Source organism: Stegodyphus dumicola, chromosome 6 (assembly GCF_044657685.1).
Source record: "Stegodyphus dumicola isolate Sdum_Otavi_A_Nest chromosome 6, ASM4465768v1".
NCBI lineage: Eukaryota > Metazoa > Arthropoda > Arachnida > Araneae > Eresidae > Stegodyphus > Stegodyphus dumicola.
Window position 1 is genome coordinate 204,595,821 of NC_140773.1, and position 288,358 is coordinate 204,884,178.

The window sequence follows — 288,358 nt, forward strand, 5'->3', positions numbered from 1 at the left end:
TCATGTGAATGTTGACGATCAAAAGTCGGAGGAGCATCATTTGAATTATGTTTCACGAGATTAAAACTGGATATAAAATCTTCCAGAAGTCTACCCTTTACGTCCGTAGTAGCATATCCCCACGAAACATTATGAGCATTAAAATCACCAGAAAAGAGCAAATTTGGAATTTGAATTGAGGTCAGTAAATCTTGCATCGCAGAGAGCACAGGTTCGATTTCTGAAGACGGTGAGGAATAAATGGAAACCAGGAGGACTGTCAGATGATGAACTTCCAGAAGAACAGCAACAATATCTCGCTGCGCAGTGACAAGTAAAGGAGACCAGGAAGGATTACAATTGACAATAGATGCACGGGGTGGAAGTAAAGGATCTTCCTTTTGATATAGTGTCCAGTGCAGTGGAAAGCCAACCGCCTTACCATTTAGACAATACGGCTCCTGGATTAAGATGAAGTCAATATGCTCAGAAGTAGCATATTCTACAGTCTGTGCCATCGCAGCTCGAGCATGTTGAAGGTTTATTTGTACACATTCCGTCGGTAAAGTTCGTTGCAGAAGAGTGGTATTAAGATCTTTTTGTATATGATCCAATGAAGAATCAAATAGTAAGTTACCTGATGCTAGACTATAAGGATTGAAGTTAGTAGTCTCTGTTTGCCCTGATGAGCTGAACGCGACGTTGATACTCTGGACAATCGGGGTGGTAGGCGGGATGGGCGAAGTCATATCTGGTACCGTAACGATTATTGGCTTCGCCACAGTTGATACATTCAGGTGTTTGAGCTGTGCAATCTTTGAGCCCGTGATCTCCTGCACAGTAGGAGCAGTATTTTCGCTTACTCTTGCATTCTGTTTGCACATGGCCATATTGCTGACAGTAACATCTTTTAATTCCAATAAATTCAGTGGCTCTGTGTGCTTGCCAGCCGACGAAAATTTTTCGCCGACGCATGACCGCAGCAAAACCTGGGGAGTCACATTCAACAATCCATTTAATGTATCCCTTCCGTCGCTCCCTGAGACGGAATCGCATCGTGAATGCTACATGCAACATGTGCTTCTTGCATTATCTTGTTGGAAAATGGCATTTGTCAGGCCTTGATGACAGGGCACAACCACTGGTCATAAGATGCCAGAAACGTACCGATTAGCATTCACATTACCATCAATCTGAACCAGAGATGTGCGTGTCATGTACTCAATGGCTGCCCAAACTATCATACCAAATGCAGGGACCCCTAAGCCGATATCGAATACAAGAAGGGGACATGCAGTCTCCTCGCACACTCCAGACACGCATACGGCCATCAGAATATTGCATGCTAAACCGGGACTCGTCTGAGAAGGCAACATTGCGCTATTGTATCCAAATTTGTCATTCGGTGCACCAGAGTCGCCGTTTCTCTCTGTGCTGCATTGTCAAGGGAAGCCGAAGTAATGGTCGCCGTGCTGATAGTATATGCTGCTGCATGCGTCAACGCACCAAACAGGATACTGGGCGTGCTGCAAACATGCCCATTTCCTGACTAATGCTCCGTGATGTGGTTATACAGTTTTACAGCGCTGACCTCACAATATGTTCTTCTCTCGGGAATTAATCATGGGAGATCCTGCATGCCGTTCAGTATGACCCTCCCATTACAGTGGTTGAATGTCGACCAATGCGATGGAGGATATCATGGAACGATAATCCACACTCTTGATACGCAACGCTCCTGCTTCTATCGAATTCTGACACTTGCTGGTAAGCCTTTCTTACTATTATTCGAGGCATAACACAATATTCAGAGCAAACTTCAAATTTGCAAAGCGCTTTCCAAATGAGAAATTCACAAACAACTTTTCTTTTATGCAGAGCTTCAGATGTCGTTTCTCCCTCTTGCATTATCTAAATGCTCTGAAATACTAATCATTTGCCTACCCCAACCTCTTCTTCCTTTCATGTGATTTTGATGTTTATCAGATTATTCCTTCCTTGTGTTGCAATTTTAATAGCCAGCAGTGTAGAATGTCGCTTCATGGCAGAATGAAGCTACAGTTTTAAACAGGGAAAGTCAGAGCAGATGCAACATAGTGACGTTAGACTACTTCCTGTTAACTCCCCTTATGAGGATCCTGTCGGCGAGCAGTCACACAAAGGAATGATCTAGCCCTTCTATTTAACCCTATATATTTTCATCCTGGTTCTTATCTCTCCTAAAATTTTGTAACCAATTTACTGAAACACCCTGCATAGTGTAGAATTAAATATAACTTGAGTATAAGTGAGTAACCATTGTCTCACTTGTAACTTAGCAATTAAACTGTATTTACAGGGAATTAATACAGCAACAAAAAGTGCAGTTTTGACAACAAAAACTTTTCATCAACATCACCTCTCATAAACGCGTTTTAAAAGTGATCAGTATTTCTAAAAATATATATAATCATTGAATAGTCAGTCATATTCTCTAACAAGAATATGGATATCATCTGGAAGCACGAGCAAGATCTCATTGTAACATTTGTATTATTGATGAGGGCAAAAAATAAATAAATAAAAATAAACACATTAAAAAATATATGCCTAAAACACGCTTTTCCTTATTACAAATCTTTAATTTTTTAGAGTGGCAGTCTTTGAAAAATTTCATTGTAACATGTGGATAACTGAAGGGGACAGAAAAATTAAATGCGTTAATTGCTTGGTTACATTAAATTGCTTGGAATAAAAAATATACACGTTTTCCTCACATAACTTTTAAGTCTGAGAGATTGGTTTCTAAAAAAAATCTGGTAATTTTTTTTTTTTTTTTTTTTTTTTTTTTAAATTGTAACCTGTAATATGTAAAACTGTTTTTGGGGAAGAATATTTCTTTTTCAAAATTTGTTTATGTAACTATTCCTCGACGAAAAGGCAGTGTAAAGATTATTATCAAAAGCGGGTGCATATCAAATTTCACTATATATAATGATTCAAATTTTAGCATTTTTACAAATAGTAATTGCAAGCAAGTGTTCCTAAATTAATGCCTTTATAACATAAATGGTATCGTTTTGATATCCCCATTCGGAAACTTAACATGTGTCTGTAAAGCAGTATGTGTATGCTCCCCCAAAATGTTACTGAATTTATCAGATAATTTTGATGGGATTAACCATTCGAGAGATATTTAGTTGTGCAATTTTTGGAAACTATCATTTATGATAAACCGTTTTGGACACTATTTTTCCAAGAAAAGAGTACTTTCTGCTTCATTTACAAATGTAGAAGTATATCTTTTGACTACTCATTTAAAAGATATTTATATATGTAAGAAAAATATCAGATTTTAATTATTTATTCGAGTTGATGCCCGAATAATTCAGTAAAATGATAATAAATAATTTTTCACATGACGCTTCTTGTTATATCTGCTTGGCACTATGCCTTGAAAGCTTCTTTCTTTTATCCTTTTAAATCAAATTATGACATTGCAACAAAAAGAATTTCTTGCTTACAAATTTACTGATTTACTCTGGCACCAATTTAAATTAACACCAAACACCAGTGAATTTAAGCAGTAGGTAATTTTGATATTTCAGATGATTTTACGTTTTCAAGACTCAAGTGTAATTTTTCATCGCTGGCTAGAAAGAATGTGAGGTCAAGCCTCACATTTCAATTTCCATTACTTAATCTTTATCGATCTCGCCCCGTGATGTAAAAGATAGTGCCTGACCAGTTTTTACTCTGACGTTGGGATTACCATCACTTTCAGTTGATTTAGTTTTGTTTTTTTAACTATGGCAAAGCACATGAGGGGTATCTGTACAAGGGGAGAAATGCCTTTGTGGAGGACTTTCTAAGGGAAACTAGCTCGTATCCACACTACACATCCATCATTTTTGGAAGTCTGTAGAGTATAGGTTGCCAGCGCACATCTCTCTCTTTGCCACCACAGCTGGGCATTTTGTAAAAATATTGTGAAGGCTGCATGCAACATAAAATTTGCATGAAAGGCACTACATGATTGAATATGCAAATGATTAGTATTTCAGCACATGCACACAAAGCAGGTATGAGTAAGTATATAAAATAAATAATAGGTGTATAAAATAAATAGGAAGATTGCAGAGCAGGTTTTTCATTTGGAAATTGCATTTGAATATATGTTATTTGTGTAAAGATTGTTATGCCTCATGTAAGAAAGAGAAACAGAAACACCTACTAGTCAGAATTTGACAATAGTAGAACGGTAGCCTATTGGGACTACGGCTTACTGTTCTACAACATTGCTGCGCATGCTCAGGATCTCATGACTGACAGGAAATGTGGAATCAAAGGGCCATACTCAGGAGGACAGACATGTTGTCCTCTCGGCCTTTCTAGATCCTTTAATATAACATACACATACAATATAATTCAATTTATAGTAATTCTGGACATTCTAGAAAAAGCCTGAATACACAGCTTTCAACTGCATATCCATATAAGACACTGTTTCTATGAAATAACATTGCATGTTGGAAGGCAAATCATGTGAAACAACCACACATAGTTTCATCTCTTTTATATATATTCCATAAATATACAGAGATAGATGAGGTTCTCTGTTTCAAAGTAAGGTTGTTTAAGAGATGCTCAGATCCCACACTTTTCCCCCTCATGTTTGACAATGCTTGATTTTATTATGCTGCTATGATAGTTAAATACCTTCAGATACAAGATATTATTTGAATAGATTGACTGCTGTGTTTCCTAGGCTAGTTTTCATATGTCTCTTACAACATCCACTGTGTTGTGGCTTGCCAAGACAGAGCACTATATCTTCCTTTTTGCTTTTTATTCAGTGTGTGTTACATAGACAATTTATACTGAATTATACAGAGGATTTATATTACTTTGGAAATAGTGCGAGTGAATCATTTGGGTTGCAGTTCAATGCTTTATCAAGGATGATAGGTTTAATTTCAGGAAACTGAGGTCAAACAATAGAGAGTTAAAAATGCTGTGGATAAAAAATGGACTTTGCTGTGGTGATTGACATAGTTTGGATTTGGCAGTTGAAACTCCTACGGTTGAATTACACTCCTAGTAAAGATGAGTTGTTGTTGTAAGTGAAAAGATTTAGCAAATTCCTGAAAACATTGCAAAAAACAAGACATGTGTTTTATAGACATTAGCAAAAATCTTTTATTCCTATTGCTTTTGATTGCACCATTTGTGATTTGTATAAAATTTGAGAGAGAATGTTCAAATGGGATGAAAAATTGCCAGAAGACTTGCCACAAAAGTGGATTACATGGTGTAACAAAATTGGAAAATTAATGGACATTACTACTTCAAAATACTGTTTTCTGGATTGTAAGAATATGCAAACAGAGGTGCATGTGTTTTGTGATGTTTCACCAAGTGCTTAGGAAATAGTTGTTTATTTTAGACATTGTGAGAATAGTGGGAGTTATAGGGTGTCCACTGTTGGAACTAATGGCTATGGTGATAGGTGCTAGAACAAGAAATTATCTTAAGAATGTTTTCAAGGATCAGAGAATGGTGAAGCAGTTCTTGCATTGTGTGAAGCAGTGGGTGAAGAGAAGTGCTAAGAAATGGAAACAGTTTGTAGTCAAATAGATTGTGGAATTTTGCATGATTGAAACGATTGTCTGCCTGAAGCTAATCCCTCAGAATTGCTTACTAGAAAAATCTCAGCTGAGAAGTTGTTACTTAATGCAAAATAGTGATCAAGTCCAATTTGGCTTTGCAGAAGTTATTAGAATTGGCCTAAATAATGTGTTACAGGGTTACCTGATATAGACAGTGTGGAAATACTAAGAGAGAAAAGGAAGGATTCGGTTAAAAATTTTATAGTTCAATTGGAATTAATTCAGCAGGTTTGGAACAAATTTTCAATTTGGAGCAAATTGCAGAGAACTGTCGTGGGCTGTTTAAGGTTTATCATAAATGTGAGGGGAGGATAGGATTTTGACTAGTTTCTTAGAAAGAAGAACTAAAAGAAGTGCATGATATTATACTCAAAGCAACCCAAAGAACTGACTATAAAGAAGAAATAGTTACTATAGAAAAAGAGAAAGTGTTAAAGAAGAGTTCTTTAATTTATTTAAATCTAATTTTGCACAAGAGTGGGTTTATTACATGTGGAAAGAAGTTTAAGAAATGTCAGTTTACCAAAGTCTGTGAAACATCAGATAATATTGTCTAAGAATCATCCTGTTAAAAAATTATTAGTGAAATTTTATAACCTTAACTACATGCTTAGAGAAATATAATTAGTCTGCTCTGCGATGAAACAAAAATATCAGATTACAGAAACAAAGACAACAATACACAAAGAAGTACAAAAATGGGTTATCTGTACCAGATTTTGCTTTATGCTTTGAAACAAATGATGGCAGACTGAAGCTTTGTGAGAGTGGATCCCAGAAGAGCATTTTTCAAATGTAGTGCTGATTTTGATGGACCATTTCTGATCAGACCTTGACATGGTAGAAGAGTTAAGCCACTGAAAATGTATGTTTGTGTGTTTGTATGCACCACAATGAAGGCTATCCATTAGAGCGTGTTAGTGCACAGGCATGTATAGCAGCACTAAAGCAATTCATTGCTTTACTAGGAAAGCCAGTTGAAATATTCAGCAATTGTGGACAAAATTTTACCTAGGCAAAGAATTATTTAAAAGCCTGTACAACAAAGACAATTGGTCACTTACTTGACCAATGAAAAACATTAAATGGACAATGAATGTTTCATCAGCCCATCATTTCGGATGCCTACGAGAAGCCGCCTGAGGACTCAAATGATTTTTTTTCTCATAACAGCAGATAACTTCATTATTAGTTCAGAGTTGAAAAGTATTCCTGAAATGATTTTACCAATCAGAAAATTTCCATCCATGAACACTGAAAATTAGTCATGCAGATTTCTCATCATTTTGGAAATTCAAGTCAAAAGACTACTCGACTCAGTAGTAAGTGTGCAGCAAGTCAAAAATTCCCACTGATATGTGAATGCAGCGTTGATTAAGGATAAAAACTTGCTGCTCATTAAGATGAAAATGGCAAGGGTAATTCACATCTATAAAGGAACTGATGCTAGAGTAATCACAGTGAACTTAAAAACTGTCTGAGGTAAAATGAAGAGATTAATCTATACTTTGGTCCAACTTCTCATGGATGATTCATTGATTTACTTCTTTAATTTACCTCATGTTTCATACTTATAGTTTTGTTTAATTTTCATTTAAGCTGATGGCACGGTCATACGCAAGGACGAAGCTAGAGGGGGACATCTGTTCCTGAACACTGTATCCAGGAGGTGCCAAACAAATGTTACGAAATGTTAGAATTAAATATTTTCCATTCTTAGAAAGCCGTAGGGGGCACAAAATCTAGCTACGAATCAAAACCCTAGCTACGACTCTGGTCATATGGGCCAGCATATTACAACATCCACTGTGCTGCAGCCTTGCTGGGATAAGGTGTTGTATCTTCCTTTTTGTTTTGAAATCAGTGTATGTATAGTTAAAACAAACATGTCTGTAATTGTGCTCTTAATTTTTTCTAAGCATGGAGCTTGATGTCCAGCTTCCTGCACAAAGAGATAAATAAAATTCAAAATAGATGAGTTGTGGCTTACTAGCTCTCTCCTCAAGAACCTTTAGGAGCTCATATCTGCAATCTCAAAAAAATGACATTTGATTTCATTGAATAATTAATTATACCTTTGAAAATGGAAGTGAAACAGTTTTTCATTTTTTAAATTCTACGAATATTTTGTCATTAGCATCAATATTTTAGAACTGTTCAACTTGAAAAGAAGATAATAAGTCTTTTTAAACACTTATCTCTCTATTTTTTGTGTGTGGGTGTGTCTTGTAACCAGTTTTTAATTCAAATAAAAAATAGTTTTTATTTTCCTTAAATTTTTAACATGATTGTTTGATTTCACCTATACAGTCAAAAGTCTTTAATTCGGATGTCCATTATCCGGAATGATCTATAATCCGGACCTCAAAGCTACAAACTTTCTGCGCATGTGCATAATACGTTTACGCATGAGCGTTTAATGTATAACAGACGATATAAGCTGTGGTGATCGCGATAAGGGGCGCGCCTTGTGCCCTCCGATAAGTGTGGCAACCCTAGAGGAGAAGTTTCTTACGAGTAGCGAGCAGAGCGAAACAGGCAGGCTGTCGGGCAGTGTGCGCGAAGTTCCGAAATAAAGCTTAACTTTTATTGTGCACTATGTCTTGTTAATATTTATATGAATGCAGTAAGAACATAATCTGTGATATGGAATTTGAGGATTGGTGGTAAAAACATAACTGGAAATCACCATAAAGCTAAGCTAAAATTATCTAATTATCTATTTCAGTTAATGCTGCAGATTGTGTTGTTCCTTAATCTTCTAGTTGGATCTGGCTTATTATTTTTTGCAGACTGTTAGAACAATTTTATAAAAGTAAACTTGAACTTTCGATTATGTCAAAAATAATTTCCGATTCTGGAGCTGCCAAAGGATCTACAAAGCGAAAGCGTGTTTCGATGCCCATCAAACAAAAAATGGAATTGCAGCAAAAAATGGATAAAGGCATATCCTTTTTTTCTCTAACCATTCCGAAATCTGTTTATCAATTTCATGCTGCTCTGTGGGGGGGGGGAGCAATGAACTGGAAGTTGATCTGTCAGCACTATCCTTATCTTCAGGGCAGATGTTTTTATTTTATTCAGCTTATAATTCCTTACTAAATGTAGTATTTCATCTCGACGTACTCCGTCTTTGAAATGATTTAAATCAAATTCCTCATCATTATAAATATCACGAATACACATCAAATGGTTTTCTGGTTGCAATTTTCTAATTTTGACTATGCGTAATGTATGATTTACGCATGTGCGCGTTGAAAGAAATGTTTAATAAAGTAAACAATTAAATATTAAGCTTTTTTTTTTTTTGTAAATTTTGATACCCTGTAGAGCATAAATGCTCTTTATTTCATAAATTATGGTTTCATATTTTTAATTTTATAATTTCTGCATGCCATCTTACCAGATTTAAATTGATGATCTATAATCCGGAAAAACCGATAATCCAGAATTGTCGAAGTCCATTATCCGGAATGATCTATAATCCGGACCTCAAAGCTACAAACTTTCTGCGCATGTGCATAATACGTTTACGCATGAGCGTTTAATGTATAACAGACGATATAAGCTGTGGTGATGGCGATAAGGGGCGCGCCTTGCGCCCTCCGATAAGTGTGGCAACCCTAGAGGAGAAGTTTCTTACGAGTAGCGACCAGAGCGAAACAGGCAGGCTGTCGGACAGTGTGCGCGAAGTTCCGAAATAAAGCTTAACTTTTATTGTGCACTATGTCTTGTTAATATTTATATGAATGCAGTAAGAACATAATTTGTGATATGGAATTCGAGGATTGGTGGTAAAAACATAACTGGAAATCTCCATAATGGTAACCTGGACTGTGTTAAATCAGGCCATATGAACAGTTCTCAAGCACTTTCGGTTTTGACTACAAGCCATCACTCAAGATCTCCAAACCAGAAGTAATGGATTACATCGGTTTTCGTCCTCCAAATCACAGATGAGTAGTAATTATAAATCATTTTATAATTCTGTTTTCTACTTATCATTTAATTTCATTTTCTTTAGTTAAATTTTTGCTTTTATTTTGGCTTAAAAACCTTGCACAATGTCCGATGTTCATGCCGTTCAAATTCCGGTTTATAAGCGATCAGACCCATCTTTATGGTTTATTATGTGTGAAAGTACCTTTGCTCTTGCCACCCCCAAACCTATCACAGAATCCATTACTAAATATCATTATGTAGTTGCTCATCTTCCTCCAGATATTGCATCAATAGTACGGGATTTACTTATGAAACCAGACCCTATTGATCCATATACAAAGCTTAAAACTGAGTTAATAAATCGTTCGGGAGAATCTTCTCAGCTAGAAATTCGCCAATTATTATCTGGAGAAGAATTAGGTTCTCGAAAACCTTCCGATTTGCTTAGAAATATGAAACGTCGAGCAGAATCTTTAAATGTTCCTGATAACTCAATGTTAGAATTATTTCTTCAACGTTTGCCTTTGACTGTTCAGTCTATTTTGGCAGCGGTTTCCAATTTAACTGTAGATAAAGCTGCAGAAATTGCCGACAGAATTTTAGAAGTAAATCCAACCCCAGGGACTTGTGCCGTTTCTTGCACAGTCGATCAGTCTCTTGAGGATAAATTATTTAAACAAATAGAAAAATTCAACAAACGTATTGATCGCATTTTTCTTTCTCGTGGTCGCTTGCCAAATCGCGGAGATCGCAATAAGGAAAGAAGCAATTCCAAAAAGAGAGATTATTCTGTTTGCTGGTATCATAGACGTTTTGGGAAAAAGTGTAGAGATGACAAATGTACAAAACCTTGTTCATGGCAGGGAAATGAAACCAGCAAAGTATAGAGGCGACTTATTCTTTGCCTCAAGTTTCACGTCGCCTGTTCGTTCGTGACCGTAGAACAAACCTTTCATTCTTGGTCGATACCGGCTCTGACGTGTCCTTACGTCCAGCAAATAATTCTCAAAAATGGAATTCGTCCCAACAAACACTTTTCGCTGCTAATTCTTCTACTATTCATGTTTATGGTGAAAAAACACTTTCTTTGGATTTCAAATTAAGACGACAGTTTACATGGACTTTTCTTATAGCAAATGTTAGTACACCCATTTTTGGAGCAGATTTTCTCCATTTCTTTGAATTGGTGCCTGATCTCAGAAACAAATGTCTCAAAGATTTAAAAACGCATTTTAAAACCGTCGGTTGCATGAAAAATGCAAGTATTTATTCAGTAAAAACTGTATTTAGTGATACACCATATCACAAAATTTTAAAAGAATTTCCTTCAGTTACTAGATTACCAGATCCTAACCAACCTGTTAAACACAACACCGTTCATTATATCATAACTAAAGGTCCACCTGTGGTTGCAAAACCTCGTCGGTTAGCTCCAGATCACTTAAAAGTAGCAAAACAAGAATTTCAAACTATGATGCAATTGGGGCATTTGAGACCTTCGAGCAGCAATTATGCATCCCCACTTCACATGGTTCCAAAAAAGGGAAGTCTGGAATGGAGACCTGTAGGAGATTATCGAGCATTGAACGCTCAAACAATAAAAGACAAATACCCTATCCATGCTTAGCCGATTTTACTGCTGCATTGCATGGTACTAAAATTTTTAGTCATGTCGACCTGATTAAGGCATACCATCAAATACCAATTAACCCAGCCGACATCCACAAAACCGCCATATGCACACCATTCGGTTTATTCAAAAGTACCCGTATGCAATTCGGCTTATGCAATGCATCCGCGACTTTTCAACATTTTATAGATGAAGTCACGCGGGATTTAGAAGGTGTTTACGCTTTCGTCGATGACTTGCTCATAGCCTCTAAAGATTCTGAGGAACATTGCAGGCATTTGAAAGCTTTATTTTCCAAACTTCAGGAATATGGACTTTGCATAAATGTTTCAAAATGCACCTTTGGTCAAACGTCTATTGATTTCTTAGGTTTTCACCTTAGTGAAAACGGAATTGAACCCCTTCCTGACAAAGTCAAATGTATTTTAGATTTTCCTCAACCTACCACTCTCACTCAGCTTCGCCGATTTTTAGGCATGTTTAACTTTTATAGATGTTTCATACCTAAAGCAGCACATATTCTTTCTCCCTTAATAAAATTGTTAGAGGGCTATATTAATAAAAAGAAATCTCGTTCTCGTGTTCAGGATTTATCCCCACAATTAAATTGGAACGAGAATGCTGAACAAGCCTTTATTGCTGCCAAAAATCCCATTGCTCAGGCTACCCTTTTGAGAGACCCTATTCCCGGAGCCCAGCTAAGCATCTGGGTAGATGCCTCAGACGTCGCAATAGGCGGCACACTTATGCAGTTGTCTCAACAAACATGGGAACCTATAGCATTTTCTATATGAAACTCAATAAAAGTCAACAGAAATGGTCCGCCTACGATAGGGAATTATTTTGAATTTATTCTGCAATTAAGAAATTCCGACACATGTTAGAGGGCAGAAATTTTATAATTTATATGGATCAAAAACCGTTAATGTACGCTTTTAAACAGAACCCTCATAAATGTTCACCTCGACAATTGCGCCATTTAGATTTTATTTCTCAGTACTTTACTGATATTAGGCATGTGTAAGGTTCGAAAAACGTCGTTGCTGACGCTCTTTCAAGAATCGAAATTGATTCCATAACAAAATCTCCATTTTTGGATTTTAAAAAAATTTCGGAAGCTCAATGGCATGATCTAGAGGTACAAGACCTTCTCAAAAACAACACATCATCTTTGAAACTGGAATTTAAACCGTGCCAATATTCTGATGGTAATATTCTTTGTGACATATCAATGGACATTCCTTGTCCATTTGTTCCAAATTCCTTTCACAGACTCATCTTTAATCATCTGCACAATCTCTCACATCCAGGAATTGCAGCTACTACGAAGCTTATTTGTTCTCATTATGTATGGCCCGATATGAAACGTCATATCAAAAATTGGGTGAAATCCTGTGAATCTTGCCAAAAATCGAAAATTACTAGGCATACTAAAGCACCACTGGGCACATTCTCTCTTCCTGATGCACGTTTTTCAGAAATCCATATGGATATCGTCGGACCGTTACCTCCATCAGAAGGCAACGTGTACCTTTTAACTCTCATAGATAGATTCTCCAGATGGCCTGAAACCATTCCCATCCCGGATATGAAAACGGAAACCATTTGCAGAGCCATCTTCAACTGTTGGATATCTCGTTTTGGCTGCCCATCGATCATAACTACAGACCAAGGTTCTCAAATGAGATCCGCACTTTTTGCAGAATTTACGCGCATTTTAGGTACGAACAGAATCACAACAACAGCCTATCATCCAATGTCCAACGGTATTGTTGAACGATTTCATCGACATTTAAAATCTTCTCTCAAGGCTCACGAGACCAATAACTGGACTGAAACACTACCAGTTGTTATGCTTGGTATTCGGACAGCCGTAAAGGAGGATCTACAGTCATCTTGTGCTGAACTGGTGTACGGCACAACTCTCAAGCTGCCTAGTGATATGATAACGTCATCTAAGATATCTTCGTATGATACACAATTTATCACGAATCTTCGGCGTAGAATGCAACAATTGAATCCAACAGCAACATCTGCACATTGCCAAGAAAAATGTTACGTAAGTGCTACCTTAAAGTCGTGTACGCATGTATATTTACGTGTCGATCGAGTAAAGCCACCTCTGTGCCAACCATATACAGGTCCGCATAAAGTCCTTTCTAGAACGGACAAAACTTTCACAATTGATATTAACAGTCTGAAATCTACTGTGTCTATAGACCGTGTGAAACCAGCCTATTTGCTTTCGGACTCTAATTTGCCTGAACTGAAAACAAATAAAGACTTAAAGACAGTTCAGCAGAATAAATCTCCAAATGAACTCTCTAAGACACAAACTGTCACCAGATCAGGAAGACATGTTCACTTCCCTAAGAAACTTGCTTCTTACGTAACAATTTAAAACATTTTTTTTTTAAATTCATATCTTAACATATTTCTTGTTATTTCATGTTTATTATATGTGTCAATACCTTGTTATATATTGAATTGCATTTTGATCTTTTCTAATTTTATATTCTAATTTTGTAATCATGTAAAAAATACCCGACAGTACGGATCCTCTGAGATAATTTCATAACCTATGTCGTTCCTTTGAATAGCCATTAAAGAAACTGGGGGGAAACTCTGTGGTGATGGCGATAAGGAGCGCGCCTTGTGCCCTCCGATAAGTGTGGCAACCCTAGAGGAGAAGTTTCTTACGAGTAGCGAGCAGAGCGAAACAGGCAGCCTGTCGGGCAGTGTGCACGAAGTTCCGAAATAAAGCTTAACTTTTATTGTGCACTATGTCTTGTTAATATTTATATGAATGCAGTAAGAACATAATCTGTGATATGGAATTTGAGGATTGGTGGTAAAAACATAACTGGAAATCACCATAAAGCTAAGCTAAAATTATCTAATTATCTATTTCAGTTAATGCTGCAGATTGTGTTGTTCCTTAATCTTCTAGTTGGATCTGGCTTATTATTTTTTGCAGACTATTAGAACAATTTTATAAAAGTAAACTTGAACTTTCGATTATGTCAAAAATAATTTCCGATTCTGGAGCTGCCAAAGGATCTACAAAGCGAAAGCGTGTTTCGATGCCCATCAAACAAAAAATGGAATTGCAGCAAAAAATGGATAAAGGCATATCCTTTGTTTCTCTAACCATTCCGAAATCTGTTTATCAATTTCATGCTGCTCTGTGGGGGGGGGAGCAATGAACTGGAAGTTGATCTGTCAGCACTATCCTTATCTTCAGGGCAGATGTTTTTATTTTATTCAGTTTATAATTCCTTACTAAATGTAGTATTTCATCTCGACGTACTCCGTCTTTGAAATGATTTAAATCAAATTCCTCATCATTATAAATATCACGAATACACATCAAATGGTTTTCTGGTTGCAATTTTCTAATTTTGACTATGCGTAATGTATGATTTACGCATGTGCGCGTTGAAAGAAATGTTTAATAAAGTAAACAATTAAATATTAAGCTTTTTTTTTTTTTGTAAATTTTGATACCCTGTAGAGCATAAATGCTCTTTATTTCATAAATTATGGTTTCATATTTTTAATTTTATAATTTCTGCATGCCATCTTACCAGATTTAAATTGATGATCTATAATCCGGAAAAACCGATAATCCAGAATTGTCGAAGTCCCGATGAGTCTGGATTAAAGACTTTTGACTGCATTAAACAATGCTTCCACTATTGAAGCAAGGTAATAATAAAGTTCTTACAGCTGAAGAAAGAACATTTCTTTTTCCCCAAATAAAGTTTGTTCTAAATGAAATGGAAAATAATTTGAATATTAAAAAACTTGAAATACTTTTCTAGACTGGCAATTTTCATACTTCATGAAAGCGATTTTTCCTTTCAGAAGTTTACAAGGCACAATAAATCATGATAAATCCCCTCCTGCTGACATACATTTAAACTGTCAAAACTCACTAAATATAATAATTATTTTTAAAAAAATAGATGAAAAATAACATTTTCCCCCTCTTTTTGGGAGAGGGGCAAGGTTTTGTTCAAGAATAATTTTCCATCTCACCATAAAAAAGAGAGATAATAAAAATGAAAAAAAAATATATATATTCCAAAAAATGATATATTTCATGAAAGAATCATTTTTGTAATTCATATTCATGTGCATTATGTTCCAACTCAAAAATATTTCAGTTTTTCAGGAACAATAAATTGTTTATGTTAATTGTTATGTTAACTTAAAATTGTGACTTACAAATCACAAATCCTAAAGTTTTAGTATCAAAAAATAAATATTAAATTTCATACAGAAAAAAATACATGGGATAAAATTAAATTAAATATTTGCCACAAACACATTGTAATACTGAAAAATGACAGGAATTTAAGTAAAATTATTTATTTACATTAAAAAAGATAGAGAAAACAAAAATAATATTTATAACGAATACATTATCAGCACAACTACTTATACACCATAATTTTGTATGTCTACAGATAATTAGATATTATAGGAAATTTTAATTACAAAGCAGAAATGGAAATTTAACTAACAGATTCAGTTTCTGTTTTCTTTTTCTTGCTCTTTCGTTGTGCAGCATTAGCCATTAGATCTGCAGCCATTTTGTTGACATGTTCTAACTGTAAATAATAGTTCCTCTTATTAAAAAAAATATAAGGTTTGGAATGAAATAATTATAATCCCTAATTACCATATTACTTCAAATTTAACCTGCATTTTTATTCAGATCTGTAAGATGTAAAATTAAGGTGTGGCTTAAATTCAAAATGAATGATTTAACAACTTATTTCTCTTAACTCCCCAACGATTGCATCTTAAATAACTGAGGTCTTAGAATCCAAAATGATTTTAAAATAATTTTTTTTTCAATATCTATTTTACATTTATTTAGTCATTTTATACTTTATTTACTTTTTATTTTTTTCAATTTAAAAATTTTACCAGACTTACATTCAAGGCCAGCTACTTTTTATTTTTTAAGATTTCTAACATTAAAATACCACTGCAGCTTTAATTAAAAATCTTATGTAAAATGGAAAACTCTTAAAAGTTACTAAGAATATAGAGTTTTATACAACACATCTGTTGAAATGTCAATATCTTTACATAACTTTCAGTAATCTAATATACTACTTTTCTAAAAGCAAAGAATTTATTACAGCACATTCTTTGCTGTTTAAAAACAGAAAAAGAATTTTTTAAAGAAATTACTTCATCTAATGGAAAGCAGATTGGGGATGAAAAGAATTAATATTTTCTGTTGAGTATCTTTCATAATTTTTTATCTTTGCCTGAGTATCTCTTATAATTTTTTATAATTCAATAATTTCAATTTTATAATTCTTTTTGAGAATAATAGAATTTCAGTAGACTTTTCATTGAACCAACAAGATAGCTGTAATACAGTACAATAATAATACAATACAGTATGTTCAAGATCCAGATGTCCAAATTCCGGAAGCTGCCACCAACTTTTTTTGAAAATTTTTTATTTATTTTGTGTGTGTATGCTTTATGAATGCACATTTGATCCCCCCCCCATGCACAATAAAACATGTGGAGAATCTCGATTCTCAATTTCACTTCGGCACTAAATAAAATACCTCACTACTGAAGAAACAATTATTTTAGAATAAATTTATATGATCAATAATTTGGCTCCATAGCTGTGTATCTGCTTGGCATACTGCATTTCAAATCGAAACATTCTATATAGAAACATCCTTGCTTTTACATCTACTAATATTTTAATACACCTCACGCCAATCTGGCGAATCATAATTCATGATATTTTGCTTTCATCACCGCATGTTTATCAAGACATGACAACTTGAATAATGACTCATGTACCGATGCCTAAACAATTTTTTGTATCAGTAATTGAATAACAGAGTATGGTTATGTTGTTATTATGCTTGGTGATGATTACAGATTTAAGTTAAATGCACTAATAAATGTTGAAAGGAAAAATTTAACAAAAACATCTTTCCATATGCTAAAAGTAAGTTTTGTTAATGATACTCATAGGCCAAAAGAATACATTTAATGCTATTTGAATTAAGAATAACTGATTTGTTATTCGCATAAACCCAGAACCAGTGCCAGAGCTCGTATGGCTGCATGGAGTAATACATGGCGATAACATTTGCTAGTAGCATCCTTTTATTTTAAAAGTGATATGGCAGTTTTAAAAGTGAGTCAATGTAAAACTGAGGATCAAGAGTAATAGTACCTCTGCTAATAAATAAATAAATAAGTAAAATAAATAATTTTTTAAAGAGTAATCTTAATATTTTGGTATTTAACTAGTTCCAAGCATACAGTTTTAAATGTCTATTTGTCCCATTCTGTCATAAAAGTTTCCTAAATTATTATAAATTATAAAATTATACAATAATAAAAAATATTTATAATAAACATGTAGGGAAAAAATGTGAAAATTTTACAGCTTATCCTTTGTGTATTGAATGATGAATGAATAAAACTAATAATAATGGTTGATAAATTCATTAACTTTAAAATTTTAGCTAAATATAGAAAACAGTGTTTAACCACACAGAAAAGTAGAAAGGCACCATCAAAGGAAACAGCAAATTAACAGTAAAGGTTTTAATTTAAGCAGTCACAATTATTTAAAAGTTAACTTATTTGGTTAGAAACTGAATTACTTCAAAACAGTAATCAGAAAAATTACATACTAAACTTTCGTTTCTCCTGACTAGCAGTTTGACATCATCAATGTTGATTGTAGACCTTTTAGCATGCCTAGAAAAAAGTATTTGGGGGTTAAATATTGGCTTTGCAAATAAAATTGGGAATGCAATATCTAATGAATTTTATGGAAAAGAATAATATAACAATTAACAACACAGTGTAAATAACAATAAAATGAATATGCATTAAAATCAATATAAAAATTATATCAGTACCAAAAATAGTGATACTTTTCTGTTGACAAAGCAGCAGCTAAAACCTACATAAACATGTTGATGATAGCAACTGCACACAGCACCAAATACTGGGATTCATCATTTTGTAATCTACATATGTTTTTTATACAAGATTTCTGATTTGTTCCTAATTTTTTTAGAAAACAGCCAAGACAGGTTTTAAAATTTGGCAACTGACTGATGATTAAGTGTCTACTGTTAAATTCTATCAGCGCAAAAGAACTATCCTTTTTACTAAATACCTTTGTTCAAATAACCACAAGATTTTTTAGTGCTAATATAGTACTAAAACAGGCACGGTGGCGCAGTGGCTAGCACATCGCGCAGCAGCACCACAGGTTCGGGGTTTGATTCCCGAGCTTGGCAAGGTCGACTCAGCCTTTCATTACTTGATTTCCATCACTTGGGTAGATAAAATGAGTACCAAGTTCGCTTGGGGACTAAACACTGGGGGTCCTGCGACAAGCTGACCACTTGTTCAGGGCATATGCTTATGCAGCCCAGGGCCCACGGTCAAGAAAGCAGATTTCGGGCACTGCAGGCCTTGGTCCATTAGTGGTGTTATGCCACTGAGTTTAGTTTTAGTACCAAAACAATGCTTCACCCAAAGTAATACCACAATAAAAAGAACGGCAAATAATTCACTTCATAAAACTTTAATATTTTTTCTGAAATACTCATGAAAAAATATATTTTAAAATAGTAATACATCTTATATGTATCACTAGGCTTGCTGTTACTATTTCAGGCTACATTTAGCACCAGTATCTATATTTGGTGAAGACTACTGCTCTATTGACAGAAATTTACCCTAAGGTATTTTCCCTGCTGCTTATGCTTAAACCAAATTTTACATGGCTCTTATATATATATATATATATATATATATATATTGGCAAAATTGGTAGAAGTAAAGCCACTTAATTATTGGATGAAATGAATTAAATGTTACTGCAATTGTTTGAGCAAAACTTTTCTTGCATTAATCCAACAAATTACTGAAGCATGCAACAAGAGCATAATTTTGACAAAAACATGTTTCACCACTCCTGCTCTTAAATCTGATGAGCACAATCATTCTTCTTTGGTTATGCCCATATGACATCTCTTGCCCTGCCACCAAAAGCTGCCTTTAAAGTTTATTACCTCTTGCATATTACCCTATTTTATTTGTAATATTTAAATATTACAATATATATACTTATAAAGAATATTTGAGAATTAGATTCTTTTTTACTTTACTATGTCAATTCAGAAAAATTAAAGCAAGCGCATATCCGCATTACGCTTCTTTTTTGAGGGGGAAGGAGAGGAGGATATTATTCTTTTCACACTGAAAATTTTAGATTCTTTTTTACACTTATTATTATTATTATTATACTATTATTATTATTATTTTACACTTATTATTATTATAATTTTACACTTATTATTATTATTATTATTTTACACTGAAACAAAATTTATTTATCTTCTGTTACTACATTTTGCATTTATTACATTTTTCAAGAAATAAAGCAAAAACTACACATTATTTCTTGGCTTGTGACATTATGCTAAAAAATTTGAATTTTCCAAACATTCCCTATCGCTGTGTCTAGTAAAAAGAAAGGCAGAAAATAAGAAGTTACACCCTTCTTTTCCTTTAGACCCTTTTATTCAGAACTCAAAATAATTTAACATAAGACACTTCTTGTGCTTACAAACTTAGCCAGTATTTATGTCATAACTCAAAATGATAAGAATTCAAATTAAAAATCAGTCATAAGTTAGCCAAGGGCTACACAGAAATAAATAACATGCAAGCTGGCTCAAGTCTATACCGACGTGACAAGAACAATTGGCAAGAATATTGCAATACCAAAAACAGACTACTATCTTAGAACCGCATGTAGTCACATGGACTTATGCATGCAGAGTGCACATTAAAACCTTCCTTTAAATACTATCTGTTTCTACCTCATTTGAATATGCACAAACTAAAATTAGCATCCTGGCTGAAAAATGAAAATGATAATAAAGTTAACATAAAATAAGTTAATTCAGAAGTAAAACAACAAAAATCAGCATTATATTTTCAAAATTTTTGGCGTGTTATTGTGTCTTAATTATAAAATAAGTTGTTAGACGAAAAATAAATAAATCCTTATAAAGCAATAGTTCCACTTAAGTAGGTTATCGTTAGTACTGTAGCAGTCTACTAAGCAGAGGGGAGGAGGAAATTCATTCCAACAGAAATTCATATCATGGCCATTTCAGACCTTTCAGGGTAACAGATTTTGCCTCGCTTGTTATCAAAGAGCTAAACTTCTCTTTGATTTGGAAATCTGATCTTGTCATCCTTTAAAACTCTGAAGTTGCTCACAATGAGGCTTTATATCTTGATTTAAAATTTAATCACTGTTGCAAATTCATGGTAACTTAAAGGGGGAAAAAGGAAAAATGCACAAATTTATAAATTATGTTATAAACTCTAAAAAAATTTCACTTGAAAGCTTACCCCCCCCCCACACACACACATCCTTCAGGTGCTGCAAAGAACTAAATTCTATGGTAATTTGTTAGATCACTAAGTAGCTATATGTAAGAAGGCTTCAGCATTAAATTTAATTAAGGAAAAAACTATATCAAGATTTAAAAAATCTCCAAATACACACAGGCCAGCTTTTATTTTTAGACGATAATTTACTTGCTGCGAAGAAACATTTGAAGTGAAAATTCACCATTTACATTTTGGTAACTATCTGTTACATCAAAGTCTTTCCAACCATCTGTAAATATTAATCAGCTCTCAAATATTAAATTAAAGTGTTTGCAGTTTTGTTTTCATTTTGTAAAAATACTCACTAGCTTTATAACAAATTCCACTAAGAATTCATTATTTAGATGATAACCTCACAATATGATTTTTCTGTATCGTACAACAAAATTCAATAGCATAGTTGTATGTCTGATGAGCAATTTTTTACGGCACATTTGAAATTTTGTACAGCACACAATTTGTTTGAAGTAAGATTTTGATGTATTTGATGTTTACAAGTTCAAGGACTTTCAAAGCTAAAATTCAGTGCTAATACAGCTGAGATAGTTAAATAAATTTAAATAAAATAAATTAATACTATCCAGGAAGTTTTGTTAAATCAAAGAATAATTAAAATGTGAGAATTCTGTGAAATAATTAGGAATTGCAAAAATTATCTAAAGCCTACATCCAATTTACAGTAAAGAGATCAACATTTATCAACATTTATCGAAAGTCAGTAAGACTATCAACATTTATCGACATTTATCGAAAGTCAGTAAACATTATCAACATATGAAAAGAAAACATACTTTAGTAATTTAAAATGCATAAGGATTATGTGATGTATTAAAAAAAAAAAAAGAAAATGCATATTCTTCTTCAAATGTTTCTATAATTCTTTTGCCCTGTTCTTCTCCCCAAGTACACAGTAATCTGTTTTCCCTTAAAAAATATCACAGAATTACAGAGACTCAGCTCTGTGAAATCCTCATCAAAAGCATCTATAAAGAAAATACATTTCCTCTTAGTTCCCCTTAGAACATTTTCTGTATTTTTGCAGCAGTTTTACCACAGTTTCTTCCATTGCTGGCAAATTCCAAAAGCTTGTATTTTAAAACTAAAGCAAAAATATCATGATTTGTTTATAATAGCCTTAGGAACTTGGAATAAAAAAAATAAAAAAAACACCACCTACATGAAAATGGCAGCATTACTTGACAGAAGGACTGCTATGAGCATGGTTGGCAAAAGAATGATTATCCATACGGCAGCCAGAGTTGGGACATTCTGAAAATTTGGTTACTTCTAAGTGGTGATTGCATTAATATATATGAACCTTTTTTTTTTAGTCACCATGTTTCCTTTATTATAACACCACTTTCATCTAGTTGTGTTGACACTGAGAAAAAAAGGTTTTCACTACAGAAATATGTAATCAGATACTTAAACTTTAACTGCTGTGACAATTTTTCGGCATAATTACTGTAAGCAGTCTTACACACCGCTTTAAAGAAACGCAGAAAAATACATACTTTTATGCCTTTTTAAGGAATGTTTTAGATACTTAATGCATATTTATGGAATTCTAATTTATTTAAATCAATATATTTTAAATATAAATAATTTAATTTTACATAGTTTAATTCATATAAAAAATGACTATTTTCTTCGTTTTAAGTAACAAAACTTTTAAAGAAAACAAAGATTTTATTAAATATGCATGAAAACATGTGACTTTATTAAGTATTACTTTCAATTAAACTATAATTCTACAACAGTGAATTTATTTATTAATAAATATCTTTGTTTACAAAAATTAATCATTCGACGATACACAATCAAACCACATTTTTTGGGAGCACTGAAGACACACTGGTTCCTTGCATTTTAAGCATTTGTACACTGCTTTTCTCTTCTTACAAGGTGGGTATAGACTACATATTTTTCTTTCTTTTAATTTTTCTTCTTGATTTGATAACTCCATTCTCTTAATTTCCGTCTGTTCAAGGGTTCTTCTAACTGTTAACTTCAGTTCCCTTGGCAAAAAAGTGGAAGTTATCCCAACTTTCAGATGTGGTTTAATAAGTTGATTAGCTAATAAAAGCTAATCCTCTTCGAGGCTCTGGCAGCTTCTTTTTCTATGAATTGTGAAATATCTGCTAGGAACAGAGGAGGAGTGGGAGTCTTTTTCATCGGACCAGATGGAGTGCAGAAATGAGACAGTATTCTTGTTGGGAAAATCACCTCCAACTATACATGCGAGCTTGTCGCCATCAAAAGTGCTCTGGAGATTTATCTCTCTAAAGAAGACCAGAGTTCCAAGAGCATCATCATCATCTTCTCTGACTGCAGATCAGCATTACAAGCGATCCAGAAGGGCAAATGTCAACTCAGTCATCAGAACATTGAGCTCACAAACAAAATCATTGCTGCCCAAAGATCCTGCATCTTACAATGGATACCGGCTCATGTAAATATTTTTGGCAATGAGAAGGCCAATGCGCTTGCAAAGGCATCCCGTGATTCTCCTCAGCCATCTAACTGCCTAACCCTCATTGATGCCAATGCAGTTGCCAGACAAAGACTAATTGGTCAAGTTAAAGGAAACTCCATCCTGGAATTGAACTATGACAGAGCCATATCGACTATCATAACTAACCTTAGGACAAATCACTTAAAAAGGATGAGGATTTCTGCAGGCGGACAGTGTAGTTACACCAACATTTGTCCTCATTGCCCAGATGACATCCCACTGTCTCGCCATCACATCTTCAGCTGCCCAGCAATCCAGGCCAGACTGCTTAACATCGGCATTGAAGACCCTGTGGACCTGCTTTATACTGATAGAGCTGCGGAGGTTGCAAAAGCTGTCTTTGACAGCTTCAGAGCTATATAATTGCACTTTGTCATAGACACAACATTATCATCATCAGCTAATAAAAGCCTTTTTTTTTTTTTTTTTTTTTTTAGTTTTGTAGTATCAGGATATGACTGGAACAGTATGCATTTAAATCTTGATATAAATTCCAAGTATCTTTGGGCTCTGCTCTAGAGTCTATTTTTGCAGGATGTTTCAGACCAAGGAGCTGAATTATTCTGTTATGCTTTGGTGTTCGTACCACCTGATATGGTTCTTTTTTGCACCATCTGAAGTGCTTTTTTCCATAAAAATTATCATTTTGTTTACAGTCATTAGAAAAATTATGATATTCATCTGCAGAAAGCTCAGATTCACTTTTGCTTTCACTGTGAAGACTACATGATTCTTCAGAATCAGAGCATTCTACATCAAAAATATTGTTGACAAGATATTCAATTTCTTTTTGATTGAGATATACGGGATGTCTATTTGAAAACATATTTATCACTTTTATGAAAAACATGCATCCAATAAGTAACATCTATCGTCTACTAAAACTGGTACGCATCTGCTGCGAGTGGTCTCCCAGACAACTTAAAAAGTAAAAAACGTGGTAACTGAAACCATTATAAATTTAGAAGTGTGAAACTGGATATGTGACCTTGTGGGAAGGATTTGGGAAGGTAGGAGGAAGGATAGGGACTATTCTCCGTTTTTAGGGGTGGAAACGATGGTTAAAAAATCCTCAGTGGTCTCTCAGACCACTCACAGCAGTTAAAGATTAATGAGGTTATCTGGAATTTACAGTATTTTTAAAGGTCCCTATATTAATCAAAAAAATACTAAGATTTCTAATAATTTTGTACTGTTGAATTAATAGTATTAATTTTATGATGTTGCTGAAAATATTCAGTAAATTAGCTTGAATATTATGTAGTTATTAAAAGAAAAGACAAATAACTTACTTGGCAAATAACTCCAGATCCTTAGCATAAAGACCAGCTTGACGAAATGCTAATTCTGATAAGATGGCCATACATTCTTTGTCAAATTCTGCTTCATATTCTTTAGCAACTTCAGCACAGATTTTGCAGACAGCATAGTGAAGAGATATTTTTAGCTTCTGAAAATTAATTTTTTATAAATAAATATATCTAATTAGAAGAGAAATCAAACAATGTAAAATTTTTTAATAAAAAAAGTTAACATATCAATATCTTTTAAATTAAGAATACCTAACATAAGAAAATTGCTAATAATAAAGTTGGAAATAGTTACATCTCTAACAATCACTTTTATTGTATATTTGGTTATTGTTAGAACAGTAAAGAATATAATATAAAAATATTGAGAAAAGTTCCTTTAACTTAGTTTCACCATGTTTCTTCCTCCCTTTTTCTTTTGCTTTAAATATTGTAAGATATTGCTCAATAATTAACCACAACAAAATTTTACTAGTGATTCACCTGATTTTTTTCCCCCACAGTTTGAAATTCATATGCTAAGATGTTATAACACTGGTTCAAAACAAAAGAATAGATATTTTTATTTCAAAACCTTTTTGGAAAATCTACCTATCAAGTAGAAAATTTCATATTAATTCGGGGTAGGGGACTAGAGGTAGAAATTTACTATAAAAATTTTCCTTCTAAAAGAAATTTTAATAACCTCATTCCTCTGAAGCAGCTGGCACTGTACTTGATGCCCATACAGAGAGAACTGGATGACCATTTTAAGCAAAGCTTGAAACTAAAATCTGCAATTAAAAATGCCAGAAGTAAAGTATATACAATACCTACTGGAAAACTGGTAAGATCATGGGTATTTTTGATGCATGTATCCATCTTAGAACTACCAGTCTTCATACTTCTGAATGAATATGTACTTTGATGACAGAGTCAATATTACCTTTGACTGTTAAGTGTGAGATGTTGACTACCAAACTTCCCTGATCTAAATCCCCAAGATTTACTACCTTTGGGAATATCTCAGGATGCTGATATGCTATTCCAATTATACTCCTTTAGAAGAGTTTAGAAATTACATCATAAATAAGATACGTCCATTCTCTCAAAAGAAGTCAAAGATTCAAATGCGTATGTTGTATTAAAAAAATGTGCGACTGTTTCCAGTAAATTTATATTTCAGGGTACTCCTTGTCAAAAATTGGCAATTTTTTAGCACCATTCCTGTTTATGTCCAATGCCCTCCCAAGTAAAATGGCATCCAAAACATAATGCAATAAAACATAATTATGTAAAAATATATTTAAGGGTACCCCTTGGCAAAACTTGGCAATTGGCCAGCAAGGCACAATTTCAAGATAGCCACTACACAAAGCCAAAATAACAAGACAAAGAATTATACAAACTCGGTATCCATGTACACATCGACCTATTTTCACTTTAAAAAAATTCCCAGACTTGCACAAAAATAGCATTGTGCACTTCCTTGACTTTATCCATTTACACATCAAACTATTTTCACTTGAAAAAATATCAGAGAATCGCACAAACTAGGCTTTGAGCACTTCCTTGAGTTTATCCATGTACACATCAATATATTTTCACTTAAAAATCAAAAGAGCACCCAATTCTACAGTAGTGGCAAACAAAAAGTTCATAATCTCAATAAACTACATTTTAAACCAAGCAATAAAAATAACAAAAAAAAAAAAGGAAAAACCTGTTATGCATTTAAGCACTACACAAAGCAAATATCCACTTACCTTATTTAGAAATCTCTTCGTATTCAGTCTGTAGCACACAAAATTCCTTAACAGCAACCAAAAACTTCCTAAAATTATCTTAACTAGAATCTGCATATTGGCATAGCCACATAAATTCACAAAAATAAGAGTGAAAAATATCCTACGTATTCTGGACTGTCCGGAAAATGGCTACTAAGTAAACCTTCATTTACACACCAGTCAATTAATGAACTTTTCCCCTTTCATTCCAAATCATACAGAAACTTCAAATTAATCTTACTACATTCAGCCATTACTACATTCAGTCCAGACAATGAAACAAGCAATGTACTTCCTAACCACACATACCACAAAAGCCCTTACAAAACACCCCACGATTCAAAATTCCCTAGAATAATGCAAACGATTATGTCATAATAGGATTTCCATAACATTCAACTACTTGGGTTACCATAAATGAAACAACTTGGAAATAAATGAAACAACTTCGCGATAATACAAGGGGTACCCTAAAGTCAACTCTAACCAAATTTTTGTGTCTTCAGTCTGTGGCACACAAAATTCCTTAATAGCATTCAAAAACTTTCTAAAATTACCTCAACTAGAATATGCATACTGCCATCACCACATAAATTCACAAAAATAAGAATCTAAAATATCCTCCATAGTGCCGGACTATTGGTGGTATTTCTTGCGACAAATCCATTCATAGCCATCTGAATAATCTTTACGTTTTACCATATGCATTTCTTTTGTATAAACAGGACACTTACTACTAAGTAAACCTTCATTTACACACCAGTCAATTAACGCTTCCCCCCCCTTTTGCTCCAAATCGTACAGAAACTTCCCATTAATCTCATCACATATAGACATTTCATGGTGCACAGCACAAAATAAACAACATACTTCCTACCTAACATCTAACACAGAAATAGGCCCTTATAAATATTTTCCCATCAGTCAAATTTACTGAAATCATGCAATTTATCATGTCATAATAGGGTTTCCATAACAACCAACTACTCAGGTTACCGTAAATGAAGCAACAATTTGGTGATAAATGAAACAACAACTTGGAGATAATCCAACAGGCACCCTAAAATTTAGACTAACCCATAATTAAAACAAAAAATATATAATTTCAATAAACTGCATTTTAAATCAAACAAGAGAAATAACATAAGAATGGAAATACATGTTATGTAATCTATGCATAACAAAAAGGAAATATCAACTTTAAACATATCTGCCTCTTTGGTATGTGAGACACACAGAATTCCTTAACAGCATCCAAAAACAATTTAAAATTATCTAAACTAGAATCTGTATACTGCCATCGCCACATAAATTCACAAAAGTAAAAATGAAAAATATTCTCCATACTGCCAATGGCATTTCGTTCAAAAATCCCTTTTTATTACACCCCACATCCTTTTCATAGCGTTGATATAAGCTCTTTCAAAAGCCTTAAATCTCATTGCATAATTTAATGAGAGATGAAGCCGTTTAAATCTTCATTTACACCTTAGTTAATCAATGTTTTCTTTATTAGTCATTCTAAAGTGCACAGAAACTTTAGGTTAATCATACCACCAGCAGGCATATTCTGGAGTAAAGCACAAAATAAGCAATGTACTTCTTAAACAACATCCAACACATAAATAAGCTCTTACAAATATTTTCCCATCAGTCGAATTCACCACAATCACACAACCAATCACATCATAATAGGGTTTCCATAACCTTCAACTACTCAGGTTACCATAAATGAAACAACAACTTGGGGATAATCCAAGGGATTCCCTAAAACATAGGCTAACCCTGTTTTCTACTAGTTACAAAATGCATGCTCTTTCCTTAATTTTAAATTACTTTTTTCTTCCTTTTTTTAAGGATAATTTCAGTACTTAAGTTTATCTTTCCTTGGTACATCACGTAAATGCATGCTTTAATACAGTTACAAATATGATTTTGCTGTATACATAGAGGGTGTTTATAAAGTCACGGACCCAGTTTGATGTTTAATAACTCATAAAATAATGTAGATATAAACAAACTTATGGCATTTATAGATGGATTAACTTATAAATTTTCCTTTTCAGGTTTGAATATCTTTACTTTTGTAAATATCATCTGCACGTGTGGTTAATTTCAGATAATTTCATTTTCCAGTCTAAATATCTGTACTTTTCTAAATATGGTCTGCTTATTAATTGCATTTTTCTCTCTTTTGGTTTTGGCAACTAATGTGTGCATATGGGAAAACCCCCATGAATACCGTGAGGCACAAAGGGATTCCCCAAAGGTTAACGTGAGGTGTGGACTAATGCACAACCTGTTTTAAATTAGATACTTGACCTTTCAGTTGATCTTTACATTATGGTAACTTGGCGTTTTTTTGGCGAAAAGTTGGCGACCAACTCTCTTACAGCAACCCTCTATTTTTTTTCCCGCCGCCATTTTGTCTTCACGAAGTAAAGACATGTTTCTTTTCTTTTTATCTACTGAACACTTCTTCCAACAATCTACTAGCCGAATTACACTTATGCTAGAAATTTTATCTAACAAAACTGCTTAATCATGACAAATATTCACTGCAAAATTGGGAAAAAGTGCACAATACCATACTCCTTACGCGTTTTTCAAAATAACACATACACATAAACCATGTACACGCCGACTTATTTTTACTTAAAAAAACATACCAGAATTGCACAAAAATGGCATTGCGCACACTCTTCACTATATCCATGTACACTGCTTTTTTCTCATAAATTAGAAAAATTTCACGAAAATACATGACAATTTTCTCAATCTTTAAACCCGGTAAAAAGAACATATATGAAATTACCTGATCGCGAAAAAGTATTTACCCTTTCCAAATATGAACATTTTCACATATAAAATAAATAAAATATCCAAAAACTTTTACCTCTAAATCATCTATTACATTATACACGTCACCAACGAATTCATATTGCAAGCATTACAAATACTTAGTATCAAATATTTAAATTATTTCCATGCACGTTTACTTCAACTTAAACGTATACCAAATTCCTACAAACATAAAATTCACAAAATAACTATCATTTAATTAAAATATAATTAAATTCAAAAACACTACTTAAAATATAAATGAGCACATACATTAAATTAATACATACATAAATACCCATTTCGAATTCACTTTAGTTACGGCCATGGGATCCAAAAATTCACGAACACTGTTTCACACAACACAGAATAAAGCCAAATACAAAATTTCCAGATTTTTTCCCGATTTCCCCCCTTTTCTGATTAAAGAAACATAATTCGTCCATTAATATCACATGAGATATCCCATGATCTCTCATTTCCCTCACACAAAATAATGCGTAATCGGAACTCAGTACTGCTCACATTATTACCAAAGTCCCAGGTAGTAACCTTTATCGCCTCCAAAATGTCGCCAAACTACCAGTTACCATACTGTAAAGATCAACCGACCTTTCTTTTTTACAGAAAAGACGGTCTCATCAGTTGTATACTTAGACATGTTGGAAAACTTCATATTTCCACAACTAGAAGAGCTTCAGCCACACGTCTTTTTACAACAAGATGGTGCACCACCTCATTGGGGTACCATCGTTCGTAGTTCTTTGAATGACCATTTTACAGAAAGATGGATTGGGCGAGGAGGTCCAATTCCTTGGCCACCCAGATCACCTGATATAACACCGCTGGACTTTTTCCTTTGGGGATTTGTAAAGGACAACGTTTACAGGAGGAGAGTGTCGAACATTGATTACCTAAAAACAAGAATTATAACTGCAATAGCCTCTGTGGATGCCAACATGCTTGCCGGTACCTGGCGTGAAATTGAATATCGACTTGATATTCTCTGTGAGACGAAAGGGTGCACAGGTGGAAGTTCATTGACAAGGGTCATGAAACTTTTTTAGTCTATCTAACCATTTATAAATAAGCCCTTAATTTAAATCTATCTTTATTTTATGAGTTATTAAACATCAAAATGGGTCCGGGACTTTATAAACACCCTGTATATATACATATTTACTCATACAATAAGGAATATAATGCAAGAATTAAGAAAATTATGGGTTGATCTTTACAATATGGTAACTGGTAGTTTGGCGACATTTTGGAGGCGATAAAGGTTACTACACCTTGGACTTTGGTAATAATGTGAGTAGTACTCAGTTCCGATTACGCATTATTTTGTGTGAGGGAAATGAGAGATCATGGGATATGTCATGTGATATTAATGGACGAATTACGGTTCTTTAATCGGAAAAGGGAGGAAATCGGGAAAAAATCTGGAAATTTTGTATTTGGTTTATTCTGTGTTGTGTGAAACAGTGTTCGCGAATTTTTGGATCCATTGGCCGTAACTAAAGAAAAGTTTATCGGACACGCAATCAAGATTCTGAAGAAGATGAGGTAAGTTAGTATTTTTAATTATTTGAGGATATTATTTTTATGCATTGTTCTAAATGTAAGGTGGAAGTAAAGGAATTTGGTATTATTGGGAAAATTATTAGCAATGATTTAGTTTAAAGTAATTAGGATTGTAAGGTAATTTTTATTAATTTAATGTATGTGCTCATTTATATTTTAAGTAGTGTTTTTGAATTTAATTATATTTTAATTAAATGATAGTTATTTTGTGAATTTTATGTTTGTAGGAATTTGGTATACGTTTCAGTTGAAGTAAACGTGCATGGAAATAATTTAAATATTTGATACTAAGTATCTGTAATGCTTGCGGTATGAATTCGTTGGTGACGTGTATAATGTAATAGATGATTTAGAGGTAAAAGTTTTTGGATATTTTATTTATTTTATATGTGAAAATGTTCATATTTGGAAAGGGTAAATACTTTTTCACGATCAGGTAATTTCATATATGTTTTTTTTACCGGGTTTAAAGATTGAGAAAATTGTCATGTATTTTCGTGAAATTTTTCTAATTTATGAGAAAAAAGCAGTGTACATGGATATAGTGAAGAGTGTGCGCAATGCCATTTTTGTGCAATTCTGGGATGTTTTTTTAAGTAAAAATAAGTCGGTGTGTACATGGTTTATGTGTATGTGTTATTTTGAAAAACGCGTAAGGAGTATGGTATTGTGCACTTTTTCCCAATTTTGCAGTGAATATTTCTCATGATTAAGCAGTTTTGTTAGATAAAATTTCTAGCATAAGTGTAATTCGGCTAGTAGACTGTTGGAAGAAGTGTTCAGTAGATAAAAAGAAACATGTCTTTATTTCGTGAAGACAAAATGGCGGCGGGGAAAAAAAAATAGAGGGTTGCTGTAGAAGAGTTGGTCGCCAAATTTTCGCCAAAAAAATGTCAAGTTACCATAATGTAAAGATCAACCAAATTATGTTATATACATATATTCTCAATACACACACATATTATAGAAAAATTAAAAACAGCCTTATGTGCTATTATTTAAAACTGAAATCTTTAAACATATATATATATATATATATATATATACATATGTAAAGTAAAAAATACAGCTTCACATTGACAAAAACTGATAAAGATTTACAGAATAAGAAATGATGCATTAACTCAAAACTGGTACTTTTCACCTCCCTCAAAGGATAATTAACAATTATTGCACTATTTTGCAAAGGAATTACTGTTTTAAATTAGATACTTGACCAAATAAAAAATCAGAAACAGTGTTCATATTGGTCGTTTTATTTTCTGCATAAGTAATAAAATATTTTGAAGTGCAATGTCCAGAGAAAGCAAGTACAATAAAATAATGAATTATCATTCACAGATTTTGAGTGATATGAATTTATTACTTGAAAGCAGACTCCACTGATATGCATTTTATCTGTTGGACTGCAGAAGAAAATGGAGAAGGCACGTGGAAATTGTGCAGTTTTTTAAAAACTGTTCAGTTTTAGTTAGTAATTTATAGATAAGATGCATATCAGTGAGCTCCATGTTTGTATAGCATTGCATAATACATGAAATCTGTTTGGAGAATGACACTTTACATCAGCTGCACACTTTTATCTTTTGCTCAACAGTTCCTTGTACCACTTCAAGGGAACATTTTTGGCACATACAAAATCAGCTATATTGGTCGCCTCGATCTGCCCTTCATTTTTTGCCAGATATTTTTCAAGCATCTTGTGTATGAATAGGAAAAGCATTTAAAATTATTTTGAGTCCTCAGAGGAAAAAAAGAGATGTAAATGAAACATGATGGCATATTACAACATCCAACAAATTATATATTTTGGTACAACTCTGATATACGCCCTAATTTCACCAAATGTGGCGATATGTGTTCTGAGCTGGTTTTTGGCTCGATTGCGTGTTGTATGGCAACCCTGTTGACGTTGAAAAATCTTTCGGTGGAGTCCGTTGGTTCGCGTCATGCTCTGTGTCTGAGAAGCTAGGGGGGGGGGAAGATAAAATGATGAAAGTTGTTGAATAGAAGTTCAGCAAAAGGAAATATCGTCGTGGCCATCCTGTTGAGGGGCAGTGGGTATTTGGAGGTGTGGAAAGAGGGTCTGGGAGATTATTTTTAGTGGCTGTGCATGACAGAAGTAGGGATTTGTGATTATTTGTTATTTTATTTTTTTGGGAACCATAGTATGAATTTTCTGGATAGTGTGTCTGGCTGTCATGCAAATACGATAGTGATTACGTGGCAGCATGTTAAAGGCGGTATGAAATTGGTATTTCTGCTGTTCGAAAAAGCATTAATTCATGGTAAGTACATCTTATTTTATTCTTGTTCTTATTTTGTAGAATGTTATGTTCATTGTTTTTTTAGTATGAATTTCTGTCGTTATTGTTTTTTTTTTAATTGTTTGAAATTTATTTTAGTTATTTTGTTGATTAGTGCGTACCGTCTAAATTGTGCAATTCGTAGATGTATTTTAAAGTTGAAACAGAATGCTGTATACATGGTATTCTTTGAAATTTATTGTTGTTATGTTAATTTATTAAAGTGAGGTGTGCGTAGTTCGTAGATTCGTTTGCTGCCTAAATTGTGCCATTCGTAGATGTTTTTTTAAGTTAAAACATATCGCTGTGTATGTGGACTCTTGTCAAATAGTTTTGGTTAGAAACTTTACGGTTTTGCTATCTAAAGTTTTTGTTTTTGTTTCGGATTTTTAGCTTAAATTGTGTGTGCAAAACGTGGTTTTTGCATTCGCGAAAACCGTGTTTTTGGAGACATTTTAGGCTTAAATTTTGAAATGTAGACAAAAAATTTAGATAGCAATATGCAGCATGGGGTTTCTCGCCAAAAATGTTTGGCGAGAAATTTGGCGACTTGAGGGCGCATATCAGAGTAGTTCCCATATTTTTTAAGGAAATAATAATAGCAAAGAAAATCTTTTCTAAATTTAACAAGAGAAATATTTAGCATCTCAACACAGTTTTCCAAGTTAATTTTACATTTTAAAAAAAAAAAAAAAAAAAAAAATTACAATTTATAAGACATTACCTAAATTTTCAAAAAACGCACAAAAGTAGGAAGACATATAGAAACAGAAACTTGAATAAATCAAATACAAGCGTACATGTACTTCTAGGAATGACTTATACAGAAAATTTGTTCATCTGTAGGCTTTCTCTTAGAAATGACAAACAGAAGGAATGCTTGTTGTTTTATAAGGACAAAATATAAATATATAAATGAAATTTATACTTTTTAATCCACAGTGGTCATGAGAACTCAGACAACTCATACACAATACGCCAACTGATGATTAATAAAAATTATGTTATCATACAAGAGAAATATTAAAGCTTATTTAATACCATTTTACAAATCTGAACTACCTTAAAGGCAGAGCATGCATATATATACAATAATGTCTTCAATTCTTGATAATTTAATGATAAAAGAAACACTAACTTAAGTGGCATTCACTTAAACTTTTATTGGCATTAAATTACATTATGTGATTTATTCCCTGTAAAGTAACATATATTTTGTCCATTTTTATGTAACTACAACATGACCCTTTATGTCGAAGTACAACAGTTTAAATTAGGATGATTAATCCCGTCAAAGCTCTCGAAAGCTGTACGTCGTATAAGGCACGATTTAGAAAAACTTTCTCATATTCAAGAACAAAATAGAAAACGAGTTAATTTGATGATACATATACCTCTTCGTTGACTGCCTGTAATTCAGATTCTTCCATAATATATATATATTTTTTGAAGTAACAGTGTTACGAATTTAAACACTTAAAGTATCAAAATAATAATCATTTATAACACTTCTCGATAAATTACAAACCATATTTTACGCGCTTTAGTGCACTGCGACACAGAGTCTTTACGTAGAAAGGATTAAAAACTGGGCTGTTATTTTGATACACCCAACGAGATAGTATATGAAGGCGTTGGATACACCATGTAATACTCAGATGAAAGGATAGATATCTAGTTGGTTTTGGTTCAGGCCAAACATTCTATACATTTCTTAGGAATACAGTCATTAAACTGAAATGTTCCTGATGAACTTGATTGGAGATCTTCCGATACTTTCTCTTGACGACAGGCCTGCTACAGTCTTCATCAGCTTCCAATGAAACAGGTTTATTTTTAATGCAAGCCTAATTTGTAAAAGTATACTGAATTTTTTATTAAACATCTACCGTATTGCAAATTTCTACGTTATCTGTATCATATTTTTTATCACTTTTATTCCTGGAAGTGTGGATACAAGACAATGCAGAGATGAATTTAATGGGAGAGATGGCTCTAATAGACATTAGTCCTATCCAGAGCGGATGCGAATGGGCTGGCTGTATGGGTGTTTTCGTGGTTTCCACATGTCTAACATGTATACGAGCGAGTTGCCCTTAGAAACTCCTCCTCGAAGGCATCCCTCCCCTTAGGCAGATAGCCATCGAGGCTTTGCCTTAATTGAATAACCTAACCTCTAACCTCCAGAGCGGAGAGCGATTCTCTACAACTATAATCCATCTGTAATATTCGGATTAGCTCAAAAACAAAGTGTTTGGATTTGAATTTAGATGTCTGGAGCAGTTACATTAGTGGTTTTTGAATGTAAGGCGTTTATAAGGTGACACTGCAAATGTTTATTATTATGAAGAGCTTAGAAGAAAAGGAAGAAAATTGCCTTTCTTCTTGATGGCGTATTAGAATGTCTCTCGTTGACCTTCGAGGAGGGCTGCATAGTGCAACTTTCTTCATTAATTGATAGTGTAGAGTGTTAACGGATAGAAGCAAGTGATTTTCCCCAATTCACTTCGGGCAATAAACCGGCCGACGAGCCATTTTGAAAAGTAGAAACCAGTACATTAATTATGAACGATGATACCACGTATTTTATGCCAACGCTGAATGGTGGTATGAAAAAATTATTTGTAATTGATTCTTCCAATAAAGAGGACACTGTTTACACAGGAATACTTGTGGAGCGTAGATAAGTCCGAATGATGGAGTGCAAATGACTTTAGATTCAGAAATTAAACTGGATTGGAATACGCCCCCCAGTGGTCGAGTAGAAAGATAACTGAATGTTAGTGATATGTTCGAAGGAATTGAATCGCAGTGACATGGCTAGCTGCATGAGCATTTGGGTAATTTTTCGGATAAAAAACGAATACAAGCAATTTTCTGTCAAAAAAGAGAGTTGACTCTAGTGACACAGGTAAGCATAACAACACCTTATTAAGATTTAAATAATACAACCCCTTAAACTATGAACACTATCTGGAATGCTGGAGAATGGAAAAAGGACTTCATAAAGGGTCTTTTTCAAAGCAGAAAGGATATACATTCAATGATCGTCTTTCACTTGTGCAATGTTAAGCGCTGTGATTGAAATAATAATTTCTATTCGTTCTTTGCCTTCTGTAGATTTAATAAATTTCATTTCCAACATTTGTAAACGCTGATTCGCTTTTCGATACGATTATAAACTGTAGGAAAACAATTATTAATAATGAAAGCTATTTTTTGCTATATCTATATAGCTGTATTCAAATAATCGCCTGTTTTGCCTAAATAGAGTTAAAAAGTTAATAAGTAACGTAACTAACTCGGATATATGAGTAAGCAGTTTTTTGAACTGTAGCGAATTGGAACAATGAGACTCCTAAAACTTTTTCTGATCGTTTAACTTATATTATTACAATAATTTTAATCCTATCTGATAAGTATGGTTAAATAAGTAGGAAGTCCTAAAGCAATTTATCTATCTGAGATAAATCGCTTTAGGACTTCCTACTTATTTCAGTTTTTCATCGTTGAACTAATTTTTGACATACACTCAACATATAGTCATCCAAATGATCAACAGGCACTACTGACCAAATTTTTATTCAAGACTCTTAATACCGGTGGTGCATGGTTCAGACGAAGAAATAAAAAGAACATGCTTTGTTTTAGGGAGTAAAACTCGTTATTACTAGTTTTACGAAATTTTCCATGGTTACCTCTTTGATGGTTTCATTCTTTACTCATTGAATTCAACAATCATGCCAAAGTTCTGTCTCACTTTTAAAATTTTTCCAAGAATAAAATTACGAAACACTGCACTTTTCTGCTAAACGTTTCGTCGGCCTCTTTAACATAGATCATAGTTAGCAGCAAAAAATGCTGATAAACTGCTGCTGGAAAATCATTTTCCTTCTAGTGTCATTATAAAAAACCGATATCTATTATTACTACAAATCTTCTCTAAAACTCCTTAATTGTAGATGCTGCAGCATTTGAATGATGCTATACTTACTATGCTCGGTATTTAAAATTCAACTGAAATTGTTTGACCTGGCGAAAGACAGTATATCCTAACATAAAACATCTGTTGCTTTACGATGTTCTTTCACGAGCTTTAAAAATCCGTTAATGTAGTCCACATTAGTGACATATACTGATTTCTTGGTAATAAATTATTAGTAGAAGGTAATATAAACATGATACAGATAGCATTTTTATCAGACCCATGGCTGAAGAATTCGAAATGCAAAATATTGAGGATGCACACATTAAAACATTCAGCGACTATTCAAATTTAACAGATTGTCGATGATCTCAGCGATGCTTGGAAAATTTGATAAACAACGGATGACATTTTTCTATTTTGGTAGAACTTAAATTAATTTGAAATAGAGGGCTATAAATTAATAGGATATGCTTACATAATTTTCTATAAGAATAAATTGATGGCATATTCGGATAAGCAATTAGTACTCTTTTCCTGTACCATTCGTAAACAACACTATTTTTCGATGTGGGGTAGGGGCTTGGACTCAGACACCCTGGTGCTACACCAAAATTTTCTCTTCGTGCAAATTAGCACTCTGAAATGTAAGAAGAACTAATGTAAAGTTAGCATAGGAATAATGCTGCTACTTTTGCTATTATTTGTAGCCCCATATTTATTATGTGAAACCGATGTTCCATCTGGCTTAGGTTACTGAATTAACTGCTGCATAAATATAAACAAACTAAGATAGATGGAATCGCTGCAAAACATGGAAACCCTAAAAAGAAAAATATAAGCACACCAAATTAAAATTTTACATAGTAGACAAATTCCTACAAAATTAAGTAAAAATCATTCTCACAAAAAAATGTAACGAAGCTATAAGGAAATGGATGTTTATACTTATTTGATGTTAGTAAAGCCGGCAAAGGCTATCTATGGGAAGGGAGGAATTTGTGTATATCTTTCTAAAGGAAACTGCCTCATATTAAGTTATATATGGAGAAAACTAAAAGCCAAAGCACGAATGCTTTGGCTCGGCCATGGTTAAATAAATATATGCCTTTACTCTCCTTTATTTTCCCCTAAATATGTTAACTTCATTATAATAAGAAACCGGTCAACAGTGCCTAGGACACACGATCCAAGCTTCAGCCATGTTTCAAAGGGTTCCCCATGACTCTGCCTTTTCCTCGCATAAAAAGAAAGTGATCCTGAAAAGCAAGCTGTACTTAAGACTGCATTAACTGGCCTCCGTGAACAATAATTACCCTTTATATTGATTGATTCTGGGCAAAGCCTAGGCTGTATTTGCGTTACAGCTACCGTAGTTACAGATATTAATTTTAATGTCCTGCCATTCGATAAAAAAAAAGTTGCAGCTAATAACAAGACACAAAATCGTACTTCCAGAAATGTTTCTTATGTTCTTCATATCATTTACAGCGCTTAGAATATGTGATTACGTTAAACTGTTCTGAACGATTTTACAACTTGAAGAAGACTTAGAAGAGTTTTGGGACTTCATTACATTTGACTTCTTGAAGAGTGAAAAACACAGATAACGGGCTCTAAATTTTGCGATTCATGATCAAATCAGTGACATGCATGACGCATATGACTATACTTGTATTCTCACTGGCTGACAAATATCTTTGAGTGTGCATGTGCAAATTCCACAGTGCTCCACATGCAAGTTCTGTTAGACAGATTCAACGAGGTATTTTACTCTATAGCGTATATTTTCTATAACTATTTAAAGCTAAGTCTTTGCCAGACTCTATAATCAAATCATCGTAATGAATGAAATTTAGAATAAGACAGCAACCAATTCCTGTCCCTTTTTCATTAACCCCAAAAAAAGAAATCTGAGACTCTCAGATGGCATAGTCCCTAATTTTTCCTAAAGAAAAGTTTCCTTTGACCCCCACTCCAAGGGTAGTGAGAAAATGATATATTTATTTATCAACCTGTAATATTCCTAAGTGTTTTAATCTATAGCTAAAGTTGCGGAACCTTAAGAACTGATAAGCAAATAATCGCTTTAGTTCGTGAGACAGAGAACAAAGCGTAAGAAGGGGGAAATGACCCTTTATTATTCCAATAAGTTTTAATAGATGACTCTTTTCTTTTAGTTACAACAAAGCCTCCACTCGGGTTTGAACTAAGAAACAAAGAACTAAAATTTAACTAATATTAACTAAAAAGATATAGTCGTAGCTATCAAGTTTATATGAGAGCTGGCCCCTTAACGCTAATTAATGGCGAAGCTATCAAGGGCCTAAAGTACGGCCGAACGTAGTAATAGCTTAAGAGAGAAAGGGTAGCCTATAAAGAAGAACCCGTGCCAGTCAGAATCACTGGCTCACTGACGAAGTCAGTAGAACTTCACAGTTAAATACTTCTTCTGATTTGCATTCAAACGCGATTCTAAATTTCGTTCTGGTCTGAAGTTGTAAGCTTGAAATTAAGAAGAGATAAGAAAGTAATTTTAACTCAGAATTTAAATGTTAGATAAATTAACATAATCCTTACAAACTAATAGGACAGAAAGCCAAGTATAGATAACTACTGAGATAGCAATCAATTACACGCTGCTCATTTGTATCATTTAAAATCAGCGTAGATAAAATGCTATACCGATTTCAAGTGATAGTTTGACTGCTGGTTGTTTGCATGACAGACTATGAGGTCAGCAAAAGATCATCGGTTCAGGAATCTTCGGTTGAATTTTTGCACTGAAAACGTTCAGCAGAATAATAAGAAAGAGAACAAAGTTTCCAGAATATTTTTATGGTTAATATCTAAGGACAAAAAAAAAATATCACTTATATAGGGCTACGTCCATGCTCGATATGAAGCCTAAATGCTACGAAGCGTAACCAAGATTTTTAAAAGTGTCCAAACTGAAACTTGTTATTAGGTTTCCTAAGCAGGAAACGTGAAAAATGAGGAATGCCCTCGCCGGGATTCGGACATAGACCTATTGAATACGTGCCGAGTGTGTTACCATTATACCACGAATGCATACTTGAAGGAAGTAGAGAAAATACCCCCCGGAAGGGCGACTAGGGATTTAGGAAATCCAGTCGTCAAATCCTAATTAGTGACGAATTATTGTCCACCATCTTTTAGTTCTGGTGCCACTGTTGAGTCATTTGGTTATTTTGAAGCAGGAGAGGAATGTGCGGTGCCCTTGCCAGGACTCCAACCTGGAACTCTCAAATCCGCGCCGAGTGTGCTACAGTTACACCACGAAGGAATGCTGAAAGGAGGGAGAAAAGATCTTATAAACTCTGTTACAATATCACAGATTATTCTTTGAAATACGATTCAAGGCTGCTGAGATACTGATAAACAACCTTCGCCCTAAGTGTAGTTTATATGGTGGTAAAAGTTTTATAGATACTCAAATTCTCTAAGATTGTCCAAATATTACTCTTGATGATACTAAGGATGATGTTGTTTTAGCTAATGATCATAATTATGCCACTAATGATAATTCAGATAGAAATGCTTGTGTAGATTTACAAATGTAACGAAAGTTAATGTGACTGGTAATTCTAAAAAATCTAAGAGTAGCCGTAATGGTGATGATAAAGGAAAAGGATTTCTTTCGCCAAGAAAGCCTACATGACACACTAAGATATTTAAACGTAATACTGATATACCGATTCAAAATAAATTTAGCTCTCTATCCTTGAAAAATGAGAATAATGATAACGATGTTATGGATATTTGATAGAGAGAGAAATATTTATTATTGCACGATTCATTAACATAATCTTTGCGCAAAAACTAAAAGTATGTCAAATGTCGCTAAGCCTGTAATATAACTTACGAATTTCCTCAAATCTCGAGAATTAAATCACCACAGTTTAAAGAATTTTTAAACTGTTCGGAGAGGGGAAATGATGTAATTAATAACACAGAAAAACGCTGTTTGAGTAGAGGTACTATGCTAAAAAGGTGTATAACTTATAAAATTATAAAATGAAATTCAGTTGTTTCTGGAAAGGAAAAATTATCCACTTCCCCAATACAGCGATAAAGAATGGGTGTGTGATTTTGTCTTTCTCGTTGATATAACTCAGGATTTATAGGACTTGAATATCTTCAAAGAAAAACCGGTTTATACATAATATGTTTGATGAAATTAAAGTTTTTAAATCAAACTTAAAATTTGGAAAAAACATCTGCTGTCAAACAACACGTCACATTCTTCATAAAGGAGAAAGAAACTCTTTAGGAAACAAGAAAATATGCCCAATATTTACGTACAAAAATTAACAACCGAACTTAAATTGCGATTTAAAATATTGTTGCGTGCGTACGGATTCGTTATGAAATGAATGCACAAGTCCGATGAAAAATGAAGAAAAATTTATTATCACAACAAAAATGCTTAAATTTTCTCAAATTATCATGCAGTATTACAATTTCTCACAGTAGTTATCTTTTAACTACTCAAATGTCCAATGTAATTCAAAACAGCTAAAGAAAGCTAACCCGCGAATTCGCTACAATCAACAAGAGCAGTTTTCTAAACAACAACAAACTAAGCAACTACTACAAACTGAGATGTTTTCCTCCTTTTATAAGATTTTAAAATCACGCGATAGAATTTTCCAGTACTTTCTCGAAATCAAAAAGAGATATTTATTTATTTAATGCACGCGCTCTTGTATTTTCAATTTTCCGGCTTAGCTTCCTTTTAACATTCGTCACGCGCTGCACTGCGCGAGAAATAAAACCATTTAATTTATAATTGAACTAATATTAGCTTTTTAAATACCAAATTCGTAACACTGCCCCCTTCCCAAGGACTGCACGTCCCGGGCAGTACAATCCCTGGACAGGAAGCTAAACTTACAACTGTGGCATAAATGCATTAATAAGCATTTCATTACAATAATAAACAACATGAACAATAAATGCAATACAAAAAAACAAATCAAATGCTATCAAATACAAATCAAATGCTATCAAATACAAATCAAATACACATTTAAAAACAAAATGGACCATGGTCTTATACTATTTACAATTATTTACATATGTACTATGGCCATAGTAATGAGCTAACCTGTCGTAATGAACGACTTTAGGTTTAGTGTTCGAAGACTTACGGATCCGAACCACGACGTCATTCAGCCTGTTTAGGACCGTGTACGGACCATCCCAAGGTGACTGTAATTTCGGACAAAGTCCTTTCCGTCGAGTCGGATTCCACAACCACACCTTGTCTCCTTCGTGGAATTGATGTTCAGTAGCTCTTGTGTCGTACGGGTCTTCATCTTCTCCGTTGCCAAGTTGACTCGCTCTCGTGCAAAGTTGTGCATCGCTTCAAACCGGGCCTGGAGATCTTGAATATATTCCTCAGGCGGTGAAGGAGCATTCGGAGGGCGACCAAACAAGAGATCACAAGGCAGACGAAGGTCACGACCGAAGAGCATCTGTGATGGGGAATAGCCGGTAGTCTCGTGGACAGCACTGCGGTAAGCCAGTAAAAACAGTGGTAATTTCTTGTCCCAATCCTGTTGGTTTCTCGAAACCACTAATGAGAGGTTATTAAGGATGGTTCGATTGAACCTCTCTACCATGCCGTTCAACTGGGTATGCAACGGCGTCGTTTGAGTTTTGTCAATGCCGAGTAGTCTACATATTTCTTTGATTACTGCCGAGGCAAAATTCCTTCCCTGATCGGAATGTAACTGAAGAAGCACTCCGAACCTGGAAATCCAGTGCTGTATCATTACCTCAGCTACTGTGACAGCCTCTTGATCAGGAATAGGATAAGCTTCAGGTCACTTGGTGAAGTAATCAATGACAACGAGTATGTATTTGTTGCCATCAGCAGTTCGTGGTAGAGGTCCCAGGATGTCAAAGGCGATACGTTCAAAAGATGCCCTTACGTTGTAACGTTGCAGCTTGCCTCGGCTGCGTCTCCTCGGTCTTTTTCGACCTGCACAGGTATCGCAAGATCGGCACCACTTTTGCACGTCATCCTTTGCATTATTCCAGTAAAAGCGCTCACGAACTCTCTGCAAGGTCTTCATTATTCCAAAGTGACCTCCTGTAGGGCTGCTATGTAATTCTTTAAGGACATCAGGAATGCGGGATCTTGGAAGTATAAGTTGCCATCGGAACGTCTTCCCATCATCCGATTCGAATTTCCGGTATAAGACGCCGTTTCTAATGTGAAGTGAATCCTAGAGGTCCCAGTATTGTTTTGTTGTAGGACTACAGATAGAAATGTCCTGCCAGGTAGGTTTTCTGTTTGATGACTCCATTAAATCAATTATGGGTTTAATGTCGCGGTCTTCCAGCTGGTCTTTCCTGACTTCATCATCACTCCACGGTTCTCGACCAGCCGATGTTGATGATGTAATTTGTCTTGCGACTGGAGTCAGCAGCTCGTATTTCGCTTCCACCCTGGAACAAAATCGGCAGCTTTCTTGGCAAGGTCTTCTAGACAGGGCTTCGGCGTTTCCGTGTGATGATCCCTTACGATGACGGATAGTGATGTCATATTCTTGGTCTCTGTATCCACCTGGCTATTTGACCCTCAGGATTCTTGAAATTTAAAAGCCGGGTCAATGATGCATGATCTGTGCGGAGCAGGAATTTTCTGCCGTATAGATAGTGATGGAACTGTTCTACAGCTTTGACTATGGCGAGCAACTCTTTTCTGGTGACACAATAATTCCTCTCCAGTTTAGACAGGTACTTGCTCCAGTACGCCACTACACGTTCTTGGCCGTCTATTTCTTGGGACAAAACAGCACCGACACTTTCATTGCTCGCGTCCTTGTCGAGAATAAATGGTCTGTCGAGCTGAGGATACGTCAGGATTGGAGCATATGTTAAAGCTTCTTTTAAGTTGTTAAATGTATCCTCGCATTCTTTTGTCCACAAGAACTTTTGGTTGCTCTCTGTCAGCTTGTGAAGGGGTCTTGCGATGGAAGAAAAGTCCTTCACGAATCTCCTATAGTAGGTGCAAAGCCCTAGGAAGCTTCTCAGCTGATGGACATTTTCGGGACGTTTCCAGGATTTAACCGCTGATACCTTTTCAGGATCCGTGCGCACACCTTCTGCAGAGATGACATGTCCCAGGTAAGTCACTTCCTTTCGGAACAATTTCCATTTAGCGGGACTCAGCTTCAGATTGGCTTCTTTTAGTTTCTGAAGCACCTTCCTAAGATTTTCTAAATGTTCTTCAAAACTCTTTCCGACGATGATGATGTCGTCCAGGTATATCAAGCAGGCTTTGTAGGAAAGGCCTTTCAAAACAGTCTCCATAAGACGTTCGAATGTTGCCGGCGCATTACATAGTCCAAACGGCATCACCTTGAATTGCTAAAGCCCTTGTCCAGTAGTAAATGCCGTCTTTTCTCGGTCTTCAGGCTGTATTTCTACCTGCCAATACCCACTCTTTAAATCAAGTGTTGAGAACCACTTGCTTCCAGAAAGAGTGTCTAGAATGTCGTCAATTCTAGGAAGAGGGTAACTGTCTTTCTTCGTAACCTTATTCAACCGGCGATAGTCGACGAAAAATATTGTTCAGCCGCTTTTCTTTCTGACTAGGACGATGGGAGATGCCCATGGACTTGCTGAAGGCTCAATGACATCGCCTTCTTCCATATCTTTTAACAGTGTTCGCACCTCTTCCTGTTTAGCAAACGGTAGACGTCTTGGATGTTGCTTGATCGGGGGATGATCACCGGTATCTATTCTATGTTGTTTCAAACTAGTTCGACCCACGTCAGAAGACGAGCGGGAGAAAACAACTTGAAGATCTTTAATGACGCGATCGGCAGTATTCCTCTCTTTATCATTTAATTGCGCATTCTGCAATAACTCCGATGTAATGCTCTCTGAGTACACGGATTCTGGGATGTTACTCTTTCTTTCAACGCTGGTTACTGGAGTACATGTTGCAACCACTTCACCTTTCTTAATAACTCTCGACTTCTCAGTTACATTGGCGACTCTCACCGGAATAACCGTTCTGGATAGCTCGACGAGTGTTGAGGCTACTACTACTCCTTTTGGGCTATTATCAGTTACAGTTATCGGGATATTCTATGATGCCGTAGCGGAAATTTCTATTTTCGGCTATGGATCCAAGAAGTAAAAACTCGGTTCTTGCAGGTATTGTGATATCATCTTGAGCTATAATTTTGTGGATAGATTTCACTCCATCATTAATCCCGAATAGGGCTAGGTCCTCAGATGTGGAGTGCAATTCGTTATTTTTAAAGTCCAAAGAAAAATTGTATTTCCTTAGAAAGTCCAATCCGAGTATACAAGAATCAGTGATCTCTGCTAGATATTCTGTGTGATGGTAAGCGGCATTTCCAAACGTGATGTTAACGTTTATTTTTCCATCGATGTCGATCTTCTCACCGGACACAGTCTGGAGGGTAACGCAGGGCGGCGTCCAGATAAGTTTGTTTCCCAGTTGTTGAGCCAAATCTTTTCGGATGATGGTAACGTTGGCTCCTGTATCTATCGTCATATTGCAGGGAACTCCATTAATATGTCCTATTATGAAAAGTCCATTACTGCCGCCTCTCAATGCAGAAATCTGAAGCGCTTTAAACTGGGGCTTTTCATTATCTGGCAACCTCCGCCCCGCGAGATGGCCACTAATTAGTTTCCCTGCTGCTTGCTAGGAGCGGTCTTAACATCCGTGCCCTGGGGTGTTCTGCAGTCCGCTGTATGTGTCCTTCAGCTCCACAGTTCCAACATTTTAAGGTCGGTTTCTTTTCACTGATATTTCTTCTCAAGTCATTGAGTTGTCTGGTTACATCGTCTTCAATGATTGCGGTTCAAGCTATATTCATATATGCATTATTAATCTCAAGTATTTGTTAATAGCTTAAATAGTCTCTGCTATATTTCCAGTTTTTGTTATAATATTACTATTTCTGTTTACACTATTCCACACACTCACCTACACAGCGTCTCACTATGTTACAACGAAATACACCCCTTCCACCTATTCTCAGTGGCGACAATGAGAGCACTCCTGTATGCCAAAAGCCTCACAACCCAAGATTCTCTACTATGATACAACAGGAAGGCAACGGTACTGAAATTCCAACCACAGCAATTGATATTTACTCCCGTTGTGTTGAAATTGCCAACACGCGGCATAGCTCCAGGTATGTCATACCAGCTGCTTTAAGAGAAGAACTCAATGCCCTCCTCACTGCTCTATTCAATCTATCCTTAGATCACACCACTGATGTAACAACTGCCACTGAAAATAACTTCTGCCTCCCCAACACAATAGCAACAAACACAAAATTGCACCAAACTAATGACAGCCAAACAGCAGTACGACCAACTAACCCGACAACTGCAAAATACCAGCAAAATAACTCCCATCCCAACTGTTCCTCAGTACATTGTCCAACAACTCAAGCTGCAACGCAACAACACCACAATGAAATCCCAAAGGAGCAAACTAATCTGACCCAGAATCCTCCAACAACGAGTATGCATCCAGCAGCCAACTTGCCTAACAAGAACGAGCCAACTCTGCTGATATACGCAAGGACGCCAGAAGCGTAAACAAATTACAAGGTATGCTCCAAGAGATTATTCCAATAGAAAACATCCAATCGCAAGTTAATAAAATTGTTCCAATAAAATAAGGTGGGCTAGCAGTTAAATGCCATGCACACGAAGATGTAATTAAAATCAATCAGCTGCTCAACAATTCAGAAAAGGCAAAACAACTAATTATCACCAGGATTCCTAAAAAGAGAACACCGAAATGTACAGTGCACCTATTGCCATCGCATATTACGGCTGAGGAAGTTCGAAATAGCATTGCCAGAGCAGCGGAATGTAACCCTCAAGACGTCACCCCGCTATTTAAACTGAACGACCGAAAGAACACTATAAAATGGATAATTGATTGCACGCCAACTGTCTTCCACAAATGCATCTCTCTTAGGACTGTTAACTTTGGATGGCGATACAACCTTATCACAGAATTCATAGGAGCACATCGCTGCACAAACTGTCAAGCATTCAGTCACCGTACAAAAGAATGTGAATACCACTCTCACTGCGCTTACTCTGGTGGAAAGCACAAAGAAGGAGACTGTAATGCTAATTCCCCAAATTGCATCAATTGCGAAATTAATAACCTACACTACGGAACAGGCTATAGCTGCAACCACTCAGCGTATGCCAACTCCTGCCCATCTTACAAAGAGGAAACAACCAGAATTAGATCTAGAACACGATATCAGGAGTAGTTCGATTACATTTTCATAATATTCATCATGTACCAGCATCCAATTTCATTAATCAAGTCCACTACCTCTCCGAGCTTCAAAGCACTACAAATAAATCTTCAGAGGTCGAAAACTGCCACCGATACACTAGTACATTACGTCTCCGAGAACTACTATGATGTCATCTTTGCACAGGAGCCCTATTGCAACAAGGGAGCCCCAAGAAATATTCCAACTACATGGAATATCTTCTCACAACATAACCCAGTACCTGACAAACCCCCAAGAGCAGTTATCTTTGTCATCAATAAATCATGGTCTCCTCTTGTGATCAAAGATCACAGAGACATTGTTACCATTGCTATACAACTGCAGGCACGCAGCTCCTCCTAACAAGCGCTTATGCATCTCCAGCGGAGGAACTAGACATCACACTGCAAGAAATCAACCACAATCTACAAAGCATGCAAGTCCCCCAAGTCATCTGTGGCGACTTCAATGCTCAGAGCCGTCTATGGGGTTACCACTTCACATCGCCACGTGGCTTACAGATGGAAGACCTAATACACTCTCAGAATTTAATACTCCACAACAACTCCGATGACTCACCTACTTTTAAAACAATTAACGGTAAAGGTTGGCCAGACCTTCTACTTACAACCCACCATCTGATCCATAACATCACCAATAGAAAAATCAGTGACGACCACTCCAATTCTGATCATCATTACATCACCTTCGAAGTCAACATGCAAATTGACCAAATCCATACAATGCGCTTCAAAATCAATCAACAAACGGAGAAGAAATTCACCAAATCTCTAAGAAGGATCGCCAACAACATTCTGCAAGAACTCACCACATGCAACTCCAAAGATGAAATCAATGCAAGCGCAGAAAACACCACGCGACAAATCCAAGAACTTTGTTAAAATACACTAAAAATAAAAAAAAGCCAACCAGTCTACAAGAGCCAATTGGTGGACAAAAGAACATGATAATTACAGCTAAATTACAGTCATGGAGCAAATACTGCACTACCAATCAAGACACCTATGGCACCCTCTATAAAATGGCCACATCAAAAATATTTAGACCTACGCAAATACATGCCACCCATCAAATCCAACAAAATAACAATGCAGATACCACGCTGGACACCCTCAATGCAATAATGGATGAAGTCTTCCTTAAAGATGACAGCAATCAAGACACCCCTGAATAAGCACAAATGAGAGCTAACGACAATCTCCCCTCCACCCCTGACGACATCCCATTTACTAAACATGAAATCCTTAAATAATAAGAAAGCCCCTGGCCTTGATAGCATACCGAACAAAATTCTAAAAATCATATGCAGGGAAACTCCAGATCTTCTACTCACCCTCTACAACAAGTGCCTGGAATACAAATGTTTTCCAGACTGCTTTAAGATCGGTCAAATAGTCTTCTTTTCCAAGAATAGAAACCCAGAGGATCCGTGCTCATACCGTCCGATCAACCTACTACCAGCAATGGGCAAATTACTAGAGCGACTGACAATTACAAGAGTCAAGTATCACCTCTATAAAAATAACAAAATCAGCAAGTATCAGTTCGGATTCAAACCTCATAGATCCACTACTCACGCAATTGACTCTGAACTCTCAGAGATCTCAAAGAATAAACAACACCAAATGTATTCTGCACTTCTATGCCTGGACCTCCAAAATGCTTTCGACTCTCTCTGGTGGCCAGCCATAAAACAGGCCCTCAGAGAGATTGACTGTCCCAAAAATCTTTACCAATTAATAACTTCTTACCTCGACAATAGGAAAAGCATCGTCATTTACAACTCAACCATCTACAGAAATCAATCCAGAGGATGCCCACAAGGATCATGTATGAGTGCGGACCTCTGGAATGTCACCTTCAATCACATTATTGACCACACCTGGCCGGAGCACACCAAAATTGTGGTCTATGCCGATGATGTTGCTTTTATCGTCAAAGGCTCCACCCGAGACCATCTCCAAGAAAATTGCAACGTTACGCTTGACATCTTCAACCAGCTGTGCCACAGGATTAAACTGCAAATCTCTAACTCTAAAAGCCAAGCCCCGATTATTCACAAGCTTGGACGCTCCATCACCAGATACCCAATTCTGAAAATAGGCAACAGCAAAATCAAATGTGTTAAGTCCATTAAATACCTTGGCTTAATTATCGACCATAAGCTCAACTGGATCGAACATCTTCAACAGAAGAAACTCACCACCGCCAAAATTGCTCAATCCCTAAAGACTATGAGAGGTTACTCCTGGGGCCTCAACAGCAAAATCATGAAAATATTACTCAAAACTGTAATCAACAAAATCATCACCTATGCAGCAGCAATATGGGCATTTCCAATGACAGAGCGCAAAAGAAGATTATTAAATTCAATTCAGCGACCATTTCTACTCAACATAACAAGAGCATATGTCACAACTTCAACAAACGGCCTTGACTACTCGCCGGAGTTATTCCCCTGCCAATAGAAACTCAAGTAGAAGCAATCTCGACAATAGTATTACAGCTAAGAAAACCAGCAAAATTCGCAGATACCATGTTCCACCCTGATGAATATGAAGAAAAACCCCAAAAATACCAGACACATCCAGCCTTCAAACTCCATAACCTCCACTGCAACTTCAACTAACTTCCTCCTAACACCAATATAACAGCTTTCACAGATGGATCCAAAATTGACAATAAAGTGGGCTGTGCAGCAACAATCTGCATCAACACCAGTACACCTCAATCAGCCCCAGCATCAGTTCACTCGGAATGGCAGGGGCACCTGAGATCAAATAACAGTGTCTACCAGGCCGAATTAACCGCTATTCGCCTCGCCATCAACCACCTGCTACGAGACCCAACAGACACCATTCATATCGTGACAGACAGTCAGTCATCTATACAAGCTATTCAAAGCTTCTACACCAACTCACCAATAGCACAGGACATCCAGAAGACCATAAGGACAAGTAATAAGCAGTTCATTCTCTCATGGAACAGAATCCATAATAATTGCGAAGGCAATGAGAGGGCGGACTTCCTTGCAAAACAGGCAGCACTTCAAGTCGGTGACGGTATAAACATCCCCTGGCCACAATCGGCATTAAAATCAAAGCTCAAACAACTTGCAACTGAGACATGGCAGCAAGACTGGGAAAATGGTACAACAGGACGACGTACTTGCAGCTTTATACCGAAGATAGACGATACACGCACAGTATCCAATTATTTCTTGACACAATATATCTCAGGTCACGGCCCTTTCCCTACATATTTCTTGGAAAGAAATTTTACTTCTACTGATTTCTGCGTATGTGGAGAAAGAGGCGACCCTGACCATTATGTCTTTCATTGCCCACTAACCGCCAACCTACACGTCAAACATCCTACTCAAGTGGGAATGGAATTTAAAAGATTCCTAATCAACCATCAACACACATACAAAAACATTAAACTAATCATAGACAAGCTACAACAACAAGGTAGAGAACTATGCCACTCATAAATAACAAAACGGACGTAATGATGAATACTTAGCAATCGAAGTGCCACCACACAGCTGTCCAAAGAATCATGACTGTTTGCTCACTTCTACTGAAGAACGACATCTAATCTGCAGCTTCACCATTTAACTTTCGTTGGAAACAATCTAAGGTACTCATATGATTCAAATATGATATTCAACAGGGAGTGCTCCTATCCTAAGTCATCACTATTTATGTGAGTGATAATTATCAACTACCAGTGCCTTCAAACTACCAAAGCGCAGTACTTTGAACTTTACACTATTATCTGATGCCCATTATACAAAGTGCTCTCCATGCTGCTGCGCACAATTCTGTGCCCATTGAACTCTATGCATAATGAACTCTGTGCAAAGTAAACTCTGGAAAATGATACCACCAACACAAAAATAACATAGCATTATAACTCACATCACATCCATCTTCCCATATGCTAAGGCGTTCCTCCAAGCACACCAACAAATGTCAAACTGCAACACCTAATTAATTGTAACATGTTATCTCCATATTGATTCCTCTTTACCAATATATCTCTACCTCGATTACCTGTACCCCAGTTTATCTTTATAATTGTTCTTCCTATGCAAATAACTTTTTACTTTAATGTAATTTATTATGTCAACTGCGAAATGTAATGACTTGTAATCTTTTGTCTTAATAAATGCCAGAAAAGGTTAGTGCAGTGGGGCAATACCATTTTTGTCTATGATGATGTCGTGGTGCCCCCTGCACTTTTTCCTGTCCTGTCCTGGTTATATCGTCTAGACGAACAGTGACTTGATCCCTTGGCTCCTGGACATGAGCAGCTCTGATTGGGTGGCGGTCTCTACGAGTTGCTTGCTGGGCTGCCTCGAATTTCATGGCGTACACTAGAGCGCTTTTTAAATCTTTTACATCCGCCATTCGTAGAGCTTTCTGTATTTCAGTATTCCGGATGCCGTCGATAAAGTATTGCAAGGACAGAATTTCCCTTGTTTCTGTCGGGCATTCCGAAAAGGCGAGATGGGACAGCCTTTCAACATCCGTGGCGAGCTCCTGGAGTGTTTCGGTAGGCTTCTGTTGGCGAGATTTTAATTGGAGCCTGCTGTAGTCTTTTAAACACTTCTGCCCAAAGCGCAGCTCCAAGGCGGTGTACAGAGCTTCGAAATCTAACCTTTTGTTATCGGGAAGAGTCTGAAGGATATCCGCTGCGTCTGCTCTTAAAGAAGCGGCGAGATGACAGGCTTTAGCTTGGGAATCCCATCCATTCGCATCCGAAACGATAGAAAATTGTGTTTTATATACTTGCCAGGATGTCTTCCCATCATATGTGGATAGCTTCAGAAACGGACGAGCAAGCATCGGTAAGAAGTTAAAACCCTCAGAATTGCTTCCTTCTGTCGCTATGCTCTTCTTTAAAGTGTCAACTTCTTTGGCAACAGCAGCAGAAACCCTTTCCTCAATTTGTTGTTGGACGTCAGAAACTCTTTGTTCAATTTGTTGCTCTACCGCAGAAACTCTTTCTTGAATTTCTCCGACATTGTCTTCAACTGTATCTATTTTTCCTTCCATAGCTTCGAATTTGTTTTCTATTATGCAAGTAATTTCTGTCTTCAATTCCTCTTGTCTCGCTTTCATTTCTTCCTTAACAGATTCCTGGCCCAATTTCATCTGTTCCCGTGTCGCTTTCATTTCTTCCTTAACGGATTTCTGGCCTAATTTTATTTCTTCTTTAACGGATTCCTGGCCCAATTTCATTTCTTCCTTAACGGAGTTGACGGCCCCTTCCATCTTTTCTTGGAAAGCAGTAAATGCAGTCATCATTTGCCTGAATTGTTCTTCCATCGCTCTTGTAATTGGCATTCAAAATCCCACTCCTGACACCAAAAATTGTTGCGTGCGTACGGGTTCCTTATGAAATGAATGCACAAGTCCGATGAAAAATGAACAAAAATTTATTATTATCACAACATAAATGCTTAAATTTTCTCAAATTATCATGCAGTATTACAATATCTCACAGTAGTTATCTTTTAACTACTCAAATGTCCAATAGAACATAATTCAAAACAGCTAAAGAAAGCTAATCCGCGAATTCGCTACAATCAACAAGAGCAGTTTTCTAAACAACAATAAATTAAGCAACTACTACAAACTGAGATGTTTTCCTCCTTTTATAAGATTTTAAAATCACGCGATAGAATTTTCCAGTACTTTCTCGAAATCAAAAAGAGATATTTATTTATTTAATGCACGCGCTCTTGTAATTTCAATTTTCCGGCTTAGCTTTCTTTTAATATTCGTCAATTGAACTAATATTAGCTTTTTAAATACCAAATTCGTAACAATATTTACGTCAGGAAATAAATAAATAAATAAATAAACATTCTTAATTTATACATTTTCTTCGCCATTTAGTACAAAATTAGGAACCGTTTCGAATGAATTAAAAATGAAGTTAATAGATTTAGTAAACAGCACCACATTTGAGAAATAAATCTCAGAACGTGAACATCGAAAGAAGTTCTATTTGCACGATTCGTCAGACATGCTTTTTTGGAAGTACTTACGTCAGCAAATAGTTATTTTTCACAATGAAGATAATTAAAAATGGCACCCGATCGAAGCTAAACATCGTAAGATTTGAAAGCTGCATGAGAGTTTTTGTGTCGTCCATACCTGCAAAAACAGACCAAAGATTGGTTTTTTTTGTTCATTTTGTTAATAAAGTGGTAATTTGTGTTTATTATATAATATTGATATTGGAATAAATTTCTTATATTCGTCCTGCATAAAATTTTTAAATTTGCAGTTGGCCCATTGAAAAAAAAAAAAAAAAAAAAAAAAAAAAAAAAAAAAAAAGATTGCTCACCTCTGCTTTAAACCATCTTCCTTCTTGAAAAGCGAACTCTACATAACAGTTCTTACATTATCATTACATTCAGTTTGCGCAACTCAGGCCAGAAATTTCAGAGTTTTATTAATGAAATTTTGTTCGTATTTGTTTTCTTTGCACCCTTTTTTGCTTCCTTGTACGAAGTTAAAAGGGAGTATTATAATCGTGAAATGTTTCAGGCAGTATATTTCAATGAAAATATCCATTTTGATCGCTATCGAATGCAATTTAACGATGTTTTTGCGTGACATCTGTACGTGAGGACAGAATAAGACTCTTTTCCTCCAAAAAATTATAAAACTGCTTTAAAATGAATTCTGAAGAAAATTTTCGTGGCGTCTGTATATACGTATGTACATATCTCGCATAACTCAAAAACGAGTAGCCTCAGCGCGTTGAAATTTTGTATATAGGGACTGCTATAACATGTAGACGTGCACTTCGTATTTTGGTTGCAATCGGCCGCACCAAACGTATATATCCACTCTGTTACCCGGCTCAGGGATCTTAGTTTCTTTACTCTTATGCGTTTGTAAATTGTGCAATGTTTGCTTTAAAAAAGATTGAATTATGTTGTTCTTATCTTTCGGTCAAGGTTTTTATGCCTTTAGGAAATCTTCAAGCAATATTTGTACAATTATCAACAATTTAAAAGCTGTTTAAGTGCGGTTAAGCCTAATTTTTAAATAACATGGCGGACATAGTTGTTTACAGAATAAAAAGCAGAATCCACAGAAACAGCAGAATAGTAGACTGGTTGCCAATCTAGAGAGACTAAGCTTCGCAACAACAAAGATAACGCCTTCATTTATTACTGCGAATTAAATCATGCTTAATCCATTTTGGAATTTTTTCGAGAAAATAACGCAATTTTTAATATAGATATTTTGTGTTTTTATGTATTTTTGGCTTGTCGCGAAGCCAGAACTTAATTGAATGTGAAATACTGAATCGTCTGTGAATAACTGTTTTTTTGTTTTTTGTTTGCTTAATTTCTTTTATACATCGTTTTAGATTTATTATAGTATTTGAATAGAATATGTGGCAACGGTTAGATAATTCTTCAAATGATATATACATTTTGTGCATTCTGAGGTATAATATGAACGAAATATAACGCTTTTAAGTAAATCTAGCGCCAGAGTGTCGCTATAGTAAACAAATATAGTGAATTTTAAAGAGTGCATTTATTCTATTGGAGTTTATGCGCTATCGACGAAGTAGATTTGATTCATTCCAATAAGTTTCTAAATGAAATGCAAGAAAAATTGCGTATAATTTAATATTCCCTACAAGGAAGTCATGTGGTGTACACATCAGATCTTGTGCATAGCATCTGTTGATGAGAAAAACATGCAGGCCCTCTCCGTGCACACTAAAAACAAATTTTTATGACTTGAATGACTTAAATCTTGGATCTCTTTTTCTTTCTCTTAATTCTCATTAGGATGCAAATGAATTAAAGAGTATTTAAGGCGATGATATTGAATGTTTTTAGATACAGAACTTTAAGGCAGCGACGCTTGTAGGTCTAATTTAGCCCAGCTCCGCTAGTTAATACTTCGGCATTAACCATTTCCTAGACGGCATGAAATTGAAACTTGAGTCAGCTTATTTAGGAAAAATTCGTGTAGTTTCCGATTACGATACTTTTAATATGCAAATTCATCTTTTAAGTTATTTTACTACCCACAAGTGGTGGTGATGATTGTACGCACAAATGGTGCGTTTTGTTTAACTCCAAGTTTAATAAAAACATTTGCTTAGAACTCAAGAACAGGACTTTGATGTATTTACGTAGACGGAGCGATAACTTTCCTATAAGTTTAATAGGGTCTGAAAGATTTTTGAGTTACTATGATACCGTTAAAACCTACAGCTAGTTAACTAGTTATAGGGGCTTAACTGTGTAATATTAATTCAAACCCCTTCAGACTCTTATCACTTGCTCTATGTAAATACAGAAGCCTTGTGAAAATCTTTTTATTAAACAGAGAGAGCCACTTGTGCATACAATTACCTCCGCTACAGCTCCATGCTGCTGTAAACTGTCTCCTCCAGTCTTACCTGATGAAGAAAAGTAGGTAAATTTTGTCAAAGGCATTAGGTTTCTGTACCGCGTGAAGAGTTGTATCATTTTGTGATTAGATTTTCTACCTAAACACCTGAAATTTTGCTTTTCGATTGGCGGGCACTTTAGCCGATTAAGGCTGGGCACTTTATTATGGAAGCACCTAATAGGTGGATCATCGTTACCTGGTATGAAGCGACGTACAACTACACCCATGCCTTTTCGGGGATTCGAACACTTCGGTACCTGAGTAGGCTCTCCTAACCACTATACCCTCTGAGCGGCAGAAACCTCAAAACAATTTTCAATATTCAGTCTTTACTTTCACAAGAACTACAAGCTTGCACGTTACTTCTATAATATTATGTTTGCAACATGCTTCTCAATGAAGTTTCCAAATCGGAGGTCGTAGATTTAAAAAATTCACTGCTCTTCTTTTTTGAAAAATTCAGTATTTCTCCAATTTTCCTAAGATTTGTTTTTAACAAGCTATTTTTGTAATTTGAAAGACAAATTGTAAATTCTGATGTGGACACCACATGACTTCCTTGTATGGCTCATTAAATTATACTCCTTTTTTGCAGCACTTCATTGAAACTTATTTCCTCGAATTTCATTAGAGATATATTTCTAATTCAGTTAATTCAGTCCTCCCTTCGAAGCAAAAATACGCAAAATCTCAAAACATCTTCATTAAAAATTGTAAAATAAACAAAAAACACCAAACACAATTAAAACAGTTAAAAACAATTTTTATAATTAAAATTAGGGTGCTACTTTGGTAGACGGTTGCACGGATTTTGGCGATTTTTTGGCGATATTCTTTTGGCAAGTAATACAACTTATGGTAAACCCACTGCGAGATAAGTTATTTATGGTAACCGATACTTTGTTGTCATTTTATTTAAAAAATAATGTGTTTTATTGTGCATAAATTCCGTGTTTTAAATATTATTTATGGCTTCTAAATATTAAAAATCAATTTAATTTTGCATTTTTATTTGAAATAAAATTTTTTTTGTTTATCATATTCTATGAAATTTTATGTTGTGGATGATGTAATCAATGACGTCACCTTGCTTTAAAAGTAATTGGTTTTAATATGTATAAATTTAATCTAATGTTTTAAACATATTTATGGCTATTAAATATTAAAATACAATTTAATTTTTAATTTTTTTAAAAATGATTTTATTATGTATGAATTTTTAAACAAATTTAATTCTAGGCGTGATGTAATAAGCTTTCTGATTGGTTATAGTATATTTGTGCATTAACGAGCTGTAATCAGCTCCCTGATTGGTTACTGAAAATTTGTGCATTTCCGGGCCATTTTAAAATTTAATTCATTTCTTGGAATTCCTTCAAAGATGTCTTTCTCTAAGATGAATGTTGTTATTGGTAAGTACCAAGAATTATTGGTATCGGAATCAAAAAATTGTCCTTTGAGACCTTATTTTGGCCAGCCTGGCTTTCCTAATCAAAGATTTGTTTACAAATTGTTACAAGGGTCAGAGGAAATTTGTTTTAAGTTTTTAGAAGAAACCTCGCTAATTGCTTCTTCAATGAAGTGCGAGAAAAGTGGATCACAGATGAAGATGGTTTAAAGAGCCGATTCCGAGGATGGCCGTATATGGTATTGTGGTAACGGTGGAAGAAATAATCGCTGTAACGGTAAAAAAAGTATTAGACATTCCTCCTTTTTTACCGGCAGTAAACTTCCAATTGCTGTCATTTTAGCTCTAGTGTACGAAATATTCATGGGTTCTTCGTACGATAGAATTCAATGTGAGCTCGGTATTTTTTCAGAAGCTGTAGCCGACTGGAGCAGTTATGTAACCGACGTTTTAATTAATTTTGTAGAAACTAAAACGGAGAAGATCGGAGGGCCAGGGAAAATCGTGGAGATTGATGAGTCTGAAATCGGAAAACGAAAGTTTAACAAGGGTCGATTCGTTGAAGGGCAGTGGGTTTTTGGGGGAATAGAGCGCGAATCAGGTCGCTGTTTTTTAGTTGCTGTGCCAGACAGAACAGCGGATACTCTTCTCGCTTTAATTAAGGATTGGATCGAACCGGGAACCCAGATTATTTCGGACTGCTGGAAAGCTTATGACCGTTTGAGCGAAGAAGGTTTTAATCACTTGCAAGTTAACCATTCGCTCCATTTCGTAGATCCTGAAACCGGAGCTCATACTAACACAGTTGAAAGACAATGGCGTGATTTCAAAAATTCTTTGCCGGTTTACAATCGTCGAGGAGATTTTGAAGGATACCTAGCCTGGTATTTGTTTAGGAAAATTTGCTCTGCATTGAATGAGCATCCATATGTTAAATTTCATGAAATTATTAGAGACATAGACTGGGAAGATTGGCATGTACTTCAGGGAGGGGCGGTTAAAGGATCTTCGAAATCTTAAAAACAATACCTATTATTGGATTTTTTTTCAAATTTTTTTGTTATTTTTCATCTTCATGATCCATTAATTTGGTTCTAAATTGCTTTATCTATTTATAATTTTTTTTTTTAATTTTTTTTATTCCTGCCCTTGATATTACATTTTTCAAATTTTTTTCATTGATATCTAAATTATGATTCCGATTTTTTTTTGTGATACTTATCAATAAACAACAGATTAAAGATTCAAGAAAAATGTAAGTACATATTTTTCTTTTATTTTATAATTGTATACTTCAATTTTTGTTAAAAAATTCATACACTATTTTTAAAAATTGCTGAGATAATTATTGTCACATATGTTTTAATGTTAATTATATTCTATACATTTATATTTTTATATAAGGTATTTTAAAGTATTTGAATTTAATAATATTCTAATTCTTTTAAATGTTGGATGATGGTTTTTAATTCGATATTCAATTTCAGTAATAATTTAATCTAATTAAACGTTGGCACAATGTTTTTATAGCGGTGTTTTTATTCTCTTCTTTGCTATATGAAAGTAATAACCAAACCAAAACCGAAAGTAATAACCTTACTTTAGTATTTTATACTCATAGTAAATGTATTTATTTACACTTGCCTGCCATCTTAAAAAACGGCATTTTCAACAAAAAATTAATCCATTACTTCTAACGATATTTATTTTTTTTAAAGTTTCGAATACTTTACTATGCATGAAAACAGCGTTTTTCAAGATGGCTGACGTTTGTAAAAATCGCGCCAACAAATGCGCCAACGTAAATCGCCAAAAATCCGTGCAACCGTCTAACAAAGTAGCACCAAAATTAGATTAAAATTAGAGCTTTTATGCAAAAACAAGCAATTGTTTGTTTTTAGTCTCACACACACACACAAAAAAAAAAAAAAAAAAAAAAAAAAAAAAAAAAAAAAAAACGCTGAAAGGGCAGAAACTCACTAAATTCACTATTCTGCCGAGTTTCAAATGTAAACAAATGGCGGTCTTAGTTAGGCTTAACTCGCCCATTAAACTTTTAAATTGTTGATAATTCTACAACTATTTCATGTCGATTAACTGCAGGCATAAAATACTTACCTAGAACATCATTACTTTGAAAGGAAGAAATGCACAATTTACCAACATATAAGAATAAAAAACTAAGCTCACCGAGCCAGGTAACAGAGTGAAAATATATATATGTAATGATTTAAATGTGTGGGAGGAATCCGGGTACTTCAAAAGCTGGCAGTCGTGAGGAAGAAGTTGATACGAAACCCGGTTCAGCCAGTTAACATCTTTATTTTAAGCACACTAGAATAATTCCTCGTAGACAACATACTCTTTAATCATAACAATTACTATAACTTCTTACATACACAGGGTTAAAGGGGGCGTCATTATTTTAGACAGACAAGCAGAGCATAGTTAACACGGTAGCAATGGCGGAAGCTAAGGAAAGGAATGAAGAATGACGTAGTTTATTGTGCCAAGCGTATTTATGCTAAGTCTGATGTAATTGTAGAGACAAACTTGGTTGGTTAATTTGAAGTTGTTACATAACATAGAAGGATCTCGAATTTGGGAGAACAAATGAAATTAGGGGGAGAGCACCCAATCTAGAATCGTTAATTTTGAGGTCGCCAATTATTTTTAAAGCAGCTATCGTATTTTCTTGTATCTTACACATACACACACACACACACATATATATATATATATATATATTTGTATGCGATTGGTGCAGCCTATTACAATGGAAAAGAGAAGTACAAAACTACATGTTATAATAGTCCCACATAAAAAATTTCAGCGTTCTGCGGTTACTCGTTCTTGAGTTATGCGAAACACATACATACCTATATACGTACGTACAAACGTCAAAAAAAATCTCTTCTGAATCTATTTTAAATCCATATCTCAATCCTCTTTGGCAAAAACAGTCGTTTATTCTGTCCGTACATACAGATGTTACAAAAAAAATCTTTTAGATGGTTTCGAGAGCGGTTGGAATGGATATTTTCGCTGAAATATGATACCTCAAATTTTTCGCGATTACAATACTTTCTTTATTTCGTACACGGAAGTAAAACTTGTTAATGTTTTGCGCATGAGAAAAAAAATATAGATATGTAACCATATTTTATAAGAGTACTAATTTGATGAAGAAAAATAACGGTATCCACAGTATGTTGCCACAAAATTTTAAGAAAATTTCATGATAGAATTCTGCAAGCAATTTTGTGTATGAAATGTATTTTTGGAGTAAAAATTAATAAAAACAATTAAGTGTTTGGTAATCGGCATTGTACGAAAATTGCATGTGATGGGGAAAATATTTGCACTCAAATTAAAAATCATATGCTAGCAGAAGAAGGATTAAAAGTTTTTCTTTAACATTTGGCAATACTATATTTGCTTAGAATTCAGTATTAGATAAGTTATAATTAAACTAAACCGCTTTTTCTTTTTTCGGACTAGCTTTGTAAACTCATGGATTGCTTTATACGCATGTTTCTGAAGCACTACATGAAAGTTTATTACTTGCTGTTTGTTCAAAGACAACATAAATCTTCCACACTACGTACGGAAAGGTAAATTTATCAACAAAATTTTCTGAGAATGGTAAGGCTGTATTATTTAGCTGTCATTCAGAGGCAGCCTTTGAAAAGTGTAATATTATGCAATGCCAGTGATCTTAAAGGGTTCAACTTCTTTCAAAAAGGCAGCGTGAAAGAATTCATGCGCTTTTGCAGCACTACATTGGTTGGAAGAATAGAGTTGGAGACAAAAGTAAGCGTCAAAGAACAAACTTATATGTGTCACGCATTCGTAAGAAAAGATGGCTTGGCAGCTGCTGCTGTAACTGACGACGAATATCCAGCCAAAGTAGCTCATATTTGTCTAAGTCAACTGTTGGAAGACTTTTCATTCAAGATACTACCCAAGACTTGGAACACTAATGAAGCTGTGCGCTATCCAGAAATTAAGGAGTTGCTTGAGAAGTTTGAGGATCCTAAAAGTACAGATGTATTAGGAGTAATACAAGCGGAACTCGAAGAAACCAAAGTTATTCTTCACCAAACAATGGAAACCATTCTTCAGAGAGGTGAGAAGTTAGATGATTTAGTCATTAAAGCTGACGATTTAAGTATACAAGCGAAAACTTTTTATAAAACTGCTAAGAAAACTAACGCCTGTTGTTCAGCACTTTGACATTATGCGCTGATATAATCAATTGAGTTAATTTGGAAAAATTGCATTTAAAAAATTTTTACTCAGAAAAATAAAAAAAATTCATTCATTCTGCCGGTGTTTTAGTTTACATACCTACCCTGAAATCATGCTAAATAATGAAGTTGGAATTTATAACAAACTGTGTATTATAAAATAGCAATAAACAAAATGTAAAGATTTTATAAAGAAAATGTAACATTGAAGAATACATTACTTATGTAGGAGTATAGATCGAAGGGAAGCAGATGCCACAGATGCACTGGGTCAACGAAAAGTTACCCCTAAAAAGTCTGGTGGGAAAACCTCGTCTCCGCAGGCTTTTCAGCTTAAAGTGCGAAGTGAAAACAAAAATCTTAAAAAAATATAACTGTTAAAACATGTGCTACTTAACATGTACTATTAAACATGTACTACTTAACCGTTTCAAAGCCAAAGAAAAAAAAAGTTAAAAAAATTAGTAAAAATGTAAATAAAAATTCTTTTTTGACAACAACAACAAAAAAAAAAAAAAAAAAAAAAAAAAAAAAAAAAAGAAGAAGAAAAATAATCTAACAAAAATCTACAGAAATGTTTAAATTGGTTAAACGGTTTGTCATACGAAAAAATCTCGACAAACTTGCAGGGTTACCATGCCAGACAAATAATCGCCAAATTTGGTGGGTAATATCAAATTTTAAAATATACTTCATCTATACCGATTGTATACATTAAAATACTACCAAAGTATACATTAAAACATTCTTTTAGCTCGCATTAAAGATACTCGTCTAACCTTTCATGGCATTTACGATCACGTTTTTAAAAACACTCATTGTACGGAAATCTGTCTTTTTTAATATAGTAATTGCTATTGTTTTTAATGATCTGCCCAGGTGTACGACATCCCGGACCTATCTTATGGATAGTAACAACAGGTATCGAAAGTGCCTTGGATACCTATGGTGGCAGAAAGACAGAGTCCGAAGAACACCATTTTTTCCCTTCACCAATTAAACAAACGTTTTGTTGATTTTAATTGGTCCCATGTTGAGAAGATCCCAAGCATTCAAGTCTCAACGGGATTTAAACCCTAGCTCAGTGATGTGGCAGCTGATTTTCTAACCATCGAACCGCTTGGAGTAGGATTAAACTTAGTAATTGTTAAGAATTCAAGCTAATATTTCAAACTGATCAATTTATACAGTAGCTAGTGACTTCTTGAAATTATGCTGTATGTATTTTAGTTTATTTCATTTCAAATTGAAAACAGATGTTACTTATGAAAAAAAATCCTTTGTTAGTAAATAAAAACTGTTTTTATTTGTTTTTGCAAAAGCATAATATAATTTGGGAGTCCCAGTATTCGATGTTTGTCGAAAAATTCTTTAGTCTACAAGATGTAGGGCAAGAGTCCCCAACCTTTTTGTCCCTAAGAGCACATTCTAAAATATCTATTAGACAGTAGGTACCATTTACTTTTTTGAAGGTGAATTTGTATTTGGATATAGTTAATAATACATGCACAGAGAAAAAGAGATCGGTCGCATTTCGCTTTTTGCTGTGTGTTGGACGCAATTCCTATTTCATTAAAAATGAGAAAACTTTCACATAGAATTTTATTGAAAACTAAAACATTTTTATTGTGATCGCACAGGGGCGGGCACATGGTGCCTGCGGGCATAGGGTTGGGAACGCTTGAAAATTTGCTGGATGTTAACATATGATTCACATAGATTCAGGAATATAATTGGCTATCGAAAATTTAGCGTCATAAAAATGGGTTTGATATAAAATATTTCGAAAACTCAAGAAGATTAAGGTATTAGGAATTTACATATGAATCATAATCTACTCCAGCATCGAGCCTTAATAATAATAAATTAAAATCATCTCTTATGAATTTTGAACTATAGTTTTCTCACAATATTTTTTTTACTTGAAGTATCATCATACATTGTCACAATTTTTATTCTTAAACAAGCAAAAGTAAGTCTGCTAAACATTATACAAGACAAGAAATTGTTGTTAAAATCGCTGATTTTTGAGCGGATATTATGCCAATAAAAACAAACAAAAGAAAAAGCGTCCACAAAAATAAAACAAAATAAAACATTTATTTTTAAGTTGTGATAAGTATACAAAAATAATGGATGGAAGTGACACATAGTGAGAGTTCAGTTTTGTTCTGTCGATGTTTTCATTAAATATACAAGTTTAATCTGTCTGAGCGCTGTTTCACACATTGAATAAAATACTTTCCTCAAATAAAAGAAAGAAACTGTAAGAAAATTTTTATATCACTGTATTTCTACGAATGAAGTTTTCAACAGTTTTCATGATCATGAAATGAAGTAATAAGATCGAATATATCTACACAACCTTTTTGAAGAAATTATACTCGTACTTTTAATCTCTCTGTTATATTACAAAAATGCAAATAATTAATGAAAGCCTTTCGAAAAGTGTAGCTAATTCGAGATTCATCACAATTAGAAGAAAATGAGAAATTAAATGCAGTTATAGAAAAATAATTTGTTTGTCTTGCAACATGATTATCAGTCCTAGTTACTGAGATCCTTCTAGCCTTTGTTCAACATTTTTCGCAGATCACTACCAAACATTTCAATGTATCTAATATACATTAAAAATTATCCTTTAAAAAGCAACTACCTAACTATTAATCAATAGTCCTGGATTTTATGCATGCTTCTTTTAGAAATGAATTGTAGGAATTAAGTAACTTCAAATATCGTTGCAGCTACAGGAAAAAGGAATAGCATACCTAATATAACATCTGGCAAACATGTAACCTGAATCCAATTATATAGTATTGAATAATTCAAGGAAGTTATTGCTGTCTGACTTCTCAGTCTGAAATTTAATATAAGGCTCATATCACTATGAAATAATTTTCAGAATGAGTTGGTTTGCTAAACATTCCTACAAACGGTAAGTTTTTGCTATTTTTATGATAAACTAAAAACACAGAATTAAAAACGTACACAAAATCTCTGCACTGAAAGATGCAGCGTGCTTTCTCTTCCACACAAACGTATAACTACGAAGATTGAACCAGTGACAGTTCATAATTTTTCATCAGTAACAGAGCTTGGCAATTTACTTTGTGAATAAATCACAAACCAGGAAAGGCGTTGAAAGCTGCGTCTGCTAGCATGTAAGTAGCTTTGCACACTTCAGGATATGTCCATAGTGTTTTGAACACATACAATATAAAGTTAGGTTTTCCTAAAAAGTTTTATATATCACTATCATTTCTGGCACTCTTTACGATCTCCCTTCATGCATCTTCCTGTGTCAACGAGGTAGATCTGATTGGCTGGGCAGCTCAAGACACGCCCTTTTAAACCTTGGCCTAAGTTTCTAGAAACTGGAGCACAGGCTATGAACTTGCTACAGTCGTTGGGATGTATAAAGACACCGCGTTTGAAGCATTCAACATCACTATCTGATCGTACTACCACAGGGGAACCATCTTTGGGAGGCGGGGGAGGTTGGCGCGATGTTGTTGGTGCAGCAGTGGTAGAAGCAATGGATCCTCTTCGGCTAGAACTTCGGGAAGCTGATGAAGTCACTAACCTGAAAAGATCAGAATATTGTAATTAATTTTCAATAAAGGCAATTTGTTTTCGAAATCTAACAGGCATCGAAAGGAAAAATAAAACATGTTCCGTGGAACACTGTTTTTGGAATTTTTCATAACACACATGCAGACAGCATAACGTACCGTAACTTAAAAAACATACAAAATTGATACAAATTAGCAAAAGAAACGCAATAAATGCCAAAGATCACATTAAATTAAAACAAATTTTTACGGTTATAATAAGCTGCACGCGTACAACACACGAGTTAATTTACGTCTGCAAATATTTCAATATTTTACACTTACATGCTTTGAGTATCATATTTCCTGATGAATCTTACTACCTTCATATTAATTATATCGTTTTCTAGGAGCATTTGGATAAAATCATATTTAATTTTGTTATTTTATTACGTTATCATTCAGCAAAATAGGGAAGCTATAAAGTAATTAAACCTGAAAATAGATAAATTTGAATAAAAGTTTTTATACACGTATTTCAATTTTTATAAAAGTATTTTTTCTAGCCGCAGTTTTTCTGGCTTTTCAGTTGATAGCATACAAGTACAGTGGGACCTCGAGATACGAGTTTAATTTGTTCCATAGCGAATTTCTCGTATCTAGAAACAAACGTCCCCACAGAAAATAATGGAAATCCATTTAATCCGTTCCGCACACCTAAAAATATCAACATAAAAATCAATTTTCTTAATGCACAACAATGGTAAATAATACCTGGTGTTTTTCAGAGAATTTCCACGTCCAGATTCTTAGCCTTAGCGCAAATGATATCTTCAGACACCGAATCGCCTTTTAACTGCTTTTAGTTAATCCACACCAACAACAGCTTCTCAACATTTTCTAGGAGTTTTAGACGGTTCTTAGATGTAACGGCGACTCCTTTGGCCACATCAAGTGTCTTAATTTCTTTCGTCTTCTTCAGAATAGTGTAGATCGTCGATGCTGAGCGGTAGTAAGTTTTCAACAATTTCGTCAGTCTTACACCATGCTTATGCTTATCTACGAGTCCTTTCTTATTTTAAACGGCCATGGCTTTTTTCTTTTCCTTTGCACTACTATCTGAGGCAACAGTCTTCTTGGGAAGCATCGCGAAATAATTATTTTCATGTTAAATGTAAAAAACAATAAACTCACAAGCACACAAACTCGTAGGTCAAAGAACACTGAATGATCTGACCAGGGAATTCCCCGAGTCGAGCCGGATCGGGAAACGAGCCACACATACCAACAATACTCCTTACTCGAGTCAATGCTCGTATTTAGAGACGAGCGTTTCGCTCATACTTTCCTCGTATCTCGAATTTCTCGTATATAGAGAGGTGCTCGTATCTCGAGATTCCACTGTATTACGGAACAGAGTCTTACGTTTGAAGTGTTGTAATACTACTACTTGATGACGTTAACAATTATTTTACTTATAAATGAATTTGTTATAGCTTCCTTCTGGCTAAATAACATTTAGAAGGAAACTGCTTCCAAAATAACGACATTTAATTCCTTCCTTCATTCACAATTACTAGGTCATATTAAATATGAAAGATGATGTTAATACTAAATTGGGGTTTATACTTACATATTAATATTATGCATACGTTATTTTAATACTTTTCTATTGGCTAGCAACCACTCACTAAGAAATCATAAAAATATTTCACGTTCAAGATTTTAGAAGGAATTTTGACTAAGATTTCATCAACAATCTAAAATCTTTTCAGAAATTTCATTATTCATTAGATTTTAGAGCAGAGCTTAGAGCAGTTTTATTCCCGATAGCTGTATTTTAATACTTTATTCTTGGTTTCTGTAGCAATAATTCGTTCAATTCAGAGTCTAAACAAACCTCGAGTGAGAAAGAATAACGGCAGACAGCGCGGTTTCTTAAATGCAACTTGTATTAATTCTTCTCAGATTAATTACTGTTGATAAAAGGGCTCGTCGCTAAAGGTATGCGCTGAAAGGTATGTGCTTTTCGCTAAAAGGTATGCGCTTTTCGTCGATAAAAGGTACGCGCTGAAAGCCGGCTTTATTATTGAGCGACCTTAGGCATTAGCCTAAAATGTCAAGATATGAGGGGCTCCTGTCTTACTCACAGACGAAGAAGGTAATTAAACACTTTTAGATTTCTTTAAATTTATCAAAATATTACTTAATTTATTAAGTAAATATTATTTGAATATTACAAATAAATATATTCTGTGTTTTATTTAATTCATAGCAAATTTATGAAATTTAAGAGTTAGAATTCTGAGTGGTTTTAATGTCAATTTAGTAAACTTTTTAGTAAATTAATAAATTTTTTAATGATAATTATGATATTATAGTGTTACGAATTTGGTATTTAAAAAGCTAATGTTAGTTCAATTATAAATTAAATGGTTTTATTTCTCGCGCAGTGCAGCGCGTGACGAATATTAAAAGAGAGCTAAGCCGGAAAATTGAAAATACAAGAGCGCGTGCATTAAATAAATAAATATCTCTTTTTGATTTCGAGAAAGTACTGGAAAATTCTAGCGCGTGATTTTAAAATCTTATAAAAGGAGGAAAACATCTCAGTTTGTAGAGTTGCTTAGCTTGTTGTTGTTTGAAAACTACTGTTGTTGATTGTAGCGAATTCGCGGATTAGCGTTCTTTAGCTGTTTTGAATTACGTTCTATTGGATATTTGAGTAGTTAAAAGATAACTACTGTGAGATATTGTAATACTGCATGATAATTTGAGAAAATTTAAGCATTTTTGTTGTGATAATAATAAATTTTTTGTTCATTTTTCATCGGACTTGTGCATTCATTTCGTAACGAACCCGTACGCACGCAACAATTTTTGGTGTCAGAAGTGGGATTTGAATGCCAATAACAAGAGCGATGGAAGAACAATTCAGGCAAATGATGACTGCATTTGCTGCTTTCCAAGAAAAGATGGAAGGAGCCGTCAACTCCGTTAAAGAAGAAATTAAAGGCGAGATGAAATTGGGCCAAGAATCCGTTAAGGAAGAAATGAAGGCCATTCAAACTGGTCAATTAACTTTTAAAGACGAAATAAAAGTTGTTAAGGAATCTGTTAAAGAAGAAATAAAAGCTGTTCAAGTCAAGATTGAAGAAAGTCAATGCGAAATGAAAAGAGAAATTGCCTGCATAATAGAAACCAAATTCGATGCTATGGAAGGCAGAATAGATGTGGTTGAGAATAAAGTGGGACAAATTGAGGAAAATGTTTCTTCTGTTAAAGAAGAAATAGAAGAAAGAGTTTGTTCCGTTCAGAAACAAATCGAACAACAAATTGATGACCGGGTTTGTGCGGTTGCCAAAGAACTGGAAACTTTAAAGAAATTCGTAGCGACGGCTGGGAGTAAGGGTGATGATTTTAAATTGTTACCGATGCCTGCTCGTCCATCTCTGAAGCTATCCACATATGATGGGAAGACATCCTGGCAAGTGTATAAGACCCAGTTTTCTATCGTGGCGGATGCGAATGGATGGGATTCCCAAGCTAAGGCCTGTCATCTCGCCGCTTCTCTGAGAGCAGACGCAGCGGATATCCTGCAGACGCTTCCCGAAAACAAAAGGTTAGATTTCGAAGCTCTGTCCGGCGCCTTGGAGTTGCGCTTTGGGGAGAAGTGTTTAAAAGACTACAGCAGGCTCCAATTAAAATCTCGTCAACAGAAGCCTACCGAAACACTCCAGGAGCTCGCCACGGATGTTGAAAGGCTGTCCCATCTCGCCTTTTCGGAATGCCCGACAGAAACAAGGGAAATTCTGTCCTTGCAATACTTTATCGACAGCATCCGGAATACTGAAATACAGAAAGCTCTACGAATGGCGGATGTAAAAGATTTAAAAAGCGCTCTAGTGTACGCCATGAAATTCGAGGCAGCCCAGCAAGCAACTCGTAGAGACCGCCACCCAATCAGAGCTGCTCATGTCCAGGAGCCAAGGGATCAAGTCACTGTTCGTCTAGACGATATAACCAGGACAGGACAGGAAAAAGTGCAGGGGGCACCACGACATCATCATAGACAAAAATGGTATTGCCCCACTGCACTAACCTTTTCTGGCATTTATTAAGACAAAAGATTACAAGTCATTACATTTCGCAGTTGACATAATAAATTACATTAAAGTAAAAAGTTATTTGCATAGGAAGAACAATTATAAAGATAAACTGGGGTACAGGTAATCGAGGTAGAGATATATTGGTAAAGAGGAATCAATATGGAGATAACATGTTACAATTAATTAGGTGTTGCAGTTTGACATTTGTTGGTGTGCTTGGAGGAACGCCTTAGCATATGGGAAGATGGATGTGATGTGAGTTATAATGCTATGTTATTTTTGTGTTGGTGGTATCATTTTCCAGAGTTTACTTTGCACAGAGTTCATTATGCATAGAGTTCAATGGGCACAGAATTGTGCGCAGCAGCATGGAGAGCACTTTGTATAATGGGCATCAGATAATAGTGTAAAGTTCAAAGTACTGCGCTTTGGTAGTTTGAAGGCACTGGTAGTTGATAATTATCACTCACATAAATAGTGATGACTTAGGATAGGAGCACTCCCTGTTGAATATCATATTTGAATCATATGAGTACCTTAGATTGTTTCCAACGAAAGTTAAATGGTGAAGCTGCAGATTAGATGTCGTTCTTCAGTAGAAGTGAGCAAACAGTCATGATTCTTTGGACAGCTGTGTGGTGGCACTTCGATTGCTAAGTATTCATCATTACGTCCGTTTTGTTATTTATGAGTGGCATAGTTCTCTACCTTGTTGTTGTAGCTTGTCTATGATTAGTTTAATGTTTTTGTATGTGTGTTGATGGTTGATTAGGAATCTTTTAAATTCCATTCCCACTTGAGTAGGATGTTTGACGTGTAGGTTGGCGGTTAGTGGGCAATGAAAGACATAATGGTCAGGGTCGCCTCTTTCTCCACATACGCAGAAATCAGTAGAAGTAAAATTTCTTTCCAAGAAATATGTAGGGAAAGGGCCGTGACCTGAGATATATTGTGTCAAGAAATAATTGGATACTGTGCGTGTATCGTCTATCTTCGGTATAAAGCTGCAAGTACGTCGTCCTGTTGTACCATTTTCCCAGTCTTGCTGCCATGTCTCAGTTGCAAGTTGTTTGAGCTTTGATTTTAATGCCGATTGTGGCCAGGGGATGTTTATACCGTCACCGACTTGAAGTGCTGCCTGTTTTGCAAGGAAGTCCGCCCTCTCATTGCCTTCGCAATTATTATGGATTCTGTTCCATGAGAGAATGAACTGCTTATTACTTGTCCTTATGGTCTTCTGGATGTCCTGTGCTATTGGTGAGTTGGTGTAGAAGCTTTGAATAGCTTGTATAGATGACTGACTGTCTGTCACGATATGAATGGTGTCTGTTGGGTCTCGTAGCAGGTGGTTGATGGCGAGGCGAATAGCGGTTAATTCGGCCTGGTAGACACTGTTATTTGATCTCAGGTGCCCCTGCCATTCCGAGTGAACTGATGCTGGGGCTGATTGAGGTGTACTGGTGTTGATGCAGATTGTTGCTGCACAGCCCACTTTATTGTCAATTTTGGATCCATCTGTGAAAGCTGTTATATTGGTGTTAGGAGGAAGTTAGTTGAAGTTGCAGTGGAGGTTATGGAGTTTGAAGGCTGGATGTGTCTGGTATTTTTGGGGTTTTTCTTCATATTCATCAGGGTGGAACATGGTATCTGCGAATTTTGCTGGTTTTCTTAGCTGTAATACTATTGTCGAGATTGCTTCTACTTGAGTTTGTATTGGCAGGGAAAATGTTGAAAGGCTGTCCCATCTCGCCTTTTCGGAATGCCCGACAGAAACAAGGGAAATCCTGTCCTTGCAATACTTTATCGACGGCATCCGAGATACTGAAATACAGAAAGCTCTACGAATGGCGGATGTAAAAGATTTAAAAAGTGCTCTAGTGTACGCCATGAAATTTGAGGCAGCCCAGCAAGCCACTCGTCGAGACCGCCACCCAGTCAGAGCTGCTCAAGTCCAGGAGCCAGGGGATCAAGTCACCGCTCGACTTGACGATTTAACTAGACAACTGAACGCCTTGAGACGGAATATTGGTGAGAAGAAACCGACCGTTAAGTGCTGGAACTGCGGTGCTGAAGGTCACATACGACGAAACTGCAAAACACCCCAGGGTACTGATGTTAAGACCGCTTCTAACAAGCAGCAGGGAAACTAATTAGTGGCCATCTCGCGGGGCGGAGGTTGCCAGATAATGAAAAGCCTCCGTTTAAAGCGCTTCAGATTTCTGCAGTGAGAGGCGGCAGCAATGGACTTTTCATAATAGGACATATTAATGGAGTTCCGTGCAATATGACTATAGATACAGGAGCCAACGTCACCATCATCCGAAAAGATTTGGCTCAACAACTAGGAGACAAACTTATCTGGACGCCGCCCTGCGTTACCCTCCAGACTGTGTCCGGTGAGAAGATCGACATCGACGGAAAAGTAAATGTTCACATCACGTTTGGAAGTGTCGCTTACCATCACACGGCATATGTTGCAAAGATCACTGATTCTTGCATACTCGGATTGGACTTTCTAAGGAAATACAATTTTTCCTTGGATTTTAAAAATAACGAATTGCATTCTACATCTGAGGACATAGCGTTATTTCTCGTTAATGATGAAGAAGTTAAATCTGTCCATAAAATCATAGCACAAGACTATATTACAATACCGGCAAGAACAGAAATTTTACTTCCTGGATCCATAGCCGAAAATAGAAATTTCCGCTACGGCATCATAGAATATCCCAATAACTGTAATATCCCAAATATATTAGTGGCATCAACACTCGTCGACCTATCCAGAACGGTTATCCCGGTGAGAGTCGCCAATGTAACTGAAAAGTCGAGAGTTATTAAGAAAGGTGAAGTGGTTGCAACATGTACTCCAGTAACCAGCGTTGAAAGAAAGAGTAACATCCCAGAATCCGTGTCCTCAGAGAGCATTACATCGGAGTTATTGCAGAATGCACAATTAAACGATAAGGAGAAAAATGCTGCCGATCGCGTCATTAAAGACCTTCAAGTTGTTTTCTCCCGCTCGTCTTCTGACGTGGGTCGAACTAGTTTGACACAACATAGAATATATACTGGCGATCATCCCCCGATCAAGCAACATCCAAGACGTCTACCATTTGCTAAACAGGAAGAGGTGCGAACACTGTTAAAAGATATGGAAGAAGGCGATGTCATCGAGCCTTCAGCGAGTCCATGGGCATCTCCCATCGTTCTCGTCAGAAACAAAGACGGCTCAACAAGATTTTGCGTTGACTATCGCCGGTTGAATGAGGTTACGAAGAAAGACAGTTACCCTCTTCCTAGAATTGATGACATTCTAGACACTCTTTCTGGAAGCAAGTGGTTCTCAACACTTGATTTAAAGAGTGGGTATTGGCAGGTAGAAATACATCCTGATGACCGAGAAAAGACGGCATTTACTACGGGACAAGGACTTTGGCAGTTCAAAGTGATGCCGTTTGGACTGTGTAATGCGCCGGCAACATTCGAACGTCTTATGGAGACTGTTTTGAAAGGCCTTTCCTACGAAGCCTGTCTGATATACCTGGACGATATCATCATCGTCGGAAAGAGTTTTGAAGAGCATCTAGAAAATCTTAGAAAGGTGCTTCAGAAACTGAAAGAGGCCAATCTGAAGCTGACTCCCGCTAAATGCAAATTGTTTCGAAAGGAAGTGACTTACCTGGGACATGTCATCTCTGCAGAAGGTGTGCGCACGGATCCTGAAAAGGTATCAGCGGTTAAATCCTGGATGCGTCCCGAAAATGTCCATCAGCTGAGAAGCTTCCTAGGGCTTTGCACCTACTATAGGAGATTCGTGAAGAACTTTTCTTCCATCGCAAGACCACTTCACAAGCTGACAGAGAGCAAGCAAAGATTCTTGTGGACAAAGGAATGCGAGGATGCATTTAACAACTTAAAGGAAGCTTTAACATCTGCTCCAATCCTGACGTATCCTCAGCTCGACAGACCATTTATTCTCGACACCGACGCGAGCAATGAAAGTGTCGGTGCTGTTTTGTCCCAAGAAATAGACGGCCAAGAACGGGTAGTAGCTTACTGGAGCAAGTGCCTGTCTAAACCGGAGAGGAATTACTGTGTCACAAGGAAAGAGTTACTCGCCATATTCAAAGCTGTAGAACATTTCCATTATTATCTATACGGGAGAAAATTCCTCCTCCGCACGGACCATGCCTCATTGGCCTGGCTTTTAAATTTCAAAAATCCTGAGGGTCAAATAGCCAGGTGGATACAGAGACTCCAAGAATATGACATCACTATCCGTCATCGTAAGGGATCATCACACGGAAACGCCGACGCCCTGTCTAGAAGACCTTGCCAAGAAAGCTGCCGATTTTGTTCCAGGGTGGAAGCGAAATACGAGCTGCTGACTACGGTCGCAAGACAAATTACAACATCAACATCGGCTGATCGAGACCCGTGGAGTGATGATGAAGTCAGGAGAGACCAGCTGGAAGACCGCGACATTAAACCCATACTTGATTTAATAGAGTCATCAAACAGAAAACCTACCTGGCAGGACATTTCTATCTGTAGTCCTACAACAAAACAATACTGGGCACTCTGGGATTCACTTCACATTCGAAACAGTGTCTTATACCGGAAATTCGAGTCGGATGATGGGAAGACGTTCCGATGGCAACTGATACTTCCAAGATCCCGGATTCCTGATGTTCTCAAAGAACTACATAACAGCCCTACAGGAGGTCACTTTGGAATTATGAAGACCTTACAGAGAGTTCGTGAGCGCTTTTACTGGAATAATGCAAAGAATGACGTGCAAAAGTGGTGCCGATCTTGCGATGCCTGTGCAGGTCGAAAAGGACCGAGGAAACGCAGCCGAGGCAGACTGCAACGTTACAACGTAGGTGCGCCTTTTGAACGTATCGCCTTTGACATCCTGGGACCTCTGCCACGAACTGCTGATGGCAACAAATACATACTCGTTGTCATTGATTACTTCACCAAGTGGCCTGAAGCTTATCCTATTCCTGATCAAGAGGCAGTCACAGTAGCTGAGGTAATGATACAGCGCTGGATTTCCAGATTCGGAGTGCCTCTTCAGTTACATTCCGATCAGGGAAGGAATTTTGCCTCGGCAGTAATCAAAGAACTATGCAAACTACTTGGCATTGACAAAACTCAAACGACGCCATTGCATCCCCAGTCGGACGGCATGGTAGAGAGGTTCAATCGAACCATCCTTAATAACCTCTCATTAGTGGTTTCCAGAAACCAACAGGACTGGGACAAGAAATTACCACTCTTTTTACTGGCTTACCGCAGTGCTGTCCACGAGACTACCGGCTACTCTCCATCACAGATGCTCTTCGGTCGTGAACTTCGTCTGCCTTGTGATCTATTGTTTGGCCGCCCTCCGGATGCTCCTTCATCGTCTGAGGAATATATTCAAGATCTCCAGGCCCGGTTTGAAGTGATGCACAATTTTGCACGAGAGCGAGTCAACTTGGCGACGGAGAAGATGAAGACCCGATACGACACAAGAGCTACTGAACATCAATTTCACGAAGGAGACAAGGTGTGGTTGTGGAATCCGACTCGACGGAAAGGACTTTGTCCGAAATTACAGTCACCTTGGGATGGGCCGTACACAGTCCTAAACAGGCTGAATGACGTCGTGGTTCGGATTCGTAAGTCTTCGAACTCTAAACCTAAAGTCGTTCATTACGACAGGTTAGCTCATTACTATGGCCATAGTACATATGTAAATAATTGTAAATAGTATAAGACCATGGTCCATTTTGTTTTTAAATGTGTATTTGATTTGTATTTGATAGCATTTGATTTGTTTTTTTGTATTGCATTTATTGTTCATGTTGTTTATTATTGTAATGAAATGCTTATTAATGCATGTATGCCACAGTTGTAAGTTTAGCTTCCTGTCCAGGGATTGTACTGCCCGGGACGTGCAGTCCTTGGGAAGGGGGCAGTGTTACGAATTTGGTATTTAAAAAGCTAATGTTAGTTCAATTATAAATTAAATGGTTTTATTTCTCGCGCAGTGCAGCGCGTGACGAATATTAAAAGAGAGCTAAGCCGGAAAATTGAAAATACAAGAGCGCGTGCATTAAATAAATAAATATCTCTTTTTGATTTCGAGAAAGTACTGGAAAATTCTAGCGCGTGATTTTAAAATCTTATAAAAGGAGGAAAACATCTCAGTTTGTAGTAGTTGCTTAGCTTGTTGTTGTTTGAAAACTACTGTTGTTGATTGTAGCGAATTCGCGGATTAGCGTTCTTTAGCTGTTTTGAATTACGTTCTATTGGATATTTGAGTAGTTAAAAGATAACTACTGTGAGATATTGTAATACTGCATGATAATTTGAGAAAATTTAAGCATTTTTGTTGTGATAATAATAAATTTTTTGTTCATTTTTCATCGGACTTGTGCATTCATTTCGTAACGAACCCGTACGCACGCAACAATATTCATAACCATCTATATGTGCAAGTGCATGTGTGTTAGTCACGTTAAAAAATGGATAGCTATGGGCGGCGGTCACCGAGACATATTGCACTGTGTATTTCACACACAAAACATATGGGCAAACTTAAATTTTCTATTCCCAGGGAACTCTTGCGTCGGCTTTGCAAGCGCTGCTAGTCGGTTATACGTCCGAGATTCTTTGCAGTAAAGGTCACTGGGAATTTTAGAGACAGTTAACTTCCTTAATTAATTAACTGAGCAGCTATTAGAACTGCCAAATAAGACTACGGTTCTGTTGTCTATTTATTATTACTATCATTACTTTTATTATTTGTTTTTTATTAATTTGTTTTTTAGCCTCCTGATTTCTCAGATTATCAAATCAGAGTTGATTTGGGCAATAGCTTTGCCATAACCATAATTTTAATTATGACAATAGCTTTGCCGCAATCAAAACAGCCAACCAAATCTATTCATATCAATCACACGAATTAGTTGTTCCTAAGAGGAATGCAGCATCTGTTATTGGACATGGCCTTGGCTACATTAGAAGTGGCAGTATGAGTTCAATTACATGTCAGAATCTAATTAGGAGCTTTCAGCATATTCTACAAGGGTTGAGACTTTGTGCCTAGGCACCTTGGTGCTCAAGCACTGTTACAATACGGAGAGTATGATTGCCTAGCTCCGTCCCAGCTTTAGCAATAAAATCCCTAGCAGCAGAATTCAATACCTTGTCATCAATCTTGTCAATTCTCTTGTTATCAATCTTGTCAATTCTCTTCTCATCAATCTTTTCAGGGAACATTTGGCTGGATGGCATCTTAAATGTCCCTTAAGTTCTAAATGTCGCTATTTCATTTGTAAAAAAACATGTCTTCTCCGGGACTTTAAACTGAACCTAACGACATGACAGCGGGCTCTGCTACCCGCTATATTGATAAGGACAACGTTGCCTAATTTGTTTTTCCAGTTAGTGAAATCTTCAAGCTTTGCTTTGCACATCATTTTGAGTTTAACCATAAGCAGTGATCCTAGTAAATTTTCACTTACTGATATTTAGTTTTTTTTTTTTTTTTTTTTTTTATTTATTATTTCTTATAACTTGTCTAGCTACTTAAGTAGCTATGGGAGGTCTTTAGTTCTAGAGATCTTTTAAGTACAGAATTTGAGTTAAGAATTCCACGTTCACAAATTTTCCTCAACAAAACTATAGAATTTGGTTCCCAAGAATTTTATGAAAATTCTGAAATACGTAAAAGCCGGATGAAGCTGATACACAAATAGATACATCCTTATGAGCGTTTCATTTACTTAACAAGTATATTTTGTGTTAAAGTTCCTTTCCTGTCTTCCTGAATTTCAACTTACAACTTCCGGCCAGAACGTAGTTTTAGAATCGCGTTTGAATGAAAATGAGGAGAAGTATTTAATTGTGAAGTTCTTCTGACTTCGAGAGAGAGAACCAGTGATTCTGACTAACGCGCGTTCGCCTTCTTACGCTATTCTCTCTTAAGCTATTATTACACTCGGCCGTACTTTAGACCCTTGATAGCTTCGCTGTTATTTAGAAGGCCAACTCTGTTAGAATTTTGATACCTTCGGCTATATCTTTTTAGTTAAGATTAGTAAAGTTTTAGTTCTTAGTTTCCTAAGTTCAAACCCGAGTGGCGGTTTTATGGTAAAACTCCAAGATGGAGGTCTGTTAAACCTTATTGGAATAATAAAGGGTAATTTCACTCTTCTTACGTGTTGTCTCTATCTCACGAACTCAAGCGATTATTCGCTGAACAGTTCTTAAGATTCTTCAACTGTAACTTAAAAGTACACAGCACAGAATCTTACAAGCCTTACTTATATAAGTAAGTATATCAATAATATTATTATTGGACAGAGTATATGTGTGATTAGTTTGTCGCAAATTTCAAACAATAAAAAAGAGAAATTAGGTTTTTTTTTTTTCACGAATGAAGTTACACGTTTCATTTGAGCTTTTTATTTAGTGAGAGATAATTTTAAAACTTACGGCTTAGGAGATGAGGTAGTTATAACTTGTCGTGCGGAGGCAGTTGTAAGTCTCCTCCTGTTACTCAAAGGTCTTATATTTGGTCTTTGAGCAGTGGTGGTAGTCGTCGTCGTAGTCGTGGTCGGTGTGGTTTCTGGTAATTCATCTTCATACTCATCGTAATATTCATCATCATATTCCTCTTCAAGAGCTGCATCGGAAGCATTGACGAAGGCGCTGTAAAGCGGCCTTTCCGGCAGTAGTATAGTAGTGATAGGGATGGCCGTAGTTGTAGGCACAGGCGTAGTCACAACTGTACTAGACTGCTAATAGAAAAATAAAAAATTATGAAATTTGAATGTCTTAGGGGGACTTTTAGTTTACTTTACAAAACTACTTTTGCACTTTGTAAAACTAGTATTTTCTTTTTAATTTTACCACAAAGGAGGTAACCACAAATACTTTATTAACTTTATACGGAAAACATTTTTCATATTTCAGTACTGGACGTTTGCATAAATAAGGGCAGGAAATGATCTAGGGAAGAATTTGTGAAATAGAGTTCCAAATTTTTACGCATATTAGTGTTTATGAGGAGAATTTTGTGCTGCATATAAACTACGAATTATATGTAAATTATAAAAATACTGGAATATGCATGTGTGAAAAGACTGTAAACCAATAATTGCAAGAGTTTATGAGAAAGAAGTGTGGATCAACGACAGAAAGTGTAACGGTGGTTAGTTAGTTCACTAGGTCAGATGACTTAAGAGCTATTTCACCTAAGAAGAAGAATGACGTTCTGAGAGATTTTTCTAGAGAAAGTGGCTAATAATCAAGTAATATATATGAAGAAAAAAAACGTGTAAAATCCATACAGCATGTCCAAGTAGCCACTGGAAACTTCAAAAGGAAACAGCTCTCAAGAAAGCCACATGAATTCATGAAATATGGCAAAAGAAATCTGCTAAGAAAGGTTTAAATTCTATTCTTCCTCTGTCATATCTGTCAGTGTGGTCTTTGAAGATGGCTAAGTGAGAACGGCTGTTGATGGTAAAGATCTGCACGATTTGTTTTACAGATATAGCAATGTGTCATTACGATTTATTATTACTGGCAGTGCGTCATTACGATGAATTAGAAGTTCTGTTTGAAATAGTGTATCTTCATTCTTTTGTGAACCGTAGACGTCTGAATAGCTTTTCTTTAGAATGCTGAATTCAGTTTTTAATTATTCCTGTCTGAAGCACTTATTTGCGTTTGGTGATTACCTGGGAAAGTTATATGCGCTTTGGTAGCTGATAACTCAATAGAAATTCAATAATAACATAAATTAGTTTTGGTTGATAATATAGAATTATTAGTCGTTGCCTTTGATTGTTCTACCTCAAAAGCATAAAATTAGGAGTAAATCCAATAGTTTTATATAATCTAGCCCTACTGACAATGCAAAATTATAAATGAAAGTATTTTGTATTACCGAACACGATTAAAGCCCTGTCATAGAATAGGACATAAAAAAACGAAGACTTCCCGCTTACGTCCAGCAGCAACTTTTTTTTATCCCCCAAAAATAAAAAATTTGATCCCCCCCAAAATTAAAAATTTGATTTTGCAAATCCTACTGATAGCATGCTTTTTAGCTATGTTATAATTCATTTTGATTGCAATTTTCTTATTAAAATTAGAACAGTGACTGATTAACTGACAGATTTTAAGTCATTTCTCATGAAACGTAACGAAAACCAAATACTTCTGTTATATATCGTGCACACGTACATTCTTGATTGGTATCTACATCACTTTCTAAAATGCAATCGTTCAGAGAATAGCTATATCTTTTAGTTACATTTAGCATCTTGGTTAGTGCTTCTATTCATTATGATTTGCCACAGTTAATTTTCGAAATTAGTTCTTCTCTTCTTGAAATGTCGGCGAAATTTTTCTGAGCGGGGATTTTTCAATTAAGAAAAATTAAGAATGCTTTATAATTGTAATAACAGAAAACTATTGCATCATTTTATAATCAGATAAATAGTTCGGGAATATTATGAATCTATTTTCACAGAAATCGTAATATCCCTTTTAGCACTAGGAACTGATTACTTACTTGTGGGCTAGTCGGCCTTCTTCTTACTGCAACATAATTACCCCTCTCACCTTCGGGTAAAGCGTTGGGGCGTCGAGCAACAAGTCTCACTCCTTGGCCCAACCTTTTTTCTTCAACTAGGCGATCACCGTTATGTACAGGACGCCTTAGCACAGCGACTCGTGTTTCACCGTTTCCTGGTGAAGCTGCCGCAGCAGCTATGGGGTTTGCTAAAAATAAAATAATATTATATAAAAAATACTAATAATATTTTCATATTTACTTAACTAGAATTATATATACTTATTTTATTTATTTAAAACAAATCTGAAAGGTTTCAGATTTTAACGGTTGCCCAAAAGGGTATGTTAAGGTTTTTTACGCTCTCGTTGAGCTCGCAATCTAACAGCCTGCTGTTATATTCACTCCCACTAACTCATTTTTTCTGTCTTTTTAGCTTTATAATTAAGGATAATTTTTTTCGCACCGTATAAAATTCAACACCAAAATTAGAAAACTTTTTAAAGTAGGTTAGTTGTGTACTTTTAGAATCCCCGATGCAGCTTTAAATGTTGGCATGCACTTTTCTGTATTTTGTTTAAATCTTATCTCATTTTATTATATCAGTGTTTAGTTTTCTTACTAAGGTGGCTTTGCGAAATTGTCTTTTTTTTTTTGTCTTATTATTAACGTTTTGTGTGTTTAATTTATTCATTAAATATTACTTCTTGACGCTTACGCTACATAAAATTCAATGTATAGCAATATCACAAATATTTAAAAACAGCATATCTTTAGAATTTTCGATAAACGCGCTGGAGATGAAAATGTTTCTTTTCGTACAGTGCTGTCACTGCTCGCTTTGAAATTGTTGCGTCAAAAATTCGTTAAGTTTTAGAAAATATAAAATAGATAATAAAACAAATTTGAATTTCAAAATTTTGTTTTCCAGGTGCCCATGTTCGAGTGGAGGACAACGTTATTAAAAATTTGATGACTCTAGGTACCGTTGTTTTATCACAATGCGAGAAACATGCATACATTCAGGCAGATTCGTCATTATTTAATTTTTTTAAAATTAATACAGGGTGCTAACATTTGGTGGCAACAATTTGAAAAGTGATACGCCGTTTAACGCAAAATACCGTTTCCAGATTAATAACCCTTTCGGGACTAACGTCGTCTTTTGGGTTCAATTCGTCCCTTTTGGGCTAAAAATACGATTATTTCAGCGTTACGTATGTAGATAATATAATATAAAATAAGCAGAAAAAAACCTATTCCTCTATTTAACAGAGATGTTTTATTTTATACATTAAAGTATTAGAAAAAAATAACGGATCATAGTAAAGCGTGAACACTGAGAAAGCCAAGACACTACGATGATGCAGACCTATTCAGAACCCGAGATGAATTATCTGTCTTCAGTGAGCTTATTCTCTCAGACACTTATGATCTCACATTTATCAAAAACGGGCTTTAAATACACATTAAAAACAATTTCTGAAATTTTCAGTGATACTCTGCATTTACTAAAAGGTTTCGCACGGGCAGAGTAATTAGCATAAAATAAAATTTACATGCCTGATGAAAATTAAATGCACATGTGTTGGTCACATAGCTTGTTGTATTAATTATTCTTGTGAAGTATTTTATTGTTAATGATTACATATGATACATATCCTAAAAAGCCATAAAATGATATGATAGTTATACTTGATGGTTAAACTTGATTATTAATTAATGATCGTTAAGCTTGATGGTTATACTTGAGATGCAAGTAGCTAAATAATAGTCAGAAGTGTGTGGCAGCTACATTTTAGTAATTTTCAATAAAGCACTTTTCAATTACTTTTAAAATGTCAAAAACTCTTATTAAATAAGTTAAAAAGCCAAACGAATAATTGTTTTTGGATAAATAGCGCGTAGAAAGTTTCGGTAACAGTTATGCTATATTATGAATGGATATATAATGATGCAATGGCTTTGGAGATATTTCGAAAAAACTGTCCAATGTTTTATTGCGCCTACATGAATCTGATTTGTATATGAAGAGGCCCACCAGCGGCCAAGCGGTAAAGTCACTGAACGCTGGTGGTTCGGTCTGGAGTTTGAATCGCGACGAATGATCTGGCTGCGTGGACGTTTTCGTAGTTTTCCCCCATGTGTAATGTGTATACGAGCCAGTTTTTCCCTAGAAAGTCCTTCACGAGAGCATCCTTCTCCTTAGAAAGATAACTCCTGAGTGCTTTGCCATAACTAAATACACCAAACCAGAACTAGTTTAGAAATAAAAGCAGCTGTCATACACAAATTAAATTCATGGAGAGAAACGCCAGAGAAAAAAGATTGATGATTCCAGCTAGCTTGATGTGTATGAAAGAGCAAATGATAAGCATTGCTTAAATTGCATCCATGTCTGCATCTGTGATGGGAGCAGAGTACAACGAAATCATATATGAGTGCATGGAAAGACGATCGTTAGCCTCAGACTGTATACATCCAGTTCATATACATGTCAAATTCTTTGCTATTTCAGTTTTTAAAATTATTATATAAAATGAAACTGATGTCTGCTCTTTGCTGTAAGAGTAGTGAAATTAATTAAAGCTCATATGATATTATTTTATCATTAACTATGAAATCCTGCTCAGAATCTCAGTTTGCACAAATAAAAATTTGATCCTAAAAAAATTAAATATTTGATTTTGCACAAATAAAAATTTGATAGAATGCGATGATTATAAAGAGATTACGACCAAATACTAGCAAGCAGTGAATATGTAGAGAAGTGTTAGAGCAGTGAATAGTGTTGAAGCAGTGAATAGAGAAGACCATAAAGAACCCCCCCCCAAAAAAAAAATGTTTCATGCAATAATAGATTATCACTTCTATGCTAATCTTGAACTGAAATGTAACGAAATTTCTCATTCACAGTAATTTTGCAGCACAACTTATTGTACAGTTATTGAATATAGTGAGAAAATAGATTTAACAAAAAACTGTGGTACTACTTCTGTTACTACAGCTCATATTCTCTACAGACTCATCCCTTCGTGCATTTACGCTACAGTTATGTTTCCTAGCTCCCTGGTTTCTCTCTTTAATGGCTTGGTACACTGAATTCATGTATGGTACGGCAAGACCGCAAACCACATCTCTCTTTCGCGTATCGACAATTAATACGAATTGATCGAAAGAATGTGTTATAGAGTCATTAGGTGTTTTTGAAGCAGGGGACATGAAACATGTGCATGCCCTCTCCGAGACTTGAACCCTGGACCTCTCGAATACGCGTCGAGTATGATTCTTATTACCCCGCGAAAGTATGCGGAAAGGAGGGAGAAAATATCATATGTACTCTTCCCCTTTAAAAGGCGACTGAGAATGAAGGAACCTAATCACCAAATCCTGGTAGGGACGAATTATCATCTACCACCTTCTTAGTTTGGGAGCCACTGCCGAGTCATTCTTTGTTTTTGAAACAGGAGACGTGAGAAATGTGGTTCGTCGAGACTCGAACCCTGGAACTCTCGAATACGAGTCGAATATGCTTCCAATTACACCACGAAGGCATGCAGAAAGGAAGAAGAAATGCCTTCTAATATGAAGTGCAGCTGATTTTTCAGGGTTATTAACATTTATGTTTTATGGTATGTAGTTTCACATACTAGCTAGTTCAATGGGAAGGGATATTTGCAAACATCTTTTTTTTTTATGCTTTTGCATTAACATTGAGTTTTTTTCTTTGTCTCTTAGTTTGGAAACAAAGATGGGTTAATTCTGAAAACCCGGAAATTCATGGCATTAACTGATGGCAATTCTTGTATCTCGATTACTATTCAAAGATTTCATTAATAAACATCAAAACCAAGTATAGTTAATCTACAGGGTTGAAGTGATCAGGTATTCAGAGATGTAAAAAGCTCTCAAAATATTAACTTCTTTTTGCGCAATATCTCGTTTAGTTTACTTCATGTTAAAAATAATACGTTATACCTCGAGTCGACTTTGTGGACGTTCTGATTTAATCCTATGTAAAAATGTAATATAGATTGGTGGTGAGTTAGTTTGTTTTTAAAATAGTGTGGACACTCAAAATTTAAAGTTAGTTTGAGTAAAAAGAAAAGTATTAGTTTTAAAGTTAGGAGAAAACTCTCGGAAAAGGGTTAGGAAAAACACTCTCTCTTTTCTTTTACTCTCAGAAAAGTAAGTTTTCAGATAGGGAGTCAGTAAAATATTATGTATAGCAAACACTGAAGATATTTGTTTGTAAACGAAGTTTATTTCTGATAAAATTAATCATGTACCTCTTGTAGCGAGGAGAGTAGAACCTGACAATCGACGCTCATCTCTGCTAACTGCTCTACCCGTCACTTCTCTGACAGGTTCCTCTATAGTAGGCCGAGCTGATTCATCAGCAGCTGCTCTGTTGTTACCTGCGGGCCGGACGCGAACCAGCATGCGGCGCCGACCTCCACCAGGAGCAGGTTCGACAGCATTGACTCCTGTATCCAAGGTGAGAAACTAAACATCAATATGCTAAACATACATGAAGCTACATTGATCTTACATATTAAAAAAGCAACCATCAGGAACAAACAGTAAACAGATTTCGTTATTTTTGTATAACGAAAAAATTAATGAATTATTCAACAAAAAAGAACTTCTTTCCTTCTGTACATAAAAATGAGAATTCTTGCCGTTGTTTTGGTATGTACACAAATTACATACATGCAGCACAATTATGTTCTGAATTTCATACAGGCAGTACAATTCATACCATATGCTGTTTCTCAAAAGCTAGGGAAAAGGAGGGGGAAAAATCTTGTTTTGTTCTAACTTTTGCATTTATGAAATCGTATTTCAGAATCGGAAAAAAAAATATTTTGAAGATTTAATTTAATTTTTAAATTTTTATTTTCTTGGAAAATTTCCACTCTTTATAATAGCAACATACATTGTAATGAATTTCAGTGCATGACAAGCAAGAGCAATTTTTAAATGAATTTTCATTTATTACTTAATCTCCAACTTAATCAAAACATCATTTATTACTTAATCAAAATATAACTGCATGATTTTGAATTACTTTACAAGTTTTTTAGGAAGATATTTTTGCAATAAAAATCAGTTTAGCATGTGGGCAAAAGCATTCCAATTTTCAGAGTGAAGCGGAATTGAGACTTATATTTGGTTTACAGAAGGCAAATTTAAAAAAAAAAATTAGATCTCCTTGAAACACTTCATAAATACAAACTATTCATAAACATAAACCACTTTTAAGTAGAAATTTGGTAGAATATTTTCTGCTGAATTTCTACTTTAAACCAACTCGGCTGGCTTTTGCTAAATTTAAAATGCTTTATATGTTTCATCAAAGGAAGATTTAGCAATATCAAAGGCGTACCTTGCACGAAAAAAGGGAGAGGGCAGTTCAATATCTCCCGTTCTACTGGGAGGATTAACGGAATTTAACTCACGTTTTCCATGTATCGAAAACGAGACTTAGGATATAAGATTTATACTCGTATATAGCATCGTTCTAACATAAATATTCTGACTCAAAAATCGAAAGTTTTCTGAAATGACATATAATTTTTTTTCCATATTTCAAGTCTACGACTCACATTATGCCAAAGTGCCAAGTTTTGGAAAAATCGTGTGACTAGTTTTTAAAAAATTATCTCTCAGAATTTTAGCTCATTAATGTTAATTGAATTTGGTATATGTTTGTTAATAGCTCTTTTCTTATTAAAGTTACATTTCCTTTTTTTCAAAATTCGAAATTTAGGTTCAATCCATATGAAATTCAGAATTATTTTCTGATTTGTTTTTAAAATTAATATTTTTTAATAATTTTTATAAAGTTTCCGAATACGATTCTGAATTACAACGTATCAAAGTTTTATTTAAAATGCCTTAAAGCAGATGTATTTAAATTAAAAAATAATAAAATTTAAAAAAAAATTTAAAATAAAATATTTAATTTCTTTAAATGTCTTAAAGTAAATGTATTTCTAAGCATACCTGCAAAAAATTAGAATTTTTTATTCAAAAACGTATGGGAATTTAAATTCTGGTACCTTTTGAAATTTGGAATACTTGTTACAAGCGATAATAACGACAAACGTGCTTTATGCACTTTATTAAAATTATTTCAAAGTACCCACACTGGCCAACGAATTGAAACCTTTGAGATTTCCATTTGAATGCGTGCTAGGGATGAAGTATGCAAATTGTTTTATAACGTGGCCTACACGTAGTTAGAATGCTAGTATACGTAAGGTGTAAGAGTGCTTTTCACGATGAATGAAGCAAAATGGGAAAAACGATAGATCTTTCACCATTTAGGAAAGGGCTTATTAATCTTAAAAAGAAAATCTTTAGAAATGGGCTAGTTATTATCGAGGCCCATTTAACAGGGGCCTCGATTTTGGAAACAGCAGATCTCACTGTGTTCTCAAAAGCAGCCATATCAAAGGTTTTCAAAAGTTGGAATCAGAACCCACAGTCCTTTTCTAGAAGACGTAACTGCGGTTCGAGCACAGTTTTCTAGGAGAGGGATCGGTGGCGTCTCCGACAATTGTACGGCAGAAGAGGGACTCTTCAGCTGACACAGGTAGTCAACCAAGGATCTTCTCGATAGATTTCAGCTCTAACCATGCGCACAGAATTGCAGGGGATAGGAATGCATAGTAGCGTGCCTGTGAGAAAAACCACTCATTTCTGCCCGACATGCAAGAATTCGTTTGCAGTGGTGCCGGGAAAGAAGACACTGGGTATCTAAGTATTGGAAACGGGTAATGTGGTCGGATAAATCACACTACACCTTATTTTGCCCTGATGGACGACGTCGAATTTGGTCAGAAGTCCATGAAGCCATCATGCCTTACTCGCCACTGTGCAATAGTCTGGTGAGAGTATCACGATATGGAGCATGTTATGCTGGCATGGAAGATGTGCCCTGGTGTTCCTCGAGGGTAAACAAACAGCCACAAGATACCTAGATATACTGGTAGATCAAGTGCACCCTGCAATGCTGCATTTTTACCCTGATGGCGACGGATACTTCATGGACGATAATGCAATTACAACTTGTGCCAGAAGTGGTCTAAATTGGTTAATTTCAGAAGGCGGAACTATATTTTGTGAACAATGATTACTTCCTTTAAAAGGAGTTAGCTAGTAATAATTGCTTAATAATGTCAACAAACGTATATTTTACCTGGATTAGCTGGTGTACCATTCTGTACACGAACAACTCGACCTACTTGAACCCTGATGGGAGTTCGATACGGACCTTTCTGAGGTGCCACTGTGGTTGTTGTCGTCGTCGTAACTGGCACTGCTGGCCTGAGAGGGGCTTCATAAGGCGGTGGCACCTCCGGTGCTTTGTAAGCAACATCATCTTCATTCATGTACACTACCTGGAAAGAGAACTCAAAATCAGTTATAAAATTTCAAAAATCAATAAATTGTTTACTATCTGAGAAAAAAATATGAACTCAAAATATTTGTCCATAAGCAAGTGATAACATTATAAGATACTGTGTAGGGTTTTACTTTATTTATTAACATTAGTTACTTTTATTTTATTTTTAAGACAGCTTTCCTTCACATCTTCATTTTCCTATCTACGCTTTCCTACCAGAATGAGTTTTCAGTTTCACGCTGTATGCAAAATAGAGGAGAAACTACTATTTAAGCTGAGGTACAACAGTTAGAGAGCTAGAGAGAGAGAACATGTTTTGTTTTTCCTCCACGTTGTTGTGCGACTTAAAGCTTGCTAGTTTACAGCCATTCTTATTAAGTGCAGGTTAGTCTAAGGCGGTAGTTTTTAACTAGGAACCAACTACGCGGTAACAATTCTGTGCAGCTTTGGCTGTTTAGTTCCATTTAGTCGTAGTTTAATTTTACATTTTCTATTTCAAGTTCAATCCCCAAATGTTGGCTTCCTGTACAACAAAGAGCGACCTCTGTAAATCTAATTGAGTTACAATAAATACTCTCTTACACTTTGGAGCTGTTACTTACGAAACGAGAACTTAGAGAATAGTCGCTACATAGTTCTTCTAGGTTCTAGTAGTTTTCTTTATTAAACTTTATTTATTTCTTTCTTTATTTTCTATATAAACTTTATTTCACCTAGAATATTACAACTATATTGAAAAAGTGTTAGATGAATCTTAATAAAGTATTCAAACGCATAGTGTAGAAATTATTAATTACTTTCAAAAACGTATTTAAATGTTAAGATAACGTTTTATAAATTGAAGTACTACTTGAAAAGTTACTTAATTACAAGACACGATAAATTAATTTTATCCAAAATCAATATTTAAAATGAGTTTAGGAAAACTGAAAAAGCTTTCTGTTTTTGTCTGTTTCAAATTACATTTGCGCATTGATAACAATTCAGCTTCATATGAAGGATATTTTTCTGTTCAAAAAATGTTTGTGGAAAGTCATGCTATATCTGTGAAATGTGAAATATTTGAATATGCTATATCTGCGAAATGTGAAATATTTGAATTAGGATAACTATTATATAAATACATGAAATGAAAAACCCAAGAAAGCATTTTCGTGTTGTTACGCAATCAAATCATTCGACCATTCTGTGTGATGTCACTATTTCAATAAAGGGCCCTATGCAAAGAAGCTTGGATTTCTCTGATCAGAAGCAGATTCTTGTTACACCGCAACCAACATTAATATTTCACAGCTTTCTCATTTTTTAATCTGACTTTTCTTTCATATCAACTTGATTCTACAAACCTGAGTTAATATAACAAGTCGAATAATGATTATTAGTCCACAGGGGCTTTGTCCCTGAAGGACTATTGTTTTCGTTTTGGGATTTTGCTTTGAATCTCTATAAATATCCGTTTCACTTTTCAAACTGTTGCCACTAAATGTTAGAGCCCTGCATTATATTTGAAGAAATTAAATAACGAAAAATCTGCATAAATGTATGCATGTTTATCGCATTATGATAAAACAACGGAACATAGAGCCATCGAATTTTGAATGACGTAATCCTCCTACGAATATGGGCATGTGGAAGACCAAATTTGGAATTTCGTTTATGATCTGTTTCATATTTTGTAAAACTTTAACGAATTTTTGATTAAAAAACTCAAGGATTTCAAAGCGAGCAATGGCAACACTCTACGGGGGGGGGACCTTTTTATCTCCAGCGCGCGGAACTGTCTACCGGACATTCTAAAGATACGCTTATTTTAAAATTATTTTGCTATTGAACTGAATTTTATGGTTTAAGTGCAAAGAACATGGTATTTAATAAATAAAGTAACACACAAAACGTTAAAAAAACGCCTATTTGAACGTAATTTAAAATCTGAAACCTTTCAGATTTTTTTTATTGGGGGAGTTAAAGCAACAACAGTCAGCGTAATATTCATAAATTCATTAAAATGTAAAGACTAATTTTGAAGGTTTATATATAGACCCTTCTTTATCAGCTCCAGAAATGCAAATGACAAAAAGAAGCTTCGAGCTAAGGAATACGAGGCATATGCTGAGAAAAAAAAAAAATCTTCCTCTGCTGTCAAACACAGATGAAAAAGGCCAGAAAAATCACTTCTTCCAATTTTCTACAGCCATAATTATTCAGAAAACATCTTCCTTTGGTAAATTAGGTTTTTGTATAGTTGTTTGTATCACACTCATAAATATCTTTCAATTCTAGTTAATGATCCCAGTTCCCATCCGTTGTTACCATCAGCTTTTTATGAAAATATTTCATAGCTGCTTTTATTTTTATGTTTAACGCAACGTTATATCTTTTCCAGTACCGTTTCCTTCGCTTCAAAATATTGCTAAATGCTGCATAATCTAAAGCAGAAAATACAGTCCTACCTTATCAGTAACAATTAACAATTTTGTTAACTTTGAATAATTAAATTTTAAAGCTCAATCATAATTTAATAATTCCAAGTACTCTAAATTACTGAAAATACGAGGAAATAATGCAGTTACAGAAATAGAGATTAAAACTAACTTTCTTGGCATGTAGCCTAGAAAATATTCTACAACCTATGTACACTACGAAAAAAGAAAAGGAACAGTTCTACTGGGTCGACTGACGAAATTCAACTTGCGTATTTTTTATAAATTTTTCGAAAACTTTTTGTCTTATAACCTATAACATTTTTAACATCATCTTAAAGTAGATGTATTTCTAGGCACACCTGCAAAAAAATAGAGGTTTTTATTAAAAATTTTCTAAGATATTCTTGAATTTACATATTGGGGCGTTTTGAAAGCTGGCACATATGATATAAGCGATAATAAAGACAAATGTGGTTTACGCATTTTGTTAAAATTATTTGAAAGTACGAACGATGACTTTTTTTCCCGTTCGTGTACAATGAAAATAGGAAAGAAAAATAGGTTTAATATAAATTAAGAAATTCGACAAGTGAATTATTCTTGGCTCAAACTGATAAAAATGCGCCAATATAAATTTTTTATTTTCTCACCTAAAGTTACAAAATTTAATATTTAGGCATAATATGAATCGTAGAATCGAAATATGGAAAGAAAAAGGAAGTTATCAAAAAATGTATAGTTTTGTGTCAAAATACCTACGTTAGAACAATGCTATATATAAATCTAATATATATCCTAAGTCGCGCTTTCGAGACACAAAAAACGTAATTTGAATTTCGTCAATCGGGCCAGTAGAACGGGAGATAAAGAACTGTCCCCCCTTTTTTTTGCGCGGTGTACTTACTAAATTGTACTATAATTTATATTTCACAACTATTGCATCACATATTTTATAGTCGAAAAATATCTTCAATAAATTTATCTATAAAACTGGTGACATATTTGCATTATTAGCAATAGTATTATATTTCCATTAATTTTTTATAACTTCACTACTGAAATTAAAATTTACCTCAGGTTGAACATTAGCCCCTCTGGGAGGCGTATTGTATTGAAATGGGAAACCTTCTTCACCTTCATCTTCATCTTCCTCGGGTTCATCATCTTTAATATTAATATAGGGATCTTTGTTTGGTCTTTCAACGTCATAAGCGCTTGGTTCTGGATCATACTGTGGTTGTCGTTTTGGTGGTATGTTTTCTGGTAATGTTGAAGGTCTGTGATAGACTTCCGGTTCTTCTGTAGTTCTCCTGAATTAGAACATAGCATAAAATTAATGAGTGAAAATATGTACAAACTTATTATTTTTGCATTAAGTTAGCACTTTGAAATCTAATTTTTATATGATCATTTTGAGCGTTCATAATAAATAGCATCTTTCTATTTGTTAAGAATACACGTTAAAAGACAAATCTGAAAGTGTTCACATTTTAATTGTCGCCCGAAAGGGTTTGTTAAAGTTTTTTAATAAGCTCTCACTAAGCTTGCAGTCTAACAGCATGCTGCTGCACTCAGTCCTGCTAAACCCATGTCTTTTTCTCCTTTTTAGCTTTATTATTAAGCATTATTTTATTCACATTTGCGCCATATACAATTCAACAGCAAAATTACAAAACTTTTAAAAGCAACCCAGCAGCATATGTTTAGAATTCTCGATGCAGTGTTTCTTAACACTGCATTGGGCATAATTCTTTTTATTTTTGTCCGTCTTTTCACATTTCATAATATCAATGTTCAGTTTTTCTTAGTAAGACTGTTTGCACAACTTCTTCCTTTTGTTTTTTTATTATTAACGTTTGGTGCGTTAAATTTAATAATTAAATATCAAGCTCTTTACATTTACGTTACATTAAATTCAATTCAACAGAAAAACCGCAAAATATTTAAAAACAGAATACCTTTAGAATTTCCAATATACAGTCTCGTGCGCTGCAGATAAAAATGTTTTATTCCATACAGTATTGCCACTGCTCGTTTTCAGACTGTTCAGTTTATTAATAAAAATTATTAAAGTTTTACAAAACAGATAAATGCTGAGAAAAAATAAACAAATAAATATTCCTCTGCTGCCAAACACAGTTGAAAAAGGTTAGAAAAAACCACATTTATTCATTCCATAATCATTCAAAAAACATCTTCCGTTGGTGAATTAGGTTTCGTATAGACGTTTTACACTCATAAAAATCTTTCAGTTCTAGTTTAATGATCCCAATTTCCATCCGTTGTTACCTTCAGCGTTTTAGGAAATTACTTCATAGCTTTTTAAAATTTTTTATCTTTAACGCAACAATATCGTTGCAATATATCTCTCCCAGTACCGTTTTCTTCGCTTTTTCGCTGAAACCTTTTCGCTTTTCCGTCGCTTTTTAACATTTTATGCTGCATTTAGAATATACAGGATTCGAAATTGAGAATTAATTCCACATGTTCGGGTGGGGGACTATGTTATTCAGAATTTGATGACTCTAGGTACTGCCGTTTGTTCACAGTGTGAGGAATATACATACAGGCAGTTTCTGAATTATTTAATTTCTCTAAAAGTAATACAGGGCGATAACATTTGGTGGGAACAATTTGAAAAGTGATACAGCTGTTTATAGGGAACAACGTAAAATCTCGTTGAGAGATTAATAGTCCATTCGGCATTTTGGGTTAAAAAATGGTACTAATGCGAGTGAACGCCTAAATCCAATTGTTCAGCTTCATTTGCTTTTATCTGATATTATTGATTCAATACAAAATTATAACATAGAGCAATGTATTTTAATATTCTACATCCTTAGAAATATTAATACAATGTTCATAAATTTCAAGATTAATATACACTGGTATGCAAAAATTAAGGACGAAGTCAAAAAATTAGCATATCAGCTGAACGAAGAGGCAGAGCGGACAGAAAGACGAATCAGGAGATTAAGTAAGGTAATGTACGGTAGCACATGCGCAGATATGCAAGTAGACGTAATGGGGGAGTGTCTGATTAGTATAAAGCATGTTGTCGGTGTAAGATCAGTATTTCTGGCAAAGAGATTGCACGCCGTATAGCAGCTAAAATCACACCGAGTTGCTGCCTCAGCGAGAAATGGTGAATAATCAATCTGTTAGACGACATCTAGATGCTTTTACCCGAGGTCGAATCATTGGGAAGTTGGAGGAAGGCCGTAGTGTGACAAGTGTGGCTGCAGAGTTCAGAATTGCTCACAGCATCGTTTCACGACTTTGGAGACAATTTAAAACTACAGGAACAGCTATCCGGGGGTTTAGTAGTGGTCGTCTACGAGGAACCACACCCGCAGATGACCGGTATATTGCCTTACAGGCCAGAAGAAACAGGCGGCAGACAGCAGGAGAAATCGCTAGAGACTCGACACAGGCGACTGGGCAACCGATATCGCGTTTTACCGTGGCCAGAAGACTGCACGGTGGTGGTCTGTTTGCACGACGCCCTGTACGGTGTGTACCTCTAACGCCTGCCCATCGGAGAAGGCGTTCTCTGTGGTGCCGGGAACACCGGAATTGGAGAGACAATGAATGGGGACGAGTACTCTTTACAGATTTGAGCAGATTCAGTCTCAGTAGCGATTCTCATCACATACTCATCTGGAGAGAGCGGGGAAGCCGCAATCATCCCTCGAACATCATTGAAAGGGACAGGTATGGAGGTGGCGGTGTTCTCGTTTGGGGAGGCATCATGCTTGGTAGTCGTACAGACCTTCACATCTTCGACGCAGGTTCAGTCAACGGGACCCGTTATTGTAACGAGATTCTTCTTCCATATGTGCGTCTTTTTAGAGGCGCTATGGGTCCGCAGTTTCTTTTCATGGACGACAATGCACCATGTCATCGCACAGTAGCTGCCGAACAGCACTTAGAGAGTGAGGATATTGAATGTATGGATTGGCCGGCACGATCTCCGGATCTCAATCCCATCGAGCATGTATGCGATTTTCTAGGCAGACGTTTGGCAGCTCGTACCTTACCACCAGTAACGATTTCGGAGCTTCGATTGGCGCTGCAAGACGAATGGGCAGCAATGCCTCAACAACTCATTGACACCCTCATTCTCAGCATGGGCAGACGCTGTGGAACCTGCCTAGCAGTCAGGGGAGATCATATCCCCTATTAAAGACCGGATGTTTCTTGCTGGAAACCCATCACAGGGATGTTTCGGACTTCAGTCGCATTGCGCTCCATGCTACTTTTTCAATAAAGCTTCTTTTTATCCCTCTGATTTCTCTTTTAGTAAGTATTGCTTACATTACTCATGTCCTTACGTATTGGGGATCTTACGGTATTAAATGTGTTGATTTGGAAAGCTCTTGTACAAAGTTATATTTAAAAAACCGTCTCGTCCTTAATTTTTGCACATCAGTGTATACTGAAACTTCTGAAACAATATTTAAATTGTTGAAAATAACAGATCATTTAAAACTTCTTTAATGCAAGGACAAATAAGACAGATAAGCTGAAAATGCATTCACAGCAAAATATTTATGGGATCACTATATCTTACTAAAGGAAATTTCCCTTATTTAGGTAAATTTTCTAATATCTTTATCTTCGCATGAGTACGATTGAAACTCAAAGCAGGTAAGTTCAATAGCAGTGGTCCTTTGAAGGAAAGTACTAAATGATCGAAATTAAAAAAATCAATAACTGCGGGGCTAGAGTCTGTGAAAAAAACGTCACATATAAACGTTTGCTTTCCATTTATACGTGACTGGATGTACAATATTCTGTGTTCTGCTGAATACTTCCGTTAGATTTTAGTGCTGCTCTTCCAGTGTATTTCTGATTATAAATGTCATTATTATTTAAATCTGATATCATTTACTTGAACGCCAATATAACAAAAATATATAACGTAAATGTATTTTCTTTCGCATCTTTTCTAATTTCAAACGTATTCCTGTAATAAACCTGCCACTTGGTCAATCAGCTTCCAGTTTGAAGCAAATCACGAAATACAAAGAACGTTTTGAGTAATATTTGTGAGGTAGTGTAATGATGTGTGAGGTGGTGTATAATGATTCTCACATAATAACACTTGACTAAAAGAATGATGGAACACTTTGCCGCTTCGTAACGATTTAATATGGTGTTTGATTTTTGCGCTTTCGAGTGGGGGCTCAAAACCCGATTAAGGCATGGAACATTTGCAATTTGCAAATAAATAAATCAAAAACTCCCTAAAAGTTTAATGGCAGGGGAAAAGTTGTACAACACTCTCCGATTATGTTCAACAGTGTACTCTTGGTTAAAACTGGGATTGAATTCAGGTAGATAACTCGCCCATACTTTGCTAAATTTAAATAGCTTAGTTCAACCAATCAATGAATTTCATGTTTGATAAAAATATAGTTAATTTACTAATGTTAGTAAATGTTAGTAAATCAATAAATCCATAAAATACAGTTTGAATGAAAAGTTTTCTTTTCTCAGCCCATATTTTTCAAATTTAAAGAAGAAAAAAGTTATTGATGACTATTATTCTGTGTTCATTTATCTCAACAAATTAAATAAACAAAGCATATGAAAACATTCCTTGCGTTGATGTTTTATTGCCGTTCCCAAAAAATATAAATAATTTTATTTGTTCTGAAAATGTATTCAAGTGGAAAACTAAAATATTTTTTGTATAAATGAATCTTTAAAATAATTATTCAGAATCTGAAATTTCTTCCAGCCTTAATCAGTTAAGTCAATGTCCCATTTCATTAAGAGGCATATTTAAATTTAAGTTCATTCAGTAGTTTTTATCGCTACATAATATATTTCTTCATATTTTTAACTCAATATTTTTTAGATCTCATTTCATAAACCTTTCAAGTTGCGTTATAATGTATTTCTCCCGCCTTCCTAGCGTGCCTACGTGGCGTAGTGGTTCTGCACGCTGGGCCGGTATTCCAGAGGTCGATGGTTCGATTCCCGGCGAAGGCGGTTGCTAATTTTTCATCTCTCCGGCCTCCAAAAATATCCTAATGTCTCTACAGTGGCATTCACCAGGAATTGAACCACGGACTTCTGGAACACCGGCTTAGCATGCAAAACCAGGAAAGCGGGAGAAATACCTTAGAACGTTTTGAAGCTTAATTTGCACAGCGTTTAAAAGTAGACCTTATAAAACACGAATTCTTGTTTTTTTTCATTAAATTTACAAGATATTAAAATGCAGTATTTCTGTTAATTATTGGGTTTTTTTTAATAGTGTACTAGTATTTCAGTGGAACTACTTTATTGTTTAGACACGCGCAAGTCAATCTAGCACGAAGAAATAATATATGAAATACGGCAATCTTTGGAAATTAACATTCTATTGATGAAAGAAAAGCTGCAAATATTCGAAAGTTTAGATTCTAATTCTTTAGGCTGATTTTGATTCAAAGACTTTCAGATAATTATAATTTATTTTCATGTTTTCAACAAAATAATTGATTTCGATTTTGTGGTATAAATAATAATAAAAAAAGATAACATCATCTACAATTTATAACTTCTTATTTTTATTACCTTCTGGGAGTGACATACTGCGGAAGTGTAAGAGGCGCTGTATCTTGGCTTCTAATGCTTGAGGCTTGTTCTTGTGCTCCGAGAAGGCTTTGTAGTTTTTCCACTCCACCAATGGCTTGCAAAAGACGGAGCAATTCCGCAACATTTTCTGCTGCATCTGGAGTAGCTTGTGAAGGAACATCATTCTCCTCAACTGCGACAGAAGAGAGAAAACTAAGGTTATCTTCTATATTAATTTGACATTTGGGAAGACATAAGGAAATTTGGGTTAACACGAAGCAATATTTTAAAATTTCTAATTTACAACAAGAAACTATCATTTACAGATTATTCCTGGCTATTATTAAATTGTTAACTTGATTTTTTTCATTAAGTAACTTTTGCTGAGAAGAATCTGATTATTATATAATTATTTATTTTATTACAAACCTCAATGCAGATCATTTTCATTAAATTTTTGTCAGAAGTTTCATCACACAGTTTCTTAGCATTTATATTTCAGCATGTTATTAATATAAGTATTAGATTAACATGGATATGAAGGAGAAACCCTAATGTATATCAGCTACAAAAGTTTCATTGAAGCCGCCGTCTTTGTCATCATTCGAACTACGATTTTCATGTCTTCCCTATATTTTTACACCAAAGCAGTTCAAGAATGTAACTGTGATAACAATAATTTTAAATGTTAAAAAAAGCTCTATTTAAACGGCAGACACGATGGTAAAAGATAATAACCAAATTATCATTAAAAATTTAATTCTTAATTTTAAATTTATATTCTTTTCAAATAACAGTTACAAAGTTAAAGTATAAAAATAAAAAATGAGAACATTCTGAAGGCAAATTATAACTTTGTCTGCAAAATGTTCTTATTTTTTGTATTTTATTCTTGCTCTCAATTTCACTTTTTTTTAATTACCTACAGTAGATATATTTTGACTGCAATGTTCTTATTTTTTTCTTATTTTTGTGTTTTGTTCTTGTCCTTTCAACGAAAAAGGAATTAAAAATTAAGGCTAGATTTTTTAAAATTATGATTTCGCTCTTTTTCAGTATTGAAATATTTCTTAGAAATTTTTAACTGAATTATTGAATAGGATTTCATTCAAATTTACGAACAAGATAAAATGCGATGAGATTTCCTAATTATTGTTGATTTTATTGAAAAGAACTAATTCCCTTTAAAAGTCAGTCTTTTCCCATGGAATAAACAATAATTAATTTAATTTTATGCTTACAATTTTTTATAATTCAAATACATTTTAACTAAGTTTTATTTCCATAGTTCAAACCCATTTTCCTAGGGAATTAATTTTTAATAAGTATCTAAGTTACAAGAGTTTTTACTCTTTATTTTCAAAGAGATAATCGATATTACTAATTAACATATATATAATCAAAATGAAAGGGAGAATACTATTAATATTTCAGTATTACAAAATAAAATGAAACTAAGAATTACAATTTGAAGTCTACATAAATTCCAATTTACTAAATCATAATATTTAAAGGAAGAAGAAAATTTTCAAGTTGAAAAAAATTTCAAAAAGTATTTGAAAATTATTGAAATTTGAAATTACTTGAAATAGTAAAATCAACAGATAGAAAATTCCTCTACAAACACTGGATAATAGTATTGGAAATGTATAAAATTTAGATTCAAAAATTGCAAATAATAATTATAATTACAACCATATAAAGTAAGTTACCTAAAAATGAACAATTCACATATATATATATCTTCATTAACTGCTCAAGGATTAAGTAGAAAAACGTCAAAAACATTTTAATGTAATATATACATTGCTGTATACAATCTCAGAATTTTGGTTCAATTATGAAAATTATAAATTTAAAATCTCATACATATTTAATGTAAAAACTCTTAAATCGACAAATCTAATCTGATCTACAGCATATCTGGTACAGATTAATGTGAAATTTCATCTACTTTTAAATGAAATATGTCTTGCCTTCTTTATAGGCTCCTGAACATTTGAAAATTTAAATGTAAATAATTTTCTGATAGCATATTTTTTCTCTATTAACTTACTCGTTTCATTTAAGGAAACAATAGTTAACTAAAAAAAAAAAAAAAAAAAAAAAAAAAAAAAAACAATTGGTTTATAGGGATAACTACATAAAATATGCATGTGAGCCCTCATATAGTAGAAAGACGTAATTATCAGAAAAGCTTTTATTCCAAAGTTGTTTTACGGAAGTATACGAAGCGATTTTCTGGAACAAAAATTAAGAGTATACGTGTCTTCAGCTCTTTCGACTCATTTTCTGCCATTATCAAGCAGGTTTGCAACGATGCTTGTTAGAACTTTTCATAGTATAGAGGGCGCTGTTGCGCCGAAAGAATTCTTCTGTGTTTACATTATGTAACTGTTGGCTCGCCCTTGCGATGTGTCTGTATTACTGTTGTGTTTTCATAAAATATAAATGAAAGATTTCGTCATGTATTTTTGCATACCAAATCAAGATCAAAATTACCACTGATGCAAACTCGTTGAAACAAAAATAGCATTCGTACAAGAATCGTCAAGTGTTATACTCGCCTTTCGAACTTCGCATTCGTATCGTTAATCGCTTCGTAATAATGCTAGGGTTCAAACAGTTAGAACAGTAAACTTTTATTTATCATTAAATATTCTGTAACGTACTTCCAAAAGAGATGGCAAGAATGCATTTTCTATCAAGCAAATACTATCCAAATAACCATGCAAAACGTTATGAGATGCAATAATTAAGATGAGACGTTTTCAGTGTGTTTCGGTAATGCACACTGAAACAGTATGCACACTAAAAATGCTCTAATAGTATGCAAATATTAATAATTCCCAGAGTTTCGCTCATTTTTTTAAATTCTGACAATATTAAACTTTCAGTATGTTATTCATATGTTTAATATATAACTAAATTTATGTCAAAATGTGTCAAATATAAAAAATTCGGCTCATGTGCAATTGGCAACAATTTACTTAAAAAAAATTAAAATATTAGGTTAAGTATTTGAGATGGTATGCACGTAAAGCTAAATCCTTCTCTAAATATTTAAAATCTAGATACCAATATTGTTAAAACAGCAAAATCGGCACTTTTTGTTTTTTCGATGCACTTACCAGGTTTTTCAGTTATCATTGTCGTCGGAGCTTCAGTTGTTGTTGTTGTTGTCGTAGTGGTAGTAGTGGTGGTGATGGGAGTTGTCCTAGGTCGTGGGCGTGCAGTTCTAGGAGTGGGCTTAGGCGGACTAGATCCCGTGGATCCTACGGGGCATACTACATTTTCAGGATAGTCACAAGATTCCGATCCAGAATTGAAATGCAACCCTGAAATATTAAATATAGAACTGAATGCAAAGTAATGTACAAATTTACATCTGAATGCGAGAAGAATTAAAAAAGATGCATGCAGATTAAATGTTTAGAATTACGCGAAACTGAATAAAATAATCAAATAGCAATAGAAAATACTTTCAAAAATAGAGTTGATAATGTTTTGTTTATATTCGAAGAACTTTCAGATTTGCTTGACCAAAAGCTTGCTTATCCGAAAGATAAATAAATTTTCAATCAAGCCTGTATGAAACTTGAGCCATTAAAGGGAAATTCCCTTAAACTTAATTTCAAATCTAATTCCTTCGAATAAATGTAATTTTTTTCACTTAATATTTATAACTATTCTATTAAAAATCTCTTAGAAAGTCCGCATGAAAGCTTCCCCCCTTCTCTAGGCAGACTACGTGAGTGCTTTGCCATAACTGAATGACATAACTAAACAATCCAATCAATAACAAACATAACTAAACAATCCAATCCAGACATAACTAAACAATCCAAACATAACTAAACAATCCAATCGATTAAGAATCTAATTTCTCTTCATTAATTCTTTCATACAAGATTTAGATCTGAATTTAAAAAGTATTTATTATAATCTGGTTTCCTTATGCTACGTTTTACTCCCAATAAAATACGGAAAGGAAAACGGGATGAAAACTGGCGAGCTGAAGGAATTTGGGAAAGAAATACATTCATTTCTCCAATTTTGATAAATTTCGTATTAAAATCGTAAATTTAAGGATAACAAAAATTTATTTATTGAAAACTTTCCTTCTTTATAAATTTTTTCCTATTAAAAAATTTGAGCTTCTTACGAATTCAAAGGTCTTCCAGTGAGACTTACTTAATTTCCAGATATGTAGAGTACAGCGGATTTTAAGCTATTGTGTTGAAGCTAAATACTGCTTTTATCAGTTCGAATATTTGCGGAGATCTCATTTCTTATTATATGTAGCCAAAGTTAGCGAAAGTTATCAAAGCAGCTCTCTAGCTTTTATACATGATTACGCACAGCAAATCCTTTTCTTCTGTATCATTATGAGCAGTATATTGAAAATTTAACATTAGTTTGGTTAACAGGTGTTAAAAATAACGCTTTTGAAAAGATGACAGAAAGCTAGATAAAAGAAAACAATTTATACTGTATACTTTTTCAAATTCATGTAAATATCTGTGTCTATTTGATTATAAGCCCTAAAGAGGGTTAGCCCGAATGGGCTATTAGTCTCGAAACGGGATTTTGTGGCGTATCAAATTTCAAATTATTGCCACGAAATATTATCACCCTGTTTTACTTTTAAAGAACTTAAATAATGAAGAATGAATGTATGTATGTTTCTCGCACTGTAAAGGAACAACGGCACTTAGGGCCATCAAAGTTTGCATAACGCAGTCCTCCACCCAGCATGTGCCCAAAAACCTTTGGGCTTAATATAAAATCTGAAAGCTTTCAGTTTTTTATATTATTATAATAAAATTGTTGAGTGCGTACAGGTACCTAATAGATTGAATTACGCAAAATTGATGTTGGCTTGATAAAATTTATTTTACCAAAAGTAAACCTTTACAGTTCTGGAAATTTGCACCCCCAAAAAGGTGTATAGCTCTTTACAGTATCACAGGGTACAATCAGTAGTTGTACTTCAAACTACCAGGAATGTTTAACAGAACGCAATGCAAAGGTCATCTAAAGAGCGAAGTTAGCCCGGCTGTATCTCAGTACAATTCCAAACTCACGCTGAACTAACAACTAACAACAACCGAGAGAAAATGCTCTATCCCACCTTTTACAGTTTTCACCCGGCCGAAGAGAAATGGCTAGTACTTCTCAACTAGCGTCTACATCCCAAAACGGCAGCCTATGAGAGAGGCGATTCTATTATTTTCATCGGGGAGTAGGGAAGTTAGAATGGTTTTCTGAAGAACGCCAACGGCAGTGCACGATATTTGCTTACATTGGGAAGTTCAGAAAATTGCAAAGGTGGATTGCCTTAGTTTCTGCGGTTACTTTCAGGAAAATATTAAGTAGTTTTTTTTTTTTTGGTTTGCTGATAGAGGGCAAATAGATAATTTACCTTTATAAATCAACTTTTATCTGTTTAAACTTCAGAAGATTTAATATGAAGTGAATATATTTAACACAACAGAACGCAAGCAGACTTGTAAATCTTTTAAAAAACAATACATCGATAATTAAAAATATTATTTATAGTTCATTATTAAAAACTTTTTATAAATGCATAGTTATCATATAATTAACAATTCATTCATGCGTTATCTCATTATTTATTATAATTAGAAGAGAAGATATTTTTTAAAGTAATGGTAATGTTTAAAAATTTGCTGTTGTCTTTTAAAAGATTTACAAGTCTTAAGATTGTGTTTCATTGTGTTAAATATATTCGCTTCATCTTAAATCTTCTGAAGTTTAAATATATAAACGCAGATTATAAAGGTAAATTGTCTATTTGCCCTCTGTCAAGAAACCGAAAAAACTGCCTATTATTTCCCTTTAAGTAACTGTAGAAACTAGAGCAATCCACCTTAGCAATTTTTTGAACTTCCAAATGTAAGCGACCATATAGCCCACTGCCGTTGCATTCATCAGAAAACCATTCTAACTCCCCTACACCCCGATGAAAATAATAGAATCGCCTCTCTCATTGGCTGCCGTTTTGGGATGTAGACGCTAGTGTACTTCTCAACCTTACTGGAAGGCATCTGAGGGCCCCTAGCCCAAAATGTCACCAAATTTGGAGACTTTGTGCGATTTCTTGCCAAATTTCACGACAACATTTAGTCGCCAAAACCGTTACCAACTTGGTGATATCTCGCGAAATTAGCGAGATAACCATTTATTCAACGCTAAAAAGACTTACCCCTGTATTCTTACTTTTCCGGCAGAGCATCGTCTCTAGGTTCATTATGCAGTTATGTTCCTTCATGTTACATTATGCAGAAAAATACAATAATTTCACATATAATTACACTAAAATCATGGATCTATATACAAAATTCATAACAATATTATAAATTAAAATAGGCAAAAACAAGCGAAATTGTTCCTTTTTTGAGAAAAAGGTAAAGTGAACTTTACCTGATGGGCAGGTAAAAGCATGAGCCACGACACCTAAGTTCGCTGGTCCGCTATCTAAACACCAGAAATATTTCCTACAGTCTCGAGGATTGTTGAAAAATCCTTCATCTTGACATTCGAAAGCCACACCTGGATCTGGAGTTGGAGGTGGAGCCGGAGTGGTTGGAGGAAGAACAACATCATTGTCATCAGCATTGGTGTTAACACGTCGACCAGAATTTAGTCTGAAAAGTAAAAGTCAAGAGTTTAAATATCATGTTTGCTAAATTATTAAGGCAGCACTGAAAACTAAATTTTAGTTATATTTTCCTATAAATGTAAATAGGAGTAATACGTTACTTCTGAGGAGAAAAAAAAATATGCACGCAGAAGTTGTAGTTTTCTCAAAACAAGGGGAGATCAGCTGTTGTGCAATGACCCCTCCTTTTTTTTTTTTTTTTTTTTTTTTTTTTTTTTTTTGAGTTCAAAGAGTTCAAAATAGGCTTATTACCTTTTTTACATTCGAAATAGAACATCGTATATCAGACGTAAATAGCGTTTTATGCAGATACGCAAATCACGATTGTAGGAATTGTTATTTGCCGCTGTCTGCTAACGCAAGTGTTGAAAACATTCTTTTCAGCAGTCATGACAGTACATCTTTCATTGAAAGAATTATTCCTTTGTTCTTATCTTTACTGTTCTTTATTTTTTTGGCCCGTAAACTCATGATGAGGTCCTTAAGAAGCTTTTTAAACTCCACAGTAGTAACACTTCTGAAGCCTGAGTAAAAAAAAAAAAAAAAAAAAAAAAAAAAAAAACTAGGTAATATGAAAAAGAGAAATGGTGGTAATAGCTTCTGAAGGAGATATTTATGCTCCTTTTGGGTGAGATGCAAATTAGGAATAAAATTTTAGATGATATTTTAAAGTTTTAGCGTCGTTGCCCAAAAGGGCTATTAGTCTCGTAACGGCATTTTGCGTTGACTCATTTAAATCATCATTTTTCAGATTGTTGCCACCAAAAATTGTCGTCCTGTATTATATTTAAAGAAATTAAATAATGAAGAATCTGCATGAATGTATGTATGTTTCTCGCACTATGAAAAAACAACACTTAGAGTCATCAAATTTTGAATAACCTACTCCTCTACCCAAACTTGGGAACATTGAAGCCCGAATTTGGAATTTGTTTTATTGTCTATTTCATATTTTGTAAAACTTTAACGAATTTTTGATTAAAAAACTCAACAATTTTAAAGCGAGCAGTGGCAACGCTGTGAGGAATAAAACATTTTTATCTTTAGCTCGCGAGTCTACCCGTGAAAAGTTCTAAAGTTTTCTGTTTTTAAATATTTTCGGTGCAAAATGGCACTCGCCCGAATGCTCTTGCATATGTCTGTAAATTTAAAAACACCCGTTTGGGAGTAATATAAAGTATGAATGTTTGGGAGTAATATAAAGTATGAATAAAGTAGCTTTCAAATTTTATTTATTTATTTACTTTTTCTGTTTATTAATTTATATCGCTGACGTTTACTGGTTCTGACAAAAAAACATGTTGATGTTTTTGTCGTGTTCATATTACATGGAACAATGGTTGCCAGAACCTTCTCCAAAGAGGGGTTGGACTTTTATTTTCCACCCCCAAAATTTTGAGGGTAATTACTCCTCTCCCCTTCAGTGAAGCCACACGAGAGCAACTTTCAGCCTGCCGCATATTTGGAGTGCCCCCATGTAGCTCCGACACTATAGCATTTACAAACATCCATGTCTTCTCCGAGATTCGAACCCGGCCCGCAGTAAGCTCCCATGACCACTATACCGTCTGGGCGACAAAACGTATTCATTCCTTATCTTTTATATACATAGCATTCAGTTGGCTAACATTACATTTTTTGAACCCTGTCTTATGTTCTCGCAACTTATGATCAGTGATCGGTGCTTAATAAAATTACTGTTTAATACCAAAGTGACATAACATACACACTTAAATACTTGCCTTTTAAGGTCTACAAAGTATTATTCTCTTTGTCATCGTTCATCAGCAGTAAACTGATATGAATAAACAAAAGCAGTCCACTAGAATTTACTGCTTTTACGTTATTATGAAATGAGGACAGACTATTGTGAAAACCGCTATGAATCTTTTACATTCATAGGCGTAAATGCGAAAAACAAAAGCAAGAAAAAATATGAGCAAAGAATATGCCTGCGAAAACATTTTATATGCATGCGACTATATTCCTATAAAAACAGGTTACAAAATGTGTCAGGGCTTATAGTTTCAGAAGTAAAAGTCATCCATTTAAAAGTTGTCATTTATTACCTTTTTGTACCGGAAAGTCAAATTTTGAGAACTCATTAAAAATGAACGTTTCATTGTTAAGTTGATGAAAAAAAGTTTTGAAATTTTGGAGTAAAACAATGTGTGTGTGTGTAATGCTTGAAAAGCAGGTAATTAATTATTTGAATTTTTAACTACAAAAAAATGAGACAGCATATTTAAACTAAAAATATGCTTCTAATTTTCCATTACGCTGTTTCTCGCAGAGATACGTAGCTAAATAACAACAGCTTTGAAACGAAAAAATGAAAATGCTAAATTAGTAATTAAACTTAGACTAAATGTATTAAATTTACATAATTGTCATTATTAATTAATCTGAGAAAATTGGTTTAATCTGAAAAAATCTATTGTGAAACATCTTAAGAAAGGATTTATCAAAAATAATTTTGTTAAATTAAAAAATTGATTTAAAAATTATACACGATGCATTATATAGTAATGATATGTAAATATGAATGGCTGATGTTAAAGTACGTACTTTTAGGCAAAGCTGATAATTTAATTAATGGAAAAGAACCAATTATATTTATTGTTATGGTTATTTAAAATACTCACAATATATAAGCTATGAATTCTATAGTAATAAATATTGGAACGAATTTTGTTCACATTTAAAATGCAGTTATATATATAAACTTCAGTTTTATATTTATATTAATTTTTCCCGATAACATTCGAAACTAATTTTCAATGATTTACAAAAGTATAAAAGCTTAGCTTCTAGATGCTTATAATTTCTGTAACTAAATGTCCCATTTATGAAGTAAGTAAATCCTTCCTACAGCAGCAATCTAAAATTATGTATAAGAACTAAAATAAATTTTAAATAATAACTGTAATACAAATAAACGCTCAAATTTACAAGACAAAATAACAAATAACAAAATGAACGTCGAAAATCGGTTTTTGTGTGTCCGCCACGCTGAGCGATGAGAGCCTGTACACGTCGTGGCATTGAATTATGCAGCTTCTAAATGTAATCCTGGGCATTGGCATTCCATATAGACTTCGACTTCAAGCCAAAGTTCAGTCTTTGTGCCCCACCAGCTGTGCGAGGCAGTTGCCGAGCGATGAAATCCTAGACATGCTCAGTGGGCGACATATCCGGGGAATAAGCAGGCCATGGAAGAGGCGCAACCTGTTGTGCCCTAAGGTTGGCTTCTGCAGTTTGAGAAATATGTGCACGGGTATTATCCTGCTGAACTACGGCGCCCGGAATGCGTCGACGAATGGGGAGACCCTATGACTCCCCAACTTCACTTATGGAGCGATCACTGTTGAGGTTGTCCGCAGTCTACACTAGTTGGGATGGACAATATTTAAGCGAAGATTTCGTAGGTTGATTTTAGAGCGTGTTCTGCCTACTTGGAAGCCACGTTGTCACCGTGACAAATTGTGATTTGATTCTGTGGCGTTGAGTTCTTCTTGCCATTAGGCTTACCTCGTCGGTTTTCTGCAAACCAGAGCCTTCCTTCCTTTCTGCAAGCTTTATCTGTGAGCCGTTAGGCTGATCAAACTACATTTGATTTTAGTTTAAGTAAGCGTTATTTATTTAAATTAAGCAGAATTGTTGGCTTATGTAAGCCCAGTGGGGTCGTCTGTGAAGATCTTTGTATTTGGATAAAAGAGTCTTATACACCATTCTTCTAGCTTGTCTACAGGTTAAGACAATAGAAGTATTCCCCTATAGTATTTCTAGAGCTCATAATTTTATGCTACCAAAGACAGAGAGCTTCTATAATTTATGTAATTAATATTTTTCAAGTTGTAAATAGAATGCAAATTTTACCTATTTCTTGCTGACTGCCGGTTCTGTACAAGTTTTCTAAGCGTGTTTCTCCTTCTTGGTGCTTCAGTAACTTCTTCCTCAACACCATCATCATCAAAACGGACTACAGCGGATCGTGGCTGTGGACCAGCAGACCTAGCTACTGATCTCTGACTAGAACTACCTTCTATAAGATTAGAATTAAGCAAAATATCACGTAAAGTATTTACAAGAGGACTTTGTTCACCCGTGCATAGACCACGGAAATCGTCGTTATCAAGCGTCCATACCATGGCACCTCCTAAGCCTTGATCCAAAATAAAACGTGCCTAAAAAAGTAAAAAAAAAATTTTAGAATTAAAACTTTTTTATCATTTTCAAGACAGATTTTGTAAAAAAATTAACTTTCAAGTTTTAATATAAATTGGAATTTAGTTTTTTTCCTTCTTTTATTTCGGGCTGGCTACATGGGCGTTTTTGTGGTTTCCCCCATATGTAACGTGTATACGAGCCACTTTCCGTTAGAAAGTCCTCAATGAAGGCACGACTCTCTTTAGATAGATAGTGCCCCCCTCGGGGCTGACGTAGAGTACTCTGCGAAGTACTAGCTAGGATTTGTACCTAGGCCACGGGAGTATAATATTTTTGAGCTGGTGGTTTCCGATGATCCGTGGGATTGGGCCTATCCCCACTCTTCACGGGCTGGGTGGCGTAAATCCCCGTAACTAGGGCATCAGTAGCCAAATAGCGCCTGGGCCATTGAGCGTCCAGTCACCGCTGTCCCTTGGTATTCCGTGTAAGGCCTGGAGGGAGTGGTAGCTGATGTAGCATTGGTGGGTAGCATCATTGACGACCAGTCATCGCTCCAGGCATTCAGCGCACCCCATCGTGGTCTCTGATCGCTGGGACGGTGGTATTGGTTGACCAGTGTAGCGGTGGGCCTGCTCTGCAAGTGGAGATTTCTTTGAAGCTGTTGTTCCTAGTGATGTGGGCACCGGGACCTCAGTTGGAGTGTACGACCATCTCCAAGGTGGCTTTTTGCTGGGTAGCCCGCCTCGTGCCTAATATCGGGGGATTGAGTTGGGTAGTACCAGTCGTGTAGTGTCACTGAGTTGACGAGGCACGTACAAAGTTAGTCACTTTAGATAGATAGCCCTCGAGGCTTTGCCGTAATCACATAAAATCAAACAAAAAAACACCTTTTTTATTTTCATTAAATCAAATATTTCTTAAAGATTGAAGCATCAAGTGTATTTTTATTCCCGACGTTAAAATTTAGAGTGATTAGGAAAATAAAAATTCATAAATATAAAAGAATAATTAATTTATAAAAGATAACATATTAGTAGCAAATTGTGAATAGCTTCAGTAGGAAAAAATGCTTAATTAAAATATATCTTCTCGTTAAATAATTAATTTAATTTAGAAAAAATTAAGTCAAATATTAACTATTTGCACATTGATGATGAAAATATCATAGTAAAAGTGCAGTTAAAATGAAAACAAACTTTAAATAGTGTTAAGGTAAAAAAGAAAATTTAATAATAATTAATCAAAAATTTACCCTCATCTTGGTGTTGGAAAAATGGATGCTTTCAAATCATTTAATATTTCTTTTATGGTCCTTTTCCCTCATTAATAAGCAATTATAACACATTGAAATTTCACTGCTAACAGTGTTAAATACTAATCCTATAAATATGTTATTAATAAGAGAATTAGAACTCATAATATCACACGAAACTAATTTTAATGCCTTAAAGAAGTAGGATCAGTTTTAAATGCGGAATTCGCTGTGACGGTGATTTTAAGAATAATAATGGGAAACGTATAACAGTTGGAAGTTTTACAGGACAATTCCAATGGATGGTGAACGTCCAACACCATGAAAAAATATTTTCAAATGGCAAAAATTTGGACATACAAATTCATAAGTAGGTTTTAAGAGGCATTATAATTACAAGAAACTGAACTAAATGAAAAGGAAATTTATTTAAACAAAAGAATCATTACTTGGGTTCCTTCAGTTGTTTCGACAGCTATGAATAAACTGAGCGCTCGGTTTACATTGAATTGGATTGTATTACTTAACTGAAATTCTGCACTCAAGGTACTCTAAATACTCTAAACTGATGAAAGCTGTTATGCTTAAAAATAGCAGAAGGAGCAGCCTATTTGCCACGTGAATCTTTTAGACTTTCAATCTGTGTTCACCATTGCTGAAACAGAATCGAGCTGAATACTGGACGTCATACTGTGCCATTCGTCACTCGGCTACCTGTGGTGTGCGAACGATGGTTCATGTTGGTGGATTGCTAAAAGAAATTTTCTGCGTTAGTGTTAGATTATCGAGGTGCATCTAGTAGAAAGATACCAGCTGTATATTGCAGGGATGCTACTACATGACACCGGATGCGGTGTGCCCCTCATCTTGATGCCAGTCTGATCAGTTACGTTACTATTTCAACTATTGTCTCCAGCTTCAAACCACGGGTTAACGTTTCTGCCACAATAGGAAGGCTTATGATTAAAATTTAGTCAACTTATCATTTCCAGAAAAATATGACGAAAAGTATTTCAAAGAACACAGTTTCCTTATCCTGGAGAAAGTTTTAGAAGTTATAGGTCCTAAATGTAAAATATTGAATCAAAGTCATTCTGATTTTATGAGACTATCACGTCCAAAATAACAAATATGTAGAGAAGGTTTTAAACAACAGTTTTATTTAATCTTGAACATAACACCTCCTGCTTATAATGCTAACCAACGCTATTTGAGGGTATTTAAAATAATAAAAGTTGAAATTTCGAATTAAATGTAATGTAGTCGGAAACTGGCTCAATATTTTTAATGGCGCGTTCTTAAAATCGGCTAGCGAAATGGTTGAAGCCGGAATAATCAATGGCAGATCTGGCGATAGGACATAAACGGCAGACGAGGCTGCTAAAAACTTTAAGACATTCAACCTTCGACTTAAATACTCAACCAATTAATCTGCAACATGGTGAGGACTGCGGAAAGAAGAAGTTATAATAAAGGTTTCAAATCATGTTTGGCTAATTAACAGGAAATATCTCACAAATTTAGTTTAATAAATTAAAGTTTCCTCTTTTTATTTATTTTAAAACTATGACATTGATTGAAGACTGAAAACATTTGCATAGCTTATTTTGCTAAACATACCTCTAAATTTGCATCTTGCTGACGCACATTTTATGGTCTCATTTCATGATTGCAATTTTGGTGTGTAATAGCGGATGTCAGAAAATTTACGAATTTAAAAATTTAAAATTATAATAAAGTGTTTACCTTATTAAGTACCATTTCTTCATCATCAAACCCAACCCACTGATCATCTTTGTATGCATAAGGACCAACAGTTGTAGGATATGGAGCTTCCACCTCCCAGTCATCTTCTTTTACTTTTTGGCATATCTGAAGAAAGAAAAATTAAATTTAATTATCTAAATACGTAATTTTAATGATAATTGTTATTAAGTTTATGCACTAGGAATATAGCGTGTCTTTAGAGGTGAGTAAGGCAGTTTCGATTATGCAAAATACAGAATTCATTTTAAATAAGCTAATATATTTCAAATTCAAATTATTTTATAATTAAAATATTTAATTTATAGAAACTGGCCATTATTAATATATCAAAATAACAATTTTAGTTTTCATCATCGATAATATATTTTTGGAAATAAATCTTAAAAATATCCAGTATATTCTCAAACATAAGTACTGAAAAATATTTCTTCTTGACAGAAAAACTTTGAATTTGGTTTAATATTTACCAGAAATGGGATCAATATTGATCCGGTTATAGATGAATCTGGGATATTCTGTTCGTAAATTATAACGAGAAGCATTTTAGAGAAACTAAGAAATTTATTGAGAAAAAATTTACTTTACATGTTCGCTATTTACATTTTCATAGCAGATATTTTAATGATGGCTAAATGTACCATATCTACTCTAATGATGAATAAATATATCACGTGTACTCAAACACATATATATTGATATGCTTGCATGGGCCGTGGCTATTATAGTAGCGTACTTCAAAACATGCCAAAAATGCGACAATTCTACACGGTAAGGAAAGAGAAGATTTATGCAAGCTGATAGAATAATAGCGAAAAATATACTAGTTCAAAAGAAAAATAATCTATGTTACGTATAGAATCATTACAAGTTAACGGGAAATGAAATGCTGAAACTATGCTGTTGTTTTGCTAAGAAGGTCAACATACATTGGAGACATATTTGCTGCCATTGCCAGACATATTTTCTACCATTGGAGACATATTTGCTGTTGCACTTAATCGATTTGAAAGAGTGACAGTACTAGGTATTGATGTGCGTGTGAAGCATTTTTAAAAAGTGAGGGTCCCTGACATCATAATTTTCGTCTTCTGTACAACGAATAACCATTATGCATGACTATGTACTATTATGAGTGTTCATGGGTAGTTATTAGTATATTTGCTATATTGATGCAAAGCGTCCTTCAGTTTAAAGGATTGCACTACGTAAGAATCCTGTTTTTTTTTTTTTTTTTTTTTTTTTTTTTTTTTTTTTAAACATTATTTGGTATAGCAATAGATCCTTTTGAAGATCTGGCAGCTCTGAAGAAATTCTGTTGTCTACTTTGGTCGGCCGGATCCTTTCTTTAAGCCATACCAATATGTGTTCATGTGGAAGACCTCACTTTTGCCATTCAACTGAATACATTCAGCAAGGGGTGTCTACACATATGTGGCGTTTCGAAATAACGTCAATAAATTTGCTAAGCTTATGCTTAAACACTATTGCTGTTAGAACGTGGCAAGCAATCGGTACCTATCCTTCCAGTAAGTTTAACTGTAATCTCTGGTCATTTAAGGTTGCATTTATAGATTACAGAAAGATCCGAACGTCCATAGTTGCGACGCAGGACATGAGTTTTGAGTATATTCATGCATATGTCTCATACTGCCAGTAAACGTAACAGAAAGTATGGTCATTCTTCCTATACCGAAGACATTCCAGTAACTGTCCGAAGCATCCCGTTAATAAATATAATCGTTACCACAAAAGTTTTGCTGATTTAGTCTTATATAAAAAGGCTTATTAATTTCGATTTCGATCCACGATTTATTGATGAACAATTTATATCCAGGATTTATAGATGAAACAACTGGGGTAATCGCCAGATATGGTTTCGCAATCTCTATATCAGTACAATGTTGTCCATAAGCCGTCCATACAAGATACTTTTGCGTATTGTTTCCTGTGCAACAATTGTTTTTCTTGATGTCAAAGAGGTAAACATCCTCACTCCCCCAGAACTTCAGAGGATACTGCAGACCTTCGTATGAAAGGTGTGTTTCTGTAATCCTCAGCAATTTTTTCCTTTTCGCGCCTGAAAAATAATGTTATCGTATTATTCGTTTTGTTCCACACCACCAATAACTATAGCTACATCGCTAATGGTTGGGACGTTAAAAGCTGTTCGTATTAACTGAATGGCTTTTTGTCGACCCGTATGATTACTTTCTACTCGTTAGTGGGCATCCTTTCTAATCCTGCTTTAAACATTCTTATCGAGTGATTTTGCAAATGAAATGGTCTTTGAAGGTTGTAAACGATATCTTCAAGCACGCCATATATATTAGCACATCACTGATTTGCCTCTAACATTTCACCATTCAAAAAGTAGACTTGTTAACAATTTGATCTGGAAGGAGAAGAAAGGATGGAATTTTGTGGTAAATTCGACCCAGTAACCTTAAACGTAGGCATGAAACCACTTTCTTGCGCTACACATGATGTCACTGAATGATGCCATTTGAAAGCTTGAATTGTATGCCCTTATATTATTTAGGAAATACTTTGAATCTGCTCCGCTACCAGATAAATTAGATAGCAGTGCCTCTGGATGTTCAATAGCTTTCCTTTCCATTCGAGCAACACATTCTCGGTGTTTTGCAATTATATTTCTTTACCTGATAATGGTTAGATATGACATCCTTCTGTTTCTGTTCTGTTACTATAAAATGATTAAATCATAATCTGAGTTGTAATTAAATGCTCCAAATTTTAGCCCTGGATGCCGATACACCACTCTCGATTCTTCATGCCTACATCGATCTTGTATATGTAATCCCCTCTCCTCTGAAGTTCGCTTTCCCTTACAGGTAGAAGCTTTCATACGCTCATGCTGTATGAACTTTCCCTTGCCTTAGATGTATAGAATACGTTCATACGTTCTCATACGTTCCAACTGTAAACGAAGCTTCTGTTATTCAGGTATTTTCGACGCCAAGGATAGCTTGTTTTCTTTCAGCTGCAGGTTTTTTCTGATCTTCTCTTTGGTGGCATTTCGATAGGTATAACTTGGCATCGAATTTTTCTATTCTGTATTTTTATTACTTCAGAGGGATTATTTGTCTTATCCATCAATTTTGTGTCCATTTCACTTTCGTATTGAATTGCTTTTGAAAAAAAAAAAAAAAAAAAAAAAAAAAAAAAAAAATGTTGCCACTAAATGTTATCGCTATGTATTATTTTCAAAGTAGTAAATATATTAAATATTAAAAAATTCATGGCAACACTTAACACTCTATTCAGCATTATAAAGATATGCTGCTTTTAAAGACTGTATGATTTGATATAAACGTTCTGAGTGTGGAACCCGTGCGGCGGGATTTCTAAATCTTATGTAGATAGTGGCTTTATTAGGTATTTCTTCTGCCTTCCTAGCGTAGAGGAGTGGTCAGCATACTGAGCCGGTATTTCAGAGGTCCGTGGTTCGATTCCCGGCGAAGGCGATTGCTCATTTTTCCTCTTGCTTGCTTCCAAAAGAATACCTAATGCCTCTACAGCCTTACTCTTATATTGAAGGTCAAGGGCAAAATTTCATCATAGTGCTTTTAAATCGCTTATTTTGTCAATTAAAAGAAATTGAAGCAAATATAAGATACCTTACGCACTGCTGAACAATAGAGCACGGAGGCATAATATACATGTATATATATATCATTATAACATTTAGTAAGTAAAATGCAGTAAATTGATGAAAGATGAATGCTTGACTAAAGAAGACATTAATTCTCTAGTGGATTGACGATTAGAAGATCACTGAAAATATCAGTTACGTAGCAGAAGATGCAGGGAGCTTTTGAAGAATCGCAAAATGGGGGGGGGGCAATTTGCACCCCACAATTTTGATGATGGCGCATTACATTTTTAAGAAAAACAGCCAAGCAAGAGACGTTCTTTAGCCAGCAAACACAGGCAGAGAAAGAGGGAGGGTAGTAGGATTGCAACAATATTTATAGTAAAATTTTTCGTTAATCTGATTGGCTAAAACTTATAGGCAATGCAGAAGTTTTTAAGATGACATAATGCGGAATACGTTTTCAGATATGACGCAGTTTAGAGAAAGTTATTACTAGAGACGAAGTACCCAAATTAAAAATAAGCAATTAAGAGGCATTTTAAATTATAATTTTGATTTACATTTTTTCTATCTCTTACACACACATACATATGGAATACCGCAGAGAAGAAAAGAATTTTCTTCTTATGAGGAAATTTACCTTAACAAAGTGTAAAACAACGACTATACAAAGGGCAACATTCCTTGTAAAGCAAATGCCCTAATTAGGATACGATGCACCGAAATGCCAAACGAAAATAACAACAGCATACAGGTACTGGATTTCGGTCGCTGAAAATGGTTGAGAAAGGCAACTAAAAGTGAAGCAGGGAGAGAAAAGGTCATTATCAAGAGGATAACTTGATTTTCGTTGTTTTGTATATTATTTTTAATTTTCAGCAATTTCTGGAAAAAGAGAGTACATTTGTTTATAGCAAAGCCTAAATTACAATGCGGAAAACAAGATATTCTGAGTCTTCAACTAGTTCCCGACCCATTTTTTTAAATATCGAGCATATTATTTTTTAATTAGCACTATTTAAAAATAAAGGGGACTGACGTAAACTATTTCGAATTCTCACTCGATAAGTCTCTAGTAATTTACTAACGAAATGCCTTACTTATTATATTACATTTTTAATCCTTGTGGTATAATTTTACTGCAGATGTGGTGTGGTGGTGGTGTATTTAATTATGGCAAAGCACACTAGGGCCTGGCTCGTATACACGTTACACATGAAGAAAACCACGAAAACACCCATGCAGCCAGCCCGTTCGCGGGATTCAAACCTCTATTGCAGATGAGTTGAAAGTAAACGTAATGCGTAATATACAATTAGAGTCATCCCCCCCCCCTCCTCCGCAGTTTCAGTTAACGATGGTTCGTAATGCAAGAATAAAGTATTTAAGTTTGAAAATATATGCCATGAAATATAGCCATTGAAATAAACTAAGTACTAAATCCCAACGGTAATTACTACAATATGCAGATACGTGCTCTCTTCTAACGGATATAACTAAACGAGAAGGGGATGAAAATGATAAACTTCGGAACCTGAAACATATTCTCAGGTTACAGGTCCCTCATCAGACTCGCACTTTTTTTTTTTATATCCTCCCCCCTGACGCCTATAAAAATGGCAGCAGGAAACCACGGCTCCACTAGTTAAAGCATCTGAGTTTTTCGCTCTCGCATTTAACATATATTTTTTTTAACTTTCCTTCATTCTACTTTTAGTAATCTTCTTAATCTTATTAGCGACAATTTGTTACATCTTTCGCAGTTAGAAATTTCTTATTTCAGAGCCTAAGAGTAGTGAACATGACTTGTAATCTTAGGAGAAACCGTTCGTTAGGAAGAGAGTAAAAATTTTGGAAATAATAGATATTGTGCGTGGCAGAGCGAAATCCAATAGAACAAATTTCAGGTTTTATCGTCAGAATGACTTTTCAACTCGTGAAAGATTGAAGAATAAGGAAAACCATAATTCCTGTTAATTTTCTGTCATACAAAGCCTATTATAGGGAAGTTAAAATGCTAATGACAGCAGAAAAAGCTTTGAATTCTTTGTTCTTCTTCAGCTTATAAAGATGATGATCCTCAAGATCCTTACCCTGTCTCTTCAATTAAATCCAAGTACACCATCATCCTACTTCCTCTGCCTGTCTTAGATCTTGCAATATCATCACATAACTTTTATAGATATCGCTGAATCCCTCATTAAATCATTATCCTTTTCCAAAAGGGAAATTTCCTTATTGCGTGTTATGTATAGGTAAGCACAAAACTTTCATTCTAAAATTTGTGGCCACAAAAAGTTTTTTTTTTTTTTTGGGAGGGGGATGTTGCTTTGTTAGAAAAAAGAAAGAATTTTATTTCTGCCATTTCTTGAAATTATTCACTACATTACATAATTCAAGAGCTCTATGTCTGAATTTTTGACTCGCCTTTTAAGGATCAGCTTACGTTTTCCTACTTCCTTACTTTGTAGAGTTTCACATGTTTTGGTAACATACTCTAAGTCAAGATTCAGACTTAAGCGACTTATCACTATGTCTAGATAAGCAAACAGAAACGTTTGAAGGGTGTAAAATTTCCTTTTGTTTAATCCTAAATATGGTAAACAGAAGGCACACTGGGAACATACAAATCAGACAGCCTTTATGGCGTGAACTCAAAAGTAGAATTTTAAATTGAACTAAATCTAAGTAGCTATTAGACAAAGCCTAAACGCGGAAGTTGGCTCTCAACCTACATCGGCGTGACAGCACTATCGTCGAGAATAAAGCAACGATGTAGACAGAAATGCGTATCGTAAAATATAACTAGTAACGTGGCCTTCAGCAAGCAGAATACGCTCTCACTAAAACAATCTCAACCCTCGCTTAAACATATATGATCTAATTTGCATTCTGGCAGGAAAATGGAAAGAGGGAAGTGACAGTACAGGTTCGTAACATAAAACATGTGCTTAATTAACATAAATAAACCTTGCAACTTAATACGCCTAGAAGAGATAAAGAATATGTAGCAATAGAGAGTAAATTTTACATTACTTCATATTAACAGTACAATATATGAAGTAATATAGGGTACAGTATATTTTATTATTACTTTTTAATATTAATAACGTCTTATGTTGCTATATTCATCAATTATAATTTGTCGAATTTATGTGTGTTGTATGAACAACCTATTTTACATAGCGTTCACTATTATCCGCTGTGTGCTCATTAAACAAATTACCCACGGATGCGGGGGTGCTACTGTACACCTAGAAGAGCGTATTTTTCTCATGGCGGTAAGAAGATTCACTTCTTCAGTAGCTTTCAAAGATAATACGCGCATTGCAGCAGTTTAATACGAAATACAGATAAACAAAAGTGCAATTTTTGATATTTTAGAGGAAAGACAATTTGTTCAGATTTTATCTATAATGTTTCGAACTATGGATTCGCAAAGTTATCTTTAGTTGCCCCAGATTAGCAAGAAGATATTGAGACTTTATTGAAATATACATAATAGTCCATACCGATTGAACAGCTATAAATATCTCAAGAAGAACAACAGAGGCAAGAGAAATTCTGTTCAACGAAGCACTTCCAGAAAAAATCACTGCAAGTGCTTTGAAAATGTACTTCCTGAGAATTGCCTAATATTGCCAATTCAGAGACACAAAATTTTGCCCAAATGCAACAGCAATGTTTATGCCAAACTACCAGCTTCTAATTCAGCTATTTTCAGAATTCAACCGTAGACCGGTTCAAAATTCGAAGTTCAACAACATTATGCTACCACGAACTCTCGTAAGACACAATACGATTAAACAAAAACTCACAAAATATTATTCCATAAGATTCACCCAATAAACAAATATATAAAAATAATACATAACACTGTAAAAATATATGAAAATGAAATAAAATAAAGTAAACACAAATATTTACATATACTAGCATCAAATACTGATCTATAAAATTCTAGTTTAGGGCGCTTCAAACAAAATACTATTACGCATTTTGTTATCGATTACTGACTGTTGTATCTAAAATAAAAAAAAAAGTGAAAAAAATGTTGCTTTCTTACTTCATAAAATGCGAGGTAACCTTTCTCTCTGGTAGCAGTTCCTTCCTCTCCTGGGGCTTTTGCAGGGGCTTCATAACCGTAAGCTATCTGAGGACTAGAAAGTGTATAGGATCTGCCATACATGGGAACGCCAACAACCAATTTATGACGTGGCGCACCAAGGGATAAGTAATACTCCACTGTCCATGCCTATGAATGCATATTAAAATTCATGTTTGAATTTGATGACTGAATCATTTCAACATTTATATGCAAATATGGAAAAATAAGTAAATATCTAATTGGCAGAATTTTCTTTTTTAAAACAAATACTATCATTCATTAATTTTTCAGGTATCTTCTTTTTACCGCTTTAACTTTTCTTTTATGAAGTGCCGCTTTAAAATTATTTTTATTGAGAAACTTGGAGATAAAATTCTGAAAAACATTATTTTCATTTGTTTAAAACAAAGACTTCCGGACATGTGTATTTGATATTTTGATTTACTCTTAATTTTCTACATATTTACATTTTGAGCAGCAAAATGTAAGCAAAAGTTGTTATGGATTATTAATTTTTCTAGTTATGATACAGTGGTGTTAACTAAATTTTCTGTTCAAACCTAAATCATTGTCAAAATTGGTTTTATGCTCTTTTTACTTGTATGAAATAAAGGAAGTATTGTAATCGCAAAAAATTTCGGGTATCACATTTCAACGTATTCATTTATCCCGAATCCATTTGGACTCTTTTTGTTTCCGTCATGTCTGTACAGAATTTTCGGTATGTATTTCCGTATATACAAAATAAAAGAAAGGGATCGTAAAATGGATTTGAAGTGGATTTCAAATGAGTTTTTCCTTGATGTTCGTCCGCATGTACGAACGATCGCATCTATATTTGTATTATAAGGTATTTCTCCCGCATTCTTGGCTTGCCTTCGTGGTGTGCTGGTCTACACGCTGGGCGCGTATAACAGAGGTCCGCGGTTCGATTCCCAGAGAAGGCGTTGCTTATTTTAAATCTCTTTTGTTTAAAAAAAAATCCTGAAGTCTCTACAGTATTATCTTGCAAAACTCAAAAAACGATTAGCCGTAGAACCTTCAAACTTTGTATATGAAACTGCTATAACATCTAATTGTGCCACTTTACTTTTTTATTGCAATCGGCAGAACCAAACATATATACACTCCCTTATGCACCCTTGGTCATATAATTCCAATTGCAGAAGTGTTTTAAATGACTAAAATAATCATGTTTCGGAAATGTCAAATTTAAAAAAACATTTATTTTGTAAAAATAATTAAAAACGTTTAAAGTTTTGTGGGAGAGGAAAAAACTAAGTATTTTAGTTACCTATATTTGCTAAGAATATATAAAGAAGTACATAAATAAACTCAATAATCTCGACGTTCACTGAGTTAGTAAAATCTGCTATGAAGTATTTGAGTAATATCTCGTATTTTTTACATTTTTCCAGAATCCTAAAATCAAAGCCAGGAATATGTTTTAAGAATTCATTAGAGATACACAGAGAAAAACAATATATGTGGGATCATTAATTCTTTCAGAAATCTAAAAGTCTACTTCTATCGATCGTAACAAAGTGATATTAGTGTCCCTCAAATTGCAACAATTTTTCAATTTTCTTTAATGATCACTTTCATTAGATACCAAAAAATTAATATTTATAAAGATTTGAATAAAAATGTTTAACGCTTTTTAGATGAGGATTCAAAAGATTCGGAATAGCGAAATTACAAGAAAACATTTTTTTTTTTTTTTTTTTTCGGAATTGCGAATGCTTTTTAATATTTGTGGCCCTTAAATTTTTTCATTATAGCCTAATATGAAAAACTAAAATGACGAAATCTTATAGAAATATAAATTTGAAGCAAGATGGTAAACAGTAAACTGACTGAATGATCGTATTTTGGATGAAAACTAAATAAAAACCCAATTTTTCTAACATGTCAGTAACAAATACTTACAACATTTAACTGATTCCTGTAATCCAAAGGATCCAGCCCTGAAGGAGGAAGTAAAGGAGCATGATGATGAGTTTCCTGCTCATATGCTGAGTGGTAGTCATACGTTAACAGGTTCAAGAAATCAGCATACCTAATAAAACAATTCAGTTAATAGTTTGAAATTCTAAATTATTAGCATAAAACTGGTTGCTTGACTTTAGAGATTTTTTGATATCTCAGTTTTTATTCTTCATTTTTTTAATAAACAACAAAATTAATTTGCTTTAAGAAACTTAAATTAAGTACAGCCATTTTGGGATATCGAATTATCTCTTAGCTGAAGAATCAGGTGCCTGAAAAAAGAAATTATTTACACATTTTTCATCATTGACTCTTGAAATATCCCTCACCTATTAATTCAGAATATTAGAACAATTTCTTTCAGAAATAGTACAATGAAATTTTATGTTGCATAATGTTATATGTTATACATAAAGATTATTTTTTCCTAATATTTACCCTATTCCAACTGTTAATCGTTTATTCGTTTCATACAGTGCACGCTTATTTTTTAAAGTGCGCTACCTATTTCATTGAAAAGATTTTTTTTTAAATGATTTTATTTCAATTAAATCAAAATTGATTTTAGTTCTAAATTAATGCACTTGATATGATCCCTTCACCGTTTCCTCAAAGAAAGACTCGTCGACGTAAAAAGAGTCGTAAGGTATCAGCAACGAGACATAGTCGGAGTTAAATGGGGCTTGGACCCTTAAGAGAAACTCATTGCTTAATTTTCCAATACCTAGAATGCTGCAAAAATGAAAAGAGGATATTTATAACCTCTGTTCAGACCGGGGTGGTATCAGGATGATACAATTCAAAGTTTATGTAAAAAGACGGGAACTAGAGATGCACTTCCACCTCCTTTCAGCTGGCATTGCAATGGGAGCTACCGCTCGTTTGGTAGCCTACCATTAAGGGACCGCCTTTGTTAATTTTCATATAGGGATTTTAGATTAGGGAACAGAAAAGAATATTTTTCTTGTGGGTAGGGTGACGCTATTCAACATCCTTGAATGTGACAAGCAGGCGGTTCAAAGTGGTTTTGTGCAGCTGCTAAATTTGTCTTTACAGCTGGTGAAAGGGAAAAGAAGCATTTCTATCGCAAACTGAAACAAGCTTTAGAGGAATAAAACTTATCTTATGTGGAAAAAAAAAGTAGCACATATTTGAGAGTGTGAGTTAAGAGTGTGAAATAAAGAATCTGTACTTGTTGAAATAGCATATTCAGATCTTTGAATTCAGAAAAATCAAGAGCAGTGCTTCAAGGCTGATGTGCAGCGGCTCTTTAGGATGCCACGGCACCGACCTTGTACTGCAGCAAAATATTTTGAAGATAAAGTAAAAAAAAAAATATTATAGCGATCTACTTAAAATAAATTATTCAGTCTAATTACTTATAATTAGACACGACAGATAATGATAATGATAATGGATGTGCTTTTTTCCTGAAGATGTGTCAATTTATCTTGCTTCCGGCATTTGTCAGTCTAGCCAATTGCTGAACTTTCAGAGGTAATCAAACATATGAACAAAACAGCAGGTGCAAAGTGTGCCATTTTGCTATCGCCCGCAACCTCCACAACAGGCCATGAAACGGCGCGTCAGACTATGATATTTGTAGCCATAATATTAGAAAACAATTGTGTATCTGTGAGAGGCCTGAAGCATTCTCTCATCTACACAGATCACGTATCCCAACACAGAGTTTCACATGTCATGAAGAGAATTCCCCCTGTGGCATGGTAATTATCATGTACTTGTTGCAAGTACTGTGTTGCAAAGATTTTAAATCTGTGTTTGCATTAGTTTCAATTAAATTAAAAAATGAACGTGAATAACATATAATAAATCTATAAATGGAACTAATTAATTCATAACGCTATATCAACCTTATTCGAAGATTTTAAATTACGGATTTTATTAACTTTAATTCATGCTTGTTAAAAAATAAATACGCTCAGTTACGAATTCTTCCACTAAAAATAGTCGCTTTGTTTGGAAGCACATTTATATATGAACACCTTTTTGTTCACAATTGAAAATTAATTAGAAAAGAACCGAATGACCGATGAGCATTAAGAATCTGTCATGAAGATAATTTATAGTAATTTCTTTCCAAGGCTACCACTTTACCAGAATCAAAACGCCAAGTATCAGCTGTAGTAAGAAATAAAGAAGCTTATAATTATTTACATACGAACAAATTTATTTTTATTTATGAGTTAAAAAAAATTAATGAGTAAGAAAAAGATACTAGGTTGTTGTCATTTATTCTCAAGTTTTGTTCCATTTAGTAAATTTTCCCTGAAACCTTAGAAAGTTTTGATAATTTATTAATTTTTCGTTTAAACTCAAGTACGTTAAATTAATGCTTAACCAAACATTTTAGAATAGTTTGAAAGAAATGGGAACCTAAGAATCTGATATTTAGCTGCAAATATGTAGGAATGACAAAGTGTAGCCAACAAAAATGTCTTAGAGATATCAAACTTAAGATATCAGATAGAAAATAATTATAAATTTGAATTTTTCGTGCTACATTATTATTGTTTATGTATGTTTAATAAATATTAGTAAGCTAAATTTAAAATGTATTTAAAATATTTGTTATTTTGTTAAAAAGAAAAATCCGGCCTGTCAGTTATTTTTAGATCGTGCATTCGGCCTGCATGCAATTTGAATTTGAGAAGACTGACATATGTTATATACGGTAGAGTTCATGTCCGAGACTGAAGGCGTGTCGGAAATGACGAAGGCCAGTGAAATGCGCAGGATGCTTACTTTTGAACTGACACTTCTCACAATAAACTGTAGCTCGCTCTATGAGCTGGAATGTTACCAAATTTGATAGTGGAACCAATAACGACACGAGAAAAAATATTCCTTGAAAACAATTATTTACGAAAATTGCGATAGGCGGAAAAGTGACGCTGCCCTAGTCGATGCACTTGAGAACTGGACAAATCAATAACAAAAACGAGATTTTCGTGCAACACCGCTTTAATGCAGTAAACTAATTTTTCCAAAGGGTTAGAGAGATAACACTTCAACGCACTATAGCACTTTATTCAACAAAAATACTTCCTTGGAAAAAGCATAGACCTCTTAGAATGTGACCTCCTTTCATAGGTCACACATTGCATCCTGTGCACACCATTCTCAGAGATTATACGTAACATGTGACCAACACAGCCCATGATATGCTGTCCTTTAAAGTAGTCAAGGTCGGAGTCCCATCAAGATATAGACGTTGAGCTACAAATAACCCAGAAGAAAAATCCCCGTGGGGCTAGATCTGGAAATCAAGGTGGTCATGTAAGTGGAAAAAATTGACTTATGACCAATTCTTCTCTAAAGCGATGGCACAATGGTCGTCCATAGGTACAGTCGTTGTACCGATAGTCTCCTGAGAGAAGTACAGATAGAAATTTGCATTCTGTAATGGAAATGGAACGAGGGTTAATAGAAAAGTTATAAGATATCTCTCCCGCCTTTCTAGCGTGCCTTCGTGGTGTAGTGGTTTTGCACGCTGGGCCGGTATTCCAGAGGTCCGTGGTTCGATTCCCGGCGAAGGTGGTTGCTAATTTTTTATCTCTCCGGCTTTCCCCAAAATACCCAATGTCTCTACAAAGTAATTTAACATAAAATAAAGAGTTAGAAAATTAAAATGAACTTTTAAATCAAAAGTTGAACGTTTAAGATCTCTACGAAATATAATGTTCTAAGTCATAAAAATCCCATACCTCGTACGTGAAGCAGGATTAAAATGTCCTGGGGCTGAGTCCATAAGTCTTAAATGATTATATCTGCGATTCTGAAATCAATTGCCTTTTGAAAGAATGTCCTTTCGAAACAATACACTTCTGCCAGTATTTGATAGAGATCACTGAAGCATTTCTGGAACGGACTGTTTGAGATATTCTCAAATTAAGCTGCCATTTGCAAACATTCCGCGATGGAAAACCGAATATCCTTATTCCATATGCGAAATTAGGAAATAGGTAATCTTGCAGTACAGGTCACGGTAATCTGGTACATGGTAGAAGGATAAGAACTTCTAATTTGCAGAAGAATCTGTGACACATAAGCAGGAGCATTATCGTGTAACAGCACCATCAACATATACTATACCTGAAACTGAAGCTCAAAATACGCTATAATCTTAATGTCCCCAAGCCCATTCAATACGGCCTTGCGTATATAGTTATTTCAACTACAGCAGAGAATTATTCACTTTCTATATATCTTATGCTTACATTATTTGTCTTCTTTTCAGAAAATAAAGACATCGATTCTATTTGAAGATTTTCGAGAGAGACGGAGTATTATCACCAAGAATCTCCCACTTCAGTGTTTGCTAGTTTCTGGGAGACATTCTTCTAAACGCCCATTTAATAAACAACGTTTTAGTAAACGCACACAAACAACAATTTAATAAACGCACACGAACGTGCATTTCAAGCTTCTCGAACTGTAAAATACATTATAATACTAGTAATTCCAAATATATTGGTGGGGTTGGGCAAAATGTATTACAGAGCTATATTATGCAATTACTTCGTAATTATAAATACAATGCAATTGCTTTTTGTAATTACAGTTATAATGTAATTAAACTCGCTTGTAACTGAATTAATTGTAATTCAATTACCTTGTCATTTCGCTATTTATAACTACAATTGCATTATGATGAATACAATTTCATTATAATTGTAGCAGCCATTATACTGTAATTACGAGTACAAATAATTCATTTAGAATGTTATATAATTGAATTACTTATACTTGCAAGTACATTGCTATTTGGTTATTAATCAATTACATTGCAACTTATTAATGCTCAACTATGAATCTCATTCTGCAAATGGGTGAAACTATTTATCAACATTGTTAATTTCTATTAGGCTTTCATGATGCAGGAAATGCCAAAAATTATCCATGTCCTCATTGGAGTATGAACTCCAGATCTTCCGATTACTAGTCGGGAATGCTATCAATTACAGGGGGAAAGTGAAAATTCCATACATTCTTCCCGACGGAAGAATTAGGAGAGAGGAGACCCAGCTGTCAAATCGAGGGAGTGATGAATTGTAATCCATCAAATTTTTAGTCGTGCGCCACATTTTAGATATTTAAAGTTTTTTTTGATTTAATAAACCTGAGAAAGCTAGTATGCTCTTGCCAGATTCAAACTTAAAATTTTCCGATAGCTAGTCAGACGTGCTACCAAGTAATCCAAAAAGGCACCATTGGGGATTGTGAAAACTCGTAACAATTGCCGAAAACTGGTGATGACGAAAACTCTTTCAATCTGTTATTCAGGCAAAGAATGGCAGTGATTCTACTTTGTCAAAAGTAAAAAATACAACAATGTTGTAACAAGACTTTTAAAGAACCAAACACAGATCAATAAAATAAGCTGGTGGAAATCGGAAATAAATAGAAAGAAGTAAAATAAAATCACTTGAAAGAACCAAGCATTCTGTGAAACAGAAATATAAATATACAATGTTAAATGAAAATCTATTTAATAATATGTCAAGATACCACTAAATCACATGGACTAAATGATTGGAATTACAAACTATCCGCTGGCTGTGGCAGAGAAGGCAGTGTGAAATCGATCAAGCGTTTATGCTTTGCGGACTTTAGAGATCTGTGAGGTATTGATGTTTCTGGATAGTTAGCATATGAGGACAACATCTGTTTTACCATTTGGTAAATAAATGGTGTCCTCTTATACTTCTACCAACACGTATAAATATTTTCCAACGCAGCCAGTCTTCAAACTTTTTACGAAGTGTGAATAATAGTGAAAACATCAAGTAATATACACTGGTGTGCAAAAATTAAGGACGAAGTCGAAAAATTAGCATATCAGCTGAACGAAGAGGCAGAGCGGACAGAAAGACCAATCAGGAGATTAAGTAAGGTGATGTACGGTAGCGCATGCGCAGATATGCAGGTAGACGTAATGGGGGAGTGTCTGAGTAGTATAAAACATGTTGTCGGTGTAAGATCAGTATTTCTGGCAAAGAGATTGCACGCCGTATAGCAGTTAAAATCACACCGAGTTGCTGCCTCAGCGAGAAATGGCGAGTAATCAATCTGTTAGACATCTGGATACTTTTACCCGAGGTCGAATTATTGGGAAGTTGGAGGAAGGCCGCAGTGTGACAAGTGTGGCTGCAGAGTTCGGAATTGCTCACAGCATCGTTTTACGACTTTGGAGACAATTTAACGCCTGCCCATCGGAGAAGGCGTTCTCTGTGGTGCCGGGAACACAGGAATTGGAGAGACAATGAATGGGGACGAGTACTCTTTACAGATGAGAGCAGATTCAGTCTCAGTAGCGATTCTCATCGCATACTCATCTGGAGAAAGCTGGGAAGCCGCAATCATCCCTCGAACATCATTGAAAGGGACAGGTATGGAGGTGGCGGTGTTCTCGTTTGGGGAGGCATCATGCTTGGTAGTCGTACAGACCTTCACATCTTCGACGCAGGTTCAGTCAACGAGACCCGTTATTGTAACGATATTCTTCTTCCATATGTGCGTCTTTTTAGAGGCGCAATGGGTCCGCAGTTCCTTTTCATGGACTACAATGCACCATGTCATCGCACAGTAGCTGCCGAACAGTTTTTAGAGAGTGAGGATATTGAACGTATGGATTGGCCGGCACGATCGCATTGCGCTCCATGCTACTTTTTCAATAAAGCTTCTTTTTATCCCTCTGATTTCTCTTTTAGTAAGTGTTGCTTACATTACTCATGTCCTTACGTATTGGGGATCTTACGGTATTAAATGTGTTGATTTGGAAAGCTTTTGTACAAAGTTATATTGAAAAAACCGTCTCGTCCTTAATTTTTGCACACCAGTTTATTTCATTCCTAGGTAGCTTACATCACATATTACCAGTTAATAATTATAATCCTTCGATTTGAAATACTGTAAAATTAATACACATAAAACACTTCATTTTTTAAGAGGCTGTGCTAATAAGTTAAAAATAAAAAAATTTATTATTTTATCTGTTATCATTACATTCATTCTAATAAGAAAAACTTTACGAAACCTTAATAAAAATTAACTTAAATTTATTTTAATTAACAAGCTGTTTATTATGTTAAAAATCTGTTGCGTGCGCCTACTGTTTCACCTGCTCGATCAGAATGTACATAAGAGAGACGTTTTAAATCTAAATATGAATCTAAATTTTAAGAGAGAGAGCTATTTGACAACATCAACTGGTTGGTGAGAAGCGTCTGTGGTATTATCAGGCATTAATGTTTTTCAGTATTGAAATTTCATTTAGTAGTAGTCGTGAAAACAGCACTATTAGCAGGCTAATATCTAAATTTAAACTTATAAATAATTTGCTTCAGCGTTGCCTATCAATCGCGCTATAAACGGAGGCAAATTTTGTTAATTAGTTTAGTTTTGTACTTCTAGATGAAGTCAATAAATCCTTAGTTGTTTCATAGTTGCATTTACTTAATGTAAAGTCTTTGACCATTAAAGACAGAACGAAAATGGTCGTTCTTCATCTGGCAGTCTGAAAGGTTATATTAGGGTTTAATTAAGTTAAATTTGATCTAATTGATCATTGAATCAACTGGTCATTTTGCAGAGACATTAGGTATATTTTTAGATGCAGGAAAGATGAAAAAAAGCAACCGCCTTCGCCGAGAATCGAACCACGTACCTCTGGAATACCAAAAGCGAGACTAGGGTTTTAGGGGATCTAGTTGCCAAATCCTGGGTGTGGAGAATCATCATCCACAGTCTTTTTTTTAATTCGGGCGCCACTGTAGAGACATTAGGATATTTTGTTGGAAGCCGGACTGATTAAAAATTAACAACGCCTTCGCTGGGAATCGAACCACGGACCTCTGGAATACCGGCCTAGCGTGCTACCGTTACACCACAAAGGCACGCTAGGAAAGTGGGAGAAATACCTTATAATTTAATGATTGCATTTTTAGTTTACTGTATAAGGTATTTCTCCTGCCTTCTTAGCATGCCTTCGTGGTGTAATGGCCCGCTCACTCGGCGTGTATTCGAGGGGTACGTGGTTTGAATCCCGGTGGGCGCACTGCTTATTACCTCATGTCTCTACAGGGGCGCTCGAACTAAAAGGGTGGTGGATGATGATCCTCCCCCACGAGGATTTGGCGATCGGGTTGCCTAATCCCCAGTCGCCCTTTAAAAGGGGAAGTATATAAGGTATTTCTCCCTCCTTCCTAGCATGCTTTCGTGGTGAAATGGCCAGCACACTCGGCGCGTATTTAAGAGATCCGTGGATCGAGTCCCGGTAGGGAACTGCTCTTTTTTCTTCGCTCCTGATTTAAAAAATACCTAATGTATCTACAGCTGTCATAAGAAGGAAAAAAATGAAAATCACATGATGGCAAAATGACATGTACTAAAACTTTTACGGGCTGTAACGAAGGATATACTTGGATATTAATTTGAATGCCAACGAAAATAGTATACATTTAAACAGATGATTTCTTAAAAATTATTATGATATGATTTCGAACCATAATGTACATAAAACATATTAAATATGGTGATAAATTAAATGAAAACTATTATATTTACCTTGATATTTCTGGAACATCGAATCCTAAATCTATATAATCCTTTGTAGCTGGAACAGCCACAGATAATAATAAGCGTTCCTTACCAGGCAATGGTCTCTCATCATTGATAGCTTGTCGCAGTTCCTAAGGAAATTGGAAGCATAGAAGTATAATTATATGATGCTTAATTTACTTATGCTTAATTTAGACATTATATTCACTAATTATTTATTTGATATTTAATTTAGACTTCAGATTTACTTCATTTATTTACCTAGTTTGGAAACCTGAGTGTTTATACACAGATTTTTTAGCATCGTGCAAAAAAAAGTAAGTCTTTGTGTTCGAATTTCTTAAACAGGAGTTGATAAGATGCGCCTTAGGCGCATCAAGAGAAAACAAAAGTGTCCTTCTGGAACACTGAAGCAAAATTTACAGTCTAAATACCCTGTGTAGAAAGAAGAAAATCCAAAACAATAAATACCGAAATCCCTACTTTTCTGACGAATTTGGTAACCCAGTGTTGCTTTTGAGACATACAGTCGGGTTGTCAAACATAAAAAAACTATGCATTGACCTCGATTTGAACCTGTTACAAGTTTAGCTTTTATTAGAAATAAGAGGTTCCTTTTGTATGAGTTTTGAATAACCTTGAATTTACAATCATTACAATTAACATTTGTAAATGAAAAGAAAGGAAGACATGTCGAGCTAACGAAAAGCTCTTGTCTCAGGAAAAGCGACAAAATTTAAATCATATTTGTTTTGTTCATTTGAATTCACTATTTAAATTTAAAACTGTAAATCGAAATTGAAATTAAGCTGAAGAAGATACTGGAAGGGATTGTAATATTTATTTCTAAGAAGTATGATTTAATCCATTTTTGCGATATGATTTATCTGAAAATAAAGCTGAAAATCTGAGAAGGAAAAATTGTCCCACAAATGCATACAGTTCGCATTCAAGCAACTGTATTCAATTTTCTTTGTACGGAAACCGTTTCAAAACAACTTATGGATTTTCGAAGGGTTAAAAACATTTCTCACTCTCTTTGTGTCTTTCCTTTCTTGTGTTTTGTGTCGTCCCTACCACCCCAGAAAAGCGTTTCCGAGCATGCATTGTTATGTTTTTTCCATCGTCTAGGTGTACTCTATCTCTTCCGAAAGTTTGTAACCGATTTGCTGAAACTGTCTGTATATTGATACCTGAAATGTTTTTCCAATTACAGGGTTTCTCAAAATAATGCAGAGAATGCTTTTGGACAGAGTATCTGTTTGGTTTGCTTTATTTCAATATGGCAAAGCAAGTTAGGGGTATCTGCCTAAGGGATAGGATGTCTTCGTGGAAGACTTTTCTAACGGACATTGTCTTGTATTCACGTCGTAGATGAGCAAAACCATGACAATCACTTAGTATTAAACCCAGGTCGAACTACGACTTTATCGTTCTGCCGAACGTGGGCACAGAATATACTATCGATTGGTTTATTTGTTTACGGCAAAGCACAAGAGTGTTATCTGGCTAAGGCGAGGGCTAAGGGGATGCCTTCATGGAGAACTTTCTAAGGTTATCGATAGTATATAGGTTTCTAATCTATATACTATCGATATCGTGGATGGAAGTTTTCTTACAAATATAAAATCGAATTTTTTACGGGAAAAATAATAAAATTCTGTTAAGTAATGTATTCATCGTGCTGTTATAAACTGAACGTATAAAATTTCTCATTTTAACATATAAAATTCGTGATAAAAAATAATTATTTTAATAAAATAAAATATTTACGAATTAATTGATTCATATCCTTTTTTGGTGTCTGAATAAATGTGAGAACTAATCATACAGATCTACAGGAAATCTAAAACGTTTATTGCTAAAACAAAAAAGATGAAAAGATAAAGATGCTTTTTAATGATTAATGTTTTCGTGTCTGGTAAAATAGCATAAAGACATGAATTCGTGGCTGGCCCAGTGAAAGTATTAATTAAAAATATCACTGCGAATTTCGTATATAATGTTATGGAACATCTTGTATTCATTGAAATACATTCAGTGATTCATAAACTGTAGTTCTTCTTCTATAGAGGAATATAAAAAGTTAAATTTTATATTGCAAAACTCTCCAATCCATATCGTTTAGGAAGTTTTATAAAATTATCTGTTTTAGCTTGAGAATGTAGCTTCCAAGATAAATATTTAAGGAATTAAACTCGCAGCACCTTTTTAGAACAAACACCCTGTATAAAATAAGCCATTAATCACTTTAACATAGTAATATGAGCGTTTTATTGAAACGTCCGAATATATTGTTACCTTAAAATAAATATTTCATATATATACATACATACATGGGCATATAATTCGTTTATCCTTGAAATTCCTATCGTTGCGCTTGTTAAGGAATGTATTACTTACTAAGGTCATCTACACGGGTTAAACAATTACATTTTAACATTCGGAAAGGAATACTTCTAATGATTTCTGGGGATTCATGTATTGAAAAAATAGGGCTATCCCAAAACAGACACTACCTACCTTAATTAGCAGGGCGTATCCTCTTTTGTCAGTAGTATTATTTCCACCCTCCCTGAAGGCAGGGTACTCCCAGTCGAGGTCAACCCCATCAAATCCGTACTCTCTGAGGAATTCTATGACGCTAGAGACGAACGTGCGCCTGTTGTTTTCGAATTCAACTAACTTCGAAAAACGCTTCGAACCTTCGTTCCATCCGCCCACTGCAATCATTGTCTTCAGGTTGGGATTGTATGCCTTGAGGCCCACGAAACTCTTGTAATTACCTGAAAATATTGAGAGCAGTTTGTTTACATATATATGTTTATTAACATTAATCACATTTTCTAGCTGCTAAAATCATCATATTTGGACTTGAAGGGGAGTTGCAATGCAAAAAGCCAAGAATATAATTTAATTTTATTCAATTAATTTTACTAAATTTAACTATTTGCTTTCAATTTAGTATAACGTCAAAGAAAGATTAGCATTTATTCTGTAAATCGCGAGGAAAATTCTCCCAGGCATAGAGATAATTTAGAACAAGCAAATAAAAATAACAGCAAAAATGGAATTTCACTTTAAAGTAAAAATTTTTTTTTTTTTTTTTTTTTTTTTAAATTTTGAATACAGCTTGCGAAACTGTCTAAAAGAATTTTTAGCATCTGCGAAGAGTTAAACATCTCCGCTAAAGTTTAAATTTGCGCTTTTATCCTACATTACTTAGAGTGCTTGATACATGCCTGTAAGGTTTCCTCCTTCGAATCATAAGATATACGATCTGCGTCGCAATGGCCATTTTATAAATCTTTTTTGTTATCCTCCAGGATTCATTATTTAAGAGCCTAGCAGTTATGTTTTCAACCTTTTCATATTTTGCAATGTTCACATAGTTATACTATCCGCTGTCTATAACAATGTTTTCTAACATCGGTTTTTCAAAAGTCTGCTCTCCAAGTATTCACGAAGATACAGCTAAAACAGCTTCATGAGAAGTAGTAATTAATAAGCCAACAGCAGGTAAATGTATTTTCGTAGCACATTAAAACCTTGTTGAAACATTAGGTTATTTTGAAGCACAAGACATTAAAAATGAGCAATGCTCTCGTCGAGACTCGAACCTGGACCTGTAGAATGCGCGTCGAGTGTACCGTTACACCACGAAGGCATGCGGAAAAAGGAGGGAGAAAATACCTTATATACTTCTACTTTTAAAGGGATACTGAGTGAAGATCGTCTAGCAATGGTGAAAGAGATGCATGGGCAAAAAAAAAAAAAAAAAAAAAAAAAAGGTTGAGAAGCACTGAGATGTTTAACGCGTGTTCTTGTTGCCTGCTTGGTTTCCTGTGTTCCTTTAGCCGTTGGATACGTAAACCAACGGCTAAAGGAAGACTGGAAACACGATTGCCTTAGTACTACTACTGGGTGGTAGTGTCCACTTTAAGAACATATGCTTTGAATCAATGTTTCTCAAACGTTTTTCAGATGAGAACCATTTTTATAAATTAGAATGTTCTGAGGACTACCTTACTCTTGTTTCCTTCAGAACAAATAATTTTAACATGTGTTTTTATCAATATACATATATTTTTAAAATGAAGTTTTTAAAACTCATTTAATTTTATATTTCTTAAAGTTTATGGGCGGAAATGTATATTCGGTTTTAGTAATTCAAGCTATTAGTGCTTGGATAAGTAAAATTATCATAAAAAATTTCTACGATTAAGCGTACGTAGACATATGTTGCCGGCTTATGAAATATTATAAAAAGTGATAATTAAAATAATTTGATTATCACTTTTTATAGTATTTCAGCAAACTACTGTTACACTTTAAGTTTCAAAAATCCTTTGTAATTCTGAAAAAAAAAAAAAAAAAAAAAAAAAAAAAACTGTAGTCTTTGAATGACTTACCTTGTTCCATGTCATTGTAAGGATCAAAAGGCTGGATCTGGAATTCCTCGGATAAGGATGCGAATGCATAGATGATGTGAGTACACAGATATGGGTTGATATTCTCTGGAGTGAATTTCGCTAACCCAGGTCGGTATACAGCCCAGTTAGAGTAATAACAGACTAGTTTGGGTTCCCTGCTTTGGCCCTTCTCTGCATCACCTAAAATTAATATGAAAATTAAGTAAAAAATAAATATTGCAAAAATATAACATTTCTTCTGTCTAAATGATTATTTCATAATATAACGGAAAGCATAAAATCTTAACAGCGGTTTTATGCAGCTGTTTCCTAATTATGAAATTTAATCCTATTTGTAATATGCCGTGTACTGTACTGTAAGTCACCTTATCAGTATAGTTCTGTATCTAATTAATTGTATCAAATAATTGGTGTGTGCCTTTTCATTACAGTCTTAAAGTTTCCTATCTCATTTTCTTCTTCATGATAGGGCAACTTAAAAAAAAGGAATGTCACAATATTCGGCATATCAAGGTATTAATATTGAACTTGCTCTATATTTTCAACTTTGTTTTCAGATAGACGATTACTTATTTTACAGACCCTGATAAATACGACGCGATTTAAAAATCAGTTGATTTCTAATTCGTGAAATACTGCACAAAAAATCTTAGATTACACATAAAACAGTATTGTTTTCGATGGTCACTGAGATAAGAGCTCTTCCTCAAGGAGGAAAAAAATCTCCTCGATTCTGAGCTTAATATTTCTAGTCTTTTAAGAAAAGGTACCTTTAGAAATTCCTCTCTAAATTAATTTGAAATTGACATAAAATTTCATATAAAATTCATATAAACTGTATGTTTTATTTTTATTACATGAAGGCAGTAGTTTATAAAAATTTTAAATAAAGTGCCTGCAAAACCATTTAAGTTACAACGACGATGAACGAACAACAATTCGTAAAATTTAATTTACCAAAATATTAATTCTATGAACATATGTGTGTCGATATTGGAAATGTTAAATAAATAAAGCTTTCGGATTTCTTTAATTGCTGCCTGTTTTAAATAGTATCTACTATTAAATACTATAATGTAAAAACAACAGCTAAGGCAAAGTCTCAAGAGTTCTGATTCAGGTCATCAAATTTTATAATTAATCTATAAAAATTATTTTAGAGAAAACAAAATCATTTTAGGACACTTATATTTGAGAAAAAATATTTTACTGTAATTACTTAGCTGGTTCGAATATATAACATTTCAAAAACAAAAAGATGAGTATCAATAGTGGAGAATAGATACTTTTTATTCTGCAGTCAAGACAGTATATCATATTTCAGAGTAAGAATTACATATTTTTAAAATACTTAGATATTTTATCTTCGGGCTAACGATGAATAAAGTAATTAGAGGTACTTAAAATTAGTCAAAACAGAAACCTTACTTTTAGCGTAGATTTTTAAAAAAGTAGTAAACACACGCCTAAGTTAAAGGATGATTACATACCAGAACCTGCTTGTAAAGATAATAGTCATTAATAATAATAGAGAAAAGATTTTCTTGCTTTGATCCAGCAATGTTTGCTTTTTAAAAATTGACCTTAGTATATTTTATCTTACAAAAACTCTGAACTAGGCTTTAGTGACATCCTGCTACAGCCGTTTTACTACTATCGTATCTAAAAGTGATGATGGCTTAAATTTACAGATAAACTGATGTAGTGTTGGCAGTATATTTCTTGGTAAAACATATCTCAAATACCGGAAGAAAAGGTAATCTATTGGGAATACGTAAGCTAAGCATGGAGAATGAAGCACAATCTCGTAGCCCAAATTGTTGATTTGCTGCGCAGCCCACATGCTTCATAAACTTAGTGAACTTTAAAATACTGTGATTATGAACAAAATGACTCCACTTGTGAACCTTATAAACTCCAATAAACCTTTATATCTGAAATAACCCATGGACACGTTTAGCATTATTTTACAATTCATTATAACATTGTGTTGCCATTACTAATTATGTCATGATGTTTTCTGTTTACTAATTATGTTTATCTCCTATTTTTATTGCACCAAAACAGATGTTCAATTCAATTTGTGAATTACAAATTGTATTCAGACTATTTTGTAATCTATTTATGTTCTACATCATTATTTTTAATAAATACTGGATGCGGGGTGTACTATGGGATTGCACGATGTACCATAATAACGTAAAATTTAGACCATTTGGAAAGCTCCAATCTATTTAAATTCTTATAAAACTTGCAATTCCCCCTTTTTTTAATAGTATGGGAAGGCATTACCAGTTGACCTATGGTACATCGCTGGTGTCCCCCATACTTTTCCGTGTACTTGTACCTGCGCAGTTGAGATGGCCGAATGCGGTTGGGAGTTATTATAAAACACTAGACTCCATGTATATTCACAAGTGCCGACAATTTATAGCATATTTTTTTATACATCTGCTACACAATATCTAGATACACAACATCTAGATATTGTACAACTACACAACATCTAGATATTGTACAGCTACACAACATCTGCTACACAACATCTAGATATTGTACAGCTACACAACATCTGCTACACAACATCTAGATATTGTACAGCAATGTTTAATGTTGTACAATATCTAGATGCACGTACTGTTTGACTTCGTGGAAAGAAAGAACAATGAATAACACCAGCAGAAGATCGCCATATAGGAAACATCTTAGTTGTATACAAAGATGTCTTTGAAATTCTTCCCGGAGCATCTTTCACTCCCATCTACTACAGTGAATGTGTATGATTGCAGCAGAATGTCTATTTCTCATCCAAAGTCACAACTGGTAAGAGGAACCTTTCTTTTTTTCTTCTTCTGAAGAGAGAAAATTCGGTTTTTGGCAGGAACGTTTTTTCATCAGCAAGTGAATATATTTGTTGAGACTCCTTATTTACTCTGTTACTACTGAGTGCTGCGAACAGTTGAAACATGCAAATTTAAGTGTATGGGTTGAGCTTTTGTTCTGTTTGTTGTGAATCTGATTCGATTAATGAAGCAATGGAAGAAAAGATTTCATTCATTCGAAGCAATGGAAGAAAGACGATGACCAAGGAGCTCATTTTGTAGCCACAAATCTTCTGAAAGTAATTTTGCAAAATGGCAACGGCTAGTGGATCTCTTATTAATTGTTATTTCACCGAATGCTTTATTGATGTTTTCATTGTACAAACAGCAGAATTTTCCAGTTTGAACTCGTAAAAGAAAAACCACCTTAACTGACTGGTCATTAATTTGATGTCGATGACAGTCAATATTTAATGCTCGCTGAACCAAACATTTATAGTTGCATCAACCACATGCGACGTTGTTACTTGTATAGTTCTTACTTTCTTCTGCAAGCGTAATTTGACGTTATTCAAAGGTCATTTCATTTGAAATATTCGAGGTCTTTGTTGCTTGAGGTTTAGACTGGCCAGCAGCCATCTTTCCTACGGCCAGAGCACATTCTAGCTGGTGGAAAGTCAGAAACAAGAACTGTTCATTGTGACAATTTACATATTTTGCAATATATCACTACTTAAAGTAAATGAGTGAAGTTAAAAATTTGATTATTAAAACATTCTAAATAGTTTAGATAACATACTCAAAAATATATAATGGTTATACATACGCAGTTAGCATGTTTTAAATTTCCATTTGCTGTTCATGTACTACGTATAATATAGAACCATGTTGAATCAAAATACGGTCTCTTAAAATAAAAATACGTCTTACCCTAGCTAAATATAGGAATAATAGAATATTAAAACGCAATATTTTTATGTGCAATTTAATACGAGTAACTTAATATAATTCAATCCCATGACCATTTTTAAAGTAGAATTTCTTTAAGATAGTTCTGATAAGAACCTTTATTCATTAAATCTTTGAGATCACAATAAATGATAAACATTTCAGTTTTCACGAAAGCGAATTCTTTCTTAATCTTTGAGTTAACAGGAGTAATTATTATTTTTATGTATAAATATTTATACATTCATAAGACATATGCAAATCTTTATCTTTTTGCTCAATATTAATAAAAGAAATTAGAATAACACAATCAAGCATCTCAAGATGAATTATGAAGACTTTACAAAGATCTGCTAGCTTCCATACGAAGAAAAGTTTAGATCTGTTATTAGTTGGATAGCATAACGGATCACCTGATTACAAAGACTATATAAATAGCATTCTTTGCTTTAGTATTTTAAATTTTACGCATCTGTAGTGGTAACTCGTATCAATAATATATTATCCTTTTTTAGGCACTATAGGTGTATATGGAAGATGATAAAATAAATGAATAAACAAAAAGAAAAAAAAACTAAAAGCTTTCGGATTTTACATTACGCCCAAAGGGGTGTTTTATTATCGTTTTGTATGTTACCTTTAATTATTAAATAACATGTTCTTCGCACTTAAATCATAAAATTCAGTTCAACAGCAATATCGCAAAATAATTTTAAAATGAGCATATCTTTACAATTTTCGATACACATTCTCGGGCCCTGGATGCTGCAGATAAAAAATGTTTTTTTTTTTTCCTCTTCGTACACTGTTGCCATTGCTCGCTTTTAAATCGCTGAATTTTGTTAATCAAAAATTCGTTAAAGGGTTACAAAATACGAAATCGATAATAAACAAATTCCAAATTAGGGCTTCCAGATGCCCATATTCGGTGGAGGATTACGTTATTCAAAATTGGATGGCTCTAGGTACCGTTGTTTTAGCACAATGCGAGAAACATACTTATATTTATGCAAATTCTTCATTATTTAATTTTTTTAATATTACACAGGACAATAATATTTGGTGGCAACAATTTGAAAAGTGAAACGGGCATTTAAAGTTTTCAACGCAAAATGCCAAAACGAAATTAATAGCCCTTCTGGGCTAACTCCCATTGGGCTAAAAACGTTAAGTTCTATGAAATAAATGATAAATTATACCTATTAGCAATTTCCAAAGTTTACCGCCAGATGGCGTCATGACCATTCAAAGCATTTGTAATAATAAAAGCGAGAGATGTAACCGTGCAACAGACGATTAAAACGAGAGATATTAACTACTCATGCATTTGTAAGGATAGAATAAAGTATCTTGATGTTGCTGGTTGTGAATCTCTGTCCTGATAAATAACTCAAAAATAAATAAATAAATGTAAACGATATACATAGTGGATATAAGAGAAAAATTCTAAAGGCAACACACGGAATACGACTTCTGGTTTTCTTTAACTTCTTTAACTTTCGAAAACTTTCTAGAAGCTTCAGACAACAATCTTTCACTTGATAATCATTACTATATTAAGCGAGAAGATTAAGTAATAGTGAAATTATATTTGATGAGGAATGTTTTTCAATAGATAAGCTTCACTTATTATTCTAGTGAGAGGAATAAGCCTGAGGAAATGCTATAACTGGGACATGAGGCTACGATTTCGATACCAGGATTGGGATACGATGTTCCACTGTCATTTTTATCTCGCTGTGAAGCATAATTATTATTTTAGGGCATCGATAATATCAGATAATATGCATCCACAGATTTATTCTCTTGACAGAATTTAGGTCTGATACCTCAACAGAAATTTGAAGAATGCTTCAGGAATTTCATGCAATAATGGCAATGAAGATGACATAGTTTGAAATGTTCTTGATCACGATTGCGTTTTATATCTTGATTAAACAACACTGTTCATCATTTTATTCCCTTTTTCATTGGGGAATGCTTCTAATACATTATTCATGAACAAAAGCACAGTGGTAATATCTCAAAAAACTTCTTTCATGAACATTTACTATATATAGATCAGATGAAAATAAATCTGATTATGATTTATGGAATCATAATAAGAAAATGATGTACCTTATTTAGAAATTAATTAATTTATTAAATCTGATAAAATTATATTACATTAGATGCATAATTTTTATGCGTATCCTGTATTATATTTCATCATTCATATCATATTTAATATTATATACTACACGAAATGTAAAGAATTTTTTGTAAATATAAATATTTTTATATATTAAAATGATGATCTACCGAATACTTCCCTTTGCTTTTCTTACCTTCTGAGAAATTTACCTCAATGAAAATGTCTTAATTACAAAGCTTTGCTTATATTTCATATTACATCGCAGTAAAATAATTTGAAGTAGTATTAAAATTAACAAAAATGAGTTCTTTAGTAATATTTTATTGTGTAATAATGCTCCAATGTTAGCAACAAAAGCCCACCAGTGGCCGAGCTGCGATGTCGCTGAACTCTGGTAGTTCCAACCTGGGTTCGATTCCAGGCGAACGGGCTGACTGCTTGGGCGTTTATGTGGTTTTCTCCATCTGTAACATGTATACGAGCCGTTTTCCTCGGAAAGTTCTCCACGAAGGCATCCCTCTCCTTAAGCAGATAGCCATTGCGTGTTTTGCCATGATTAAAAAAAAAACAAATCAAATGAATCAGGAAACAAAAAGATGATTTCGCAGCATACACATTTACATATGCAGATATTTTACCAATTTGGATTGTTTCAAACTTAGGTTTTACATTCGGATAACATTTTTTTTTTTTAAAATTTCATGGACTGTGTTTAAGATATGCCCTACGACAAGCTGACCACTTGCCCAGGCAATATGCTCATGCACCCCTTGGCCCACTGTCTAGAAAGCAAATATCAGGGCCCTGCCGGCCATGGCTCTCTAAGGGCTGTTTGTGCCGCCGAGAGAGAGTATTTAAGAAATATATACAAAACTGGTCTACTAATGTTTTACAAAACTGGTAATCACTTTCTTCACGATAGTGAACCCGAAAATAATCGAGCAATGCCTTAAAGCAGTGTTTCTTAAACTTTTTTCAGTCGCGACTCCTTTTTATCAATAAGATTTGTTCGCGTCCCTCAGGATCCCATAATATTTACAAACATTTTGTGGGACCCCATAGTATTTAAAAACATTTTGTGGGAACCCATAGCATTTAAAAACATTTTGTGGGACCCCATCAGTATTGCGAAAATTCGACACACGCGTGAGTGAAACTGTCAATTTTTTCACTTATACTATACTATTGCAGTTTTAGGTCATTAACTTTAATTTCTAATTGATGAAATTTTTAAATATGTAAAATGAAATGTTGGCTTGTGACGAAATGATAACGTCACAAGCAAAGCAAGAAAAATTAACATTTACATTATAAAATGAACGCGTCGAAACGTTTTCGTTTTTTTTTTTTCTTTTACGAAACCCTGCAAAACGTAAAGCAAAACTATAATTTGTATTCATATAAAACCCAATAAACCCCCCATTAAATCAATAGGTCACCCTCTGAGCGATACAGGATTTTAGATCCATCATGAAGACTGGTATTTAAACAACATTGATTAATTGAGTTTTTATAATAACTTATTTTAGTCTGTATTTTCATAAACTTACATTCATTAAGATGATATTTACATTATTAAAGAATGTAAGAAAGAAAAATATCTTAAATTATAAGCTAATATATGCCAAGTAGCAAAACTTCTGATGACCGGATAAACCCAGTCATAACGCTCAGAGGGTTAAAAATGGTTTTAAGCTCATTATTTTAAACCTTATTTACTTAAGCTTCTTAGTTTCAATACTTCTTAGTATCAATTTTAAGAGATAGCTAATAATTTATATAATAAGATAAAATTTAAAGATAATTTAAGAATTTATGTAAATATCTATGGTACACATTTTTATTTGCCACAAGCTTCTTCATGTGCACGTTCATGAATGCGTAAAGCGTTCATGAATAATTTTTATTTTAGTCAACAAGATTTTTTATCTTAGTCTGTGTTCAAACAAGATTTTTATCTTAGTCTGTCGGATTAAGATAAAAATCTTGTTTGGAAAATGAGGTAGAATAGATATTGATCTTATAAATTAAGTAATAACAACTTTTGTAAGCTAAATTCTGTGTTTATTTTTATTCCTAAACGGAGGTGCTAAATCATAAATTTACTAGTTTCTCAAACTAGTTGACAAAGTACTGATAATAACTTGACAAATCACAGCACTAAAGTAACGCAGTACTTGTTTCCTGGAGTAAGGTAATCTGTTTTGGCAAGATTCGTCTTGAGATTTCTTTAACCCTTTTCGAAGAAAACCTGTTCAAAATGTTTATTGATTGCTTTTCGCGGGTTTATTGCCCTATCGAAATAGAAAGTATTCCCACTTTAAGAAAAATATTCGTTGCAAACTTCGCGCGTTAAGACATCCAGTGATATAAAGAGACACCAACGTCTTTATAAAACAATTGCTTGAACAACAATAAAAATAATTACTACTGCCAAAAATAGTATATATAAAAATAAAAAGGAATTCCCTGTTTAAATTGCAGATATTTTAATAACAGCCTTGTTGGTACTGCAAGCATCAAAATGCTATTAAGATGGATTTTGATTTATCCTGCTGATATAATAACCAATATTTTGCTATAATTTGAAAGGTATGTGAATACTATCACACGGATAGAGGCAAATTAGTGGCAGAATTCTGAATACTGGTAGTTAGATCTCGTTCATACCCCGAGGAACGGGTTAGTTGCAAGCGTTTTCTTCCGCTGAACGTAAATCCGAACTGGTTGACGTTAAAAAGCCCTTAACGTAGTCATCCAGTCTTAAGCAGATAGCCTTCCTTTGCTTTGCTAAACTCAAAAACTAGCATGGATACCAATTAATACTTTTTTTCCTGTTTTCCTTTTTTCCCTTGATGGAATAACATTTGAGATTAATATCTTCCAAATATTTAAACTTTTCTGCTTTTATGAATAACTAGTGGTGTCTCCTTAATTATTGGGTCTATACTGCACATTGATAAACTTATTCCTTCAGTTTCTTAAACCAAATGCTGTTTCACTTTTGAATATTAATATTTGTTCTGGTAATGTTCTTAAACGAAGTGCAATTCAGTCCGTATTATAAATATCATGTGACTTACATTTATTTAGCAGCTCAAGTAAAACAAACGTCTTGTATCTAGTTATATCATTTGCATGATGCTCGGTTTCTTCTTTGTTGTCATGCAATTTCTAATGGACTATGCTGGATTTCACTTCCTCCAACTTGTGGGCCACGCATCGATCGATATAAAATTCTCTCCTTAGCATTGAGCAATTTAGCTTCATCGATTAAAACCATCGAGAAACAGAAGCATTTTTTAGCTTAATAGCTTGACACCATTCCAAAAAAGCAATTTCAACATCGCTCGATTTACTATATTTTTTGAGCTTCCTTGAGACATTTGCATTTTTTTATTACTTCTTCAGTAAATTGCCAGTTTATATAGGTAGTTGTTTTCTGGCTGCAATTACCAGAAAACATTTAAATCTGTTAATAATTCATTGTTTTCGTTCAGGCTTAAATTTTTTCGCTTGGCATTTGGATATGCTATACGTTAGGCACATAACAAAAGTACACAACAAATTTTTTTAAAAAAGTGCCTCTTTCAATGATTTATTCAAATTTTTTAAATTCACATTTCTGGCCAGCAGATAGATTACCGTTTGTCTGCTTAGTCCATCTGCAACTTCATGATTTCGGGCACGATCGATGTTTTCCTTGTTTTGCTTCAGTCTACAGTGTTATGGAAAATTCTTATGTATTTTTGTTGTGTATAATTTTTGCGTATTATTTTACTGTGAATTTGTATTGTCCTTATTTTTGGGAATTGTTATGGAAAATTCTTATGTATTTTTGTTGTGTATAATTTTTGCGTATTATTTTACTGTGCATAATGTATTCTTAGTTATTATATTATTTTATTGTGTTTAATGAATTTGTATTGAGCTTATTTAAAATGAATGTATAATATTTAAAATTGTTAAACTTTACGGCAAAGCTCTTTTAAGTTTGGCAGAATTGTGTTACAGTTAAAAGGGCGCGGGTGTATTTCCATTTCTCACGCGTAGGCTTCTTTGGAGGTTAGAGGTCACTGTCCAGCTGCATTTTCCCCTTTTGCGCGGGGGTTGAAAACACGTGTTTTTCTCGTTCAGAGGCGAATAGTTCTAAGGGGCAGCGATATTTTGACGACAGAGTTATAGGTTGGAAACATTCTTCTGTTGCGTGGGAAAGAAAGGGTCTGTCTTCTTGTAGAAAGTTCTGAATTTCTGAGAATTTCAGTGGCGATTTATGACCTTTCTTCTAGTTGGCGAAAGGGATTCTAAGTTTCCTTAAGATTGGCTAAATTTTTAATTTTAGTGTTGTTTGAACCTATAGTAATTTTGAGGCGTTTCTTGGAGAGTTAAACCGAGGTTTCTTAAGCCGTTGCACGGAAGGCAGGAGATCTTTTTTTTGGACTTGAAAAAAAAAAAGCGATTTTTAGAGAAGACTTTTAAGAGGGTTTTTGGAGCCTTAGGGGTTTGCTACTTTGACGGCGGCCCCTACGGGGTCGGCCGTGGTCAGTGAGGTGCTGAGAACGCGGCGGTTCTTCGGTGGTCGACCGCGGTATACAGTTAAGTTTTTAGCTCCGAGATTTCTGGGTGCGGAGGGTCCGAGACATTGTGGGTGTTCGACATGTTTGACGGCGGCAATTCTTGCGGCCTATTATTTTCAATTTCGTCGCTGAGATTTCTTTTTTCCATTTGTGGAACAGTCTGAACTGCTCGTTCGTGCAGGAGTATCTATTTTGCTTTCGAAAAGATGGAAATATGGAAGGTCGTCATCGCCTGAGGTCTGCTTTGGTCTTTTGTCTCCAGTTTGGACCTCCTTCTCTTATCTTCAGCGGAACTTCGAAAACGGGAAGTTGATTGAGTTAATGTGCTGCTTAACGGAGGAATTTGAAAATTATGAACTATGAAAAGGCTCCGGTTCCGGAAAACAACGATGGAGATTTGGCAGTAATTGTTTCGGGATTTGTAATTTAGATCGGGGCAGCTCCCTGAGTCTATCAAAGGTGGTACGCCGATTTCGTGAGTGACTTTTTTATTTTCATTGGTGTTTTATTTTGATACATAATCTTTTTAAATTTGGAAATGTTTAATACTAAAGCAAGAGTTGTCATGTTAAGTAGATAAAAATTGAATATTTTTACCAAATTTCTAGCTGAGAAAGTATTTTTTTTTATTTAATGTTTAATAGTCAGAAGTTAATTGAACTAATTGGAGGAAGTGAGTCTTTGTTTTAATGTTTAAATGTTCAATATGATTTATTCTAAATTAGTCTTTTTAAATGAATTTAATCTTCTTGAGTTCCTGCTTAAAATGATTAAGAACTGTGACGTGTTTCACGATGATTTTTGTATTGATGGAATAATGTTAAATATGAGATTGATATGAAAAAAAAACTATGAGTAACTTTAAAAGATTTTGTAGGGGTAGTCTAGCCAGCTATCTTAAGTTATAATGTGTGGGAATTTTCAATAAATGTGTTTATTATCTTTAATATTGTATGTTTTTTTTGTGTGTGTATTAATTGTGGTCTAGTGTAGGTCACCCATGTGATCCTTACGGAAACATGGTTTTTCAACCGAACCTGGGTAATTATATTGCGGTAGTAGGAAAAAAAAATCAATTTTAGTGTTGGTGACTATACGATCTGTTTACAGAATTTATTTTGATTATGTTGAGTAAACTTCTTAATTGTGAGTTTGTATCTTTCCCCGGTGTTTGAAGAGATCTGTGTGGTATTTGAAATGTTAAAGTTTTAAGGCTATCTCTAGATTTTGTATTCAAATTTATGTGTTTTCAGGTTGGAGATATAAATTAGTTTTCATTTAGTGAGAGATAGCCTGTTAAAGATTTTGTGGTGGATGTGCATAATTAATCGTGATTCTACCAAAACACCAGGGAGGATATCTTTCTTTGATGTCTTTTAGATTTAAAAGTTTTGATTATGTACTTACAAAGTTTAGTAGTTTTTAGTAGTAGTTATTTTTTTTTTTTTTTTTTTTTTTTTTTTTTTTTTTTTTTGTCGCGGCACCAAGCAGTCAGTTGTAAAGAGATAAAAGTTAAATGAAAAATATTTTTTTTCCTACGTAACAACAGTGACCACTTCTTGTCCCATTCAAAGGCTCTACGGTAGTATTCAGAAGCATTTCATGAACTTCCTTTGAAATTCGGTGCGAACATTATATTTCTGTCTCAAACGGAATGTTTTGAAAGTAGAAACCTTAAAAGACGGGATATAGTCCTTGCATTTTCACCTCCTATCACACCTGGTATTCTAAAAGGAATCCTAACTCATGCGCTGTGTCTTTAGAGGATAATTTTTGTTAATCCCAATATAAGGATATGCTTTCCGTCTGAAGTCTAGTGTGGATTTAAAAAAAAAAAAAACCCGAAAATTGTGTTTCAGAGGTACAGGGACGGGACAGGGTGTAGGAAACCATTTTCTTGAAGTATTACATAACATGAACGATCATGCCGTGGTCCACAATATGTTAAATGAATGGAACTACGAAAGGCTTTGATAGATCCAAGTAGGATATTCTAGCACTGTAATATCTTACTTGTACCTATGAAAGTTTCTATCAATCTGAGTTTAATAAGTAGCGCAGTTGAAATTAATAAACAGCAGGTTTTTGTGTTGGTGAGTATGTTTCGGTTGTTGGAAATTTGAACGTAATTAAGCAGCTAGGTTTATTAAACAGTGAATCTATAACTGTATTATACTGTATTTACAAAAATTTCAGATCTAAATTATTAAAATTGGTACACATCAGCAAGGTAATTATCCAAAACTAAAATAATTCTTTTTTAAATCATGGCTTTTTCAAACAAGCGGTTAAATAAACGATTCTGTACTCTCCTTCTTTGAATAAAATTTCAATATTTCATCTTAATAGGTATTATTTACCTTTCGCTATCGCTTGAATAATTATTACATTAACGTATCTAAAGAATTACCGTTTGAGGTGACTTTCAGAAGGTTGCCCATTAACCCCATTTCTAAATTAAATTAGTTTTGCATCTTGTCCGCCGGTCAGGGATATAAAAATGTCGTTAGATGTGTTTGGCGCGTTATTACGCGCTTAAGGGATCGCCCTGAGTTACTTCAGAATGCGAATAACCAGTGCGTGTGAATATATCAATGCATTGTATCTTATGTTATTTGAGGAAAAGTTCTGATAAGAATTTGTAACATGAAGCTCCGAACGATATATATTTAAAGTATTGCAGGTCCTGAAGGAAAAAAGGAAAGGATCCAGAATGATTTAATAAAATTAAATTAATACAATGTAGTATATCAGATTTTTGATTATTTTCTTTACGTTTTCTGAAACGTATATTTTTAAATGTGTACTATAGCTGTACTCAGTGACTGTTCCTGTGATATCTTTGAAATTACTGTAACTATACACTCATTACAAAGCAAAAATTTTTGTTTTAATTAAAATTGTCATAGGACCAAACAAGTGACAGAAAGATGTTATTACGTCCATTACGGAATGGCCCATCAGCGTCCGAGCTGTAAAGTCGCTGAAAACTGGTATTTCGGTTCGAGGTTCAAATCCAGAGAAAAAGCTGGCTGCAACGACGTTCTCGCGGTTCTCCCGATGTGTAACGTGTATACGAGATGGTTTCCCTTAGAAAGTTCTCCTCGAAGGCATGCCTCCCCTTAGACTGATAGCCATAATCACACAAAACCAAACCATTACGGAATTAAAATAACATTACATTTTTGAACAATAAGTAATATAAAATAATCAGTTCTCATAATTATTTATCATAAGAATGGAATTCTAAAATTGTGAGAACGTAATTCAATCAAATAACCATTTAATGTGACTCTCATCGAAAACATAATGATAAAATATCATTAAAAAATCTGATATAAAAATATAAGTATTTTTCCCGCCTTCTTAGCATGCCTTCGTGATGTAACGCTGAGCACGCTCGACGCGATTCGAGAGGTCCGTGGTTTGTGTCCCGACGAGAGCATTGCTCACTTTTCACTGCTCCTGCTTCCAAAAAATTCTAATGTCTCTAGATTGGCGCCCGAACTAAAAAAGGTGGTGGATGGTGATTCTCCATTACCAGGATTTAGCGATTGGGTCCTCTAATCTCCAGTCGCCCTTTAAAAGGGGAAGTATATAAGTTATTTCACCCGCCTTCTTACCATGTCTTCGTGGTGTAGATGTCAGCACGCTCGACGCGAATTCGAAAGGTCCGTGGTTCGAGCAATTGGCAAGAGCATTGCTCATTTTTCATCTCTCCTGCTTCGAAATAACCTAATGTCTCTACAGAATCGTTTATAATTTATCACTGCATTCGTAGATAAAAGCATTCACTCATAATGCAACAGACTTGTAATGAGACGTTATCTCAAAATTTACCAAATTAATTAATTAACTGGCTTTTTTTTCCTCTTCATAAACACAGCCAATACACGTCAATACATAATGACGCTTTCACGTTAAATGACTTAAAACTACACCCTGCTTAATTTTCTTTAAAGAATTCTTTATGCCTAAAATTTGATTTTTTTCGTTTATATACTACGATGTTCTTATTTGTTTGTATTAAGAAAGACTTTGCAGTAGTTTTCAATAGTTCTAGCATACCTCAGACAAATCTAGATTCTTGTCCTTGAGATTAATATAAATTTAATAAACTATAGTTACCACCTACTTCTATTGCTTTTCTGTTACAAAATTTCTTAATCTTATAAGCAGTTTAATGACCTCTTTGCAATTCATTTACAAAAGAGTTTTCACGGAGATAATCCCTCACTAAAGGCAAAACAACAATACAGTTCTTCTCATTTCATAGGTGATTTCATTAAATGTCTGCTGACCTAAACAGATTTAGTTCATAATTGTGTTAACGTCATTGGAAGGAAGAGTATATATTTTCCCCCCGATTTTAGGTTTAATTGTTTTTTCTTGCTGTATATAACCAATACACGGCATAGACAAATTCCATTCCATATATAAGAATGAACTTCATAATGATGGATGTTGTTTATAATGTATGTCATTAAAAGAAATAAGAAATACTTACTAGTACCTTCTTATGAAAGATAATTAGCTAAATTATTTTATTAGATTCTTTCAACGCCGGAAATGTGGGTCGATTTTAACGAGTGTAAGTATGCGAATAGGAAAAGAAGCTTATCCTCTTATTGCCTCAGTGGACAAGCAACTTTAAGTCATATTTGTTTGTTCTTTGCATAAGTAACTGGTTTCATCCTCTTTTGATCCATTTGGTGCATGATAAATAAATGTTGCTATTTTTGTAGGTGACGCCATATCTAGTGTAAAGAAGTTCAGTCAGTTCGCTCCTTCTTTCAAAAAGACATTCTTATCGTATATTTTGTTTGTTACTCATTTCAAATATTTATGAGCATATCTACTCATAAAAAAAGGCGAAGTTTTGTTTATAATTTAAAACAGAAAACGTTAAAATTAAAGGTAAAGTTTAATTTATAAAATTGTTCGTATTTGCAATTTTAAAAACAGCTGTAAATTCAGTTAGTATAATCAAATGTACGGAATATATCAGATGAAATGTATATGATAATGCTTCCCATTTCCATACTGATCCAACTCTTTATCTTGATTTTGAAGTATTCTTTATGCGAGCCGAAGAATCAGCGAACAAAATTTCGTTTTAACCCTCCCAGAGTTACTGGATTTTCCCTGAAATTTCAAAGTTCCCCAAAATGCCATAAATAAACTGTATTTTCTTGATTATAATTCCAAAATAACCCTTTCACTTTGCACATGGACTTATTTTCTTCAAACATGCATCGAACCTGAAACTGGATTTATCAAGATCAGGCAGAAATTTTCATGTGTAGTATATGAGAAAGCCGTTCTTCGATACGGAATTTTACGTCCATAACGCTCAGAGAAAGATTTTACTAATTCGGCGAGTTTACCAGAAGTGGCATGAACGTGCTAAATTGCCTTCAAAACATAGACTGCCCGAAGGTTCTCTATGGCTTAATTGGTCGCTGTTTAAACAATTGTTAAGTACAAGCCACAACCGGGCGTAAAAGTGTCTATATTCAAAGTGTAATTAGAGAATGTGCCCAAGGCTAATTCTTCGGTCCTCCACTGTGGGAACTTGGCATTCAACATTGCACTTTTCGCGTTTCACAATGACTATAATACTGAGATTCTTGCTACGTTCATGACTGCCTCCTAGTAGTCAGAAGACACTCCCACAGATTTGCGAAAACAGAGCGTAATCAGCATTGCACGGCATCTCTAATGGGTCAACGAGCACAAAGTGGTATTATCACATGCCAAAACAAAAAGCATGCTAACATACCCTAGTAAAAGACACTAGCCATGCCCCCCCTACGTCAGTCTATAAACCAAAACTATACAAATAGTAAGGCAACTTAAATATCTTTCATCGTGAATGATAAACTTTCATGAATTCCCCACTTTAAAAATCTCACAAGTATGCTATACAGAATCTGTAGATCGAGACTGACAGCAGCTGCGTCAGCCTGGGAAGTGTCCTCGCGGATGTTGGATGTTCAATGTGTCACTGCAGCGGATGTTCAGTGTCTCACTCATCTGGCGGGAATACCGAATATCGCCGATAAGCGCTTTAACGCACTTGCAGGAATTCCACCACTGCACTTGACAGCACAATACGAAAAACCTGAAGGCCATACTGAATGAAGAACTCGTTAAACAATGCCAGAGTCTTTGGGACCCAGAAACAACAGGAAGAAGGGTGAGTAAACCTTATTTAAAATTGAAAAGCAAGTAATTAGTGGCTTTCATCGGTTCGGACTACTTGTATTCAATTCTTTTAGAATGATCGAAGATCGCGACCACTATCTCTTCAGTTGACCAAATACAGCCAGACTTAAACTTTGCAAACCTGCGAAAGCTTTAAATGGTACGACCTCCCCCAGCGATTTGCAAATTTTGAAAGCTGTGGACAGATATTGTAAACGTAGAAAATACAATAAACGTCGAGAAAATTACTAAGCCGAATAAATATATTTCTTATATGGACACGGTTTTAAATTCCGTAACGGGAAATAAATCACTACGTGAGAGACAAAATATTAAAAAATGCTTTTGCTCTCAAATGTATATGAGGATGTGTAAATATATCCAGTTCTTTTACCAACATTCTGGATTAAATTAGTTCCAGGCAACCTCCTTTGAGATCTTGAGTTTTTTTCCACTCTATTGAACTTGTTTTTGTAAAGATGTCCACTTCATTAACATTTAATGATTTATTAATATCCGTTAGGTTCAACTACTGTAATTTAATTTTGCATTGCTTAATGTAAGCATTAATATATGTAAGTCATCATATTCTCATCATATCAAAAGATTTACATTCGGATAATAAATTAATTTAACTACAAGATACAGCTGATGCACATTACATATAAACATACAGATACATACAAACTTCAAACTAAAGCTTGGAATCACATTAAGTTTAAAGGAAAACTTTATGCATTCGAAATGCATAGAGCATTTTTTTTAGCCCAAAGGGGCGTTATCCCAGAAGATCTATTAATCTCGTCGAATCACTTTAAACGTCCGAATCACTTTTCAAATTGTTGCCATCAAATAATATCGCCTTGTATTATATTTAAAGAAACTAAATATTAAAGAATTTTCATAAATGTATGTATGTTTCTCGTACTGTCGAAAAAGAACGGTACCTAGAGTGGTCAAATTCTGAATAACCAAAATCCTTTACCCGAACATGGGCATCTAGAAGCCCGAATTTGTAACTTGTAATTTGTTTATTGTCTATTTCATGTTTTGTAAAACATTTAAGGAATTTTTAATTAGAAAACTCAACAATTTCTAAGGAACAATGATAACACTGTAGAGAATAATATATTTGTATCTCCAAGTACGCGAGACTGTCTATCGAAAATTCTAAAGATATGCTGTTTTTAATTATAGCACAACGTTGCGTTAGTCCAAGTGCTCTCGAAACGCGTATGTGTCTGTAAATGAAGAAAACCCCCATTTAGGTGTAATATAAAATCTGAAAGCTTTCAGATTACATTTATCTATTTATTTGTTAACTGTCTGTTTTCGACGTACTGTCCAAAATTGAATTTTGCCTTCATTTAAAGAAGAATGACCTTAATTCGGTTCAATTTTGTTTTCACTTAGAGATGAAAAATTATTTTTAATTATGAAAAATATTTTTGCTTAAAAATTAAATTAAACAATTAAAAATCTTATGGCTAAATGCAATGGAATAGCCCCACTTTTATTTCTATTCCAGTTTTAAGCATCATCGTAAAGAATAAAGCGAGTGTTTTATTTATATTAACATCAGTAGTATTGTTGGAATCTTATTAAAATTGTTTTTGGAACCAAAATCAAGCTTTCAAAGTTACAGTTTGAAGACGTTATACTTCGCTGAACTTCTGTCTTAGCACTAACAGGAACAAAATCTTCTAGCCTAAAGTATATAATTAATTTAGTCGAGATATCAGTACCAAACAATTCCAGATCGGGAGCGATATCTAAAAAAACGGTAAGGCAAAGAACACGAAGAGGGTTATTTCTTAAAATATACCCATTAAACCTAAAAAATATAGAAAAAAAATTATAAAGCCATATGTTCTTATCTATGCATAAACAAGTAATATAATTTTTTTATATTACTTGTTTATGGATAGATAAGAAATTATGGCAATTCTTACTTAGGTCAACAAAGAAAAATTTTATTTTAGTTACTTTTTATTAACATTAATATATTTAAAAAAACCATATTTTTAGTTCCGATAAACAAGAATAAATAAGTAGGAATTGACTTTAATATGTGAAAAAAACTATATTAACATCACGTGTCATCCACTACAAGTTTTGAACTCGAATGGATGAATAAAAAGTATAACCGCCCAACCGGTATAGTGATTGGCGTCCACGACTACGGTGCCGAAGGGTCCGGGTTCGAATCCCGCGGAAGCCATGGATGTTTGTAAATGTATAATATCGGTGCGGCATGGTGGCTTTCCAAATATGCGGCTAGCCGAAAGTCCTCTCGTGGGGTTTGGTGGAAGGGGAGAGGGTGGGAAACCCTCGAACACGTCGCCCCCGGGGTGCTCTCCATGAAAACTGGGAACGGAACTGAGCTAAATCACACTGTCACTTGAAAGGTGCTCAAGGCTGTTGCCAACGGCAGACGTAATCTAGCGCCTCTTGCCTCGAGGAATTTCATGGGCTTGGACTGAATACGTCAAGTAAGCATTAGCAACAACAACAACACTAAAAGGTATTTTATTAACGATAGAAAATTTTAACATGATATAGGGTATAGGGAGAGTGTGAGCTAATAGTAGGAATTTAAAATGTAGCTTTACGTTATAAATTTAAAGATAAATCACTAGTAGTTTATTTTGCAACCCTTTAAAATTCAAAAGTCATGAGGTTCTAGTCATTAAACTCCATCGCAGATTTCTCTTTTATAATCACAGAAACAAAATAAGTTAAGACAACATTTTAAAAATTGTATCCCTCTAACCTTCTAGACCATAGATAAATGTGATGCCGTTGACTAGCACCTTCGATGATTTATTTCAAGTTTGAACACGTCTTCTTATTAAGTTTTCTTTTAGAATTTTATGTGTAACTTCAGGGTTACATTCAAGGTGAACAAGACTCAACTTATTAAGTAAGGAATGAAGGTATATCTGAAAGTGCTTTTTGAAGAAATTTGACCTTGAACTTGAATTTAGACCACTCCCTGTATCTTCTTTTTCCATTTTTTTTAAGCTCAACAGGATGCCATTTTTTTCAGCTGATCCGTGTAAGTGTCTCTCTTTCACTCTTGCTCATCAATGCATATTTATTACCCAACTCATTACTTGTATTTTTGACCTTCGCAAAATACCCGAAGGCTTACACTGTAAAAACCACCTTGCGGAAATGACCTAAACAAAAAGATATGAAGAACGTCCTATCGGGTAGAGGATCTCGAGTCTAGCATTTTACAAGTGACAAGAAATTCTAGCTCATTTGTGAAAGATGTGATAGGGTAATAAAGAAGACGACCTTTACTCTTTCAGACCTTCTACTAACCCGTATACGTATGTAAACCGGCCAGCTAAACAAGTTTCCAAGGGTTTCATGGTTCACTACTTGACAATAATATTCTTGCTTGCTGACAGCCTGCATATTTGATAGCTTGTTTCATATGCTCATAGGCTTAGTGAAATTAAAAGCATTATTCATATCAGGTAACAAAATTAAAAAAATGGAATATGTCTCGAAAATGTATATCTCTAAACTACGTCATTCCAAAATACGTCATACTTCGCTTAAGCCCGGTATTTCAAAAGACGTTATACTTCAAGTCATATATAACACTCATGAAGGATCCACTTGCATAATGCGAAGTGCATTTCCCCTTTCTATATTAAGATAGTAACATGCTTGTGATAAATCTACTTGAATTGCGCCATTTCAAAATTAATTCTATTGCAGGATTCTTTATATTTAGCGCTCATGACTCATCTACTTATATAACGCAAAGAGTCAATAACGTAAGATTTTGCAAACCAGTAGAAATGAAGTGCAATGTAATATCAACCTTATTATAATATATGCATTTCTTCTTAGCTTGTCTGTACTCCTGAGCATTTTGTGCCAGTTAACTGTGTAATTTATATGCACAAGCTTTATCATATTGTTTATACTTAGTTTATGTGTTTATTTTATTTATTATTATATTTTCAAATGCCCCTACTCAGACTCGCATAAAAGAATGTGCTATTTGCGTAAAAATTCCATAATCAGCATATACGCAAAATTTTTGCCCACCTTTTATTATACTTTTCAGTATGTTTGAAAAGCTGGAAGTGGCCCGCATAACTGTTTTTTTTTTTTTTTTTTTTTTTTTTTTTTTTCAGATAGTGGCACTCTTCCCAAAAAGGTTGGCCCTCCTGATCTAATACTAGGAATCAATATACATAAATAGCTAACACATATTAACTACCAATTACATATCTTCTGATATAAATGGATTGCAGAATGCATTCACAAAGAAAATTATCGACGAGCTTCCGTTATATTTGATGATATTTATGTCACATGTGATGAATGATATGGATTTCAGAATTCCTCACATCTTCACGTGTTTCAGTTATCCCCTATGTTTCAGATTTGAAATAAAGAGACATATCCATATACAGAGGCTCTAAAGTTACTCGAATATCCGAACGTCAGGGTCGAAAGATGAAGAACATGCCAGGTATACGATGAAGCGTAACAGTTGCAGTAAGGAATAAGAAAATCATTTCAGAATTTCTGATGAAGCGTTAGTCGTCCAGCCAGTGTTGTAAGCAAATACTTAATGACGAACATAATCGTCCTGCCAGAGATATTTTATGTCCAAACATTTTTCTGACTTTTCCCAATTTGACTGAAAGAAAAAAGAAACATTTCCGAGGCAGTTTGTCGTCTTAAAGAAATGAGTACCGCAGTACTTCTGCTTTTATTTTTCAGACGTATTTTCTAGCACAGAAAGCTGATACTTTGGAATATGTCTTTGGTTACTAATGTTTTGCTCTGTAGCAACAAGCGAAATATATAAATTAATATCTCAGAGTAAGCAGTAAATTTTGAACATACATAGTATTCAGCACGTATAACAGAAAAAACTATAATGGAGAATCATTCATCATTATACTTGTGCCAAAGAAATAGGTTTTGTAATTCGTTTATTTTAGATGGTGTGTATCTGGCACGTGCGCATCATTGAATTTGGTTAGATCGCATCATTGAATTTGGTTAGATGAGTTAGATGCCGCTATGTAAATTTTTGTAATTGGTAGTTTTCTTCTGTCTAGATTATAAGACAGAAGAAAGAGTTAGCATAGAAGTGGAATTTAGATGTTAATTGATATTAGCTAAATGTTGCTGTGTAGTTTTGTAATTCACAGTTTTCATCTATCTGAATTTACTACAGATTTAGATCTGGTAATTTTCAGAATTTAGCTCCAGGAAATGTTGTAATTTATTTTATTCTGTCTGATATGTTCACTTTATTAGAGACATATCAAGTGTATAACTTTACTAAAACCTCTTTATTAGAGACAGATCAGGTAGATAACTTTACTACAATCACTTTAATACAAACAGATAAAGTAGATAACTTTACTAAAATCTCTTTAGTGACAGATCAGGTAGATAACTTTACTAAAATCACTTTAATAGAGACAGATTAGGTAGATAACTTTACTAAAACCACTTTACCAGAGACAGATCAGGTAGATCACTTTCCTACAGACATGTTCATGTGCTACGCTAGATTACGTCTTACAGTCTAGAGTCCTTCATCAATTCAGTATAGCTCTTCCATAGCATCTTATATATAAACATATTCCATACCATAAACGTATTCCATAGCATCTTGTATATAAAGTTTTATACAAAGGTAAGCATTTGCATAAAATCTTTAACTCCTTTGTATAAAATACCTTTGTATCAATATATAAAAATGTGACTTCACAAATATCTCGAATAGTTACTACCTGAAACTGGGCGGTACAATCGATGCCATCGATACAAATGTACTTCATTGGTGTCGGTACGGTCGGATATTTGGGTCTAGCGTTTGGTCAATGCATTGTGATATATCACATGTAAAGAATTATACGCAACTATTTGTGATTTATTGAAAATGTAATGTTGCACTTGCTTACCGATCATACTTCCTAATATGGCCTTCTAAATATTTTATGCAGAAAGTATGCACAAGTATTGTTCATTATCTTAAGAATAAAGATACTAGATACTTCTATAATTTATTATTTAATTTAAATTACAAAAATTGTAAAGGTAATAAAAAGAATAGAATCAATTTAAAGGAAAATCAATAATAAAATTTTAATCTTTTGTGAACGTAAAGTACTTATTATTTCAAGTAATCAGTAGATACTTCTCGCTTTACTAATTACTAATATTTGAGGCAATCATTAAGAAAATTATAAGTATACGTCAGAAAAATGTTCAAGAAAATTAAGGTCTTTTAAAAATTATTTAAATATTCTTCACACATGGATATTACTGATGACCTTTAAACATGTTTAGCACGACAGTTTTGTCTAAAAATACTAAAAGAATAATAGCAATTTATTTCTATTAGGATATTTAAAATAAAAAATAATTATTTTGATGATTTTGATTATAAATTTCGTTGAAATAGGTTCCCCTCAGACGCTGCTTAAGAAGGGAATAATTTTCGAAAAAAAGGGAATACTTAAAAAGGGATACTTTTCGAAGACTTCGAAGACAATATTTTCTTTGTAGAATTCAAAACAACGAGCAGAATATAATTCAGATATCTTTATAAGTGACCTTAAAATGCCATAATATAAAAGAAAACGCTAAAAAATGTTTTATTTTAAACAATTTATGCAAACGCTTAAAATCCTTTGAGCCAAAATTTCCCTTGAGAATTTGGTGATAGAGGATAATCCCAGTAGTAGAGTGTTGCCAGAAGTTCAGTACGACACAGAGTACAGGACCCTCAGATTCCATTTCTTTAAGCGTTCTCTGTTAAATTTGGAATGCAGCTGGGCGAAAGTCATACTTTCGCTTAGAAGAAGCCCAAGACTTTTGTCAAGACAGGCGCTTCGGTCTTCTTTTCGGCCAGGATGAAGCTGTGGATCTGATCTTATTGAGATAAGAATTATAAGCAACAACAGCAGTGACGACTACACTTTATCTTGAATTTCAGAGATTTTAACAATTTCACTAGAAGAACTCCAAGGAAGTATTTGTTATAGTAATTCATGCATGACCTTCACAAATGATGAATTTGCTTTCTTTTAGCAGCTTAAGACCTTTCACTAAGACAGCACTAATTTTAAATGACAGCAAACAGATAAAAGGATGATGTATTACGATAAAGTTCATTGCTTTCCGCTGAACATAAGATATTTCATACAAAACTGTTCCGGTTCCACTAGCATAGTGTGCTAACAAACAAGGTTTACGTCAACCCACGGAAAAGCATCTTAATCCTTTAATCGCATTACCTCCTATACTTATGACTATTTTCCTTTTAGTTACAAAGAAGCAAAAAATATAATAATTATGGATTTTGCTTTTGCATTTTCGGAAGAATAGAGCTATGCCAAAACAATGGCTATAGGAATGCTTAGAAATTTGCGTACTTTCCTTTCACTATCCTATTTGATATTTAATTCCTCACCCTACGTTTAAATTTGCCATGTAAGAAAAGTAATGTAGAATAATTGTAGACTCATTAGGTTTTTTTTTTTTTTTTTTTTTTTTTAATTTATTTTTATGCTGGAGACCTGAAAACTGAGCTATGCCCTCGCCGGGACTCGAACATGGACTTTTCGAATACTTACCGATTGTGTTACCGTTACACTACGAAGGCATGCAGAAAGGAGGGAGAAAATACCTTATATACTCCCACTCTTAAAGGGCGACTGGGGATCAGGGGAGCCAAACGGCAAGGTGGTAAAGAATCATCATCAACCACTTTTAAGTTCGGGAGCCACTGTAGACTCGTCTAGAGTTCTTTTTTTTTTTTTTTTTTTTTTTTTTTAAGTAGGAGAGGTGAAAAATGAACAATGCTCTCGCCGGGACTCGAACTTAGACCTCTCTAACACGCGCCGAGTGTGCTACCGTTAGACCACGAAGGCATGAAGAAAGGAGGGAGAAAATTCCTTATAAGATCATCGTAAGTACTTACAACAGCATAATGCACATCGCACTTAATTTTTTTTCAGAATTTTTCCTTCTCTTTATGTATTGAAGAAGCTTTTTCTTAACATTTGGGAAAGAGATATGAACTATATGACTCTCTAACACTCGGCGCGTGTTAGAGAGATATAAAATAATAGTCACACTATTCTAAAATACATTTTGGGTATATCAATTGAAAATGGAACATTAAGGTTTTGGCAACATAAACTTTACATAATGTTCAAGCTCTTTTAAAATTAATAACATAATAGTAGAAAGAAAATGCACATTGTTTCAGTTTTATGACATAATGCCCATTTACTTGCCTCTAAACCTGGATAATGGCTCTGCCTGTCTTACTGCAGGATCCGATTTCGAATCCGGGGCAAAGTATGGATGTGTGAAAACGTACAGGATCTGTGCGGCATAGGGTGCGGCTCTAAATATGTAGCGAGCCGAAAGTCCTTTCGAGAGGTTGATGATAGGGGGAGAAGTGTGGGAGACCCTTAGACCCGTCCCCTCCGGGGTGCTCGCCATCAAAATTGGGAGCGCAACTGAGCAAAGTCGTATTGTCTCAAGGTATGTATGGCGTTCAAGGCTCTTACCAACGACAGGCGCAATCTTGCACACCTTGCCATGATGAATTTCGTGGCTGATGTTACTGTCAGACAAATGAAATAAGTCACAACAGACTTTAAAGTGACCAGACGTGCAGTGTGAGGCTCGTGTGGCTCGTGAGCTACGATTTGAGTATCGCTGGTGTACTGGAACGATTAAAAATCTTTCACGTTCGCAATCATTCCCGATCGCAGATATTTATTGAATGTATAAAACTTCATTATACTAGTCTCTAAGTGACCATCTCGTGTTTTGTAAGTCTCTCGTGAGCTTCTTTTGATGCTACTCTCAGACAAGTCAGATAAGTGACAACAAAAACAACATTTACTTGGAAGACTGTTGTGCTCAATTTAAATGTTAATATAGTATGATTGAAGGAAGAAGTTTTATTAGCAATTTGTAGGAAAAGTTATGGAGGAATTGTTTTCGTAATTTTATCTACAAATTATGATTCTTTTAAGGCAATAATCCATATTGATTTTTTTAATAACTATAAAAGCACGGGAAAAATTTTATACTAAATATTAGCTCGCATCTCAAATTTATCTTGTGTTGTGTACTTTAATAAAACGGCTTCTTTTGTCTTGGACATGTTAAATCATTTAAGATACATTAACATAATAGACTTCATCCAAACATTTTACATAAAAGCAGTTATAATTATTTTTTTTCCAATGGCAGATTGTGAACAATTACAAATGTAACCCAGTCAATTAATCTATACAAAGCCAGATGTGGTGGTCTCTTTATTATGGTGGCACCTAATAGGTGGGCCACCATCGTCTTTCCTATGAAGGGACGGACAGTTACAACCATGCCTTCTCCGGGATTCGAACTCAGGCCCTCCGGCATCGCAGTCAGCTTTCCTGACCACAATACCGATTGAGCGGCGCAGTTATAATTATTACACTTGCAGTATTTTAAGTTTTTGTTTTCTTCCCAGAAGCAATTTTGATGAAAGAAGTAATTGTCTTTTATTTTAGCTATCAAGGTTTGATACTTCTGTTGCAATAAGTATCTAAATTGCTCACATGCAAACAATAAATTTGTAGCTGCATGTTATTTAGAGGAGTATTTTTAAAAATGAGAATTTTTTCCTCCGATGATATTTATAGTATTACCAGAGTTGGAAAATTTCGCTTTTGTCATGAGATTGGTATTCAACATGTTCTTATAACTAACCTGAACTTGATCGAAAGTCTGACCAGGTGCTCCTTTCACATAAAAGTAAGTATTTTGGGAGTATATTGAGCTATGACTATTGACAAAGCGTAACCTAGGACGTAATTCAACTTAAAACTGATTAATAGCACAATTCTTTGAATATATTTTGAAATCCTAACCACGTCTCAAATGTTCTGGTGAATTCGCCTCAAAGCTAACTTAAGCCTACGTCAAAAGCACTTCTAAATGTCAAATATCTGACAAACTCATTCCATGTACAATTTTTGCTACAGGTCCATTTTCAATCTTCATGACTGTCACTAAAATTCTGATCACGTACTGCCTTAAGCGAATTCAACGACTATAATGTAAGATATACCTTTTTGAAGAAGCAGGAAACATTTTTATGGAAATCAACATTTGATGTTAGAATTTCTTGTACTGAAATCTCTCTAAATTTTGTGGCCGTGTGCCAGATTATTTATACGCCTAGAGACCTGACAAATGCAGAAGCTTCAAAAGAAAAAAAAATCCTTTATTTAACTTCCACGCAGCCTGAAAAGTAAACACTTCAAATTTCTGCTGTTTTTTCCTTTAGCTTGCGGCAAAGATTTGCTCGTTGTGATTCTTCGCGAGTGATTAATTAGAGAGGGGAGTCAAGGTTAGCCTTTGCTAATATTGCATATTAAATCCGATTCTTCTTGAATATTTGTCGAAATGTTGTTGTACACGCAAATTAACGGAGTTGTATTTCTGTTAATTTTTAATTTGCGCAAGCTTTAAGTCGAAGCATTAACAAATATTTTTATTTTGGATTTTAATTTTTTGTAACACTTGTAGCTAAGATGCCAGTTGAGATTTCTAAGAAACCTTTCGACTATCTTTTACTACTACTGAGCAGTTCGTTTAAATCTTACACTTACTACCGTATCCGTATAGTGTAATCTTTGAATATGAGTTTTTTATTCTACAATTTTGTGATGGTTTGTGTTTGTGTTGGTTTGGTATTTTAATGAGCATTATATGGTATTTCGTCCTTCCTTTCCGCATGCATTCATAGTGTAATTGGAAGCATACTCGACGCATATTCGACAGTTCCAGGGTTGGAGTCTCGGCAAGGGCAATGCACATTTTTCACCTGTTCTGATTCAAAATAACCTAATGAGTCTACAGTGGTGGATAATACTTCGCTACCACCAGGATTTGACGACTGGGTCCCCTCATCCCCAGTCGCCGTTTAAAAGGGGGAGTATATAACGTATTTTCTCCGTACCTTTTTCGCATACCTTCGGGGTGTAATTGGAAGCATACTCGACATGTATTCGAGAGGTCTAAGGTTTCGAGTCCCGGCGAGGGTATTGCACATTTTTCATGTCTTCTGCTAAAAATTGAAACCTGATGATTCTACAGCATTTTAACTAATTAAACTACAACTCATACGTTGCCACTTCTAGAAAATTAACCACATATATTTATTAATTTGTAAAATATAATTACTACTGTATTGTAACATATCACTTACTACTGTATTGTAAAACATTTCTCTGCTTGATTTTCATTATTATTATAGCCTATCGGTGAATTATGGTATTTGACGTATTAGTTCAAATATATCATCAAGTTCAGTGATATTTGAAGTATACCATGCAATTACAAGGCTTAACAAAGTCGTACATTTTGTAAAATTTCGAGTTAAACTTTTCTACAAAACTGTTGATTTCCTATGCCTCTCTTGATAATTTCATACACTTATTTCGTAAACGTTTTATACGAGATATATATCCGAATTGCATATAAAAATTTATAGAGGGGGTAAATAACATAGGAAATCTTGAAATTCTCAGTTTTAGAAATAAAATAGCTGGAATAGATTTGGGATGAAATTAGGATTTGCAATTTTACGGTTTGATCTAAGCCCTTGAGCTACCAAAGAGAGGGAGCAACCATCTTCGAATACTTTCTGTTTAAGACTGAGGCTCGGCATTGTGATTTTGGAAAACACGAGGTTGTAATATCAGAGATTTAATTTCGAAATGCGATTCAGCTCACCTTGTATAAATCCCTATATAACGGAGAAGGTATACATTTCGATACAGGCAAAGATGATGAAGAGATTGTGATTAACTACAGCAGTTTGACAGCAGCATCTCGCTTTTATTATTTTTAAAGATCTTGTTTTTATAAAGCTTACAATTGCGATATTGATAATTAGGATTTTTCTCTCTAATCGGTCCAGCACTGTCTACCATAAATCAGACAGCTTTCGATTTGAAAAGCGTTCATTGAAAAGAGATATTTTAGAATTATGTTTCTGGGGTATTTGTCCTATCATAAAACTAAGCTTCAAACATAAATTAGTTTTGGGAACTTCTACTTCATTCACAGTGAGTATACAGAAAACACTAATTAATAGATTTAGAAAACGTAAAACACACGGTCGTCTAAAAATGTAATTTTCGTCTGCAGTTTAGTAGAATGCATTTGAATCAAAGCGCTGATATCGAAAATTCTGATGACCCGCTACTGAAAAAAAAAAAAAAAAAACGGAGGGGGGGGAAGGCTCATTTTAGTTTTAATCATTGCAACATAATAGTTTTAGAACTGACTTACTATGCTAGTGTTCTGCTTGAATTCTTTACGTAGATCCTATTTTCTTATACTATTTAGTAGAAAGATCTTCTTTTCTTTTAAATATATTTTACTATACAAAAGTATCCGCCATTTCAGCTTCATTATTATTTTAGACGAAGTATAAAGTTTTGTTTTGGTAAATAAATCACGGATAAAAATGCTGATAAATAATTCTCATCTATGAGTTATATACACAACTCGCAGATGACTTAAGTCATGAAAGAGGAGCAGGAAAATTATGCCGCAATTTTATACACTTGTGGGCTGCATTATTACTTGGTTAGATAATTTTTTATGGTATACTGTATTTTCTCTCTTCTTTTAAGTGACAGCTTCTGAAAAGTTTAAAAATATTCTCAGAATTTTCCTCTTTCTCAATAACTGTTCAGAAAATGAATTCCCCTTATATATTTTTTTAAATAGATTTGTCTACGTAGTGATTTATGTTTACGTCTTATTAAAAAAGTCAAATCTTCGCAAATCACCTGCGAAGGTCACGCCAAACGTTTCCCATATAATTGTTAAACTAAATTGTTAAACTATTGTTAACTATATAATTGTTAAAAACTCATAGCTAAGCACATATAAACTAACATTCAATCCAGATTTAAGTTACACGGAACTAGAAATAAAGATTATTAGATATTGTAATGCTCCTATGTATCTTTATTGCAATGTATGTTTCTTTCAAAGAAATAATATTGTGATAGTTATCTGTAGTTTATCCATGACTACATTTTAGTAAACGCATCCTTCGGAAATTAAATTATTAGCCTAAATTTCTGCCTTCAATTTTCGAATATTAAAACTAATCGTAAAAGGGGAAAAGTATGCGAAGAACTACTGTATTAGTCAGACCTTAGTATTGCAGTAGTAGCCTACAAAACTGAGATCTTAAGTTCCATGTGGACAGTGTAAAACCAAGCTTTAAAGTTTCAACGTAGAAGTCTCAGCATGCTGATATTATAATGTGCACTGATTCACTTTCTGTTGACTTCTGTCACTTACCTGACATTAACAACAGAACAAGTCTGACAATAACATTAGAACAATAATAACTCACTTGTCTGACAATGACATCTACCAATTTTATCGCGGCAGCGAGCGTAGGACTGCGCCTATCGTTGGCACGTGTCTCCGGCATATTTTAAATAAAAATGCCACTAATCCTAAATCCGTCCCAATTTTGAAGGAGAATTCCTCGGGGCACAGTTTCAAGCATCTCCGACTCCTCTTTGCCTATCACCAAACCATTCGAAAGGACTTTTCGGTCGACTTATAGTTTAAGTACGCCCATGACGCAAAGACATTGTACATTTACAAACATCTCCGAGATTCGAGCTTTGCCCACGATACGGCAATCGGCACCACTAAGAACTGTACCGATTCGGGCGGCAGTGATTAATTTTTCTGGCGGATGATTTTCTTTTACAATCTACAAAGAGAACTGAGCTGATTTTGGACCACTTCTGTCGCGTTTCTCAGGGGCATGGAGACAAGAGGTATGGAGGGCAGCATGAATATTTGTGAGATCTTGTTTACGTTTAATTCCATCTTGTAAAACATCTATTATTCATAGTATTTACAGGTTTCAAAAGTCTCTATAAAACTGGTACACTATTCTTTATTCTTGTAATCTTAGAAGATCAGAATTCCTATCATTATTCAGTTATCAGGATAAGAGAAAGGAATTCGAAGACAGTTCATCTCATGTTCAACCAAAACAATCTGAACTGAACCATAACTGATTTTAAGATTTCCATAATGTTTGAAATGCTTCTCTGACGATATACAGGAATTAATACACTACTTTCCTCGACATGCGCGGGGCTTATACTTGTCGAAGTGGGTGGTATCCATTCGTTGTCTTACAGCGTTTTTTGACTGTATTTGAAACATCTATGTCACGCGCAGATTAATGATTTACCTAAAATACGGTCATCAAATGCCTGCTGGAACAGTTTTTGTGTTTCTGATATGTTTTGTACTGACTTCGACACTAAATCTGATGCACGCGCGTTGTTCGAATGTCGTATTCCGTATCAGTTGGAAGAAATTCATGTAGCACGCGATACAAAAAGAAAGGAGGGAAAAGATGAAGCTTGAGATCTAGCGTACTGTCTTGAAAGACTGCTAAAAACAAACACTTAAGGACGTTGCTGTATTACATGCGGTGTTTCTAGGTCAAACATTTTTAATACCGTTGCATGGGTTCTCCCACATTAAAACGTAACAAGTTATAAAAAGTTCTCCACAAAGGCTTTCTTCCCTTTGGCAAACAGCCCTCTTACGCTTTGCTCTAAATTAATATAATATAATATGTATTCATATATTACAAGTATAAAATAGCAACGTTAATCTATAAGTTATTTGAATAAAGAGGCAAGAAGATTTTCGATCATGTGTATTTTAGTATGAAGAAAGATTAGGCTAAGTTTAAGTAAATGTTGCAATCTAGCACTTGAGATTACTCTTCTTCTGTCCCAGTTGCTTTTTATCCTAAAAAGAACTTTACTCGATAAAAGAAAATTTCAATTAATCCAATTTTTTTTTCTCTTCTATTAGTTGTTTTTTCTCTCGTTTAAATGGTCCTAATAATGTCATAATAATGAGCTTTTTCATTTTTCTCTCAGTTATAAAATATGAGGCATGTTTTCAGGAAAAAGCAGTATTATTTAAATAACCCATTTTGCTATTTGACAATCAAACATTTTATCATTTTCCCTTGGTTGACTTTATGAATAAAAAATTTGCTATTTTTAATAATTTAAACCGATATAATTATTTTAACTCTGATAAACTGAGCAACTCGGATATATCCCTATGATAAACTGAGAAACTTGGAGAATGGTTAGAATTTTAATTAATGCGGTATATAAAAATGGAAAGGAAAACTTTGATATTTACTGCTGATGTTTAAGTTTAACCAAAGTCCAATCATTTGAACTACGGGTACACTAAAATATTTATAATCAGGAACAACTTGGATTGACCATTTGAAATTTGATTTAGTGCAGATATTTTTGAATACATTTAACTTTTACTGAAAAAATGCAAAATAGTAAGTATCTGAAACTTTTCCAATAAAAATCCTTTACATTAATTTAAGCAATCAGTCATATTTACTGTAACTGGTTTTCATCGAATCAATGAAAGGTAACGAATAGTTTTTAAATTTTACTCAACTAATCCAAGCCGTGTTTCAATTTGTTTATGAATACATTGTGCCCTTTTGTAAAATGTGTGCTTTCATTTACAGGAATAATCCTTAAGAAAAATTGTTTTAAATTTGTGCTTTTATTTACAGGAATAATACCTGAGAACGATTGCATGGAAAGTACTAGTAGGTGTTGATTTATCAGATAATTAACCTGTTAGATTTATATGATTCCATATGGTCAGCTACTCATTGTTTACTTCACTTAACATACATATTAAAAAGCACGATGTTTGTTTTATTTTTTCATACATCAGTCAGATGGAATGGTCTGGTACGCAAAATGGTAATCAATCTACCATAAAGAACTCTTTTTATTATGGGTAAGTGAATAATCTTCTACTTACTCTGCTGATGTACTTGAGCTGATGTGGCTATCACAAGACCAAGCCACAAACCTATTAGCTTCATCCACCTGTCCATAGGTCACAGCTTCTGAAAAGAAAAAAAAGAGAAAAGATATGAATAATGCAATATTCTCCCTCTTCAAGTCTCCTCTGCAAATGCATGAGGAGGTGTACCCCGCAGCAATAGGTCACCCCTCGAAGGAGACAGAAATCAACGAATCGGGTCAATGTCGGGGAGAAAACAATAATAGTCATAAAAAAGTAATGAATGGATGGATTTTTCTAGTTCACTGGTCGACGAGATGTACTCGAGCGTGTTGGATTCAAAGACTTTAAGCGCATCTATAATGTATTACATCGCATATACCTATTGGAAAGTTACAATGATTTGTTCCGAGAATAGCCTTTAGATCAAATCGTGCAGAGTTAGATGAAATGAGCAGTGAGAGGTCGTTAATTCAAATGACGCATATTTCAGTTCATTGACAATGAAGAATATTTTTCCCTTTTTCTTCTCTAGCCTTCATCTTTTTATCCTGGGTATTAAGCACTAAATCAATTCTAACAAGATTTCAAATGACAAATGAGTATTCCTCCCCCCCTCTGTGTTTGGCTTTTGGTTTGAAAACATACATTAAAAATATGTATTTGTTTAAATGATTCCTTTTAAATTGTTCTTTTCCTTACGTAATTTTAACTTAAATATAAGCGAAAATATTGAAATAAAAAATAAAAATATTAATTGTTTCTTCTACCATCTGGGTTATACTTAATGCCCATTATTATACAATAAAACCCCGTTGTAATCCAAACGAGGAAGAAAAGCAACATTAAATCAGCTTGTAAGACTGTGTTCTCTTCGGTAACATAAACTTCGCTAGATCTTTCAAAGGAACCTGGCGACTTCTCGCATAGGCATAAAGAATACCAGCACAGAAGAAGGGTGAAAATAACCCTTTATTATTCGTCAAACACTGAACAGGAAAGGCACGTATTTCATGCTTACAATAACACCGACAACTTACGGTGGAATTTATGAATCGTTACACAATAAAGTCAAAGATAAAGAGTAATGCTGAACTAACAAATTAAGTTACGGCTATCTAAGTTCAGTCAACAAACTACCCGGCGTGCTACTTATTTAAATGGCCAAGAAGGCGTATCAGCAACTCCGCGTAGGACAGACTCGTAACATGCGCTGGCTAGCTAAAACATGCTTTGAATAAACTCGAAGATTGAGCTGTTTAAATACTCACTTCACTTAACATCCCAGGGAGGAAATGAGAGGGGAAGTTGAGGAGTTCAGAAAAGATAACAAAAATTTGAATAACTGGTTAATTGAACTAAGGGAAACCTTACAAGCTGAGTCTCCAAAACCAATCACTTCAAACTTTTTTTTAAGAAAAATATTTTAGTCTTTGGTTTTTGAAACGTAAATACGTGTTTTAACTTGAAAGCAAATGATATCAAAGTATCGTAAGCAAAACAGTGATGCTTTCGCAATGCTTACAGGCATTTAAATGTCGTTAAAGGCATACACCACGATTGTTTTAGAAGAATGTACCAAAAGTCTATTTTGTTAAAACAAATATACTCTCCTTAAACCTTAAATTTACATACAGATGACTAATCCAAGATGGCTGATCACATAGCTTGCTTTGTATTTTTGAATTCTGCTTGAAATATCAATTAAATGTTTGCTGTTTTGGATAACATAGTTAAGCTGAAATTTTAACCCTCCATCACGTGCAAGTTATATTATGCAAAGAATTTTCACAAAATTTTTGGACATTTAACCCCTCCCTGCTCGTAAAAAATAAAGCTTTAAGAATGTGTGTTTATATTTTTAAAGGATTTTAAGGATGGTATCATAATTTAAGAATGATAACCCGCACGGTTAATAGAAACAATAACTTGTACTAGTAATTATTAGTGTGGGCAAGTGATACTATTTTTCCCATGACCTCCTATCTCTAAGATTTTATTTAGAAATTTTGTACTTATCTTTTTCCAATTTTAGCTACCGAAAATAATTCCAAGTTTGTTCAAAAGAAATAACCTTGCTTAGTTTCGATAAGCGGTACTTCAATGCATGTCAGTACTCAGCAAGAAATCTTCAATATTCCACTAATGACTTTTGTCCTAAAATGTGTCATATTTTAATACACTCTACAATTTCTATTCTGTTAGCCACAAACATAGCTTTACTTATTTTTAAATCCTCGAATTCATAAAATAGTATAATCTATAATCTATACTATCAAAATCTGTGCGTGTCTATCTGTTTGTTTGTGTGTGGCATCATCTCCTTCGGAACGGCGGGGAGTTGAGTTTCGAGAGATATGCCTGGATTCCAAAAATTCGTAGGAAGCCATTTCGACCATTCTCATCTTCGTACGATTTTAATCAGTCGAGATATTAATTAAAAACTCTGAAAACGCTAATTTTCGTTCTCATTTTTCTGAGTGGCAATAGTCTCGAGAGTCGCTGAAGATAAAAATGCTTTTTCCAAAAGTGTTGCCACTCTCGCTTTCAAATCTTAGAATTTGCTAATAAAAAATTTGTAAGATTTTTTTGTTTGCTAATAATAAGTTTTAAAAAATATGAAAAAAGAAATCTGAAATGTTTCAGATTTTAAATTATATCCAAAGGGGCGTTTTTTAACATTTTGTGTGCTACCTTTCTTTATTAAATATCATATTCTTCGCACTTAAACCATAAGATCCAGTTCAACAGTAATATCTCAAAATAGTTTTAAAATGAGCATATCTTTAGAATTTCCCATACAGAGACTCACGCGCTGCAGATAAGAAATGTTTTTTTCTGCACAACCGTTGCTATTGCTCGCTTTGAAACCCTTGAGTTTGTTAATCAAAAATTCGTTAAAATTTTACAAAATAGGAAATCGATAATAAAACAAATTCCAAATTTCAAATTTTGTCTTCCACATGCTAATATTCGTTGGAGGATTACGTCATTCAAAATTCGATGGCTCTATGTAGCGTTATTTTATCACAATGCGAGAAATATACATATATTTATGCAGATTTTTCATTATTTAATTTTTTCAAATATAATGCAAGACTCTAACATTTTGTGGCAACAGTTTGAAAAGTGAACCGACATTTATAGGAGTCCGACGCAAAATGCCAAAACGAAAGTAATAGTCCGTCGGGACTCAAATTCCTTTGGACTAATAAAAATAGCATTGAGAAAAATAAAATATGTTATTATTATATAATGTCATATTCTGATTTGAAGAAAGCCCGCGACTGCATGTGGCATCATTTTATGTAGAAAATTTTTCCTTAGTGATAGCATTTTAAATAAATAGCTACTGTTGACAACTTTTTGTTTCAAGTTAGGTTTACTGACGCGGTATGTTATTGCTATGTTAATTCTTTCATTGATATTGAGAAAAAATTGTTATATTACATATCATGACGTCATACATATATGTATTAAAAATCTGATGTGTAAAAAGTTTTGTATTCTTGTATGGCAACAAAAAAATTATTTACCAACTGGTTGCTGCGTGAAAAGAATGAATTGATTTCATTCATATCGAAGTTTTTATACATTTTCTTTTCAGGTGTACATAGAACTAAAAAATTTTGCTTTGTCTGCTTGTTATTTACCATCAGACTCTTCGTAGAAAATACATAAAGAGGTAAAAAATTATTAGAAATATAAATGGAGCCATTTTATGTTTAAAACACAGACAGTAATATCCATCACCCAAGCCTTTTTCTACTCTTTCGTATATTATATACGTCATAAGAATTGTATTTATTGCTATTTCTTAATCATTTTTCTAATTATTTCAGGTGAAAGACCAGAACCAGGAAAAGTGAAGTTATTAGCATTGTTTGTATTAACAATCCTTTTATTTCATTATACAGAGTTACTATCTGTAGGTTCCTCAGCAGGAAAAAAAAATGAAATTTACAATAAAAGAAAAAAAGGGAAATTGGGGAACAAAAATTTTCATCTCAAATTTCTTTTCATTGGAAACTGTGTTCCCTATTTTTATTACTTGAGAGATTCACTTTTAAAAATAACATTAACTCTGACCTCAATTGCTCTTTTTGAGAAACAGTAATGTAAACTTTTTATTTTTTTATACTTTTATTAGAAACGACGATGGCTTTAAAGTGCGATTTCTCAACGCAATTAAAAACGAACACTTCTCATCTTATCTTGATGCTCTTCATTGTTTCTGCTTCAATGCATTTCCCTAAATTAATGTGTGCTCTTAATACAAACTGAGCTTCTTTTAAAATGATTCTATTTTGAAATGGTATAAAATACTCGGCAGTAGCAATTGTATTAAAAGTATGCTTTAAAACCTTTGAAAAGATAAATTTTGTAAAAATCTTGCGTATTTGTCTTTAACTAAAGAAACCAACAATTAGCCGCGAATAGTAATGCCGGTGAAAATGATTCGTATTACGACACGTTATGAGCATTTAACATGGTCAGAGATAATGTATAGCCATCATTCCTTTGTGATCTTGAAAAAATAGATAGGAACTCACAAGAAAAATAAATAAATAAATAAAAATAACTTTAAAAATCTGAAAGATTTCAGATTTTAAATTACGTCCAAAGGAGCGCTTTTTTTACCATTTTGTGTGGTACCTTTATTTATTAAATATCATGTTCTTCGCACTTAAACCCTAAAATTCAGTTCAAGAGCAATATCGCAAAATAATTTTAAAATGAGCGTATCTTTCGAATTTCCGATACACAGTCTCGCGCGCTGGAGATTAAAATAAGTTTTCTGTACAACGTTGCCATTGCTCGCTTTGAAAATTTTTGAGTTTGTTAATCATAAATTCGTTTAAAGTTTTACAAAATATTAAATCGATAATAAAACAAATTGCAAATTTTAAATTTGCGCTTCCAGATGCCAGATGCCCATATTCGCAGGAGGACTACGTTATTCAAAATTTGAAGGCTCTAGGTACCGTTGTTTTATCACAATGCTAGAAACATACATACATTTATACAGATTCTTCATTATTTAATTTCTTCTCGCCGAAATCATCTTGAGAGGCTTGTGACAGAAGAAAGGGGTGGAAGGCCTTCGGACCACCCTCGGGGCATTCTCTCTCGCATTCCAACCCGGAGCCTAACAATTCGCTACGTATAGCATTACCTGAACCACCCTATGATATTACAGGGGTGACGGCGTAACTTCTACCTGTACCTGTTAAGATTCAGCGCCACCCTGATCGGCAATACTGGCTCTTGTCTCATTGAGCCCGGGTTTGAATTCTGGAGACGGCATGGTTGTTTGTAAAATGGCAGACCAAAGACCTGGTGAATGGTTTTGTGGAAGGAAAAGAGGGGTCAGAGAGCTTCGGATCTGTCCACTGGGATGAAATTTTGATGATCGGCCTACTTCTACCTATATTTATTAAGATTCCATTGTAATAAATACTCAATGATCACCTGTCAAAAGTCAATGAAAACAAATTGCGGTGAACCCCACTATAACGAACTTCAAAGTTCTGTAAGTTTCGATCTCTTTAATCAGTGGTTAGCTACATTCGGTCCAATAAAAAATGAATTATCTTATAAAAACATGTAAAAATTGAAAAATAAATTACACAGGAAAAACAAAAAATGTTTTACATTTACTAAAAGAAGTGAATAAATAAATCTATTTTAAAATATCTCAACGAAATTTAATTATACAATTATTATTACGCATTACATACAATTATTGTGTTTGCTTTTCCAGTTTCATTAGATGTTAATAACTTTAATGATAAATTACTTGGCATAAATATCATTTTCCTGATCCTTTTCTAAAACTTAACCATTTATAAATATGAATAATTGTTTTGTCCATAACAACATAAAATAAATAAAAATGAATAACAAATTTCTGATGATAAAAATAATTTATCATTTTCTTCTGGCGTGACAGAGAACTGCAGGAAAATATAATTCATGGTCGCAAAGATTCAATAAGTATGTCTTACCCAAAGAATGCAAAACCCTTACTCAAAGGACATAACTTGGACAGCATTTATGCTCAAACCAAACAAACCGATAAGGATTAAAATCTCACTTCCTAATAAACAAATCAACTGTATAGCCTAGAGCTCACACGGTTCACTACTTCCTTTCCCATGGATATCAAAATTTCAATATTTAGCATCAGCCTTAAATAGATCTCCATCTGACAGCTCAGTCAAAGAGTTTGAATGAAATCAAAGAACTCATTCATGTTCTTTAATTTAATGATCATTAACCCCTTATAGTGTCTAAAATGTGTTTATTGCCTTCCCATTCTCCTCGAAATGGATTCATAACTGTCTTTCAGAGCTCCTTTTTAAAATATAAAGAAAAAAGGGGGAAGTTAAAAGAAAAAAATAAAGTCCACCAGTGGCCGAAAGGTAAAAGCTGCTGAACATTGATAGTTCGGTCCGAAGTTGAGTCCCGGCGAACGGGCTTGGCAGCATGCGCGTTTTCGTGGTTTTTACCATTTATAACGTGGATACGAGCCGATTTCCCTTAGAAATTCCTCCACTGGGCATTCCTCACTTTCCATTTAGTACCTAGTGGAGAGGCACTTAATAAATAAAATAAAGTTAAAAAAAGGGTATTTTCCTTTACAAAAGGAATGTGGATGATTTAGGTTTTAGTAATTGTTTTGTGTAAACGCGCGCAAGTTCTTGAAGCTATGTGAAATACACACACACACACACACAAACAAACAAACAAAAAAAAAAAAAAAAAAAAAGTCCAATATAATGGCACAGCTCGTTATAGCCGATATTCATACTTTTGGGGGTCCGTTACGACAGCACAAAATTACATAAAGTGCGTGGGAAATTATCGAGACCAAATGGCTCATTTGCCATAATTCGTTATAAGCCGGATTCGTTATAGCAGGGTTCGACTGTATTAATGTATCCCACTGTATCCCATTCTAATATTACATGCAAGATATGTATATATATATTAATAAGCTAATCACGCATTGTTAGAGTAAAAGGACATCAAGTTTTAAAAAAAAAATGCTATCGTGTGTGCTTTGTGCGTGATGACCATTGATACCTTAACCTAAATTCATTCAGTAATCAAACGTACCACATTTTCTTGACATTGGTCTTAATATTCGTTTTATTAATCAAATAAGCTGTTCAAGGTAACTTGTCTGCCTGCAAAACAGATAATGATTTCCAAAGTTGATAGCAGGATGTGTATTTGAAAGTCTCAAGTAGCTCTACTTTGAATGATTTCATCGACAGGTTAATGATTAAGACTTATAAATATAAAGGCGAAAGAACGTATAAAAAACTCCCGTTAATGGACATTTGCTACTTTATCAGCAAAGGTTATTATTATCAAGGGAGAAAAACATGATTTATAGCCAAAACCTGACTTGTTCGAATATGTAATTATTGGGCAAGATGGAAATGAGTTTGATAAAGATGGCGACATAGAAAGTGAATCATTCTAATCTGAATAATTTATATAATAACTGGGATCTCGAAGAGAAGTAGGAAGAACTGCATTTAAGCGTAGGCATAATTTGATGGTATATTTAGATTTGATTGTAACTGGCGTAATAAGCACATAATGCATTAAGGATAGTCAGGCAAATTCCCCCTCCACTGCAAAGTATATAAATTCTTTCGATGCCAATCAGAGACAAGATAATTTTGAAGCCAAAAGAAAAGGTATTTGAGACTGTTATTATTTCAAATAATTCATATGTTAGGCGCAGGTAAGGATTTCCTCAATTTGTCCTTATATTACAGTAAAACCTCCTAAGATGACAACCTGCAATTCTAAATGATGATGGTCTTCTGTGAAGATTTGTGAGCATGACTATCGGTGATGCCCAGTACATGATGTTTGTTTACTTATATATATGTTTGTTAATTGTTGGTAGCCGCTGTCAGTATTTCATTGTATTTATTATAGAAATATAAAAACTGTTACTTTATTTGCTGTGAGGTAGGCACATTAAAATTCACATCGACTTTTATGGCACCTTTGACATTTTGCAAGGCATATTCAGAAGCATATTCTCTTGAATAAAATGCCTGCTCAATCAGGGATGTTTGACTATCGTTAGTTTATATACGGTAATCATCCTATTAAGCTGTAAAAATCATTCACTTTCTTTCTTATCATACGAGTACTCTTTAGAGCAACACTTTTAGGTGCCTACAAAAACCTTTCTCTTTTGTTTTTACATCTTATATATCCAGGTTTAAGCCTATACCGGTATTTCACAAACTCTTCTGTTAAAAATGAACTTTTTCATATTTAATCATATATTAATGTGATTAAATATGATTAAATGACATTACATTTTTCATATTATTAAAAGGCATATGACTTATTGTTTTAATTAAATACTTCAGGTAAAAAATCATATTATTACTAAAAGAAGAAATTTTAAAGAACCAGCCAACCAAAGAAAAATGAGCAATTTTCACAATAATGAAAATTAAATAATATTATTACTCGTTATTGTTTGGCCTAATTTCAATATAATAATGAGGAAATTGTTTAAAATATTATTAGAAGTTATTATAATCTGGCATAGAGGTATCAACAAGTGCAGTTAATAAAAATAGCTCCGATTGACTTTCTCTGGGCAGATCAACACAAAACTTTGATGTGCTTGTAGAGCAGAGGAAGCTGCACAGTATAATAGAATGACAAGCAACAAAATAAAGTATACTTATGTTGTCGTTCCGTACATTCGTTATAAATTTGCGGTGGATGATGTGACTGCTCGCCGTTTTCACGAGTATGCCAAAGGTATTCAGTTGAATTTAGTTTTATATTCTCGGCAGCGATTTCAATGGCCTGCTTCCCGAACCAAGTGAAAGCCAACCGGATCTATAACAGAAACAGTTATCCTGGTATACTACATTTCCTTTCAGATGGCAAAACATTATGCAGAGAAGCAACTGATAATCTAGCAGATCTACGTATTTAAATTCAGCAAAGATGCTTGGTACAAGTATCACAAGTCCCAAGCATTCATGAGAAAGAGCACACCAAACTATTCACTAAAACACCATGATCTTGTACAATTCTAACATAGCACACTCTATAAATAGCTTCATAGGGTTAGCTCCATGTTCTTAGCAAGCCTGATGAAGTCGGAATCAAAACTCATCACTACATGCTATTCACTTCCAATCGTCTACAATCCAATCACCATGTTCTGTGGCCTATGAAACAAGCTTAGCATAGTTGCGTGCAGTAAGAAGTGTTAATTAAGTAGATCTACGTTTTATCTACAGTTGCGCAGTCCATATACAGAGTGTCCAACTTGACCTCTCATTCAGTTGGGTAGTCACCTGAGCTAAGTTTGGTATCGGTGGCTACCTAGAGTACGACTGCGCCTTCGAAGACCACGATCATTCAGAGCTGCATTTACCTTTCAATTTGCCTGATTATTCTTTGTTTTCCGGTATCTGAATTCTCTTGTCAAACACTTGATGCTGTGGCAGGCTAAAACTCCAGATTCTGAAATATTTCTGAAAGTGAATGACTTATGAGACAAAATCGAGATTTGTCCTCAATTGAAGATGTATAAATCACGAGTTAAACTCATCATGTTACTTTTATAAAACTTTCTGACAATAATTTATTTTGTTGCTGATTATTTAATTTGGAAACTACGACATTTTCAAAAGATTTTAAGCAGTACTTGACTTAATTTTAATTTTTATAATATCCGAAACTGTGATATATCAAACACAAAGATTAATGTATTTAATTAATGGAAATTATATGCGCAATTTCAAAATTATTAAAATAAAGCAAACTTTTTACATACATATGAGTTTAAGTAATTAGAAAAGGGTAAAAGCATGAGGAATTCAATTCTTCAATTGAATTAATTGAAGTGTTTTAAGATAATTCAACTGAAGTGAATTAATATTTTTTATTCACTTCAATTGAAGTGATCTAAGATTTGAGTCCTTGTTATTCTTTAAAGTTACGCTATTTATGCATTACTTTCCAAGTTATATATTTTACCCCTGTTATCGAACTCACAGCTAATCGAATCATGAAATGACACAATAAGATTCCATCACAATTTTTACTGGATCACTCATAGAATGAGATAATATTTATATTACAGTAATTCATAGCTCTGTGTATTACAAGTCTTCAGTTTTGCCCCTGAACGTCTCTATGGCAGCAAACCTAACAAACTCGTTAAAATAATGGGAATTGCCGCGTCTCCTCTTTTACTAAATATGTCTCGATGCCACAAGTTTTGATTCTATTAGGAGTTGAATCAGCAAGTAATGAATCAAACACTATGCTAACGATCGTGCAACCAGTTTTTTACCTTTTCTTTCTTTTTATTTATTTCTGTATGTCTGCCGCATATTGACTTCCATATAGACGAAGTTGCAAGACGTTAATTAGATACATTAATTATATTAATTCTAGGAACATTTTTATCTTTTCCATTAAGACGACATTTAAAATTCCAGCAATATCTTTATCCTTGGGGCATACAAACTTACCAAAATAGTGGTAGTATCATTTTACTTCTTATCACATTGTAATCGTTCTAGTTTCAGGGAATCTTATTAACCCGGATCACTAAACAATTAAATTAAAGCTTTAAGATTCAAACTCGACATTCATGTGTGATTTAAGGAGTGTTTTTTTTTTTTTTTTTTTTTTTTTTCCTGCTATCAATTTTTAACTTACCGAAACGTTTTCAATCAAGTTCATAGTGACATTCTTCCAGGGAGCATGAACTTAATCACGGATGCTAATGGGGAAAAAGGGAAATTGTGTCGTTTTGGTTTTGACCCAGAAAGATGACTACGGACCGGCCGAAGGTCACTGATGAAGCAGAAGGACCGGACTCAAACCTCCTACTAACATACTTATCTTTTCCCACCTGTTTTACGAGCCATCATTCACGTGGTTTTTCCAGATACTGCATTAAGTTGTTATGCATTGGTTTTACTTTGACTCACCGTATAATGCGCGCGAAATCTTAATGTATGGATTTGAATTCTTTGAAAGACGGCAAGCAGAATATGGATGCGGTGATGTTATTGGTTCAGATGTATAAAATTTTTCGAAAAATCGAAAGTTCTATAATTCTAGTTCTATAACACTTTAATAGAATAGCTTTTATATGAAATTTTGCAAGAAAATTTTTTTTTTTTTTTTTTTTTTTTTTTTTTTTTTTTTTTTTTTTGGAGGGGGACGAGTTTTCGAAAATCGCTGGTTACACCAAAACTATAAGCCAAACAATTTGCTTGCTTTCGTCGTTATTTAAGCGGAGAAAATCAATCTTTTATTCTGTTATCGTGACAAATAATTTTTCTCACTTTAGGAACATCAATAAACTTTCTCATCTTCATCGAAGATTGATTTTTTTTAAATTCTTCTATTGATTTTCAAATTATTACTGTTTCTAGGTTTCTGTTATGAATGCTTGAAGTTTTTATTTTCCTTACGTTTATATGATTTTGTATTTTTAATCCTGAATATGTAAATTCTGCCGCTTGAAGTGCTATTTATTGCTTCATTTCTAGTGCACATAATAATGTATTTCGACAAAACGTCCTACTGCTTAACGTTAACAATTAAATTAATCTTTTATTTGGTTAAATATTTAGAAAGAGATTAATAAATCGAAATTGTACATTATCGATAACAGCCTTTTTTAAGCATGTAATGTTAAGTAATAGTCCTTGAAAATGTCAAAATATAAACGAAATCCCGAATGAAAAGTTATATGTGAATGACATCAATATGTTTTTGCATTTTAAATGAAACATTTTACATCTAGGCATATACATATTGTACATGAAACATTTTACAAAGGTTAGTTTCTACAACCTTTGTAAAATTGCTGCATTGGGAAACGCAGAAGAACTTTTAATTTCTTCAAATAAATATTTTAAAGAAAGAGAATCAAAAAAAAAAAAAAAAAAAAAAAAAAAAAAACATTTTCATTGAAATTCTGGATTAAAATCCGTAAAGCTATAAAGTTAAATACATGTTCTAGTTTAAAATTAAAATTGAAGGAAATGAACCCAGAGTTTTCCTCATTTTCAAAATAACCAAAATATTAAGTTAACCATACTGCAAATTGTTAACAGCTGTTTACTTCTTACTATTTGTAAATCATGTTATGACGTACATTTCTCTTAGAAGACCACTTCTAAAAATAACTTGAAGTGAAAACTAAACATCGATTTGATCATCACTTATAGTTATATTCTTTAAAGCGACCATCTGCCACGAAAGAGGAAAATCGTTGGAATCGTGGGGAATTTTGGAAGATTCCATACATGTGGACAGTTAATAACCATCTAAATGAAATATGCTAATTGGTTGAAACAATAATATTATGCTTAAACAGTATTTTTAGTTAACGACTTGAATTACCTTATTCCCAAATGGTTTTGAAAAAAATTCTAGTCTACTTGTAAAAATGAAAGCTTTATAATGCTCACCTAGATTTGGAAATACAAGAAATACAAGGTACCACTAATTTGCAAACGATCGCTCATTGTCACTTATTGCTTAACAGATACAGAACACACGCAAAAAAAATTAAAATCTAAAGCTCCAAGTAATAACATTTACCTTAAACATTACAAATAGCTCAGTGATTTAGAAAAGTGCATTATAAACAATGAAAGGAAAAGTGGTACTCAACGGTAATTGCTTTGCTTAGGTAAAAAACGTTAAGACTCAGCTGGAAGCCGACTTAAACACTTTTTGATTAATGGGTAACATAGTATTCACCCCAAAGTGTTACTGTTTTGCGTTTTTTTTTTAAAAAGGTGCAATTGAACTTTGCCAAACTCTTGCACTGTTCCTTGTGTTGATTCGTCTAGACAAAGCGATCAGAATGACTGATGGTGATTTGATTCTTTTGTCAATTTCTACAAATAGATAAACTAAATAAATAAGTAGAGTGAGGGGTTCATTTTTAAATTTCTTTTGTGAAATCCTTACTAAGCCTTAATATACACATTTTACTTCCGGGTCAATAAAAAAAAAAAGAATTTATTTGTTTCTTTTTCGTGTGTTTGTTCTTCGTGAATAGAGGAGCAATATTCTCGCCGCATTGACTAAGCTTAATAGCACTAGGCAAATAAAACTGAGCATCTTGAGGGTTAAAATGGCGATCAAAAAGGCGAAAGAATTGTTTAGAATTCGTGATTAATTTTATAAAAGCAGGCTTTAGATTAATAAGGACACCAGAGTTAATGGATGTTTTCAAATCTCTTAATAGACGTAATTTGAATCAATATATTTTTTGGAAATAAACTTCTTTTGCAGTTACAGTTAACCCTTTTTAATAGGACCACCCACAGGTGCGGAATATAATTTATTTTTTGGCTGACAGCCATTTTAAAGACTTCACGATTCTCTTGTTGCTCAATGAATTTACCCTGTTCGAGGCTTTGATAATTTGCTAAAGAAAAATACTGATGTAAAAACGCTGTACATCATTTTATTAATACCGCTACAGTAACAAAATTGGAAATTAAGTAAGTACAAAGATAAGAAGCGAATATTTTGGCGAAGACAGATAAATACATAAATACAATTACTTTGCAGCTAATTCAATCTAAGCAAATAGCACTGATATGAAATTTCGTATATATGTTAGTAATTTTAGCAATGTTTAAAATTGTAGTACCTTTTGTATAATGTGATATGAAAATCTGGAGTCGAAGATCTGCCTTAAAAATTAGATTACAGGGGCAAGCCTATATAACATTGAAGAAAATTGTTATCTCGCTAAATTGGAAAGATACCGCCAAGATGGCGACTAATTTTTATCGCCAAAAGTCTTCAAACTTGGTGACAATTTGGCGACATTTGTTTCCGGTCATTGTACAACTGTTATTGGTATTGTAATTGAACAACTGTAATATATCCCTATATGTAACTGTAACAATATCCGGCTCTCATATATCTTCCACTAATTCGAGAAGTTTAAAGTAGCACATATTTCTAGGCGGTTGGGGGAAAACTATATAGGACTGGGAACAGCATCATTTTCTCAGTTCAGAGTCGACTACGGAGTAAAGATATCTCCGTGTGAGCTTCGCTCTTTAGATGTGCTTTCATTGCGTTGTATTTAACGCTTTTAGTATATTGAAACGTAACTACTGATTTTGTTCTGTGATACTGAGAACAGCTGTGCGAGTATTTTTGTGGAAAGTTCCAGAAATATGCTAAGTTCCTTCTGGTAAAATAAATTTTATCCAGTTACCATCGGTTCAGTGTGCATTTAATTTATCACGAACCCATACGCATGCAATAAAACATTAAAATCTGGAAAAGAAATTTTTCATATAAAACAAAATTTAAATTAAAAGTTATTTATTTTTAATAACTTCCAATACACTCATTATTCATTAAACTATCCATTTACTGAAGTCTGAAAATCCCTTTGAAACAATTCAGTAGTATCTACAATAATTTTATTGTTTTTTTAATTATCTCTGTTTATTTAGAAACATCTGAATTTATAGTAAACTTAACATTTACAAAGGTGTTTAAGACAAGGGATACATTTCCTAGAGTGCATCCCATAATGATGATCAAATTATACTTAAAAAAAGGAGAAAGCTTCATTTCTGTTGTTATGCAGATTCGCCAGACCTGGGGGATTTATTTAAAAGTATGTTATTCTTATTCCACCGCCGCCTATCTCTCAAGACACTTCCGGTTTGGCAATACGTTAAGCACCCCTATGCATCAAAGAATATATGCACCTAACATCCATGTCTTATCCAAAATTAGAAACCTAAGGCTATGACAGACACTTCCGTACCATCCTGTCAACAGGAGAGCACAAAATATATAAAGAGCTACAGTCTGATAACGAAATTAGACATTTTGATGGCTGCTGTACCATATTCAACGTCTATCGTCAAGCTGAAAATGCAATGATTTTACAGAATATTATTACAATTTCTAGTACCGATGTTTCTTATGTTCACAGCCGGGCTTACCATTTTCAGGATAACAAAATTAGAATTTTATTAAAAAACAAGTAATTCGGCCAGTGGGCAAAAAGAGAGATTTTTCGGTGCACAAAATTGAAAGTTTTCTTTCGATTCCACTCTGTAAAAAGACACTGAAGTTGATGGATAAACTGACTTAATTCACTGCTCTATTAAGAGTTTGAAATGTAAAGAAATGGCGATCTCTTTAGGCTCAGTACCACTTAAATAACTTTTAAATTGTTGATAATTCTGCAACTGGTGCATGCAGATTAATTAAAGGGATAAAAATCTTAAACCGATGTTATATACAGTCCCAAAAACAAAATGTCAACGTTTTGAGGCTGCTCGTTTTTGAGTTATGAGAGATACATACATACATACGTACGAACGTACGTACAGATGTCCCGAAAAAGATGTTTTCTGAGCCATTTTAAATCCATTGTATAATCCGTTTTGGAAAAAGAGTTAACTTTAGTAGTAAAAAGAGTAGTTTAAAAAGAGTAAACTTTATTCTGTCTGAACGTACAGATGTCACACAAAAATATCGTTCAAATGATTTCGAGCGAGGTCAAAATGAAAATTTTTGTTGAAATATGTTACCCGGAATTTTTCGCGATTACAGTACTTCCTTTACTTACGAAGTAAAGGAAGTACAGTACAGTACTTCCTTTACTTCGTACAAGGAAGCAAAAAAGGGCTAAACAAGATAGGCTCTTTTAAGAATTCTTCAACAATTTAGTAGTGCAATTAAACTTTGTAATAAAAATCTTCTTAGACTTGAAATACAAAATTTCTGTTTTTCTTATCCTGTTCAACCTACAATTTCGAAATGGCGGAAATTTATTGCTCTATCAATCATAATGCATAAGGTAAAAGATTCTGATTAAAAAATATGGAATAAAACGCCATCATTATATATAATACTGTGCATAAACTGAGTGTGCGTGACTGAAAATAAATAACGATAATAATAATAATAATAATATAAAAGAGCAACTGAAAATATGTTATGCAAATTAATGAAGTTTATGGAATAAATATCGAAAGAAAGAATCAAAATTGTAAAATTAATTACAGAACATCAACATTTCTATTCGCATTTGTTAATAAAAAATGCTGATATAGCTTAAAACAATAATTGTGTTGTGAGTAAAACTATAGTTAGTCTTAATATTTAAGACGATTGATGGATTTCCAAGCTCACTTGATTTTAGACAGCTAAAAAAGTCCAAGAAATTTTGCATTTTTCTAATCAAAACCGGATCTTCTTTCACAAAATTTATCATTGTTACAAATTTTTATTTTACATTTTGTACGAGCGTTATAGATGAAGTTGAGTTTTATATAGATTAAAATTAGACACATCTGAATGAAGTTGCAACGTTTCATGCAGCTTAAGCAATAAACCTTAAAAAGCTTTGTTTCTACCTTGGAGAATATCCTTTAAAAGTGTCGGAAACGCATTTTGGTGTTTTGTGCTGAAGCGTTTCAAGAACACATTTCCCAACAAAAGTGTCAAAAAAATGTAATTATTTTTAAATCTGTAGAAAACCAATGATTTAAGATGTTCAGATTTTCAAGATCTTAGACACTGTCGAATAAAAACATTTCGCAAATCCTTTTACGTCTGCCCGGAAACACGCCTTCCATATTTTTTGATATTTTAAAGGTATGTTTTTACATCTGTAAATATTCTAAAGTGTCTAGAATCTTCAAATACTTTTCCAATATACATATTGAAAAATCTCTACTTACAACTGGAATCACGCACTTCAAGGTATTGCTGTTCGAGGGCCAATGTACGTACCATACCATTTGGTTTTTAAATGTGTTATATCTGAGAATATCTGTTGTCATTCGGCGAAATCCTTCCCTATTCTGCGATTTGCCTCAGGAAATGTAGCTCACATGAATTTGAATAATCTAAAACATACCAAATTCACGCAAAAACGTGTTTTTGATGACTTACAGAATGGTTTTCCGGGTGAATCATTAAGTGGCTAGACAAGTATTTCCCCAATATTTAGGTCAAACTGTTTACGAATGGACCTTCTTGTCGCTCAGGGGAATATTCCACTCTTTCTCTTACAACGAGAATTGTTATTTTCTTTTTGCTTGTATAGTATTTCTTATTGAAAGTAACAGGTCGATTGTTTCATTCTTGATTTCATTGTAGTGAGTATTCAACGCGACCTTCGATGTGCAATACAAGGAAAACCTATGGATGAATTTGCAGTGCTGCATCAGAAGGATGGTTTGTGTCCTTGGTGGTCCTAAAACATGATTTTAAAAACGTTAAAGAGAGGAAATTATCAATATTTCTGCTACTGGTCATTGTGAATCTGAAAAGAAAAGGAAATGTTTTTCTGCTTTAGTTTTCTGCTTACCTCTATGTCACAAAGGTATTCATTCATCAGTTTCGATATGCCTTGCTGACGCTAATTACATTTGAAGACTTTTAACTTCTGATGTGCATGAGTTCATCTTTCATTAGTATGTGATAAAATGTCTCATTTGATCACTTATTTCTTCTGTTTGTGTTTTCATGGTGAAAGAAAACAATATCCAGTTATATTTCGTGGGCAGCAAAGGAAATCATAATACTTAAATCTTCTTTCATTTCAGTGGACTCTAAGCAAATTTATTTGATATAATTTCTTTGCAAGAATTGCTATTGAGCGTATAATAGCTGCATTGAAATTGTTCGTTTTGATTGTATAATATTCATATGAAAATTATCCTTTAGATGCAATATTCTTTGGATACTATTTACACAGAAATTTCTAATGATATCGCTAAGTTTTGTTAAAACGTTTTTTGTTTTGGTATCCATTCTCGTTTATTTTAGCATACTTACATAAAAAGCAGAAAGCACAAAATACAGCAAAATTTTGAACAACAAAATTTGTAAGAAACAAAATAGATTTTCAGCATTAAAATTTGACTTATAATTTTTTGACTTAAATTTCTATCATCATATTAAGTTTTGTAGCTAAGTGTGTTTTTTGTGTCATAAGGAGAAGCTTTAAATTATTGAATGAACCTAAGAATAATGATGAATTTTGTAAGATCAAGATGCATGTAAGGTTTGGTTAATTTGATTATGGCAAATTACGCTATCTGCCTAACTAATTTTGTTAACATTCCGTACAGCGAAAGGTAGTCACATAACCAGGCTTGACCCCCAACTTTGAACCTCCATATTAGGCAGAAGATGGGTCTGTCAGGCAAAAATAGCCTCCAACAAGGGGGTAAAGGGGTTATCACATCTAGCGACGGTGCAAAGTTTCATATCAAGCTGATACTGACAGAATTGAAGGGAAGTTAATTCAAAACACCATGCATAAATGAAACTAATTGCCTTTAAGAAACTAAATCTAGATCCTTCAAACCAATTTTGAGAACGTATTTTTTTTCTCGTCACCTCGTAGCTTCACATCTCCCTTTCGGTGCGGCCCGTTAGCGACTGGTCGTTAATGCCCGGATCGTTAGCTGCCGGACAGCGGTAAAGTCGCTGAACACTGATAGTTCGGTAGAAGGTTCGAACCCCGCGAACGGACTGGCTGCATGAGCGGTTTCGTGGTTTCCTCCAAGTGTAATGTGTATACGAGCCTGTTCTCCTAAGAAAGACCTCCACAAAGGCATCCATCCCTTTACGCAGATAACCCTCGAGTGCTTTGCCACAATCAAATAAAGTAAACTAAACTATTTCGGTGCTTCCTTCTAATTGAAGTAAAGCTTTATTTTAAGGGTTTTCGCGACCTTTCTTTCAAAGTGAATAATTCCTTCTTTCTGAAGAAATTATATGGAAGATGTTTCATCATTAGATAAGCCCCGAATTTCATATCCATAGTAAATGCAATAATCATAACAGCATAAGTGACCTTTACGTCTTTAGAATTTGTATTCTTGTCGCCAATCATTTAATTACTTATTTCTATCATTTAATTACTTATTTTGAAAAGGCATTCTTTTATTTTTTTTTAAAGTAAACATTGTCGATTTCATATGAAACAATCTCTTGGTGAGTTTCGCAAAACGTTTGGCGACGACTTCGGTTCCGATAACAGAAACAGTACCATTTATTGCATCATTATTCATTCGTTGCCCTCCATTACGGACTAGTTTCTAATTTGATAATCGAACCTTTAGAAACAGCAGGAAGAATGAATATTTTCTATTATGACTTCACACCCTAAAGACATATTCAAAGTTCCTTACCTTCGGTAGACTAATTATGCAAATCCTTCCATTTAATTGAGCTACGGAGAACACAACTAGAAGTGAATGCAATAAAATTCAGTACACTTCTCACAGGATCTTAATTTCATTTTCAATTTGTGACATGGTTAAAAAAAGAAAAATGAAAAATATGCTGTCATGCTGAAAATGAGAGTTACTGAGAAAGTTATGTTTATTATTCTAAATGTAGCCACCTTGATATTTCATCGAATACTAAATGCTCAAGGGTATTGAAGCAAAATCTTTGATAAAAATGCAAGGATGTATAATGGTGCAATTTACGATTTTTTTCTTTAATCTAAATTGAATCTGATGACAATTCTTAGTTTTACCGAACAGTTTTATCAGTAACGTTAGTATAGTACAATTTTGAAAACCCATATATTGAAGAATGTTTTTAAGAGCTCAGTCACCAAACCTTGATGCTATAAAAGATGCTGTGACTTATCTCACTTGCCTGACAGTAACATCAGAACAAGCCTACGAAATTCATCTTGGCAAGTATAGCAAGACTGCGCCTGTCGTTGGCAAGAGCCCTGAACATCATACAGGTGACATTACGACTTCGCTCACTTCCGCCCCCAATTTTGAAGCAGAGCACCGCGGGGGGGGGACGGGTCCGAGAATCTTCCACCCTTCTTCCCCTACCAGAAACCTCTCGAAAGGTCTTTCGTCTCGTCGCATATTTAGACTGCCGCCATGCCGCACAGACACTGCACATTTACAAACATCCATGCTTTTTTGGGGATTCGAACCCGGTCCCTTCGGTATCGCAGTAAGCTATCCTAACCACCTTAACGTTTCTTATAAAAAATGTAAGAGACGACTAGCAAGGAAAGATGCATGGTCTCAGTTCTCCTCCAGGGCGTACAAATGTAATGTTATAACAGACATAAAACATAAAACATAAACTATATTATGAACCATACCTGAAATTACTTCATAAAGCATACATCCTGTTTTACTATTTAATCATTCAGAATTTTAAAAAACATTATTACTCTGTTACCATTTAACAGTGTAAATGCAGGCGAAATGAAATCTATCATTTAATTACTTATTTACTTTGCATATATAATATGTATTAAGAGAACTAAATACCACGACCAGAGAGAAAAACAAATCACTGATATTTTTTTTTAAAACATTCGATAGTTTCCAAGTAAAAATAGCCAATTTAGAAAACGTAATTGCAGATTTATATTACTTTGATAGCCACGCGTCGAGAAAACATTAGGAATTTTCATACATTCTCATATTATTGCTTTCAGCTTTCAATAAAATCAATTTCTCAGATTTAAGAGTAGGTCAAATGGGCCCAGGGGCACATCTTCACTGAAAATAACCGATTATGTATATTTGCTCAGTGGAAAAATAGTTTTGTTCCTAAACTGTTTACACTCCAGAAAATAAGAAAGTCGAATCGCCTTCGGATATGCTCCAGAGAGAATTTCTAAAGTATATGAAAAATGCTTCTGAAATTTTATTGCAGTTTCAACGTCCTGTTGATGACAGATTATAATTTCGACACTAATAGACAAAGAAAACTAGAACGGTTTAACCAAGTTTAATAATAAAAAAAGACTCTTATTGTCAACACCTCTTTAAAATAGTCCAATAATCCGAAAATGCGAAGATGAAATCTTTAAGACTTCCTTTCTTTCGTCTAGTATTTTAAAAATGGTCAGACTCTTGATTCCATTTGAATTAAAAAAGGAAAAGAAATTCTGCTATCTTTCAGATTTTATATTACGGCCAAAGGAGCCATTTTTAACGTTTTATGTTTTACCGTTATTTATTAAATGTCATGTTTTTAGCACTTAAACCATAACAGCAATATCGCAAAATAATTTAAAAGTAGCATATGTATAGAATTTCCGATACACAGTCTCGCGCGCTGGAGATAATTTTTTCCCCCATGCAGTGTTGCCATTGCTCGCTTTATACCTTAAATGCATGAATTTTTATTTTTTAAGTCAAGAGTACATTAGAATTAATATCAAATAAAATAGGAAAAATGCTAAAAAAATCTAAATTAAGTTCTTATTTATTTTATTTATCTAAACTAAGTATTTATTTAAACTTAGTTTCTAACTAAATTTTTATTTATAGACACAAATGTTTTCTCCACCCTACACATCGAGTCACGATAATGACCGTTACACTGTTAGTGGTGCCACCACACTGAAACTTTCAAAACTACATACGTAAACAGTATGTATCCAATTGGTTACACTATACAGTACGCTAAAATTTGTGTTTTGGTTTGATTTACATGATGAAATATGAGTATGTTACCAAAAGGCAACTACATGCAATTAAGGATTAATATCGTTGAGTTTGTTAATCAAATATTCAATAAAGTTTTACAAAATATGAAATAGATAATAAAACAAATTTCAAATTCCAAATTTTGGCTTCCAGATGCTCATATTCGAGTGCAGGACTATATTATTTAAAATCTGATGTCTCTAGGACCCGTTGTCTTTTCACACTGTGAGAAACATACAAACATTTGTGCAGATTCTTCATTATTTAATTTCTTTAAATATAATACAGGGCTCTCATATTTGGTGGCAAGAATTTGAGAAATAAAACGCCTTTTATAGTGAACCAACGGAAAATGCCAAAACGAAATTAATAGCCTTTCTCGGCAGTGTCCCCCCCTTTGGGTAAATAACAGCGAATCTTATACTGTGAATAGGTGAATGTTCTGGCAACAAAGTGAGGTTGACGAATTATCCCAATTCTGCGTTAGAGAAATCACAAAGAGAGATGAAATAATTATATGTGCCGAAACAAATGTGAAACAGAAACTTAAGAAATTAAAATTAGAATAAATATTACGAAACTATCGAAGACTAAGTATTATAAATCTTTAGTAGTTCAAGATTTATTCATGAATGTTTTAAACTAACAAAAACGGTACTTACGTATTATCGCAACCAGGTTGGCGCGATTTGTAAGTTTGAGTAAAAAAGTATGAATAGAAAGAAAATGTACATTTATTAATTACAGATAATTTTTAATACAGTTTTTTATATTATTTTGTTTTAAAATATAAAATAGCAATTAAACCCTTCCGGTTTCGAATTTGAATAAGTTGCAGAATTATTTTTTCAGCGGAAATCTTTTGGCTATTGCTTTTAGCACCGATTAAAAACCGTATTCGCCATAACCATGTACACGTCGACTTATTTTTACTTAAAAAAACATCCCAGAATTGCACAAAAATGGCATTGCGCACACTCTTGACTTTATCCATGTACACTGCTATTTTCTCATAAATTACAAAAATTTGCACGAAAATGCAGGAAAATTTTGTGAATCTCCACATGCTCTTTTTACAAAACTACGTATAACACATAGGGTTGCCGTAAGTAGGGTCGCCAAATTTGGCAATTTATGCGAATTTTGGCCTGGTTGCGTTAATACGTAAGTACCACAAAAACTTATTAAATATGATAAAAATACATAGACTAGCATTAATTAATGTTAACCAACTCATATAACTAAGCTTGAATTTTTCAACGGAAGAGTTTAGTAATTGTAATGCAGTGTTTAGAAACAATAATAATATTATTTAAAAGAAGCAGAAAAAAATCGCAAAAATACTTTACTCATATTAGCTGCATTACACAAAAATGAGCTATCATTATACTAACGCCTAAGCAAACAGGTGATCATTTACTTTTGATTGCTCGCATTTGCATGAAAGGAGAAAACGTGCAAAATTCATACATTTTTTAACGCATCGGTGATTATCTCGAGCAAATCTAGCGTCAAAGTTTTATTACAGACTTGCGAAGAAGATTAATCCCTGCGCTACAAGAATTGGAATCAAAATTTTGAATTTAAATGAGAATCCAATTTTTACAGATCATGTAAGCACTTTCGCAAACAAATTTGAGCATAATGGTTGACATAAGAAAGACATTAAATATGAGTCTTGCAGCAGAAGGTGAAAGAAGCAGGAAGTTGACCGAAAACAATTTTCAAGTTCCTTTACTCCGTTCGCTAAAGTAATTTTCAAGTTCCTTTACTATTCGCTAAAGTTTTTATAACTGAGCTTAAAACTGAATCAGAAAGCTTTATCTATTTCTTTAATTTATGTATAACTCTATGCATCATGAAGCATCACACATCTGTGTAAATTATCGAGTACTGGGTTTCAATAGAAAAGCATAAATACTCGTATATACGCTTTGGGAGTTGCTGAGATGAATGACATTGAGTCAACAAGCAGCAATAAGTTAACAAGATATTGCATTCTTTTAAAGTGTGAATCAAGCTGTTTACTTTTCCTTGCTACACATAATGTTGTTCTGTTGTTGTTGCTTATGTTCACTTGTCTGACATAGTCAGACCAAGGCCATGAAATACCTCGTGGCAAGAAGCGCTAGATTACGCCTGTCGTTGGCAATAGCCTTGGTCACTTAACAGGTGACAGTGCAATTTGGCTCAGTTCTACCCTCAATTTTGATGTAGAGCAACCCGGAGGGACGGGTCCGAGAGTCTGTCACCCTTTCGACCAAAGCACCCGAGAGGACTTTCGGCTCGCCGCGTATTTAGAGTGCCGCCATGCCGCACCGACACTATCCATCCTTCCATTAATATCCATGCCTTCTCTGGGATTCGAACTCTCCTTCGGCACGGCAGTCAGCGACGCTAACCACTATACCGGTTGGGCGGCTAATGTTGCTCTGCTTCTGGGTAGTTGCAGCGATGCATTCAGCGGGGTCTGTATAAGGTTCCATAAGTGTTTAATGGGCTTTTAATTCAGATGACAAGGGTCTAATGGAGCATCAAAAAGTAAGTAGAGTTTTCGTAAAGCCATTTTCATGTTACCCATGTTAAAAAGATTGCATAATTCTGCTAGTACAAATCATTTACCTCCAGGAAACATGCAATTAGTCAGAAAGGAAAATGATATGCTGTATTTTTCTGTATATCGCCTCGGCCAAGTAAATTTCCAGTGCGCCACTAGTTCTTAAAGAATACGTTGTGCAATATGGCAAAGTTTCCAGCAGAATGTATGAAATTTTCCTAGCTATACAATATGTCTTTCTGTTCAAAATATCTGAAAGCGTGCTTTATACAGTAAGCAGTTATATATAGATTAAGGAAGGTTTCCTCTAGCTTCGAAATGTGCACTGCTTCATGATAAGCACCGTTGCCCTTTGTTAATTATGATCGTCCAAACCACAGAGTATGCAGTACACTGATAAATTAGTTGAAATTTTAAAAGCATTGAAGTGAGTAATGCTCTCCTTCTACGAATCCTTAAACACTCTCCTCCAGCGCAAAACATACCGTTTTGTGTAACTAGTATTCTTTTTCACGTTTCGCTGACATTTATCCATTATTGGTTTATGCAAGAAAACTTTAACGAATTTTTGATTTCCAAACTCAAGGATTTCAAAGCGAGCAATGGCAACGTTGTACAGAAAAAACATTTTTTCTTCAATGCGTGAGACTATGTATCGGAAATTCTAAAGGTATACTCAATTTAAAATTATTTTGCGATATTGCTCTTGAGCTGAATTTTATGGTTTAAGTGCGAAGAACAGGATATTTAATAAATAAATGTAACACGCAAAATGTTAAAAAAAAGGCCCCTTTGCTCGTAATTTAAAATCTAAAATCTTTCAGATTTTCTTTTTATTATTTAAATTAATTCGATTCAAAAGTAAGAAACAACTACTCGTAAGAACTGCATCTCTTGCTTTCAAATAGCTTAGTTTATTAATCCACAACAGACAGATGTAATATGAAAGATAAATATTTTACATTTTAAAGAATGGCAACAGGTGCGAATGAAAAGTAAAAAGACGCACTTATAGTAATTCGGCACAAAATCCCATTTCGAGACTAAAAACCTTTTGGCTAAAAATAATATTTCAGTTCTGGAATTTACTTATTCCATTTTTAATATTGTAACAGCTTAACTCATTCATATCCTCTATAATTTGTTTCTTAGTTAGCAATAATGGATACTGATGACAAAATAAATTGCGCTTTGCTAACTGAAAGCTTTAAAAACAAAAATAGCTGTAATATTTCTTTCGTTGAAATTTGCTTTTACTTCAGAACGGGGTCTTTTTCAGTAACCTAAATCTTTGCCGAAATCTTAACGAGGGATTTTATAAATGAGTGGCAGTTAGCTGATAGAAGCTTTTCTAATCGACCATGGCATGGTTAAGAAGAGTCTTAGCGGTCAAACGAGTCCCGGATTTTGGAATGAAGATGAGTACTTCCATGACTGATTTTTAGATTCAATCGTTGCGGAATGTTAATGGAAAAGTATAGTGATTAATTTTTGCCCTAGATTAAAAATGCATATATTTCTCTTTGAATAATAACTGTAACAAAGTACTGTCAAATTTATTTCATGCATCAGCATTTTCAATTATACAAAATAGTCATAACATCCAGGTTAAATTATTGAGAAACGTGAGGTAATTTTAAGGAAAGCTAATTGTCATATATACAAGTACATGAAGATAGGCAAAATATTTAAGAATGAGAGAAGCTTCTTCAGCCACGTAATCCAGATCACTATTATTGTGATTTCCATGTTTGGGGTTAACAAAAATCTCATGTTGCTGAAGCAGTAGCATTAGCACTCATACATTTATCTGCTTTCGTGTGGTCTTCAATATCATTCTTTTTTTTAAGTGTCTTATATTCTTAGCAAATCTAAATTAGCAAGCTTCTAGTAGACTGCATGAGGAATTATCCTCAAGTATGACATAGTCCAAAGAAGGGTGTAAACAACTTTTATTAATTCAAAATCTTTCACCGACTTATGCTTACAAAAGCCAACACTTCTGGCTTAACTCAAAAGATAACAAATAACTCAAAATAAAATATAATTAAATTAGCCTAATGTCCTTTCACAGGTTGTAACGCGCAGGCAGGCTCTGACTCGTAAAAGTCGGCGTAAACAAGCTTAATGGCTAGAAGTGCTCAACGCCACAGAAATCTAATCGCTAGTATATTAAAGATAGCAATGTGGCCTTCTGGAGGTAGAACACGCTCTCCTCTCTTTCTGAATTCACCTTCCAAAATTTTCCTTTACATACGAACTTATTTCTGCCTCATCTGACTACAAGAGGGCAACTTATTAACATAAAAGCATGGGTTGAAAACGAGAATAATAGGAAAGGTTGCTTCAAAAATAAAATTAACTGTTAGAAAAATTAAATGAATCTCCACAATGTACAATATAAAATGCTCCAGAACACAGTGTGCAATAAACACGTTAATTGTTACACAATTTAAAAAATTTTTACCCTTGCTGCAAGTTAACATTAAACGGACATTTTCTTTTGCTCATTGCCATACGAAGGGACAAAAAACGTATAGAGATAAATAAAATCGTCAAAAACGTATACTAACTTCACAAATGACTTAACATACGAAAGCAACATAAACACATTTCCCCTGTTGAGTTGCCAAATCACTGAGCCAAAAATTTGTGGCGAGAGCGGTAGCCAAGCCCCGTCAAAATCGACGCTTGCTCCGAGGTCGGCTGAGAGAAGCACGGCTGTAGGAAAGTGTTTAAAAACGTGTAGTGGAGCATGTACGTTTAAAAATTAAAAATAAATCCTCGCCAACCATAAAATTCTCTAACCCCGGACATTACCGGAACAGCAGTAAAAAGCCAGGACTGTCCGGGCTAATCCCGACTGTATGGTAGGTCAATACTAGGTAGGGAAAAGCATGTATTATTTTACATATTAAATAATTCTATATATTTTGCTATTCTATACATATATAGCTGTGGTTCTCTATCAAAATGAAAATTCGTGATAAAGGTTCGTGAAAAATTTTAGTTGAAATTTGTTTAATATAACTTGGCATGTTGTCTTTCGTTAAATATGCTATTAAACAGCACAACTAGCAGTTTTACATGTTTACTAAGCAGGATATGTATGTATATATATATATATATATGTAAATATCAAACTGAAGTAATGACAAATTCCTCTGCATGCAAAAAGACGCGACGCTAGAAATCTTTAGCAGAGCTTTTCTAAAACTTTCCTTCACAGATATGATGCCACTGCTCGAAAAATAGCGTTTTTAACTTGGCTAAACTTAATTTTTTAAATTTATCTTTTGTATGTAATCCAGCTGCATCTCTTTAATAAACTGAGAGATTTAAACGTAATTAATTCATTTCTTAATTTAAATATTTATTAAGCCAAAGAGGCGTTAGCCCAGAAGAGCTATTAGTCTCAAAACGGCATTTTGCGTCGGTTCACTATAAATGTCTGTTTACTTTTCAAATTGTTGCCACTAAATATTATTGTCCTGTATTATATATGAATTTATGCATGTTTCTCGCATTCTGAAAAAACAAAGGTACTAAGAGATCTTAGATTTTGAATAGCGTGGTCATCCACTCGAATATCGGTAGCTAGAAGCCCGAATTTGGAAATTTTCTTTTTCGTATTTTATAAAATTTTAACAAATTTTTGATTAACAAACTCAAGTTAAAAACATAACGTATGATTTCAATACAAGCAATGGCAAAACTTTACGAAAAAAATATTTTTATCTCAGTGCGCGAGACTGTCTATCGGAAATTTTAAAGATATGTTGTTTTTAAATATTTTTAAAGTGTGCAATATGTCCAAATGAATAATACTTATGAATATTTGCAAGATGGTATAATTAATAAAAATTATTAAAGCCAAATTATACATACCACATACCGGTCAGAATTATTTGTTATTTACCTCACAATTAGTTTAACTAAGTGCAGGTCTTTTTCATTTAATTAATAACCCGTGCTGTTTGTTTACGTGGGTTTTTTTTTTTTCTCATAAGAGAAAAGCTTCATTTTTCATTGAATGTATTAATTCATTTTTTAGATCTTAGTTTAAATATAATATGGAAAGCAGAAACCTTAAATTTCCTCGCTTGTATTATATTACACTTAGATTTGGCTTATATCATTAGATAACAAAATTATAGGGATTTTTTGAATACCTTGATGACATATGCTAGTTTTCCCGAGGTTAATCAGGATTTTTTTGAAGTGTTATGAAATTAAAAAAAAAACCTACATCGTTACAACTTAGCAAGTTTTTAACAAGGAAGTGTAATAAGAATAAAAGTTCTCATGATACGCCCTTCTAAAAGGACGAAGTGTACTTAGATGTAAGCAAACGCATCAGAAACAACCGGAACAGTGACATTTTTACACTTCGTAAAATTTCCCGCCTCTGTTTTGTTCCATGCTGGCTACGCATTTAGCTCAAACACATACTTTAAAAAAAAAAAAAAAAAAAAAAAGAAAAAAAAAAAAAAATATTCTACTTCGTTCTGCTTCATTTTCTGCGGCAGGACGTGACAGTTCCGACAATTATTCATTTTGCCTTATCACAACTCGTCTTTTATTCTTTTTTTGAGAAACGTAAGGAACCAGAACGGCTTGCTTCGATGATGTCAAATTTTTATTTATCTGGGAAAATGGGCAACACCTCAAAGCTCAATAACAACAAGACAGCTAAAGAAGCAAACACTGTCATAGAATGATAACTATTGTCATTCAATAATGTATGATATCAATGTCAACTATTCTTTTTTCTTCTCTTTATAAGTACAGAATGAAATCTTTCAGTTAAACTACAAGAATTGTTGCTTTATTCAGTTTAAATAAAGCAGTGTGGTTTGCTGTACAGAGGCTTTCGCACACTTTTTTAGACGAATTTCATTGCATTTACAGAAGTATTTTACCTAACATTTTTGTGTTTTAAATGTTCCATTTGATATCCCTTATTCTTCATTATCTTTCTACCTTGTAATCTCCAAGATAATGTAGCTTTTTGAAGTATAGGAAGAGGTATTTTATCCTATTCTTCTTGAACTGTTTTCCAAAGTCCAAGGAGGGTTGTAGATCGACGCTTGGTCAATACGCTTTTTGAAAGTCTAAAAAATCACAAAAATCTATGAGCGATACATCAGATTTATTAGGGATATGAGTGAAGGGTTATGGCCTTGATACCCGTTTCTTGTCCAGTTTCTCAAGAACTTTAGGAGTGGACTTTGACGTGTGGCTACTTGCTTTGTCTTGATGCAATTCTACTTATTGATGGCACTGTGGTCAAAAAAACGTTATTTCAGATTTTAAATTGGGCATAAAGTATATTCCTAATAATATGGGAAGTTGATCTTAGTATATAAAATATATACTAGTATATAAAATATATATTATAATGATTGTAGCTGGTATAGAAAACCAGCTACAATCATAAATCCCTTTGAAAAACTTTCTTTAAATTCTTTGAAGTATGTTTTCAGATTTTTTTCTTCTCTTTGATGATTACAATCATTTAAATACACCCAAGATTCATCTACTGTAAGAATATTTTCCCGTTTTTGTCCGGCTTAAATGTCTCCCATAAAGAATTCCGCAGCGCGGTCTGCGCTCTGTGATATGTCGTCGAGAAAGACGATGTGCACAATGTTTTTTCACATTTTCAAAATTCAAATCAGCATTAATCACTTTGTTTACAGTTATTGGCACTGAGCATTTTAATGATTTTGTAACTGTCCTTTGACTTGAGAGATTTTTTTTTGTAATATTAAAGATACCTTTGCAACATTCGAAATATTCCGTTTTTACTCTTTGGATATGTATTTGGAAGCAAGTGAGTTGTGTTCAGGATGAAATCTCAATTCAGGCTGAGTTAGTTTCGGTCCTCAGTGCAGTTTGATTGGATAATTAATGATGCTGTAAAATTATTAATGGTTGTTTTAGTTCTATTTACATCACGAGCATTAATGTTAATGCAAAAGTCATATGACATGGATAACTCTCGAAATGACGCAGTGCAGTAAAAGATTACTCTTTTCTTTAATAGAGAGGGGAATATCAAATTAAGCATTAAGGGATATTTAATTTCTAATTTATCTTTTACATATTTTTATATATTTTTGTCGTATATATATATATATATATAATTTCATAAGAAAAAATTGAATTTAATTAAATAAATTTAATTTAAATAAATCAATTAAATTTAAATACAAATTTAATTAAATAATTCTTTGCGCCATTGCTGCAAGGAATGAAATTTAAATTTAAACAAATTAAATTTTAATTTTAATAAACACGTATAAAAGTAAAAAAGCAAATTTAAAGCCAAAATTAAAAAAAGCAAATTTAAAGCCAATTTTTTTTTTAATATTTATAAAAAGGTGTAAACATATAAAAGATTTAAAAGATTTAATTCTCGAACTAATCTAAAATATCATTTAAATTCAGGAGCATAAGTAAATCAAGTACAAAACCAATGTATGAAAATTAATTCACTAATTTAGCAAATTAAAATAATCCAAACAATTTTTTTTTAAATGCATAAGTGAATGACTGTTGAGCAGGCAGGAGACAGACTTATCAAGGGGAAGTTGTCTCCAAACCTAACTCTCCAATCATTCAATTCGTGTTTCGTCATTCATGCAGGCAAGGGTAAAAGCCAAAACCAAAAGTAAAAAGTGAAGAATGTCCAAAAAGAAATACCAATAAAGTGGTACCCTTAGAAATTAGCATTTAAGAATTAAAGTTTTAAAAGGAAAATACTAATGAAGTCTTTTGAGAAACAAGCAAGTAAAGTCAAGTATCAAATTAAACTTTTTTTTAAAAATTAAATTAAAAAAAATTAATTTCCTATAAAAATAATCTAGATACTAATGTATTTTAGAAACCCTTGTCTACAGAAACCTCCCCGACACGAATATGCATATCAATAAAAAGAAACTAAAAAAGAACTAGACATAATCCATATAAATCAATAAGAAACATAAAGAACTAATTCACAATTTTTAAAACACAAATATATACTCGAAAATAATTTCATATCTAGAAAATACTTAAATACTATATAAAAAATTTTAAAAAATACTTAAAGCAAGTAAATAGTAAGTTTTAATTCTAACTTACCTACTAAATGAGCGATGGGGTCTGCAAAACTGTTTTTAAAGAGAAGTAAGTGTGTTCTTCAAATTAATTATATAGATGGCGCTTATGTAGGTAAAGTTGAGTGCCAAGCTGCTATCTTTGTTATATTACAAATTTTTTACAAACATTAATATTAAAAAAATAAATCTAGAAAAAATAAAATTAAAAAATAAAAATTAAAAATCCTAAAGGTATGTAATTCAAGTTTTAATTTTAACGATAAATTATTTAAGGGGTTAAGCCAATCAAGAAAGGTAAGTTTGCTTGAAGTAAAATAGAGTTAAGTGGTATTGTAAATTGATAAATGTAAACTGTTTGTGATGTGAAATGTGTGTTCTGTTGAAAAATTGTGTAAATATTGTAAGGCAAATAAATAAAGTAATTAAATAAAAATGAAATGTTTTAGAATTTAAGTTTTAAAGCAAAATTTAAAATGTCAAAAAATTTCTCAAAATTTTGTGAAACGAAGTCTTAAAAAAACTTTTAAGAAATTCACAGTAATTTTCCAAAAATTCCTTAAGGAAGTTAAATTTAAAGAAAGAAAAAATTGAAAGTTTAATGAACTTGATTTTAACTGGTATATCAAAACTTAACTAAATACTGGCTAAATGACGAAACACGAATTGAATGATTGGAGAGTTAGGTTTGGAGACAACTTCCCCTTGATAAGTCTGTCTCCTGCCTCCTGCTTTTATACGTGTTTGTTAAAATTTAAATTTAAATTCTTTAAATTTATATATATATATATATATATATATATCTTTTACACTACACCACGAAGACACGCTAGGAAGGCGGGAGAAATACCTTATACAGTAGCTAAAGTATGTATATATATACATATATATATATACATATATATATATATATATATATATAGTGTAGGGGTTCTGCACGCTGGGCCGATATTCCAGAGGTCTGCGGTTCGATTCACGGCGAAGGCATTTGCTAATTTTTCATCTTGCCTGCTTCCAAAAAATACCTAATGTCTCTACAACTGTAGTCGTAAATTACATGCATCAGTAAGCATAAAACGTGACATATTATTGCATGTAACATGTAAAATATCAATTTGAGACCATTGTTGCTGTTGTTGCTTATGCTCACTTGTCTTACGTAGCCAGCTCAAGCCCACGAAGTTCCTTGTGGCAAAAAGCGAATGATTACTGGGTTTGGCTCAGTTCCACCCCCAATTTTTATGAAGAGCACCCCGGGGGAACGGTACGGGGGTCTTCCGCTCCTCTTCCCTTCCACCAAACCAGACGAGAGAACTTTCGACTCGCTCCGTATTTAGAGTGCCGTCATGCCGCACCGACACTATACATTTACAAACATCCATGCCTTTTTTGGGATTCGAACCCGGGACCTTCGGCACGGCAGTTAGCGACGCTAACTACTATGGCATTTGAGACTGTAATCAACTGAACTGATGATTGCACAATAAACCAATGTCTGGGGTTTCTTGTTAAAAAAGAGTTGCAATTCATCTTCAGCATCCAAACTACTCCTGTAATTATTTTCAAAGCTGGTTAGAAATCAAAATTACGTGTCAGAAGTTAATTAGTAATAGTTATGTTAGTAACTTTGCTACTGTGTCTAGTTACTTTGCAATTAGCCCCTGGTGCCTCAGAATGCTAAAAAAACAGCTTTTTCTGAGCTCGGAACATAGGAAAAGAAACAAAATTAAACAAACCATGCATTCCATGAAAAAAGAAGGTAGATTAGACACAATTAAATGCGCTGAAAGGTAGTTTTTTTTTTTTTTTTTTTTTTTTTTTTTTTTTAATAGTTAGTTAGTTTTTAGATAAGGAAGAACTTTAGTGACATAAGTAGGGAATCCCCCAAAAGGTATTCCAAGTTCCTCTTTTACCGTCACATTTCCCGTTAGCTGAAGGACAATGAACAGCGTCAGGTGAAGAACACCTCAAGGATGTCTCACCGCAGATGAGGCTCCCTTAGTAGGAGGATTACAATTTATATGTGTCACACGTGTTTTCGCAATCGGGCACGGTTGGGAACCGGTATCGAAATTCGGTCGAGTCTAGTTAAAACAACGGGCTCATCTTCAGGACCGTCGTTCGGAGGAAGAACCGGTGCTGTTGCAATACTTCGCATTTTAATGAGCAAATCAAATTGTCAAGGCTTTTTTCGAATCAAATGAAGCAAACACTCCTTTGTTCTTCACTTGCTACACTTGAATATGTTTCTAATGTGTTACTGGGTTGCGTACGCGCAGACCCCGATTTCTTTCTCCGCATATTTATTGTTTTCGCTAGCCTAATAAATGCTTCGTTTGCTTCCAATGAATTTATCCTTATTTTGAGAGCAGATGAGTAATTGTTCGTTATGTCAGTGTTAATGTTAAACACTCCATGGTAACTTTTGGGGAAATTGAATTGAGCTTTGGGAGACGTGACCTTGGAGGTCATTAAATAAATTAGATTAGGGGAGAAAATTCTAAAAAATAACTCAACTAATGACTAATGGAAATTGTTGTGTAGTTTGGAGAAAATTTGGGAAATGCTGAGCTATAACTCTTTTATATTTTTATGAATTATTTCATTTTTAAAAGTTTAAAAATATGTAATAATGAAATGAAAATACATAAAATCTTACATTTCTTTAAAATTATTAGTCACTGAATCTGATGTACTTATTTAATATGAATTACATTTTTATTTTCGGAGAGTTACGAAAAATGAAAACAATTGCGTACACAAATATTAAAATTATTTTAAATAGCTATTTATATTCATCGAAGTTAGTTATCATACGATATCTTGATATCCTTTTCTTTTCACAAAGGTTCAACATGGAGCACTTTTTAATGAAATTATTGTTCCTTTCGTTGTTCTAAAAATTTCTTCTATTACTGGCAACAATGAAATGATAGCCCGGACGCTTGTAGAGGCATTGGCGCATTTTCATGTATCTAAAATAATGCAAGTTTTCTTTTTCAAGTTTCTAGCCGTTTTCAGGTAGCGTTTTATTTGCGTGTTAATAGAAACTCAAATATCCAGCCATTTTATATAGTTCCTTTACCTATTGGTCCATAGAACCGCCAAAGATTAAAGATTACAACTACAGCAGGATAAAGTTATGAATTCAAATCTACCGCTATATTTCACTATATAATATAATATATAGCTAACATATATATATATATATATATATATATATATATATTAGCTATATATTATATTATATATTAGATAGTGAAAGAAAGAAATTTAGAACCAATTTTTTACAAAAACTAAAAATTGAAATTCAAATAAGTAAATTTCCAAAAATCCTTTAGAATTAGAATTCTGAAAATGTTAAAAGAAAAATTAAAATAAACTGTTACAAGGCAAAAAAAAAAAAAAGTAATGAAGAAAAATGAAAGATGAGGAATTCAATCAATTCCGACATAACGTTCTCAGAAGGAGGATGCATCGAAATTAATTACAGTTCCTCTTCTATAAGAAAATCCTTGCTTTTCTGTATCCAGACTTAGCTGATAAACCATTCCAATATACGCTTTTAAATTTTAATAGTTCACCCGACAACTTTGGTCCACCTCGAAGCAAGAAAAATGTCAAAAATACAAGGTAAATCCATTAATGAAGCTATTTCTTAATTTAAAATGAACCATTCCAAAAATATAAAATTTACCCATTATACGTAGAAAAAATTAAATACCTTCAGTGAACAAATTCTTAAAATTGGAAATAAATTAAATATAGGAAACATTTTTACACGTAACTTTGAGAGAACTTTCTTTCAAACAACAGTTTGAAGCAATGAAAATAACCGTTAGAAGCTGAGACGCCTAGGGTAGCCAGTTTGGCCTCTTTGGTGAAACTAAAAATCATAGTCGAAAGAGTTATGTCCCAAAAGGTTAATTTAATGCTACATAGCGAAGAATTTTGAATTTAAAGAGAAACTTTTAATTCAAAAACATACTGACACCTTGAAATTTCAAATAAACAGAGAAGAAGGAATATTACTTCTAAATGTAAAAAAATATCAAACACTTCCAAAGTAAAACCCGGATTTAAATTAAAAACAAAATTGTAATTAAAAATTAAGGATGGAATTAAATTAAGGAATATCTTCATTAATGGAGTTACTTTGTATTTTTGCCATTTTTCCTTGCTTCGAGAAAAACAGAGTTTTCTGGTGAACTTTTAAGATTAAAAAAAGTATATTGGAATCGTTCATCAGCTAATTCTGGATACAGAAAAGGAAGGATTTTCTTATGGAAGAGGAACTGTAATTAATTTCGATACGTCCTCCTCCTTATAACGTTATGTCGGAGCTGAACGGATTCCTCTTCTTTTATGCTCTATTTTTCATTATTTATTTTTGGTTTTTCTTGTAATGGTTTAAGTTATCTTTTAACATTTCAGAATTTTAATTCTACATTTATAGGATTTTTTGAAATTTATTTATCTGAACTTCAATCTTTGGTCTTTGCGAAAAATTGGCTCTAAATTTCTTTCTTTACGCATTTACTGATCATTTTCAGCGGCATAATACTAAAAAATTCTTGAAATAATTAAAAATGTTCTTTATAAATTTTTTTGTGTTTATATATATATAATAGAAAATAAACGTTTTGCTTAAAACATTAATTAAAATAAACACCGTTTCCTTTTAACTTCTTCACTGAAAACGATTTGAAATGTACTTTTACATTTTATTCAAGACAATTTTAGGAAATTTGATCTAAAAATCTGCAAACAGCTTTCGTAGCAAATACTAAGCAACTGTTCCAGCGAAGCATCATGAATTAATATTTCAACATATAAGTAAGTCTCCCTCACGATTCCGTAATTGAAGAGCTTAACTTGTCTGATTCATCATAAATATTCAACAAGAGAAGAAAATGCATAATGTTTGACGAAATTCATCTCATATATATTACTAGTATTATAAACCACAGCTCTAATAACCCCAAAACCTAGAATGTCTTATTTATGTTTCCACGTACAGTTTCACTTTTATTGAGACGTAGCAAAGACATCAGTTAAATGGCACATATCCGACAAGAAAAAGACTGCGAATTTCGGCGACAGTGTTCCAAAGTCATCCAGTTCGCCTTCAGTTTCTTGCTCACCATATCGTAGGTGGAAAAGGAGATGATCACTTGATGTGGATTGGGCACAATGAGCTACTTTTTTCTTTTGTGGTTGACACCAACGAAAGCGGAAAGAAGTCCACCCATCATCTAAAACCGCCCATCGCAATTTCATCATTAGTGTTCGCTTTCGTATCTCTTGTTAAACCGTAATATCCAGAATTCATCTTCACAGAGGTGTGCCTGACTTGCCTGTTCTCTTCTCCTCTCACCTCCTTTCTTTTGTTTATAAAGTGGAGTTTTTTATACTTTTTTTTAATAAAGAAGTCATTATGGATATAAAAGAATAATTTATGAAATAAAAAGAAGAGCTCCAAATGATTAGGTTTCCACGCGTACGTGTAAGATAACAAAGGAAGAAGATGGAAGAAAACATTCTTATGTAACAGATACATTTTCGATCGCCTTTTGTATGTGTAAAATAATATATTTATTGAAGAATATGTTAAGTAAGAAAATTTCGAAATGTGGATTGCATAAATGTTACGTTATGTAATTTATTCCAATTATCTGGGTTAGAAATCATTACAATCATATACATGCTTGAAAAAATTAAGTGCAAAATGGCAACAGCATCGTATGCCTATCACCTGTTCATCAATGTCCTAGAAACAGCATTGGTTTAAAAAAAACACAGCTTTCATGACTACGATAACGCATGGCGTAAAGCAATTCGTATTATTTTCTAATGCTAAGCTATTGCATTCTTTTGCTTTATGATAATCCCTTAACAGTGTTTCAAAGCTTTAATAACGTCGCTTGGAGCACTTGATTTACTTTTATTATTCAATAAGCTATGCCGCCCAACTGAGACAGCTGTTAGCGGCGCGAACTTCCGTAATGAAGGGCCCAGGTTCGAATTTCGGAGAAGGCATGGATATTTGTAAATGTATAGTATCTTTGCGGCATGGGGACACACTACACATGCAGCAAGCCAAAGTCTCGAGAGAGGCTGTGATGGTGGAAGAAAGGTAGGAGACTCTCCGGCCCGATCCCCCGATGTGTTCTCCATCAAAATTAGGGGCGGAATTGAGGAAGTTGTATTCTCACTTGTACGGTGGTCGAGGCTTTTGTCAACGATAGGCGCAGTCATGCCCTCTTTGCCACGATGAATTTCGTTGGCTTGTTCTGATGTTACTGACGGATAAGTTCCAACATAAACAACCACAAATTATTTCTCAAATACATATTATTAACATAACTTAGATTTAGACTTACTGCCGTCAGTTATTTATTTTGGTTTTACCTACATTTTCTCATTTTGGATGTTATTTATTTAGGTAAAATTCATCATAAAAGTTTCATACTTGCTTTACTTTTAGATAAATTACCTTCTAAAATAATTTGGTTTCATTTCCTGAAATTTTCACTATAATTATTTTTGATTCTGTAGCAGTTATTTAGCAGTCTTGTCATTTTTTTTTTTATTAAACATGTCTTAGCAGCTTAATGATTTACTAAATTGCTTTACAATTCGCCGAATTATTTTTCTAATTACGAGAATTCTAGTTTATAAGGTATTTTCTCACTCCTTTTCGCATGTTTCGTGGTGTAGCGGTAGCACACTCGGCGCGTATTCGAAAGGCCCGGATTGGAGTCCCGGCGAAAGCGTTGAACTTTTTTCATGTTTTCTACTTCAAAATAAACCCAATGACGCTACAAGTTAATTATTTTTTAATTTTTTTATAGTATGATTTGTTTAGGTCAGGGTCAGCTCGGAGCAGATTATAACTTAATGAAGAAATTTTAAATTTTAAACTTAATTTTTATTTGCATTCTTTACAGTATAATATTATAAAATTATTTTAATGACCTTGCAATAATATTCTAAATTATTTTTGCTTTATTTCATGAATTTTTTTCGGTATTCCTCCGGATATAATTCAGAAACACGGCTGTGTTGAAAATGTTTTGGCTGCTCCTTGAAAAAGCTCATAGAATTTTTAACTATCTTTTGTTTTATTTTATTATTTAGTTTTGTTTCAGTTTTCTTTTATATTCTTCATGTTTGTCAATTAACCACCATTACTGATTTAATATTGTCACGAAAAGTCGAGGCGCGGTGAGATAGCTTCCCCGCAAAGCAGGTTTAGGGTTGCCAGAAAATGGCGAGGGAAGGCGGGGTTGCCACATTTAGCGAAAAAAATTGGCGATATGCCATAGACGGATGAAGAACCTTCTGGAACAAATTCTTACCGGTTCCGCCCAGAATGTTCTCGAACACAAGCCAAAAGCTATATAAATCCTGCTGGTACGCAGTGTTAGTCCGTGCAGAGTTAGTGCGGAGTCGATCGAGTTGATGGTCGAGTGTCTAGTAGTCTAGAGCCGAGTTGGTCGTCGAGTGCCTCGATAAAGTCTCTTAGTGTATCGCGAGTTAGTGCATCGTCGAGTTTTATCTTAGAGTGTGTTGAGCTCCAGGAACGACTGACCGAGTCGAGAGCTGTACTCAAGTGTATCGTTGAGTGTATCGCGAGTTGTAGCGTGGAGAGTCTAGAGAGTACGTAGATTTCCGAGAACGACCGAGCAGAATCGAGAACTGTACTCTGGTGCTTTGCAGTGAAGCTGTCTCCACCGTTATAGCCTGATTGTTTCGTGTTTATAGTAGATCTTCGATGACTGAAAACATGATTTTGGAGCTGTCTTCAATAATACTGACTAATAAAGTGTGTTTCGATACTTCATCATGTGTCGTCGTTATTCACTCCAAATCCACGAACCCCTACGAACGTACCGGAAGAAAATAGCGTAACAATATTATGTCTTGATTATTTAATTAATTTCGCAGCATTCTGCACGACTAATAATTAATAATCTTAATTTTGAAATTTCTTATCTCTTGTCTATTTATATATTTATGTATATCATTTATTACAGGGGCTGTCCAACCTGCCTTTGGAGTAGGCCCCGGCAACCACTGTTCCATGTAATATGGACAAGACAACAACATTACAGGAGTAGCCAAACATTTTTAGAAAAGTACCACTATCTGGAAAAAAAAAAACGTTATGCGTGCCCTTTCCAATATATTAAAAAATATAAATTGCTGAAAAATTATTATTTATAGGCTTATTATGAAATTTGTACGCAAGTAGCACGTTTTATTATGTAAGTCTGAATAGTGTACATTTAAAAAATAATAGAATAAATGAAACAAATGTACAAACTAGGATTTTATTGTTAATAAATATTTTTAAAGGTTTAATCATATTATGTATAAAATAAAAATGAATAATTTGAAACATTTAATTCTAAATAATTATACAACAGTCTATAGTTAATCAATGTGATTTCCGTTCTGAATATGTAGTTTTTTTTTTAACCAAGTCATCTCTATTAGTGTTAGTTATTGAAGATGCTAACAAAAATAAGTGTTTTAGGGGCATATCAGTTAATTTTGAGAAACATTCATAATAGAAAACACTTATTCACAAATATATATTGATCCAAACCAGCAGTGTGACGGAGTATGGCTGTAATTAAATAAACCTAAACTAAAATTTAAAGAGTTAAAAAAATATATAATGTGTTTATGTGTGTATCTATCGACGGAATTCATACAGATGATATTATTTTTTTTTTTTTTTTCAAATCTTATAATTTTTCATCAAGTCTTCGTGTGCCACTGTTAAAACTCGCCGTGTCACACTGTGGCACGCGTGCCGCGAATTGGCCATACCTGATTTATTACATGAAGTTCCGCTCAATGAAATACTTTAACACAAAGAAAGATTGAAAACAAAAAACTGGGACTTTGATAGAATGTTTGGTTTAGTGATGTGGAACATTTATTGACAGATAAGAATTCTTACTACTAGTCTCTGTTCATCTTAATCTCATAAGCTACAAGTTCCATGTTGTCGGTAACAATAGCAGTTGACAGAGAGAAACATAAACATAAAAGCAAACAACAATAACCTTCTTTTTCAACCTGTTTGAAAAACGAGCGCATCTGTTGGTTCAAACAATACAAGTTAAACGATACTACATACATCTCTACTGTTGCCACGCGTTAACAAACAAATACTTGAAAGGAAAGAGTATACTGTTCGGCATGGACGCGTTTACAGACACACTGAAGCCTAAATGACTATCAGGGCTTAGTAACAACAATGATGACACCAACCATTTCAAAAGGCCTGGCTATTTTATTGTTTCGCAATACACGCGATAAGATAGTTTTAAAATCTACAGATAATGAATATTTAAAAATAATAGAAACCGGAGGGGAATTTACATATCTTTCTGAGCTTACATTGAATCCTCCATTTTGTATTGGCCAAAAAATAAAAAATAACAATGACAAAAGAAAGAAAATCTGAAAGCTTTCAGATTTTATATTACGCCCAAAAAGATGCTTTTTAACGTTTGTGTGTTACCTTTAGTTATTAAATATCATGATCTTTGCATTTAAACCATAAAATTCAACTCAACAGCAATATCACAAAATATTTAAAACAGCGTATCTTTAGAATTTCCGATACACTGTCTCGCGTGTAGGAGATAATTTTTTTTTTGGGGGGGGAGGATGTTTGCCATTGCTTGCTTTGAAATCGTCGAATTTGTTAATAAAAAACTCATAAATATTTTACAAAATACGAAACCGATAATAAAACAAATTCCATATTCCAAATTAGGGCTTCCAGATGCCCATATTCGGTGGAGAATTACGTTATTCAAAACTAGATGGCTTTAGGTACCGCCATTTTATCACAATGCCAGAAACATACATACATTGATGCAGATTCTTCATAATTTAATTTCTTCAAATATAACGCAGAGCGATAACATTTGGTGGCAACATTTCGAAAAGTGAAACGGGCATTTAAAGTTTTAAACGTAAAATGCCAAAACGAAATTAATAGCTCTTATGGGCTAGCGCCCTTTGGGCTAATCAGGATAAAATACTAACAGTAATAATATAAGCATCTTATATTTTCTTCCGCACAGAAAAAGACATTGACACTTACGACATACCATCATGTTTCAATTGCATTTACAAAAAAGGACAAAATAAAAGATGATAAAGGAAAGACCAGTAGTCACAAGGAAACATTTTTCCGGAAGGATTTCACGCATGTTCAGTGATTTTATCTTCATTGTTCCATCAACTACAAAGAAGCCTTTTTTTTAATGAATCTTTCTATAAAATGATTAATTGTAAGATAACAATAAGTAATTCTTACTGATTACGATTTTTTAAGAAAGATAAAAACAGGAAGGTTCTTGATATCCTGCTCTACTTTCTTCTTTCTAAAACTCTACAAAGAAACTAAAAGAAAATTCATAGTTTTACTTATTTAAAATAAACATAGTAACTCGTGTTTTGCAAATGTTATCTCATTCCTTCTTTTCTGAAATAGCTAAATCTTGAAGAATCTTCGCCTGGAATTGAACCCAAGTATTTCCACTGAATGAGACAACTATTACACTGCAAATCTCTATGGTAAGCAATGTTAACTTCTTATAAGCTCCGTGATTATAATACAAATGTAAGTGACTGTATTTATGTACATCAAGTCTATATTCTGTCTGTCACATTACTTCCACATTCATCCACTGGCAAAAAGGTGCAAATCAGTTAATGTTTTTAACAGCAGAACTCTTAAGGTAGAGCTTTTCGCTGACTGGTTACTGTGTTACAACGTTTTACTACTTAATTGATTATCAGCTTGAGCTTCGCTCACGCACTTGCTTCGTGAAGTAGTATACCGTTCGCATGGGAAAGTATACTATTTCTCGAAACATAATTTCATAATTTAATGTGACAAACTAAAGCTTATTTAGGCGAGCGTTTACACTGTATTTATTATTATAGACTGACTGGTATTTTTTTCTACATTCTCCTGAAAGTAGCGGAGATACTGAGATTGCAAATAGCAGAGCTTGTAACGGCGTGTATTCTTTGCTAACATAAAATGTACGTGACGTGAAAGACTGTTTAGAGAATCATCACTAAACTTTATAAGATGTTAGAAAACCAGGAGAAAGTGTATAGAACCCTTAATTAAATTAAATAAAATTTAATAGTCGGCGCAAATCGTGCGTACAAAAGCCAACACTTTTGGCTTAAATCAAAAGGTAATGGATAAACTTAAAACTAATGAAGTTTAAGTATAGCCTAACGGCTTCACAGTTTTAAAATCGCACAAGCTGAGTGCATTCGGCGTAAACAATCCTAACGACATGAATAGCTCAACGCTTCAGAATTTTAATAGCTAGAGAATTAATGTTAACAACGTGGCCTCCAAGCAGGCAGAACACGCTCTGATATCCTCCTCTAAAACTTTCCTTCAAATACTTCCTTCTTTCTACCTAATTTGAATATGGTGCGTGCAGAAAATTTGCATTCTGGCAGGGAAATGAAATGAGGCTTGATAGAAAAGTCATTTAACTTAACGGGTTAGAAGAAAATTAAAATGAACCATAAGAGTTTATGTTATTGTTATCCTTTTGTGAAATTGTAAGACTGACGTGTTAATAGAAGAGTATATATTAAACCCTCATCTGAATTACGGTTACGCTACACAGAAGGTATGACGGCGCACAAATCGTTAATCTGTCTTTACAAACTTAAGAGTTGATATTTACAAAACCGTAGAACAGTACAAACTTCATGCAACAAATAACAAGAAAACCTGAAAACAATGAGAAAATGCCATATATTTAATCATATTTCATTAACTAATTCTTAGGCAGCAATTCTACATATTTCTAGATTTACAGCAAGACATTAGTAACTCAGAGCACCACGTTTTAATATTGTTTTCAGACCATTGTATAGGGAGTTACAAAATGCATGCCATGTATTAATCAAGAATCTAACACTTTTGTACACGGTTCAAAATAATAGCCTTTAAAAAAATAATGATAAAATCTGAAATGTTTTAGATTTGAAATTAAGTCCAAAGGGGCGTTTTTTTTAATATTTTGTCTGTTACCTTTATTTATTAAATATCACGTTCTTCGCACCTAAACCATAAAATTCCGCTCAAGAGCAATATGTCAAAACAGTTTTAAATTGAGCATATCCTTTAGAATTTCCGATACAGAGTTTCACGCACTGAAGGTAAAATGTTTTTTCTGTACAACTTTGCCATTGCTCGCTTTGAAATCCTTGAGTTTGTTAATTAAAAACTGGTAAACGTTTTATAAAATAGGAAATCAATAATAAAACAAATTTCAAATTTGGGTTTCCACATGCCCATATTCGCAGTAGGATTACGTCATTCAAAATTCGATGGCTCTAGGTACCGTCGTTTTCTACATTTATGCAGATTTTTCATTATTTAGTTTCTTCAAATATAATGCAGGACTTATTTGGTGGCAAGAGTTTGAAAAGTGAAACGGATATTTATAGTGAACCATCGCAAAATTGCAAAACGAAAACAATAGTCCTTCAGGGACAAATCCCATTTCGACTAAAAACAAAAACTTATCATAAATTAGCTGTTATTCCAAAGTGTTGGATTTCAGTTTTTTCGAATGTTGTTAAATAGTGTAAATGTTATCAAATAGTAATAATTTATACTCACTCGAATCTGGGCATATGAAAGTTAAATTATTTCGTCCTTTTACGTTGGGTTACACTACTGCAGCATTAACCCGCTAAGTGGCCTTATAAAATTGCTATTTCTTATAGCTGCTGCTAAATTTATGACAAGAGAATTTTAGCATTTCTAGCATAATGAAAATTCAAAAGGCTGTTGTCAATCTTGCGACAGAAGATTTTTATTTTATTATTATTTTTTTCAAAATGTAAGTAGGGGAACAAATTAATTTATAAGAAATACATGCACTTTAAATAATTTTTATATTTATTTCCTTTTCTTATGATATATATGAGCTTGATATATTAAAGGTGTCTAACTGATAATATATATAAATACTTACACTTTTAGTGGAGTTTACTTCTGTACTCAATAAAGTTTTCTGAATTTACATACAGTATGAATGTACAAACAAATATCTCTTATTATTAAGATATAAATTTGAAGTTTCCAATCGCACATTTCACACCAGAAAGATAAGAGTTTATTTCATCCAAAAGGTATAAACTAGTACTAGAAAAACTGCAAACTAGATTTTAGCGTATTTTTAAACCAAAAGGCAATTTGCCCAGAAGGGCTATTAATTTCGTTTCGGCATTTTGCGTCGGTTCACAATAAATGTCAGTTCACTTTTCAAATTGTTGCCAACAAATATTATCACACGGTATTATATTTAAAGAAATTAAATAATGAAGAATCTGCATGAATGTATGTATGTTTGTCTTACTGTGAAATAACAATGGTACCTAGAGACACCAAATTTTGAATAACGTAGTCCTCCATTCGAATATGGGCATCTGGAAGCCCAAATTTGGAATTTGTTTTATTATATGTTTCAAACATTAACGAATTTTTTATTAACAAACTGAACGATTTCAAAGCAAGTAATGGCAACACTGTACGAAAAAAAAAAAATTTTATCTCCAACACGCGAGACTGTTTATCGGAAATTCTAAAGATGTGCTCTTTTGAATATTTTGCGATATTGCTGTTGAATCAAATTTTATGGTTTAAATGGGAAGAACATGATATTTAATAAATAAAGGTAACACAAAACGTTAAAAAAACGCCCCTTTGGGCCTAATATAAAATCTAAAATTTTTCATATTTTGATGGGTACTCGTCAAATAAATTTAAAACTCGTTTGCCAGTCCTGTTTTTTTTTTTTTTTTTTTTTTTTTTTTTTTTTTGTCTATTAATATATTTTCAAGAAACACCTGCGAAATGGAAATTATCATATATGTACAGAAGCAGACACCTTTCAAAAGGTCAACAACCGAATTGTTCAGCATGTTGCAGATATCTGTGTCATTCCGATCGGTCTTTTTTTCCCACAGGGAAAAACAACGATTCGATATAAAAGTGTGACAGCGATGGCCAATGATCACCTTGAAGGCATTTCTCTTTTCTCATTTATTTAATACTATGTGGGTAACTAGGAAGAAATGATGGAAGGGGGGTTGACATTTAGTTCCGCATCACTACATACCATTTCTGTGCTGGCATTCCGTCAGCATGCTTACCATGACACACCCACCGAATTTCGCCTCTTACTTCTTACTCTTTTCTGATGGACGAGTTCTGCAGACCTTTCATTGCCTTTAGTCAAGGAAATACATCGAGGCCGCTTGCGTAAACATTTATTCATGATATGAGAACAAAATATCTAAACAATCAATTGTTTTACATGCCACAGCACTGTTTGTTTAAAAAATGATTCCTCCTTGGAAGGCCGTAGTTGAGGTCTTAATTGTAATCCTGATCAACAATGATAAAAACATGTATAAAAATCGGTATTCAGTTACCAAACAGGAAAGAATTCTTTAAATAAATTCAAACTCGTAAGAAAAGGTTACGTACATACATACTAATTACTAATAATACCATAATTTAAATAAATTCAAACTCGTAAGAAAAGGTTACGTACATACATACTAATTACTAATAATAATACTAATTACTAATAATTACTAATAATACCAGCTCAATACTAATTCAATGGGAATATTGTGCGATGCATTATAAATCTTTTACCATTCTAAATTCAGATCTTAAAAGCTTTTTTCTGAGATCTACGAATAGTTCTTTTGAGGTGAAAAATTAGGTGGAGTAATTTGTCTTGACATAAAATTACACTATTACTTAAGAGATTTAAAAATAAGCATAGAAATTAAGCAGATTTTAGCTTTGACCTTATAGGGTATTTCTCCCACCTTCTTAGCGTGCCTTCGTGGTGTAGTGGTTCTGCATGCAGGGCCGGTATTCCAGAGGTCCGTGGTTCGATTCCCGACGAAGGCGGTTGCTAATTTTTCATCTCTCAGGCTTTCAAAAAATCCTAATGTCTCTACAGTGGCGTCCGAACTAAAAGGCTGTTGGATGAGGATTCTCTCCACCCAGGATTTGGCGATTGGGTCCCCTAAAAACCCCAGTCGCCCTTTAAAAGGGGGAGTATATAGGGTATTTCTCCCACCTTCCTAGCGTGCTTTCGTGGTGTAGTGGTTCTGCATGCTGGGCCGGTATTCCAGGGGTCCGTGGTTCGATTCCCGGCGAAGACGTTCGCTCACTTTTCATCTCTCTTGCTTCGAAAAAAATCCTAATGTCTCTACAACCTGTTACGAACTTCGTCATTGCATTGAAAGAGTTCATATTTCAACGGTCATCCAAAAGAGTTTGTTAAGGCTTTTTTACGCCCTCGCTGCCCGTCCAACCGGTATAGTGATTAACGTCGCTGACTGGCGTACCGAAGTTCCCCAGTTCGAATCTCGGAGAAGACATGGATGTTTGTAAATGTTGGTGTCCGTGAGGCATGGGGGCACTCCAAATATGCGGTGAGCGGTGAGCCGAAATTCTCTCGAGAGAGGTTGTTAGTAGGGGAAAGTGGGGGGAGACCCTCAGACCAGTCTCCCAGGGTGCTCTCCATCAAAATTGGGGAACAGAACTTCAGCTAAATCGCACTGTCACCTGTAAGATGCTCAAGGCTGTTGCCAACGACAGGCGCAGACTTGTGCTGCTTGCCACGAGTAATTTCGTGGGCTTGGTCAGACAAGTGAGCAACAGCAACAGCAGCGCCCTCGGTGAGCTTGCAGTCTAACATTCTGCTGTTAAACTCCTTCCTGATAACCCATTCCTTTTGTAATTTTAGCTTTATTACTAAACATCATTTTCCTCGCATTTACGCCATATACAGCAAAATTATAAAGATTTTAATTGCAGCATAGCGTCATATGTTTAAAATTTCAGATGCAGAGTTAAGTACTAATTTAGAACAGAGTTAAGTGTTGGCTTACATTTTCTATCGTTTTCAGTCTTTTCTCAGTCTGTATCCTATCAATGTTCAGTTTCCTTAGTAAGATGGCTTGCAAAAACTTTTTTCGTCTTTTAATTATTAACATTTTGTGTATTAACTTTATTTATTAATTATCACGTTCTCGGCACTTACGCCACATAAAATTCATTCAACAGCAAAATTACAAAATATTTAAAAGCAGAGTATCTTTAGAGTTTCCGATAGACAGTCCCGTGCGCTAGAGATTAAAATGTTTTATTCCGCACAGTGTTGCCACTGCTCGATTTCATATAGTGTTGTAATAGTTTGTAAATCAAAAATCCTTTACAATTTTATAAAATATGAAATGCAAAATTCGAAATTTTGGACTTCCAAGTGCACATGTTCGTGTAGAGGACTACGTTATTCAAAAAGTGTTATTTTACGGCTCCAGATACAGCCTTTTTTTTCACAATGCGAGGAACATATATACTTACATATTTGCAGGTTCTTCATTATTTAATTTCTTTAAAGATAATACAGGATGATAATATTTAATGACAACAATTGGAAAAAAGAGTAGCCGTTTATAGTGAACAATGCGAGACTAATACATCTTTTTGGGCTAAAAATATTATATTCCAGAAAGTTTGTTTCGCATCTCGGGGGGATAGTTGCCAATAAAAGCAACTTAATGGCAGCAAGACAGATCGAAATTACAATTATTAAAATTTTCATATCTAAACAGATTTGCCCTAATGGGTTAAAATAATTTAAAATTGATACTACCATCCCCAAAGCTTTTAGTAAAAATGAAAAAAGAGCTCCGTAAGAATTTTTACTGACGTTAGAAATTACTAAGGATATGTCTAAGGAAACTAAGGAAATAATTACTGATTACTAAGAAAATTACTAAGGACGTCATTAAAAAAATTCTTTCCTAACACCATCGAAAAAAATCTTTCCAAACAGTTTTAGACAATTACATTACGTTATGTAGCACTCCATCTATTAGTCTAAGCAAGTTTTGCCACTGCGCAAAATATCAGACTTATTTATTTCTTTTTCCCGCGCGCCTCATTCATAACCAGTTCTTAAAAAGCTGCCATTCGGCGAAAGGTAAATTTTTTTACCTATCTTTCGAATTTAATCGATCCGAAACTGCTTAATAAATTGAGCAATTAAAAACAATAAAAACATTTCTTAAAATGTTACTGTTTATTTCCTTTTTTTTAAAATATCTCTCACTGATACAAATTAAAATATGTTAAATTATATAACTATAATTAATAAAAGATATTTACTATTTCATATATTACGTACTTCGTGCAGAATCGTTTATTATGTTTAACAACTTCACACGTTTTATATTAGAAAAGTACACTCTTCCTACTAGAATTCATTAGAAGTTCAGCTGAGAAAGAATTCCTCAGCTGAACAGGGAATTGCTTTATAATTTGGGCCGAGAAACAAAACAAGAATTTGTACTCTAGCTTTTACGAGTGGAACGAAAGTCAAAAGATGTTTCACAAATTCTTATCATCATTTCTCTTTCAGATACTAAGTTGACCAAACGTCCTGGTTCTACGGACAAAGTTGAGGAAAAAGCCAAAATGTCCCATTGAACTATTCAACTGGTTTTTACCTTTTGTCACTTTCGCTTAGCAGAATCTTTTTTCCCGTTCCACATATAACAAGGAAGCTTAAAAAAATTGACCTGCTCGTTTAAACTCTATCTGTGACCATAGGCAGTATGGCATCAACTATATCCTCTTATCTCTGTACGTAACAAAGATGTTCTTTGTTACTTGTGTAAGGTATATTCTTTCATTTATAAGTAATTTATTTAGCCGTAAATATTAATTTCAAAATTTCTAAGTCTGTAAGTTTCAAGTAGTGAAAATAAAAACGACTAGATTTAAAAATAAATATACTAATTCCTTAAATTAGGTAATTTATCTTCATTTCCATTTTCGCTCCCGTTACCGTAAAAAATAAATAAAAGAATACCTTTTTTAAAGATTATTTATTCACTACAATAGGCTTCAAAACTGTGTTCTACAAATCATAAAAACTCACCCATTTTCTCCTGTTTCCTCGAATTTCATTAGAGGAATATTTCTCATTCAGTTAATTCAGTTCTCACTTCGCGGCAAGGCAAAAATACATAAGAACTCCAAAACTTCATCAAAAATTATAAAATGCAGTTAAAAACAGTTAAATTTTGTTTTACAATTAAAATGAGTGTTTCTACGAAAAAAAGAACAATTATGCCAGCGGGCAAAAAGACAGATTTTTTTCGGTGCACAAAACTCAAGAGATTAATTTTGGCCCCACTCGGCAAAAAGACTGAATTTGGTGCAAAAAAGGACTTAATTCACTATTCTACTGAGAGGTTCAAATGTAAACAAATGGCGGCTGCGTTAGGATTAGTAGCACCTAAAGAACTTTTGAATTGTTGATAATTTTACAAATATTGCATGCATATTAATTAAAGGCATAAAGCCAGAGCATAAGAATAACATAATTCAATCATTTTTAAAGCAAAAAATGCACAATTTACCAACACATAAGAATAAAACAAATGAGCTCACTGAGCCAGTAACAGAGTGGGTATATGTAAGTATATCCACTCTGGGTGGGGCCAACTGCAACCAAAAAGGAAGGTGCACAACTACATGTTATAGCAGTCCTATATACAAAAGTTTAACGTTCTGAGGCTACTCGTTTTTGAGTTAGGCAAGATACATACACACGTACGTACAGATGCCATGAAAAAATCGGCTGAATCAATTTTAAATCAGTTTTTCAATCCGTTTTGGGAGAAAGAGGCTTTTACTCTGTCCATATGTATAGATGTCATACGGAAACATAGTTTAAATGTATTTGAGAGCGATCAAAATGGATATTTTCGTCGAAATATGATACCCGAAATTTTTCGCTATTACAGTACTTCGTACAAAAAAGTAAAAAAAGAAAAAAGGAAAAAAAGGTCTCCTTTTTACGCCTCGTTTCATAGCAGTGCTTTTAATGACTAGTTTGCATGGCATGAATCAATTCGTTTCATACAGCGTGGCAGTATGTTGCAATCATCATTTTAAGACCCTCTCACTTGACTTACATAGAAACGTAAAAAGGATCTATAAATTAGATGGAAATTTTTGATTTATAACATAAATATTTAAATGTTTTGAATTTTCAACGCATTTTAAATTTGAGGATTAAAGTCATTATTTAAAGGAATAATCATTAGTTTAACTTGAAAAAAAAAAAAAAAAAAAAAAAAAAAAACTCTTAGGTTTCAATAAGCTTTATTCTGAAAACGAGAGAACTTACATTTCAATTATAGCAAGGCAAATCAGTGTAGAAAATACGGAAGGAATTTGCTACAAGCTAAAAAAAAATGACTAACTACTAAGAATGACAGAAAGCAATAAAAAGAATAGGCATAGATCGTCATTATAATGCTTTTTCAACGATCGCCAGCAGCACGAATTGTGAATAATAGCTTCCCTGCAGCAGCTGTGAGAGTATCGAGTCCAAATAATAGGATAATTGCATTCGTGTTATCTTAATGGAATATTAGATTGATTTCCATTGTTCTCGCTACGGTTTTACGTAGCAGGATTTCACACTCTAGAAAGAAATGTAGAGAGCTCTGTCCGTAACACTGGTTTTGGTCATTATAAAGCGTTACTTACCCCGAATGTTGCAAAATTGTAAAAGGTAAATTAATAAAAGATTTTGATATACTATTAAAGCGAAAGAGTATTCAGCAGCAAATTGAAATTTTCTTTTAATTTTTGGTCATTTAATTAGTACTTAAATGTTACATAGCACGTACTTCTTTCTCAAAGCTTAATAATCATAACTAGAACTAGAAGAATGGGGTTGATTTTTAAAACAGAGGCTATAATTTTAAATCAAAAATATAAATAGTAATGTTTTATACGTTTCTTAAGTTTATACTTAAGAGTCATTAAGACCATCCCATTCGTAAGTAACGTTTCAACGAAAAGTTAAAAGCACATGAAAAATAAACTGAGACATTTTTTTTTTAAATAAAACATTTTACAGGTTATTAGCCCAGAAAAGCTAACTCCCCTTTACTCTACAAACGGCATTTTGCATCGAATCACTATAAACGGCTTTATCATTTTTCAAATTGATGTCACCAATTATTATCACGCTGTATTACATTTAAATAAATTAAGTAATGGAGAATCTGCAAGGATGTATGTATGTTTCTCGTATTGTGATAAAACAACGGTACCTAGAGCCATCAAATTTTGAATAACTTAGTTCTTCACCCAAATATGGGCACCTGGAAATGGGAATTTCGAATTTATTTTATTATCTATTTCCTATTTTTGAAACTTTATCGAATTTTTTATTAAGAATCTCAACAATTTCAAAACGAGCTGTGGCAGCACACTGTACGGAATTAAATATTTTTATCTCCATCGCGTAAGACTGTCTATCGGAAATTCTAAAGATATGCTATTTTTAAATATTTTAGCGCAAATGCTCTCAAATCGTGGATGTATGTGTAAATGAAAAAAAGTCACCCCTTTGGAAGTAATATAAAATCTGAAAGTCTTAAGATTCTTTTTTACAAAATTATACAGTTCAAGGATTTCTGAGAAGCGAAAAATGAAGACTACGATTTGTCGTAAGTTCACATCAACCAATAAATGGCTATTTATCTAGTTCAAGGTAATTTATTAAGAGCTAAATTTCCATAAACAGTGATTTGTAAATATCATTTTCATAATTAACCTAATTATTAAATTTAATTAATACTTGCACACCAGAATGCCTCATCATTAGTCTAATTCCATTTATCACTTCCCCAAGAACTTACTGGCTTTCTTTAAATAACATGTCCTTACAAAAAACTTTATCAGCCAATGCAAGGCAGGAAAAGACTCACTATCTCAAGAACCTTATAAATGGCCATGTTTTCACTGTTCTTGCATGGAATCATGAAATCATCATGTTCATCGGAAATGTAACTAACAAACCGTAGCTAATGGAAAAAACCGCCAAAGAGAAAATTGAGTAATATCATTTTACATAAAAGACAAATATCTTAAAAACTCAATGAATTCAACATAAATCCAATAGTTATAAACATTTCGGGTGCTAAAAGGTCTTTAACTGAGTATTTCACTTCTCCTTTTTCTTTAATAGTGAACATTGCTTGAATCTCTTCTTTTTTTCCTTTGTTTTCTGTACGACTTCGTTAATTTCTATGTATGCTGATTTTTCATTTAAATTAAAATACTTTTTTAAAGATTGCATAATATTATTTTCTAAGCAATAAAAGTCGTAGTTTCAAATGATTTTTTTACGTATATATTCTTAGCCTGAAAATCGTTATGGAATACAAATGTGTTTAGCTTTTCAAGTATTCGCCATTTCCACTGCTGTTATTTATGCATTTCTTGTTCTGTTCCAGTTATTTTGTCATACTTTCTGAAGATGAGATTTTCTTCATTTTAACGCATTTGTGTGTAAACAAATGTAGTCTTGGTACCCAATAGCAAATGATACAGCTTATAGTATTTACGGTTTTTAGCTAGAGAAATTTATCGGGAAAGACGTTTCTTATTTTGAAGATTTCCTGTTTTTTCTGTCTTTCATAAGAGGAGTAACGGAGAATGTTTGCAGTCGTTTACACCTGTCTAGTAGCTAATAGAAGCCACAAGGAATTATTATGAGAATGAGCGTGAAAAATTAATAATTACACAGTTATGTGGCCACCATTGTTATATTATAATATTTATATGTTTATGTATAATAATAATTATATATTATTTATGCAAAATAAGCGGACCTGAGGTGGATATGAGAAATGTCAATGATTTTACATTTTTCAAAATTTAGAAACTGCATTAATAGAATATGTTGAAACTGGAAATCGGATATTAAGTAGAAGCCAAAAAATTTATAGTTGAGACAAATTATTTCAGGCACATTACGCAATAGAAATTCTACAGTTTTATTTTCTTAGTGTAGAAAATCAATAAATATATTTCCTCCAAAAATTTTGCCATGAAATTTAATATATTTTTTAAATGTTAACTACCATGTTTAGTAAAAGTCTTAAAATTCGCTTATTTACATTCCATACGGTTACTTTCACATGGGCATATTTTTGCGGTTTTGAATTTATAGTCTATAAATCTACAGTTTCTTAATTCATTAATAATTATAAGTTACAATAAGTTCAGCATGTTTTAATATAGTAACACAAAAACGTTTTATAGTCTTTGGTCTTATAAACTTTTTATAGTTACACGAAAATTTTAATATAGTCTATAATTTCATAACTCTTTAATAATTGAAAGCTAGAATTTATTATAAATAACATAAAAATTAACGCCATATTTTATTATAAATAACATAAAACTTTTCTGGGTTTCTTATATATGTATACACTATTTTAATAATTTGAATTGTTTTCTGTATTATGGAAAATGTTTCTTACACAAATGCTTTTAAAGCACTATTAATAATAATAATAAACATTTTTTTTCCTACAACGTGCAAGACTTTCCTTAGAAAATTCTAAAATATGCTATTTTTAAGCATTTTGGGATTTTGCATATGAAGCGAATTTTATAGGGACGTGAATTTGTGTAAAATTCAAATTTAATCCAATTTTTTGTGATTTTGCAGTTGAATGGAATTTTTTTATTCACGAATTAATAAATAAAGTAAACACATAGAACTTTAATAATCGAAAGACAAAAAACTGTTTTTTAAATTCATCATAGTAAGAAAACTGAACATTGGTACGATGAACTAAGAAAAGATTGAAAAAAAAAATTTTTAAATAAAATTCTGAAAGCTTTCAGATTTTATATTACGCCCAAAGAGGCTTTTCTTAACGTTTTCTGTGTTACTTTATTTATTAAATATCATGCTCTTTGCCCTTAAACCACAAATTTCAATTCAACAGCAATATCACAAAATAATTTTAAAATGAGCATATCTTTAGAATTTTCGATACACAGTCTCGAGCGCTGGAATTTTTTTTTTTTTTTTTTTTTTTTTTTTTTACAGTGTTGCCATTGCTGGCTTTAAAATCGCTGATTTTGTTAAAAATTCGTTAAAGGTTTACAAAATATGAAGTAGAGACTAAACTTAACACCAGATTCCAAATTTGGACTTTCAGATGCCCATATTCGAGTGGAGGACTATATTCATAACTTGATGTCTGTAGGTACCTTTGGTTGTTCACAGTGCGAGAAACCTACATATATTCATGCAGATTCTTCTTTATTTAATTTCTTTAAATATAATGCAGGGCTGTAATATTTTGTGGCAAGAATTTGAATTTATAGTCAATCGACATTTATAGTCAATCGACGCTAAATGCGAAAACGAAATTAATAGCCCTTCTGGGTAAATTGCCCTATATTCATATATTTTCTAAATTATTATTATTTTTTTTTTTTTAAACTTTCTTTTCCAAGTTCGTGTTGAAGCAGTTTACAGTTACAAACAAAAATTATAGCATATGAATTCTCCTATTGACTGAGTCACAAAACAAGTTTCTGAATAAAGAGGTAAATTTAAATTATTGAAATGAAAAATATTAAGAACTGAACAGAAAGCTCATTCGGTTAACCAAAATATGTTCTTACCTTTTAAACAGATTGTCTTTCCTCTTCAATGCGTAGTCCGATAAAGGAATCCCAAATTGCCAGGGAAAATGAGCGATATTCTTGCGTGGGTTTTGTGTATCATCCACTAAGTTATGCCGATGGTACAGTTAGGCACTCACCTTAAAGCGTGATCTGCCTGCGTGCGTTTAAAAAGCACAAATCAAGTTCGGTTTCTTCTCATCGTTTGCTTCGCTTTTTTCGCTTGTCCCCAATCTTCTGCGCGTGCGCTAAAAACGAGATTCGGCGGACGAGCAACTCTATAAAAAAGTAATTGTCAGTAAAGAAAGAAGAAATAAAATGAGAAAATTTTTAGATGCATATCAAGTAAATGATAAAATTAATGAAAAGAGTATATGCAGAGGTTTTCGGAAAGCTTGTTAGATATCCTGTTCTCTTGAGACAAGGTGAATGAGTTCGAAATAAAATAAGAATGCTGTTTACAAAATTAAATAGTATTGAAAAATTTTACTCAACAAGTAAGAAAATTGTTTAATTTTAATAACTTTGTCGCATCATTTCGATATCTAATGCATGGTAAAGCATAATTAAAATATTTGTTTATTGTTTTGCACGTATTATTTTGTGACTGTACTATTCATTGCAATGATCTATGAAATTAAAACCTGAGAATTCTCGAAATTGTAAGGCTGTTTGTAGTGTTACATAAATTTTGAATACGTTAAATTAAGTGTGCTAAACAAAGATTCCTTTGAACATAATATATTCTGAAAATATTTTTCTAACACTAAATATACTTGCAAAAATATTTAAAAAAAAAACTGAAAGCTTTCAGATTTTCTATTACAATTCTAATTCAATTCCTATATTCGAGGGGAGGACTCGGTTATTCAAAATTTAATGTCTCTAAGTACCTTTGTTTTTTCACAGTGCGAAAAACTTACATACATTCATGCAGATTCTCCATTATTTAATTTCTTTAAATATAATGCAGGGCTCTAATATATGGTGGCAACAATTTGAAAAGTAAATCGTCGTTTATAGTAAACCAACCCAAAATGCCTAAACGAAATTAATAGCTCTTCTGGGCCAATTGCCCCTTTAGGCTAGTAATAAATAATATGCAACACTACACGACAGCCGTTTGCGGGAAGAAATGCCTTTGTGGAGTATTTTCCAAGTGAAATTATCAGACATTAGAAAAAACGCGAAAATCAACAACGCAGCCAACCCGTTTGCCTAAGAGCGAATCCAGATCGGACCCAGTATTCAACAGTTTTTATCATTCAGCCAACGATAAGGCTTATGATAATAATTAGTAATATATCCCCTACTACTAATAAAAAGTGTGCTAAAATAAATACTTATAGTAAAAAATAGTAAAAATAAATAAAATTACTTATAATAAGTAAAATTAATTTACTTTTAAATAGTTTACCTACAAATACTATATCTAAAATAGTAATAACTAAAAAAAATCTGACAGGTTTCAAGTTTTAACGATAGCCCAAAAGGGATTATTAAGGTTTTTTAATCTCTCGCTGAGCTGGCACTGTGCCAGTCTCCTGTTACACTCACTTCCAGTAACCTTTCCTCTTTTCTTTGTCTTTTTAGCTTTATTATTAACCGTCTTTTACTTAGCACTTTTGCCACATAAAATTCTTCAAAAAAATTATAAAAATTTTAAAAGCGTCATAGAAGTATATGTTTAGAATTCCAGACCCAGCGTTAAGTATTGACATATAATTTTCTATTTTTTCTATTTTTGTTAGTTATTACTATTTTAGAATAAATTGTATCTTATTTAATGAAATACATGTAAAAGCAACTGATGTATCTTAGTTCATCATATCAATGTTCAGTTTCCTTACTCAGATAGCTTTATAAAACTTTTCTTGGCTTTTTATTTTTAACCTTTTATGTACTTATTTTACTATTATTTACTATTATTTATGTACTTATTTTAGTTATTAAATATTACCTTCTTGGCGCTTACGCCGCATAAAATTCGACTGAACAGCAAAATCCACAAAATATTTAAAAGTAGCATATCTTTAGAATTCCTGATAAATGTGGTTATAATAAACAGTGTACGCCTCCTCCGTACGCCCCGTGCAATAAAATGAAGCCATGACACGCCATAATATGACCACACGACTTATCATGGAGGCTGAAGCGAGCATCTGGTTGGCTTTGTTTGTTTTTGTTTTGTCAGCATGTTAGCTTTCATCATTGTATGATGTTTATAAATCTCCCGATATAATTTTAATACTTAACATAAATGATTTTCTACTTTGTACATAGGAAAATCACAAAGACTGCAAATGACTGTTTCAAATTTAATAAAATCTTGGTACATAAAAATTTATAAATGGTAACTATACGGCACGGTAAAACCTAGAATACCAATGGAAGTTTCAACGGTATTTTATGAAAATTATGCGTAAAGACACTTTTCTAAGCCGCCGGACGTTGATACTTGCTCTAAAAGTCAGTGTAATTTTATTTAGCAATGTGTTTTGTAGTCTTATCCGTACGCTGTATGGCAGCCATGATAAATCATGACGTCCCGTTGCTGACATTTTCTTAGCTTCATTTCTATGACATCGGGCCTACTCCATCTATTATAGTATCCTTGTCTCCGATAGAGAGTCTTACGCGATGCAAATAAAAATGTTTTTTTTTTCTTTCGTACAGTGTTGCCACTGCTCGCTTTGAAATTGTTAAGTTTCCTAATCAAAAAGTCCTTAATATTTTACAAAATATGAAATAGGTACTAAAACAAATTCCAAATTTGGAATTTGTTATTTGGAAGTTTTAAATATTTTGTGGATTTTGCTATTCAGACGAATTTTATGCGGCGTAAGCGCCAAGAAGGTGATATTCCAGATGCCCATATTCGAGTGGAGGACTACGTTATTCAAAATTTGATGTCTCTAGGTACCGTTGTATTTTCACAATGCGAGAAACATACCTACATTCATGCAGATTCTTCATTATTTAATTTCTTTAAATATAATGCAAAGCTCTAATATTTGGTGACAACGATTTAAAAAGTGAAACGCCGTTATACAGTGGACGACGCAAAATACCAAAACGAAATTAATAGCCCTTCTGGGAAAATTTCTCCTTTGGGCTAAAAATTTTCAAGCAAGACTAAGTTTAATTCACTTGGCTATCATCAGAATATTTTGGGACCAACTTTTAAAGAAGACACGCTGTTGTGACTAATCTTACTTGTCTTAAAGCAGAGCAAGCTCACGAAAAGAGTCGCCACGAAGTCAATTTCGCGCCTGTCTTTGGCAAGAACCTTGAGCACACACGGGTGACTGTATGACATTGTTCAGTTCCGCCCCCCCCCAATTTTTAAAAAGAGGACTCCAAGGGTCCGAGGATCTCCCTTCCCTCTTGCCTTACCCCAGCCTCTCATGAGGGCTTTCATCTCGCCGCATACTTAGATTACCTCGATGCCACACAGACACTGTACAGTTACAAATATCCATGCCTTCTCTGGGACACGAACCCAGCCCCTGCGGTACGGCAGTCAGTCTCGCTATCCATTGTGCCGTTTGGGCAGCTGAAGATACAATTCTAGTCTTACAGGATAGTAATGAAATTGAACTTTATATGGACAAAGATTCGATTGAGACGTCTAGAACAACTGCTGTTTAATTAACAAAGAAGTAATCATAATAAATAAATTGCATCCTGTTTAATGAAATACTTGTAAAAGCAACTGATGTTTCTCCTTGGACTTTTGTGCTTTCGGTTTCTTAAAACGAACCTTAGGAAAACGGCATCCAAAAACACTGAGTGGACTTTGGAAAAGAATCCAAAGTATAACACTGACATGACGCTGCTAAAATTCGAGCTAAAGCCAAGAATCAAAACTTTCAGATAGAAGTAAATCCCCGCAAGAATTAGGCCCTTTATGCATAAAAATTAATTGCCAGAACCTTATCATTTGTTCCATAGTCGTATTATTTATCCCATAAAATGCAAACTACCTTCTGTAATCGAGAAATTCAATCATACTACATAAAACGAATATTCCAACCTATTTTGGGACAAACTGAATGATGAAACAACAACAATCATTGTTGTGTGAAAGAAATTCTCAATTATAGTTTATATCAATCAAGCTGGATTAATGTTAATTGAATTAAGCCAACCGCTTTGAATGCGTGCTGGAAAGCTTTTGGCCATTGTCAGTAAAATGCAAAAGCTCCCATTATCCCTAATACGCTCGAAACTCCCAACATTAATTACAACGTTATGCACAGTTAGTGGAAGAGGATTCTGTGATTTATCATTTGAAGATCTCGATATTTGACAAAACCGAATGATTGGTCGAATTGTGTTGTCGACATAGTCTATAAAGCCCTGAACACAGGTGAATTATTATAAATTTTCCTTGATCCCACAGAACGTAGTGATAATGAAGAAAGTGATCCAGTTCTAAATGAAGATTTAATAGAGAAAGGTTTGAAACTGGCCAGAATAATTGGGTAATTATTTTATCAAGCATAACCCTAATGACAAACGCGCTGGAAAGCTGTTTTAACATCAAGTGAAGGTCTTGACAGGTTCATACAGAAAATCATACGGCCTAGTTAAAAAACGCGCACAGTGATTAATATAATAATTGTTATTAAAACCGGGAGAACAGCAGTACCAGAGGGGACTTGTGCGGATTTTGCTAAAGATATCACAGAAAAAAATTTCATAAGCAGAGGAAGAAGACGATTTTAATAACATTTTTAGTGATAGCAGTAATGTCCCAGTTTCACGCAAGCGTAAAACAATAAAATCTTATTTTGTGTAATTTTTTTTCATTCTTTATTTTTTATGAAGCATTTTTTCATTTCATAAGCTAATTTATTTAACACCATTTTCATTACATATTATTCATTGTGTATTTTCTTGAAATAAAATAATAAACATAAAACGTTTTTACCTCCTTTGTACGAAGTAAAGAAAATATTGTAATCGCGAAATATTTCGGGTTCTTATTTCAACAGATATATCGATTTTGACCGTTCTCGAATCAGTTTTAACTATTTTCCTGTTTGAATTCTGTACGTACGGACAGAATAAAGGATTCTGTTTCCCAAAATGTCTTGTAAAATGGATTCAAAATGAATTTTTTCTTGATATACGCGCATACATATGTATGTATCTCGCAAAACTCTGCAAAAGGGTTAGCAATAGAACACTGAAATTTTGCACATGTGATTGCTATCTAATTGTGAACCTACCTTTTTTATAGCAATCTGCAATGCCAAACGTATTTTCATATATATATTAACGTCACCCCTTAACCAACTATGCCAACATCAAAACAATTTTCCCTCGACAAGTTCTGTTTGAAGCATTAAACAGTGGAGATTAACAAATTTTTTGGTTTTATCTGTACTATTTCCCATTCGTTCTAGCTGAAATGAAGTTTTTGTTTTTAATTTGGTATTTTTCTTTAATTTGTGTTTCTCTAATTTAGCTTGTTTCACGAAGATAGTAGGTTAGCCTTCAAATATTTAAGCGGGATATTCTTTATCGTTAAATTTTGCGTTCTTGAATTATATACACACATATATATATATAATAAGATGACCTGGAGTAAGCTGCAACAGATTGACAATGGTTCTCTGCATTATATCCTGGGAGACTTTACTATGTAGTTACAAAGATGACACTCGAAGGAATGACCTGTAGACAACGTGGCCGAATTGAATATAACTTTTATTGGTGGATATGAACCAATTATCAAAAACATATTCTTCATCGTATATGAACATGGGCGCGATACGCACCCCCGCAATTTTATACAGAGTATCACATTTTAAATAATGGCATAGTTGCTAGCTAAAAGGGCGCAGTTATCCATTATGGAGGCTCATCAACATAAAGTTTTGGTTTAGGTTAGAAAGATTTCAATTCTCGACATTGTAAGTTTAGGTTCCGAATTAGTTGCGTCGTCAGCGTTACGCAAGCCATGAAAGATGGATTGATCTAGATCATCATCTGATGAAAGATGGATAGATCATAGAAATGTAGTCCAGAAAAGTGATAACGATTTTTAGAATGCAGAGGGGGAATTACAGGATTGCCTCTAATTTAAATTGTAATTTTGAATTAGATGTATTTTTATCTTACATATATAGGGTTTCCTACTCGTTATTAAAAATTGAAATTATTGGAAGTTTGACTTCTGTACGACAAAAATTAACAAGGTTATTTAATTCCATAATTTGAAATTTTTTATGTGATTTTTAATTTGTCTTGAGGAATCGATTCATAAAGTTAGAATAATTAGAAAAAGTAAGTTTAAATGTAGTTTACAAAAAATATATATACAATTTAAAAGGTCATAAAAGGAAGCCATATCAGATTTTTTAATTACTTTTGATGATTTTTTAAATGCAGAATCAGTCTTTTGATTTTTTTCATAGATACAATACCTTTGTTTAACACTTACTGTACAGGAACGTATCTATTGTATAAAAACAGAATTAAACATAGTAGTAAATAGAGAAGTCATGTGTTTTTGCATTATATTAAAAGCTTATAAAACAATTCGGCGACATTGCTTCACAATGTTGTGAAAAATGAGTTACATTATCTAGCAATTACGATGATAGCAATAAGGGAGCATATACCCTGTGTTAATACTTTTATCTTTGAGATTCCCAGAAGGCCACGGTCAGTAGTCTTTTGACCCTCATAATGCTATTTATAACCACAATCAACAACCATCTTTCTTTGTCCGCCCACAGCTTCTTTTCAAAACAAGAAAGTGAACCAGTGAGCAATAACGGAGAAACCGTTGGCATAAAGTGAAAGAAGTTTAGAAGAAAAGAGTTTGAAGCTTTGTCATGCCAGTTCAATGGCCAAGAACCCCGCTGCTTCTTACCTGGATACATCTTTATGACCTAAGCAAAGTAGAAAGAAGTTAAAGATCTTTACGCTCGCAAGAAAATAGACTTTGTATAAGAAAGCTGACGACTAGCAACAAATATGGAAACAAACTTAAGCTTTTTTCGTAAAACCAGATTGTGGGCTTTAGAAAAACCTCTAAAATCCTCATGAATCTGGTGTATAAATGTATTTATGTTTAAAATGGTTGTAAAAAGAGCTCAAGTAGTTAAATTTAAACGGTTGAAAAGTATACTATAATTGATTCCTTTATATATGTTCAGCTGAGAATGTTTATACCCTCAAAGAGGGATGACAGCATACATTTTCTTTAAATGAGGTAAATAATTATGTAAAGTAGTTTCAACACTATAGGATGATTTCGTAAAATAAAAATGTAATTTTTTTTTTTAAATCTGAAAGGTTTCAGATTTGGTCTTCCAAAACAGTTTGTTAAGGTTTCTTACGCTCTCATTAAGATCGCAGTCTATCAGTCTCCTGTTACAATAACCCCTATTAACTTATTTTTTCTTTACCTTTTTAACTTTTTTATTAATCATTGTTTACTTCGCACTTACGCCATATGCAATTCAACAGCACAAGTAGAAAATTTAAAAGCAGCATAGCAGTATGCGTTAAGTATTGGCATAGCTTTAAAAAACTTTTTTGGCTTTTTATTACTAACGTTTTATGTGTTTACTTTATTTAATAAATATGACATTCTTGGCGCTTACAACCCATAAAATTAACTAAAACATCAAAATCCTAAAATATTTAAAAACAGCATACCTTTAGCATTTCTGATACAGAGTCTCGCGCGCGAGAAGTAATAATTTCCCTGTACAATGTTGCCACTGCTCGCTTTGAAATAATTGAGATTGTTAATTAAAAATTAGTAAAGTTCTACAAACGTAAAACAGGTAATAAAACAAATTCAAAATTCGGGCTTCCAGGTGCCCATGTTCAGGTAAAGGACTACGTTATTCAAAATCTGATGGCTCACACTGAAAACGTTTACAAAACGTCCCATCAACCAAGTAGCAGATAAGACAATCAAACCAGTACGGTCCCTGTCGAACCTGAATCTACCACCGAATAAATGATGATTTCAGCAATTGTGAAGACATTGTGGTTGGGTTATGAGGGAGCTTAGCTACCAGCGTACCAGTCGCCATTCGTCTCCAAGCCTTTATGGAGTATAAATCGAACCGCTTTCAAGGTGCCCTGTCATTATTATTTACCCTAGAAGTCGAATCTGTCTAGGTACAGTTCCTAGCCAGAACGCCGGGATTTGCTCCTCAGTCGAGCCCCGAGCTGATTAGAAACAATACAGGCTATAATATTTGGTAGCAACAATTTGAAAAGGAACTCACCGTTTGTAGCGAACCGACGTAATTATTTTGGATGCAAGTTTAAAAATATTCAGCTACTCGTATGTAAAATCTTAGCCGTTTCAATCCAGATTATTTATAATGATATGCGATGAAATGGATAGCTAATATATCCAAATATAGAAATTCACATAAATGCTCATCTGATATTAAGAAGTCAAATTTCAAACATTATCCTTGATATTAAAAGAATTTGTAATTCGAAGATTCAAACACATCAAAGAAAAACTGGGAATGTTTTTTTTTGTTTTCCTTGCATTATTTGTTTCATATAATTAGCTTTATGTGTCATTTCTTAATTAAAAATTGAAAAACATTTCTTTTCTAGTAAGATGCAAAAATTAGAATAAATGTTTGTTTTGTTTATCTAATGCTTCTATGTTATCATTTATTATAACTAGAAACCTAAATTTACTCTAATGTTTCTTAAACATTTTAGAGCTTACAATGTCTTTCGTGATGAGAAAAGTTTGGGAAACACCACTTTATTAACTGGCACTTGTAGTTTCTCAAAGCCGTAAGAAACATTAGATTTTATTTTTACAGAAGCCATCCAACCACAGTGTTGAAATTCTTTTCATAGAGCTTATTATCTAATCTCAAGAAACTTTACAATTGAAAATGTAGTTACACAATCATTAGGTTTTTTTTTAAGCAGGAGATGTGTAAAAGTGCAGTGCCCTTGCTGGGACTCGAAACCTAGACATCTCGAATACACTTCAAGTATGCTTCCAATTACAACAGGAAGGCATGCGGAAAGGAGACAGAAAATATCTTATAAAGGGTTTGTCCGGGAAATAAGTAGGACTGATTTTTTTTCTAGTCAAAAAAAAAAAAAAAAAAAAAAACGTGGTGAAGGAGGAGGATTTTGTGCTGGTTGGGTTATGAGGAGCTTAGCTACCAGCGTACCAGTGGCCATTCGTCTCCAGGCCTTTATGGAGTTTAAGGTGAACCGCTTTCAAGGTGCCTTGTCATCTCCACAATGACTCGTTTGTTAGAACAGCATTACGCGGTGAGGTTTTCAGTCAAACTTTATAAAACTGCGAGTGAGACCCATAAGATGATCAAGACTGCTTATGGGGACGATGCCATGGGTCCATCAAGTATTTTTGAGTGGCATAAATTCTTTCGGGAGGGAAAAGTTGAAGATGAGCAAAGGTCAGGACGCCCTTCAACGGCAAAAAGTGACGAAAACTTAGCAGAAGTGAGAAATCTTTTGAACTGTGACCGCCTCAAATTCATAAAACGAGTCTTCCGCGTCCGTCCAGCAATCGTTGGATCATAGAGTCACCATCGCGACAATGCGCCGAGCCACACAATCGACTTTCTGACCACACATGGCATCACGCAACTTCCCCAGCCACCCTACAGCCCAGATGTAGCTCCTTCAGACTTCTTCCTCTCGCCCCGGCTGAATAGGGTCATGAAAGAATGGCACCATGATTTGGACCAGACCATTCCAGTTTCTGTATTCCAGGGAGCCTTCAATGATTGGCAGAGCCGCTGGAAACGCTGCGTTGATGAATAGGGTGAATAGGGGGCATATTTTGAAAGCTATTAAGCCGATGTGTCAAAGTTGTGAATAAGTTTTTTTTTTTTTTTTTTTTTTTTTTTTTTTTTTTTTTTTTTTTTTAATTAGGTCCTACTACTTTCCGGATAAATCCTGTATACTCCCCCTTTTAAAAGGACGGGGATTAGGGGACCCAATTGCTAAATCCTAGTGGTGGCCATCCTTCACCCCATTTTAGTCTGAGCTCCATTTTGTTATTACATTTTGAACCCAAACAACTGAAAATGCGCAGTGTCTTCGAAGGGGCTCGAACACTGGACCGCTCGAATACGCGTCGAGTATGCTTCCAGTTACATCATGAAGGCATGCGGAAAGGAGGGAGAAAATACCTTAAATTAAACGGCCTTTTACCCTTGCCTGCATGAATGACGAAACACGAATTGAATGATTGGAGAGTTAGGTTTGGAGGCAACTTCCCCTTGATAAGTCTGTCTCCTGCCTACTCAACGGTCATTCACATATGCATTTTTTTTAAATGTTTAATTTAATTTTAATTTATTAAATTAGTAAATTTATTTTCATGGATTGGTTTTGCACTTGATTTGCTTATGCTTCTGAATTTAAATGATATTTTAGATTAGTTCGAGTATTAAATCTTTTATATGTTTGCACATTTTTTTAAAAATTATTTTGGCTTTTTTCCTTTTTTTAGGATTTAAATTTGCTTTTTTACTTTTATACGTATTTGTTAAAAATTAAATTTAAATTTGTTTAAATTTATATAGTTCTAAGATCAATATTTAAATGCATAGAGCCTGCAGCTACCTTTAGAATAGACTGAACACATCACGAGGAAAATAAGTTTAAGCTATCTAACCTTTCCTTATCAATGTAGTATTTTAATAAAGTGAAAAAGTAATCATTTCCCTCTTTTCCAGCTCTCGCTTTCGCTTCATTTAATTTCGTTTTCTTTTATACTAATTCGTCTAACGTGCGCTCATCGTAGCGAGAAAGGATCTACAAGAGAACCTGCCTTAAGTAAGCATAAGAAATTCCGTAAACGATTAGAATGAGTCGTTATATTAATCACAGGTCATGATACATATCGTCCATAAAGCAACTCATGCACAGAACGAAAGAGCAATATTCTATTAAGAGAGGATTACCAAACATTTGAGTGAAAGTAGTAAAATTTTTTCATGCATAAAAAGTGCTTAATAAAACGTTTTGAATATGTACTAAATATGGAAAATCTTCCATTTATACAGGTGCAAAAAATTTTGTTTTATTTAGCACTTTTACTTAGCTTTTGTTATTATTAGTGTGCAGTTTTAAAACTTCTTATAAAATATTCTACTCACAAGTTTACTGCCATAAATTAAAAGTGCCAGGGACCTGCTGAAGGATCTCAAGAAACTCAAACAAAAATAAGTAAAAGGAATAATAATAAATGGTACAACAATAAAATACGCAGCAGTTGATATATAAAAAATAAATGAAAGTATTAATGAGTCAAATTAGAAACAAAAATCTACAAAATTAATTTAAAATAATGTAAGTAAATATTTACTCGTATATTTATTTTTTAATAAATTATTTTAAAAAGTATTATATTTATGATAGGTATATTTTCTTGCAAGTCGCGTCAGAGAAGATTGCATCTTGGCTATGGATTTAAAAATTTTTATTTTGTACTAATTATTTATTTTTAAAAAAACTTTTACCTCTGGACTAATTAAGTAACTGACTGTTTTTCATCTTAAGAAAACATTTTCAAATGTTAAAATTTATCCAGGAAATAAATCCAGAAATTAAACTTTATTTTCAATTTTGTTCCAAATTTTAGTAGTTCTTCCAGACGTAATTCAGAAATGCGTCTCTGTTGATAATTTCTTGTCTTATCCTTCAAAACGGCCAAAGGGATTATCAACCTTATTAGTCTAATGGGACTTGAGTCCCGAAGGATTATTACTTTCGTTTTGGAATTTTGCGTCGGACACCTATAAATGTCGGCTCACTTTTCAAACTGTTGCCACAACGTGTTAAAGTCCTGCATTATATTTGAAGAAATTAAATAATAAAAAATCTGCATAAATGTACCTATATTTCTCGCATTGTGATAAAATAACGGTACCTAGAGCCATCGAATTTTGAATGATGTAATTCCTCCTATGAATATGGGCATGTGGAAGACCAAATTTGAAATTTGGAATTTTTTTTTTTTTTTTTTTTTTTTCCTTGTGTGTGTGATCGATTTCCTATTTTGTAAAACTTTACCGAATTTTTGAGTAATCTTATTCTACACCGCCATTTCGAGACTAATTTATGCCATATATCTCTTACATACACTATTGATGTAAAGGGAACTTAATCAGCCAATAATGAATTTACAGCAGTAATTATCGAATCAAATGCATTGCGAACCAAAACTAATTCATTCTGAATTAAGATTTCATCCTGAACACTTCTGCACTTGCTTTCTGCATTTCGGCCTAGCTGAGCTGTTGCTTGCTGCTCTCTTCTTACTGCAAAACTCAAAAATGTAAGCGTTTTGAAACAGGTACGAATAGTGGGCCAAATTCTTTGTGGCTGCAGCATGTTTAATGAAACAAAAATGAAGATTTAATCTGTTTGGTGTGAGCTATCAGCATTCTACGCAATTAAAATTCTTGTTGTTGATTACGGACTCAACATTCTGCGTTCTGTGCTATCAATACTTCTAAGCCATTATTACTTCTAAGTTTTTTATTACATATACGTATATATATGTGTATATATATATATATATATATATACGTATATGTATATATATATATATATATATATATATATATATATTGTTTCCGCAACCGTTTGTCAACATTTACGTCTACCTAAGAAATGTTTTAAATGATGTAAATATTCATATTTTGTCATTTTAATTTTTTAATCAATTTTTTAAATTACGAAACTACGAAATCTTAATTTTTTAGAAGTTACCCTGTTTCCTATATTTATATTTAGGAAAATTTTAGGCTCATTATAAAATAAATAGATAAAAAATAAAAAAAACTCAAAAGTGTGATTCCCGTATGAAGAAAATCGAACAGGTATTTCGTTTTAACATCATATTAAAAGGTGGTACACAGATTTACAAGGGAATGTTTTCATTTTTATGCAACTAAAAATAAAATATCACTTATAAAACTTTTTTCCGGCATTAACAGATTAAATGACGAACATTTCTATGGTAATTATTTTGAAAAATATTGATAAACTTGTTTTTTAAAAGGAGACCTTATTCACTTAATCTTATACAACTAATATTTTAGGAAACAATTCAAAGCTTGAATATTGGTACATAGCCAACTAGTAACAATATTTGCGCAAATACAAAATCAGAAATATTTTTAGTTTAATAAAACTTTTGTATGATTATTAAATTATGATTCTAATGTAATAAAACTTATTGAGAACTTTATTAATCTTTTTATAGCTTTTGACAACTTTTAAATTATTTATGTAATTCGCTTCAGCGTATCAATAGCAACAAAAATAGAGCTAGTAAAATTACATTCTAGTAAATTTCCACAATTCTCATTGAATGAGATTTGAGAGGGTAAAATCAACCTCGAAATATTCTAAATTATTTATTAACCGAACCCTCAAGATATATGGAAAACGTCGCAAGTATCCCAAATTTTGAAATTAAAGGGCAGGCAAAAGAGTAAATTTAGGTTTTAAGTGTGAAATAAAACTCAAACGTTTCTCTATAAAAATTAAACTTTCAGCGGCCACTTACATTCTGTTCGATGATCTTTTGTCATTTTTGGTAACTTCATGATTTCCTTGCTGGTAGAACTTCTTGTCTTTATCAACAAAAACCTCAACAAAGGGCCATTTAAGGTCATCTTTATCACTGAAATTTTTACCATTTAAGAGGTTTTGTAAACTTCAAAATAAATGGTAATTCGAGGGTGAAAGGGCGGAATTATATGGGGGATTGCGTCATCACATCTCAATCAAGATCCAATAATTGCGTACGTAAGATGCACGAGGCCTCGCACTGTCGAGGTGGAACACGCTTTCTTTGCCCTTTCACTTTGAATGCTTCCTCCCATTTCATAAGTTGTTGGAAGTAAATATCTGAGCTCATCGCTTGGTAGTTTGACAGCAGCTCAAAATACACAACATCTTTGTAATCCCACGAAACCGACAGTTTGATAGTTTTCTGATGCAATTGCTTTCGATATGATTTGTTCTGATTCATCACACTTTTGGGCCTTGATCTTTTTCAATTAATGTTATATGACTGTTATATGACTATTATATGTCATTTTTCATCACCGGTGGTCATTCGTTTCAAAAAAGGGTCGATTGCATTACGTTAGAAATGCGTATCGGAAATATTGGTTAGTTGTGTTAAGTAAATTTCTTTCAATTCATTCGGAACACAAATTTCGAGCTTCTGAACCAGTCAAGGACATCTTATGTGATTCTGAATCGCTGTGTCTGATATATTTAATCTTTTTGTAATCTCTCGCACATTATATGATAATTCATTTCAATTATAGCTTTAATTTTGTCATCAGTAAACATCAGCCAAAATGCTAGACACTTTCAAATGAACAATCTCTAGAATGAATTTTTTTAACCAATTCTGACTCATGGGTTCTATTAAACACTTTATACCGTTAAATTCACATATCTCTTGTGAACCTCACCCACTTTCTTGCCTTTAAAAAGGTGAAATATGTTGAAAATGTTTATTTTTGCTCCCCATGTTAAAACTGATTGCAAACTAACAATTGCAAACATGAACATGCAGAATTTGTTTCTATAGCAACCTAAAAGTGTCAGCGGCAAAATCTTAAAGAAAAACATTTCTAAGACTGACATAAGAATAACAAAACGAACATAACGTTATCTAGTACTTGTGAAAGCTAAATTTACTCTCTTGCCAAACCAATAAATACGCAAGTTGATTTTTATCATATAGGACTGAAATGTTTTGATATTTACTTTTCATAATGAGTATAAAATACTTTTAAATATAAGTATAGGGACTAAAAGAGCGTATTAAAATCTAGCCTTCATAATTTTTACAAAAAATAGATTTTTTAAAAATAAAAAGAGGGGTGTTTGTGTCATTTGAAACATTTTTGCAATTAAAAGTATATGCCGAAGAAGACTAACGATTGCAAAACTAACGGCTGGGTAAAGGCTTTTGCGGACAAGCTCTCTGTATATTCTCAAAACCATAAGACATGTATACTATACTCGACTGTTGTGATTCAGTAAATATTTTCCTTCATTTGGAATAAAAAAAGATTTGATGATAAAAGACTTAGAGCAACTTAAACCTAAAATAGCAGAACAGTACTAGATTAATGTAATTCTGTCCAGCATTTTAGGATACATTGTTAGTGGGCATCTTTATTCATAAAACTCATGGAATTTATTACAACGGATTATATATCTTAAAAGATCAACATGATTTCACGTTGATGTCCTATAATCTTCTTATACGTGACAATATTAAAGCAGAGTCAATAAAAGAGTAAATTAAATTCGAAGGTATCAGAAATTTTTAAAGTTCACTTTGTAAGAAGGTTCACTTTTTTTATATTATCCTGTTCTGAAAACTGATGGGAACACTGAAGAAATGTTCATTTGGGGTTTACTAATTTTATTTTAAATGAACAAATTTGGATAAGCAACTAAACAAAACAAATGTAAAAGATTCAGATTTTAAAAAATCTGATACTAAGTTGGGCTGTTAATGCTCTTCCTCTTCGATTCAAAATGTTCGTTGAATAGTCACGACACTTACACCTTGCACACACACACACACACACACAAAAATAAATAAATAAATAAATAAATAAATAATAAAAAAAAATCTGAAATGTTTCAGATTTTAAATTACGTCCAAAGGGGCGTTTTTTAACATTTTGTGTGTTACCTTTCTTTATTAAATATCATGTTCCTCGCACTTAAACCATAAGATCCAGTGCAACAGCAATATCGCAAAATAGTTTTAAAACGAGCATATCTTTTAGAGTTTCCGATACAGAGACTCACGCGCTGGAGATAAAAATGTTTTTTCTGCACAACGTTGCCATTGCTCGCTTTGAAATCCTTGAGTTTGTTAATCAAAAATTCGTCAAAGTTTTAAAAAATAGGAAATCGATCATAAAACAAATTTCAAATTTCAAATTTGGTCTTCCACATGCTCATATTCGTTGGAGGATTACGTTATTCAAAATTTGATGACTCTATGTACCGTTGTTTTATCACAATACGAGAAATATACATACATTTATGCAGATTTTTCATTATTTAATTTCTTCAAATATAATGCAGGACTCTAACATTTTGTGGCAACAGTTTGAAAAGTGAACCGACATTTATGAGTCCGACGCAAAATGCCAAAACGAAACTAATAGTCCTTCGGGATTCAAATCCCTTTGGACTAAAAAAAATCTGAAATTTTTCAGATTTTAAATTACGTCCAAAGGGGCGTTTTTTTAACGTTTTGAGTGTTACCTTTATTTATTAAATATCATGTTCTTTGCACTTAAACCATAAAATTCAGTTCAAGAGCAATATCGCAAAATAATGTTAAATTAAGCATATCTTTAGAATTTCCGATATACACAGTCTCGCGAGCTGGAGATAAAAGTATTTTTTTTTCTATATAGAACGTTGCCATTTCTCGCTTTTAAAGCATTGAGTTTGTAAATCAAAAATTCGTTAAAGTTTTACAAAATATAAAATCTATAATAAAACAAATTCCAAATTTGGGATTTCAGATGCCCATATTCGCAGTAGGATTTCGTCATTCAAAATTCGATGGCTCTATGTACCATTGTTTTATTACAATGCGAGAAATAGACAATCATTTATGCAGATTTTTCATTATTTAATTTCTTCAAATATAATGCAGGACTCTAACATTTTGTGGCAACAGTTTGAAAAGTGAACCGACGTTTATGAGTCCGACGCAAAATGCCAAAACGAAAGCAATAGTCCTTCAGGACTGAAATCCCTTTGGACTAAAAAAAAAAAAAAAAGAAGTATGTGAAAACAGATCTTAGTTACATTATTTATGGCATAAAATGAGCATTTGATGTCCTTTTACTATCATGAAATATATCGTTGCTGTTATATTAAAGCAAAAATTTAATTTACCAATAATTGTGTTGTATTTTACCATCTTCAAAGAAAGTTCCTTCTTCTAATTAAATATTTTTATTAATTTTTCAGAAAATTCAATTTTTCCTATGACTTTGGATGTAAGAGAGGCACAATAAATTAGTAGTAATTAAAATTGAAAATTTAATTTAATCTCAAAATTGCGTTTGCTTTTTTTACCGATTTTTAATAAGCGTGTTTTTAACTGAAAAAAATCAATGAATTAAGCTTGTTTAGTGTATTGAGTTTGCGAGTTTGTTGGTTTGAGTTTGTTTTGAAAACGAATATAAGCTTAATATATATTTCAGGCTTTTACCAGGCTTTTCATTTCAAATACACTTTTGAATACACATCTCTTTTTAATTTCTGAATAACTTTTTAATACACATACTTCTTTTCAAGTACACATCATGACATTTTAAAAGATCGAACTAATATTATTTTGCATTTCTTTTATTAAAAAGTTAATTATTATATATAGAACACAGCTAGAGAAAAGCAATGATAATGAACAGTTTATCTATCACTATATTTTAAAATACCTAAAACCCTAAATTAAGTACTTAAAAGTGCCTTTAGGTAGCTAATGGAATCTCAGTTTTAACAAATAATATTTATTTATCCCGTTGCACAATATCATCCTTGACAGAAATATTTTAATTCATCAAACATGAAACAACAATTCATCATCAGCACTGTACTCAGGTGTACTGATATACAGCAGCCGCGTAGGCACTTTTTAAAAAGAGGAAAAAATTCACTGATTTTCTTCATTGTTCATTAAGCTCTGATCATGATGACTGCTTGACAAATGGTTCAAAATTACTCCTTGATTCATAAGAAAATTTGAGATCAACAAATTCTTGTAGGTGGGCAAGCACTGTACGGCATAAAAACGTTTCCCTGCCTTAAACAAAGTCTTCAATGTACTTTTCATCTCTGCAACCTAGTTAGAGAAGTGAATTTAATGCGACAGGTCAAAGTGCATGGAATGAGGAAAAGAAAGTTGTATGGAAAGAAAGACTTCGGGTGGAGGAACTTTGCCATTTATAATCTCAAATCTTTCAGGAAAGTCGATTTAAGAAATGACAAAATATCAAAACGCTAGCAATAGGCTAAGATACATTGAGAATAGTATCACGTACAAAGCTTACAGAATAATAAGATATCTAATGATAAATTGTAAGTTTCAGAATAATGCATATTTTCGTATAATTTACTCGTATATTTATTTGCATACAAGCATGAGTACTTTTATTTATTCAAAGCATAAATACTTTTATATATTCAAAGCATAAGTACTTTTATTTATTCAAAGCATAAATACTTTTATTTATTCAAAGCATAAGTATTTTTATTTATTTACACACAAGAATAAGCCTTTTGTTTATTTAACTTGTTCTATTTCTCTTATTTATTAAATTTAAGAAAAATGTTATAAATTATAGAAAGAGACTAAGCTGGCATTATTTATTCTCAAGTTTTCTCCCGCTTGTAAAATTTTATCTGAAAAGTTAATAAAATTTTTATAATTTCTTTCAGTTTAAATTAAATTAAGTTAGTGCTTATACCGTTATTGCATTTGTAATCTGTTCTATCGTTGGAAAAATTGCGCATATTTTCGAAATTAGTCAAGAAAAAAAGAAAGAGCTAATCATAGAAATTATAAGGCATTCCGCCTTCTTAGCATGCCTTAGTAGTGTAGTGGTCAGCACGCTCGGCGCATATTCGAGAGACCCGTGGTTCGAGTCCCGGAGCAGGCGTTGCTCATTTTTCAGCTCACCTGCTTCCAAAAAATTCTAATGTCTCTACGGTGGCGCCCGAACTAAAAGGGTGGTGGATGATGATTCTCTACCCCCAGGATTTGGCGATTGGGTCCCCTAATACCCAGTCGCTCTTTGAAAGGGGAAGTATATAAGGTATATCTCCCGCCTTCAATGCATGCTTTTGGTACTGTAGTGGTCAGCACGCTCGACGAGTATTCGCGAGGTCCTTGGTTCGAGTCCCGGCGAGGCCATTGCTCATTTTTCATCTCTACTGCTTCAAAAATACCTAATGTCTCTACAGGGTTATCTTTTAAAAGTACTCGCTTTCAGCAGTTATACGAATACACAAAAGTGTTCATTTAAATTTTGATTTCGTTAAAGTGTGCCAGCTGTAGAATTATTTAGGTCAACGCTTTTAGAAATATAATACAGTGATAAGCTCTTTTGCTTCGAAATAACATAATGTCTCTACAAAATGATTAATACCTTTAATAAAAGAAATGTAATGCGCATAGTATTTTTACTAAAACTGAAGAAACTGCTGAGACATACATGATGTCTTTCAGATAGTCATAAAATAAAACATGATTAAAAGGGCCTTAAGATTCGTACCATAGCATCAGAAGGTTACAACTGCCCATATGTCTTAGAACTTTGGATAATTTGTTACCGATAGAACAAAATATCAAACCTAGTCATTGAACAGGTCCGATATAAACCTTGAATTAACCAAGACTTCAAATACTTCGTTTAGGGTACTACTAAACTACTCATCTTACAAGCGATATTTAATGTCTCTTAAATTTTAAATTAGCTTTATGCTTCTTTCTGTCAATGAATTTGGGCATATGTTACAGCTTTGGTGATCAATTATACGTATACATTAGAAATTTTTTTATCAAATGTTCTCATATTATGATTAGCAACACTGCTGAACAAAATTACGAAGCAAGTGATTTGGCAAGAATTTGCATTTGCAAAGATACATTAACGGAAATTATGATCTAGCAGAAGCGTATCTGCTTATTCTGTTTCAAGTATGTTTTGTCGCATTTAGATCTGATAAACAATTCAACCACTCTATATGCTCCATTGTTTCTTTTTCAAGCATATGCTCTACAAGGCGGACAGGTTGAGGTCGAATTTTGTCATGCATAAAAAAGGATGAATCGGCGATAGAATTAATAAAAGTTACTTCTGACAAACACAGTACTTTTTGACTCCTGACAAACCAACCAAGGCCCTGAGAATTTCTTTCGTATATTTTCTTAGCAATCAAGGACGATAACGTGCAGTTCATTCAGGTCCATCTAAACTTATCCGGGCCTAAACAATCATTTCATCTCCAGTAAAACACGTTTTTCTTTGGCATACACTGAAATATATTCTGTGACGCTCTCTCTGCAGACTTGATGACCTTATTCGGTTTTAGACTATCCTAGACTTTTAAGAGAATCGAACTTGGCTGCACTCGGCAGATCTTCTATCACAGATTTCTATAGCCTAATTTCTTCTTTTCAATCGTACTGTGATGGAAGGCACTCAGACACAAACAATTGGCCTTGCAGTCTTGGTGAGTGAAGATGTCTATACTGTATATAATAGAACAGTTATAGTATATATATTATAGAACTGTTTGAATGGATGCTGTTCTTCCAGTTGCCGCTAAAGTTGCCTTTTCACTGTATAGCATTTTGACACCTGTTCCGAAATATTGGTATACACAAATAACTGTTATCATCTAAGTGCATTTCATAAGGAACTTTGACCAAAGAGGTCTTCGAACACTTCTCATCACTTGGAACCATATTCACAAGCATCAAATTACACTTCGGCTCTCGCCATTGATATCCATTGGCAATAATGCGTTTCTCTCAACAGCCTTCTATTGCTTGTCACACGGTACTTTCTGACAAACTGTATTCAGTCATCCTGCTAACATTAGACAAACGCAAACAACGTTTTCTTCCATCCTGTACAAGAATACAGTTCTGAAGGAGATCCCCGTTTTTAATGACTTTCGCATTAGCATCAATTTTTAAATTATTGTTGTTAATTTGCGCCTTGAACTACTTTATTTAATAAAAATTTCTCCAATGGTCCATTTTATTCAACACCATTAACCCTTAGTTGCATGCAAATAATCTAGAGAAGTTAAACGAAAATGTTTGTATTTTTCCTACTTAAAATAACCTTAGTAATAATAAAAAAATTAATTTTATTCAAATTTCGTTTTAAATAATTGCTACAGTTTATTCACTACAGTGGACAGCATGCATATGCATACATGCATACAAATCTCTTACCAACGATTTACGGTCATTGCAGTTGAAATCATTTCCTGCCTTGTTTGCAGAGATCATTACCATTTTCTAAATGGTAAATCTACAACTGACATGTACATACAGATCCCCCAAAATACCTTCATTTCGTCGATTGTGATTGAATTCATTTTGCTACGATATTGTAACCTGTACCTATTGAATTCAAATGTCAAATGTTCTAGAAATTCCTTGCCAAACATAAACATTTCCAGTGGTGTTTTGGCTTGAAAAGCAGTACATTTGGGTTTCAAGTCGTTCTTTTCGGTAGATCTTTATCTACCCACTCCACAATTTTATCAAACTGACATTTAAAATAAAAAAGAAAATATATGCAATATTATGTAATGTTTACTATGAGAAATTGTACTAACTTGGAAACAGAAGTAGCAGCCATTTTCCAAATAGCAATGCTTTACTTAGTGATGCTATACAGCCATCTATGATCGATAGTTGAAAGTTCTAATAATACAGATTCAATAAACACAGGAATGGAATCTGTTAAAGCATTTACAGAAGAATAAACAAATTTAAACTTTTGTCTGCTAGAGTGGACATAATGCAACAAAGGGTTAAAAAGGAACAAAACTATACCCTAACAACAACAACAACAAAAAATCAAAGCTTTCAGATTTTATATTACTCCCAAAGGGGGCATTTTTAACATTTTGTGTGTAACCTTTACTCATTAAACCGCTACCTATTCTACGCACTTAAACCATAAAATTCTATTCAACAGTAATATCTTAAAATATTTAAAAGAGCATACCTTTAGAATTTCCGATACGCGGTCTCGCCTGCAGGAAATCTTTTTTCCCAGTACAAAGTCGCCATTGGTCGCTTTGAATCGTTGAGTTTGTTAATCAAAAATTCTTTTATGTTTTACAAAGTATGAAATAGGTATAAAACAAATTCCAAATTTGAGCTTCCAGGTGCCCGTATTCGAAAGGAGGACTATGTTATTCAAAATTTGACAGCTCTGTCCGTCCGGTACCGTTGTTTTTTCACAGTGCGAGAAACGTACATACATTCATGCAGATTTTTCATTATTTAATTTCTTTAAATATAATGCAGGGCTCTAATATTTGATGGCAACAATTTGCAAAATGAGCCGACATTTATCGTTGACCGATGCAAAATGCGAAATGAAATTAATAGCCCTTCTGGGCAAATTGCCCCTTTGGACTAACAAGGCGGATTAGATATGAAGATAGATGAATTAAACGATATTGTAACCTGCTACGATATTGTAACCTGTACCTATTGAAAACTTTATTTAGTTGCAATAATCTCTAATTATCAGTACTCTTCAAGTTAAATGTTCATTCCTGTGTATTGACAATTATGGGAAAATTTCAGTTGCTTTCCAGTCAATAAATGCAGAAAACTATGAATTCCCTATCATAACTTATGTTGACAAATATTAAATTAGTTGATTCTCGGTATTGCCATGACCTCTAAAGTATGAGTGCATATAAATCAAAGCCATTTTATTTATAACTAAAAATCTTAAGAGGAATTCTACAATGAGAAATATTTTCAATGCTATATATTTTCCTTATTACGCAATATAATAAAAAATTGATAAACATATTTCCAATTTTTAGGTCACCGTTCATCTTGTATTTACTTTCATCTCACGAGTTACCGCAGGCAATATAATAAACGTCACGCAATTCCTTTCCTTTAAAAAAAGAATATAAACAAACACTCGCTCGAAAATTCATAAATTCTTTTGATACAGAAGTAATATGCCTGAGAGTTACATTAAAAAATTTTAAAAACTCAAAGGCATTTATATCATATCTGGTTACTTAAAAGATTTGCGGTTTAGTTTGAAAAACAGGGCTTGTACAAGGCTGTTTCAGCAAATCGTTTAGAAGCTTTCAGGAGAGATTTCATGAAATTACATGTAGACGTTGTAACAATACAATACATACATGCATACAATCACATATAGATGGCTGAAAAACACATAGCAGTACATGGTCGGAAACGCTTTCCTGGCGCGGATAGTGACAACAAAACGCATGAAAAGAAAAACACGAACAATGGTGAGAATATACGTTTATTATGCTTATTGCAGCGGAAACCAAGGAATAAGAACAAAAAGAGACGATCGTCATCAAAGAAGTTGCCCGAAATTATGTTCGAAATGTATCCTCAACATGGGATCGGCAGGGGTGGTCTTGTGCATTGGCCAACAACATCGCCAGACCTCACTTGCATTAACTTCTACCTCTGAGGGTACGTCAAGACACTGATGTGCGAAAACCTCGCTAGAAATGATGAGGAACTTATTGCACCCATCGTCGCAGCTGCTGAGGAAGTCCGGGACATGCCCGGTATTTTCCAGAACATCAGATTTTCCATGTGCCGGAGATTCAAAATTTGTAATTTTTGATGTCATTTCCAACTTGCCTTGGGAGATAGGTGAATTAAGTTAAAATAATTCGAGAGAGTGAATTTAAGTGCAGCAAAATGTGTATAATTTATTATGCCGTACAAGCAAGTCATATGGGGGAGTCCACATGAAATACTCACTGGCGCCTTAGTGAGCCATGGTCTGCAGTGTTGTAAGTTTACTCATTGGCGCCTTAGTGAGCCATGGTCTGCAATGCCCCGATATCTCCTTTCTTGACCGTAAGCACTGGAGTACATGAGCATATATCATGGACCAAGTGGTCAGCTTGTCGCAGGACCTCCGGTGTTTGGTTCCAAGTGAACTTGGAACTTATTTTATGGACTCTCTTCAAGGGACGAAAGGTTGAGTCAATATTACCCAACCCGGGGATCCAGCCCCGGACCTGGTGGTTCTGCTGCGTGGCACTTTAGCCACTGAGCTGCTGGGCCTTTTTATTTCACATAATAGGTAGATAATTGTATTTTAACACTTATATAGAATCCTGAAAATAAGAACTTGAATTACAAAGAAAAGGCAGTTAATAAAGAGCTGCAGGGTTTGATTCAGAAAGCTGAGAAAACCGGAATATTTTCTATTGTTTGTAAAGAAAATGATAATACCTAGACTTAAATTAGCCTCCAAGCGTCATAGTACTAACTTTAATGAATTTCGAATTTTCTGAAGATACGGCTCCCGTTCTTCAAACAGGGCATTTTTATATCTTCATCATTCATTTTTATCTAAATAAGAAATAAAATTCATTTTATCTAAACATCATCATTTATCTAAATAAGAAACTTTTAATGAAACCGGTATCAAGGACTTAAAATGGATATTACCTCTTGCTTGTAGCAGCATCGTCTTTTTACAATATATCTTACTGTACTCTTCAAATTATTATCTTTTTTATACATAAAATGTTCGCCAAAGTTTCACTTAGTAGCATTTTCTTTTAGGTTTTCCTTCAATATATCTAAGGAAACCACATTGTTCAGTACGTAATCAATGAATTCATGCTTTCCTAACTTTCTGATCGTCACAAATCATCCTAATGAAATTAATTATTTGGAACAAAAAGTTGTTTTCGAATTTCTCGAACCAATGATGTGGAGTCTATCATTACCAGAATTTTTAAATTTTATCTCGTAGTTGAAGATTATTTTATTCCAAAATTTTGCATCTCTATTAAGTGGGTCTCAGCAAATTGAAATGCCTGTCTCTACTTTGCGAATTAATCAAAAGTTTTTCAACCATTTTTTTTAGACATTGTGGAACGTTTCTATGCAGGTACAGATCAATGGTTGCAGGAGCTCATCAGTAAGCATCCATGCCTTCGTGGAGAAATTTCGAAAAGAAACTGGCTCATGTACACGTTACACATGGGAAGCTGCCAGACAGTTCCCCTGGAATCGAACTCAGGTGGGAAGTTTTTTCTTTTATTTCTATTTACTTTTTCAATCAATTCGACTCTTCCGTATTTTCTGGAAGCAAGGATAATTTTGTCACGCAATGTTGAAAATTTGGTAAAAAGTTATATGATGGCAAGAACTTTTCTATATCGATATTGTTTTCAAAATTTCAAACAGACTTCTTTAATTTTTTTTTTATCAAATGCCTGGTCATTTTAACGTTAAGATCAAAATACGGCCAAATAATTTGGCTATACTTTATTATGGCCATCGCTTCCAATTAACTAAATGAAATGCGGATTTCTGCATTAAAAATATATCAAGCCTTTAATCTTAATTATATGTATTTATCTTGAAACTGAGAGGTTGTAAAAATTGTTTTTCTCTACGTCATATTTAGCATTATTAACCCTGTAATGATTTTAAATTTAACCAGCCTAAACTCTTCTGTGACGAGTCTTCTCATTTCGACACTAAATGAAGTAATTCAAAACGCAACATAATAAAAATAAATAAGTAAAATCTGAAAGCTTTCATATTTTGTATTACTCCCAAAGAGACGTTTTTTAACGTTCCGTGTATTACCTTTATTTATTAGATATCATGTTCTTCGCACTTGAACCATAAAATTCAGAAAATAATTTTAAAACAAGCATATCTTTAGAATTTCCGATACACAGTCTCGCACGCTGGAGATAAAAATGTGTTACCCGCCCTACAGTGTTGCCATTGCTCGCTTTGAAATTGTTGACTTTGTTAATCAAAAATTCTTTAAAGATTTACAAAATATGAAGTAGATAATAAAACAAATTCCAAATTTGGGCTTCCAGATGCCCATATGCGAGTGAAGGACTACATTATTCAAAATTAGATGTCTCTAAGTACCTTAGTTTTTTTCACAGTGCGATACATACATTCGTGCAGATTCTTCATTATTTAATTTCTTCAAATTGTAGAGACATTAAGTATTTGTTTTCGAAGCACGCAAAATGAAAAATGAGTAACGCCTTCGAACCACGGATCTTCGAATCGAACCACGGACTTCTCAATTACACGCTGAGCGTGCAGACCATTTCACCAAGAAGGCTCGCTAAGAAAGCGGGAGAAATACCTTATATACTCCTCTTTTAAAGGACGACTGGGGTTTTGAGGGGACCCTGTCGCCAAATCCTAGGTGAGGAGAATCATCATCCAACACCCTTTTAGTTCGGAGGGCAGTGTAGAGACATTAGGAATTTTTTTATTTTTTTTGTTTTTTATTTTTTCGAAGCGGGCAAGATGAAAAATGAGCAACGCCTTCGCCGGGAATCAAACCACAGACCTCTCAATTACACGCTGAGCGTGCAGACCACTACACCACGAAGGCACGCTAGGAAGGCGGGGAAACATACCTTATAAAATAGAATGCTGGGCTCTAATATTTGGTAGCAACAATTTGAAAAGTGAAACGCCGTTTTATAGTGAACGATGTAAAATGCCAAAACGAAATTAATAACCCTTCTGCGCCAATTTCCCCTTTGGGCTAAAAGCATACAAATATAGTTTTACAACTAAATGTTATTTGTATCCAACATGGGTTTACGGAAACTACAACCTTGAATAAGATTTTGCCGAAGTTCACAACAAAGCAACTAACTGATAATAAACAGAGAATATGTCCAGTCATTGAAAAACGCAGACCCTTTCTTCAAGCTTTTCCTGACTTGCAGTTAAATATTTACGGTAACTCATATGTATTATTAGTCTTTCACAAAGTACAATATGATTTGCAGTACCAAAAAACTTAAGGCAATCTTAATAGCAAAAAACAGAGCATCAGCATTATCCCTAATATCAACAAAATTTTCGTCTTTCTAATTCTCCCGTCTCTGTTTTGTTAACAACTAATTTGCATATCCTGGAAACAAAGAATATTTTAAAATATTGATTACAGAAAAAAAAGTAACAGCTGCGTGAAAAAGAAACAAAATTGGTTTTAAAAAAAATAGTTGAATAATGGCAAATCTTTGCAATCGAGAGCTAATTCTTTAGCAACAGGTGAAACATAAAATTATCTCTAACTATTTAATGATATGATGCCACCAACTACGCAGAATTCCTTCGTAAAAAAGCTCAAATTTAGAAAGCTGAAATGGCAATTAAATTGCTTTGAACCATTTTAATAGAGCATGCAAGAGAATAATTACAGCTTTAAATTTTTTTAATTGATTTTTTCTAATGGATGCGAGGGTTAGTAATACTGCTGAATATACCGAACAGCTATTGATAGGTTTGTTGTATTTTTAACAGACGCGTTTTAAAAACCGGCAATGCAAATATAAAATAATGAGCTTTCAGGTGATTTAAACAATCATTTTGGATGTTCTACTGTGAATAATGTTTTTCCAAATAGAACTTTAAACGACTATGCATATTTGTTTTAAATTAATGGCACAATTTATAAAATTTCTTTTTTTCTTTAATTTTCCCTTAATCCCGACTATTGCTAAATTAGATTCCATTTTGGAGGAAATACTGCTGAGTTCCACAATCGTTCATTGCGTGGATAGAAAGAAAAAAAATGTGCTAGTCGTCGATGTACCACGCGAACGACTTTGTTTCACTTTTTCCTTTTCGAAATGTGGAGCAATGTCACTTCGACGATTATTCGGCTGCTGTGATAACAGGTCTGGGTTAGAAAACAATCGCCATTTAACCAGAACCAGTCACAGTTTCAAAGAAAATAAAGTGCTTTTGGAGAGGAAATTTAACTTCGTCTAATGTCTCAGATAGCAAAAAACGAATAGAATATTTTGAGGAAAGAGAGAATAGCAACGGCCTTGGCCATAAACTTCATTTCCATTCATTTATATGTGTGACAGAATGTTCTATGAGCCGCTTCGATTTCCCAGCAGATAAAAGCTATGAATTGTTCTTGAAATGAAAACAAAAAATTGATCGACAGAAATTTAAAAAAAGAATGCTACTGTGATTTCAGATAGCATTCCCATCTCTTTTGTTCTCTGCTCCCGGATAATAATAGTCTCACCCACTGAATGACAAGTGGGAGTTTTTAATATTTATTTTAGTTATTTTTAGTGATGCATTAAATTGCTGTCTACCATTTTAATAGAGAATGTAAAAGAATAATTGCAACTTTAAAATGTTTAATTGATTTTTTTCTAATGGATGCGAAGTTTAGTAATATTGCAGAACATAACAAACAGCTGTTGATAGCTTCGTTATATTTTTAATAGCCTAACTCTTGAAAACCGGTAATGTAAATATAAAATAGAATATAACAAACAGCTGTTGATAGCTTCGTTGTATTTTTAACAGCCTAACTCTTGAAAACTGGCAATGTAAATATAAAATAATAAGCTTTGAGGTGATTCAAACAGTCAGTTCTTCATGAATTGGCAAAGGAAGAAACTAAAATTGCATTATATTTTATTGAATAAACTTAGTATGTAACATTTTAGGTCTGCTACTGACGTTTGATTTAGTTTATTTAATTACGGCAAAGCACACAAAGGCTACCTGCCTAAAAGAAGGGATGCTTTCGTGGAGGACTTTCTAAACGAAAATGGATTTTACCGCTCGGCCGCTGGTGAGCCCTGATACTGATATCAGATACCTCAGTAATGGAATTTTTCCAAACTTTTTGATTTACTCTACTTTACGCCGTAGATATTTCATTTGTTCGTCTTGGCAAGTGTTATAGCTGAGCGAAACGTAAGATTACCTTATCTTAGATTTACCTTGAGAATAACAAATTCTCATAGTGTTGCCATTCGGCTAAACGATTTTTAATTTATATTTCGAACTTAATTAATCCTTAATTACCTAACAGCCGAGTGATTTAAAAGCAATGTATGGATTTCTCGGTAGATTAAAACTTTTTTAAATAAATAGTATAAATAATAAATCATTACACTGTAATAATTAAATGTTGCTTTTTAATGTCATGTATTTAGTACCTGACATAGAATCATCAAGTTATAAGAATTTATTTAGTTTTATTAACTAGTTTATTTTATGTAATTACCTTTGCTGTCTTTCTATTTTCCTGCCAGAATGCAAATTTCTAATTCGCTTGTATTCAAATCAATTAATAAGGAGATAGTATTTAAAGGAGGTTTGAGAGGGTAGAATCAGAGCGTGCTTCGTCTTCACTTAAGTTAACTTATTTGTAGGAGTTTATTTTAATTTTCTAATAGTTATTTTATTTTGAAACAAGTCTTTCCTTTACCTTCTTCTTTTCCACATTACTTGTTCCCACGATCCCTACTTTCCCATGATTCCCTACCAGAATGAGATTTTAGGATTGCGTTTTATGTAATTGAGACAGAAACCAGTATTTAAGTTGAAGTCTTGGTCACTTCACTAGAAGAGCCTAGTAGAGCGTTAGGACAGCGTGTTCTGCCTTCTGAATGGCACGAGTAAAAGTCTAATCTCACTAAGATTCGGCTGTACTGTTTAGTGCCTGCTAGTATTCTGCTAGTATACTGATGATCTTAATAAGGGCCAACTTTGTTAATTATTTCTGTGCAGCTTCGGTTGGTTTTTGTTTAGTTGGTATTCGATTAGTTTCTTACTTAAACCTTGAGTTACACACTTCTCGGGCTTACAGGCTTACTGTAAGCCCGAGAAGGAGCCATCTGTTCATCATTTTGAGTTGGAATAAAGTCGCTTTAGTTTTTAGAGTTCTCGATCTAATTTATGTTACCAACAAAACTCTCTAAAGTTTTATTTTTAATTAAATATACATAAATTGTTAGGTTGATCAAACTTCTGCTTACATCATCTATTAAAGTAATAGTAAACTAAAATTTTGAAACAATTAGGTAGTAACGTCGAAACAAATCTGTAATTTCCTATTAAGTGATTTCCTAAAGCCCTTTTTTTTTCCAAATACGGCAGTGTTATACTGTCTTAGAAGTATAAACAGAATAAAAATATTTTTGAAATTAATGCAAGCAATATTTATTTCCTTATAAATGTGGTATGTTATAAAAGGTAAACTATGCACATTGGAAACTTTATAATTATGTATGCTAGTATTCGCTGATGATTTACGATTCCTTACGATTTCCCTACTTAATGTATGAAGTTACGTTGCTGGGTTCGAGGGTCTCAGATCAGCTATATGTTCCTCGGGGTTCAAAATTTAAGCCTTTTGTTGCAAATCACAACTTATACCTATACGTAGAAGCAAGAGTCAACAAAATGAGCACAATTTTTTATTTTGTCTACAAACGGCCGCAGTAAAATTCATGAGATCAAAAAAAAGGGAGAAGATTGTCAAAAATGATAATCGAAAATGGATTTTAGTTTTTAGAAAGCAGCTGAAGCATGAGATCATAATTTACGATATTCTTTATTTCTTAATATTGAGATGTTTAGGATTTACTGATCATTCAACAGATTATGGTAGGTTATTTACAAAGTGAAAGAATGTCTCTTTCTAAAGCAGAAAGCTATTCGGGCATGAAAATAACATAACAATAAAAAGGTAACTTGTCATTTCTAATCAGAGAAGAATGTATAGTTATTCATTATCAGTATATTTCTTTCTAAATTTTCAAAAATAATTATCCAGAGAAAGATTTCATTTTACTATTTTAAAAATCGGGTTTATTGGAGTATAAAACCACAACAAGTACGAGATAAGTTCTAGATAATATCTTCTTCCACTGGAAAATAACACCTTAATTGGTAATTTTTAAAATTTATTTACCTTGAAGTTCGAGAAACACTTAAAATATTCGGTTTCCAAATAGAAGACAATGACTTTGTCCTAAGCAGGTAATATACGGAAATAGAAACATCTTTTATTAAATAAAATATTTTTATAAATTCTCATAAAAATGACCAGTTTGATGTATTAGACGATTCAAAAGTATATCAGGTTTTAATTATTAAAACTATTAAAGAATATAAACTGAAATAATTCAAATGATTCTGTATCCGATTCTTTAGTAATTGTAACAATGCTTTAGTAATTGTGACAATGCGCTATGCGTGCTGTCGGACATATATTAAGAAATGAAAGAAAGATTTAAATTAATAATAAATGCATTTGTTCTCTTTAAAACGCTTAGTTTGTTAGCAACTGTAGATTGCTGGAGGAATTGAAACAACAAGAATAGGCGTACTATTTATAAATTTGCAGGAGTAGTTTCGAAGGTTTAAATACAGAACCTTCTTCTTCAGCTGTAGGAGCACATAAGATGAAAGAGATGTCAGTGAGAAGATAAGGCGATAAGAATGAGAGAAAGGAAGTCAATACTTGCTGGGCTATTTTAATTCAAATTACACATTACTTAAATTCGAAAGATAATTTTATTACCTTATATTATGTCAAATAAACTTTAACGACAGAAATGAGCGAATATTGATAATAAATTTCTTAAGAAATAAAATATTAATCTTGTTATTGCAAAATAAAAATGATATCACATTAAAATACAAGTAAATTATTTTGAAGTTCTTATGTTAGTAAGATGGAAATGCAATGATATATTTCATTATAGAAAATTTTTAATTTATTATTTAATAATAACATTTTAAAATCGAAGCTAATTTTAATATTCATCAAAGACAAGTATAGACAATAAAAAATGGAAACACCTTGGTAGGGAAAAAAGTAAGTTTAGCATTACTTACTTCTGCACGGAAATTTACTTCTTACTGGTTACAAAAACGCACTTTAAACTAACTTCAATGTTTTTATTTATTTCCAAAAAATAGAAATAAAAGAAAATAAGGAATGGAAATCTCTATTGTTCTCCCATCCAAAGATTTCCTTTTCTTAATCAGATAATTCTTGAAGAATCCGAGCAAAATCAGCTGGTTGCTCATATTTTTTTGCCATGAAAACCGATATAAAATTTACAGAGCCAAATATATTCAAATTAAAATAATACACGGCAATTAATAACACAAAATTACAAAATATTTGAGAAAAAAATATTTTCCGAATTTTAAAACACGACTATGCGCGTGTCGTAAATGTTATTAAAAAGCTGCCACGTAGCACATTTCAAACAATACATGTAGTCATGTTCATCTTTACAAGAGACCAACTTACTTCAAATCCGAGCGGTCATCATAGAGAATCTATATTGCATTAATGTGTCAAATAATAAAATAAAATGTGCTAATTATTTTAAATGTAATAAATCCCATGTGGCTTTTTTTCCTGGGAAGGGGTATCATAGAGGATATGTTCTAAAGGAAGATATGACGCATATTTACGTTATAAGTTGTAAGGTTTATATTTATTTTAACTAACATTTATTTTAAGTTTAAACTATCTTTCCTGTCAAGCCTCACTTTCCCCTGGAACTGCCAATGCCAGAATATGTAAATTTTAGTAGAACGCGCAAGGATTCAAATTATCAGCGGAAGTATTATGATTTAAATAGAGAGGAAACGAGTTCGGGGTGTGATATTCTTACTTCACGATTTTCTAGAAGTATTTCTAGAAGGTCTAGAAAACCACTTTCAGCTCTACCCTGTGCCTGAAAGACAAAAAGTTGCCATCGCCACATCAGCACTATAAGGACAGGCCGCGCTATGGTGGAAAAACATAGGCAAATTTTTATTAGGGGAATTTGGACGCCCGACATATATATTTGAAAATTTCGAAAAATCGTTGGTAAAGGCCTTCCCCATAGTGAAAGATCGCGCACGGCTGGAAGCCGAGTTATATAGTTTCTATCAACGGGATACAGCAGAATTGACGGACTTTATTCTACGAAAAATCAAGCTAACGGATATGCTGTATGGAAAGAAACCCGATGCGGAGATTATTGAAATAATATTACCAAGATTGTTACCCGCTGTTCAAGACTACTTTGAAATTAGAAACCCAAGCACATTGCAGGAACTTTTCGAATTGGCGGTGAAGTTTCAAAATCGCAGAATAGCGGAAAAAGCGAGAGGGGAAACATATTCTCAAAGTACCCGAAGGAAATCTTCAAATGAGGAAACCAGAAATGGAAATCGCTCTTATGGGGGAAAGAACTATCAAGCTAACGCATCGAAACTCAAAGGTCAAGGCCCAAAAAGAAAATTTGAAAATAAACATCCGCGTACCCAGAAGACACAGATTGAAAGGAAAGCTTTAAACGAGTAGAGGGGCCTGTGAAAGGGAGGGTCCAGACCCCGGAAGTTTTAAAAAAACCCTCAAATAGACATTTAAACACGGTCATCGTAAAAAACTCACAGCTACCAATTATACAAGTCCTGGTTGGCGATGTACCAGTAGAAGCCCTCATCGATACAGTAGCAGAAGGAAATTTTATGAGTGAAAATTTCTTCAAAAAGAATTTTTATAGGGTACGACTATTTAAAACCAAAAATACGGAAATTATAGCGGCGCAAGGAAAAACATGTCACTGCATCGGGAAATTATCATTAAACTTACAGGTAAAAGAGGAAAGTCTCAAAGTATTAATTTTTGTCGTCAAAGATCTGCAACATTCTCTTATTTAGGCATGGACTTTCTAAGGGCCGCGAGGGCCAAATTAAATTTTCAAATAGTTCCGTGGTGTTGGAGATGGACCAGAGGGTGGTGGAACCTGTGGAGACACCGCAATTGGACCTTAGCCATCTGAATGACCATGAAAGTAAAGCAATACAGCAAGTGGTGAGTAATTTTTCTCATTTGTTTTCAGAAAAACCAGGAAGCTGCCAAATAGTGACGCACAAGATTCAATTAAATGCGGAAAAACCTTGTAGGACTAAGCCATACCGTTATGACAAACAAAAAGACTTAATCATCGAAGAACATATTCAGGAGATGTTAAAGAATAAAATAATAACGCCCATAAATAGTGAGTACGCGAGTCCAGTCGTACTATGTAGGAAAAAGAACGAGTTTCCTCCTTCGGATAAAAGGGCTTGGAGGTTTGCTATTGATTACAGAAAACTAAATAGTATTACCAAATTTCCAGTTTACCCTTTGCCGGTTATAGACGAGATCATTAGACAGATCAAATCGACAAGATATATGTCTACTTTGGACTTAACGTCTGGCTACTATCAAATAGCTATGAGACCCGAAGATATACATAAATAAATTTCGCAAAAGGGTATAGAAACGCAAGATTCAAAAATAAAAGCTATTAAGAATTTCCCACCGCCCAACACCGCCAAGAAACTTTCTTCTTTCCTTGGATTATGTTCTTACTATCGATCTTTCATAAAAGATTTCTCTAATATTGTTGAACCACTCTTAGTAATCAAACGAAAAAGGGGTAAATTTACGTGGACAGCGGAAGCTAACACAGCTTTTGAAAGATTAAAAGAAGCGCTTATTAATGCCCCTGTTTTAAAATTCCATGAGGGGGACGAAAACCTGGAAATTGCAGCAGATGCGTCAGACTATGCGGTGGGTGCGGTTCTTATGCAAAATAACCATCCGCTGGCATTTTTTAGTAAAACATTGAATCAGACACAAAGGAATTATACAGCTACAGAAAGAGAAACATTAGCCGTATTAATGGCTGTACACAAATTTCGAGTTTATTTCGGCAAATCGCCAGTAACAGTCTTTTCGGATCATGCGGCTGTTGGTAGACTTTACTCGGGGAAAAACCTAACGCCCAGGTTAATAAGATGGGCTTTAAAACTCCAAGAATATAATATCACAATAAAATATAAACCGGGTAAGGAAAACAATGTAGCTGACGCACTTTCTCGTATAAAACTGGACGATGAAGGAAATGAACTTAAATGCGCTGTGTTGACTTCAAAAATTTTAGATTCTAGAGATACGGTTATTACTGAACTGAAAGCTGATCCTGAATTTGGAAATATCTATGCTTATTTGAAAGACCCCGAAAGCTTTGAGCACACAGATATCGATGCGATAAGAAATAGAGCAAAAAACTATGAAATAATAGATAATTTATTATTCTATACGAAAACAACAAACGAAAATCTTGAGTATAAGCCAGTCATCCCAACCTCGCTTCGATTAAGCATTTTGAGGGAGTTGCACGAAAAAAAAACAGCGGGCCACCTCGTGGTCAGAAAGACTATAAAAAGGGTACGCGAGGCGGTATATTTCCCGCAATTATACAAAATAGTAACGGCGTATGTCAGGTACTGCAATCAATGTCAGTTAATAAATGATATTAATTACAGCCCGGCCGGGTACTTAAATAGCATTCGCGCTACATTTCCGAATGAAATTTTAGGCATAGATCTCCTTGGTCCCTTCCCCCAGAGCGAGTTAAATAAAAATCGTTTTCTTTTAGTAATAGTAGATCATTTTTCAAAATGGACAGAAATTGTTCCACTTAAACGCGCGTCAGCCAAAACAGTCGCAGATGCATTTTTACACAGATACATTTTAAAATACGGTGCACCGATAAAAGTCATTAGCGATAACGGAAAACAATTCATTAGTCAAATATTTGAAAACATATGCAATGGACTTGGCATACGCCATATCAAAATGGTTCCGTATAGACCACAGGTTAACATAGCAGAAAGAGTTAATAAAAACATAGTAAAAATAATTCGCAGTTACGTGAGCACACATCACAAGCGCTGGGATGGCTACATAAATGAATTAGCTTATGCTTTAAGAACGGCACATCATGATACTACGGGAAAACCTCCAGCAGAATTATTTTTAGGCAGAAAGTTAATTACGCCTTTAGATAAATTATTCTTTGTGCAACAAAGAGAGCAGGAGTTTAAACAAAAAGATGTGCAAAAGTTGATTGATCAGGCGCTTAAAACCTCGGATACGGCAAGAAATAGGCAGAAACTATATTACGATAGAAAACGCCGGGAAGCAAATTTTAAAGTTGGGGATAAAGTATTGAAGCGGAAATTTTCTTTATCAAGTGCCCCAGACAATTTTATGGGAAAGCTAGCTCCAAAGTTTGAAGGCCCCTATGTAATTCAGGAAATCAAAGGAGTAGTCTTATATCTTAAGAACGAGAGAGGGGAAATCTGTAAAGCAAGTCCCGATCAGGTGAAAAAATACTATAATCCAAATGATTTTGAAATCCTTAAAAGTTTCTTGCAGGACTCAAGTCTAAACGAAGTAGAAGGTCCAGAGACTACAACAACTATTCCACCACCCAAGAAACAGAGAAATGAAGAGAGACCTAGCACTTCTACAACCCGGACGTCGGTATAAAAAGAAAAAATAATTTTCAAACTCCAGCCTTTAAGAAAAACAAAAATACAGATGAACCGGGTAAAGAAACCGTGGTAAAGAGAAAAACACCACCTACAAAGGATTGCAGGAAAAATTATACATCAAGGAGAACGCGCACACGGCCACAGAGTCAGGTGCCAGCAAGGCCGCCGTTCCGGAAATTGAAACGCCAACAGGAGGCACAAAAATACGAGGAACAGAAGAAATTCAAGAAGGACTCCAGACCGGAGGACGTCAAGATCAGCCGTTCCAGGGAAAAACGGAAATGCCAACCACCAGACGATTACTCCGCCAAGAGGCCAGCATGTAGAGGACGCAAAAGAAAAAGTAACGTGGACGACACTCGGAGGGCAGTAAGGAGAAGATTAACATCCATGAAACCTCTAACTTGGGACCAATTCTGCCAAAAACGAATGACGGAGTTTCAAGCATCGAAAACTCAAAGATAAGTTAAAACCTTCTATAAATTTTTTTTCTCTTTTGTTCCGAAATGTTATGCATAAGTACGAAGTTCTATGTTTTGACGAAAGTCAATATGTCTCGGTTGAGACTTAGTTTTGTTTTACTTTATTTAGCTAAGGCAAAAGTATTATTTAAGTGTAAAAGCTAAAAACAAGCATTTTCTGTTGGTCGAAAGACTAATTCTGTTATGTTAAAGTCAAAATTTGGCCGAAGATAAAAATAACTTCGTATTCTTGTACTAATAAGAATTTTAGTTTCAGTGCCGCCAGCTTGGCGAAGAATGCGTAAAGTAAAAATTTATTTTCTCTTATTCATTTTATGGTAAATTGTAAAAAGCATATGTATTAAAATTTTGTAAATGTACGTAAATACTTGAATGTTATGTAAAAGTAGAATTTAGTCTAGAAGCATAAAATTGTAGATGCTAAAAGTGAATGCTTAAAAGCAATGAAGTCAAAATTTAAGTATTAAACTGTAAAGTCATGCTTTAGAGCGAAAGCCTGCATGTTTAAAGATGAATGAGGGGGAAGTTAGAATGAATGTGTTTTGTAGGGTTCTCCACCTACATTTGAATTTTTAAGACTATTAAAGTAGCTCATGGAATTGTAGAATGTCGAGTAAGGTGTGTCTATTTGGTTGTTGAATTCTAACAAATCATGGTGGTTAGGGGAAGTGTTGTAAGACTAAAACACGAATATTCCCGTTTGACACCACACATGGTGGAGAGCCAGGGTAAAGTTAAATTAATGCTTGAAAAATTGAATGAATGTGAATTAAGCAATAAGTAAGAAAAACGAATCGTTTAAAAACAAAAATTTATTGTGTCAAGAAAGTGTAAATTATAATGTATGTAGAAAGATACTGATACTTATTCCTTCCAGATGCTGGAAGGAAAGACCAAGATTGATTGATGAAGTCCAGGAAAAGTTGCTGTAAGAAGAGAGCTTTATTACGATCAACAAAATTTTAGATACAATTTGTTACATAAGATTTTTTTTTTTGTGTAAACGAGGTTCTCGCCAGTTAGTTCAGAATTAGAGAAACTTACAACAGGTCGTTTGTAGGACCTGCTTCCAAGTTTTCCAAATTCTGGCAGCGGCAAATGTAGGGTTTATATTTATTTTAACTAACATTTATTTTAAGAGTTAAACTATCTTTCCTGTCAAGCCTTACTTTCCCCTGGAACTGCCAATGCCAGAATATGTAAATTTTAGTAGAACGCGCAAGGATTCAAATTATCAGCGGAAGTATTAGGATTTAAATAGGAAGGAAACGAGTTCGGTGTGTGATATTCTTACTTCACGAGCGCGGAGGTAGTTAGCGAGAAATTGAAGAACCCCGTGTTTCGGCCTATGTGCTTGGCGGGAAGTAGTGGTAATCGTTCCAGTGAGCTTCAAGTCTGCTGAATTAGCAGCGGTATTGTAAAACGCGGTGAGTTAGTTATTTTAGAGAGCCTCGTAGTTAGAATCTTGTCTTTAGTTTCTTTTCAGGTTATTATTTTTATTTGACCGCCAAGTAGGCGCAGTATGTGAGCGTCAAGAGCACGCAATTGTAATTTATTACGTTGAATAAAAAGGGACTTAAACCCTTCACAAGATTCTGTATTTTATCCAGTTGTCACAGTCACCTCTTGGTTGCGTGCAAGTTGGAGGCGCGCAACGTTATAAAGTAAAGAGAATCATCATTCAGTTCCATGTAGCAACATAGCCCAGGATTGAACACATGATAAATTAGCCCAGAAATAATACCTAATACAAACCCAGATTAAATTCTGTCACTTTCTCAATTTTAGCTACTCGATCACTGGACGCGGAACTAAAATGAACTTGATTTCTTTGTTCTTCCTGTTCTATTTCCTCGTTATTGATTACCTCCATATTATCAACAGTTTCTTTCGTTACATAAAATAGGCATATAATAATATTGTATGTAAACAAATCACTTTTTAACAAACAAGGAAATCGCACATAATTATCTTTTGGCAACTTTTACGTTTGAAAATGTACCTGGAAAATTAATTCCTCTTTCCGCTAAGTTTAAATTGGCATATTCTGTACTAATGCTTACAAGAAATTTCTAATAAATAACATTGTTTCTTTTCAATTAGAAACGTTAAATACTGTGAAGCAAAGAACAAGCATACTACTGAAACTACAGATATGATAGCAATTAAACAGACCTACTTATATGTCAATACATTGAAATCCTTCCTAATTCATCGCCTGGATAATATTTCATTTCGCTTATGACATCCCTTTTCAAGGCATCTCATTTACATATCGATTTAATTTAGACGGCTCTCTTTTTTTCCTATTCATGGGAAAATCATCTTTAATTACATCATTTTGAGCTTGCATTTTTAGCCTCGCTACTGCTTTTTTTACAAAATTATTTAGCTTTCAAAATCTATTCACCCGACAGGTTTCCATTAGCTGTGAGACAATGCCCTAATCCCAGCTTCATTATTCCTTCCCTCCCCACAAAAAATTTAATCAGTGTCATACGCAACTCTGATGTAAGGGTACGATTTCTGTATCTTAAAGAAGCAAAACTAGTTCTATTTTCTTGATGTTTTGCCTGTTCTTAGAGCTCTTTGCTCAGTGTCCGAACTACCTTGTCTGTTTCAACTGATATGTTATTAAGTTACATCAGAATTAGCCTTGCAGTTTCAAATTGTGAAATTTAAGGATTTTGTAATTTTTTTCTTTCCTTTGCCTACATTAATTTATAAGGTATCTTCTCCCTCCTTCTGCATGCCTTTCTTATGAAAAGATAGCACATTCGGCGCATATTCGAGAGGCCCAGGATCGAGCCCCGGCGAAGGCATTGCTCATTTTTCCTGTACTTCCGCTTCAAAAAAAAAAAAAATCTAATGACTCTACACTGGCGTTCGAACTAAAAAGGTGGTGGATGATGATTCTTCGCCTCCAGGGTCTCGCGACTGGGTCCTCTAATCCCCAGTAAAAGGAGGAGTATATAAAGTACTTTCTCCCTCCTTGCATACCTTCGTGGTGTAAAGGTAGCTAGCACACACGGCGTGCATTTGAGAGGTCCAGGTTTCAGTCCCGGCGATGGCTTTGCCGATTTCTCATGTCTCCTGCTTCAAAATATCCTAATGACTCTACAATATCATCTCGCCGCCGGCCATTAAACACGAAATTCAAGTAAATTAAGCAATAATTTAACTGACGAACAGCTGCTTTTTCAGGTGTTTATAGAAACATCTGAAAAAACCTAATGACTGCACAAATTTATGATTACAAGACAGACAAGTTATGAAGAATTGATTTAGTCTTTTAATCCATTAATGTTTATTTAAATCTATACGAAGACAAAAAAAAATCAAGGGAAGAAAATGAAAATGCTTTTCTTTGCAATCTCGATGCTATTTATTATACCTAAGAATATTAAAAGAATATTTCAGGTAGAGCTGGGGCAAATGTTTACAAAAATATGATATCTTTTACAAAAGGCAAAGTACACTAATAAATAAACAGTTCAAATATAATTTCATATGAGCCTTTTACAAATTATTTCGAAAATTCAGTAAATGGGAAAACAAGAAAAGTAGATGGAAAAGTTTATATCATTATAGTGACAAATTACGTACATCTGCAGAATTACAGTACTCGAGATAACAGTTCAAATTTTGCAATAGTAGTATACTTCTACATTTGCATTGACTAATGGCAAGGAAAAGTATAATTACCAAAATCACTATCTAGGATAATCTTTTAAAATATTAAAATGGATTGAAAAATTATATTGTGTTCATAAGTGTAACAGCAACAGTGATTATGATAGATTGCATAATCCGAGGGAAAAAAATGAATGTCAGTTTTATGTCTATCCTTAATTATTTTTGCACAAGCTATCTTAACTTAATTTCTTAAGTAAGTAAGAAAATAAAATATTCCTACCTGTTTACTTCCTTGTATAAAGTAAAGGAAATAATGAAATCTCGAAAAACTTATATTTCATCGAAACTCATATTTCATCGAAAATATTCATTTTGACAGCTCTCGAATTCGCTTGAACGATTTTTTCGTAACATCTGCACATACAGACAATGTAAAAGTTTTTTTCTTCCAAAATGAATTGTAAAAGCGATTTAAAGTGGATTCAGAAGAGATTCGTTTTGTGACGTCTATACGTACGTATGTATGTATCTCGCATAAATCAGGAATGTAGTCTCAGAGTAACCTCAGAATGTTAAAATTTTGTATATTGGAGTATTATAACATGCAGTTTTACGCCTCCCTTTCTCGTTGAAATCGGCCGCAACAAAGGTATATATATATATAATATATGTATACCCTCTTACCCTACTCGGTGAGCTTCGCTCTTCATTCTTATATGTTCGTAAACTGTGTTTCTTTTGCTTTAAAAAGATTGAATTATGTAGTGCTAGCTACTTGTTTACATTTGAAACTCTTAGTCGTATAGCGGATTAAGGTAGTTGGTGCACCAACGGTAATGCCTTTTTGCTCAGTGGGCTGAAAGTTAATTAAAATTTTTGTGCACCGAAAACTTTATATTCCTGCCCGTTGATGGAATTGATTCTTCCCGTATAGAAACTCTAGTTTTAATTGACACACACACACACACACACAAAAAAAAAAAAAAAAAAAAACTACTCTTTTTAAGAGTATTTGGCTTTTCTGCATTTCACTATTTTTAATGAAGATGTTTTGAGTTTTTATATATTTTTGCCTTGCCGCGAACGTGAGAACTGAATTGATTGAATTAGAAATATATATGTAATGAAATTTGAGGAAATAGTTTTAAATCATGTGCAGCAAAAATGTGTACAAGGAAGGCATGTGGTGTGAACATCAACCTTTTTTCTATTAAACTTTGAATTTAATGAGAAGAATATAAGATGGATTTAAATTTTTCTGTAACTCCGCTTTTATATCATCCTAAAACGATACCACATTTTAATTAGATCTCGAGAGTCATATAATGAAGAGATTATTGTACTACTCAAATTCATGAAACACAAATATCATTTTCAATTCACATATAAACTTTAATGCATTTTTATAATTTTTAGATGTTTAGACAAAATTTAGAAAGCATTACGTTGTTAAAGTTCTAAATGATGATTATAAACGAAGTTAACGAATGCTATATAAAAAGAATCTGTAATTAAAAACGAAGAGGAACAGAATACCTTACGGCAAATAAAAAAAAAAAAAACTTACAGGAAGCAAATCCAGTATTTCAAGAACGCCAAATGCTTAATAATTTCTCATTTAGTTCCTCCTAATCAGGTTTATTTTCTTTTCCCACTTGGCTGTATATTCCTTCTGAAACACCATAGTTTTTCCTTGAAGAAAGTGAATATCTTGTTTCATACTTTTCTCATTAAATTCTATACCTCATTTTATTGCCCGTTTCTCAACGCATGAAGATGTAACAGAGAGGATTTACAGCTTTGTTAATAATTACTAAATTATTTCGATGGCGTAATTATGTATGCGATAACCATTTTGATGATTTCTTTTAAAAGACATTCCATTGTAAATTATTTCTCCTATAATATTTTTATCTAATAATATTGTAACGTTGCGCGCCTCCAACTTGCACGCAACCAAGGGGTGACTGTGAAAACTGGATAAAAGACAGAGTCTTTTGAAGGGTTTAAGTCCCTTTTTATTCGACGTAATAAATTACAATTGCGTGCTCTTGACGCTCACAGACTGCGCCAACTCGGCGGTCAAATAAAAATAATAACCTGAAAAGAAACTAAAGACAAGACTCTAACTACGAGGCTCTCTAAAATAACTAACTCACCGCGTTTTACAATACCGCTGCTAATTCAGCAGACTTGAAGCTCACTTGAACGATTAACACTACTTCCCGCCAAGAAAATAGGCCGAAACGCGGGGTTCTTCAATTTCTCGCTAACTACCTCCGCGCTCGTGAAGTAAGAATATCACACCCCGAACTCGTTTCCTCTCTATTTAAATCATAATACTTCCGCTGATAATTTGAATCCTTGCGCGTTCTACTCAAATTTACATATTCTGGCATTGGCAGTTCCAGGGGAAAGTAAGGCTTGACAGGAAAGATAGTTTAAACTTAAAATAAATGTTAGTTAAAATAAATATAAACCCTACATTTGCCGCTGCCAGAATTTGGAAAACTTGGAAGCAGGTCCTACAAACGACCTGTTGTAAGTTTCTCTAATTCTGAACTAACTGGCGAGAACCTCGTTTACACAAAAAAAATCTTATGTAACAAATTGTATACTAAAATTCTGTTGATCGTTATAAAGCTCTCTTCTTACAGCAACTTACAAATTTTACAGCAACTTCATCAATCAATCTTGGTCTTTCCTTCCAGCATCTGGAAGGAATAAGTATCAGTATCTTTCTAAATACATTATAATTTACACTTTCTTGACACAATAAATTTTTGTTTTTAAACGATTCGTTTTTCTTAGTTATTGCTTACTTCACATTCATTCAATTTTTCAAGCATTAATTTAACTTTACCCTGGCTCTCCACCGTGTGTGGTGTCAAACGGGAATATTCGTGTTTTAGTCTTACAACACTTCCCCTAACCACCATGATTTGTTAGAATTCAACGACCAAATAGACACACCTTACTCGACATTCTACAACTCAATGAGCTACTTTAATATTCTTAAAAATTCAAATGTAGGTGGAGAACCCCTACAAAACACATTCATTCTAACTTCCCCCTCATTCATCTTTAAACATGCAGGCTTTCGCTCTAAAGCATGACTTTATCTACAATTTAATACTTAAATTTTGACTTCATTGCTTTTAAGCATTCACTTTTAGCATCTACAATTTTATGCTTCTAGACTAAATTCTACTTTTACATAACATTCAAGTATTTACGTACATTTACAAAATTTTAATACATATTATTTTTACAATTTACCATAAAATGAATAAGAGAAAATAAATTTTTACTTTACTCATTCTTCGCCAAGCTAGCGGCAATGAAACTAAAATTCTTATTAATACAAGAATATGAAGTTATTTTTATCTTCGGCCAAATTTTGACTTTAACATAACAAAATTAGTCTTTCGACCAACAGAAAATGCTTGTTTTTAGCTTTTACACTTAAAGAAAATAATACTTTTGCCTTAGCTAAATAAAGTAAAACAAAACTAAGTCTCAATCGAGACATGTTGACTTTCGTCAAAACATAGAACTTCGTACTTATGCATAACATTTCGGAACAAAAGAGAAAAAAAATTTATAGAAGGTTTTAACTTATCTTTGAGTTTTCGATGCTTGAAACTCCGTCATTCGTTTTTGGCAAAATTGGTCCCAAGTTAGAGGTTTCATGGATGTTAATCTTCTCCTTACTGCCCTCCGAGTGTCGTCCACGTTACTTTTTCTTTTGCGTCCTCTACATGCTGGCCTCTTGGCGGAGTAATCGTCTGGTGGTTGGCATTTCCGTTTTTCCCTGGAACGGCTGATCTTGACGTCCTCCGGTCTGGAGTCCTTCTTGAATTTCTTCTGTTCCTCGTATTTTTGTGCCTCTTGTTGGCGTTTCAATTTCCGGAACGGCGGCCTTGCTGGCACCTGACTCTGTGGCCGTGTGCGCGTTCTCCTTGATGTATAATTTTTCCTGCAATCCTTTGTAGGTGGTGTTTTTCTCTTTACCACGGTTTCTTTACCCGGTTCATCTGTATTTTTGTTTTTCTTAAACGCTGGAGTTTGAAAATTATTTTTTCTTTTTGATACCGACGTCCGGGTTGTAGAAGGGCTAGGTCTCTCTTCAGTTCTCTGTTTCTTGGGTGGTGGAATAGTTGTTGTAGTCTCTGGACCTTCTACTTCGTTTAGACATGAGTCCTGCAAGAAACTTTTAAGGATTTCAAAATCATTTGGATTATAGTATTTTTTCACCTGATCGGGACTTGCTTTACAGATTTCCCCTCTCTCGTTCTTAAGATATAAAACTACTCCTTTGATTTCCTGAATTACATAGGGGCCTTCGAACTTTGGAGCTAGCTTTGCCGTAAAATTGTCTGGGGCACTTGATAAAGAAAATTTCCGCTTCAATACTTTATCCCCAATATTAAAATCTGCTTCACGGCGTTTTCTATCATAATATTTTTTCTGCGTATTTCTTGCCGTATCCGAGCTTTTAAGCGCCTGATCAATCAGCTTTTGCACATCTTTTTGTTTAAACTCCTGCTCTCTTTGTTGCACAAAGAATAATTTATCTAAAGGCGTAATTAACTTTCTGCCTAAAAATAATTCTGCTGGATTTTTTCCCGTAGTAGCATAATTTGCCGTTCTTAAAGCATAAGCTAATTCATTTATGTAGCCATCCCAGCGCTTGTGATGTGTGCTCACGTAACTGCGAATTATTTTTACTATATTTTTATTAACTCTTTCTGCTATGTTAGCCTGTGGTCTATACGGAACCATTTTGATATGGCGTATGCCAAGTCCATTGCATATGTTTTCAAATATTTGACTAATGAATTGTTTTCCGTTATCGCTAATGACTTTTATCGGTGCACCGTATTTTAAAACGTATCTGTGTAAGAATGCATCTGCGACTGTTTTGGCTGACGCGCGTTTAAGTGGAACAATTTCTGTCCATTTTGAAAAATGATCTACTATTACTAAAAGAAAACGATTTTTATTTAACTCGCTCTGGGGGAAGGGACCAAGAAGATCTATGCCTAAAATTTCATTCGGAAATGTTGCGCGAATGCTGTTTAAGTACCCGGCTGGGCTGTAATTAATATCATTTATTAACTGACATTGATTGCAGGACCTGACATACGCCGTTACTATTTTGTATAATTGCGGGAAATATACCGCCTCGCGTACCCTTTTTAAAGTCTTTCTGACCCCTAAATGCCCGCTGTTTTTGCTTCGTGTAATTCCTTCAAAATGCTTAATCGAAGCGAGGCTGGGATGACTGGTTTATACTCAAGATTTTCGTTTGTTGTTTTCGTACAGAATAATAAATTATCTATTATTTCATAGTTTTTTGCTCTATTTCTTATCGCATCGATATCCGTATGCTCAAAGCTTTCGGGGTCTTTCAAATAAGCATAGATATTTCCAAATTCAGGATCAGCTTTCAGTTCAGTAATAACCGTATCTCTAGAATCTAAAATTTTTGAAGTCAACACAGCGCATTTAAGTTCATTTCCTTCATCGTCCAGTTTTATACGAGAAAGTGCGTCAGCTACATTGTTTTCCTTACCCGGTTTATATTTTATTGTGATATTATATTCTTGGAGTTTTAAAGCCCATCTTATTAACCTGGGCGTTAGGTTTTTCCCCGAGTAAAGTCTACCAACAGCCGCATGATCCGAAAAGACTGTTACTGGCGATTTGCCGAAATAAACTCGAAATTTGTGTACAGCCATTAATACGGCTAATGTTTCTCTTTCTGTAGCTGTATAATTCCTTTGTGTCTGATTCAATGTTTTTCTAAAAAATGCCAGAGGATGGTTATTTTGCATAAGAACCGCACCCACCGCATAGTCTGACGCATCTGCTGCAATTTCCAGGTTTTCGTCCCCCTCCGGGAATTTTAAAACAGGGGCATTAATGAGCGCTTCTTTTAATCTTTCAAATGCTGTGTTAGCTTCCGCTGTCCACGTAAATTTACCCCTTTTTCGTTTGATTACTAAGAGTGGTTCAACAATATTAGCGAAATCTTTTATGAAAGATCGATAGTGAGAACATAACCTAAGGAAGGAAGAAAGTTTCTTGGCGGTGTTGGGCGGTGGGAAATTCTTAATAGCTTTTATTTTTGAATCTTGCGTTTCTATACCCTTTTGCGAAATTTTATAACCGAGATATTTAAGTTCTTTAGTTGCGAACTTGCATTTTGAGGCGTTAATTCTAAGACCGGCCTCTTTTAATAATTTAAAAACTTGTTCTAGATCATTAATGTGTTGTTCCAACGTACTACTGGTTATAATTATATCATCTAGATAAATTAAAGTTGACTTTCCTAGGACAGGCTTTAGAACAATGTCCATAGCTCTCTGGAATGTTGATGGGGCCCCACACAACCCAAAGGGCATGCGTAAAAATGCATAAGTGCCCGATTTTGTTATAAACGCGGTTTTATGTATATCTTCGGGTCTCATAGCTATTTGATAGTAGCCAGACGTTAAGTCCAAAGTAGACATATATCTTGTCGATTTGATCTGTCTAATGATCTCGTCTATAACCGGCAAAGGGTAAACTGGAAATTTGGTAATACTATTTAGTTTTCTGTAATCAATAGCAAACCTCCAAGCCCTTTTATCCGAAGGAGGAAACTCGTTCTTTTTCCTACATAGTACGACTGGACTCGCGTACTCACTATTTATGGGCGTTATTATTTTATTCTTTAACATCTCTTGAATATGTTCTTCGATGATTACGTCTTTTTGTTTGTCATACCGGTAAGGTTTAGTCCTACAAGGTTTTTCGGCATTTAATTGAATCTTGTGCGTAACTATTTGGCAGTTTCCTGGTTTTTCTGAAAACAAATGAGAAAAATTACTCACTACTTGCTGTATTGCTTTCCTTTCATGGTCATTCAGAAGGCTAAGGTCCAATTGCGGTGTCTCCACAGGTTCCACCACCCTCTGGTCCATCTCCAACACCACGGAACTATCTTGAAAATTTAATTTGGCCCTCGCGGCCCTTAAAAAGTCCATACCTAAAATAAGAGAGTTTTGCAGATCTTTCACCACAAAAATTAATACTTTGAGACTTTCCTCTTTTACCTGTAAGTTTAATGATAATTTCCCGATGCAGTGACATGTTTTTCCTTGCGCCGCTATAATTTCCGTATTTTTTGGTTTTAAATAATCGTACCCTATAAAAATTCTTTTTGAAGAAATTTTCACTCATAAAATTTCCTTCTGCTACTGTATCGATGAGGGCTTCTACTGGTACATCGCCAACCAGGACTTGTATAATTGGTAGCTGTGAGTTTTTTACGATGACCGTATTTAAATGTCTATTTGAGGGTTTTTTTAAAACTTCCGGGGTCTGGACCCTCCCTTTCACAGGCCCCTCTACTCGTTTAAAGATTTCCTTTCAATCTGTGTCTTCTGGGTACGCGGATGTTTATTTTCAAATTTTCTTTTTGGGCCTTGACCTTCGAGTTTCGATGCGTTAGCTTGATAGTTCTTTCCCCCATAAGAGCGATTTCCATTTCTGGTTTCCTCATTTGAAGATTTCCTTCGGGTACTTTGAAAATATGTTTCCCCTCTCGCTTTTTCCGCTATTCTGCGCTTTTGAAACTTCACCGCCAATTCGAAGAGTTCCTGCAATGTGCTTGGGTTTCTAATTTCAAATAGTCTTGAACAGCGGGTAACAATCTTGGTAATATTATTTCAATAATTTCCGCATCGGGTCTCTTTCCATACAGCATATCCGTTAGCTTGATTTTTCGTAGAATAAAGTCCGTCAATTCTGCTATATCCCGTTGATAGAAATTATATAATTCGGCTTCCAGCCGTGCGCGATCTTTCACTATGGGGAAGGCCTTTACTAACGATTTTTTCAAATTTTCAAATATATATGTCTGGCTTCCAAAGTCCCCTAATAAAAATTTGCCTATATTTTTCCACCATAGCGCGGCCTGTCCTCTTAGTGCTGATGTGGCGATGGCAACTTTTTGTCTTTCAGGAACAGGGTAGAGCTGAAAGTGGTTTTCTAGACCTTCGAGAAATACCGCCAGCGAATTTTTTCCGTCGAAATGGACGTTCGGCTTGATTGACGCTCTCAAAGTCTGGACCAGGTATCCAAATCCTTCCAACTGATTTGTCATTTCTTGGTGTTGTTCAGCGGCTTCCATCCAATTTTCGGCCATTTCTCGCTTTTAAAGCATTGAGTTTGTAAATCAAAAATTCGTTAAAGTTTTACAAAATATAAAATCTATAATAAAACAAATTCCAAATTTGGGATTTCAGATGCCCATATTCGCAGTAGGATTTCGTCATTCAAAATTCGATGGCTCTATGTACCATTGTTTTATCACAATGCGAGAAATAGACAATCATTTATGCAGATTTTTCATTATTTAATTTCTTCAAATATAATGCAGGACTCTAACATTTTGTGGCAACAGTTTAAAAAGTGAACCGACGTTTATGAGTCCGACGCAAAATCGCAAAACGAAAACAATAGTCCTTCAGGGACAAAGCCCCTTTGGACTAAAAAGCTTTTTTTCTTTTTTCCTCTTTTTGAAAGATTTATGTTATCAGCTAAGTGATAAAAAGTATTGCCTAAAATGAAAGTAATTCCATTTAAGACCGAGTGCTTAAAAAATGGAAAAAAACTATAAAACAGAAACTGAAAAAAGGAAAGACGAAATCAAAACTCTACGTCATAATACTTCCTTTTAAAGCATTTTAACTGAAAAGCGTCATGTTTGAACGAAAATAGAATAGCCATATTAAATTTCTTAACCCTTTTACAGCCTCTAAAGTAAAATATTTGATTTCAGCATTAAAAGAAGAGTTGTAAAAGCAGGAGGTATTTAGGGTCTAAAGCTAAGGTTAGTTCTGAATTTGAAGCTTCTCCCAACCATGTCATACCAGTGGCCCGAGTGGATGACCCCAGTCAAACGGGTTGCCTGTAATGCTGGTTTTTCCCATGTGCAACGTGAATGCTAGCCAATTTTCCTTAGAAAGCCTTTCACGAAAACATACCTTCCCTTAGAAAGATAGCTTACGTGTGCTTTGCCACAGTTAGACAAACAACGAGCCTGTTCAGGAAAGTAATAAGTCAAAAGGCAGCAAACTTAACATATTTTCTATTCCTTATAGCCTACTTTTGTTTTCATAAAAAAAAAAAAAAAAAAAAAAAAAAAAAAAAAAAATCTGAAATGTTTTAGATTTTAAAGTACGTCCAAAGGGGCGTTTTTTAACATTTTGTGTATTACCTTTCTTTATTAAATATAATGTTATTTGCACTTAAACCGTAAAATTTACTTCAATAGCAATGTCGCAAAATAATTTTAAAATGAGCCTGTCTTTCGAATTTCCGATAGACAGTTCGACGCGCTGGAGATAAAAAGGTTCCCCCCTCCCCCGTAGATTGTTTCCATTGCTCTCTTTCAAACCGTTGAGTTTGTTACTCAAAAATTCGTTAAAGTTTTACAAAATAGGAAATAGATCATAAAACAATTTGAAAATTTCAAATTTTTGGATTTCAGATGCTCATATTCGCAGTAGGAATACGTCATTCAAAACTAGATGGCTCTATATACCGTTGTTTTATCACAATGCGAGAAACTGACATACATTTTTGCAGATTTTTCGTTATTTAATTCCTTCAAATATAATGCAGGACTCTTAACATTTTGTGGCAACAGTTTGAAAAGTGAACCAACATTCCGACGTAAAGTCCGACGTAAAATGCCAAAACGAAAGTAATAGTCCTTCGGGACTCAATTTCCCTTGGACTAAAAAAATGCCTACTTTTTTTTTTTTTTCCTTGTCTTTCTATTTTTACAGCCAACCTTTTTTTCATATCTCCAATGACTAGGTAAAAAGTTATAAATAACTTAAATCTTACAAACAATAGCATTAAGAGCAAAAAGAACGAAGTCATTGCCTAAAGAACGCTCTTTTCTCCGGAATCTCGACTCTTCTGTAAAACCACGAAGAGCCCTATATCCAAGCCCGTAGTACCTGTCTATTTCTTCTCCAGAGTCACAAAGTGGGTAAATAGCGCTTGAATTGCCTTTGCAGTGCAGGTGAGCGGAGAGGCAATCTTCCTACAGACAGACGGAAAGTCGCAACTGCATTGCGTCTTGGACTATCGAGAATAAGAGAAGGACTTATTAGTCTCCAACTTTTTAAGGCTCTACGAGTCTGAAGATATGATAAGATATTAGACTTAAACAAACATTTTAAAAACAGTTTAATCCAAGGAAACGCTTTGCGGCTAAGTGATCTACAGTTTTGGCATGCAGCCTTCTTAATCTTCGTCCATAGCCTACATTTTGTTATTATTATTATTTTCTTATGCTGTTTCATTTGCCTATTCTTTGTCGAAAGTTCGTTGCTATTTTTATCAAAAATAACCTTTATGTTGATTTTTAATAAACTATGTTATGAAGCCATAGAATCGTTAGGTTTATTTGAAAGCAGGAAACAGAAGAAATCACCAATGCCCTGTCCGAGATTTGAACTCCAGACCATCCGAATGACAGCTTCCAGTTACATCACAAAGATACACGAGCTAAAGATTGAGAAATTACCTTAACAAATCGAAAATACATAAGGACTCGTTGAATAATATTGTTCATCAGTCATAAGATATTACCTGTTAATTACAGCTGAGGTAATCGGCATTATAAACAATAGAAGAGGCATTGGGTGACATTAAAAAAAGAGATTTTATGGGAATGTGTGGAAAAACCTTTTTAATATATTAATAATCATTTTGCGAAAAATAATATTTGCGAAAATAATCTTTTTGATGAGGTGGCATTGATAAAAAGATACGTTACTGAAGAAAAAATTAAATGTTGGTTGTCTACAAATGTGGTGTGTGTGTATTTAATTATGGCAAAGCGCACTAGGGCTATCTGCCTAATGGGAGGGATGCCTTCGTGGAGGACTTTCTAAGGGAAACTGGCTCGTATACACGTTACACATGGGGATAACCACGAAAACGCCCATGCAGCCAGCCTGTTCGCGGGATTCGGACCTCGGACCGAACTACCAGTGTTCAGCGTCTTTACCGCTCGGCCGCTGGAGGGCTCCTACAAATGTGGAAACACACAAAGAATAGACGGAGTTATTCCTTCATTTTAAACAGAATAATATTCCTTGTGAAAATATTTTGAAAATTGTATAACAGACGCTCTCCCTTCCAGGAACAAATGCAGCAACGGAACGTGTTTTTTCTAGTATCAAATAAAATATTGACTATTGAAAAAATACAGCTGAACATTAAAACTTTAAAATCTGTATTAAGCGTAAAATATAATTTGACAAAATCATAAGAGAAATTTCACGACATTTTAATAAATGATCCGAATTTATTGCAAAGTATTCACTCGGATAAAAAATATAACCGTGAAAGAAAATCGTAATTTTTTATAAAATTTTAAATTAATTAAAAAACACAATATTCAAATTATAGTTTTTACAAATATTTTTATAGTTACCAATAATTCATAATAAATATATTTTTGTATATTTATAGACAAATATATGAATGTATATAATAAAAAATATTTTTTTTGAATTATTGGTCTGCTTTCATAACTAAATTACAATTCTCATTTCATTCCATTTGTCCCGCTTTGTCTCAATGAAAATGTGGTCACTTTACACATGGGGAAAACCACGAGAATGCCCATGCAGCCAGCCTGTTCGCCGGGATTCGACACCCGGTCTGAACTACCAGTATTCAGCGACTGTGCCGCTCAGCCGCTGGGAGGCCGACCTTATACTATAATTCCTTTTTCACAAATACTTCTAAAAATATTTTTCGATCTTTAACAGTCTTTTAGTGTTGTATAAGGTATTTCTCCCACTTCCCTAGCGTGCCTTCGTGGTGTAACGGCAGCAAGCAGGGCCGGTATTCCAGAGGTCCGTGGTTCGATTCCCGGCGAAGGCTGTTGCATATTTTTCGTCTTTTCTGCTTCCAATTAACCTAATGACTCTACAGTTGGACCTCCGAGTTTCTGGGAAACGTTTCTGGAATTTCCATTGGAGTACTGCACGGAAACTTCTGTGGAAAGTTCCAGAACTCTGAAGTGTTTCTTTTGATAAAATAAATTGTGTCAACCTATTATTGGACCTGTATACACTCAATTTATTACGAACCTGTACGCGCGCAACAATATATATTATTACGAATTTTGTACATAGATAGATGATTTTAGTGCGATCATTTGTGAAATTGTTGGAATGTAACATGAAAAATCTTAAGAGACGAGCTGGGCTGGAAAAGGAAGAATACAGAAGCAAGTCCGTTTAACATTGGGTAAATGGTATCTTATCATAAGCTAATATCCTGTGCAAGCAACCTGAAAAACATTCTTTTAAATATAACCTCACTTAATCAAGAGAAAATTGCACTCCACTTTTCTTATTAATGCTTGTCTCGAGGCATCAGTATGGTTTTGATTCAGATATAAATGTTATGACTTGCACATAGACTCGAACCCCTTAGTTACAAATCGCTAGATTATTGGAATATTTTGTAAACATTTATTCACTGAAACTACAAAATTATAGCTGTAAATAACACAGATTGTTTCTGATAAGTTAAAAAGTTAGTTAGAAGCTAAGTTAAAAATTAATTAATAAATTAAATTAATAACCTTAAGTTAAAAATTATAAAGCAAAATGTGAAAGATCATTTTTATATTAATCTAAGTATATAAAAAGTTCCTATAAAATTAAAAAAGGAAGACTTCAAACTCGTTGTCACAAAATTGTATGTCATCTAATTCGAACCAAACATGAGTGATTTGCAGCATATCTGATTTATAGCTTAATAGCACTATTTTCTCAAATTCTTATGAGCAGATGATATCGTTTGACGCGTCAATCAAGGATTAGGTTTTACGGTTGAAAACACTTACATTAGACTGTACGCGTGATTGCGTTTTCTTTACGAATTTAAAGCAGGTTGTTATTCTAAAGATAAATATAATTCTACAGATCGAAATTACTACTTATAAGGATTTAGTGGTTATCAATAAACTTAGCAATTTTAATTTAGAAGTCAAACAACAAAAATCAGCGTTATATTTGCAAATTTTCGCAGGACTAGTTTCGATGGTTTTACCTAACCATCATCCTCACCACTCACTTTGACAGCTGAGGATGATGGTTCTGTAAAACTATCGTACTCCTGTGAAAATTAGCAAATATAATGCTTACTTTTTGTTTGTTTGACTTCTACACTAATATTTGTTCGGGGTGTTATTTTAACCTTAAACATTAGCAATGCTTTATAGCCTCTAAAGTTTCTCTATTTTTCATGCGTTATTATTATTATTTGAAAGGTGAAGACGTATGAACAAGATACCTATGACTTGGCATTTACATTTAATATAGAAAGGGTACAAAAAGTAAGTTACAACCGTCACCGTCACCTGACAGACCAACACAATAAAGGTCAAGCACATATAGAATAAAGCTCCTGTCTAAACCTCTTTGTATGGATAGAAGTTCGTTACCGTAGCACTAACGGTGGCTTCGTAGCTCAGAAATAGTGCATTAACTCAGAACTTACGCCACGATTAACTTAGCAGTATGACTTTTGCGGATGAAAAGTTCTGCGTGGACTGGGTTCATCATAAAAGTACGGAATCATATGGGAAAAAAAGCTGTATCAACTCTTTTTAGTCAAATGGTGTTCGAACGCGACGGCAGACTTAAGTGATGCTTTTTCAAAAGAATGTCATCAATCTCTGTTTCAGAAAACATTATATCTAAGGTTAGTGAAAGGATTCAAAATAATAGCAGAACTATTGAGTAATAAAGTACATAGAAATTAACGTCAGGCTTGAAAAAACTTTCCTCTGATGGTCAGGTGCAAAGAGCGGTTTCTGTGACGGATTCATGACCATGATCCAGTCCATGAGCATGACCGGCGCTTATAGATACTGGGTAATTATATAGAAAACTAATGTGTCAAGGAGGAAAGGACCTTTCTTTCCCGTGCCTGTTCTCTCCCTGCCTTTCCCGCTTACCTACTACAAGTAGATTGTTCAGGCGTCTTCCTGAGACAGCTGTCGGCTGAGCAAGATGATGTCAGCGAGTCACTTGTGCGCCAAGGTCTCCTAGACTTGGTGTAAGCTTTCCTGACCCAAGAAGATTAGTAACAATAACAACAACAATAAAGTGTAATCCTTGTGATACTGTTTTGTAGCATGATCTCAGTAAAATGTTCTTGCCTACAATAATTAGGTGTTACTTACTTTCTGACTCCCACTTGTACATGCAAATATGCAATATAGACTGAATTCACTCACACGTAGTAGTATCATTTTTTAAATATTTGTAATGTAATTTTTAACCTATATTGTCACATCAAAAGTAATCTATTTCATTTAAAATAATATATAGATTGAAGAATACAGAAGCGGATGGTGGATCATTTGATAAGAAAATGCTGGAGGTCTCATAAATCGTGCGTTCGGTCTTCTTTAATAAATCACTATGCACTAAAGCAAAATTTAGCGTATTGATTTGTCTGCTGCTATGTGCGTGAGTTCACTTGAAAGAAAAGAGGTATGTCGAGTACATGCCCAACATACCTGCGTGTGTGTGTGTGCCTTTTTTATGTTAAGTGATTATTTTTCTCTGGAGATTTATCAAAAGTAATATTTCTGTTACTCATGTTCCCTCGATTACACAAAACTTCAGTCGCAAAATGTTGGATGTCATAGCTTCGGCAGTAAACTTTTTATTGCATAACGTTTCATTACTTTTGCGCAGCTAAAATGCTGGTGAAAAGAAACAGACTATTGCTCTAATGCTTATCTGTTTTACAAAGCGTGCACCCTTGAATGTCTAACGTCTGACATCTATTAAACGTTCACTTTTTCTCTGTCATAGAATTCATAACAAGATTTTATTTCATAAGAAATAACAACTTTTACATAATCAATATCTGATTCATTTTTGAATACTTTGGATAGTCATTAGGGTGTATCGATGCTGGAACGGGAAGAATGTGCAAAGCCGTCGCCGGGATTCGAACTCCGGGTTCCCAAATACGCATCGAGCATGCTTCTACATATACCAGAAAGGCATGTGGAATGAAGAGGGAAAATACCTTATATATTCTGCCTTTTAACTGTTTCGCATCGAAGTCGCCCAACACGCCCGACTATTCAAACATCGGCAGGTCGCCCGAACGCCTGAATCATTTTCTACCTAGTGCTTTCTCCCATCACGTTAATGCATGACTCATTGCTTTTGAGTGTTGTTAAACGACATGCCAATCATTCTTTTGAAGCGACTAGAAGTAGTTCTGCTACTGAAATGCACCTTCCTTCCCCTTTGTTTAGCATCGATGTTTAGCTATTGATGCCCGAGGTTACAATCCTGTCCTAAGACAAAACGGCATACAGTGGTATAAGCGCATGAAGATCCCAAGAAAGAAGTAGTCGCTTTACTTTAAGTAGCTTATTGTTAGTGCTACGCGGCATGGGGAAAGGAAATTCCAACAAATATACATATATACGGGCGTTTCAGATGTTTGAGTGGAACAGATTTTGGGTTCTACCGATGCGAAAGAGCTAAATAAACTAGGGACTAGGGAATCCAATCGTCAAATTCTGGTGGTGAAGAATTATCGTCCACCACCATTTAGTCCGAGGGCCTCTTGTAGAGTTTTTAGAATTTTTCTTGAAGTTAGGAAATTGAAGAAATGTGCAGTGCCCTCGCCAATATTCGAACTTCAACCTCCGGAATTTCCGAATACGCATCTAATATGTTTCCAGTTACACCATGAAGACAGGCAGAAAGGAGGGAGAAAATACCTTGTAACATCATATAACATCCTATACTCATTTTCAGTATTCCTTTGTCTAACAAAACAATTATTATTGCAATATATTTATCCAAAACAATTATTATTGCAGAATATTTTTAAGTCCTACAGTTTTTAATGATCGCAAGAGCAAATTTGTGTTTTTGATTAAAATGAACTAAAACACAGACTTATTAGATAAACAAAACAAACATTTATTCCAATTTTTGTATCATACTTATAAAAGAAACGCTTTTTAAATTTTAATGTTGCAAAAAATAGCACACAAAATAATTAAAATATTTAAATTTTTTAATGCCTTCGATGCACTTACATCTTCGAATTTTTAATCCCAGACACAATGTTAGAGAGAACGGAATTTCTTTATCAAATACAGCATCAAGTCTTTTTGTATCTGTATTTTTTGCGGAGCAATGTGAAAAACCTGCTTTGCTGAAATCCGTTGTTGGAAAAAGAACTAAAATATGAAAGATAGTTTTATCAAGTTCGCATCTCCTTCTGATAAATTTATCTAACATTCATTTAGCGGTAGTTCTATAAATTTTTACTTCCTGCCGGAATCAGTTGTCAAATCAATTATTTTTTTGAAATCAGCTGCATTCATATCTGTCGACTTAGCCGTCATCATGAAAGGATTTCGATTCCAAAATTTATCTTCCTAGCCCTGTTGAAAATATTGACCAATGGTTAGCTGTAATTCATATAAATGTAATATTCATTATAAATTTATTTGTCCATTTTAAACCTCCTTCATTTAAAATGTCATCTAAGATAGAACCACAATGAAATATAAGGTATTTCTCCTGCCTTCTTAGCATGCCTTTGTAGTGTAGTGGTCAGCACAATTGGCGCGCATTCGAGAGGTCCGAAGTACGAGTCCCTGCGATGGCATTGCACATTTTTCATCTCTACTGATTTCAAAAAATAGCTAATGTCACTTGAAAAATTTAGTCCCTTCTAGTGACGAAATTCAGAACATTAACTTTTGTTTGAAAGAAGCAATTTTATCTGTCATATTAAAAATGGAAATATTTCTTCTTTGAAACGAAAATTTATTTCGTTGCATTTAGTAAACATGCCTGCTAAGTAAGCAACATCCATTAACTATATAGGATTTGTTAAAAATTTTATAAAATATAACCCCAATTGTTTGCCAGAAAAGAAAGGCAATTCTGGCTACGCACTTCAAACAATCTCTTTCCTCTGAGTAGCTACCTTACTTCAATGTGCAATATATGTTGGTTCTCCATTTTATCACATAAAATTTTAAATAATCTAAATTCGAGTGTTCGAGATTTAATATAGTTGATGAATTTTACAACTGCATCCAGAACAGTTCATAGAAAAAGCAGATTTTTTTTTTAATTACTCCGCATGCAAAACACACTGACTTTTGTAGCTATTTTCAAAAGTCGCGTCACAACCTCTTACGACATGCCCACCATTAATTACACAAACGTTGACATAAGTTTTGGGGTCAAGTGAAAATTGACTTTTCTAGCGTATCTCCATCGAGGCGGAAAACTACAATATTCATTTTTAAAACATAGTACATTTAACGACAAAATATATTACACTTATTTAGTATTAGTGAAAATTGTCTATTTATTAACTAATTCAGAAAAAAGATAACTTTTTTTTAAAAGTCCAAAAATTAGCACTTTTAAAGACCTAAATTGACACTGAAACGTTTCTTCACTTCTCAGCACAAGAATAGGTATTTTGTGGGCTTGGGCTGACTATAGGTCAGACAAGTGAACATTAGCATTAGCAACAACAATAACTTCATTGGTTTTAAAATACCCTGAAAAAAAAAATTCTCAGTCAAAGATATCAGTAATTAAAACAAAATTCTACTAAAATCTCGAATATATATTTTATTCTGTAAATAAAAGAAAGTTGACAAAAAGACGATTTACTATGAATTCTAAAAGTAGGAAATTAATTGCACATACTTGAGTATAGGAGTCATTATCATAAGAAAAAAAATTTAATGATTTCTCCACATAAAACACTATGCCCTTTCAAATAAAATGCAACACATTTTAATTATAGATAGAATGTATCTGCTTTAAAAGCACAGAATGCATTACCCTGTTTTTTTAAAGCCTTTTTTTATTTCAGAAACTGCACGTCAAATGAAGATGAAAGAATATAAACATCTCCTGTCCTCTATTAATTGCACGCGATAGGTTATAAAATTTAATGAAACATATTTCTTCAGTAAAACTCTAGAAATCATTTTACAATTAATCAATTATTTACCAGATTGATTAACGTGAATAATAGTTTATCGAGCAAATTACTTTCAACATAAAAATAAGTATTTCCGTAATTAAAGTTCTTTCTTGGGGAAATGACGTTCTCACTTCGCTTCTGCTTTTTCTCCGTTCGAGATTATCTTGCCTCGCAACTAGTCTGTGTTTCAGATCCTCGGGCGTTGTGCTTCTTTTGTTACTGAACTGCCAATAATTGGTACTTTACTCTCGTTCTTTTTAATCTCAAGTTACAGATTTCAAAAGATTATATTTCGATTGAAGTTTGGATTTATTCCACTCCATTTGCAGTATTTTCACCGTCTCAGGTTCATTCCATGACAAATGCAAATTATGAAGCGTACTAATTTTAACACTTTTTTATGTGACGTTCATTCAAAGTTGCCTTTCAACCATCAATTCAAGAGTCTTATATTGTATGATATCATGATTGGCGATAACATTAGAAAACATTCTTTCACCTAGATGGCTTTGTATGGAAACGTACGCGGCAATACGCATACGCATACAAATTGTAAGCGCATATATACTGGTTTCTAGTACTTAAAGGGATAAATAGAAACTGTATGAAAACTTGCCTAAAAATAACGTGATATTTACCAATACAACATTGAACAACTTCCGTAGCTGACATGTTTGCATTTTAGCCTCTTAAAATAAAATTGCCGATTCAGCACGTACTTCTTCAATTATTTTGCCATAATCAAAGAGTTTTTTTTTTTTTTTTTTTTTTTTTTTTTTTGTAAACTGCAAGTATATATGCATCCTTAAATGATGCCATCGTAGCAACCTTCCCTTTATTTAGTCGACACTGATTGTTGGACAATCAAAACGCTTTTCAATATTCTTTCACTTAGCATTTGCTTAGATTACTGTTAGAAGGGTATTCAATATCACATTTTTTATGAACTGTTGTAAAATGTCGTTCCATATTGCTTTTTTCCCAACAGAAATTTTTGAACGACGAATCTAATAAAGGCATTTGTTCTCAAAATTAATGATAAATATTTCTCTTTCCATTCATTCTTAAAAATATTATTGTTTGGCAGGTTATTTCTTTTTTCTTTTTCTCGTTCATATGGCTACATGGTTAGGGTAATTACAGAACCATTAATATTTATTAAAACTAATGATTAACATACATAGAAAAACGAATATTTTTGTTCCTGTATGAAACCATTAAATCAGGACAGGACAAGTATAAACATTTGAGACAAAAGGGCTTTACAAGCTCGGCTCGTGATACGGGTATAGCCCCGTGATGCTAGTGACACAATAAAGCATCCTACAGTAGCTCCGTGCAAATATTTTCATGCAGATATTATTTTAAAAAATTTCTATACCAATATAAAGATTTTTCATTACAAATATCTAAAGAAAGCTACTGGCTCATGAGCTTCAATAGTGACAGTATCGAAGCTGAAGATCAGCTTTTTATAAATCGGCTTTCAGCAGTGAATTGCAGCAGATCCATTTATCTGCATCAATTTATACAGAACTTTGATGTGAACGAAGTACTAAAAAGATAAAGCATTTGCATGCATTTGGGTTAAGGGGAAAGAACTGCCTTAGATGTCTACTGAGAAAGGACCCACCTGCGTAAAATGATGTGCCTGGTGTGTTAGCATCTTGAAGAAAAATTCGTTGAGATGCGCCCTCGAATGGATGCTTGCCTATTCCTGCATGACAATGCAAAATGGCATTTAGCTGAAGAGACCCGTAGAAACTTTTGGACCTAGCTTGGAATATTTGTCTTATCCACTGCAGAATTCAGGCTTTTCGCTAACACCCTGTCAAATTTTTTGGTCTCTGAGCTTCGCCCTCAAGAAACTAGTCTCTCTCGATAAGGTGAAGGTGAATGGACGACTAGCAGATTTCTTGATATCTCGTTTACTTTAAATTCGCTTGCTTAAATTATATACGATATCATGTATTTTATTTAGAATGTCATTGCATATCATTATTACTATACATAGGTATAGGCAGCCTTCTCATATATACAGGGTGTCCCGTAAATGTTTCAACGAACTTCTCGGGGATGTAGGGCACATCATAAAGATTAAGAAATGCATAAGAACCTCTGCCCAGAACCATCATTGTACGCCGCCATAGGGTGTTGTACAGGATAGTAGTAGTGAAAAGTGAGGATCGCCTCGTTCGAGTGATAGGCACCATACGAAGGATCACGCTATACGAACGGAGGGAGCCGAGCCGGATATGTTTGAGAGAACGGACGTGTGTCGTTTCGCTCCTGTTTTTTCGAGATTTTCTATTGGAAATTCTGCCGCCGAAAGTGCGCCGTTGGTTTTAAAGTGTGTATGAATATCTGCTACATGCGTGGATACTTTGTTTATGTGTGTGTGACCATTTTTTACGGAGATATAAGTGTTTTAGTGCAATAACAAAGGATTATACGCTGCTGCAATTTCAGCGGACTTCTGTTCACTTACCTCGCCGCCTTCCCTACGGAAGGTTACCGCCGGCCAAACACGTGGCACCGAGGTAGGCTTAACTTTTTGCTTGAAATTTTCTAAGTCCAGAGATTAGACAATTGTTTTCAAAAATCCATAACTCTTCAAATTTTAGTGTTTTTCATACCGGGTTTTGTTCAAAATATGTTAAATTTTAAGTTCTATCTTTTTGTATTACTTAATATAATCTTGTATTGATATTTAACGAGTTAGTATATAATAGCTATGTTTTTATGCACTTATGCTAAATTTCACCCTGTATTTAAATAGGCTTAACTGTATTTTCATATGTATTTGCTCCAAAGGGTTTGTCCTTTTGGCAGTTGTTTTTCGCGAAATTTTTAACATTGTCGAGAAGTTGAACTTTTTGTCGAGATCCAGTTCTCGTCATTAGACTATTGTCGAATCTCACTCGACAAGTGTTCGGTTTTCGTTTTTTTGACATTTGTATTGATTAAAATAGTGTTTTAAGTATATTTCTTGATCTCTCAACTATCTTATAATATTCCTTAAGCATTGTTTCACTTTATTTTATGGTTTTTTTTATGTAATTTAATTAATTTTACTGGACTTAGTTGTTTCATATTGTGAAGATTGAAATCTATAATCTCTGCCTATATTTAGTGTCTTGCTATTATAACTGCTGATAACACACCTCGATATGTATTTGAGTCAGTTAAAATTTTAGTCATTCTGCTGTCTAAACATTACTTTGTGTATATTGATTAGTTATATAGGAATTTTGCTTGTATTATTCTCTGTTATCACGTGTCACATAGACATTTTAATCTGATCGTTCTTAGTGACTTTTGCACTTTTAGTCTATGTTTTACTACTGCTCTTTAATACTTTATAATGTCCCGTAAATCTGTTTTAACAACTGCCAGAGAAACATCACAGGGGGCTACTAGCGCACCCGATTTGTTAGACTCTGACTTACCTTATGCGGATAAAATTACACTACTCTGTGCTGATATACGCAAAGTAGCTACCACCAGCAGAGGTGGCAGAATCCTCTTATCTTCGGATCTTCGAGAGCATCTGTTACAATCTCTGACAACTTTGCAAACTTTGGCCTTACAGGGGCCTGAGAGCTTACCTATTCCAGAATTGGTGGACGCTGAAGTCAATACATCTACCATAGTTTGCTGTGAAGCGGTTCGACAAGATTCTTTCCAGTCACCTGTTCTCCCATCTACAGCTGATCAGGCTTTGGCTCCTGCTCCATCTTTTGCGGATATTGTTCGACGACCTAAAAAGGCCTAGCCTTATTATTCGTCCTAAAGCTGACACTACTAGTGATACGCTTAAAGAACAGCTTAATACCAAAGTTCCGCTCTCACAACTTAAAGTTGGAATAGATCGTATTACTAAAATAAATAACGGAGGTTTGGAGGTCTTCTGTCAAACACCTGATGATGTTGCGATACTCGAACAAGAACTCACGCGCTCTGATGTACCAGCAGATGTCAGTAGACCAATCAGACGAAAACCAAGAATTGCTATCCATGACTTGCCGGAATCAATCACACCGCAAACAGTACTTTCAGAACTCAGCGGAGCCACGGGATTGCCAGAAACAGCATTCACGATGCGATTCCGTCTCAGGAAGCGACGGAAGGGATACATTAAATGGATTGTTGAATGTGACTCCCCAGGTTTTGCCGCGGTCCTGCGTCGGCGAAAAATTTTCGTCGGCTGGCAAGCTCACAGAGCCACTGAATTTATTGGAATTAAAAGATGTTACTCCTGTCAGCAATATGGCCATGTGCAAACAGAATGCAAGAGTAAGCGAAAATACTGCTCCTACTGTGCAGGAGATCACGGGCTCAAAGATTTCACAGCTCAAACACCTGAATGCATCAACTGTGGCGAAGCCAATAATCGTTACGGTACCAGATATGACTTCGCCCATCCCGCCTACCACCCCGATTGTCCAGAGTATCAACGTCGCGTCCAGCTCATCAGGGCAAACACAGACTACTAACTTCAATCCTTATAGTCTAGCATCAGGTAACTTAGTATCTGATTCTTCATTGGATCATATACAAAAAGATCTTAATACCACTCTTCTGCAACGAACTTTACCGACGGAATGTCTACAAATAAACCTTCAACATGCTCGAGCTGCGATGGCACAGACTGTAGAGTATGCTACTTCTGAACATATTGACTTCATCTTAATCCAGGAGCCGTATTGTCTAAATGGTAAGGCGGTTGGCTTTCCACTGCACTGGACACTATATCAAAAGGAAGATCCTTTACTTCCACCCCGTGCAATTATTGTCAATTGTAATTCTTCCTGGTCTCCTTGTCACTGCGCAGCGAGATATTGTTGCTGTTCTTCTGGAAGTTCATCATCTGACAGTCCTTCTGGTTTCCATTTATTCCTCACCGTCCTCAGAAATCGAACCTGTGCTCTCTGCGATGCAAGATTTACTGACCTCAATTCAAATTCCAAATTTGCTCTTTTCTGGTGATTTTAATGCTCATAATGTTTCGTGGGGATATGCTACTACGGACGTAAAGGGTAGACTTCTGGAAGATTTTATATCCAGTTTTAATCTCGTGAAACATAATTCACATGATGCTCCTCCGACTTTTGATCGTCAACATTCACATGGTTGGCCAGATTTGACTTTGTCTACTTTGCCTATGGCTTCTCTTCTTCAAGATTGGCGAGTAATTGAGGGTCTAAGTCTATCAGACCATAACTATATACGTTTTTCACTCGCGGGAACTACAGCCACCTCAATCATACGGCGTTATAATTTACCTGGCCGAAAGGTCAGACAGTTTACTGCAGCCATTCAAGCCAATTTGGCCTCTTATCATTCTCGTCTTCAATCTCTGCATTCTCGTGAAGATCTACAAAATTTTACTAGTGATCTTATGGCTACCATTCGAATAATATGTGATAGTGTTTTGCCTATTCGTACCACTAAGAAGTTATGTACATTAAATTGGTGGAATGCTCAGCTTCGTACTCAACAACAAAAACGTAGAGCTCTTCGACGTCGGCTAAAGCAAGAGCGTCGAAATAATATCAGCTCCAATACTCTGCTTCTTTACCGACAGGAAAGAGCATGTTACAAACAAATGATTATACGTGCCAAATTAACTAGCTGGCGCAAATTTTGTTCTGAGACAACATCTGTTTATGGTATTCATCATAAGATTGCGACCGACAAGCTGTTTAAGCCAGCAACTTTCCATCTTTTACCTACACTTAGTCCTAATAGTCACCTGACTGAATCAACTCTATCAGAAGTCCTTGATACGGTTTTTTCTACAGATGATAATTCAACTGATTCCTCCTTTCATCAGACTATTCGAAATCAAACTTCTAGTCTTCAAACACCAGACGATGTTATTTTTACTACTCAAGAAATTCGGCAAGTCTTACGCCAACTCCCTAATAAGCGCGCACCGGGTCCAGATGGTGCTGACTATCGTATTGTCAAATTGATTATTAGCACCAATCTCAGTCTCTTCCAAAGCCTGTTTAATAAGCTATTCAATGGTGGAACTTTTCCTCAATGTTTTAAAATTGGCCAGATGATCTTATTTTTAAAGAAACACCGTGATCCAGCCCGTGCCGATTCTTATCGCCCTATTTGTTTGCTGTCAGCTTTTGGCAAAACTTTTGAAAAACTTCTTATGGGACGACTGAGATTTCATTTGCACTCAACAAATTATCTGTGTCCTTTTCAATACGGTTTTCGCACCAAAAGATCAACACTGCACGCTTTAAAGGAAGTTCAGGATACCATCCTGCGCAATAAGTTCTCCGGCCACCACACAGCGTTTATCTCAGTGGATTTAAAGAGCGCCTTCGATACGTTGTGGTGGCCGGCAGTTCTATATGCATTAAGAGATGCCAATTGCCCCCGCAATTTATATAATACTCTTGCACATTATCTGTCCGATCGACATTTGATCATTTCCTATAATGGAGGCCTGGTACATAGATGTCAGACTCGAGGGTGCCCGCAGGGTTCATGTGCGAGCCCCTTTCTCTGGAATGTGACATACAATCTTATCCTTAAGCAGCCATGGCCTGAACATACAACTGTGGTTACTTATGCCGATGATACCGCATTCATAGTGCGAGGTAGGACTCGTGATCATCTTCAAGCAAACTCACAGGAGACCTGTTCTTTGTTTCAGACTAGATGTGAAGATTTTAAATTGGAAATCTCTGAAGAGAAATCGCAAATTCTGATCATTCCTAAGAAGGGTGGTTCTATGACTCGTCAGCCGAGAATAACCATAAATGGCAAGCGTCTTCGTATTAAACGTGAACTTAAATACCTTGGAATTATTTTCGACGACAAACTCAATTGGATTCCCCATGTCTTAGATCTCAAGAAGCGTACTGCTGTGATTGCTCAACGCCTTAAACTTATGAAGGGAATCGACTGGGGCTTAAATCCACATCTTCTTAAAGTTTTATATGCAACAGTAACTGAAAAGATTGTTTCATATGGTGCTGCAGTTTGGGCAGCACCAATGCAAGGACGCAAAGTCCGACATTTAAATAGTATACAGAAACCATTTCTCTTAAATATCACTCGTGCCTTCCGCACATCACCAACTAACGTCCTCGCAGGCAGTTGCAGCTGGAGTCTTGCCTTTACCTATTGCGGTTGAAAAGGACGCAGCTTATCAGTTGATTAGACAACTTGGCTGTTCAGTTCAGTTTGGAGATCACTCTTTCTTCTCCCATGATTATGAAGCAGCAATAAACAGAGAAGATCAACACCCCTCCCTCTATGGTACGGGAGTTAAAGTTAATCTCAAACCGAGTCATCAAGTTTCTCATGCTGATCTGGTCTTTTATACTGATGGCTCTAAATTGGAAGATCAGGTTGGCTGTGCATATATAGCCATACTGCAAGATCAGACAACTCTTCACCAGTGGAAATGTCATCTGTCTTCTTTTAACAGCGTCTTTCAGAGTGAGGCTATTGCTATTCGACAAGCCATACAAACAATCATTAATCATCGATATTCACATTCCTATGTTCTTACCGATAGTCTCTCCACATTGTATGCCATTTTAAATCCTCTGCATTCATCCCCCATTATTGTGGACATTCAAACTAGCTTGTCTCGACATAAAAATCTACACATTTGTTTAGAATGGACAAAAGCTCATGTGGGGAACTACGGTAATGAAACTGTCGATAGGCTTGCTAAAGAAGCAGCACAGAATCACGAGATAACACAGACCTTGACGGTTTCACGCCCAGTATCTAATCTAAAGCGTCACTTACTTCTCACAGCCATCTCCTTGTGGCAAAATGCATGGAGTTCGGAGGAAACTGGTCGCCGAGCATTTGCCCATGTCCCTAAAGTAGATTTAGACCGATTAATCATGCCACCACAGCTGATCTTCTACATTACGGGCCACGGGCCTTTTCCCTTATATTTCGAGAGACATGGACTCTCTTCCTCAGCACTCTGTAGTTGTGGACAACTGGGCAATCCAGAACACTATCTAATTGATTGTCCACTTACTACTGAATTCCATATTCCTTTTCCACCAACGGATAGGACTGCCTTTAGTCGTTTTTTGATTAAGCAACGGCATCAAGTCAAAAAGATAGTCCGTTTAATTGACAAACTGATGAATCTGGGACTTGATCTTTGTGTCTTATAATATCGACATATGATTCAACTTCTTCAACTGCGTGTATATATTATAACCCATCTACTTTTATGCTCTGAAGTGTTTGTAACCATTGTAATCTATTGTAATCCATCTGTTATAAGTCGCTGTGTATAGCAGCAGTCAAATATTTGTATATTCTCTCTCAGCATCTTTTTCTAAGTGCAACCAGGTAATATTGTCTATAACAGCTGTCCTTGTACCTATGGTACATTTAATACCAGGTGCTGTTTAATATCTGTATATCTTGCATTTGCCTATTTACCGATGAATAATAATGTTATCTTTTGCATATGCACATTTATTATCAAGTGCTGTTAAATATCTGTATATATTGAATTTGCATATTTATCTGTTGCATATGTATTGTCCTAATAGTCTCTTTGTTGTCCATAGCAGCTATCAATGTACTTATGGTACATTTTTTACCAGGTGCTGTTAAATATCTGAATATATTAAATCTGCATATTTACCTATGAATAATAATGTTATTGTCTTTATTTTTATCTTTTGCCCATGTATTATCAAACATATAACTGTCTGTATTCCCTCATAATGCACTATGATAATATCTACATTGAACATATTTTGCGTTTTTCACTGTATAATAGTATATAATATCTTGGCATATCTAGTTGAGCGTATTAATGGTACATTGTTTGCCAGTTGCTGTTAAACATCGGTATACCATATACTTGCATATTTGGCTATACATTATACTGTTACTGTCTTCTTTTCATCAATTGCCCATGTAATATCATACATTTAATTCTCTGTGTAATAATAACACTGAATGTATTGGAGTCGCTAGAGATTTTCATTGTATAATATATCCAACCATTATCCATTGTTTTAAATATATCCATTGTATTTATACCAACATTGAATGTATTTTGTGTTTTTCACGGTATAATATATGTTCATAATTTGTGGCATACTTAAGTCTATATTTCATCCTTTGCAAATGTATAGTAACACATTTAACTGTCTGCATCAATTTATTTGCTGCATAAGGATCACAAGTGTCATGATAATTTTAAATGTATATTTGTGTTACCAACACTGAATGTATTTTATATTTCTATTGTATAGTATTGTATAGTATCTACTGTATCGTATCGTATTATGGTATTGTTTTGTATTGTATAGTATCTTATATCAGTTGGCTTTATACAGGTTAAATATGTTAATTTTTATTCATTATAATCGTTTAATTAGCTTTTGTATTGTATTGTATTGTAGAATTGTATAGTATTGTATGGTATCTTATATAAGTTATCTTTTATGCAGGTAACTGCATCAATTTATTTGCTGCATTAGGATCACTGGTATCATGACAATTTTAAATGTATTTTTGTGTCACCAACACTGAATGTATTTTGTATTTTCATCACTAGTGTCATGACAATTTTAAATGTATTTTTGTGTCACCAACACTGAATGTATTTTGTATTTTCATTGTATAGTATTGTATAGCATCTACTGTATCGTATTATATTGTGGTATTGTATCTACTGTATCGTATTGTATTGTGGTATTGTATAGTATTGTATAGTATCTTATATCAGTTGGCTTTTAGTACAGGTTAAATATGTTAATTTTTTTTTTTTGTATTGTATTGTATTGTAATATTGTATAGTATTGTATAGTATCTTATTCGTTAACTTTTATGCAGGCTAAATATGTTATTTTTATTCCTCATAATCGTATAATTAGCCTTATTGCATGTTTTTCCCACAATACCACGTGATCAAGTGTATTGTACCGCTATTGCATTCTGTTACATTGTATTCTTTTATTTTTATTTCTTTTGGTATATCCTCTGTGTATTGCTGTAATCATTTAC

General features: G+C 34.0%; 2 protein-coding genes, 1 long non-coding RNA gene and 1 pseudogene across 6 annotated transcripts; 2 read left to right on the forward strand and 2 right to left on the reverse strand.

Moving 5' to 3' along the window:
- Positions 1 to 15,557: 15,557 nt before the first annotated feature.
- LOC118190714 (centromere protein S-like) lies at positions 15,558 to 34,571 on the reverse strand. Its single transcript, XM_035361468.2, has 4 exons — positions 34,405 to 34,571; positions 24,496 to 24,653; positions 17,895 to 17,961; positions 15,558 to 15,815 (listed from the first exon to the last, which is right to left on the reverse strand). The coding sequence occupies exons 1-4, from the start codon at positions 34,438 to 34,440 to the stop codon at positions 15,720 to 15,722; spliced, it is 357 nt and encodes a 118-aa protein (XP_035217359.1). The 5' UTR covers positions 34,441 to 34,571; the 3' UTR covers positions 15,558 to 15,719.
- Positions 34,572 to 60,587: 26,016 nt separating this feature from the next.
- Positions 60,588 to 62,719, forward strand: LOC118190712 (synaptobrevin homolog YKT6 pseudogene; annotated as a pseudogene).
- Positions 62,720 to 63,473: 754 nt separating this feature from the next.
- On the reverse strand, positions 63,474 to 220,275 carry LOC118190717 (uncharacterized). 4 transcript variants are annotated; one of them, XM_085819382.1, is made up of 18 exons: positions 220,094 to 220,275; positions 165,284 to 165,368; positions 132,627 to 132,827; positions 130,738 to 131,000; positions 128,221 to 128,345; positions 119,572 to 119,701; positions 117,601 to 117,789; positions 109,898 to 110,023; positions 106,609 to 106,916; positions 102,492 to 102,715; positions 99,176 to 99,382; positions 96,045 to 96,237; positions 90,547 to 90,784; positions 86,845 to 87,046; positions 83,927 to 84,124; positions 79,638 to 79,846; positions 77,549 to 77,853; positions 63,474 to 64,975 (listed from the first exon to the last, which is right to left on the reverse strand). In XM_085819382.1, exons 2-18 carry the CDS (start codon positions 165,357 to 165,359, stop codon positions 64,648 to 64,650), a joined length of 3,522 nt encoding a protein of 1,173 aa, XP_085675508.1. In that variant the 5' UTR covers positions 165,360 to 165,368; positions 220,094 to 220,275; the 3' UTR covers positions 63,474 to 64,647. The 4 variants fall into 4 exon arrangements, with proteins under 4 accessions (XP_085675508.1, XP_085675509.1, XP_085675507.1 ...); XM_085819383.1 differs by having other exon boundaries at positions 77,549 to 77,850; positions 165,284 to 165,371; XM_085819381.1 differs by having other exon boundaries at positions 165,284 to 165,371.
- Positions 192,050 to 204,793, forward strand: LOC146996948 (uncharacterized). The gene is made up of 2 exons (XR_015041508.1): positions 192,050 to 192,243; positions 204,501 to 204,793. It is a non-coding gene; the product is annotated as an uncharacterized LOC146996948 (long non-coding RNA).
- Positions 220,276 to 288,358: the final 68,083 nt, after the last annotated feature.

Bases quoted from the DNA above. Each gene is read 5' to 3' on its own strand.
- LOC118190714 (XM_035361468.2), bottom strand. From the start codon at position 34,440: ATGGAAGAATCTGAATTACAGGCAGTCAACGAAGAG. The intron at 24,654-34,404 runs GTATATGTATCA...ATTAATTTTCAG, and splicing joins TACAGGCAGTCAACGAAGAG to AAGCTAAAAATATCTCTTCA. The intron at 15,816-17,894 runs GTATGTAATTTT...TATTATTTACAG, and splicing joins TCAGGAGAAACGAAAGTTTA to TTAGAACATGTCAACAAAAT.
- LOC118190717 (XM_085819382.1), bottom strand. From the start codon at position 165,359: ATGGACAGGTGGATGAAGCTAATAGGTTTGTGGCTTGGTCTTGTGATA. The intron at 102,716-106,608 runs GTAAAATTTGCA...TTTACTTTTCAG, and splicing joins CGGCAGTCAGCAAGAAATAG to ACTAAATTCTGGTCGACGTG. The intron at 84,125-86,844 runs GTAAAATATACG...CCTTGGATACAG, and splicing joins TGGTACACCAGCTAATCCAG to GAGTCAATGCTGTCGAACCT.